At 54.5% G+C, this 274,668-nt stretch overlaps 14 protein-coding genes and 3 pseudogenes across 29 annotated transcripts; 10 read left to right on the forward strand and 7 right to left on the reverse strand.

Moving 5' to 3' along the window:
- The first annotated feature begins 2,455 nt into the window (after positions 1-2,455).
- Positions 2,456-3,275, forward strand: LOC306648274 (small ribosomal subunit protein eS6-like; annotated as a pseudogene). Its single transcript has one exon. The product of its transcript is annotated as a small ribosomal subunit protein eS6-like (transcript).
- A 777-nt stretch (positions 3,276-4,052) lies between these two features.
- Positions 4,053-10,217, reverse strand: OSCAR (osteoclast associated Ig-like receptor). Its single transcript, XM_079118241.1, has 6 exons — positions 10,183-10,217; positions 9,756-9,930; positions 8,930-8,962; positions 5,775-6,065; positions 5,304-5,585; positions 4,053-4,858 (listed from the first exon to the last, which is right to left on the reverse strand). The coding sequence occupies exons 2-6, from the start codon at positions 9,874-9,876 to the stop codon at positions 4,707-4,709; spliced, it is 879 nt and encodes a 292-aa protein (XP_078974367.1). The 5' UTR covers positions 9,877-9,930; positions 10,183-10,217; the 3' UTR covers positions 4,053-4,706.
- A 296-nt stretch (positions 10,218-10,513) lies between these two features.
- Positions 10,514-12,531, forward strand: NDUFA3 (NADH:ubiquinone oxidoreductase subunit A3). The gene is made up of 4 exons (XM_079118275.1): positions 10,514-10,618; positions 10,838-10,912; positions 11,932-12,009; positions 12,388-12,531. The coding sequence occupies exons 1-4, from the start codon at positions 10,609-10,611 to the stop codon at positions 12,477-12,479; spliced, it is 255 nt and encodes an 84-aa protein (XP_078974401.1). The 5' UTR covers positions 10,514-10,608; the 3' UTR covers positions 12,480-12,531.
- A 22-nt stretch (positions 12,532-12,553) lies between these two features.
- Positions 12,554-18,628, reverse strand: TFPT (TCF3 fusion partner). 4 transcript variants are annotated; one of them, XM_079118256.1, is made up of 6 exons: positions 18,306-18,628; positions 16,200-16,458; positions 14,208-14,278; positions 13,370-13,439; positions 13,075-13,293; positions 12,554-12,727 (listed from the first exon to the last, which is right to left on the reverse strand). In XM_079118256.1, the coding sequence occupies exons 1-6, from the start codon at positions 18,326-18,328 to the stop codon at positions 12,608-12,610; spliced, it is 762 nt and encodes a 253-aa protein (XP_078974382.1). In that variant the 5' UTR covers positions 18,329-18,628; the 3' UTR covers positions 12,554-12,607. The 4 variants fall into 4 exon arrangements, with proteins under 4 accessions (XP_078974382.1, XP_078974385.1, XP_078974384.1 ...); XM_079118259.1 differs by having other exon boundaries at positions 18,203-18,315; XM_079118258.1 differs by lacking the exon at positions 18,306-18,628 and adding an exon at positions 18,155-18,272.
- Positions 18,629-18,683: 55 nt separating this feature from the next.
- PRPF31 (pre-mRNA processing factor 31) lies at positions 18,684-31,857 on the forward strand. The gene is made up of 14 exons (XM_079118177.1): positions 18,684-18,816; positions 19,528-19,712; positions 19,827-19,887; positions 22,074-22,157; positions 22,761-22,858; positions 23,486-23,592; positions 23,847-24,016; positions 24,725-24,882; positions 27,201-27,290; positions 28,728-28,855; positions 28,949-29,021; positions 29,718-29,846; positions 29,925-30,023; positions 31,456-31,857. Exons 2-14 carry the CDS (start codon positions 19,536-19,538, stop codon positions 31,579-31,581), a joined length of 1,500 nt encoding a protein of 499 aa, XP_078974303.1. The 5' UTR covers positions 18,684-18,816; positions 19,528-19,535; the 3' UTR covers positions 31,582-31,857.
- A 2,734-nt stretch (positions 31,858-34,591) lies between these two features.
- Positions 34,592-50,215, forward strand: CNOT3 (CCR4-NOT transcription complex subunit 3). 2 transcript variants are annotated; one of them, XM_079118158.1, is made up of 18 exons: positions 34,592-34,869; positions 39,153-39,227; positions 39,337-39,404; positions 39,661-39,735; positions 39,878-39,967; positions 40,216-40,344; positions 40,433-40,528; positions 41,641-41,863; positions 41,956-42,089; positions 42,467-42,523; positions 43,747-44,128; positions 44,222-44,345; positions 45,140-45,338; positions 47,026-47,125; positions 47,223-47,421; positions 47,622-47,754; positions 48,436-48,561; positions 49,846-50,215. In XM_079118158.1, exons 2-18 carry the CDS (start codon positions 39,203-39,205, stop codon positions 49,942-49,944), a joined length of 2,259 nt encoding a protein of 752 aa, XP_078974284.1. In that variant the 5' UTR covers positions 34,592-34,869; positions 39,153-39,202; the 3' UTR covers positions 49,945-50,215. The 2 variants fall into 2 exon arrangements, with proteins under 2 accessions (XP_078974284.1, XP_078974285.1); XM_079118159.1 differs by having other exon boundaries at positions 41,644-41,863.
- LENG1 (leukocyte receptor cluster member 1) lies at positions 50,173-54,268 on the reverse strand. The gene is made up of 4 exons (XM_079118253.1): positions 53,906-54,268; positions 52,218-52,397; positions 51,165-51,430; positions 50,173-50,470 (listed from the first exon to the last, which is right to left on the reverse strand). Exons 1-4 carry the CDS (start codon positions 54,035-54,037, stop codon positions 50,254-50,256), a joined length of 795 nt encoding a protein of 264 aa, XP_078974379.1. The 5' UTR covers positions 54,038-54,268; the 3' UTR covers positions 50,173-50,253.
- A 150-nt stretch (positions 54,269-54,418) lies between these two features.
- On the reverse strand, positions 54,419-63,519 carry TMC4 (transmembrane channel like 4). Of its 4 annotated transcripts, none has more exons than XM_079118168.1 (15): positions 63,307-63,516; positions 62,525-62,738; positions 62,074-62,219; positions 61,751-61,983; positions 61,488-61,609; positions 58,397-58,544; positions 57,725-57,892; positions 57,342-57,505; positions 57,041-57,167; positions 56,572-56,669; positions 56,096-56,279; positions 55,693-55,823; positions 55,445-55,600; positions 54,748-54,826; positions 54,419-54,651 (listed from the first exon to the last, which is right to left on the reverse strand). In XM_079118168.1, exons 1-15 carry the CDS (start codon positions 63,383-63,385, stop codon positions 54,583-54,585), a joined length of 2,118 nt encoding a protein of 705 aa, XP_078974294.1. In that variant the 5' UTR covers positions 63,386-63,516; the 3' UTR covers positions 54,419-54,582. The 4 variants fall into 4 exon arrangements, 3 of the variants coding, with proteins under 3 accessions (XP_078974294.1, XP_078974295.1, XP_078974296.1); XM_079118169.1 differs by having other exon boundaries at positions 62,525-62,758; positions 63,307-63,449; XR_013760336.1 differs by having other exon boundaries at positions 54,607-54,651; positions 55,445-55,617; positions 63,307-63,519.
- Positions 63,520-63,682: 163 nt separating this feature from the next.
- On the reverse strand, positions 63,683-74,359 carry MBOAT7 (membrane bound acylglycerophosphatidylinositol O-acyltransferase MBOAT7). Of its 2 annotated transcripts, none has more exons than XM_079118185.1 (8): positions 74,023-74,359; positions 73,306-73,384; positions 73,082-73,211; positions 72,438-72,564; positions 70,412-70,571; positions 68,923-69,283; positions 67,149-67,325; positions 63,683-64,697 (listed from the first exon to the last, which is right to left on the reverse strand). In XM_079118185.1, the coding sequence occupies exons 2-8, from the start codon at positions 73,379-73,381 to the stop codon at positions 64,310-64,312; spliced, it is 1,419 nt and encodes a 472-aa protein (XP_078974311.1). In that variant the 5' UTR covers positions 73,382-73,384; positions 74,023-74,359; the 3' UTR covers positions 63,683-64,309. The 2 variants fall into 2 exon arrangements, with proteins under 2 accessions (XP_078974311.1, XP_078974312.1); XM_079118186.1 differs by lacking the exon at positions 74,023-74,359 and adding an exon at positions 73,613-73,635.
- Positions 74,360-74,986: 627 nt separating this feature from the next.
- Positions 74,987-80,183, forward strand: TSEN34 (tRNA splicing endonuclease subunit 34). 4 transcript variants are annotated; one of them, XM_079118226.1, is made up of 5 exons: positions 74,987-75,089; positions 75,872-76,118; positions 76,237-76,480; positions 76,630-76,866; positions 79,704-80,183. In XM_079118226.1, the coding sequence occupies exons 1-5, from the start codon at positions 75,025-75,027 to the stop codon at positions 79,889-79,891; spliced, it is 981 nt and encodes a 326-aa protein (XP_078974352.1). In that variant the 5' UTR covers positions 74,987-75,024; the 3' UTR covers positions 79,892-80,183. The 4 variants fall into 4 exon arrangements, with proteins under 4 accessions (XP_078974352.1, XP_078974353.1, XP_078974351.1 ...); XM_079118227.1 differs by having other exon boundaries at positions 74,988-75,200; positions 76,609-76,866; XM_079118225.1 differs by having other exon boundaries at positions 75,067-75,089; positions 76,609-76,866.
- Positions 80,184-86,147: 5,964 nt separating this feature from the next.
- Positions 86,148-90,986, forward strand: RPS9 (ribosomal protein S9). The gene is made up of 5 exons (XM_079118265.1): positions 86,148-86,166; positions 86,353-86,474; positions 86,681-86,803; positions 89,631-89,817; positions 90,747-90,986. Exons 2-5 carry the CDS (start codon positions 86,378-86,380, stop codon positions 90,922-90,924), a joined length of 585 nt encoding a protein of 194 aa, XP_078974391.1. The 5' UTR covers positions 86,148-86,166; positions 86,353-86,377; the 3' UTR covers positions 90,925-90,986.
- A 45-nt stretch (positions 90,987-91,031) lies between these two features.
- On the reverse strand, positions 91,032-141,739 carry LOC306648569 (immunoglobulin superfamily member 1-like). Its single transcript, XM_079118734.1, is given in 28 exon segments — positions 91,032-92,030; positions 92,985-93,038; positions 93,245-93,282; positions 93,363-93,405; positions 93,978-94,091; positions 94,644-94,694; positions 95,156-95,206; positions 95,713-96,012; positions 96,274-96,555; positions 96,764-97,063; positions 97,137-97,415; positions 97,566-97,601; positions 97,816-98,032; positions 105,435-105,629; positions 105,707-105,853; positions 106,637-106,689; positions 106,923-106,960; positions 107,029-107,104; positions 107,401-107,514; positions 108,053-108,103; positions 108,301-108,603; positions 108,879-109,175; positions 109,381-109,435; positions 109,441-109,682; positions 109,819-110,103; positions 110,277-110,312; positions 140,137-140,941; positions 141,285-141,739. Coding segments are annotated over 27 exon segments (3,936 nt in total). The 5' UTR covers positions 140,279-140,941; positions 141,285-141,739; the 3' UTR covers positions 91,032-91,893.
- A 21,532-nt stretch (positions 141,740-163,271) lies between these two features.
- On the forward strand, positions 163,272-192,110 carry LOC306648235 (leukocyte immunoglobulin-like receptor subfamily B member 3; annotated as a pseudogene). The gene is made up of 14 exons (XR_013766953.1): positions 163,272-163,418; positions 163,594-163,622; positions 163,796-164,080; positions 164,217-164,519; positions 179,869-180,165; positions 180,441-180,741; positions 180,937-180,987; positions 181,527-181,640; positions 181,937-182,012; positions 182,081-182,118; positions 182,340-182,392; positions 183,175-183,321; positions 183,399-184,419; positions 191,731-192,110. The product of XR_013766953.1 is annotated as a leukocyte immunoglobulin-like receptor subfamily B member 3 (transcript).
- Positions 168,858-169,709, forward strand: LOC306648284 (phorbol-12-myristate-13-acetate-induced protein 1-like). Of its 2 annotated transcripts, XM_079118272.1 has the most exons (2): positions 168,877-169,007; positions 169,045-169,709. In XM_079118272.1, exon 2 carries the CDS (start codon positions 169,140-169,142, stop codon positions 169,302-169,304), a length of 165 nt encoding a protein of 54 aa, XP_078974398.1. In that variant the 5' UTR covers positions 168,877-169,007; positions 169,045-169,139; the 3' UTR covers positions 169,305-169,709. The 2 variants fall into 2 exon arrangements, with proteins under 2 accessions (XP_078974397.1, XP_078974398.1); XM_079118271.1 differs by having other exon boundaries at positions 168,858-169,709.
- Positions 192,111-209,827: 17,717 nt separating the features above from the next.
- LOC306648240 (leukocyte immunoglobulin-like receptor subfamily A member 6) lies at positions 209,828-215,060 on the forward strand. The gene is made up of 8 exons (XM_079118176.1): positions 209,828-209,996; positions 210,151-210,186; positions 210,359-210,643; positions 210,780-211,082; positions 211,280-211,576; positions 211,852-212,154; positions 212,797-212,847; positions 214,070-215,060. The coding sequence occupies exons 1-8, from the start codon at positions 209,855-209,857 to the stop codon at positions 214,204-214,206; spliced, it is 1,554 nt and encodes a 517-aa protein (XP_078974302.1). The 5' UTR covers positions 209,828-209,854; the 3' UTR covers positions 214,207-215,060.
- A 9,093-nt stretch (positions 215,061-224,153) lies between these two features.
- On the forward strand, positions 224,154-249,560 carry LOC306648289 (leukocyte immunoglobulin-like receptor subfamily A member 6; annotated as a pseudogene). Its single transcript, XR_013766955.1, has 8 exons — positions 224,154-224,252; positions 224,408-224,443; positions 224,617-224,714; positions 247,132-247,318; positions 247,455-247,777; positions 247,983-248,275; positions 248,550-248,852; positions 249,487-249,560. The product of XR_013766955.1 is annotated as a leukocyte immunoglobulin-like receptor subfamily A member 6 (transcript).
- A 10,522-nt stretch (positions 249,561-260,082) lies between these two features.
- Positions 260,083-265,790, reverse strand: LAIR1 (leukocyte associated immunoglobulin like receptor 1; the record flags this gene model as incomplete). Its single annotated transcript, XM_079118735.1, has 6 exons — positions 260,083-260,376; positions 260,855-260,934; positions 261,083-261,120; positions 261,205-261,247; positions 261,342-261,467; positions 265,352-265,790. The coding sequence occupies 6 exons, from the start codon at positions 265,788-265,790 to the stop codon at positions 260,242-260,244; spliced, it is 861 nt and encodes a 286-aa protein (XP_078974861.1). The 3' UTR covers positions 260,083-260,241.
- Between the last annotated feature and the right edge of the window lie 8,878 nt (positions 265,791-274,668).

Here is a 274,668-nt window from a genome sequence, read left to right on the forward strand (position 1 = left end):
CGGGCTGGATGCAGGGTAAAGCCCCGGCCCCCAGTGTGATGGCATTGGGAGGTCGGCCTGGGTGGTGATTTGGCTTGGATGAGGCCAGGAGGGTGGCCCCCCATGATGGGATAGTATCCTTAGAAGAAGGGGAAGACCCACCAGAGGGCTGGGAGCACTTCCTCTGCCATTCAGCAAGAAGGCAGCCATCTGCAAACCAAGAAGGGAGCCCTCACCAGAGCCCAGCCTGTTCCCCAGAACTGTGAGAAATAAATTCCTGCTGTTCAAGTCACCCAGCCTGTGACATGTCACTGCAGCCTGAGTTGACAGAGACGATGCACACAGGTCAGATGGACTCTGGGGCAGGGAGCCGGTGGGGAGCCAGGCGTGCAGGGGAGCCGTAGTTTTCCCAGCCAGCGGGAACCTCTCTGCTCCTCCTTTGGGCATCCCGACAATGGAGCAGCCACCGTTTCCAGCATGGCCAGGCAGTGTGCCACTCAGAGATCTGGGAATGACATTCCTTGCTGCTCTTCTGGACTCATGGTCCAGAACAGGCACAGGGACTGGTGCATGTGCTCTGGACGTCAGCGCTGGTCAAGGACAAGAACGTGCCACAAGGTGGCGATAGTGCACTATGAGTTTATTTGGATGAGCCCTGACATGTCTGCTGAAGGGAAGTCCCTTCTGGTGCTCAAGGGACAGCCAGTGAGGGCCAGAGCCAGGCTTTCACAGCCAGGCTGCATTTCAGTAGCACGAAAGAGGACCTCTGGGACCAGAGCTCCAAAGGGTGGCAGAGACCAGGGGTCTTTCCTGGCCTCAGGGTTCGGCTTGCGGATGTTGAGTGTGGTTTTGTGGGCTATGTGAAGCAGGTGAGCTCTGATGGACGAAAAATCTGCTTACTTGGGCTACATTTGAAACAACTGGAGCCAGGGGAAGTGGTGCGCTCCTGTAATCCCAGCGACTTCAGGAGGCTGAGGCAAGAGGATCGCAAGTTGGAGGCCAGCCTCAGCAATGTGGTGAAACCCTGTCTCCACAAATCAAAAGGGCTGGGGATGTAGCTTAGTGGTAAAATGCCTTGAGTTCAGTCCCCAGTACCAAAATAATAATAACAGTATTAGTAGTAGTAGTAAATTAAAAATGTAAAAATAATAAAACAACTGGACGTATAAAAATTTGAGCTTGGCCCCCACAGGTGTTTGAGCTCACAGAAATAGCATGACTAGAGTCAACCCAGCAAGGGGGGTGAATGGAAGATACCATGCAAGATCGTCCATCTCATCACAAGCATTGTGCACACTCTGATCACTTTCGGGTGACAAGTAATGAAACATCTTCCTCGAGAGCCACAGACTGCTTTGCATCTGTGAACTGTGAGTCGTGACCCTCTCTCTTCCTTACTTAAAAGTGAAAGTGGGCAAGGAGGCTAAAACCAATAAGACTCAGAAATCTCCACCCAACAGGTTGTTGTGTTACAAGGCAGCCCAGAGAAAAGGACTCTGACCACAGACTCTGACTCCTGGGCTGACCGCCTGGGTCAGTCTTGGAGAGCCGCTGGTGAAGACAGGATTGTCTGGCAGGACATGCCTGGCGCAGACAGATGTCCATTTGTGGAAAGTGATGTGCCTTGACCGCTACTCGAGCAACAAGCCGTCAACACTTGGTCTTTACCAAGCCCATGCTGGTCACTGTGTAAACGAATATGAAGAAATCTTGGGTTTATGGGTTCACAGATGCACAGGCAGATGGATGGACATGGGATTAATTAATCTGCAGTTCAGTGGATCAATAAATTGATTAATGAAGGGATGGATGGGTGGAAGAGTGAATGAATGAGACCAAGAAATGGAAGGATAGGTGTAGAAACGACAGCAAGCAAGAGGAGGCAGGTGGTAGCCCATGGCTGAGAGTCCCAAGTGGATGTGAAGGGACAGCAGATGGTGCCAGGTGAGGTCGCACTGGGAGCACCTCCCTGATGTGCCTTTGACTTCCTGCGGTTTCAGGGGGACTTCAGGACATCTCTCCTTTCCACAGTTTTTCATCTACAAAGAGGGAAAACTGGGTCTGATGACTCTGAAGCCGCATCCAAGGCCACTCCCCTCATCTCTCTTGATGTCCCACAACCACATATGTCAGGGAGATGTGCACTGGAGGAACCTTGCCAGGGTCCCACGTAGGTACCAAGGACAAACCCAGAAGGTCCAGCTGACAGCGTTGCAGCAGGTCCGTGCACCCAGGTAGCCAGTCAGACTTCAAAGTTCAGTTCTGCCTAATCTCACATTTGAGCATCCTCATCCTGTCCACTAAGGGTACTCAGGTGTTGAAATAACACAATTTTAAACTTCCCAATCTTTGTGCAAAATGTGGTGTAGGTTAGTCTCCAAAAGAAAAGGACACAGCAACAAATGTGGCTTACACTTCCTCAGATCTTGAGCACGTGGGTTCCAAAAGGCATTCTTAATAAGACAGAGTAAGCTCTTTTTCGTGGCGCCTTGTGGGAGATCAGCTGCTCCAAAATGAAGCTGAATATCTCCTTCCCAGCCACTGGCTGCCAGAAACTCATTGAAGTGGACGATGAACACAAACTTCGTACTTTTTATGAGAAGCGTATGGCCACAGAAGTTGCTGCTGACGCTCTGGGTGAAGAATGAAAGGGTTATGTGGTCCGAATCAGTGGCAGGAACGACAAACAAGGCTTCCCCATGAAGCAGGGTGTCTTGACCCATGGTCGTGTTCGTCTGCTACTGAGTAAGGGGCACTAGCAGACCAAGGCGAACTGGAGAGAGAAAGCACAAATCTGTTCGAGGTTGCATTGTGGATGCCAATCTGAGCGTTCTTAACTTGGTTATTGTAAAAAAAGGAGAGAAGGATATTCCTGGACTTATGGATACTACGGTACCTCGTAGACTGGGGCCCAAAAGAGCTAGTAGAATCCGCAAACTTTTCAATCTATCCAAGGAAGATGATGTCCGCCAATATGTTGTCAGAAAACCCTTAAACAAGGAAGGTAAAAAACCTAGGACCAAAGCACCGAAGATTCAGCGTCTTGTTACTCCACGTGTCCTGCAACACAAACGCCAGCGTGTTGCTCTGAAGAAACAGCGTACTAAGAAAAATAAGGAAGAGGCTGCAGAATATGCCAAACTTTTGGCTAAGAGAATGAAAGAAGCCAAAGAAAAACGCCAGGAACAGATTGCCAAGAGACGCAGGCTGTCCTCTCTGAGAGCTTCTACTTCTAAGTCTGAGTCCAGTCAAAAATAAGAATTTTTAAGAGTAACCAATAAATAAGATCTGGCCTTCAAAAAAAAAAAAAGAGTAAGTCAGTGTGTGTCTGCACAGACGCAAGCGTTGCTTCATGAACATTAGTACACGTGTGTGTGTGTGTGTGTCCGCAGTCACATGCAAATTTTGCTTCTTATCCTGCCTAGAAAAGGGAGCATAGGAGAAGTTGAAGCTGCTGGCCAAAGGTTGGAAGCACGTGTCATCCGGTTTAACTCTGGGGTTGACCTGGCAGGTATGTTCAGTCTCCCCTTCACAGAGGAAAAATCAGGTTTGATAAGCTGCACAAGAGGACAGCTGGAAGAGCTGGGGCTGTCCAAAAGCTGGAAGTCACAGTATTTTCCATGAAATGGGAAGAGGAATAGGAAGCTGGAAAACGTAATGAAAATAGAATCTGTGCTCCACCGCAGAAGTCGAGATAGGAATGCACGGACACTGAGCGGTGGCAACTGCTTGGCGACGGAATTCATGTTCCTGGAGATGAGAACGCATCAACATGGCCAGATAAAGATAGAAGTCAAGTGAATAAATTCAGACAAACTGCAAGTCACCAGGCTTTGAGGGGTGGGGGAGAAAACAAGGACAGCGAACAGGCTGTGAGAAGAACGGTTTGTGTTTGTTTTTTAAACCACCACCGTGAGTGTCAGCCAAGGGTACAGTGGGAAGTGGACAAACGGAGTAGAGATTAGCGGCCAGTCAAAGCTCTACTGCGCAGGTGCCACCCCCACCCCCCCACACACACACACACCCCGTCTGGCAATGGTTCCCACTTTGGGATAATGATGAGTCAAGGAAAACCTCCCACTGCAAAATGAAGCTGTAACTGTTGCAGAAGCTCTGCTTGGTCTCCTCTTGAGTTACTTTTAGTGGTAGGTCTGAAGAGTCTGGAAGGGATTTGCTTGGCGATCAAGGATGCCAGAAGAGGCAGATGAAGAGTTGCTTAAAAAGTGAGATGGAGCATGCACGAAGGAAAACGGCAAGAACTTCAGAGTTCAAACTGCAAGCCTGGTAGAAATCACTGGGGTAGGGTAGCTAATATTTATTGAGCATATACTACAGGCCAGCCAGTTTTTAAACACTTTCACGGGGAGGGGGTGAATTATTCACTTAATCTGATGACAATCCTTTGGTGTGGTATTATCAACGTGCCCATTTTACAATAAAAGAAGCCAAAGCTTGGAGCAGGTGACTTTTCTGAAAGTCCTAGTCAGTGAGGGCTGCACTACGATTGGAACCCAAGACTTTTGGCTGGAAACAATCACTGAGCAACTTCCACTCAACTAGGAGGTCTTGGAGAAGACCCAGAAGGAAGCCACGGTGCAGGACACATTAGTGAAGGAGAGCTAAGCCAGGCTGAGCCTGGAGGGCTGGGGGGCTCCAGGAGGGGCTGACGGACCCCAGGGATCCCAGCGTCTCCACCCCTCTGCAGGAAGTCTTCTCACATCACAGTGTCAGCACCCAGTTCCCCTAGGGCAGGACTCCATCAAGGGTACTCTCCTGCTGCGGCAGTCCAAGGCCACCAGGACACCCAGGGACAGGAGGACCAAGCCCGCCAGCCCCAGGCGGATGAGGTTCCCCTGGGTGTAGTCCAAGGAGCTGGAGTCTGCAGGCCAAGGAGAGGGAGAGAGGTTGACAGATCCCGGACCCCCAAATCTGCACTTTTGGGTCTAACTCCTGGGGTGGAGTTGGGGACCCAAGTCTCAAAGCGGAGCAGGACAAATGGGAGAACAGGGCCTCAGATTCCTGGATCTGAGGGAGAAGGACTGGGCCTGGGCCCCTGGATCTGAGGGAGGGCTGGGGTCTGGACCCCTGTGGAGGAGCCTGGGGTCTATCTCCTGGGTCCTGGGGAGGAGCGCTGGGGGTCAATTCCTTAGGTCCTGGGCGAAGACCCCCGTCCTGGGGAGAAGGGCTGAAGCCAGTTCCCAGGTTCTGGAGGAGAGCTGGAGTGGGTCCCGGGGTCCCAAGGAGGAGGGCTGGGGTCGGTACCCTGGGTCAGGGGAAGGACGGCGGGGCGGGTCCCTGAGGCCCGAGCGAGGAGGGCGCCTCACCGTCGGAGCTGACGACCAGCGACTCGCTGCGCGGCGACAGCACGTAGGGGGCGGAGGGCGTGTGGTAGTAGCAGCTGTAGGTGCCGGGCGCGCGGGCGCCGGGCAGCGGGAAGTCGGCCCAGCGCTGCGCGGAGTGGCGGAACTGCAGCGGCAGGGTCACGCCCACGCGGTACAGCGCGAAGCTCATGCCGGGCAGGCGGCCGGTGCAGCGCAGGCTCACGTTGGCGCCAGGCGCCACCACCGGCCCGGGCAGCGCCACCAGCGATGGCCGCGGCAGCAGATCTGCGGGAGCGATGGGGGCGGAGCGCTGCGCGACCTCTCTCCTCCCCTGTGTCCCCTTCTCCGTTTCTCCCTGCGCGTGTGCTCCTCCAGCGACCCCCCATCCCGGTTCGTCCTTCCGCGTCCCCTGTCCCTCCTCTCCCCTCCCTTTCCCCGCCCCTGCGCCCGTCGCCTCCCTGCCCAGGACCTCACCTGTCACCAGCAGCTCCAGGACATCGCTGGGCTGGGACCAGACGCCCGGTCCCCAGTCTAGCCTGCGGTAGCAGCAGCGGTAACTGCCCCCCTGGGCGGGAGTCGCCTCCTCCAGGAAGAACTCGGCCAGCTCGGTGGACACGTCGCGGAGGAGCAGCGGGGCGGCCTCTCCCGCCCTGAAGAGAGCAAACCTCCAGGCGGGCTGGGGCGCGCGGCACCGCAAGGTCACGTTGACCCCAGGGGCCACGACTGCAGCCGGCTGGGCCTCCAGCCACGGCTTGGGGTAGGAGTCTGGGGAGATTTCATAAAGGAGGCTGTGTGAGTCCTCCGGGCCTCCCAGGAACCGCGGGAGATACAAGGGAGGTTGGGGAAGGAAGGAAGCCACCAGGACCAGTCGCCTCAGCTCTCTACAAAGTAAAGGAGGACCTGGGCCACACTCTAGGCTTGTCAAAGAAAGCTGCATGCCGGGCGTGGTGGCGCACGCACGACTGCGACCCCGGAGGCTCAGGAGGCTGAGGCCGGAGAGGCGCAAGTTCAAAGCTCAAAGCCAGCCTCAGCATCTTAGCGATACCGGGTCTCAAACACACACAAACTTCCACAGTTTTGTTTGTTCGTTGGTACCGGAATTAAATCCAGGGGTGCTTTAGGACTGAGCCACACCCTCAGCCCTATTTATTTATTTAATTCTGAGACACGGTCTTATCTAAAGTTGCCCAGGCTGGTTGGTCTTGAACTTAGAATCCTGCCTCAGCCTTCCAAGTGATGGGATTATAGGCATTTGCCAATGCCACTGCACTGAGTTACAGCTTTTAAACGGTTTCAGAGGGTCATGTCCCAGAAATCAGCATTTTTAGTTTTCAGAATGTTTGTAACAGATGTCAGTCAATGCTGCTCTGGTTTGAATTTGTCCCACGAGTTCATGTGTTGGAAACCTAATACCTAACACAACGGCGCTGAGAGGTAGGACCTTAAGGTTGGATCAGTGCCATTATTGCCAGAGTGGGTGTTTGATGTGAGGATAAGTTAGACACACTGACACACACCCCTCTTGTCTAGGTGATGCTCTTGGTCACACATGATGCAGACAGAAGGTCCTCATCAGGCCCTCTGATGTTGGACTTTGCAGCTGGATTGAAAACTAAATAAACTTCGGTTCTGTATAAATTCCCCACTCTGTGGCATTCAGTTATGGCAACACAGAACAGACTCCGAACAGTTGCCAAAACTTGCTATTTGGAAAAAAGTAACATTGGATCCCTACCTCACACTATTCCCCCAAACAAATTCCAGCTTTTAATTAAAAACCTACATGTGTTTCTTAAAATGTATTCTTAGAAAATATAGAAAAACACAAATATCTTGAAGTAGGAAAGGCTTCTTAAGCTGTATAATGAAATATTCGTGAGACAAAAATAGATTTGATCCCTTCAAAACTTTGGGGTTTTATTTGCCAAAAGATGAACAAATGAAGCTAGAAGGCATGTGACAGTATTGGCAGGAATCGCTTATTCATAAAATCACATAGATTGAGAATACAGAAAGAAATCCTAGAACCAATTCAAATAAAATCTCTACAAGACACAAATAGGCAATGTACAAAGGAGGAAGTCAATTGACTAAAACACAACTAAAGGACAAATGTCACCTAACCCTCCTCGTAATTATTTTAAAAATAAAATAACACTAAGATTATTTTGCCAATCAGATTATCAAAAATTAAAACTGTGGTTAACATTGAGTTTGGGTGAATATTTTGAAACAGGTCCTTGCCACTTGAATGCCCCTTCTCTGAAGGAAATGCCAGTTTCTATGAAGACACAGGGGATGAGCCCAATAATTCCACTGCTTCTCCTGGCACAAAGGAACTCATGCAGGCATGCTTGTTGCAGCACTGATCATAAGGATGAAAAACTGGATATACCTATATGTATATCAAAAGGGAATGACCCCTCGCCCCACAGTCCAGTCATTGTGCAACAGCAAATGCTGGTCAACACTTAGAACAATGATGAAGAGTGGAGATGGTGGCATGGAGATAGCTCCAAGACAGACTGTAAAGTAAAAAGTATGAGATGCAGAATAGGGTGAGTCATGAATTATCAATTTTTCTTTGGCAAAAAAAAAAATCTATAAATACATACATGTGTGTGAATACATGGAAAATTTGGTACGGACTCAGATCATTTAAGGAAGATGGAGAAGGAAAAAGGAGGGTGTTCTATGTTTTTTTTGCTAATGATTGAACTTTTATAACCACGAATAGATATTATTAGCTTTATTATTTAAAAAAAAACTAATTTGAGATGAGTGTGGTGGTGCACACTAGAAATCCTAGCAACTAGAGAGGCTGAGGCAGAGGATCAAGTTCAAGGCCAGCATCTGCAACTTAGTGAGACCCTGCCTCAAAATAAAAAATAAAAGGGCTGGAAATATAGCTCAGTGGTAGAGCACCTCTGGATTCCACCCCCACTGCAAAAAAAGAAAAACCCAACCCAATTTGAAAGAAGCCAACATCTATGATTTCTCAGATGGTTCTTGTTTGAAGTTGGAGTATAGAGGGAGAAAGTTGGAGAGAAAGGAGAGGTCTCACGCCTCACAAAACAGGAAGAACCCCATCTCAGAATGGGAGACCCTCCTTTAGTGGAGAAGTTGAAGGAATAATCCGTACTGCAGGAGATCTGACTTCCCGAGCCCCAGATAGATGCCAAACTCCAAACCAAGGGATTTACCTATGTGGCTGGACTAAAACAACAGCCCATTTTACAAAGAAGGAAATGTCCTCAAAGCCCTGGTTTGTTCAAGGTCATGTAGTAACAGATGGTGAAGCTGGAGTTCTAGGGTATGTCTCACTAGCAACAAAGTTCCAGGTCTTCACTATCCCTGTATAATGGCCACTAAAAGGAGGAAGGAAGGAAGGAAGGAAGGAAGGAAGGAAGGAAGGAAGGGAGGGAGGGAGGGAGGGAGGGAGGGAGGCAGGGAGGGAGGAAGGAAGGAAGGAAGGAAGGAAGGAAGGAAGGAAGGAAGGAGAGAGAAAAGGAACAGGAGAGGGGGAGGGAGGAGGAAATCTGGGGTGAGCTTGGGCACCAAGCTAAAAATCTGAGAAGTTAGAAATGAGATGTCAGCAACAAGAGGAGATGAAAGGGTGTGTTACTCACCAGGCAGAATGAGGTCTGCGTGACCCAGAGGCCCTGAAGAGGGTTGAAGAGGAATTCTTTGTAAAGCCCTTTGTGGGTGCCAGTCCCACCTCACCGGGAGCCCAGAAATGGGATTCCTCGACCCCTCTTTTTTCTGGAGAACAGGAACTCTTCCCTACTTACTCCTCTCTAAGCTGTCAGAAATTCAGGCTTCATTCCACACCTGCTTATGAAGCCAGACAACTGCTCCCAACCCCCTCCTTCCTCCATCCGGAGTCCTTCCTCCACCCCTTCTTTCCCAGGGGTTCAGAGGTCCTGGCTTCCACCTGCTCCCACATCAGAACCAGGAGTCCACAGCCAGGTGTGAGTAGCACAAGCCTGTAATCCCAGCCACTCCGGAGGCTGAGGCAGGAGGATCTCAAGTTCAAAGCCAGCCTCAGCAATTTAGCCAGGCCCTGAGCAACTCAGTGAGACCCTTTCTCTAAATAAAATACAAAATAGGGCTGGGGATGTGGCTCAGTGGTTAAGTGCCCCTGAGTTCAATTCCTGGTACCAAAAAAGAAAGAATAAATAAATCAGAACTCCACACTCCCTGGTCAAAAATCCCTCCTGCCTCAAGATTTAGAGAAACCTGTCCCCACCCTCCTGTTCTGGGACTGTCTTTTCTAGTTTAGGGCTCAGCAGTCTTGGCCCCAATCCTGTCCCTTGATTCTGAACTGAAAGTTGAATTCCAAACGCCTAGCTGGTGCTGCCTGGTCACCATGCAGGGTGTCTGGGTCTCCATCCCTTTTCTCTCTCTGCTCCCAGCCCAGCCAAGGACCCAGACAGAGGGGAGAGGGCGGCTCACAGAGGATCAGCAGCTGGAGGGCCAGTGCCAAGGCCATTGTGGGCTCTCGATAAACCGAAGCCAGGAATGGAGTTGTCCTCCTCCCTCCCAGGAAATGAGGCAACGTCAGAAAGCCACACATGAGCCCTGTATAGGGAAGAAGCCGGCGGGTGGGGCTGTGTCACAGCCCCGTGGTCTGTGGAAAAAGTTGGAAGGAGGAATCAGAACCTGTTGTGTTCGTTATATGCGTATCACCTACTAAGCGCCAGATCCTTGCTGCGTGAAGCTGGGAGCACCGAGGGCTCTGACTTCCTTACTGCTCTCAGGCAATTCCCACTTTCGCTGAAAGACAAACCCAGACCATTTCAGATTAAAAAAAAAAAATTATCTAAGCTACACGGCAGTAACAAAGTGAAGTGTGAGAGCGCACAGAGGGTCCCTAAACCACCTGACACGAAAGCTAGAGCTTCCAGCACCAGCTGATGCCCAGCTGCAAATCCGAAGGATAGCGCAGTTGTTCGCCTTCTCCAGACCTCCCTTTCTCCATCTGTAAAATGAGTTTTCAAAAAATTCCGCCCTATGTGAGTTGCTGCAGGAAGACGTCAATTCTCGGGAGCTACCCCTAGACTGAGAAAAGTGAACCCAGAAGGTGTTCAAAGTCAGCCTTGCACTTAAATCTTCCCGCCGTAGCCCGGAACTTCCGTGCGCACGCGCGGACTAAGAGCGCGCAGGGACCACAACTCCCAGGGTGCTGCGCGCCTCCGCTTCCTGCAGGGCACTGCTCCAGGGCGCACGCGCACCCCAGGTTGCGGAGGCTGGCTCAGGGACCACAACTCCCAGGGTGCTGCGCGCCTTCGCCGCCGCCGGGAGCAAGATGGCAGCTAGTAAGTGTGAGCTCCGTGGGTGTGCGGGGTTCGGGTTGTCCTGGTAGGCCGCGGGCGGTCGTAGGGCTGAGGCGCGGCGGAGCACGCGTGGAGGCTGTAGGGTCCGTCCAGGGCGAGGCCCGCAGGCAGGAGGGGGCTCTTCCCGGGCGAGGGGTGGCGCGAGCGGGCTAGAGGTCACTCGTCAGCCCCTGCAGGGTGACTCTCCGCCCGCCCCTCCAGAGCTCGCCGCCTTCCTCAAGAACGCCTGGGCCAAGGAGCCGGTGCTGGTGGTGTCCTTCACTATTGGAAGCCTCGGTGCGTGAGTGCCCCGGGCGCGAACGTGCATCACCCGCCCCGTTCCATCTCGCGCCCCAGAGCGTCCCCTCGCTGCCCAACCCTGACGTCTCAACCCTCCACGCCTCCCGGTACACAGCCACGCAAGAGGTGCAAAGCCTCTCTGCAGCGTTGTCAACCCTGGTTGCTCCTTGGGAGCCCTTCCCCGAATCCGAATTGAGGTGGTTGGGGTGGGAGTGAGCTGGGGAGTCTTATGCAGGTCTGCCTGAGGGAGAAGCTCGCCCCGCACCTGCGCTGCTCACTTCAGGCTGTCCACTGGGGCAGGGTGACGGGTGTCTCGTTAAAGCCATTTCTGATTCCTTAGGTTTGGGGTGAGGCCTGGAATTCCTCATTTCTGACAAGTTCCCAGGTCTTATCAGTACTGCTGGGCTGCAGATCACAGGGGGTGAAATTCTGTAACACCACGGGTCTCCCGGGCTTTCGAGGGGGTCCAGCACTTTGAGATGGTATGAGACACATTGGATTTAAAATCTTAGTATATTCAAAAATATGTACTCTATCAACATTTTTATGTTGATTTTATATGTAGAAGTCATGTTTGGGGTGTACCAGATTAAACGTTATAAATTATAACTTTACTGTTAATGTGAATGTAAAATTGCACATGGCTCTTACCCCTTGGTCAGACAGCACTGGCCTAGTTCCTTTCACACACCCTGCCCTCCCTGCTGGACACCGGGTTTTGCCCCAGAGGGTCTGTAATGGTTTATACAACCTTTTTACCTCTAGGATGCCCCACCATCTTCAGCCCTCCAGGCCTGACTTATCCCTGACTGATGGGCTCCCATTTCTGTTCCACCAACTCCCTCAAAGTATTCTGCCTATAAATGGGGACCCCAGAGTACCAAAGGGCCCACAGAATGAAGTGTCTTCCTGGAGTTTCTAGCCCTTCCTGCCCCCCCTTTGCCAAGGCTGTTTTTGCCCTTTTCCCCCACCTCCCCAGAGAACACATTAAGCCGGGCCTTCCCCTCTCTCCACAGCGGTAATTCTGCCCCCACTCAGCCCCTACACCAAGTATGCCATCATGATCAACAAGGCCACACCCTACAACTACCCAGGTGAGTGGGAGCCTGTGCTGCAGGGAGGGGTGAAGGTGGGCAGTCCTTTCCCGAGGGTCGGAGATACTGCAGTTTGCACTCTCCCTGTCCAAATCCTTTTTAACTGATATAATTTGCATCCCATTGTTTTTGCACTTTGAGTTTCTATTGTCTTTCCAGATTTCTGTTCCTCTTGGGGTTCCTCCATCTCTGGTGATATCTGTCACTCCCTCCATCTCCTGTTTCTCTGCCTCTCTGCATCACTGATTCTCTGATCCTGGCTTTCCTTTCTCTCCCTGGAGTCCTGTTTCCCTCCTTGAATTCCCCCCAACAGCCCGCTCTTCTCTGTAGGGCCTTAGAGATCTACCGATCTCAGTGGCCCACCCTCGTGTCTCACAGTGCCCCTCCGAGATGATGGGAACCTGCCTGACGTGCCCAGCCACCCCCAGGACCCCGAGGGCCCCAGCTTGGAGTGGCTGAAGAAACTGTGAGCACTCCATCGACAGGAAGGAGCACCCTCGCCTAATAAAATGTGAAAACCAACCCACGTGTGATGAGAAATGGAAGCAGTAGTCGGGGACCAGGGTGAATGGGGCGGGGGCAGTTTATTGGGGTGGGTTCAGTCAAAGGGTGGGCTGGCAAGAGTAGGGTAGGGGAGCAGTTTGTCTGGTCCCCGAGAAACCCAACTCGAATCCAGGGTCTCGTCTGCTTCAAAGCCAAAGTCTTCCTCGGCCTTGATCTGGGAGGTGGGGAAAAGCACAAGTGGGCCTGGGAACCAGAAGAGGCCTGGGGTTCCAGCACGGCTCGCGAGGCCAGCTTCCTCCTGCACCCTCAGGCAGCCCCAGCTCTGGACCCAAACACATTCTCTACCCTCACCCGCCTGTCCTCCTTCCGTCCTCTCTCCCCACCTCTCCAGCCACTTCTTCCTGCAGGTCTTCCCCTTCAAGTCCTTGTCCAGCCCCACCTCCTCAACCCTCCCTGCTTCAGCCTTCCCCAGCTCTGCCTAGCCCTGGGCCCCTCCCAGCACAGCAGCCACGCCCAGGAGCCAGGCCACACTTTGGCACCAGCACCTGAACTCCGTCCTACCTGTGCTGGGGCCAGTTCTGGAGTCAGCGCAGCTCCCACCCGGCATCCATCCCTGGGTGCCCGCCGCCTCTTCCGCCCACTGGGCCCCTCACCAGGGGTTGGACTGCTGGGTTCTGGGGGTCCAGGAGTCCGTGTGGGAGGGGACAGCCCCTCTTTCTCTGGAGGCTCGTTCTCAGCATTGCCTGGAGTGGGGGCATCTGTACCCTGGCTGCCCTCATCCTGGTGGTAAAGAGAGGAGGTCAAGGTGGTGTCCTGGGCTTCAGTTGCCCGACCTGCCTGGGGGCCAGTGCCTCACCTCCAACACGAGGGTGAGCTGGCCGGCCCGGTAGTCATCCCCGTAGGAGTCCAGCACCCTCATGAGAAACCTGTGTGCACAGAGGGGACAGCAGGGAACAGTGCTGATAGTGGGGTGGGCAGGGGGACTGCAGAACCCAGCTCTCATTCTACTTGCAGCCAGAGTTGTCCTTGGTCCAGGTCTAGAGCTCTGCAGCCCGAGCGGCCTGGAAGCTGGGCGCCAGCCAGTGGGACCCCTGATCTGACTGGAATGGACACCGGCAGCAATACTCTCGAGGGTGCTCTGTGAGGCTGGCAGCTGGCAAACGTTGACTAGTGAGCCGAGTCTTAGTAACAGGTGAGCACAGAACACGCCGATGGGGACCTCACCTCTGACCAGGCTGCTTCTCTTGCTCCCGCGTCCAAGGTTTTCTGATGCGCGCCGTACACCCGGGCCCCGGCATTGTTGTACACGGTGATCTTTCATTCCACAAATACATACTCTAGGGCCAACTGCAAGAAGCTCCGAGAGCCCCAGGCTAACCCTCAGAGCAGCCTCGAGACACTGGTATTGCCCTTAGTTGATTGGAAGACACAGCTCAGACGGGATATTGCTTTCTGAGAGTCAAATAGCAAATAGGTGCCAGCGCTCCATCCTCCTGTCCCCTCCACTCAGTCCCTGCTCTCCCAGCCCTTCCCTGGAGCTGGGGGCAGCTGTCCTCTAAAACCCAGCTCCACTCTTTCTCCCTGTCTGCCTCAACCCTGGGCTTCATCTTCAGCCTCTTGTCCTTGAGGCCTGTGAGGGCCAGGTGGGTGGAGACGGCAGAGATGGTGAGGGGTGGAAGCATGGAAGGGCTTACCTGCGCTCCTGCTGGAGTCTGCGAGTTATCCTCTGCACCTGGTGGAGCCTGTTCAAGACCCGCTCATTCACCTGCAGGGAGATGGAGACCAGGTACACTGTATCCACTAGTCTCCCACTCACTCAGCGTGTTTGATGGAGCACCTTCCACGTATGGGGCTCTGGGGGGTGGATGAGGCATCCCAGGGCCTAAGGCCCTACTTTGGCACTCCTTCCCTGGACCCGTTATCTCCTGATCATCTCCCTCAGACCCTCTAAGCAGGCTGGCCTCCTGTGGATGCCTGACTCCCAAGCACGCTCCTGTCCTGAGGGCTTTCAGCAGGCTGGCCCCTTGCTTGGGTCACTCTCCCCTACTCAGCTCAACTGCTCCCAGCTCAGGGAGTTCACCCAGCGGTCCCATCAAGTTGTGCACCCCTCCCCAAGTCCCATGCCAGAACCCTGCCCAGCCATCCCCTTCTCTGGCCTCTTCTTTACAGCACTCTTATCTGTTGACTTTATCTTGCATAATGTCAGCTCCAAAGGACAGCCACTGCCTAGGGCCTGCACACAGCAGCCCTCAGATCAGCCTTGCTGAATGAGCAACTGCCGTGCCAAGTGCTTGTTGTATGCCAGCCAGGCTGACATGCCAGAGACAAGGGGGCTACTTTAGTGAGTGCTGTCAGAAGACTGATGGACTGAGTGATGGGAGGAGACAAACAAGTGACCACCAGCAGGAAAGCTTTCCAGGCCAAGGGGACAGCCCCTGCAATTTCAAGGACCCCAGCCTAGATGTGGAGGGAGGGAGACAAGGCTCAGGCAACAGCCTAGTGGCTGAAGCATGTGTTCCTCGTGCTCAGAAAGACCTGGGTTCAAATCCTGGCTCTGCTGCTACACCTGTTTGCTGGGGTGCGTTACTTAATCTCTGAGGCTTGGGTTTCCGAATGTGTAAAACGGATAGGAACAGACTCTGCTCCTAGGAAGTGGCTTGAAAGCAGCCTCAAGTAGAGTTCCCTTGGATTCTGCCATTCACCAGTCAAGCAGCATTCTGAATACCTCCCCTGTCTCCTGGTCCCCATACTGTCTGCTCCCTGAACCACCCACACCATTGTCATGGGCTCACCTGTGTACCCCCAAGAAGGTGTGCTGGAGGGCCAACCCCCAGCGCCTCAGAATGTCTTCACAGAGGTAATCAAGTTAAAGCGTGGTCACTGGGAGACCCTAACCCAGCTTGACTGCCATCCTTATAAAAAGGGGAAAGGCATAACAGGTGCAGGGAGAAGGCAGAGGTCAGGGTGACGCCTGTACACACTAGAGAACACTGGCCACTGTAAGCTAGGAGGAAGGCCTGCAACACAGTCAACCTCCCAGCCCTCTGGGAACACCTCTGGGACACCTGGAGTTCAGACTCTAGTCCCGTACTGTCACAGACAGTGACTACCTGTTGTTGAGCTGGTACCTGCTTACTGAGCACACTTGATAGGACCATCTTCAGAGTCTTTCAAGGACCTAGATCTGGGTCTCCCTCTGTTAAAACTTCGTAACAGGTCCCCTCACTCTCAAGAAAGATAGAAAATATATATCCCAAGCATCTTGCCCTAGTGTCCCTGGCCCGGTGCTTCACCCTTGATCTCATCAACGAGACAAGCAACCATCCCAGCTGGGGAATCTGAGCCTGTGGAAGGGGATGTGGGGATGTGGGGATTCCAGGCAGGGGAAGTTCAGGGGCAGAGCAGGTTGGCCTCAGGGCCTTCTGTTAAGGGCTTGGGCCGAGGCCGGTGAGGTGCACGAAGGGAGCCATCCGCTGGGCCGGATGTCAGGAAGTCCGGGAAAGGCTCTCCAGGTGCAGCAGCAGTCCCAGGCCCGAAACAGGTGGTAAGTAAATGATCGGCCCATAAAGGAACAGACGGAAGGCCGGGCTAGCTAAGGAGCCAGGAGGGCCTGTGGACAGAGCCGAGATCCCGAGTGGTGATGCCTGAGGGCAGGGCACCCCAAACGGGAAGCCGCACTCACCCACCTGCTCGATCTCCCGGCAGCGGCGCCCCAGTGCCTGGTACTTCCTGCGATTCAGTTCCCGCTGGCGCCGCCGCCGACCCCGGGCGGCCTCCTCTTCTTCATCCCGTTCCCTGAGCCCGGAGCCGCCCAGACCACCAGACACAAACTCCACTTCTGTCTCCAGCTCGCTCTCCAGGATGTGGCCGCCAAACAATGGAGGCAGTGCCAGCTCCGAGCCTGGTGGCGCCGAGAACTCCTCAAAGCCCACGGCGGCCATGGTTCTGTGGGATCAGGGAGAATCAGACCCCAGAATGCCCCTCTCCAGCCCTCTTCCTCCCTCGGACCCGGGGGCCCAAGCCCAGCCTCCTCCCTCGGACCCGGGGCTCCAGGCCCAGCCTCCTCCCTCAGACCCGGGGGACCAGGCCCAGCCTCCTCCCTCAGACCCGGGGGCCCAGGCCCAGCCTCCTCCCTCGGACCCGGGGGCCCAGGCCCAGCCTCCTCCCTCGGACCCGGGGCTCCAGGCCCAGCCTCCTCCCTCGGACCCGGGGGACCAGGCCCAGTCTCCTCCCTCAGACCCGGGCTCTAGGCCCAGCCTCCTCCCTCAGACCCGGGCTCCAGGCCCAGCCTCCTCCCTCAGACCCAGAGGTCCAGGCCCAGCCTCCTCCCTCAGACCCAGGGGTCCAGCCCAGCCTCCTTCCTCAGACCCAGGGACCCAGGCCCAGCCTCCTCCCTCAGACCCGGGCTCCAGGCCCAGCCTCCTCTCTCAGACCCAGGGGTCCAGCCCAGCCTCCTCCCTCAGACCCAGAGGTCCAGGCCCAGCCTCCTCCCTCGGACCCAGAGGTCCAGGCCCAGCCTCCTCCCTCGGACCCGGGGGACCAGGCCCAGCCTCCTCCCTCAGACCCAGAGGTCCAGGCCCAGCCTCCTCCCTCAGACCCGGGGGCCCAGGCCCAGCCTCCTCCCTCGGACCCAGAGGTCCAGGCCCAGCCTCCTCCCTCAGACCCGGGGGCCCAGGCCCAGCCTCCTCCCTCAGACCCGGGGGCCCAGGCCCAGCCTCCTCCCTCAGACCCGGGGACCAGGCCCAGCCTCCTCCCTCGGACCCAGAGGTCCAGGCCCAGCCTCCTCCCTCAGACCCGGGGGCCCAGGCCCAGCCTCCTCCCTCAGACCCGGGGACCAGGCCCAGCCTCCTCCCTCAGACCCGGGGGACCAGGCCCAGTCTCCTCCCTCAGACCCGGGCTCTAGGCCCAGCCTCCTCCCTCAGACCCAGGGGTCCAGCCCAGCCTCCTCCCTCAGACCCAGGGGTCCAGCCCAGCCTCCTCCCTCAGACCCAGAGGTCCAGGCCCAGCCTCCTCCCTCGGACCCGGGGCTCCAGGCCCAGCCTCCTCCCTCGGACCCGGGGGCCCAGGCCCAGCCTCCTCCCTCGGACCCGGGGCTCCAGGCCCAGCCTCCTCCCTCGGACCCGGGGGACCAGGCCCAGCCTCCTCCCTCAGACCCGGGGGACCAGGCCCAGTCTCCTCCCTCAGACCCGGGCTCTAGGCCCAGCCTCCTCCCTCAGACCCGGGCTCCAGGCCCAGCCTCCTCCCTCAGACCCAGAGGTCCAGGCCCAGCCTCCTCCCTCAGACCCAGGGGTCCAGCCCAGCCTCCTTCCTCAGACCCAGGGACCCAGGCCCAGCCTCCTCCCTCAGACCCGGGCTCCAGGCCCAGCCTCCTCTCTCAGACCCAGGGGTCCAGCCCAGCCTCCTTCCTCAGACCCAGGGACCCAGGCCCAGCCTCCTCCCTCAGACCCGGGCTCCAGGCCCAGCCTCCTCCCTCAGACCCAGGTGTCCAGCCCAGCCTCCTTCCTCAGACCCAGGGACCCAGGCCCAGCCTCCTCCCTCAGACCCGGGCTCCAGGCCCAGCCTCCTCCCTCAGACGCGGGGGCCCAGGCCCAGCCTCCTTCCTCAGACCCGGGGTCCGCGCCCTCAAGCTCCAGCCTCACACCCGGAGTTGGACAGCCTTCTCTCCGGTGCAGGACACTCCTATACAGACCAGGAACTACAACCCCCATCGGCCCTCGGGGCAGAACGCGGACGGCCGCAGGTCGCGAGGGCACGCGTCTTCTGGAGCTGTGCGGCGGGGCTCCGCCACTCACCCCTCTCTCTGCTCCAGCTCCATGTCTCCAGATCCGACGTTAACGCTTCAGCCTCAGGCGCCCAGATTGAGCCGTGCGCAAAACTACCTGTCCCATCATGCTTCGCGGCCCGGGTAGCTCGGCCTTGCCCGGGGCCTCCTGGGAGTTGTAGTTTTCTGTATCCGGCTTCGGCTCCCCCACGCCCCGAGTCCCGGCTTAAGGCCTTGCTTTCTCATCTAACTCCGCCACCAGTGGTCCGCGGTGCGCCGTCTTTATCCCTGTCCAGACCCCGCGTCTCCTGTCCGCGGCGACCCCCGCTTGCAGGTCGCGTCCTCTCCCCAGCAACCCCGTCTCGGCTCGGCGACAGGTGCTAATAAAGTTGTTGTTCCTAGAGCTGCCGGAAAGTCGCGGGCGGTGGCCAATCAGAGCGCAGCGTTGCCTCAGTAACGGCGCGGCCTGAGACGTCATCAGTGAGCGCCGACCGCTCTCGCAGAGCTGCTGTCTTAGTCGTGCTCGAGCGAGGAGTGAAGAGGTGAGTGAGAAGGAGAGGAGGGGAAGGCGGAGGCCGGCGCCTGGTGTGCGGGAGGAAGTGTGTGGGAAGGACGGGTCTTCCTGGGCCGGTCGCGCAAAGGTCTGATGACGCTTCTCCCAGGGCATGGCCCCAGGGGAGTAACTGGCGCCCCTGACGGATGCCCGGGAGGCGGGGTTGAGCAGGAACCGCTCATAAATGTGAAGCGCCTGAGGGCAGACACGCAGGGCGTGCGGGCTGTGTACCACAAGGCTGCCCTGGGCTGGAACGGGGTGCATGGGTTAGAGGTGGAGTAGGAGAGCTCAAGGCCGAGGTGTTGGGCTGGTGAAGAGGCAGGCGAAGGGCCGCTTTAGGCAAAGAAGACTGATTGCGCGAAGTTCCAGAGGTGTGGGAAGAAGTTGGTAAGAAGGTGGCGGTGAAAGGGGTGTGCTGCACTTGAGGGCACAAAGCAAAGGAAAGCACCTGTCCTTATGGAGTCTGCATACTAGAGTATTGATAAAGAAGAACCAGGGCGGGGCTGGGGTTGCTGCTCAGTGGTAGAGCACTTGCCTGGCATGTGTGAGGCACTGGGTTTGATCCTCAGCACTACATATAAATAAATGAATAAAATAAAGGTCTATCAACATCTTAAAAAATTAAAAACCAAAAGGACCAGGGCCTGCCGTCTGGTAATAAGGTGGGACTTAATTGGGGTATGGTCTTGCTCTCCCATAGGCATTGGGATGTCTCTGGCAGATGAACTGTTGGCTGATCTTGAGGAGGCAGCAGAAGAGGAGGAAGGGGGAAGCTATGGAGAGGAAGAGGAGGAGCCAGCCATTGAGGATGTACAGGAGGAGACCCAGCTGGATCTTTCTGGGGACTCAGTCAAAAGTATCGCCAAGCTATGGGACAGCAAAATGGTGAGAAGGCATGAGGGTGTGGATGTGCTATAAACAGAAGCTCCCAGGAGCAGGGGTGAGGGCCACAGCACTTCTTAAACAGTCCTGGGTTCTGACTCTACTCTCCTCTGACAGTTTGCTGAGATCATGATGAAGATTGAGGAGTATATCAGCAAGCAGGCCAGAGCTTCAGAAGGTACTTCCTCCCCTTTGTCCCTTGTCTTGCTGGGCCCCCTGGCTCTTTTGGTGTGTGTTGCTCTGAAAATTGAGTGTAGTTCTCTCAGCCTTTTCCAGAGCTATCTTTTCTTTCATCCCACCCCAATCTATTTCTCCCCTAAAAATATATTGCATTATAAAGTTGACACTTAAGTCTTTAATCTGTGTTGAACATTTACTAATTGTGATAGTACTTATCTCTAGTTTCCCTAAACTTGGTGTTTGACATGACCAGTTATAGTTTTTGCCATTCTGTAAACCATATAGCCTATTATTTACTTAATGTTTTCTTTAAATTAATGGATGTTTCTGCTTACATTTAAGAATTAAGGGGTTGTAGCTTAGTGGTAAGAGTGCCTGCCTAGCATGTGTGAGGCACTGGGTTCAATCCTCAGTACCACAAAAAAAAAAAATAATAAATAAATAAATAAATAAATAAAATAGTTGTCTACAACTAAAAAAAATTTTTTTTTTAAGAATTAAGGATTTGGTATTACAAATGAAACACTGGGAATCATTTGATAAATACAAAGTAACCATAAAAATAAACACAGTTGTTAAGGTATCACCTAAGTCCTTTTTTCACTTCCAGCTTTGGGAAACACTGGGTCATCTCTTAAGCACTCAGATGACATCTTAAGAGTGCAGTCTTCTTTCCACTCCCCTACTGGGCAGATGGGCCACTCAAATGAAATTCCTTAGCAGCAGAATCCCTGGGAAGCTGCTGGGTATAGGAGTGAGGTAGTTAGAACAGAGCTTCAGGGAGACTCACTTCCTCCATTATTTAACACTTTCCTGAGCACTCAGTTGAATCAACCCAGGTCTTTGCTTTCAGAATGCTCAGGGTCTAGTGGAGGAGTCAGGCCAGGTTCCAGGCAGTTATTAGTGGGTGGTGACATGCCCTGCACACTTCAGAGCCACAGCGTGGATTGGCTGAACCTGTCTCAGAGGTTAAGAAGGAAGTAATGCCTGAATTGGAGTTTGGAGCATGAGTATATATAGCAAGCAAAGAAAGGGAGGAAGGGGTCCCAGGGGAAGAGAACAGCATGCCCAGAGCCCCAGATGCCACCAGGAAGGAATCAGCTCCTACGGGGTTCCAAGTACCAGGATGAGGAGCTTCTTGACTCCGAGAACCATGGGCAGCTTCAAAGACTGGCAACATCCTGATGTGAGGCCGACCTGAGGGACTGAGTCAGAGCTGCTTGGACCTGGCATCTGGTGGAGGAGGTGGGCACAAAACACCTCAAACCAGGTGATGATCCTTGTGTAACAGAGGTAGCAAGAATTGTGAAGTGCAGGGACGTCTGATTCCCTGGGGTCACCATCTGAGTCTTAAGGGCTTAAAGAGGCGTTTGGGTTAGAGACGTTATGACTGCGGCCACCCTGCCTGCAGTCAGGTCTCAGTCTGCCGTCTGTTGACTCTGACATCAGGCAGCTCCCTCCATCTCCTCCTTTGCAATTCTGATCTTCCTGGGTGATTGTGGGTGAAGTAAATTAGCACCAGTATGCCCGACAGGTCCCTGCCGAGTCCTGTTCGTGGCACTGCTGTGACTGCCACTTGTGGTGACAGTGTCATTGCCAGTACCACTGCGATATCACTAATGCAGAGTGAGGAGCTTCTGGAAGGGACATTGAAGGGGAGGGAAGAGCACGCGAAAGCCAGGGGAGCGAAGCCACCTCAGTGTCAGGCCTGTAGCCTGGCCTTTGTAGCTGGTGTGTGAAGAGATGAAGGCCTGCTGAGAGGCTGGGGTGGAGGATGGAGAGGCCAGACTGCAGAGCGGGAGTCAGCAAGTACTAGCTGAGTGGCCACAGTGTCCTGGGCACCAAAGGTGCTGCCTGTGCTGGTCCTTGTCAGGTTTCCAGGCATATGAGGCCTTGACTATCAGTCTGGGAATCTTGAGTGTGAGCCTAAGGGTGATAAAGAGCCACAGGAGGTTCTGGGGCACAATAGGGTCAGGTCTAGACTGGCCCATGGGACAGACTGGAGGGAGAGATTGGAGGCAGGCCATGAGTTCAGGAGGTATTTGCAAACAAACCCATCGCTAGTGGACGTTCAGCCTCTCCTTCCTGCTTCTTTCTGCCTTCAAACCTAATCTCCCTTCGCTGTGACCTAGGAGGGGGTGGAGTTTAGACACACCCCGTCCAGGCCGCTTCTCGTCTTCACAGTGATGGGACCAGTGGAGGCCGCCCCTGAGTACCGTGTCATTGTGGATGCCAACAACCTGACCGTGGAGATTGAGAATGAGCTGAGTGAGTGCCAGGAAGGGTGGCGAGGACAGCTGGCCTGGTGCTCCTTTCCCCTCACCTCCCTACCCCCATCCTCAGAGAAGGGACAAGCAGGAACCTGGTCCACTTCCTTCACGGGTCATTCCCAGGGGCCTTCCCCTAAGTCCTTGTATTAGCTCAGATTCAGGTTCAGCTGCTGTAATAGAGTGGCTGTCATGCGATATATGCTCTCAGTGAGCAGATCAGGCCTAGCGTCACCCTGGATTCTCTGCAGGACCCAGTCTTCCTGTCTTGTTGATCTGTTACCTACTTCATGCTGCAGGGTGAGGCCCTGCTTCCAGCCATCACCTCCACATTCCCACCAGCAGGGAAGAGGGGGGCCTGATTCTTTTTTCCTGGATATTGTACGTGTTGCTTTGGCTTTCACCTTGTGGACCAGAACTAACTCATGTGGGCACACCTACCATTAAGAGCAGCTGGGAAATATAGCCTTTATGCTTGGTGTCCATGCGCCAAACTGTCATTCAGGGGTTTAGTTACTAAAGGAAGAGGGGGCAGTGGATGTTAGGGACAACCAGTAGAGCCTGCCTCCCCCTCACTGGACATCTGCCCTTCTGTTCACCTTAGACATCATCCATAAGTTCATCCGCGATAAGTACTCAAAGAGATTCCCTGAACTGGAGTCCTTGGTCCCCAACGCACTGGACTACATCCGCACCGTCAAGGTGAGTGGGGAGGAGTAGGACTCTGGAGGAACTGGAACTGGCAGTACAAAAGGGGGCAGGGCCCACTCTCAGGCCTTTGGTCCCAAAAACCTTGCGGTCTGGAGCTGCTAGAGAGGTGTGACTAGAGGCTTCACTGCTCCCATCTGCTCAGCAGGGAGGGACGGAACCTGGAAGGGACATTCTGTGGCCCTTCCACCCCCATGCTGCTCGCTTCCCTTGGTCTCCCAAAGGGATCCCCACTGGCCTGACCCTTGCTGCCCCAACTATGGCCAGAGTGGCATTTGAGTTGAGGTCTGAAGGCTGAAGGAAAAGACCAGAATGGTGGCCAAGGAAATCTGTGCTCGTGGTCAGATGGACCAGTGGGCTTTTTCAGGGCACTTCTCCCTGGGTGACCACTCTGCTCAGGCCCATTTGTGGATCAGCCAAACAGAGCAACTAATGCTAAATGCTCTGAGCAAAGCTAATGCTCTGAATGAAGCTCTGGGGACTGGTAAGAGGTAAGAGAGGCTCCCGTGTGTAGACTGCAACATGCCAGTGTCTCCCAGTGTACTCTAGCAGAAGCTCAACTGGGAGCTGAGCAAGAGCCAGCCCTTCCTGAGTCCCCGGGACCCTGCTCCCTCCCCTCAGGAGCTGGGCAACAGCCTGGACAAGTGCAAGAACAATGAGAACCTGCAGCAGATCCTGACCAATGCCACCATCATGGTTGTCAGTGTCACCGCCTCCACCACCCAGGGGTACGTATGCCAAGTGGGGGGGCTGCGCTGCCCACCTCCCCAGGCCCGGCTCACAGCAAAGGCCAGAAAGGCAGGACAAGGGCCTGCCAGGGTGGTGCTGGCTGAGAACGGTGATTTCCTTGTGCCTAAGCTTCTAGGCTGATGGGACTTGATTGCCCCAAAGCTACGCACAGGTATGCCCACACACAGCTGAGGGGCCTGGGGACATCAGGCAGCTGGGGTACTTAGCAGGGCTGGGGCCATCTGCCTTGCAGGCAGCAGCTGTCAGAGGAGGAGCTGGAGCGGCTGGAGGAGGCCTGCGACATGGCGCTGGAGCTGAACGCTTCCAAGCACCGCATCTATGAGTACGTGGAGTCCCGCATGTCCTTTATCGCACCCAACCTATCCATCATCATTGGAGCGTCCACAGCCGCCAAGATCATGGGTGAGGCCCTGGGCCATGTCCCACAGATGGGTCAGCTGATGGGTTGTATAACCAGGACAAAGGGGGGCTCTTGTCCCTGGAGGCTCCAGTCCCTCAGAATGTGACTATATCTGGACATAAGTTACTGTTTTAAGGATTCATTTGTTTGATGAGACAATTTGCCTGATCCTTAAAAACATCCTGTGGCTGGTGCAAGGGTGCACACCTATAATCCCAGCAAACTGGGAGAAGGATCAAAAGTTCAAGGTCAGCCTCAGCAACTCGGCAAAGCCCTATGCAAGGAGCAAGACATTGTCTCAAAATAGAAAGGGCTAGGGGTGTAGCTCGGCAGCAGGGCCCTTGCCAAGTAGATCCCCATACAGCACAACACTGCTGTGCTACCTGGCGTGCAGCACCCTCCTCCCCATACCTTACAGTCTTGTGGAAACCGAGATGAACTAGACCCATGTGCTGTAGTCAAGGAGCTCCTGGTTTTATGACAACTGTTCCAAAACAGTCGCCATCTTCAGAGTGGGGTAATGCAGCTTCACGTGAACTTTGGGTCAGCTTCTTCTTGGGTTTCCTCTGAGCCTCCTCCAAATCTTTCCCCAGTGAGATGAGAGACATCAGCCCTTCCTGGCAGGGCCACTGTGGGGATCCAGGCAGATCCTCATGTAAAGGCACATAGCACACAGTCCCCAGATGCACGCTCCATGTTTCCCACTGCAGGTGTGGCTGGCGGCTTGACCAACCTCTCCAAGATGCCCGCCTGCAACATCATGCTGCTTGGGGCCCAGCGCAAGACGCTGTCCGGCTTCTCATCTACCTCAGTGCTGCCCCACACCGGCTACATCTACCACAGCGACATTGTACAGTCCCTGCCCCCGGTGAGCCCTCCATGTTGTCACTCCTTAGCCCCAGTTCCTCTTCTGGCACAGCTGACAGTAGCCGTCAGGAGCCTGGAGAATAGGATAGCACAGGCATAGGAACCAGGACGTGGGTTCTGCAGCACCTCTGAGCAATCAGGTGAGCTCAGTGAGGCCTGCTCACTGTGCTTTGGGCTTGTCCTCTGGAAAGCTCAGAGATTGGTGTCTGCCTCATGAGGCTGCAGTGAGGACCCGTGATGTACAGAATACCTACAGAGCAGGCCTGGACAAACAGTGTGAGATTAACTTGTGAGTTAGGGGTACCCAAGACCCCTCAGGTTTGATGGTTCACTAGAAGGACTTGCAGGACTGCCTGAGAGATGCTGTCAAGGTTTATTACAGGGCAGGGTGCAGATTCACATCAGCCAAACAGAGGTGTAGGGCTGGTGCAGGAGAGAGTAGCACATCAGGGCTCTCAGTCCTCATCCCTTGGAGTCAGGACACCGTTGCTCTCCCTGCATCAGCACATGACAGTGGCACAAAGTATGACCAACAGGAAGCTCCTGCAGGCCTCACTGTTGGCCTTCTTGGGGCTCAACTGCATGGACATGACCTAGTTGCCTGTGGGACTGATCTCAGTCTGCAAACCAAAGCTCCCAGCCTAAGTCACAGGGGTGGTCTTTCCTGCGGGGCCAGCTGTGTAGGTACGTTGGACTACCTCATAACTTGCCGGCCAGCCCAAGGGCCCCAGGCCAGCCATGGTCACCTCCCAGGAGCCCAGGTTAGAGATTAAATTCTTTAATACAAATTGCCTTCACTGGCTTTGTTGTTTTATCATTATGGATTGAGTCTGTGGCCTTGTGTTTCATGCACTGTCTTCATGTTTCTTACAACAGGAGCCACCTTCCTTCAGAGGCACAGAGGCATGACTCTTAGGGACATACCGATGAGTCTTTATGTTTTATCACCACATACTTTGCTTCTGTAACTAACCCCCCCATTTGTGATACCATTAAGTTGCCTTCTTAAACAGGTCTGTGCTGTTTATGAGTAGGTTAAGAAAGGATTGGTGGTCACGTGACATAGTGTAGTGACAGTGATGGCCGGAATTGTGGTGTCAGCAGTTGGGGCAGTGATGGCTGGAGTTTCAGAAACACTCAGCGATTTCATGAATCCTCACCACCCTGGGAAGATGACACTTCACTCTACTCTAGTGTTGCCATATGCTCTTGCCACCCATTTTACAGAGGAGGAAACCGAGGCACAGAAATTGGATGGCTTGTCCAAGAGCAGTTAGTAGAGCTCATCTGAATCCAGGCTGTTGGCCCAGAGCGGGGGTCCACCCTCTGTTGCCTGGTCCCGGCCCCTCCTCTTGGGTGAGAGCCATGACTGTCATGAGCACAAGAGACAGAACTGGCTCTGGGATGGGCAGGCCTAGGCCCAGACCTGATCTGTTATCCTGTGCCTTGCGTCCTGTCTAGCTGCCCTTCCACCTGTGGGGTGGGAGAACAGTGCTGGTGGCCAGTGCTGAATGGTGAGTTTTCTCCTATGGTCATCGTGGTGACCTTCCAGGTCAGGCACCACTACTGGAACACCCAAGGAAGCCAGCAGCATGCCCTGAGTTGCATGCTCACGGGGGAGAGGGTGTTGGAGCCCAGTACTCATGGGCCAGGTCCTCTGGCACCACCTACCCTACTCCAAGGTATGAGAGTCATCCAGCCCTGGGCAGCCTGGTGCACAACAGGCCACCCCATTCATGTCACCAAGGGTCCCTCCTCCCCTCCCCTCTCTAGCCGAGATCAGCCCAGGCACAGCTGTGGACAGTGGGGTGGCCATGGCTTCATGGCTGAGAGCTGAGGGCACTACAGCTCAGCTACTTGGATTGGAACCTGGCTCCATCACCAACCAACTGCTTCCCTGACCACGCTACTAGGGGCCTCCCTCCACATCTGGAAAGTAGGGGTGACAGTCACTCCCCTGATGTTTGCATTTTGATGCTATGGGCTCTGGGGCATATGTAGCACAGCCAGCATCTGAACTGCAGTCCTAGTGGTGTCCTCGTCACAGTGGCTCGCTGTCCACAGGCTCCACTGCTTGTCAGGCATGACGTCCTGGGCAAGTGGCTCTGCTCCCAACCTCGTCCTCCACCTTGTTGTGAACTGGGGATAAGAGTGCACCCCAGGAGTGTCTGGAGCCCATGCATCCAGGGTGTGGACTCCCCTTCCTGGTCCTGGAGTGGACAGCCGGCCCTTGAGAAGTTGCTGAGAAGCTGCTGTGGTCATTACCTCTGGCTTGCTGGTTCATGCAGAGCCTCACTGCCCTCCTTTCCTTCGCTCCAGGATCTCCGGCGGAAAGCAGCCCGACTGGTGGCCGCCAAGTGCACACTGGCAGCCCGTGTGGACAGTTTCCACGAGAGCACCGAGGGGAAGGTGAGGGCAGCTGGCCTCTGGGTCCATCCAGGGGGTGAACTACCACCAGAGGCCCACAGCAAACGTATGCCATCCTGACAGCACAGATGGTGTCTAATCCCCGCGGAGGCCACCTCTATTTTAAGTCCCTGGGACTGTTGTAACAAGTCAACACAAGTTTAGGGGCTTGAAACACAAGTTTATTGTCTCATAGTCCTGGAGGTCAGAAGTCCAAAATAGGTCTCAGAGCTGATGTCCAGGCAGCCGGCCAGCTTCCAGAGGTGGCCTCCTTCCCAGGCCAAAGCCAGCCGTGCAGCATCCTGGTCTCTCTGACTCTGTTTTTAGACCCGTGATGACACGGCGCCCACACTGACAATGGGAGACCACCCCACCTTATAGTCATTGCCCAGTCGCTTCCACAGCGGCAGTAATGGGTTCTGGTGATTAGGACCTGGACATCCTTGGGTGTGTTGAGGGGACCTTCTTTTGCAGTATCCTTTCTACAAGCAGGGGCTGTGGGACATCATTCCAGCAGTTATTTAGTGACTTCTGATTTCCTTCATGCATTTAGTCAGGAAAGGAGCTCTGTCTCCACCTTGTGTATCTTTGTTTTCCGAGCAGCCCACCTGGTGGTGTCAAGTGTTCAGCTCTGTGCTTCTGTCTCTCAGCTGGGGATTCAGCAGGGATGGCACAGACACACCATGGCATTTACATCCTGGCTGGGATAGGGGTGACCTGGTGGTAGAGTGTGTGCAGGGTCCCTCAGTGCTAAGTGAGTAAATGCCAGGAACAGTCAAGGGACCAGGCGGGAGGGAATTGAGAATCCCATGTAGCTAGGATGTCAGGGAGGGTGTCTCTGAAGGGGACAGAAGTTAGGGGGTGACCGGCTTGGATACTTGGGGGAAGGGCTTTCCAGGCAGAGGAAATGATCAATGTAGAGGCCCCGAGGCCGGAGCACTGTGAGCCCCAAGAGAGAGGGACCTGGGGACGTGGGTAGATCGCTCACGGCCATAAGCACTCTGGCTGTAGTAGAGGCACCTGAGAGGGGCCAGCTGGTGTTCATTCTGAAGGAAGAGCCTAGAGTGATAACTGCAGTGTGGGGAGAGGCTGTGGAGGTGACCTGCCGTCTACTGGCCTGGGATAAGGGAGCGGGAGGCTAGAGAGGGGAGGAGGCAGGGATTCTGCCTGGCTGTGTTGCAGTTGAAGGGCTCATGTGGAGGCCATTGTCCACAGAGTGCTGAAGTCAGGTGAGGGCTGAGCCCCAAGATAGAGTCCAAGGGTCACAAAGTCCTAGATGGGATTTGAAACCCTGAGAGCCCACGGGATCCTCCAGGACCCAAGGAGGAAGAGACTCCTGGAAAGACTGCTCAAGTGGACAGAGATGGTGGGTGGATGGACAAGGAAGGCTTGGTGGGCAGCCCAGGTGAGCAGCCACCGCCTCTCCCCACCCCTTCCCAGGTGGGCTATGAGCTGAAGGACGAGATCGAGCGCAAGTTTGACAAGTGGCAGGAGCCGCCGCCCGTGAAGCAGGTGAAGCCCTTGCCCGCACCCCTGGACGGACAGCGGAAGAAGCGAGGTGGCCGCAGGTGAACAGCCCCGGGTCCGGTGCTGGTGGAAAAGGAAGAGGCTGGCGTGCTCTTAGCTGACTCCTGTGCCCCTGTCCCCCCAACCTGTCACAGGTACCGCAAGATGAAGGAGCGGCTGGGGCTGACAGAGATCCGGAAGCAGGCCAACCGCATGAGTTTTGGGGAGGTCAGATCCCTGCCTGGCAGCTAAGGAACCCTGGTGTCCTCCCACCAAGGTTCAGGCATCGAGCAGCCCTGTGCCTCCTGCTGCCTTCCCTTCTTCCTCCTGCCCTGCTCACATTGAGGCTGCTCAGCCTCTGCGCTTCTCCTGTCCCAGCCTGTCTCCTTTCCCTGCACCCAGCCAATCTTTGTAACAGCTGGCTGCCCTTGCCTGGCTCCCCAGCTCCCTGCCAGTCTCTTCTACCCAGGCTCCTTAGCTGAGCCCTACACGCCTCTCAGGCTCCTCCCTCCCCCCTTGAGGGCTCAACTGACTTTGTGAGGGGCCCAGCTACTCATGAGCCCCCTGGCTGCACCCCTTCCTATATCTGAGTATCCTCCAGCAGGTCCCTTAAGAACTAGCTCAGGTGCCGCCTTGGCAGTGAACCCCAGCCCACTTCTTGATACCTCTAACATGCTCCTAAGGGAGCGGTGGCTCTCGCTAACTCAGGGAGCAGCACCAGGACCCAGTTTCTCAAGGGTCTCAGCATCACCTGAGCACTGTCACCCAAGAGCCATTCGGCTGGGGCTTGAGAAGGCACTCAGGCTGAATGGGTGCCTTTGAGGCCAGCTGACGGGAGACTGCCTGGGCTCAGTGAGTTGGGGGTGCCGGGGGCTGGCTGAGTGCAGTCTCACTGTCTGACTGCCACATCCTTTCCCTCACTAGATCGAGGAGGATGCCTACCAGGAAGACCTAGGCTTTAGCCTGGGCCACCTGGGTAAGTCAGGTAGTGGCCGTGTGCGGCAGACACAGGTAAACGAGGCCACCAAAGCCAGGATTTCCAAGACACTACAGGTATGTGACATCTGAGTGGGGCCAGGGGCTAAGGGGGCCAGGGGCCAGGTGACCCAGCTCACAGCCTTCTTCCTGCAGCGAACCCTGCAGAAGCAAAGCGTTGTGTATGGTGGGAAGTCCACAATCCGCGACCGCTCCTCTGGGACTGCCTCCAGCGTGGCCTTCACCCCTCTCCAGGTACACCTACCCTCACTGCGGTCAGGTGCTCCAGCCCCTGGTCAGCTCTGCTCCCTGGCCCTCTGAGTGACCCTGGCAAAGCTCCCCTCCTCTGCCTCTAAAATGGGCACGTGGTAGGGCTGTGGTAGAGGTTGTGTTGACAAGGTGCATGAAGGGCTCGGGCATCCCTGGTACATATTAAGTGCCCAGGGTTAGCTGTGACAGGAGGTGGCACATGGCTGTGGCCAGCACAAACCAGCTTTAGAGTTGGGCCTGGAACTGTGTCCAGCTATCACACTTACTGTCCAAGTAGGTTACGTCCCTCAGCCTCCAGGTCCTTGCCTTGGAAATGGCTGGGGCAATTGGAGTACCTCATGGCCCTGCTCAAGAAAGATGGCAGTCAGGTGAACTTGGACATCATGCCTGAGTTCAGGTCCCTGCCCAGCTGTGATGGGCAAGTGTGGAGCTGGATGTCTCTCTCTTCCTTGCTGACTCGCTACAAAGTAGGGTGAACTTATCCGATAGTGTCGGGACGAACTGATGAGTTCACTCTCTTGCTAGCAAGTGTCTTGTCGAGTGGCCACAAAGCTTCCAGCACTGTTCTAGACTCTGGGGATAAAGCAGTGGATTAAAGAGACAAGTCTTTCCCTCATGGAGCTTATGGGGCAGCAGTGGGGTGGACAAATGAGCAAAGCACCCAGTGTGCAAGAGGATGGTAAGTGCCAGGGAGAGACACAGCAGCAAAGAGGCTGGGAAGGTTCTGGGTTAGGGCAGCCAGGGAAGCCTCAGCAGAAGAGAACATTTACTGCATTGGGCTGGGCATGGTAGCGCACGCCTGTAATCTCAGCAACTTGGGAGGCTGAGGCAGGACTGCAAGGTTGAGGCCAACCTCAGCGATTTAGGCCTTAAGCAACTTAGCAAGATCCTGTCTCAAAATAAAAAATAACAATGGCTGGGATGTGACTCAGTGGTTAAGTGCCCCTGGGTTCAGTCCCCATTACCAAAAGAAAAAAATTTCAAAACAACAAAAAAGAACTACTGTGTTGGAAGAATTCAGAACAGTACTACCGTTATCCTTGTGGGTTGGTTTTGGCAGTGTTGTGCTGGGACTTTTGGCCAGCCACTTGCCCTGGGACTCATTTCCTCACCAGAAACCAGGCAGGAAGGACTTTCCTCAAACACTGGTGACTTAGCATCATCTTGGGAACTTGTTGAAAAGCCTGATGCCTAGGGCCCTCTCCCCTCAGCCCCAAATCTGCTGGGTCAGGATCTTCTGAGTTGAAGGAGACCCCAGGAACTGGTAGCAGTTCTGGTGTCCACTGAAGCCTGAGGGCTGTTGGGAAAGGTGGGGAGCTCTGGGGTGGCAAGGCTCCCTTCCTGAGGTGAAGGGGACCGTGGTCGGAGGCCTGGACCTCTCCCCACCCAACTTCTCATTCTCTCACTCCTCACCCAGGGTCTGGAGATTGTGAACCCACAAGCAGCTGAGAAGAAGGTGGCCGAGGCCAACCAGAAGTATTTCTCTAGCATGGCCGAGTTCCTCAAGGTCAAGGGTGAGAAGAGCGGCATCATGTCCACCTGAGAAATGGCCACCCACTGAAGACGCATGAACATCCAGCCCTCTGAAAGGATCCGGCTCAGAGCCAGAAAGTTCTGGGGCAGAAACCCTGTTCTGCCTTGCTGTTGGTTCAGGACCAGGGTGTCCACGGAGTCGATGGAAGAGGCTCTGTCCGCTGCCCCAGGACTGAGAACACCACCTCATCGGGCAGAGCTGGTCTTCATCACACTCGTTTTTTTAACTGAGAAGACAACAGATCCTTTTTTAGGGAAGCGTATAATTAAAAGCACAGTACCAGGATCTGTCTTTGGGGAGTGATCATTTGTTCAGAGCCACCGGGTTTTAGGTAAAGAGTTGGGGCTTCCAAACCGGGTGGTGTCTGAGCCATCCCCACCCTCCCTCATCCTGGGCTCCTGGGAAAAGCCCTGCCCATCTTGGAAGCCCTGGAGACATCAGTCATCTTGATGCCCCAGCTGTGTGGCTAAAAGAGGCGCCTGCATGCAACACGGGCAGACTGGATCGTTCTGGTCCCTTGGGCCAGTGGCTTCACCTTCCCAGGCATCCACACCACCCCATGAGGTACCTGGGAGGACCGGAAAGAATGCACAGCACCCCATCTGGACTCAGAGGCGCCCAATAGCTAGGTTCTGTTATTTTTAACCCCATGTTTGTGGTGGGTAGCGGGTGCTGAGCCCTGACGAGGGTGAGGGAAGCAGACTCCCTGCACTGGTAGGAACTAAGGACTAAAAGCTCCTGCCAGGTGAGCAAATGGAGCACACACACCCTCACTCACTCACACTGGCCACCCAGTCTGGGAACTGGGGCTCAGTTGAAGTGCCTTCACTTAGGCCGAGAGGAGAGGCATCCTGGTGAGCAGCAGTGTGGCAGGGAAAGGACCTTTGTCCACTTCTCTGTTCAGAGTCTCCTTTCCCTCCTTGCCTGCCAGTGGTGAATGGGATGGAGGCATAAAGGTGTGAGTCTCAAAATTCAATGTGCTTCAGAGTTACCCGGAGGGCTTGTTAAAACATGTTTACTGGGCCCAGAGTTTGGTTCAGTTTCACTAGGGTGGGGCTCAAAATGTGCATTTCAAACAAGTTCTCAGGTGATATTTATGCTGCTGATCCAAGGAATACATTTTGGAAATCAGTGCTGTAGAAAAGCCTTTCTGTGACTGGCTCAGGTTAGCTGTACACTGGAATCATTTCTGGAAAAGTTACACCCCCAGAAAGCAATGGTTGGTCTAGTGTGAGCCTGGGTATCTGGATTTTTTAAAGCTCCCCAGGTGATTCTAATGTGCAGCCAAGCCTGAGCATCATCACTGCATTCTTGGGGTTCCAAGTGTGAAGTATGGACCGTCAGCATGACCTGTGAGTTTATTAGGAAAGCAGATCTGAGACCCCTTAAATCAAATCCATATTTTAAGAAATTCCTGGATGATTTGTGAGAAGTCCACAAGACATCTTTGCACCCATGGGCCACACTTTGAAAGAAAAGCTCTACATCGGTAACTCTCAAACTTCCTGGGAAATATGGAAAAATACAGATTCCCAGGTGCCACTCCCTTAGATCTGTGGTCCTAGAAATACGAATTTTTACAAGTATTCCTTCCTCTCTTGCCTCACGTGGAATGCTTCATAGACCATTCCAGGTTTGCTTCTACCTTGGAATTCCTTACTTTTCACCACCTAGAGAAGAGGAGTGTCTCCCTTCTATTGCGTGACCCTGGGCAAAACCTCCCAATTCTTACGGAAGGCGAGGTACACAGTAAGTTTTCAACTACAAGTTATCACCCGCATTCATCCAGCAAAAGCTACTGAGTGCTTCCTGCGTCTTAAGTACTGGGGAGGTAAAATAGAAGTGGGGAACCCAAAAAAGTAAAATGACAGCTGTGCAAAAATAAATCCGAACGAACAGGGCTCACCTGAGTATTCAGTATGGACAATTAGACTTTCCCCCCCAAGAAACAGACAACGCAGCTGGGATGTGTAACGAGTAGATGTTGCTGGAGACAACCAATGGAAGGGAAGGAAGGGCAGCCTCATCTGTACCTTCCGCAGCGTACTCAGAACACTGGCGAAACGGAGGTGCAGAGAAGTGCCCCACTGTTCGCTCACCTAACCAGTCAGAGGCAGGACAAAACCTCCACTCCGCGCTTTCCAACCAGTTCTGCTATACATGATACTAGTGACTTCGAGGCACTGTCTCAAGTAACTGCCTTCTTTAATTCAGCAAATACTGAGATTTAGAGATGTGCCAAAAAGAAGCAGTTGGAGAAAGACTATAAGGCTCAGGATGCAAGAGATGCGGAAGGATGCTCCAGAGAGCCACACCTGCGGGATACACCCTCTGTCACACGTTTTAGGTGTAGGTGCCACCCACTCGCTACGCTATTGGTCAAACTGAGCTGAATGATAAGACCAGGGAAGGAAAAGGGGTGGGCCTTCTTGCCTAGCTCCACCCCCTTGGCTCGGCCGCTGCTTCGATTGGCAGATGACTTCGGTTCACCCCCCACCCCCCCAAGCTTGGAAGGCACCTGTCTGTCTCGGATTAGGTACGCGGCCTTTAACGCCCACTCTCCATGCCTTCCTCCATTTTCCCCACCCACTTCCAGGAACAACCAATAGCTTCAAGGCAGAATGTAACCCGCAACCAATTAAGAACGGCTCCGAACTTGACGGACGACTTCCCGCCCCTGATCAGCTTGGCTCCTCCTCCCGACCAATTGGTTAAGGAGAGAGGGGCGGGTACATCCAATCAGCACGACACAGGCCTCCTGATTGACGCACAGGTCCTCGCGCTGGCGTGTTGTGCCCTGAGGCGGGAGGAGGAGGCGGGGCGAGGAAGAAAACCTGAGCCAATCCTAGCAGGCTGCGCGGGAGGCCAATCGAACGCCGCGCCTTGCAGCGATCACCCAATCCGCAGGAGGGGGCCGGCCGCATCTCTGCCAAGAACCAATAGAGTGCGTCCGACGGTCAAGAGCGGCGTGCGGCAGGAGCAATGACAGGCCTATATTCGGTGCTCGGGGGCGGGTCGGCGCCAGAGACGAGAAGAGAGGAGGGGAGGCCTCCTCCGCCGCCGCCATCTTGGACCGGGCCCGGTCAGCTTCCGCGGAGCCATCGGCAGACGCCGCGGCCTCCCTTGAGCCCCGACCCCCGTCGTCAGAACAACCCCGGGCCCACTTCCCCCACCCCACTTCCGCTTCGCGCCGCTATCGCGATAGCGCCCGGGCCCGGGGCGCGAGAAAAAGGCGGCGGGCGCTCGCCTCCCCCGCCTGTCGCGATACGCTCCTCAGCGGCGGCGCCAGCTCCTGCGGTGAGAGCGTCGGGCTCGACTGGGCCAGACCCCTTCCCCTCCCCCGGCGCCGCCGGCCGCCTTCCGCGCCGCCCGCCCCGGCGGCCCGCCGCCTGTCGCGACACGGCGCCCTGCCCTCGCCGCGCGCCCGCCGGGCCCCGCCGCCGCTCCACGCCCGCCGCTCGACCCTTCCGGCCTCGGCCGCCGCCTCCCGCGTGGCGCCGCGCCGGCCGGGGTGCGAGGTGCCGCCCCCTCAGCCGCGCTCGAGTCCGCCCCCGCCGCGGCGCCCGCGCACCCTCCCGCCGCCAGCCCCCCAAGCGCGGCCGCCCCGCTCCGGGCCCCTCCGCCCGGCCGGCGATCGGCGGCGGACGGGCTCCCCGGCCCGCAGCGGCCGCGCTCCGAGTTGGAGCCTCAGCCAAAGTTTCCGCCTCGCAGCGTGCGGCTGTTCCCCCGGTGTACAGTCCCCGCCGCCCGCCCTGTGCCCGAGCGTGGCGACCCCCGACCCAGGCTGCCCCGGGCGTGCCCGCCCTGTCCCCTGGGGCTGGGCGCCGCCTCTGGCCTCGGGGCGCCAGCTCCCCTGGATGCACACTGCCTGCCTCTCCGGGTGTCAAGTCCACCGCGGTGCGGGTGTCGGGGCCGGTTAGCTCCCCGGGTCTGGGTGAAGCCTCCCGAGCCCACTCTCCGTGCTGTTGGTGAGCTCCTGTCGTGGGCAGGGCACGCGCCTGTTTTCCTGAGTAGTAGCTGCTTCTTGGTGCAGGGGCTGTCATCTCCCCCAGGATTAGCTTCCTGCCCTTTTGGTGAGGGTTTTCCACACCTTCCCTCCTCCTGTCTTCTTACCACAGGGACTGTGGCTTCCCAGCGTCTGAGGCATCTATTTTGGGGTGTTGTTTCCCCAGGAGCCAAGTACCCCACTCCCTTTGGTATTCTAAAGAGCTCTCCCAATGAGGTTGTGATTGTCCCATCATTGAGTGTAGGAAGTTGTAGAATGAGGACTTGCATCCCATCCACCTGTCACCCACAGGGATGGAAAACCTTCCAGACCTAAGGTTCCTGATGGGAGAGGTGGCTTTTCTCTCTAGGGTTGTGCTTTCTTTCCAGGTTAAGGAGTTTTTCTTGGTGTTGCCACTCCCAGGTATAAGGTTCCTGCCTTCTTTAGCGTTGACATTGGCCCCTCTCCAGGTTTTGAGGTGCCCCTGCCCCCATATGTGTCTCCACTGGTGAGACTAACTGCCCCCTTGGGTTCTGGTGCTTTTGGCCAATGCTTCTCATCTCTGAGTTTGTAATCACAAGGACCTTGCAATGGGTCCCACTCTGTCGTGGAAGTATAAGGTGCTGAGACTGTGGAGATACCTCATTGTGATCACCTTCCCTGGGACTAACTCCACCTGGTGTAACTCTAAGGTGGGAGTTTCCAGTACCCACCCTTGTATTGTGCTCTACCCATGACCTGACACGGCACAGCATCCTCCCCGAGTTGACACTTGCCTTGTGACACTGCTCACCAGAGCTCCTTTCCTAGAGTGTACGCGCTCCTAGATCAAAGGCACTTTGCACCATGGTCCAGGATCTCTATATGAGCATGTGATGGGTCCAGGATTAGGGACTAAGCATTGTGCCCTTCATGGAGTCTCGCTGTTGCCTGCACCCTAAGGTGAAGTTTTGGGGGCTCTTGTTACTTGCTTCCCTGATCTGGTGTGTGGCTCATCCCACCCGCCCCCCCAGTGTGTGCTCCTAACTTGGGGATGTGCCTCCCCATGAGCATGGGATCCTCGCGGTTGGGCCTGTCTGGGCCAACAGTCCCAGATTTTTCAGTTCTGTCTCAAGAGTCCCCCTGTCTGAGCACATGTTCACTGTGAAGGCACCACCTACTTCAGGGGCTCTGAAGTAGTTAACTCTTGGGGAGGGTCTTGGTGAAGCTTGGATGGGGATCCTCTGGTGGTATCTTTGCTTCCAGGCTGTAGCACCACCCTCCTTTCTCTCTCTACCTTTGCTGGGGATGGGGCATCTGATGTGCAGCCATCCTCTTGTTATGGGGAGAGGATGTGACCTCCACTGACTCCAGCATCCCTGAGCCTCCGGCACTTCCCCTTCTCTTGTGGAGCTGCCTTTCCCCAACCAGGTATCGTCCATACCAGTAGCAGCTGCTCCCACCTTGATGTCAGAAGCATTGCCCCTGGCACCGTCCTGCTCCTCTGGCACCTTGCTTCTGACTCCTTAAGGACTTCCTCCTCCTTGCTACCACAGCATGGTCCCTCCTGGGGGGTATTAGCTCCTTCCTTGCACTAGGGCCTCAACCCCTTCAATATGGGATTTGGGGAGGGTGCCACTTCCCTCAAGTGTGGAGTGCCTTATTCCGGGGTGTGAACCATGAGGTGACTTCTCCCTCCAGCCTCTGACCCTCTGTTGTACGCTTAGGATGGAAGGAGGGAGTGTAAGCTTTTGTTTTAACACTTCTGTCCCTGATGAAGTAAGAGGCTTTTCTTTGCTGGCTGTCAGAGCTACTCACTCTTGGTCAGTATCCTAGCATGCTGCATGTTGGTGTCTAGGCCCTGGTAGAAGGACCCTGGATCAAAGGTACTTGCCCCACCCCAGTTTGAATTCCCTCATTGGGGTTATCCTCTGGGTCCTGTTGGTTCACTTTCCTGGAGATTCCCCACGCATATATCGTTTGACCCTGAGGTACTGCTTTTCTTTGGATGGGCCCTGTACTGGGGAAAGCTAAGCTCCCTGAGTCTCATGTGCCAGCTCCACCTATCTGCACCCATAAGAATGGGTCCCTATGGGGTCAGTGAAAAAACAAAGCAAGCCAAAAAAACCTCATGGTGAAGGTTTGGCTCTGTCCTAAAGTCCTCTGTCTTTACAGTGCCCCATGCATTAAGTGCTAGCCACATGTGGCAATTAGTAACAAGTTTAAAACTAAAACAAAAGAAGCTGCTTGGGAGGCTGAGGCAGGAGGATTGCTTGAGCCTGGAACTGGAGCAATGTATTGTGAATTATTTTTTAAAAAGAGAAAAAGTAAGTTCCTTAGTTGTACTGGCCACCCTTCAAAAATTCTGAGGCCAACCACAGGCTGTGGAATATTTCCCATATTGTACTTGCTCTTGGGCAGGACTGTTAACTATTTCCTACCTGTTGGTGAGGATTCCTGATATGGCCCCATTAGGTTGAGGCTCTTAGGTCCTCCATGTGAAGCAGTTGCTGCTTTCATAATAGAGCAACTGTGGGGAACCTGTGCCCTTTGCCAACAGAGTAGGAACGTCCCCTGGATCTTGGAAATCCTTGCTTTTCAGTTTAGGCCCCTGGGAAGGGCAACCTCTGTTGGCAGCTCAGAAGTCCCCTTAGCATGACCCTCCCTCCCAGGGGTCCCTTGGTCTCCGTGTTGGGCCCTATAAAGATCCTGGTAACTCTGACTGTGGTCTCCTCTGGGTTGCAGTAACTTTCCTTAGGGCAGAGATGCCCCTCTTTAAGTTCTGGGTGCCTACCCTGGTGGTGTAGGTTCCTCTCAGTCTAAATTACCAGTCTATTTGATATGGAAGTCCTTCATGTGTGCACATTAGCTCCCTCGTGGTTAAAGTACCTCTACACCCTCTTATCTTGGTAAGATTTCTGTTTTTTCCCAACCCTCTCTTGGGTACTGCTTTCTGCCCCCAAATCATTAGCCCTTCTTGGTATCACATTCTTTGGATTAGGAGTATTGTCCCCTTTTGGCTCAAGGATTCTGACCTGGAGTAAATTTCTTGGAGGTCTGAGGCCTTCTAACTCTTCTTAGTTTTAGGCACCTCCTGTCACTCTTCCACTTTACCCCAGCATCCCCTCCCTCCTGTGCAGCTCATACATGTATACATAGTATCAGGTCTTTGTCTCTGAGGTGCCATGCCACTTGTCTCTGGGCTTGCCTGAGGAATGACTTCTCCCAGTCACCCCTGCTCCCAGCCCCTCTTTGTAGGAAGTGTGATTTCTAGGGCCACTGCCTTTATCTTGGAGTAACCCTGTGCTGTATGACTGTCCTGCTCTGCAAAATCCTTTGATGGTTATCTGGGGAAAAGATGCTCTGTACTCTAGGAACCTTCCAATTCCTGAGTCAGAGCACCACAAATGTCTTTCCTCATTTTAACAAACTCCCAGAGTATTGCAGCTGGGCAATTGAGGGAGCATAAGAAGAATTGGATCTGGTCTCTCATCAGATAGTACACGTTTCTTCCCTTTACCATCCCTCCCACCCCATGTTACCCATCCACATCTGTGTCTCTGGGTTGGACTAGCCAGGGAACAGGTGTTAATTCCTTCCTAATCTTTGCCAGCAGCGTCTGTCTCCAAGGGAGTATGAAGAGAGTGCGTCTGTAGGGCAGGGAAGATGGCGGACAAGCGCAAGCTCCAAGGTACGGGACTGACTGCCCACTGCACATGGAGCCAAATGCTTTCTTCTGGGGCTTCCTCCTTGAGTGCTGCATTGGTAGTATACCAACAGCCTGCCTTCCTCCCTGGCAGGTGAGATTGATCGCTGCCTCAAGAAAGTGTCCGAGGGTGTGGAGCAGTTTGAAGATATTTGGCAGAAGGTACAGGGGCCCTAAAAAATTGGGGTTTCCTGGGAGAACACAGGAAGAGCCTTGGGGTCTCTGGATATTGGCCAGGGAGAGGGGCTGCATATCCTGATGCTTAGCACCTATGCGAAGCAGCTTAAAGATGGATGGCAGGGGGTTGGGGTGGGTGTCAGAATCCCCAGCCCAAGGAAGAGAGAGACTGGACCTTTGCCGTGGAGCAGGTTTCGGGACAGCCACTCCCACACTGACTGCTGGATTCTCCATCCCTCAGCTCCACAACGCAGCCAACGCGAACCAGAAAGAAAAGTATGAGGCTGACCTAAAGAAGGAGATTAAGAAGCTACAAGTGAGGGGGCTGGGGCTGGACTCCTGTGTCCTGTGGGAGGAGGGCCTGGGAGAGTGGACTGCTGGGTCCCAAGGAGAAAAGGGAGCTGGGGGTCCTGGTTCCCAAATCCGAGGTTTGATTTTCTTGATTCTCTCATCTGCAGCGGCTGAGGGACCAGATCAAGACATGGGTAGCGTCCAATGAGATCAAGGACAAAAGGCAGCTTATTGACAACCGCAAGCTCATCGAGACGGTAGGAGCCCAGAGCCTTGGTTCCTGAAAGGAGTTGTGGTGGCCAAATTCGTGGGAGCCCAGAGGGCAGAGATGGAGCAGTCACTCCAGAGATGCCAGGAGGAATAAGGCGTTTAACCTGAAGGAAGGGTAGGGGCAGTGGGCTCAGAGACTGAGAGATGGGTCCTGAGGCATAGGTTCAGGTGTTGCTGGCTCTTGGTTCCATTCCCACCTTCAAGACCACCCTCCTGCCAACTGCATTCTCCACAGCAAATGGAACGGTTCAAAGTTGTGGAAAGAGAGACCAAAACCAAAGCTTATAGCAAGGAGGGCCTGGGCCTGGCCCAGAAGGTAGATCCCGCCCAGAAGGAGAAGGAAGAGGTTGGCCAGTGGCTCACGGTGAGTTGGGGCAGAGAAGAGGAGGTGAACTTGGGGCCCTGAACCTAGCATACACAGGAACCCTGGCTAACAGCCTTCTCCCCTGTAGAATACCATCGACACCCTAAACATGCAGGTGGACCAGTTTGAGAGTGAGGTGGAATCGCTGTCGGTGCAGACACGCAAGAAGAAGGGCGACAAGGATGTGAGTGGGGGGAGCTCCAAGGCCCCCGGGTGGTGGATGGAGGTGGGCTAGCAAGTGGAAGACCCGTCTAAGCCCATGGGAACTGGGCTGAATGCCTGGGCAGATCTGGGGTGAGGGATTGGAGAGGCAGAATTGGGGTGGTGCGGGGAGGAGGTAGACAGAATCTTAGGCTCCTAGGTATCTGGGTAGATAGTGGGGCCATCACAGAGGAGCAGTTTGGGGGGAAATGAACTCAGGTTCAGCTGGGGCCAACAGTCCAAGTGTGGAGCCTGGAGGATGGCCCATGTGGGAGACCTCATAGCACCTACAGCCCAGATTCACAGAAGAGGGTGGTGGGTAGACAAGACAGGGCTCAGAGCAGCGAGTGTGCCCTAAAGGAGATGAAGTCAGATGTTGGAGTCCTGGACTCTGCTCTAGGGTTATAGGGTGTGGATTCAGAGGAATGCAAATAACACGATGGGGTTCCCTAAGAAAGTTGGGGGTGGCAGCTGTGACAGTTGGATATGAGACCCTGAGAGGTTTAGGAAGCAAGGACTCAGAGGGAGACAATGGTTCCTTGAAGAAAGAAGAAATTTGAAACTGGGCTAAGGTGTCAAATCCTAGAGGGAACCGGGGCATCGGGAGCAGGCAGGAACTGGGCTTCTGGATCTGGACCTCCTTACGGGTATACAGATAGGCGTGGGCCAGTGACGACAGAGCGCCATGATCACAAACAAGCAGCCCTCAGATGGTGCCGCCATTATTACTGTTAGGGCAAGTCCGGAGAACAGGGTGTTGGTCCCAGGAGGTCAGAGCAGGTGAGAGCTCAGTTGAGAGGCTGCCAGTGGCATAAGGGCGTCTGGGTCTTTCACAGGTTTCCAGGGAATCCCTGGATCCAAAAAGCATCCGGGAGGGAGAGGTGGGGATCCCTGAGATGTCAGAAATCTTGAGCTTGGTTCTGGGGGGCGGCAGGGATAGAGGGTGGGCAGACTCCACACCGCCCCATGCTGGGAGGGGCCGGAGTGGAGCCTCTGGGTCACCATGGGGATTGGGGACTGAGGACAGGTTCTGTGGGGGCAGGAGGGGCCGGGCAGGCGCTCTGCAGCCCCTGAGCCTGGCCCTGGGCTCGCCAGCAGAAGCAGGACCGGATCGAGGGCTTGAAGCGGCACATTGAGAAGCACCGCTACCATGTGCGCATGCTGGAGACCATCCTGCGAATGCTGGACAACGACTCCATCCTCGTGGATGCCATCCGCAAGATCAAGGACGATGTCGAGTACTACGTCGACTCCTCTCAGGACCCCGACTTCGAGGAGAATGAGTTCCTCTATGACGATTTGGATCTCGAGGACATTCGTAAGGCCCCGGGCCGGCCTTCGTGGTGCAGAGGGTGAGGGACCCGAAGGTCTAGCCGCACCAGCTAAGATGCCCCTCTCCTGCCTCCACAGCACAGGCGCTGGTCGCCACCTCCCCCCCCAGCCACAGCCACATGGAGGACGAGATCTTCAACCAGTCCAGCAGCACGCCCACCTCGACCACCTCCAGCTCTCCCATCCCCCCCAGCCCAGCCAACTGCACTACGGTGAGGACCCAGAGCAGCAAGGTGCCCTGTTTCCAAGAGGGTGGGAATTAACAGGAGCCTGCTTTCTCCAAAGTGGCCTGCAGGGAGGGCAGCTGAGGCTTCTTCAGATCCCCAAGGGATATAAAGAGCTGATAGGTGGAACCTGGGATCCCACACAGGCTTAAGCCACGGGTGGGTCCTAGGTGTGTGGGGTGCCTGAGGCCTTAATGACTGCTCCCAAAAGGCAAGGACACTGGAGAACCTGGATTTAGGTGGTTTCTCCAGAAGAATTAAGGTCAGTCGGCTGGGTCCAGGTCCCTAGGAGGTTCAGAGATGGGTATCTCTGCGTTGGGACCCAAGAGGCCATACAGGTGTCTGACTCTGCCTCCCACAACCAGGAGAACTCTGAAGATGATAAGAAGAGAGGACGCTCGACAGATAGTGAAGTCAGCCAGGTGGGTCCAGGCCAGTAATTGATGGACATGTCCCTGTTTATTCAGTGGTTCCCAAAGACATATTCAGGCCTGAGTGCCAGCCACAGTGCTAAGGCTTGGGGACATTGTGGAGAGTCAGAAAGCGTTGCCACCTTGAGGGCAGATAGGCAGGAGACCAATGCCGTAGTTGGTTGCCTGTGCCCTGGGCTCCAGAAGAAGACAGGAGAGGCAACAGCAGTTCACAGAGGCAGTCTCTGAAGAACGCTTGGGAGTGGGTTGAGGCTTGCCTGGGGTTGTGGGACTACAGGGCTGGGGCTTTGCACACCAGCTCTAAAGGGCCAGGCAAGCCTGAGAAGTGAGGGGTTAAAAAGCAAACACGTTTGCTGTACACGTAATGTACGTGGCAGGTACCTGAGGGGACGACGCCTGGCCCTCAGTGAGCCTCGTCAGTTCTGTCACCGCCTCCCTGCGTAGGAGCATACTCAGGAAACAGATGGTGTTAGGCAGGGCAGAATAGGCCTAGAGCCCCCTGTGGGCTCATGAGAGGGTGGTCCAAGGGAGACGCCCTGGGTGGGCATCAAGTGAGGCTGGGGTAGGGACTTCCAGGTAGGGGCCTGGTTCTGCCACCTTCCTGGGCTCCTGCAGCCAAACAGCAGTCCCATTTGGTGCTTGGTGAGCCTGAGCTTCCCTTGTGGTTAAGAGATGTCCACGAGGCGGTTGACACCACAGCCCGTATTGTCTGTCAGAACTTGGCTGTAGCGGGATGCCCTCCTACTGCGCTCTGCAGTGTTATGATTTGTGATCCCTGAGTGGCTTTGGTGGTCCTTTCAGTGACATTGAGAGCATTGCTTGACTGTCAGTTGGTTTCCCTCTACTCTTGGACATGAGGCTGCTCCGACTCATAACGTCCTGAGGGCATTGAGGAGTCTCCCACTAGACCCTTTTGACCAACAGATGGGTATTCTCTGACTGACAGCAAGAGTTGTGCCAGGTCACCATGGGGTACATGTGGAGTGTCCTGGCAGAATTGAGGGCACTGAGTAGACTGGAAATAAATGTTTTGAGCATAAAGGTGACTGAAACAGTTAGGGTGAGGTCCCCCAGGTTCCCTGGAGGATGGGAGCAGTCAAGGGCAGCAAGTTCAGAGAAGAGGTTGGTGGGACACTGATGGAGCCTCTGACCAAGGTGGGTAGGGAACCTGCTGATCCACTGGGTGCTGACACTTTGTTCTCTCTTCCCTGCAGTCTCCAGCCAAAAATGGTTCCAAGCCTGTCCACAGCAACCAGCATCCCCAGTCCCCAGCTGTGCCACCCACCTACCCTGCTGGTCCCCCACCTGCCGCCTCTGCCTTGAGCACCACCCCTGGCAACAATGGGGCCCCTGCCCCAGCAGCACCCCCAAGTGCCCTGGGCCCCAAGGCCAGTCCAGCTCCCAGCCACAACTCGGGCACCCCTGCCCCCTATGCTCAGGCCGTGGCCCCACCAGCCCCCAGTGGGCCCAATGCTGCCCAGCCCCGACCCCCCAGTGCCCAGCCTGGCGGGGGTGGCGGTGGTGGTGGCGGAGGGAGCGGCAGTAATAGTAACAGCAGCACAGGTGGAGGGGCTGGCAAGCAGAACGGTGCCACCAGTAAGTGGAGGCCAGCAGGGTGGGAGGAGGAGAGGAGGGGCCTGGAGGCGGCCGGTAGCAGCCAACAGCCCTTCTCTGCTGTTTGCTCCCCAGGTTACAGCTCAGTCGTGGCAGACAGCCCTGCAGAGGTGGCCCTGAGCAGCAGTGGGGGCAGCAATGCTAGCAGCCAGGCCCTGGGCCCCACCTCAGGTCCCCACAACCCACCTCCTAGCACCTCGTGAGTGTCTTGGTGATGGTGTGCTGTTGCAGTCTCCCTTCTGGAACAGAGGCTCTGGTGGCTCCCTCATTACAGGGCTGCTGGCCTTGGGCAGGGCATCCAGTAGGCTTTGTCTTCCACCTTGGCTGGGTGTCCTGTCTCCTCTTCTCTCCACTGGGAGGTGTGCATTAGCATCTAGCTTTACCCTTTACATTGTCCTAAGATCTGCCTTCCTGTCATTGGGACTTTTCTCCAGAGCCCCACCATACTCCCCTCACCATTTCTATTTCTTGCCCCAAGGCTAACTCCCTACTGGATGGACATTGTTCCACTTTCCCAGGGGAAATGTCCCAAATCCTCCTTCGTTTCTAGACATTCCTCCAAACTTTAGGTCAGAGCACTCCTCTGGGCTCACCTGTTTTTGAAAGAATGCTGAATGAAGGACCTGCCATCCTCCTCCTCCACCCCAGCTCTAGCTGGGCTGCCTCAGGGGCACCTGCCCTGTGTCCACCCTTCTGAGGCTGCTTGTTTTTTGCTGGGAATGTTCACCCCCACACCTCCACCTCAACGACTACTCTAGAGAGCTATCCCCCCATTTTCTCTTAACCCCATGGCCTATTTGAGCACCCTGAGAATCTGTATTCCCACTCCTGCAGCTCTGCTTTACTGAGGAAAAGATTCCAGAAATTGATTCTGCCTTGGTCCCCCAAAACTGCTTCTGCCCTAAGCAGCCCCTCTCAGAGCCCATCTAGCTTCTCTCTGCTCATCGCTCAGGACCTTCCTCCGCCACTTCCCCTTCTCCATCCTCTTCCCAGGAAGGAACCCAATGCGGCAGCCCCAACAGGGGCTGGAGGTGTAGCCCCAGGCTCAGGGAACAACTCAGGGGGACCCAGCCTCCTAGTGCCACTGCCTGTGAACCCCCCCAGCTCCCCAACGCCCAGCTTCAGTGAGGCCAAGGCAGCCGGTGCCCTGCTTAATGGACCTCCGCAATTTAGCACCACCCCAGAAGTCAAGGTGAGCTCTGTGTGTCCCTGGTGACTGAATCTGAATCTGTCTGGTTTTCTCTCCCCTTTTCTCATTTGATTTTTCCCTGGAACTGTTCCACCCCACCTCCTCACCTCCATCTCTGGTGCTCTCAGCCCCTTTTGACTCTTCTCTGGGACTGTTTCCCTGATCTTTTCCTCTCTTGATTATATTTGCTCACTTGATTTCCATGGGTTCGTCTTCACTTCCCCAGGCCCTCAGTCTGTCCTCTCTCCTCCTAAGACGCCTCGTGCTTTCTACTTCACATGCCCATTCCCTAAGTCACCATGCCCTGTGCCTTCTAAGAGACCATTTCAATCAGGAAAACACTTGAGTGGGGTGTGGTGTCACACCTGAGCCCAGCAGCTCAGGAGGCTGAGGCAGGCCAGTCTAAGCGACTCAGCAAGACCCTGTCTCAAAAAAAGACTGGGGATGTAGCCCAGTGGTAGAGCACAACGGGGTTCTATCACCAATATCACCAAAAGCAAAAAAATACTTGTTCAAGTCACTTCTCTCAACCAGGCTGTGTGCCCTCAGGAATTGTTCCAGTGTTGGAGGAAGCTGTGTGTGAACAGGTGGCCACAGAGGAGGCACCTGTGGGCTACAGGGGGGTGCCTTACCTGTCCTGGGAGGCAGGTCCAGGAAGGCTCTGAAAGGGCTGACGCTTAAGCTGTGTGCATAGGGTAGGTGAGAACTGAAGCCAGAGGAATGCTGGGAAAGGGGCTGATCAGCCCAGGCAGTGTTGGGATTCAGCAGACAAAGAGCCTGGCTGCTGTGCTGAAGAGGGTGCTGGCTGGCTACACGTGTCGCAGGGGCCTGGACAGTAGACGTCCTCACTGTTAGGCTTGCCACATAGGATTCTTTGCAAGACCATTCTTTGTGAAGAATGGAATAGTTTCTGACTTGGAAGAGGCATTCAAATTGCATGGGTATTATGGACAGCAAATTCAGTGTGTACTTTTCTGGAGAAAGGAATCAGCAGCTTTGAGAAGGAGTCCATGGTTTTTAAAAGGGGAAAAAAATCACTGGGGTGGGAGATAGGGAGCCTTGCAAGGTTGTAGGTAGAGACTGGACAAAACCAGACTTCACTGGAGAGGTCCTGTGGGCCTGCTGTGGATGGAGCAAAGGGTGATGTGAAAGCCCTGGGCAGCTCTAGGCATGGCTGGGGGATAGAATGGGTCCCTCCAGGGGATTTGGTTGCAAGGTGGGTCGGACTTGCTGACCAAAGGGTTGTGTAAAGTGGGTGGAGGAGCAGCCCTGTCTGCAGGGAGCAGTTATCAGTTCCAGCCCAACCTGCTGGTGTTCCCAGGGAGGACACTGAGTGCCAGAGGGACAGCTATTTGCTCCCAAGGGAATGAGGTAGGCTGCAGACCTCCCACCTCCTTAAAGGTGTCACATGATACCATAGGTAGCCAAGAGACTTCTTTTCCAAAGTATGGGGTTCCTTACAGGAATGTCCTATGACAAACAGTAGCACACCAGGTGTTCTGTAGGTTCTTCCTGTGTCGCACTTTGCAGTGGAGAGTCCACATAGCTTCCAGTTTTCCCCACAGATCTTGAGGAGTAGGTGATTGGCTCTTGATGGTTCTCAACAGAACAGGCAAGAGTCCTGGGGCCTTGTCAGGCTGTTCTTGGCAGTCTGCTCTAGGCCCTCAGTACAGACCTCTTCTCTCCCTAGGCTCCTGAGCCTCTGAGCTCCCTGAAGTCCATGGCAGAGCGGGCAGCCATCAGCTCTGGCATTGAGGACCCTGTGCCAACGCTACACCTAACAGAGCGAGGTAAGAGTCCAGGGATGGTGGAGAAGGGGGCGAGTCAAAGAGAACGGTTGGCCCATCCATCCTCCTCACTGGGGGCTTGACCCTGCCCTCCCCACAGACATCATCCTGAGCAGCACATCAGCACCTCCGGCCTCCACCCAGCCACCCCTGCAACTGTCAGAGGTGAACATACCACTGTCACTAGGCGTGTGTCCGCTGGGGCCAGTGCCCCTCACCAAGGAGCAGCTCTACCAGCAGGCCATGGAGGAGGCTGCCTGGCACCACATGCCCCATCCCTCTGACTCCGAACGCATCCGGTGAGGGGCCACAGAATGGGCTGAGGGCCGGGACTCCAGAGTCTGAGGGAGGAGGCAGCAGCTGGGGGAGCTGGCTCCTGGGTTCTGAGAGACTAGGTAAAAGAGAGCTGGCCCCAGGAAGTGAAGGCCTGGCTTGGGGTTCCCACCAGTTGGAAACTGAGCCAGAAGGCAGCTGGCACTAACCCCCTGCTGCTTCACAGGCAGTACCTTCCCCGGAACCCTTGCCCGACGCCCCCCTACCACCACCAGATGCCACCCCCACACTCGGACACCGTGGAGTTCTACCAGCGCCTGTCGACTGAGACGCTGTTCTTCATCTTCTACTATCTGGAGGTACAGCAGGGCCCCCGGGGCAGCCTCGGGCCCCCCAGCTCCGCCGCCACCGCCGCCGTCCCCCCTCGGGCTGGAGGGGCGAGGTGGGTGCCCCACTGCGGCCACCGGGACCGCACCCCCTCCCTATCCCAGTCCTGGGCCCTGCTCCCCCAAACCAAGCCTGTCCCAGTCTCTATCCAGCCTAGTGGTGTGAGAGCTCCTCAGACCGAGGGAGAGACAGGCCTCCGTGGCAGCCCCAGACCTCTTGGTTTCCCCAGCATGGCCCACAGCCCCTTCCCAGCTCCTCCTCTCAGGCCCCTCAGTCTTGGCCCTCCTGTTCTCAGGCGTCCCTGCAGACTTCTGGGAACCCATGCACCCTCCTGACCCCAGCCCATCATGAATACCCTCCCCTCATCCCCACAGAGAAGTTCTCTAAACTTTCTCTTCTGAGCTGTCATCATACGTTAGTTTCTCTTCCTTCTCAAAGTTTCTCTGAAAGCAATTTCCACCTCCTGTCTCATTTTTCTTCTCCTGACCAACATTGGTATGTTCCATGCCCCCAGCGCTGTCTCCAAGTGGACTGTCCAGCCCAACTGTGGTCTGTAGTGGGGGCCCGGGTCCAGCCCTGATGCCCCACCCCACCCCCTGGTCCTTACCCAGCTTGGGGACCCCCTGATCCCCTCTCCTGCCTTCTTCCCCTAGGGCACTAAAGCACAGTACCTGGCAGCCAAGGCCCTAAAGAAGCAGTCATGGCGATTCCACACCAAGTACATGATGTGGTTCCAGAGGCACGAGGAGCCCAAGACCATCACCGACGAGTTTGAGCAGGTGAGGGCCCCACCCACCCTGGTCACACTGAGAGATGGCTAGCGTCCCCCAGCCCAGGCAGCCCCTGCTGGCCTTTCTCCTTTACTCCCACCCTTGAGCCAGCTCAGACCTGCAGATAACCGAGTCTGCTCTGCTTGGGATGCCATCTTCATCTTTCACTTGTCCAGCTCTAAGTCTGAGCCCAAACATTGGGCCCAAAACAAACTCAAACTGAGCCCAAATGTCCCTTCCCAGAGAAGCCTTCCTGGAGCCAGCAGCCTGTGTCTCTAGGCACCTTGGTTGGGAGTGTGGAATTTCCTAGTTGGCATGTCTCCCTGAACCAGGCCATGGGCTCCACTGTACCCAGCAGAGCAGGGGCTCAGCAGACACTCAGGGGAGGCTGTTAAGATGGCCTTCTCATGTTCCAACAATTAACTGAGTGGAAACATCTTGGAGTCAGCCTCCTGAGTTTGAGCCCAGCTCCAGCTGGCTGCCCTTGTACCAGTCTGTCTTCTTATCTGTAAAAATGGGGTAACAGGACCCACCTCTGCAGTTGTTACAAGGATTAAATGAGCTAATAACCTGTAAGTACTAATGGTGCCTGCTACACAGTGAGCGTCATGGACCTTTTTTTTTCCAAGTTACTTTCATTTGGTGTGTTCCACAGTGGTTTTTCTCCACAAGTATTTCCCAGATGTCAAGCCCCCTCAGTGATCCTTGTCCTCACCGAATCCCGTTCTGCTCCTCTGGTCTCCAGGCTGCTTTCTTTGAAGCATTTCAGACCCTCACTCAGGACCTAGCTCCTCTCCAACCTTGACCACTTGACTGCAGACTTCCTGTCCCCTCCTAGTTTGGTCCTCCACATCAGTACATTCCAGGGCATCCAGTCAATCAGAAATTCCCACACCACCACTGTCAAAATAAAGCATCCCTGCAGAGCGCCTGGATGTAGACTCTGAGCCTGTTGGGTTCTCTAGGCAGGGGCGATGGTACCTGCTGCCTCAAGGTCCTTGTGAAGACTCCACACGGGGCCTTCACAGCTGTGCTGGACACAGGAGAGGCGCTCCACAGCCGCAGCCGATGGGAGGAGGGCGGCCTTGCAGACAGGCCTGGGTGAGGCCTGACTCAGGCACACACACCCTGCACCATGGTGACATCTGCTGTCCAGACACTGCGATGGAGTGAAACTGCACGTGTGGGGCAGCTGGCCTGGCACTCTGTGGCTCCTAGAACTGCCCTGGTTGTCTGACCCAGCTCCCAGCCCACCAGCTCATCCACTCACTGACCACCTTCTCCCCTGGCCAGGGCACCTACATCTACTTTGACTACGAGAAGTGGGGCCAGCGGAAGAAGGAAGGCTTCACCTTTGAGTACCGCTACCTGGAGGACCGGGACCTCCAGTGACACCGGCCCCTCTACCTGACCCTTCCCCCGCATGCTGATCCCCCTGCCCAGGTGAGGGCCCTGCCCTGGAAGACTGGGGAGGCCCCAGGCCATGGGGCACCCCCTCCCCCAGGAAGCAGGGAGAGGGCCGGGAGGTTTTCTCTTCCTCTCAGCCCCACCCTGGGGGCCCGGGGGCGAGGGCTGCCCCCTCCTCCCCTCCCCAGTGAGGGACATTTTTTGGTAAACCTATTTTCATTTTGGAAAATATTTATGAATAAATAGTTTTATATGACGGCTGGCAGCACAGCCTCTCCTGTACCCCCTCAGGAGTCAGTGAGCAAGATGATCCTGCTGGCGGGGGCGCCGGGCTAGCTGGGGGTTGAACTGGGAGTTATACCGCCGACGCCGATCATCTGTCTCTTCCTCCTCTGGCTGACCCTCCTGGGGCACCCGGCCATGGACCCGGGCCAGCAGGGCCTCAGCCCGAGCCCTCTCAGCCTCTTCCCGCCGAAGACGTTCAGCTCGAAGCTGGTCCAGGGATGGGGGCCTAGGGAAGAGGGGCAAGGTCAGAAAGCAAGGCAGCCCCTACCTCTACCACCAGGGCCCCTGCCAGTGTCTGAGGCTGCTGCTTCAGCTCTTAAAGCCACCTGGTGCTAGGACACCATGAGCAGGTCCCTGGCCCACCCTCTTGTGGGCTTCTATTCTCCCCAGTTCTAAGACCGGTTGCCCTCTGTTCCCCCAAACCCTGACCCAGGCCAGGAACACACACAGCAGAATCCTGGGCCTTTGGACCCATTTCCCCTTCTGAGGTAAAACAGATTGCAGTTTGAGCCCTTGCTCTGCACTTAGGGATCGAGCATCTTAGGGACACAAGCCTTATATTCTCTAACCCAGTGATTCTCAAATGTTTTGGTCTCTGAACCCCTTTATACTCTTAAAAGTTGAGGACATCAAAGACCTTTTGTTTAAGTGGGTTATATCTGTTAATATACTGAAGCTGAAGCCAAACAGATTGTGGATACAAGTATTCATAACACCAAGCCATCAAACAAAGGCATGTCATGTCATGAAAGAAGCTCAACACTACAGAACTCCAGAGGGCTTTTTGGAACTTGGGGTCCCTGGACCACGTGTTGAAAACCCCTTCCCACCCCACCTGCCCATGGCTAGGATGCCCAGACTGGGCTGCAGCCAAGTCCTCCATCTGGCCTGGACTGCCCTGTACTGGTCTTTGTTCTTACTGCTTGGGCCGCTGCTTCTCAGATCCTTCCATCTTTTCCTTCCTCTTGTGACCTCGTTCTTCACTGCTGTGCCTTCTCTTCTTCCCCAGATGCTTCTGCATCTCCTGCAAGGGGTCTAGTCGGCTCTTGATCTTCTCATCTCTGCCTGAGCCTGTTGGGGAACCCCTTCGCTTTGGGGGGAGCTGGTACCAAGGGGGTTGAGTCTGGGCCTCTGCTGCACTCTGGCCCAGATACGTCAGGATGCCCAGTGCTTTTTCCTGCCTCTCCTGAGGAAGCCAGAAAAAAGAGATGTGATACAGTCCGCAGTTCCTCGGGGAGCTCTGGATGGGGTAACAGAAACCCAGGGCACTCTACCCAAGCATCAGGTCCTGGGGAGGAGAACCAGGTATTCCACCATTGGAAATCAGGGCCAGTCGTGACTCCACTGCCAGGTGCTAAGCCTAACAGACACTGGCTGAGCTCCTGAGGCAGGCACAGTGGCAAATGCAGTAAGCTGGTAAATGGGAGAATGGGCAGAACTCCGAGTTCAAAGGCGGGCAGCTGTGGGAAGATGGCTGAAAGCACAGTGGTGGAGGTTGGGGAATGACCTCAGAATGATGGAGATGCCAGAGAGCAGGAAAGTGGCAGGGTCTCATTCACACTTAAAACGTTTTAGAAGCTGGGTGTGGTGGCGCACACCTGTAATCCCAGCGACTCAGGAGGCCGAGGCAGGAGAATTGTGAGTCCAAGGCCAGCCTCAGCAATTCAGCAATGCCCTGTCAATAAATAAAATATAGAAAAGGGCTGCGGATGTGGCTGAGATTGAACATCCTGGCGTTCAATCCCTGATATAGAAAAATAGAATATGTAAGCACCAGCCCTCTCATCCACTAACTGGGGCTATGAGTGCCCCACAGCAATAACCAGCATCCTGGGCGCTGTTGCAGTCCTGTCGGAAATGTTCTGTTTGCTCTTTCAGCATACTTCTTACCACTCAGTCACAGCCAGGGCCCAAAGTGTTCCCCCTCCCCCAGTCTCTTCAGGATCCCTATGACACAGGTGAGGCCAGCTTACTTTTTCCTGTCGCTTTTCTTCCTCATACTCTTTATTGCCTCTGGTCACCCCTTTCCCTTCCTCCAGCAAATCCCGGAACAGGTCCACAGGGCCAGACCTTGGGGCTCCCGCCTCTGCTGCATCAAGCTCAGGCAGTGAATTCTGGTGCCTGGCTTTCTTCCTTAGGAACTCTGTGCGGGCCTGGGGGAGAAGAATTATAGGAAGGATATGCAAAACCTGGAGGTCACTCAAGGGACTCAAATGTGCGGAATGCAGAAAGCACAGTAGCCCACCACCCCTGGGGGGGTACAAGAGACCACAGGATAACAGGACCCAGAAAAGGCACTTGTCTCAGCATGGGTGAGAATAGATGCTTTCAAATAGTAAATGGTGAGGTTATCAAGGACAGTTGGAAAAAGATCCCTGGTCTAAACCGAAAGGGATTACAGTCTGGAGTGATGTGATAAAAACGCTATAGATCTGGGGATGGTAGTGCTTCCTATAATCCCAGCTACTGGGAAGGCTGAGGCAGGGAATTCAAGATGGAAGCCACAACTTAGCAAGACCCTATCCCAGAATTTTAAGGAAGGGCTGCAGATGTGGCTCAGTAGTGGAGCATTCGCCCAGCATGTATGAGTCCCTGGTTTTCATCTCTACCACATACACAAAAAATAACTATAGGGCTCGGGTGCAGCTCAGTTGTAGAGTCCCTGTTAGCATGATCGAGGCGCTCTGGTTAGATCCAGTGATGGTGGTGGTGATTTACAATGGCTAGTTAGATTGCTTCTGGGCAAATGCTCTGAATTCCAGGCATGGTGTCAAGTCATTACCCCAAAACGATTAGTAATTTCTACTGATAAATGAGAATTTTTAAAACAGACTGCCACCACCTCCCCAACCACTGTTGAGGATAAGATTAGCTGAGGAATTAAAAGGCGTAAACCAAACAGACTCAGGAGCTATAAAGAAAGCCTCTGAGCTGAGTGCGGTGGCCCATGCCTCTAATCCTAGAGACTCAGGAAGCTGAGGCAGGAGGATCTTAAATTTGAGGCCAGCCTCAGCAACTTGGTAAGACCCAGTCTAAAAAGGGAGGGGAACAGTTGGGGATGTAGCTCAGTGGTACAGCGCCCCTGGGTTCGATCCCCAATACAAAAAAAAAAAAAAAAAAAAAGGAGAAGCTTCGTGTGTGTGTGTGTGCGTGCGTGTGCGTGTTTGCGGAGCAGTGCAAGGGTTAGGGTTCGTCTAGTGAAGTAGAACCTGGCTTGTCCCACTAGTCCCTCTTCCTGTGCCTTCCTCTCTGAAGCTATCTCACTTCGCGCAAGATGACAACGCCCCTCCAAGAACTCAGTGCTTGAGAGATTCGCAAATCAAGGGGTCTACAGAGTGAACACACAAATAGGGTGCGCAGGCAAACTGGTTAAAAGGTAATTTCCTTGAAACACATTCTTCACAGGTTCGTTTATTCAACAACTAATTATTAAACTACTACTCTGAGGCAGGCTCGGGACACTTAAACACATCCCGGGAAGAACCAAGACCGGCCATTTCTAGGAATTTTGCCGAGGTGGGCTTAGGGCTTGCAAAGAACTGTCGACAGAAACGGGACCCACGTCCAATAAAAGCGCAGCACGCCTGCGCAGTTCCCACTTCCGCTTCCTGCCCGGGGCGCCGGCGTGATTGGCCGCAGTGGCTCCTCCCGCCGTACTTACCTCTTGCTGAGCAAGCAGTACCCTCCGCTCACGCTCCTTTTCTTCTTCCCTGGCCTGAGCTTCGTCACGCCGCACGCGGGCGACATTGTCCTTATTCCGAACATGCCAGCTTTTCTTGGGCAAAATGTTCATGGCGCTGTAGCTGTCCGCAGACTGGGAGAACCGCCTCCTAGCACTTCTAATTGGCGGGAGGATGCTCCGCCCTGTTGTCTCTGCCTCGGCCACGGATTGGTTTGTTAATTAGCACCGCCCCCCCTAGTCTGTAGCGCGAGATGACTGGCCGAGACACCCTCCATCACAGCCAATCTCAGACATTGGGCGCGTAGTATCGCCTAGCGACAACTTTCGTTGGGATTCTGTAAGAGGCCCCGCCCCTGACGCTGCCGGATGCGCCCGCCGATTGGCTGGCATGCCGTCAAGCCCTCCGCGCCGACACGCATGCCCATACACCAGATTGGCTAGTCCCGGGGCGAAGCCCTGCCCCGGCTTCAGGACGCAGGTTTGAAAAAGCGCTCAGCAGCTTCAGCCCTGTTTATTAATATGATTAAGGGGTCCAGTCAGACAGTCCGCACTTGGTGGCAGAAGCTCTGGAAATCTCGGACAGGGCTTGGAGGCCATCATCACTTCTGGGGAAAATCTGAGGCCTCACGGTGGGGCGTCATCCCGAGCCAGGCTGGTCAAAGAGCCCCGCTGGCGGAGCTCATCGCCACCGCCCGCTGTGCCAGGAAGACTTTATTCTGCGCTTCCTGGGGTAAAGAGAGGTGGAGGTGAGACATACCTTCTCTCCCCCGTGTCACTTTCCGTGTCCCCGAGGAGCCCCTTCCAGGGCTGGCCTGACTCACCGCCTTTATCTGGCGTTTGAGCTCAGAGATGAGGCGTCCATAAGAATGAGCCAGGGCCACGGTATACGCCATCAGGATGCTAGGGGAGACAGAAATGGAAGCCTCTCCAGAAAAGCTCTTAGGTTATCTTCAACCTGTGTCTCCTTAAAAACCAGCGACTGGCCCGTATGAGCCAGGCTCTGGGTTTAATCCCTAGCAACACACGCGTGCGCACCACGCAATACGACCTATATATTTAGGCAGAGTGCAGTGGTGAACGCCTGTCATTCCAGCTACTCGGGAGGCTGGAATAAAAGGGCTGGGGATCGGGGAATGTGCCTCAGTTGTACAGTGCCCCTGGGTTCAATCCCCAGTGCTGGGGAGGATGGGGGGAAGGACCTCAAGACCCTTTCCTCCTTCAGATTCAGAAATCCAGTCTTCTAGACCCTCCTTTTCCTTAGGAGTAAGCACTCCAGACCCCCAGCCCTCCTCTCAGGCCCAGGAGAGCAAGACCCTATCCCACTCCTCTCAAGACCCAGGAATCCAGTCCCCAGCCCCAACTCCTCCGTAGGACCAAGCAATCCAGGCCCCCAACCCACCTCCCTCAGACTCAGTTCATGCACCAGTCCCTTCTCTCTAGGATATCTCAAGGACACAGGTAATGGGACCCCAGATCACACACATTCAAACTCATATCCTGAAGTCTGTGTCCCCTCACCTGGAGATCAGCAGGAGAGGCACAGCAAAAGCCTGGGTCCCCAGGAAGAAGAGAAAATTCTGGGCCGTCTGAGGGAGACTGTCAATGGATTCAGGGATCTGGGCCCAGATGGATGACTTCCCCCGGAATGGGCCGCACACTTTAGAAGGTGGGATCCTGGAGGCAGAGACAGGCTGGGCTCAAGTAGGACCAAAATCAGAACCCTGAGTGAGGGCAGAGGAAGGGAGGCAGGAGCCTCTCACACTCACTGGAATATGCTGTAAAGCACAGGAACAGCAGAGATGGCCAGACCCAGGAGAAGGACCAGAGGGAAAAAGAAATTCACAGTGGAGGCCCGAAAGGTGCGGGAGGCTGGTGAGCAGGTGGAGAAGAGGGTGACCTGGCAGAGGAAGGTGTGGAAAAGGGGATCTGAGACCCAAGAGTCCCGCACCTCTCCTTTTTTCCGACCCTTTAGTCCAGGGTCCAGGTTGTACCCAGGAACCTAAGCCCTAATGACTGAGACCTAGATGTTGGGATGCTCTGGATCCCTTCTTCTCCTGCCCTCCAGTGCTCTCTTTTCATGACCTAGTAGTCGGAGCACCCGGCATCCTTGTCCAGGTCCTAGGAGTCCAGGCCCCAGTACTGGTGGGCCGAGTCCTTCTCATTCCTCACCTTCTTCAGATAGAAAAGCAGCAGGAACTTGACCGTGTTGAGAAGGGGCAGTAAAGGGCTGAAAAAGCTCCCCACCCAGACCACCGTCTGAGCGTAGATAAGCCCCAGCACCTCGTCGGGCACCTGGAACTCTTGGGTCCCGGCCACACGACCCAGCATACCAGGACAGAAGCCACAGATTATCCTAAGGGGTGGGGCAGAGCGGGGCGGTGAGAGACGTGCCGGCCGCATTCCCCGCCTCCAAGGCCTCAATCACCAATGGGAAAGGAGCGTGGGGCGGGGCTTCTAGGCCACGCAGAGGCGGGGCCTGAACAGGTGCTGGGTCCGAGGGAAGAACCGCCCAACACGAGGCGGGCGGGGTCTGAGGGCCTCAGGACCCGGAGTTGGAAGGGCGGAGATGGGGTGGGGGAACGCGCGGGGCGAAGAGCGACTACTGCTCCGGAGAGGCGGAGCCGCGGTGAGCAGCAGGCTCTCACTTCCGAGGAAACTGGATGAGCAGCGTCAGCGCCAGGCCGCTCAGCAAATCAAAGATCAGGAGTTTGTACATCTCCTGGCCCATACGAGTCTCCCAGCACTGAAAAAGGAAAATAATAATAATAACAAAACAACTTGGCAAGAGGTTCAAGCATCCCTAATGTGTGAAAACGCATTCTACTGCCATGTATGACCAATTAGAACAACAACAACAAAAAAAATAAAAGAGTTTCAAGCATCCGAGGCTTCTTTCAAATAGCCAGCCTGGGAAGTGCTACCCATGCTTTCTGGGGGGTCCTCAGTTTTTTTTTCAAGCAGCTGCCCCTACCCAGCAGCCCAAGCTCCTGCCTCACAACCCAGGCGTCCGGACCCATTCACCCAGCTCCTTTCCCCCAGGGACCCAGGATTTAGGCTCCTCGTCGGCCCGCTTCCTGCCCCAGGAGCGCCACAAACGCTCCCACGGCCTCTCACCGGAAGTTCTTTGTAGTTGTAGCCACAGGTCTTGCAGTCCTCAGCCTGCGCGTCGCCCCCGCAAGTGATCTGATTCCAGAGAGAGAAGAGCAGCACCAGCAGGGATGCAAGGCGCAGAAACACAGTCCTGCAAGGGAACGGCGGAGGAAGATTTTTTCCCCGTTTCACAGATGAAGAAACTGAGGCAGTATGATCGGCATTTGAATCCAGAATCCCTGGACCCCGTCTTGTTTGCAGAACCAACAACCAGACTCGGACCGCTGCCCTCCACCACCCCCAGCCCACCCCAGGAGGCTGGAACCTGAGCAGGATAATAACGATCTGGCGGCTCCGAGTGTAGCCCTCCAGTGGGGCGATCCACTTGAACACAAACGGCAGCACGAAGTTGACCGCCGAGATGAAGATGGACGGAAGATAATTCACTCCAAGCTTTAGCAGTGGCGTCTGCTGCACAAGGGGCATCTCCTGGGGAGGAGGACAAACCAAACAAAGAGCCATGCCTAAGGTCCTCCCCCGGCCTCTTCTCGGCTCAGGACCCCTATGTCCGGGGTCCCAACAACTCCTCCGCCCCTGTGCTCCTAAGCTCTGAGGAATCCTAGGCCTCGGTTTCCTCCCACACCCCGCCATCCTTGGAAATGTAGCTTCCAGGTCCCTGGGACGCTCCTTCCCCAGGCCCCTCGGCACCTGCAGCTCCACGGTGTATCCTGTGGCCCAGTAGACGCCGTAAAAGGCCGCCCCCAGGAGCGCCAGCACCAGCAGGTTGAGCAGCGCCCGCACCAGCCACACCCTGGCTTGTTGGCCCAGCGTCCGCGCCGCAGCCTGGCGTCGGACCGCTGCTTCCTCCAGTTCCACCTAAGCGGAGAGAGTTCCCGTGGGCTCCATCTCTGCAGTTCTGGGGGCCGCTCAGAGCCCCTCCTCAAATTGAACTGATGCAGCCCTGGCCTACCCACCAGGGAACTCTTGTTGTCCCTGTGCCACCCGCTCCCGGACCCTACATCGGCCCACTGAGTTCTCTTGTCAGTGCCCCCTTAAGCTCCACCCCTCGGGGGCCCAGACCTTCTGCCTGTCCCCAGATTCCCGTCCCGAGCTCGGTTCTGCTCTGCCAAACCCCGCCCCCTCTGCCCAAGCCCGCCAGTCCACTTGGAAGCGAGGGGTTTCGAGGCCGGTCCTGGTCTGCTGCGTGCCTTTTCCAACACGGTTCAGACTCAGGCTTCCCTCGCGCGGCTCCTCAGCCCTGCCATACCCCAAGACCCCCTCCTTGGAGGAAAGCCAAGCGCAGGCTAGGCCCAGCGTCTTCTCAGCTCGGTCCCATCCGGTCCTTAAGCAGTCGTAGCCCCTGCCCCACCGCAAGCGCACCTGCAACTCATACAGAATGATGCGCTGGCGCAGCCGCACATGCTTGTCCCCGCGGAGGCCGAAGTCCCAGGCCGAAAACACCTGGTGGCTATAGCTGGTCAGAGCCCCGGATTCGGCCAGCAAGGTCTGCTTCAGCCCCAACACTGAGCTGAAGAGGAGACCAGGAGACTGGTTGTGAGAACAGCCGCGAGTGGGGGTCTCCGGGCAACCCTCTAGTGGGACACATACAGTCCTTGGAACGAAAGGCCAAGAGAGTCAGATAAACGTGGGTTACAGACAACCAAAAGTGACAGGAAGCCTATGAGAGCCAGCTTCAGAGGGCAGAGGAAGGGACCTGGGAAGGAGACAGGCCCAGAGAAGGGGGAGATAAAGACATGCAAGAGACAGAGGGCACGGAGGCCCAGGGAGGAGACAGAGAACCAGAAAGGGACAGAGACAGAACTGGGCAGAGGCCACATTCACCTTCACCTGGCTGGCCCCAGCCCCACCTTTCCCATGCACAATCAGGAAGGCTGTACCTCTGGGAATCCATTTTTTTTTTTTTTTTTTTTTTGGTACCAGGGATTGAACCCAGGGGTACTTAACCACAGTCTCACTTCCAGCCCTTTTTACATTTTGAGACAGAGTACTGCTAAATTGTTGGGGCTGGCTTTAAACATGTGATCCTCCTGCCTCAGCCTGCCAGTTCACTGGGACTACAGGTGTGCACTACCATGCTCAGTTCATTTTCTGTTTGGGAGCCGCTTGGGACTTTCTTTTTTATGCAAACAGTATGGTATTCTGCTGTTGCTATTGAAAACCCATTCGACAGCTTCTCCTTGCTCTTAAGATTTAGGCTTCTTCCTAGCATAACCAGCCAGTGTCCACCACCTCACCTACTTTTTGAAGCTCAAATCTTATCCATCCTCTTCCTCCTCCTCCTCCTCATACTGGCTTTCTATTTCCCAAGACACACCCAAACATCTTTCCCACCACAGGGCCTTTGCACTGCAGTGCCCTTTGCCTGGAATGCTGGAATCTTGGCTATTCGGCTGACTGGCTCCTTTTCTTTCCAGAGCCCAGCCACAGGTTCCACAATCAGAGAAGCCCTTGCTGACAACTACATCTAATAAGGGTCTCCTACCATTCTCTAATATAGGGGTTAGCAAACGACAGCCCCTGTGTCAAACCCCGCCCAACACCTGTTTTTGTAAATGCTGAAATAGTCACACCACTCATCTGCTCCTCACCCATGGCTGCCTTGTAAGCTACCATGGCAAAGATGAGCTGAGACTGAGACTAGTGAGCTCCGAACACGAAGATGCTCACTCCTGACTGACAGAGGTCTGTGGACACCATTCCATTTGGTTTCTATGTGGGGTCGCTCCCCGACTCATCAGCGACGTTTGCTCATTCGACACCTGTCCCACTGCTTATCTCCCCTGCCAGGCTGTGAACCGTGCAGGGGCTGGGGACCCTCTGGTGGCTCCCAGGCCTCGCCTCGGGCCCAGCTCATAGGAGACTCTCCTTTTTTTTTTTCAAGTCCTTGGTTTCCTTCTTGAACACATTCCTTTCCCTTGGGGGTCTCCCTGTCCTGCCTGAATGCCAGAGAGCCCCAAGCCCACACATGCAACTGCGTGCAACACTGCACCTAAAAGGCACTGGTGCTGGGGTGCGGCCCAGCCGGGGGTCACCTGGCAGGCACGAGGCCCTGAGGCCCATCCCCACCACCCCCAAAATATCAAAATAGGAGGCACTCAAAGTCCCTGGATCCGAAAGTGCATCTCAGATGCCCCCAGCCTGCTCCTTCCACAGCGTCTACCTCAGCCTTTGCCCTGCGGGGCGCGGGGTCAACAGGGAGACCTTCCGCACTTTGGTTTTCTACTGCACCCCTCTCCCCATCCAGAACCCTGTGGGCTCTGCCCTCAAAATATATCCAGCGCCTCCATTTACGCAAAGTGAAGACCAGGCCACGGAAGGGTGTGGTCTCAGGGAGCTGCCTGTCTCCTCCCTCCCGGTGCCGGTGCCGGGGACAGAGCCAGAGGCTCTCTACCACCACGCCACATCCCAGCCCTTTTTAGTAGGGCCTCACTAAGTTGCCGAATCTGGCCTTGAACTTTCGATCCTCCTGCCTCAGCCTCCTGAGCTGCTGGGACAGGTGTGAGCCACCAGACAGCTCCTGTTCTTTCTTCACACTTACCAAACCCAACCCCTCTTCTAGTGTGCTTGTCCAAACACATGCGGCATTTTTAAAGATTAGAACTGCATCCAAAGTGGACCCTTGGTCACCACCCTGCTTCTCCTCCAGGTCTGTCCACCATCGCTTGTCCCCTGCATTCTGGCAGTGACCTCCTGACCTCCTCCCTCTGCCCTGCTCCTCCCCTCACTCAGCCTTTCCTTCCCTCTCTTCTCCACAAGCCCATGGAGGGAGGGGCCCCTTCAAACCCCACCTCCGGTCAGATGGCCTTCTGCCCAAGGACCTGCCCTACGGCGCCCGCCCTGCTCTGGCACTTCCATCTTGCCCAGGGACCTGTGTGCCGAGACTCACTTCCCAACGTCATCCTTTCAACGTTGCCTTCTCAACAACACTTCCCTGACCACCAGCCGCCTGGCCCAGGCATCAGCAGCGGGATGTGCCCCGCCCCGGCCCTGCACCCCGTGCCAGTGACGCGCTCCTTGCCTCTTTCCCCAGGGGCACTCTCATCAGCACCACGGGGACGAGACTATTTTGTTCTTGTTTGTTTTTCTCGGTAACAAACCCCAAACATTTCAGACGATGCCGGGCACTAGTAGGTGGCCAATAAGTCTTGTCACATGGATGAACGAACCCACCCCTATTTGTTCCCTATATAGCTCTGCTTCTCACCAGAAAGCAGGCAACACACGCACTTATTTAACATCTTCCCTTCCCCCTTTGGACCCCAGGCTGCCGCAGGGAGGGGAGCCTGCCATCTTCTGTGCATCCCTAGCCTCTACGCACAAGAAGCATCTTAAACACTGACTTCAACTCAGAAAGGAACAGAGAGGAAGACCCAGGAGACTTGAGGAGGGCATCGACCACCACCGCTCATTCCCCTCCTGTCCAGCACGTCAGGAAGTGTGTGGCACTGACCGGTGCAGGATGAGCAGGAGGCAGATGAGGCCCACAGCAAAGACGGAGCACAGGTAGGTCACAGCCAGGTACTTGCGGGGTGGGTAGAACCCATAGAAGAGAGGGGACCATTCCAGGTAACCCTGTGAGGGTGGAGCAGGGGTCAAGCTGAGGCTGGCGGAGCAGGACCAGGAGCCAGGCAGCCAGGCTCCCGCGCAGGGCTGCAGGTGTAAGTTCTGCAACGTCAGTGCCGGGGGCAGGGTCTCAGGGGGCCCAGCACCCACCTCTCCAGAGAGCAGGTTGAAAAGCTGGGTGGGAAAGGAGACCAGCCCCTGGGTGTGGGGGCTATAGGAGCCGCAGGGCAAGGAGGTGTCTGGGCCAGGAGGGCCGGGGGGAGCCCCTTCCAACCAGGTGGGCAGCAGTGTCATGCAGGCCTGGACCACAGAAGCCAGCACGTTGAGCAGCAGCAGGAAGCGCAGCAGGGAGAAGTAGGACTCCGTGCCCCCACCAAACTGACCTGCAGGGGAGCAGAGGGGTCAGGTCCTTCCTGGTCAGCACCAGGCCTGTAGGTCCAGGCCCCATCCTCCTCCCTCAGACCCCAACACACCCCCGATCCTCTTCAGCGTCCAGGCCCAGGGCTGTAGGGTGCGCAAGCCTTCCTTCATCTTTTCCTTGGACCGAGGGAGCAGCCGGGCCCAGTGGGCAGCCCTCAGTCCAGGGCCATAGGCCACTTGTTCCCTGGCCTGGCTCTTTCTGGAAGGGAAAGAGTCAGAAAATCAAGGGCTTGGCAGCACAAACTGGGAACCACCCAAAGGTAGAAAGAACCTCATAAAATGAGGACAGGACGGTGGCATACTGGACTCAGTGTGAGGACTCCACACAAGAGAAAACCAATGGACTCAACCCGCACAGAAGCAGAGACGCACAAAGGAGCGCGACGGCGGGGCTCCTGAGGATGGGTGTGCGCCTGTGGAGCCACAGGGGAGGACAACAGCCGGCTGTCCAGCAGGGCGCCACCTCCCGAGAGGGAGGCGTGCTGGGGAGAGCGAGGCCCGCACCTGTGTGCCCTCCTGGCCTGCATGGGCCACGGCAATTCCCGGGAAGGGCGAGGGTCCGGCAGCTCCATTTGGCTGGGTTCTACAAAGGCCTGGATGCTCCTTTCTCCATCTTCATCCTCCTCTTGCAGGGTCCCCCAAGGTGGCATCCCAGGGCCACGATACCGAAGGGTAGCAGCACTGGGGAGCTCGTTTAGCACAGAGGCCAAGGACTGGCCTGTGCAGGGGAGCAGAAGGCTGGGAAGGCATAGGGCTCCAGCCCAGCCTCCTCCCTCAGACCCGGGGCTCCAGCCAGCCTCCTCCCTCGGACCCGGGGTTCCAGGCCCAGCCTCCTCCCTCGGACCCGGGGCTCCAGCCCAGCCTCCTCCCTCGGACCCGGGGTTCCAGGCCCAGCCTCCTCCCTCGGACCCGGGGCTCCAGCCCAGCCTCCTCCCTCGGACCCGGGGTTCCAGGCCCAGCCTCCTCCCTCGGACCCGGGGTTCCGGGCCAAGGCTCCTCCCTCAGACCCAGGGTCTAGGCCCTAGTCTCTTCTCCCTAAGGACCCAGGCTCCTCCTACCCTTGGGCACAGTTCAGGTTTCAACTTCCTTTTCCTTTATTTAGGAGCTTGGGAACTTGTCCCCTCCTGTACCTGAGACTGCAAGAGCCTGGGTCTCCAAACTCCTCCTCAGACCAAGGGGTGAAAGTCTCCAGTCACTCCCCTCCCCACCCTCAAAACCAGGAACCCAGCCCCCCACCCCACCCGACTCCAAGGCTGGATGGACCTGAACTCCCCAAGCTCTCCCACCTCTCCTGGCTTTCTGGGGGGCTGACTGCTCCCCAGAGGAGCCCCAGGTGTCAGGGTCCCAGGTCCGGTTTCCTTCCATGGCGCTAAGCCTGCAGTGTTTCCTTCTCTACAGGCTCCCTGGGCGGGGACTGCCCCAGGTAAGGGAGGGCCCTGGGGCAGGGCCACACCTGACCACCAGGTGGCCAGGAGGGACTACAGTGCAGTTCCCACAAATTCTCAAGGCCACCGCTCTAAGGTCTGCCGGGAAATGAAGTCCCAGCAGCTTCTGGAGCCCGCCAGCCTGGCCACTGGGAGGCAGGCCCTGGTGTTTCCTGCTGGCACATGGTGGCCCAAGTGTCTCAGGGGTTTACTGCCCACAGATACTCTCACGAACAGATGCCTGTGCCACACTTTATTAGGAAAGATTTACACACTCTGACCTGTCACAGGCCAAGGGATGACAATGGGGTGGCGGTGGGCTGGGCCCTGAGGTGGCAGCTGCAAGAGCAGAGTCGCTGGCAGGCCACCTGCGCCTCAGCCCCCACAGGAAATGGAAGGCCGCGTTCCCATGCACCCTGAAGTACTGCTCTGATGAGACACGCGAGGACCCCAGACCCAGGAAGAGGCTTCCCCGTCCCAGATCCTGACCCTGAAGCCCCTGCCCCCACACCAAGGATCAGGAGGGAATCTGCCCAAGCAGCCACGTGGCCACTCGCCTGGCCCTGGCATCCTGGGGAAGCGAGGCTCTGAACACCGGCAGGCTGGAGCAGTGAGGACAGGAGTTGCTTCTGGACAGGACCCTGGTTTCAAGGGAGTGGCCTGCTGCAGGCACAGGGCCAAGCGCCAGGGGCAGGTGCATCCCCAGCTCTGCTTCAGTGGGAGGCAGGGTGGCTAGCTGGGAAGCACAATCCTCTCCAGGCCGCCAGCCTCCAGGGGCTCTGGCAGGAGACAACAGCCTGGTTCAAGGAATTCCCAGGCAGAAGCCTGGCGGCCGGACGGCACCGCACTGGGGGTGCCTGGCTGCCTATTCTTCCCGAAGCTTCTCTGGGGCAAGGCCAGCAGCCTGGGGTGCTGTCTTTCGCCGGCTGGGGCTGCCCCCACCCAGAGCTAGCCCCAGCCCCAAGCAGGCCAGGGCCACGAAGTGAATGCAGAAGTAGATGGAAGACCAGTACCGAAGCGTGTCACCCATGGACAGGAGCACGAACCCCATGCACATGTAGTCGTAGGCGCGCATCTTCAGGAACCAGTGCACCCAGTCCCAGGCCTGCTGGCCCCCAGGACTGAGCCGCCACCTCAGGGCCGACTCCAGACAACCCTCTGCAGCCAGGCACAGCGGGATGGTCAGGAAGCTCAGGTAGTAGCCAGGATGCAGGCCATGCCAGTAGGCGCTCAGCAGCATGGTCCAGGCGCTCCTGGGGAACCAGGCCGGGAATCAGGACCCTGGCGTCCACACCCTCAGTCCCCACAGGACCCAGGGGTCCAGACCCCAAGCCTCCTCCCTCAGACCTGGGGGTTCTCGTCCTGAGCTCCTGAAGGCAGAGGAGGCTATGGATTCTATCTCCGTCAGGAATCCTGAGGCCCCACCAGCCTCACCCAGACCCCAGCGACCTAAGCATGCTGCTGCCCTTTGACATCCTTCCTCCCTCAGAGCCAAGGAGTCCCATCCCTTGGCCAGGCACTGCTCTCAGCGAGCTGGTCCCTGGCCTGGCTTCAGCACCACCTGGGGACCTGCTGATTCTTGCCCCATTCCACCCCGTTGCAGAAACCCGGGCATAAGGCCCAGAAGACACCGCCAGCGGGGGAGGCCTCAGATGGTCCTGGTGCCCCTGAATGCCTGAGGGCCACAGTCCAGCCCGAGACCCAGCAGTCCCTGGCCTGCTTGGGAGGTCTGTTCCTCTCCAGAGGAGAAGGTCCCGAGCCTTCTTTCCTCTTTTAGAGAACTTGGAAGGCCATGGTCTCTGCCCTTCTCAGTAAACCAGGAGTCCAGCTCCTCCTTCCTCCAGGAAGCCAGGATTTCAGAAGCCTGTCCCTCCTCCCTCAGGACCCAGCAGTCTTCACTCCTGATCTTCTAGGACCGAGAAATGGGAGACTTGCCCCTTTTTGCTTTAGGGACTCGGGGGCTTAACTGGTGACCCATGAGGACTCAGATCTCCAGGTCCCCTCCTCCTTGGCAGACCCGAGGGTGCCCCTGGCTGTGTAAGAGAGACACACAGATGTGCCAAGTGTGCACAGGGGGGAACCCAGGGCCTCACGTATGCTAGGCACGTGCTGCACCACTGAGCCACACCCCAGCCCTGGAAACTGGTGAACTCTCCCTGTGCCACAGAGAGCAGTCATCCATCCCCACGTCACCCTCCAAATCCAGTTCCATCAGTGGTTTGCCACACCTGTGACCCCAGGAGGGTCTCTCCTGCCTGTGGGCTTGTCCCTCTGGCACACCTAGATGTTTAAGGTAAAGACCACCTCGTGACAGAAGAGCAGTCTGCCATAAGGCATGGGGACGTGAGCTCACAGAAGGCTGTGTCCCGTGTGCTGTGGTGTTCAGAGGCGTCCCTGGTCCACCCCCAGACACCAGGCCTGCCTCCGCCCCAGGCTCTACCCCCAGCAACACCTGCAACGCCCCTGCACACACTGCCACAGCCCTGGGCGCTGTGACGCAACCACCCCCACGGAGAACCCCTGAAGGCAGAGGCTGCCCTGTGCTCTGGGCCAGACCCCAGCCCTCAGCCCTGGGCCTTGAAGCATCACCTGCAGCTGACCACACTCAAGTGTCTGCTTCTAACACTGACCCTTCCCTTAAGTGCCAGTCACATGACTGACTGCCTATCCAATGACCCCCTGCTGAACATCTGAGTCACCTCAAGGTCAATGACACCAGACCAAGTCTTGTTACCTGATCCCACCCCCTCCTGAAACTTCTCCCCGTAGCGTGCGCCCCTTCTGGACCCTCAAGCACCCAAACTCACAACCTGGGAATCAGGGTTCCGTTCTCCTCATGCCCGACAGGCGGTATGCCCAAGACTAGACTACCATCTGCTTCTGGGTCACTGTGCCCCACGGAAGATTCCAGCTTCCCCATTAGCCCCACCTGGACAGCCCAAGGGTCTCCAGATCAGCCTCCTTGCATCCCCTCCTGCTCCCTCTCCTGTTGAGGCCAGAGTGGAACTCTCCGTTTACTTTTTTTGCTGGGAATCAAACCAGGGCCTCCTGCGCATGCCAGGCACGGAATGGTCTTTAAATCCCACGTCTGGTCATGCCCAGGCAGGTGCCCTCAAGAAGGCTCTCATCAGAGTGTGCAGCATGGTGCCCGGGCAGGCTGAGTAAGACTTGGGACGGACGTTCCCTAGTACCTCTGAGCCTGCCTCCTCACCTTCAGACGGTAATAAGACCTCTCTGATGACTGCAGAGATACCATGCCTGGCAGTCTCAGGAGGCATGGGGAGAGGCCTGGGGACATAGCTCAGGGGCAGGGTGCTTGCCTGTCATGCAGAGGGCTTGGGGTTCCATCCCAGCACAAGAAACATCGGAACGAAAAACAGCGGCAGCTCTTAGAGCCAGCACCACGTGAGGCCGCAGGTGAGGCCCTTTCACACCGCACCCCACCTGGCGGCTCGGCCTAGGAGGAAGTTAACAGGTGCCCCCCCCCCCCAACAGCTTAGGACGCCGAGGCCAAGTGCCCCCTCGAGTTTCCTCAGTAACCTGCAGAGGCACAATCTGGCCCCCGAGTCTGCAGGGCCCACGCCATTGCTGCTCTACAGTGAGGAGGACCCCAGGCCCTGGAAACAACAGCCCCGTGAGCCTCGGGGCAGGGGCTGCCTGGGAGGCATCCTGCGCTGGCCCTGGTGCTGGGTAGGGCTCCTCACCTCAGGACGTAGGAGCGGGCAGGCGCACTCTTGTAGATATACTGTGCCAGCCACCACTGCACTGTCATGTTCCAGTACCGCATGCCATCCCGCACCCGCACGCAGAAGTCCGTGCTGTAGCAGTCGATGTTGCGGATGGTCTCAAAATCGTACTCCAGGGAAGCCGCCTTCTCCGGACTGGGGGTGGAGGATGAGGGTGGGGATAGACATGCAGCTCAGCCAGGCCCCTCCCGAGGCCTGCTCCTGTCCCAGCCCCAGACGCTAAGGAGGGGATTCTGCACCGGCGACAGCCCTCTGGCCATCAGACTTGCTAGGACCACAGGGGAGGACAGCCCAGAGGGAGCCTTCGAGAGAGCAGGGTGGGTGGACAGGGCAGCATTCACCAATAGCAGGGGTCTCTTGGTAGCCAAGGAGGCCTACCACAGCCACCAAAAGCCTGAGCCTCAAGTCCTTCAGCAATCACTCAGTACATTCAGAAAAGCTTCCAAATACGATCCTTCCTGGTGTGGGGCAGTGTGGTTGCTAGGGAAGAGTCTAAAAGGCAGTTTGGGGTTGCTAGGGAGACATTCTAGGCCCTGTGACTCTCAGATTCCTGTTGCTAGGGAAAAGGCATTCCTTAGCAACAAGGCCCAGGCTGTTTAGAAAAGCTTCCAAAGACGGACTTTCTTCCTGGTCCCTGTGATTGTTCCAGAAGTGACACCTCCAGAAATACAGTGGCTTCCAGGTCATTGGCACCATTTGAACCCTCGATGACAGCAACTGAGCCATGCTTTAGAAGCGGGGCCTGGTAGACCTGGAAAAGCCCTGCTTCCTGCCTGTGCTGGGGGGACCTTCCTTCTCTATCAGCTGCGGTCTGCAGTGGTTACCAGGGCAATGGCAGTAAATGCACACGGTGGCGGGGGCAGAACAGGATGGCCGCTTGTCACTACTGGGGGCTGGTGGCTCATAATTTACAGCAAAGGGCTGCTGCTTAGCCCCAGCCCCAGGAAGGGTGACCATGGATTCCAAGAGCAGAGGGTCAGCCCATTCCCAGTAGCCAGGGTGCCACTTCCCTTGGGGGCAGCACTTCCTTGGCAAGTTTCTGCCTTCATGACTCACCTAGCAATGGTGGTGCTGGGGACAGGGGCAGCATCACTAGCAACAGGGCCAACCCAGAGTTACAGGGCCGGGGCTCAGCTGGCTTGCGGCAGGAGGAAGGCCCGGAGGTTGTTGGGAATGGTATGCCCTCAGGACCGTACAGTCACGGGTGGCAACTAGAACTGCTACATGGTGACATCCCGTGGGGAGGTGACGGCGCCGTGTAACACAGGGCAGTTTGGGTGGCAGGTTCTGGAGCCACAAAGAGCAAGACTTCTGGCACAAAGGGGCTAACAACAGTCCTAGGGAGCCAGCTTCCCTAGCAACAGCAGGTGACCCACCCCTACCAAAGGATGGCATCCTTGAGAGGAGGGACAGTACAGTTCTTGGGGGTGACATGTCCCAGGCAACATAGGGACACATGTGGTTGCTAAGATAGCATCTTCCTTCTCCTAGCAACGGAGGGCAATTCACCATAGTGACGGGTGGCAAGCACTTGCGACAAGGGGCGGTCCACGGGTACCAGGAACACCGGTTCCCTACTGACAGGGAAGGCAGCCGGGATGCCGGGGTGACACACCTACACACAGGTAGTGGCCCTGCCCCTGCTCCCCACTCTCCTCCCTGCTAGGGGCAGGGCCAGCCCTTGGTGGTGGGGCCTGCTGGGTCTTGGGAAGCCTCCCTCCCGCCGCCTGACCTGCTGGGGGGTGGGCATTGGAGGGTGGGGCCGCCCCCGGCCCGGGCTTTGGCAGCCACGGGGTAAGCCCCGAAGCCCGCGGCAATGCAGCCGCACTCCGCGGCAATCCAGGCCACGTAGAAGCGCATGCGGAAGGCGAAGAAGACGGGGATCATGTAGAAGAGGCGGGCCGGCAGCGGGCGGGCGTAGAAGGCGTCCTCTCGCACGGCCTCCAGCGGGAAGACATGGGAAGACAGCAGGAAGAGCAGGCCAAAGAGCGGGGCCGGCCAGGCGCGGCGCAGCAGTGGCCGCAGGCTGGGCACGGCCTCCGGGAAGGGCTGCTCCAGCCAGTCCAGGTAGGTGCGGTAGCGGAAGAACGGGCCTGTGGAGGTGGGGAGGGCAGCGTCAGACGCTCCTGCTGTGTGCAGCTGGGGAGGGGGCAGAGCTCAAGTCTGGAGCAGGGAGACAGGGCCAGAGATGGGGACAGGTAGGAGAGATGGAGGACCAGGGACCCAGAGAAAGAAAGAGGGACAATTAGAGAGGAACAAAGATCCTGGGAAGGAGACAGAAGGGGGCAGGACTCGGAGTTGGGGTGATCTCCTTATCAATGAGTCATAGAAGGTAAAGCAGTGGCCAGAAAAACAGGGGCGGCAGGGGCTCCCCGGGCATGGCAGGCAGTGAGGACGTGGTTTTCTCGGAGCTCTAGGAGACCGCTGTAGGCCCCTCCAACAGACGAGGGCCAGATGAACAGTCCACAAGCTCCCTCTGGCTGCGGAGTGGCTGCGTGTGGAAAGGGGCAGTACAGGGAAACTGGAACAGTGCGGCTCTTCAGATGTGACAGTGGGCAGCCTAGGGAGCAGCAGCGGGACTAACAGAAGGGGCAGGTGTGGAAAACCTTGCATGTTCACAGAAGACCACGTGTTATGATTCCATTTATAAGAAATGTCCAGAACAGGCACATCTACAGAGACAGAGGTCAGTTAGTGGCATGCGGAGATGGATGGATGGAGGGATGACTAAAGGTGTCTTTTTGAGGAGGAAACTGTTCTGCAAATAACCACACCGTGGTGACAGTGCACAACTCTGCGGCTGCACCAAGAGCCAGCGAGTTGTGCACTTCAAGCAGGTGAACCTGCAAACAGCTCACCAAACCCTCAACCAGGAAAACGTTTTTGAGAAAAACTTTCTGAAACTGAAAATGGACCCTACACTCTGAATACGTGTCATCTGGGCGCAGGAACCCAGGTGTGCATATCTGTAAGACCAACTGATCAGGGACTGAGGCAGGAGAAAGGCAAGTTTGATGCCATCCCAGGCAATTTAGCAAAACACGCTCTCAAAAGAAACACGAGGTTTGCACAGGCCTAACTCCTCGACCTGTATTAGCTCATAAGCTAAAGGAGAAAAGTAAGGGATTACTCAGGCTCAGAAGCATCATTAAACTCTGGGTGGAGAGAGCAAGAGAGGGTGACCGAAGTGGACAGGCAACATGTGGAGTAAGCCCACTCACCTGTCATGATTCCCACATAGCAATAGCTGTAGCTGAGCGTCTCCATCAAGGAGGGCACATCGGGCAGAAGCCCCAGGGTGGGCCCCTTGCTGAAGCCTGAGGCCATTTCCTTCCTCTGGGCCAGGTGTAGGTCCTGGACCTCACTGGCCAGACTCACCAGCTGGGGGAAGAGGGTAAGCAGGTGGGTCAGCTCCATTTCCCTTAAGCCACCACTCTCAGCAGCAAGGCAGGCTGGGAGGGTACAGCTGGGCTGCAGCCCCACTCCATGGGCAGCTCTGGGCATGAGTGGTGGGAAACGCCTCCCGCTGGCAGTGTTCCCCGGGGCTCCGTCCTAGGCCTTCCTCTTCCTTCTCTGGGGTCAAGTTCCATCAGACCCACTTCAGATACTGTCCACATGTTAATGACACCCAACTTCAACCCCAGCCTGGACCTCTCCAGGAATCTGCCTATCGCCATTTACATATGGATGTCTCCCAGGCACCTCAAATTCAACACCTCCCAAGTGGATCACGCTATTACCTGATTCCCACACTGGGTCTTCTAGTCTCCACCCTCAAGAAAGCTGACAACATCCACTTACTTGCCCAGGATGGAACACTCCCTTGCTTCTAGACTAAATCCCTGAACTCTTCAGTCTGTTCCCTTTCTGCCTCCACTGCAGGCCTGAGGACATTCTACCTGCCTCTCCAGATCTCCCTAACCAGTCCAGCCAGAGCCCATGTCAAAACTACAGCTACAGGTGTGCTTTCCAGCTTCCTGCTGGATTTAGTGCAGTCAGCCCTGGCAGATGGAGAAAGGCAGCAGAGTGAAGCCAGGGCTTTTCCTTCCCAGGAGGTCACAGCCTGCATGGATAACTTCAGGGGTCGACGGCCCTACACAACCGCCTTTCCTTCCGGGTTCCATGACCTGTTTATCCCCTTTTGGGGATCAGGACTGGTGACAGTGCACTGTGCCTGGCCCAGGGCCTCTATGCTGTTCTTTCCGTCCTACCCACAATCCTGCAAATAAATACCCCTCAAATCATCCTCAAAGTGGCACCTGTAGGACTCTGACCCATCTACCAACAGCCTACCGCTTACACAAGCTGCCACCACTGGTCACCTGAACTTCGACAAGGGGACCCTTTCTCATCCCACCTTGAACTATCCACTTCGGTTCTCTTCTCAGAATCCAGGGTGAATATTTAAATACATAAAACTGGTCACATGCCCTCTCCTGGCAACAAACCAAAGACTCTCCTAGTAGATCTTGGTCTCCTATAGGAAAAAGTTCAAATGGTTCCACGGGTCAAGATGCCCACCACCCTGGCCTTGGTCTGACCCTGGCTGTGCAGTCCCCTGTGCATTCTGGAAAGAAGATGAGGCTGGCACAGTCTGTGGCTCTCAGCCTGCTCCCTTCCACATGCTGTGGTCCCTACACATCCTGACACGCTCTTCCTCTAATTCTTCTCTCAGCTGACTCCTGCCTATCCCTGAGCTCAGGATGAGGACGAATGCTGGAGAGACCCATCTCAATCTGGCAAGACTGTTCTGCTCACTCATGGAAGCCCATCGCACAGTAGGACCTCAGGATTTCACAGGCCTGAGGCAGGGCCTGGCAGTCTGCCTCCATCCACTTGCCCATGTGGTTAAGAGTCAGAATGGCCTTCCCAGTCTTGTGCCCTTGGCCAGGTACCTCCTCCCCAGAGCTGGATTCCCTCCTTTGCAACATGGCTTGCCACAGACACTCAAGGAGAGCATGCTGGCAAAGCACACTGGACAGGCTCGCTCCAAGTGCCAAACTGCTCCTCCTGCTATTGCACTTGGGCCATTTCCTTACTTCAGAACAGTGGAGAAGTGAAGAACTGCTAGAGGACATGTGAAAGGGAACCCTATCCCCACAGAGAGGTGAAGTTCTACTCGCGGGATTTGGGTGAAATAACTCCCCCCACCAATCCCCAACAGGCATGGGTGGGAGGAGGAGGTGAAGCAGGGGAGATTCAATGGCCCATGAGGAAGCTGAAGGGAGAATAAGCTCCAAGTCTGACCTTCAATGTCAACAGCAGCTGAACGGCATTGGTGAAGGGCGTGGGAGTGGGCAGGCCCAGCAGGCTGAGGGCTCGGAAGAACAGGAGATAGGAGAAGGTCCAGGCGAGTGCCAGGGCATGGCAGGAGCTGGAGCAAGGAGAGGTCAGTTGTGGGCAGGGACCTGGGCCTCTGTCTTCCTCTTCCCAGAGTCTAGCCACAAATCCTCCCCCACCTCTCCCTACTGGGACAGAAAAGGGGAGGGCAGGGAGAGGGCTGGAGAATGGGAGGCAGGGATGGAAGAGGCAGCACATGGAACTGCACAGCCACAAAGAACGAAAAGGGGCTGACAGAAGCTGCAGGGTGAAGACCTTCAGGTCTCCAGTTCTTTCTTCATCGTCAGGATCCAGAGCTCAAGATGCAGGGGGGCTATGCACTGACCATGAGTGGTGGCATGGCCAGCTATATCGTGGACATAAAGGACTAGGCCAAACACACAGAGACAAGGTGCAGAACAAGGCAGAAAGGAAAAAGACAGATAAGACAAGCAACAGAGAAAAGAGATAAAGAGGAGGCATCCAGAGCTGGAGGCAGAAGCTGAGAAAGACTCAAAGAGGAAACAAGTTGCTTCCTCCATACCCCCACTCTCCCTCCCCAGGGTTCTCACCAGGGCTGGGCCTGAATGAGGGCCCAGGTCCCAAGGATGGTGATCAGAGAATGCAAAGTGTGGGGACCACAAGTGAATAAGGTGAGTCCCAGGCCCACAGCTGCTGCCCCCCATCTCTTCAGCCCAGGCCCTGCAGAGAAAAAGAACAGCATAAGCCTGGAACCTTCCAGGGGGTCCCCCTCCCAACCCCCCTTACTTTCCACTGGGGAGGGAACCTGACTCACCAGCTTTCTTAAAAAGGAAGCCGATGGGGATGGAGATAAGAAGAACTACCAGATATGTCCACTCTTCGGGTGACATGATCTGGGGGAGGGATAGAGGGCAGGCGCTTGTGGTGAGAACCCAGGCCTTCAGCTCTTCTTAGAGGATCCAGGAAACCAGACCTGTGCCCACTTCTTCTCCTAGGACCCAGGAATCCAGCCCCCACCCCTGTCCTTGGCAGAAATCAAATCCTATTCCCCACTTGCATTTAAGATCCAGACATAAAGACACCCCTCCTCTGACAACTCAGAAACAGCTCCCCTTCCATACCTTTCCTATTTCAGAGCCCGGACATGCAGACCTCCCATCCCCTCTTCCGTGGAGGACCCGGGAACCCTCTAGACCGCCTTCCAGACCCCCAGCTGCTCGCTCTTCGAGAATCCAGGCACCCCAACCTCCCCGCCCTACCCTTCGATAGCACCCGGAGAAGCCCGGGCCTCCAACCCCCACCCCTTCGGAACTCGGACCTCTCTTCCACCCCCCGAGAGCAGACCCTGCGGGTCTTCGGGCCCGGTTCGCAGCCCTAGCCTAGCGCGGCGCAGCCCAGCGCTGGTCCTAGGCGTGCGGGCTGAGCTACAGGCGGTTACGCCACCGCGCCCGGCCGCACTCCAGCGCGGTTCCCGCACCTCACCAAGAGCCAGACCGCAGCGCCCCCGCCCGGTCTCCCCAGTCTAGCCCACCTGAAAGGCCCGCGGGGCTGGAGGAGACCAAGCAGTCCCAGCCCGCGTCCGCCGCCACGCCTCCCAGCACAGCACGCCCCCGCGCCGCCTGCTCCAGCGGGGGCCGGCCGGGCCTCACGGTCGGGGCCCGGGACGCGGCGGCAGTCGGGGCGCTGGATAGGCTGGGTAGAGAGGGAACTGGGAGCACAGGCCAGAAGCAGCCGACAGGACGAATCTGCTAGACCCGAGCGCCGAGCACCAGTACGTGAGCCGGCAGCAGCACAAGCTCGGAGAGAGGAGGGCTGGGAGCTTAGAGCCGGGAGGAGCCAGCACGGCGCCAGGAGGGCGGGGTCAGGAGCTCAAAGTTCCGGAGGAGGCGGGGCCTCCGCTTCGGATTTCTTCGGGTGCAGCAGGGAGCTTGAGCCCACTGTTTGGAGGCGGGTCCACAGGCTTCGGCTTACTTCGGAAATAGTCAAGTACTTAAGTCACTGTTGAACGTAGGCGGGCCACAAGTGCGACCGGATGTGGGCGGGGCTACAAACCCGCTTACTTCGGAAATAGTCGAGGCAAATGCTCTGCTCGCAGGTGGGCGGGGCCACATACTTCCGCATATTTTGGAAATGGTCGAATACTTAAGGTTCGCATGCAGACGGGGTACCAGCCTTAGTTTACTTGGAAATAATAGGTATAAGAAACCTTGGTTTAATTATAGGCGGAGCCAACAGCTTCCCGCAGAATCGAGCCTCGTGTGCGGGGAGAAAGGCGGGGCCATAGAGTGAAAGAGGAGACTTGCTTCACTTAGAAAGGGGCGGGGCGAAAGCGACGTGAAGGGGGCAAGACCTGGAGGACGGGTGCCTAGGGGGCGGAGCCGGAGTAAAGGAGCGCAAGATCTTATCTTGGGAACCAATGCGGCAGAAGGAGGCACGTTGCGGGGGGCGGGACCAAAGTGCTACGCGGGGAGGGGCGGGGCTATAGTCCTGACTGGGGCGGGCCTCAGGCTTCCCGCTCCGCTGACGTGGCGGGATGACAAAAGTGACGCCGGGGGTCGGCATGTTCGGGGCTGAAGGAAACCGTGCGCGGAGCACTACGTAGGGGCTAGCTCCCTTCGACCGAGTTGGTGTTCACGCGCCGACTGGTTCTGTCGGAGGACAGTGGAACACTCTTAAAAGGAAGCAAGACGCTGAGCGCTCTCAAGTGGGGTAGGCCCGCCCAGCGGAGCCAGCGGCGGGCGCGCAGGGGGCGGGGCCTCTGGCTGCAGCGTACGGCCGTAGGGCGGGAACTCCCAGCACGGGGGCGCGCGGGCGGCTGGGGGGTGGAGCCACAGGCTGTGGGATTGACCGGAGCCGAAGAGGCCCGAACGCGGAGCGCCCTGCGTCCCGGCCGGGGCGGGGCTGCGGGGTCGGTCCAGCTGAGAACACTCGGATGCCGAACGCCCTGCGTTGGGGACGGGGAGGGGTTCCATCGCGTGAAAGTCGGATTCGGAGCCGGAAGGCCGCACAGCCGGCCCTGGGGGGCTCGGGCGGGGAGGGGCCGAGGTCCTAGCGTCGGGGCGAAGGCGTGGCCTGCTCGCTCCCCGCCGCCCCGCGGCTCCGAGAGCCGACGCGCGCCCTCGCGGGGGATGCCTGCCGTGCGAGGGGACGTGGCGCCGCGCTTGCCGTTTTCCTTCTGAGGCGCGAGGACGCGATGGCCGTGCGGGTGCCAGCCGCGAGCCGCAGGGCCGGGTGGAGCCCCGGCCGCTGAACGCGGGGCCTGTCCTGGCGGCGCGGCCGGGGGCTGGCGGGTCCCGAGCCGGGGGGCTTCTCCCGGAGCCGGGTTGCGGGTGCGGCGGCGGCCCCGCGCGGCCGGCCGCTGACCGCTGCTCCGCTCGCAGGAGGATGCTGGTGGTGGAGGTGGAGAACGGCCGGTCGCTGGTGTGGGGGGCCGAGGCGGTGCAGGCGCTGCGGGAGCGCCTGGGAGTGGGGGGCCGCACCGTGGGCGCCCTGCCCCGCGGGCCCCGTCAGAACTCGCGCCTGGGCCTCCCGCTGCTGCTCATGCCCGAGGAGGCGCGGCTCCTGGCGGAGATCGGCGCCGTGACCCTGGTCAGCGCCCCGCGCCCCGACCCCAGCCACCACGGCCTGGTGAGTGCTGGGGCGAGCCCAGGTGGGAGGGCCCGGTTGTCCCTTCGGGAAAGACGCGGTGGGGCGGCTGTAGGAGGCCGGAGTCGCGTCTTGGGTGCCAGCTCCGTTTACTTCTCAGGCTCTGGCATCGTTCAAACGCCAGCAGGAGAAGAGCTTCCAGGAGCAAAGTGCATTGGCAACCGAGGCCCGTGAGACCCGGCGTCAGGAGCTCCTGGAGAAGATCACGGAGGGCCAGGCTGCCAAGAAGCAGAAGCTGGAACAGAATCCAGGGTCCTGCGAGAGTCCGGAGGCCAGCGGGAGCCACGTTGCTGAAGGGAATGAGACTGGTGATAGCCAGGCTTCTGGGGACCAGAAGGAAGCAGGTAGGGTAGGGTTCTGAGTCCAGAGACCAGGGAAGGGAGGAGACAGCTTTGGGGAATTTTGGCTGGTTCTCTCTGGGAGGGGGAAGGTTTTGCCTTTGGATTCACCAAACTTCTGTGTACCTCCCCAGTGTCCTCCTCTCCCCAACCAGGGCTTTCTGATGGGGTGGGCCTCCTGCCCAGATCTGCCCTGCTGGTCCAGCTGGCCACTGCCAGGCCTCGACCTGTTAAGGCTAAACCTCTGGACTGGCGTGTCCAGTCCAAAGACTGGCCCCATGCTGGCCGTCCTGCTCACGAGCTGCGCTACAGGATCTACAGAGACTTGTGGGAGCGAGGTTTCTTCCTCAGTGCTGCTGGCAAGTTCGGGGGTGACTTCCTGGTCTATCCTGGTGAGTTTGGGTTGGGAGCTCTGATTGCTTACTTTTCTTCACTATCTCAGCGTGTCTGCATTTTTCCTTTTGGTCTCACCTTGTCCTAGCCTCTGAAACACAGAGAAGGACAGGAAGCCCTTGGGAGTTCCCATGCTTGTGTGGAGAAAGTTTAGTAACTTATTAAGTATTTCCTGTAATCCAGAGGAGTCACTCAGAAATATGCATAAAACACATAAGAATATTCATTGCAAGATTCTTCATGGTATTGAAGAATTGAAAAACAGCCCCCTAATATAATAGTTAAACATAGGTGGTTGTCAGAGGAACATAACATCAGTTATCAGAGATTGATGTAGATCAGTGTACACTTAGGACCAAAAGGGAAAAAAAGAACAGGTTGTAGAAAATGTATAATAAATTGTCTATCATACAAATCACTTAAATAGCTGTGGCGCTGGCTGGGTGCTGTGGCATGTACCTTCCATGTAATTCCAGCTCCTGGGAGGAGGAGGTAGGAGAAGCATTTGAGCTCAGGAACTCGAAGCCAGCCTGGGCAGCATGATAATCCATCTCAAAATAAAGAAGCCACTTTGGGATACAATAACTTAAATCAATTAATTACCTAATTCCACATTTTAGGGTTTTTTTTTTTTTATCATATGTTTTTGGTGTTGGGAATCAAACCCAGGATTTCATGCTTGTTAAGCGAGTGCTCTACCTCTCAGCTGTATTCCCAGCTTCTTGATCCCATTTTTTAAACTGAACCACGGGCTTAACTGTTAGTCAATAGGCGAGTATTTCTAAAACAATAAATAATCAGTACATCAGGTAAGCAGCATATCCTCATCTCTAAGTGATCTGTTTGAGGTTTGAATCCATTCCATGTTTATAAGCTTGTTTCTAAATGTTTTTGAAGTTAAAAGATGCTAAGCCTCCAGGAAAACAGTTTGGGGGTTAACTTCTCAAGCATTTTGATGCTCCTTTCTCAGCTGGTTAAGGTACCATGACAACCAGAAGTGCCTGGCTTCTGTCTAGGTTCCTGTTGAAACCAGCTGCCCACCTGGGCTTGTTTTAGAGATGCAAGGCCAGTCCCCTTGGATGAGGAACGGCCTTCTCCTGTGGATTTGTGGTACCCATCATGTGCTCTTCTGTGCAGTGCCCCCTTCAGGCTCCTCTGCTTCTTTTTCAGAATCCCTTCATCTAGGGGAACTATAGCCTGAGGTCACATTTGTCACTAAAGTTTTTTTGTTAGCAGTTTGTGACACTGGGGATTGAACCCAGGTCTTACACATGCTAGGCTAGTGTTCTGCCACTGAGCTGCATCACCAGCTCCTTTTTAAAAACTATTTGAGATAGGATCTTGCTAAATTGCCCAGGCTGGCCTTGAACTTGTAGCCCTCCTGCCACAACCTCCCAAATAGCTGGATGACAGTATAGCCACCAGCCCCCTCACTCAGATACAGCCATGCTGCTGCTGTTACTCTGGCAGAATTGCACATTTGGAATGTAGTACACTAACCTGAAATTCTTATTCTCTAGCTCTTGGGAAAATTTTGTTACCTCTTATGCCTTTGCATGTGTGTGTGTTAACTGGAGATTGAACCCGGTGTGCTGTACCACTGAGTTATAACCACAGCCCTTTTTATTTTTATTTTATGCTATTTATTTACTGCTTCATCTTACTGTAAAATCCTTCAGCTGGTTGGAGTCACTTCTCAGAAATTGTTGGCATGATTTCTTCTTGAGTTTCTCACAGCTTTGACCGACTGTGTTCCTGGTTCTTAGGCCACACCATGACATATTCAGTTATTGGTTTTTCACTAAGATGATGCTGTACATAGTGTGATAACTTGCTCCTCTCCTTTTCTCCCCTCAGTGTTATCAGTGACCATTTTCCACATTGATTGTCACTGAGCAGGGATGTGGGGTACTGGGGATTGAACCAGGGCTTCTCACTGAGTTATATTCCCAGCCTGTTTTTGTTGTTGTTTTTGTTTTTCATTTTGAGGAACTTGGACTTTTATTTGTGGGATTCAGACTTACTATGACCTCCCTTGCCTTAACCTCCCAATAGCTGGGATTACAGGCTTGAACCCATGCCTGGCTAAAGTTTTTGTTTGTATATTTTTAATTGTAAGATTGTCAATAGTTGCTTTTAATGTTCAAATGTCAAGGCACTGGAAGGCACGAATATATTTTACAGTTAAATATGTGGCACCATATTTGCTTAAATAGAAATCATGTATTTCTTCAATACCTGTTTGAAAAAAAAATTATTCCTTTAGAAACAGAACTACATATTAACTGTTACTCTACTTTTCCTTCACATCATCCCTCATGTTCACCAAGTTTCCACCTAGTGTTTGGATAGCGTTTACCCTCACTTGCTGCATAAAGTGAACCTCGGTCACATTAGAAAGGCAGGACATAATTCATTCCAGATTCTTTTTTTTTTTTTTTTTTTCCTTTGGGCGGTGCTGGGCATTGAACCCAGGGCCTAGTGCTTGCAAGGCAAGCACTCTACCAACTGAGCTATCTCCCTAGCCCCATTCCAAATTCTTCACTGCTCCTCAAAGTTCCATGGCTGCTTCATGTGTCGGTGGTAGGGAGCGGCAGGAGTGAGGTGGTATGAAATTACCCGCGTGGAATGCTCACAGTTCTTTTACTGATCATCTTGGTAAGTGTGTTTCAGTGCCACTATACTTACACGATAAAATGTTTAGAAGTGGAACAGTTGGATCCAAGGGTATATGTTTATGTTTTAGTGAGTGCTGACATGATCCCATGTCTGTGTTCCAGTGTGTTCTCAACCCTCTGCCACTGGGAATTGCTGCATCCCTCTCTCCCTCCTGCAGGTGACCCGCTCCGTTTCCATGCTCACTACATTGCCCAGTGCTGGGCCCCTGATGACCCCATCCCACTCCAGGACCTGGTTTCTGCCGGCCGCCTTGGAACCAGCGTCAGAAAGACCCTACTGCTGTGTTCTCCATACCATAATGGTATGGTGGCCTACACCTCCCTGCAGTGGGCCAGTCTGCAGTGAGCACGAGACCCAGGGGTGTGGCTGAGTAACAGGAACCTCCTGGATGTCCCCGGGCTCATCTCCGCATGGAGGCTCGTGCCCTCCTACCTCTCTCTACAGTTAGTCTCTGACCCCAGGTTTTGAACATTATATCCTTTTTAGGTTCTTCCTGTTTCAAGGCACTTTTTGGCTGTGTCAGTTTGTAGTTATCTATGTCCGAACTGTGAGCTTCTTGAGAGTGGGCCTGTGTTGGTGGGTCTGTTTTCTACAGGGCTTAGACCCCAGCAGGTCTCAGTAAACTTGTTGAATAAGAGTCAAGTTTGTGATGTGCATTCTTACTGGTGTGGGTGCCTTCACCTATGAGTACAGATGGGAGAAAGGAGGGAAATGACTTGCCCTGGGCTGCAGGGCTGGTGTTCATCTGGTTTTTCTGTTTTCTCAGCACTCAGCTTCCTTTTGTAAAGATTTCTACAAACATTCCAGATGCATACAGAAGTTACAAATAAAAATGTAGTGATGTACTGTGAAGAAGGAATGCCAGGCATGGTGGCACTCGCCTGTAATCCCAGCAGCTTGGGAGGCTGAGGCAGCAGGATCACAAGTTCAAAGCCAGCCTCAGCAAAAACGAAGCACTAAGCAACTCAGTACGACCCTGTCTCTAAATAAAATACAAATAGAGCTGGGGATGTGGCTCACTGGTCAAGTGACCCTGAGTTCAATCCCTGGTACCTCCCCCCCCAAAAAAGCCAAAACAAAACAAATGTACACATGGAATATTACAATAGGGGAAAACGAAATGGCTCATATGTCTGATAGGTGGAGTAGTTCTATAAATTACAGTACATGAAGCTGGTATGGTGGTGCATGCCTGTTATCCCAGTGACTTGGGAGGCTAAGGCAGGAGGATTACAAGTTTGAGGCCAGCATCAGCAAGTTAGCAATACCCTGTCCAAAATTTTAAAAGGACTGGGGATGGTAGCTGAATAGCAAAGCACCCTGGGCTCAACTCCCAGTGCAAAAAAATTACATGAGGTGAAATTTCACACAGAATGGAAGCTTAAGGGGAGAGCTGAGCTGGGGCGTGGCCCAAGGAGGGAACAGGGCAGTCTGGAGGCAGGAGGGACAAGACTGGAGTATGGTGAAATATGATGGACCAGGAACAGAGAGAAGGGACAGTAAGTGACAGCAGAAGATAGATGGGAAGTTTTACTCCTGGACTATGGGTCAAGTGACAGACTCTCCTAAGCAGAGAACCATGGGCTGGGGTGTGGCTAGGTGGTACAGCACTATCTTAGCCTATTGGACCTCCAGCACTGCAGAAAGAAGAGAACCCAGAGAAAAGCAAGTTTTAGGGACAGATTAAGAATGTGTTTTGCAATGTGGCTAGTCCAGAAGTATGTAGGCACTGAGGTTCAGGTTGAGAAGACAACTGGTGATGAGCATAAAGATGATGCATATGGTATTCGTGCACACCTCAGTATTGACTGCTGACCTGTGCTACACAGATCTAGGGAAGATGGGGTCCCTGCTCTCGTATGACTTTTGTTTCAGTGCCACTTAATAAACCGTGAATAAAACTGAACAAGGCACCAGTGTGTTGGCACACACCTGTAATCCCAGTGACTTGGGAGACTGAGGCAGGAGGATCACAAGTTCAAAGCCAGCCTCAGTAATTTAGCAGACACTAAGCAACTTGGTGAGAGAGACCCCGTCTCAAAATAAAATATAAAAAGGGCTGGGGATGTGGCTCAGTGGTTAAGTGCCCCTGGGTTCAATCCCTGGTACCATTTAAAAAAAAAAAAAAAAAAAAACCTGAACAGGGCAGCGATAGAATGTAAAGGTGATGATAGTAAGGGTAAGGATGACACTACCCTGTGTGCTCTCTGCTAGACTGGACTGTAAGCACCTGCACAGATCACATCATCTGTTCCTCACAATATGCCTGGAAGACAGCTTCGTTCCCCTTTGTGCAGAGGGAGTGGAGGCAGTCAGGGAGGGAGTGTGAGCAGGCACTGCAGCTAGCAAGTGGTGCTTGGAGAACTGGAAGCCAGGCATCTGGATGGAATAGGATGATGTGCTAGAGAAAGGGGCAAGGGAGACTGCGTTGAGGAGGTGCACCAGTCACCATGCAGAGCGGTGGGCTGCAGAACCATCCCATCCCAGCTGCAACCTGGGCTCAGTGCTGGCTGCAGAGACAAGAGCCACGCCACACAGAAAGAAGGCTTGCACAACTGCAGCACGCTTCTCAGCAAACCAGCCCTTATCTGTCCTAAGCAGCCCAGTCTGTCAGTCAGGCTGGTATGAAGTCAGACTGCTCTCTAGCAGCAGTCCAGGAAGGCCAAGCATCCCCTAGACAATGGGTCCAAAACAGCTTCCCTCATTCTTGTCCCTGCTTCTAACTTAGGACCAACCAGAGAAAGCCCAACTTGCTCTCCTAACCAGACAGCCTGCACATGGCGTCCCCAGGCCAACAGCCTCCAATCCTGGCACACGGGAAGTTTTCTCTTTCCCACCATAATCCTTTGCCACTACTCTTCCTGCCTTTGAGTCTCTGCTAAGATGCCAATCACAGGTGCTGATCCTCCTGTGGTTGGTCTTCATTTATTTCCATATCCTGTAATCTCAGGCAAATTCCCCACCATCTGCTGGTACCTTAGCATCTGCCTTGGTAAAATACAACGGATAGTAGGACTGAAGTGAGTGTCAGTTACAGTGTTGATATGGGGGTCCTTCCTGAAAGTATTCAAGTATGTATTGGGGAGGTAAGTTAAAACGTGTAAAGCTCTTGGGATGGTTCCTGGTACATACATGGTGTTCCAGAATACCATCTTTTTTTTTTTTTTTTTTTTTTGAGTGACAGATATCATCTCATGGGTCAGGTGAGGTAGCTCACACCTGCAATCCTAGTGACTCTGAAAACCAAGGCAATAGCTCATAGGTTTGAGGCCAGCCTGGGCAACATAGCAAAGTCTTCTCTCAAAAAAAAATAAAGGGCTGGGGATCTCAGTGGTAAAGCACCCCTGGGTTCAATCCAGTCCTTAAAAAAAAAAAATCTCATGGGTCATAACAATTACTATTAAAATTCAAAGCCTAGCACATTGAAAGTGCTCATTAAACGTTAGCTCACTGTTCTTTGAGGAGGCGTCCTGGGAGCCTGTGTGCCTTTGACCTGCAACAGCCACACTTCTGTGTGTCCACGACTTCTGCACCATTGTCCAGCCTACAAAAATGAGACTCCATGCCCCCAGAGTAAGCTAATTCTTTTCTCTTTGGTTCCTGGGATTGATCCCAGAGGCATCTGACGGCTGAGCCACACCCCAAGTTGTCCAGGCTGTCCTGAATTGCTGCAGTCCTCCCAGTGTCTCCTGAGTCTCTGGGCATTACAGGTGTAAGCCACCATGCCCAGCCTGGCAAAGGCTACTTCTTCAGATCAAAATAAGACTGGAATGTTGAATGAGAGGGTCAGGAGTTGGGGGCAAAGAAAATCCTAGTTTCAGGGACTCTACTCTGCTCTCCGCCTAAACAGGACAGGCTGGGATGAAAAAGGAATCTGGTTTCCCCTGGAGGCATTATTACTGGGGACCCTGCTGTGACCCCTAACTCTAGCCTATTTTCCATATGCCTAATTTCTAGTGGCCAATGGTTTTGACATTAATGTTTGAATTTGGGAAATTTCCAATCCTAACCCTTTAGCTACAAAGGGAATTCAGGATTTTTACAGACTTTAGATGTTCTCTGGGTTCCTGTGTGCCTTCAATACCTGTTACCACTGGGTCCCCAAGGAGAAGTGGGAATGTGGGGACATGCAGGAGGCTTAGCCAATTGCTGAGATCTGCATCGGAAGGTGGCTCTCTGCATTAGATATCCTCTAATCTCAGCCAAGTAGTTGGCATTACAGGTGTGCCCTGTGACCTAGGTGAACATTATCTTTAATAAATTGTTTTCTTGAAAAAAATTAGCTCACAAGCACAGTTAAAATCATTAGTGTGGCTGGGATTATTCCAGAAAAGGGCTAGGAGGAAATAACCCTAGGGGCTATTTGAGGGAAAGTAGTGACAATAAAGAAATTGAGTGGAAGTCCCTCTGGATAACCAATGGCATCAGGGTGGAGCAGAATGTATAGTAATAGGATTCAGAATATTTTCCCTGTTCTGGAAATCCACCCCCCCGCCAAAAAAAAAAAAAAAACCTTGGGATTTTGATAAATGAGACAAAAAGACTTTTTATCACTGAACCTCAAGTTAAAAAAAAAAAGAAAAAAGTTACCTTCTTAGCAAGGCCTTTGCTGACCAACCTGCCTGAAGGCCACCGCTCAGTCATCATCAGCAGGTCCCCTTCACAGCACCACGGTCTGAAATTACCTGCGTGGTTTTAACTTTTTTTCTGTTCCCTTCTCTCTGACTCTGAACTCTGAGAAAGGGGCTGTTGTATTTGGTGCTGCATGCCATTGTGTAGAACGATTCAACTCAAAAACTATTTGTTGCATACATGAAGGAAGCCCATGTTGAAGGTGGGCACCTTTCCCCAGAGGTAACCAAAGACATTATAAATAGTTCCAGGTGTGACAGAGTTTCTTTTCTCTTGTCTATGAAAAGCAAGGCCAAAAGGGAATAATACTGGTGCAAAGGTGAGCTATGTCCCTGAGCAAGTCATGGAACTGCAGCCAGCCTTCTGCCTATACTCCTCAGAGATGCTTTTAGCCAAGTTAAAAGAGCAGGCAGGCTGGGAGTGGGTGGTGCAGACCTTAATCCCAGTGGCTCTGGAGGCTGAGACACAAGGATTACAAATATGGCAAAGAAAGAAAGAAAAAAGCCTGCCTTCTACTTACTTATTCATTTACTTATTTAGTGGCACTGGGGATCAAGCCCAGGGGTACTCTATCACTGAGCTGCATTCCCAGCCCTTTTATTTTGAAACAATTTTGGTAAGTTTCCCAGGCTGACCTTGAACTTGGGATCCTCCTGCCTCAGCCTCTGGAGTAGCTGGAATTACAGGTGTGCACTTCCAGTAATCAGGTTTTTGGTAATGCTTCTGGGTGAAATTATTCTGAACACAATAATTTCATTACTCATGGAATCACCATCTAGCTTGGAAGAGTCCATGAAGCTTCAATCATCTGGGGTCCTTTTGGCATAGGGAGGAGGCTGAGGGTCACAGATGGTAGGACAACTAGCCCAGCTGTGTTCAGAGGCAAGAGTGGCAGCAGGACTCAAATCCTTGGCCAGTTTGCCTGACTTGTTAAAAACTGAGAAAGAAGTTTAGAGATAGAACACTGAGTTTCTAAAGGAGAAGTATCCCCGTTAAAATATAAAACAAACAACTTTTAAACAACTGTGCTGCTGCACAAAGAATCTTCAGGAACAGAAAAGCTACGCTGAACATTATTACTTGTGACATAAATTTGAACATAAATGACTCTGTGACTTTCCAGTTCCTTATGTTTTCTGGAATATAGCAAGACAGGAACAAGATCTCGACAGAAAGAGAACATTAACCTTGTGAGGCGAGGGGCTAACATCTGACTGCACCATGACCCTTCAGAGAGTGGGTGTAATCTACATACCAGACCAGACCCTGCAACAGGAAAATATTAACTTGCTCAATGTTTCTCAGAGAAGTCCCGCTCGTCTGGATCATACATATTTCGCTTTTTTTTTTTGTACTGGGGACTGAACCCCGGGGCATATAACCATTGAGCCACATCCCCAGCTCTTTTTAGTTTTTTGAGACAGCCTCGCTAAGTTGCTGAGGCTGGCCTTGAACTTGCGATCCTTCTGCCTCACTCTCCCAAGCCGCGGACCGCGCCCAGCTCCACCTACTTTTGAATCCCCGTAAAAACCCGACCTTAAGCCCTGGCGGGAGATCCCCCGCACCCCTTCCAGTGTGAACTTTATGCTTTCCAATAAAACTCTGCCTTCTTGCTTTAATCGGACGCGTCCTTAAAATCTTTTCTGTCACGGAGTAAAGAAGCTGGGAGGTCCAGGTAGAGGTGTTCTGCACCTCTGCAGACCTCCTCGGAGGTGATCCACCGCCCAGCGCGTAGAAGCAGTCTTCACGGCCGCCTGCTCTTCTCTGGACCTCCGCGTTCGAGTCCCCTGACTCACGCAGACCTAGTCCTCCCAACCCAATCAGCCGCTCTAGCACGGCCTCTCATCTCTACTGCTTTTCTATACGCCAACGCTTCTTCTGATTGGTGCAGACGTGTGCCTTGCGTGATGACGTCACGATAGGCGGAGTGTTATAAAGGCGCGACCCGGGGACGTACTCTCCTTTCAGTTTCTGGGGACTGCGCGTAGGTAAGTCTTGCTGTCTAGCGTTATAGTTCGGGCTTGGGGGTGTGTGGTCGGCGGGCCTTCCGAGCTTTAGTGTCCGCACGAAAGCTAGGGACGGGAGTGCAGCATGTTTTGGGGGTGACTGATTAGAGAAGCTTACTGCACAGGCTCCGCGTGGAGTCCTCACCCGAGCGGTCCCTTCCCGCGCAGACGCAGACGGGCAAGCGGAGCCAACATGCCGGTGGCCCGGAGCTGGGTATGTCGCAAGACCTATGTGACCCCGCGGAGACCCTTTGAGAAATCCCGCCTCGACCAGGAACTGAAACTGATCGGTGAGTGGCAGGGTTTCGGCCTCCGAGCTGAGGGAAGGTAGCACGTGGCGAGGCCGCCCGCGTGCTCGGTCTAGTTGGGCCTGTGGGCGTCTCCTCCAGTAGGGATTGGTGGGTTCGGGTGTCACGTGTCCGGGCGCCGCCAGTCCAGGTTTTGTACGAGTTGGCCGTTCTGAGACTGTGAACCCTGCCCTTCCACCCACGTGCAGGTGAATATGGTCTCCGAAACAAACGGGAGGTCTGGAGAGTCAAATTTACTCTGGCCAAAATTCGAAAGGCTGCCCGGGAACTGCTGACGCTGGACGAAAAGGATCCCCGACGTCTGTTCGAAGGTGTGTATGAGCCCCTTCGAAAGGGGTGGGATGCAGGACTGCTGAGATTTAGACTAATCTGGTGACGGGCGACATTGAACAAGTGGAGTCAGTCTTCTATTTCCTGGTTTTTCTTTTTCCTTGGTGCGGGCGTTCAAATCCAGCCCTGCAGTGCTAACCTTGTGTTCCACCACACCCCCAAGAGCTTTGGCCTTGCTTTGGTTCATACCCAGCCTTTTCCTTACTTAGTGGTGGTTTTTTAGTGTGTGTGTGTGTGTGTGTGTGTGTGTGTGTGTGGTGCTGAGGATGGAGCTCAGGGCCTTGAACATCTTAGGCAAGTGCTCTATTAACGAGCTCTAGCCCCGCCCCTTAATTTAGCTATTTAATGGAGATGTGGTTGAGAAGAGTGTCTTGACCCAAGTGTTTGCCCGGTCACACCTTAGGAGTGTGACGTTTTCAACGTATGTCTAGAGCTGGTGATGCCAGTTGTGCTTGCACATCAGACTGTTACATAGCAAAGCAGCCTGCTCTTTATTGTATTCTGTTTGCTGGTGGTGGGAATAGACTGAAATTTCTGAAATGTCTCATAGGGAGGTGGCTTGGAGGCTTGCTTTGATTTCTTTCTTTAGTGAACTGTTTAAGAATATTTAAGTGATATCTAGTGAAGGCCTGAACTGGGGAGGTCTTGTGGATATCTTTAGGAAATCAGTTCTGGTGGTGACTTTGGGAGGAGTTGCAAATGTTGTAGTGACATAGGTTTTGCCATCTTTAGTATTTGGCAGTACTATGGATTACACCCAAGGGTGCTCCATCGCTGATATGTATCCCCAGCCCTTTTTATTTTCAGAGTCTTGCTAAGTTGCTGAGGCTGGCCTTGAACTCTTCAGCCTACTGAGTAGCTGCCACTGTGCTTGGCTCTTAGAAACCATCTTGAGACACTGCTTTTGACCTGAACTTTGATAGTGACATAGGGGAAAGCAGAATGGGATGGAAATCAGGATGCTTGGCTCCTTGGTCAACTGGCTTTAATTTTCATATAGGGTTACTAGTAAGATTTTTCTCCTGTGTGTGATGGAGTTACATAGGAACAGAATTAAGCATTAGGATGATCCTGCATTTTAGAGGTTAAGAAAGTCATGGAGCTTGAGGAGGACAAAATTAGCATGCACTTAATTAACCCAGACTTACAGGTGTTGGAAGTCTTCATTCTTTTTGCTAGATAGACCCCTTTGAGAGGTTCAGGAAAGCTCTGGAATCCCCTATGTGTGCTGATAACCAGATGGCAGTTTCTCCCATGGCTCCATGGGGAGCAGGCCACAACTGGTTCTTGTTTTATAGGGTACTTTGTGGTGCTGGGGATTGAACCCAGGGCTTTGTGTATGTGAGGCAACCACTCTACCAACTGAGCTATATCCCCAGCTCTACAGGGTACTATTTTGAACACAAAACTAAACACGGGGTCCATGATTCAGTGCTTCTTATGTGGGGATGGAGCTGCAGGTTCATGAGGGCTGCCTGGTTTTCCTGGGTAGAAGTGAAAGTTGGAGAGAGTGGTGGCTCCTTAGGTAGCACTTTCTAGTGAATAAAGGTGGTGAGCCAGGTTCTGCAGGCATCCTGACCTCAGCTTCCATGTTGGCCGCTTGATCCAGCCTGCCCTGAGCCAGATAACAGCCTTTCCCTCAAAGACACATGACATAAGTATGAAATGAAATTTTTGTTTAGGATGCTAGGAAAGACATTCTTCCTTTACTGTCCTGGAAATGGAACCTGGACCCCAGGGCCTGGCAAGTGCTCTGCCACTGTTACACCCCCAGTCAATGTGTGGGTGTCTGCAATTTGATTGTCCCCTACCGCCTTGAAGGATAATAGTACCAGGAGTGTTGGAAGTGCCCAATAAATGTGGGTGCTCCCCCCCCCCCCCAGCTAGGATGATAGCCAAAAAATGGAAGCAATCCCTTTTTAAAAGGAGCACAATTTGGGGCTTATACCTTAGTGTCAAAGGCCTGGTTAATTAGTTGCACAGTAGCATGTTGAAGTACCCAGTGGTCAGAGTGAGGCCTGTGGCCCTGAGGAAGAGTAGATTTGAGCCATAGCTTGGGGTAGGCCTTAGGTAAGTGGCAGAGTTTTCTGGGCCTGGGATTGTTGAACAGTGGTGGTCCTGCCACTCAAAGATTATGTGGACACTTTTTTGCCGAGGGTGGGGTGCGTATCAGGGATTGAACTCAGGGGCACTTGACCACTGAGCCACATCCCCAGCCCTCTTGAATTTTATTTAGAGACAACATCTTACTGAGTTGCTGAGTCTGGCTTTGAACTTGAAATTCTCCTGCCTCAGCCTCCCAAGTCACTGGGATTACAGGCGTGTGTCACTGTGCTTGACTTTTTTTTTTTTTTTTTTTTTCTTTTTTCATTTTTCTTTACTCGGAAAAAAAAAATCTCATAGAATGGTAAAATGAATGCTGTGTATTGACTGGCAACTGTCTTTTTTCAGTCCTAAAGGGTAGGTGGTGGAGCCCACCTAGAGCCCATTATGACTAGGCCTGCCTCACAGCTTTCTCGTCCTGTGGAGCAGCCCTTCCCACTGCTTTGTTAGGGCCGCAGTAGCTTCATAGCACCAGTGCTTTTCAGACAAGAACACGGGTACCTGTGGGCACCTGCTCTGCTTTTTAAACAGTGACTGGGTGGTTTTGAGGATTACCTCATGGTGGCTGGTATGTTGACCCCTGTATCAAGTTAGCCCTTGTCTTGACATCCTGCCACCACAACCTGGAGCAAGAGGTGGAGCAGGATTTGAACCCTAGAAGTCTAAGGTCAGAACCCTGAATGGATGCTGCTTGTGTCCCACCAGGCAATGCCCTGCTGCGGCGACTGGTCCGAATCGGGGTGCTGGACGAGGGCAAGATGAAGCTGGATTACATATTGGGCCTGAAGATTGAGGATTTCTTGGAGAGGCGCCTGCAGACCCAGGTCTTTAAGCTGGGCCTGGCCAAGTCCATCCACCATGCACGTGTGCTCATCCGTCAGCGCCACATCAGGTATGGTGACTGCTGGGCCCCTGAATCTCCCTGGCCCCTTTGATGGTTGCCATCACTAAGCCTGCTGTCCCTGTCTCCTGTGCAGCCCTTGGAGCTGACAAAGGTGTGAGGGTACGGATTCACCCCCTGCAAATATCTCATGGGGGGTCTGGGGACAGCCTTGTTCCTTGTAGCCCCAGTCAGCACAAGGGTCACTGCGGCTTGAGCCGTACACCTTGCGAAGGCCTCTGCCAGGCATGCAGGCAGCTGGACAGGTAATAGCTCTCGGTGCCCCCTGGGTGGGCTCAACTCCACTGGGCCCTGTGGAGTCTGTTCCAGACTCTTGAATGTTGTCACTTCATTCTTACACTTTGTCATTTGTAAGTTGGTGAATTCAGAGGGTGGCAGCTGGTGCAGAGACCAGGGCAAGTGGGATCAAGCTCAGTGCTAGATGCAGTTCTTTTTTTTTTTTTTTCAGCCTGGGCTTTAACCCATGGGCCCTTAACCACTGAGCCACATCCCCAGCCCTATTTTGTATTTTACTTAGAGACAGGGTCTCGCTGAGTTGCTGAGGATGGCTTTGAACTCATCCTCCGGCCTCAGCCTCCCAGGCTGCTGGGATTACAGGCATGCATCCCCACGCCCGGCTATAATTCATTTTTGAAAGTTCATTTTGGGCTCATGCCTGCTCTTTTGTCACTTTATGGTTTTGTGGGTTTCTCAACCTCGCTTCCCCCTCTGTAAAGTGGAGGAGAAGCTCACCCAAAGCACTGGTGAGGTGTCCTGATGACCTGAAACTGACCCAGCACAGGGGTCCAAAGGGTCAGGAGTACCCCAGCCCGCTACCAGTCAGTACAGCTGTCCAGGTGCAAGGCACAGGCGGAGACGGGGTGGTGTCTTGGTTGGGGGTCCAGTTCCCCCAGGCCCCTCAACCTGCTTTCTCCTTTCAGGGTCCGCAAGCAGGTGGTAAACATCCCGTCCTTCATTGTCCGCTTGGACTCCCAGAAGCACATTGACTTTTCCCTGCGGTCTCCATATGGGGGTGGCCGCCCAGGCCGTGTGAAGAGGAAGAATGCCAAGAAGGGCCAGGGTGGGGCTGGGGCTGGTGATGATGAGGAGGAGGATTAAGCCCTCCCCTCCTGTGCTGGAGGGTTGTTGTCCAGTCAGATAATAAAACAGAATCAATCCTTTGGAATTGGTGTTTATTTAAGACATCCCCCACCCTCCCTCTGATCATCCTCGCTCAGCTGGGTCTTGGGCCAGGCTTCCTGAAGCTGGTGCACTCAGCTCTTGCCAGGCGGGAAGACACCAGGTCCTGGCTAATCCTGTTGGGCCGGCTTGTGAACATCTCCCAGACGTGGGCCTCGGCCAGCGGAGGGTGAGGTACAGGGTAGCTAACAGCGCGCACTAACAATCACATATACTGCTGGGGGAGACAGTGTCTTGCTGAGTAAAGCTAGGCATGTGTGAATGGGGACAGGAAAGAGTCATTTCCAAAACAGCAAGTGCAGGTCAGGGCCTGTCCCACCCTCAGCCTGGCCTGAGAGCTAAACCCCTTGACAGTCTTCATCTGACTCATGGAAAGCTTGCTACAGAGTGGAAGGGGTTGTCCCAGGTCTGTCATAAGATGTGGGTTTAATGAATAGGAAGTGGCTAGTCTCCAGGCGGGGGCATTGAGGAACTGCCCAGGGTTTCTCCACTCATGGTCAGGAGACAGGCTTCCCTTTTCCTTGCTGAGAAACTTGTCAGGCGGGGGAGGTTGGTCAAAGCCTGCAGCACTTGGCTACTGTAGTCCACTCCTTTGGAGACTTGGGCCCAGCTGTGGTCCCTTGGTCAGTCCACTGTGAATCCTGCACAAAGTTGCCCACCCTGCAGCTGCTCAGGCTAGGTGGTTTTCCACTTGGATGGTCTTGTTGATGGCAACGGATATAGAGGTTAACTGGGTCACTTGGAGGTATCCTAGGGCAGCTATAGCTTCCCGAAGCAGTTTCTATACATCTCAGAGGCTCCTGGTCCATTCAGGTCCTCAGCCTGGCCAGGGTCCATAGCTGAGTCCCTGTGGTGTGGCTCCCATGCTTCCTGGGGTCCTGACCTCTCTCAGTGGACAGCCAGAGCTGCGTACACGCTGGTTTCATCTGGGGTCTGTCCTGACTGCCAGTGAGAGGCCGCAGAGGTCTGGAGGGATGAGCTGCACAGCTGGGCGTAGGTCACGTCCTCAGGGGCTTCCTCAGGGGCTTCGGGCGCAGCAGCCTGGAGTGGGGGCAGTGGGGGGGGAGGGGTGTGCTGAGGGTTGGGCAGGAAAGGACTGTAGTCCTCATCTGCAGCTTCTGCTCTTGGGAGGTGGGTGAGGGTTCATGATTCCACTGGCCCTCTAGTCACTGATGAAGGGAGGAGGGACAGGCAGCTGGCATGCGGGTGGTTGGACACGCCTGGTGCTTGCAGAGGTCAGGACTGGGAGTGGGAAATGGAGTGGAGCTGTCCACTTAGAGGAGCCACAACCCCAGGAGCCCCCCAGGGGCTGGGTTCCCTTGCCAGGACAGATGGCGGAGCCTGGTGTGGGTTGGAGACACCACCACCTCTTGGTTTGGCTGGTATCATACAACTGCAGGACAGTGACGTAGAACAAGCCAGAAGGCCAGGGCCTCAGCAGGCAGTCCGCTCCCTGTGGGTCAAGCAAGGTGGGCGAGGGCAGCAGCCCCAAGGAAAACTGCCCCCTGGGGACAGGTAACTAGGAAACACTTGTACATAATGTCCTAGTGAGAAAATCTAGACAGCAATGTAAGTGCATATGGAAGTATTTTAGAGTGTTCTTTTGGCTTTTTCAGATTTATGAGAACATATGTAGTTGTAGCATATATTTTTAAAATTTTAGTTGGCTTTTTGTGTGGGACACTGGGCCTCTGCAGATCCAGGAAGTGGGGTTCAGGTCCCAGTCCTCTGCCTGGCCTTTTTGTAAGGCAGGCTCTTTGTCACACCTTCAGCCTGGTGAGGTGCCTGGCGAGGTGCTGAGCTCCACAGAGACAAAAGACAATAGCAGTGGTACCAGGGAGGGAGTGCTGTGTCACACAAGTTCTCTGCAGAGGGGAGGCCGCTGGACACTGCCCGGGGACTGGCACTGGGGGAGGAGCCTGCTGGTATAATGTTTGAGCAAGGGGAATGTGGGTGCCCCGGTGAGGGGCACAGGGGACTCACCTGCCTGTCCAGCTGTCTGTCCTCAGACTGTGTGTCCTTCACAGCAGCATCTGGGGGAGGGGGCCACAGAACCAGAAGGGTCATCTTTCCAAGATTCCCTGAGGTCTCTCCACAGAGGCCCAGAGTGACTCTGACTTGACCAAGGCTGTACAGTACCAGTATTAGGCTCTCCCACCCCTCGGCCTAGAACATTCCATCCAACACCCTCTGCCCTGGTACCTGCCAGCCCCAGCCTGACCCCTCCTCGTCCCCTTACACAGGTTCTCCTCCTGGACTTCAGCAACCACGCTGGAGCTGGGGAAGGACAGAGAAGTGTTGGTGGCAGTGAGGGAGCTGCAGTCAGGGGTGGGAGACTGGGTTTGGGAAGATCTTACCTCTCCTGAAGGTCTCTGGCCTTGAGCTGTGTCTCTGCAGCCTCTGCAGGAAGTTGAAAATCAGCCTCTAGCCCACCCTGGAACCTCTCCTATGACTGTATCTCCTAAGACCTGGATCTGGAAATCTAAGAACTGGAAAGATACCCTCCTGTCTCCATGTGGAATTCAAGAGGAGGCAGTTTTAAAATATGTGAGCCAGGCTGTAGTCCCAGCTACTTGGGAGGCTGAGGCAGAAGGATTACAAGTTGAAGACCAGCCTCAGCAACTCAGGTAGACTTTATCTCAAAGTAAAAATAGCAGGAGATATAGTTCAGTGATAGAGCACCCCCATATTCAAACCCTAGTACCACACAAAAAGCTAACTAAAATAATAAAATACGCTACAACTGCTTATGTTCTCATAAATCTGAAAAAGCCAAAAGAACACTCTAAAATACTTCCATGTGCACCTACATTGCTTCTTTCTAGATTTTCTCACTAGGACATTCTGTACAAGTGTTTCCTAGTGACCTGTCCCCAGGGGCAGTTTTCCATGGGGCTGCTGCCCTCGCCCACCTTGCCTGACCCACAGGGAGCCGACGGCCTGCGGAGGCCCAGGTCTCCACTGCCACTCACCCGCCTTCCTGCGTCTGCTCTGATGCCGGAGGAGGAGGAGGAGGAGGAGCAGGAGGGGCAGTAGGAGGAAGGCCACTGAGACCCCGACCAGAACCGGCAGCTGCCTTCCCAGTCCTGGGCACAGTGACATTGTGAGTAGGGGCCATGCTGCCTTCCTGAGCACCCACTGTGTGCCAGGGCTTCCCACCTGTCAATCATGCCTCATGGCACCGCCACCCACCCCCCAGTTACAGATGAGGAAACTGAGGCTGAGAGAGGGCCACCTGCCCAGTCACCCAGCAGGAGCAGCAGAGCTGGGGCCTGAGCTGGGGGAGTCTGACTTCCAGTCTCCTTCCCTCCACCAGAGCTCAGCCTGAGCTGCAGGGAAGGAGCCTGGACAGCCTGATGGCCCTGAGCCCTCCCTGCACAGGTCACTGTCACTGCACAGAGGGGACAGTGCCTGCAGGTTCAGGTCCTGGGCTTCCCTGGGTGCCTCCTGTCCAGCAGGGCACAGCCAAGGTCAGCACTGAGGGGAACTTGAAGGTCAGGCCAGGCCTCTCCTCTGCACTTGGGGACTCTGAGCCCAAGGGGAGGGGCTGGTCCAGGTCAGTGTGTCCAGAGGAGGCTGCTCCACCCCAGCTCAGCCCTGTCCTGGGACCCCACCTCCTGCCAGAGCCCCTCACTTACCCCTCTGGGGTCCTGGGTCCGTGGGGGTGAGGGGCTGCTCCTCAGGGCCTCCTGGGGTGGGTTGGAGGTGAGGGCTGGGCTGCCTGCTCCCCACTTCAGCTGGCTGCCCAGCCCCAGACTGGGCTCCTGTGTCACCTGTGTCTTGACCTCACCCTCTTGCCTCAAGCTTTGAGCCACGGGGCCAGGTGTCCCCACCCCCATTTCTGCCAGATCCTCAGATCCTCATTACCCTGGTTACTAATCTGTCCTTGAGGGTTTGAGGAGGACCCCAGGTCCTCTGGAGACTCAGAACAGCCAGGACAGGGTGGGGTGGGGAGTCCTGGCTCCCGGTGAGCTTGAGTCCTCAGGGATCATCCTTGGGGATGGGACCAAAAGCTAAGGGCTGGAATCGCAGAGGATCCTGGGTAGGAGGACAACCAGAGCGTGAGGGGTGCACCTGACCCTGGGACCTGCCTTGCTCATCCTCCTGCACCTGCCTGGGACCCCACCTCCTGCCAGAGCCCCTCACTTACCACTCTGGGGTCCTGAGTCCGTGGGGGTGAGGGGCTGCTCCTCAGGGCTTCCTGGGGTGGGTGGGAGGTGAGGGATGGGCTGCCTGCTCCCCATTCAGCTGGCTTCATGTCCCCAGGCTGGGCCCCAGTGCCACCTGCGCCTTGACCTACCCTCATGACTCCTAGTCCTGAGCCCCAAGACCTGAGGTCCCCACCCGCCCCTGTGCCACAGACAGAGAGGTCTTGGCCCCCTGGGATGGAGGACTGTGCTACTTCCTGTCCTGCCTTGTCCCGTGGTGAGGGGCCTTTGCACCTGGAGACAGGTGGGACATTGGAGAGGGGTCCCACTGGCCTTTCCTTATGTGGTCTCCCCTGAGCCTTGCCAGCCACCCTTTTCCCACCAAGTCCCTGCAGGGCTTCAGGGCTGAGGCTTGGAGGGGAGGCCCAGGAGGGAGCTGCCCCATCCTCTCCCCTTTTCACTGTCCCTTCCTCTGGGGATCTCCTCTGACCAAGCACTGGGCTCCCCTGGGGACAGACCTGGAACTGGCCGTGAGCACAAGAAAGAACGGGGGCCTCACCTGCCACCACGAGCTCCAGGGGCTCACTGGACTGGGACAGCAGGTAGGGGTAGGCAGTGTTTGAGCCGTAGCACCTGTAGGTGCCCCCGTGGACCAAGGTCACAGCACTCAGCGAGAAGTTGGCTTGAGAAGGCACAGTCCTCTTCTGCCTGGGACGGCGCTGAGGAGGAGCCCCTGACCCCTCCTTGGACAGCAGGAAGGTGTCAAGCCCAACCTCAGAAAGACACTGCAGGGTCACATTCTGCCCCCAGGCCACTGATGGCCCTGGGTAGGCCCTCAGGGAAGGTTTCTGGTACATTCCTGGAAGGAGGAAGGCCTGGTGTGTGGAGCAGCCCCTGCCGTGGGCCCTTGACCTTGACCTGCCCCAGGGACTCTGGGGCCCCTTTCTCTCCACCTCTCTGTTTGGGCTTCTCCAGTTTTTCAGTATCTCAGTCCCTCTCCCCCCCGCCCCTCAGCCTCTACTGCAGGGCCTTTCCCTGGACCCCCATCACTACCAGCCAGAACCCTGGCCCAGCACCCGAGCAGACCACCAGGACGTGGGGACGGGCAGGGGCTCCTCACCTGCTACCAGGATGTCCAGGGGAGCGCTGGGGGCTGACCACGTGGAGGAGAGGCTGTGTCCCCCATAGCATCTGTATCTGCCCCCCTGGGAGTGACCCACGGGGCCCAGGGGGAAGACGGGACTGTGCTGCCCGTCAAGGTGCAGGGGCACTGTGGGCTCTGAGTCCTTGACCAGAGCAAATCTGTCGAAGCCGGACCCTGAGTGACACTGGAGGATCACGCTGTCCCCAGAGAGCAGCAGCGAGCCGGGCTGGGCTGTCAGGGAGGGCGGCCTGTCCACACCTGAGCACACACAGTGGTGTCACAGGGACACTCTGTGTGCCCGCTGGGGCCTGCAGGAGGGCATTCCTGGTGCCCACCCCACACTCCTGCCCTGTGGCTCTGCCCCAGGAGATCTGGGTCACTGCGCAGCCCATCAGGGTGCCCTGGGCTCACGGCTTTGGTCCTCCTGGGGCCCAGGAAAGGGTGGGGCTTGCAGAGGACTCCTCACCTGTGACCTGGAGCTGCAGGGGGTTGCTGGGCTGTGACCACAGGAAGCCATTGTGGCTGGAGGAGCCGTAGCACCTATAGGTGCCCCCGTGGTTGTGGGTCACGGGGTCCAGGGAGAACAGGCTGAGCCACCTCCCCTGAGAGAGGCTCGGTGCCATGGGCTGGGGTGTTGCGGCTCCTCCCTCCTTCAGCAGGTGGGACGTGCCGGACGTGTCCCTTAGGCGGCACAGGAGGGACACCTTCTCTCCCAAGGCCACCACGGGGCTCGGGTGGGCTGAGAGGAAGGGTGCACCGTACATTCCTGAGGGAGGGGACAGCTCGTGAAAGGTGCCAGGGGAGCCCACAGTGGGGAGGGGCCAGCTCCTCCCTCTTACCTGTCACCACCAGCTGCAGGGGGTCACCCTGCCTGGACCAGCTGCCCGAGACGTGATAGGCACAGCGGTACAGCCCCGCGGTGTGCGAGTGTGCGGATCCGAGGGGGAAGCTGGCCTTGTCTCCGGGCCACGGGGCCCAGGTGTCTTCTGCAGGGGCCCCAGCTTTGAACAGATGGTAGGCGTCCGCCCTCAGGGACCCCTGACACCAGATGGTCACTGGGCTCCCCCTGGCAACCATGGGACCAGGGTCAGCCCAGATGAGGGGCTTGGGGAGGGTTCCTGAAAAGGAATGGGACCTGGGGTTCAGGGAGGTCTCCCGCCTGCTGGTCAGCCCAAGGCCCTCAGACTGGCCACCACCGCAGGCCACAGACTGCCCTCTCCTAAGCCCCCAGGAGGCTCGCTGGCTGAACCAGGAGGCCTGAGACTCACCTGCCCCTGTCTTGGCCCCCAGGCCCCGACACAGCCCTGGAAGAGAGCAGGCCCGTGAGATGGTCCCCAGGTGAACCTAGGGGCCTCGGGACCACCCATGGCGCGGCGCCTGCCTCTGCCTCAGCCGCGACCTGCACGCCATCCTCTCCCTGGTCTGGTCCTCTGAGCTTGGGGGTCCGAGCCCCCCAGAGCCTGGCTCCAGGCTCTCAGGGGCAGCCCGGGAGGGGCCGTCCCTCTCCCCAGAGCTCACCCAGGCAGAGGAGGGCGGTGAGAGCGGGGGTCTGGGCGCCGCCTGCCATGGTCCTGGTGGGCAGAGCCGAGTCTGGTGGGTAGTGGCCGACGACCTCTGGGCTCCGTGTTGCAACTGGAGGTTCCTCTTCAGCGACTGCACTGGAGGGGGCCGTCCTGCCCCGGGGCTCTGGGCTGGGCCCAAGGACAGGGCTGAGGAAGCAGAGGCTCTGGACCTTTCAGAGCAGCTCTGAGCCCAGCGACCCTGCGCTCTGCTGCCTGGCCTGTCCCCACCTCACCGCCCGACCAGGGAGGCCTACAGGGCCTCGGGCAGGGGCCCCGCCCAGTCTCACTCCAGTTCTAGATCGTGGCCTGGGCCGCCTCCCTCTGCTGAGCTCCTTGGGTGCAGATTCTCTTCCTCTGCTGGACACCCCAGGCCTGCGAGCGGTCACCACAGGCAGGCAGGCCCGGGAGCCAGAGCCGCCAGCGAGGCAGACGGTCTTCCTGGACACACGAGCCAGGGTGGACGGGGGTCCTGGGCGAGCTGTGTCGATGACATGGACCCAACACGTGTGTGTCTCCACCATGTGGTGGTGACTGGACAGCAGTAGATCCACAGGGAACACCACCGTCAGCAGGGCCAGAATGGACCCTCGTGGTCCCCTGGGGTCGCGGCCCTCGTCAACAGGTCTGTGATTCCATCTTAATTTCTAACATCTGAACCCTCAGGTCACACACCCCTCACACCATATAAATAGGTCACAGAAGGACGAAGACAGGGTCAGAATGCCACAGGGTCACGGGACGCTGAGCCAGAGGCGAGTGCAGACCAGCAGGACGTGGGACCAGGCAGGGGTCCCTCACCTGCTACCAGGATGTCCAGGGGCCCTGGGGGCTGGTGGGCAGAGAAGGTATTTTTTTGGTGCTGAGGATGGAACCCCGCGCGACTTCACACGGAGCCACATCCCCAGCCCTTTCTAAATCTTTATGGGGTGACAGGGTCTCGCTGAGGTGCTAAGTGCCTGGCTAAGCTGCTGAGGCTGGCTTTGAACTCCTGAGCCTCCCGCCTCAGCCTCCCCAGCTGCTGGGATGACAGGGGTGCACCACCGAGCGCGACCCCAGAGAAGCGTTTTAAGGTCCATCCCACAGCGTTGTCCAGCAGAGGATGTGGACTGACAGGGTTGGGTTTCAGGGTGAGCTTGGAGGAGGCCATGCTCGGTCCTCGCAGGCAGAAGAAGCCACATGCTGCTGAAGCCCCACGGGGACAGGAAGTCAGAGCTTCCCCTCTGTGGAGGTTCCTGGGCAAGGGCCCTGCCCGGGGCAGGTGCCTCGTGTTCAGCTGTGGGCCGCCCTCCTTCCACGGGCCCTGAGGAATGGGTCCCATGGAGTCGGTCAGTCCCCATGTCTGGTGTTCTGATGTGACGCGCGTGTCCTCCAGTCCAGGTCCCCTGACTGGGCTCCCTGAGAGGTCGGCAGGCCCGGGTTCCTCACCCACTGGTGCCCCGTGGTGCTGCCGGTGGATGGTGGCTGTTTACGTGCACAGACGTGGCTGGACTCCTGTGCCTTGGCCCCTGTGCTCATGGAAATCCAGGGCTTCACACGTGGAGCCTGAGAGCTGCTGTTCCCTACCGTGAGGGTGAGGAGCAGGGCAGGGCCTGCTGTCCACCAGGAGGCTGAGGGCAGAACCTCTCTGACTGTCCAGGATTCAGGTACAGCTTGGCACGTGGTGGGCCAGCAGGAGGGGCCGTAGGAAGAGGCCGAGGTCACCCAGCTGGAGCTGCTCTGGGACCTGGGCACACGGGGTCCCGGGTGAGGCCCGGGTCCAGGGCACCTTGAAGCAATGGGCTTCAGGAGGAAGGGCCTGGGCAGAGCTCATGAGGGACAGCAGGAACAGGGGCCTCTTCTGGAAGGCTCCACCACACAGGAATGAGGGGCTCCCTGTGGGACGGCAGCGGCGTCCGCGAGGCCGGCCCTGGAGTGCTCTGGTCGGCCCTCTGCCGGGTGGTCTCGGGGTCTGTGGGCTGACGGCCCAACGGGTCTGCCCTGCAGAGGAAGGAGGGGCTCCTCGTCTTCCCGGGTCCAGGCTGTGGACAGCAGCCCTCCGTGTCAGGTGGGCTCAGGGCGCGGCCGTGAGCGGGGTGGATGCGGCGTGTGTCCCTGGGCAGTGGCGTGTGCAGTGCTGGCTCTAGAGCAGGACTGTCCTGTGCAGCAGTCGGGAGCATCTCTGGCCTGAGTGTCCACGGCCGTGGTGCTGCAGAGGTGTGGACGGTGGGCCTGGGAGGGACGAGGCAGGATGGAGGGTGGGACCAGGGATGGGGGAACCGGCTCTGCAGGGTTGAGAGGACCAGGCTGGGCAGGGCCAGGAGGGCTGGCGTGGCGGCATGGACAGGGCATCTGGAGCCTTCTCCAGGCCTGGGCTGTGCGGATGGCCAGGGGTCGTGGGCAGGAGGGCTCTGGCAGCGCTGCCTGGACTTAGCCCTGCCAGGGAGGAAATGCCCAGGGCTGGGGTGCCTCACCTCCGTGCTGGGCTGGCGGGAGCCGCCAGCGGGTGTCCCAGGACCACCCCAGGAGAGGAGCCCAGGAGGTGCTGGGAGACTCAAGGCCCCACGGAGGGATGCCTGGCTTCCCTGGCCTGAGAGGGGCTCCGCTTCTCCATTTCCTCCCGTCTCCTCGCTTGTTTTAAGTCCCCTTCACTCCCGAGTCCCCTCTCCCTCTCAGCCCCCTCCTCCCCTGGGTGGAACCCCGTCTTGGACATGAGCCCCCAGGCCCTGGTTAAGGAGCCACGGAGCACCGATCCAGAGGCTGCCACCGCAGACGCCACGCGGGGTGACAGTCCTGGTCAGCCTCCAGCGGGGCTTCCCCTGACCGGTCTCCTTGTCCCACTTGTTCCCACTGCAGTGACCTCTGCTCTCTGTTGGTCCCGAGGACCTGGGTGACTGGGGCGTGGTCTCCAGTGGCTTTGTGGGGCTGCGAGGACCGTGGAGGGGAGGCACTGGGGTGGTGACGGTGACAGTGTCCCAGAGCCCGGAGCTGACGGGAGCCACACTCCAAAGCCTGCTCCTGCTGCAACCCCAGAAGTGGGAATGGGGTGCACGTTGGGCTTGTGGGAGCAGCCCAAGCCAAGGAGAAGGTGCTGGAAGAGCGGGGACCCAGGGAGCAGGCAGAGGTCGACGCTGAGCATCTGGGGCCTGATGGGCTCCCTCTCTGAGAAGCTGGGGACTGAGCCTGTGCCTGCTGGTGGCTGGGGACCTGACCTCCACACAGGGACCTCAGCCGTGGGCTTTGGAGCCTCAGGTATCACAAGGGTGGCGTCCGCGACTCCAGCAGGGCGGCCTGGGGAGAAAGCAGGCGCTGCAGGAATCTCAGGCTCGTCCAGTGGTGAGTGAAAACCTCACCCGTTCCACAGCAGGAGGAGACGGCAGGTAGAAAGTCAGGGACCTGGAAGTGAGACCCAGGCAGGCCCAGGACGGAGCAGACAGGAAAAGAGCCCCAAGGACAGTGCTGGGAGAGAGAGCACCGACTCACCAGCTCCCCAGTCTATTCTGAGTGTGAGGAGGAGGCAGACGCCAGGCACAGGGTGCACTCGTGTGCTCACAGAGGCTGGGGAGGCCGAGGCAGGAGCATCCCCAGTTCAAAGCCAGCCTCAGCAATGCAGCCAGACCCTCAGCGATCTCAAAGCTCAATGAGACCCTGACTCAAATTACAAAGCACAAAGTGCTGGGGCTGCGGCTCTGTGGTGGAGCCCCTGGGTTCAACCCCAGTCCTGCACATGAGAGGCCAGGGTGGGGAGGGCGAATGGCGGGAGCAGAGGGACCCAAGCTCTGCTGGAAATGAAGGAGACCAAGGGCAGCGGCAGCAGCAAAGGCTCTGGAAAGAGCTGGTCCTGGAGAGCAGGCGGGGACTCCAGGTGACTCATCCTCAAGACCAAGGGCCATGGAGCGAGGGGCACGGGCACCAGACACTGCAGAGCAAGGAAGCTCAGGCCTGGCCCTCCCCAAGAGCGGCCACTAGCTGGCAAACCGTCAGAATCGGCTTTGGCAGGACTCTGATCTGGTGGGCAGTTCAAGGAACCAGGGGGGTCCCGGTGAAGAGGGCACAGCTGCTGCTGGCAGCACCGCACGGTGGGCTCTGGCTGCCCCAGGCCACAGCTCCAGGGGCTGTGGCAGATCTGGGGCCCGAGGTGGCACCATGGTGCTGGCCTGGGAGAGCAGGGGGCCTGCATGTCCACCTGCCTGCCAGCTGCCCTCAGAGTCCCGGCCAGGGTGGCTCTCCTCCTGACCGGGACGGCCCAGGACTGCAGCGGCCTCCCAGGGAGGACTTGACCAAAGGCACTTTTCACGTATCATTTATGTGGTGGGACCTGTTTGAACCCGGGCCTCATGCGTACCGGGCCTGCTCTACCATTGAGCCATCCCAGCCACGTCTTTTAGGTTTGGAGACAGGGTTTGCCTAAGCGGCAGAGACTGGCCTTGAACGTGTGATCTCCTGCCTTCGCCTCCCAGGGAGCAGGGATTACAGGCATGTGCCACTGTGCCAGCTACCAAACGTACTCAGGACACAGCTCTGGGATGCCCTAACTGGAGAAAAGGGACTCTGTGTGGACGAGGAGCAGATCAGGAATCCTAGGGAGGAGCAGATGGGAAGGGGAATGCAGGAAGCAAGGGCTCCAGCAGCCTCCGGGTGTTCCAAGGAATAGAGCGGGACGTGTGTGCACACGCAGGATGCGTGCTCGGAGAGACCCTCACCTTCACACCTGGCTGCCTACGGGATCCACCTGGTACGAGTGCCCTCAACGGCCTGGCCACACACTGAAGCAAGGCCAGACCCCAGCTGACTGTAACTTCATGACGGACATGGATCTACAGGTCCAACGAACCCCAGGCAGGAGAACGCCAATGACATCCACCCGGAGACACGTGACGGCAACTTGTCACAGCCCAGGACAAGGAGAGCTTGGAAGGCAGAGAGGGCGAGGTGACTTGTCATGTGCAAGGGACCCTCTGCCAGGTTCACCGTCTATTTCTCACCAGAAACCACGTGGACAGAAGATCGTTGGATGACGTGTTTGAAGTGCTTAAGGAATAAAGCTGTGAACCAGGAATTGTGTATTTGGCAAAACTATCCTTTTAAAATGAAGAAATAATTAAAATAGTCTCGATAAACAAAGGCTGAAGGAGATTTTCTGCAGTAGTTCTATCCTGTAAGAAATATTACAGTGGGCCTTCGGGTTGAAAGGAGAGACGGTATTGAAAGCCATCTGAAGGAATGAAGGGCTCCAGTGGAGACAACTTGGGAGAAGCAGGCGTGGTGGCTCAGCCAGCGATCCCAGAGGCTCTGGAGGCTGAGGCAGGAGGATTGCAAGTTCAAAGCCAGCCTCCACAATTTAGCGCGGCCCTGAGCCAGTTAGTGAGAAAAATGAGAAGGGCTGGGGATGTGGCTCAGTGGTGGAGCAGCCCTGGATTTAATCCTTGGATCAAAACCAAAAATGAAACCAGACGACTGAATTCACACATGTCAAAGCAGAGTAAGTGGATGGACCGAGAGCAGCCGAGAGATGGACCCCACCCCTGTCCACCAGGGAATCAACCCCAGGAGCGAGAGGCCCTGGTCCACACGCTCTACCCCTCGCTGCAACGGCCACAGCTGGAGAAGTGACACCCAGGAAGGAGAGCAGCAGCGCCTGCCAGCGAGGACGTGGAGAGGGCCTCCGGGGAGGTCAGCAGAACATGAGGTGTGGCCGCGGAGGCCGGGCGGGTGCTGTGGAGTGGACTGAATGCCCGCCCTTCCCAGCACTGTCTCCAGGTTATGCCAGAACAAGGAGAAGAGCTGTCACATACACAGGCTGCGGGGTGTCACGGGGCACCACCCACCAGGAGGACGGCGAGCCCGCTGTGCCCACCGCAGACGGGCGGAGGAACGAGTCGTCATCCATCCAGCACTGGAGCAAAATGATGCTCCTCAGTTGCATCCAGAAGAAGAGCAGGTCCCCATAGTGCCCGGGCTGGAAGGGTGCATGAGGGCAGCCATGGTGTCCCGCAGGGTCAGGCCTGGCTGAGCCGTGGGATGCAGAGGCCAGACTCCCAGTGTCTGGCCTCCCGGGGGGCTGCTTCTGACAGCCTGGAGTAGGTGGCCCCGTGCAGAGGGCTCGCCGTCCGGGGAGCTGCTGATTCCCATGCCGAGGGCTCCCTCACTCCACCCCACCCTGGTCCTCACAGAAGGAGCCCCTCCCGTCAGCCCTGTACTGTGGGACTATAAATGAAGGTGGGTGGGCTGCTCCATCTTGTGGGAGGCCAGGTCTTGGCAGGCCCGATCCCTCACACCCCTTCCATTGAAAAGGTCATTGGCTCCTATGTAGATTTGATCAGATCAGTTTCTTGGTGACTGATCGACCCGGCTCCGTCCTCCCACAGAAATCCTTTCCCTCCTCCACACGGGACGTGCAGATGCTGGCGCACCTCCCAGGGGACAGACCTCGCCGTGCCACCTGAGGGAGGCCGGGCACCCAGGGCCCAGGGCCTGTCTGCACTTACAAGGGTCCAGGAGGCCCATCTCTGGAGGCAAAGCAGAGGAGGCTGAGAGGTGAGGACCAGGACCAGAGTGATGCTCAGCCTGGTCTGGGTTTCCTTTTTGGTGACACTGTCCCTAGTGAAAGAGAAGCTGTGCTGGCACCACACTGAGACAGTACCGAAGGCGACGCTGTCCTCTTTAAAAACTTACCAGTGGTCGTTTTTATGTCACGTGAACTTTACTTTAATATACATACAGTTAAAGCCGTCAGAGGAAACAAACGCCCCTTTACAGGCAGAGGAGCAAAGATCACAAAGGCTGCATCGACTTACACCCGACGGAAACAGTTTAATTCATGTTTTTGGAAGCGAGATTGAGCCCAGGGGTGCTCTGCCGATGAGCCACGTCGCAAGCCCTTCTTAGTTTTTATGTGAGATGGAGGCTTGCGAGTTGCTCAGGCCCTCGCTAACTTTCTGCAAGTGGTTTTGAACTTCGAATCCTTTTGCCTTGGGTTCCCGAGGACCTGGGGTTACAGGCGCAGGCCACTGTGCTCGACTGGAGACAGTCTGAAGTCGTGCAGACAAGAATTCTGTATCGCAGAGAAGTTCTTAAGGATCGAAGGCAAATGAAGGAATTCTTAGAGAAAGAAAAGCTAGGCAGATGTCCTGCCAACAGACACAGAGTAAGAGAAAGGTTCTCCAGAAAAGCGACCCTGACTCCAAAGGGAAGCGTGGACACTCAGGAGGCTGCGGGGCAGGAGGGGTGAGCCCAGGGCCTCCAGGCCAGTCAGGCACCCAGCAGCCCCACCTCAGATGGAAAGGGCTGGGGTCGTGGCCCAGTGGGCAAGCAGCCCTGGGCTCAATCCTAAACACAAAACCAAAACCAAAACCAAAAGCAAACCAAAGCAAAACCCCCGTCCTGATATGATCAGCAAGGTCCGTAGTCTCACTGCCCAGTTTGATGTGTCCCATTAACATCGTCAGTCATGTCAAGACACCTGTCCTCTACTTGGTTCTCGGTCCACTCACTGATTACTGAGAAACCTCTGGCTTTATTTGCAAGACGTAGGGAGGCTGGTTATCCTGATGCTCAGTCAGGCGAGTCTCAGGAGTTCTGGAGTCTGGAGTGTCAGGCGGCCGGCTGGCTGGGGTCACTAGTGCGAGTCCTCTGGGGCAGCCCCCGGGTGAGTGGGGCCAGAGCAGCATACACACTGGGCCCCGCTGGGGGCTGCTCTGCCTGGGAGGAAGCGGGGACAGCCATCCCCCGTCTGAGGGTCACGCTGCACAGCTGGGCGTAGGTCACGTCCTGGGGACCTTCAGGTGCAGCAGCCTGGAGTGGGGAGATGGCGAGAGGGAGGGTGTGTGCTTGGCAAGGTGAAGCCGGGGGCTTGGACAGGAGGGACCCACCTGAGTGTCCATGAGTCTGTCCTCTGCATCCTCTGTGCCCAGGAACTGCCCCGACAGTGGGGGAAGAGGGGAGCTCCCGTCCCTCCTGAGTCCTGAGTGCTTCACGTGGGCGCACGTTGCTCCCTGGGGGTCCCCGTCAGGTGTGCTCTGCAGCAGGGACACAGCGAGACAGAGAGTCCCCTTGGGTCCACTCGGGATCTCCTGAGCCACATTCCACTCGGTGACCAGAGAGACGCTTTAACAATCTCAATCAGATTATGCGTCACCCCTGACAGGTCTCCAGGGACTTCCCGAGGTCTTGGAGGACTGGCAGCCTCTTCCTAACACTCCTGCCCTGCCCACGGGGCTGCAGCCACACTGCCCGTTTTCCTGAAAGTTCTGCCTCAGGACCTTGGCACCTGCTGTGTCCTCTGCTGCAGCTGCTGGCCCAGGTTCGCGTGGCCCTGTGCATCCAGGCTGGTGCTGAAGGCGGCTTATCCGAGCCCTCCCTGTGCCCCTTTCTCTGCTTTCTTTCCCTAAGGGCTCTGCCCCTGAGGCTGCGGGACTTCACATCGTCCCCTGGTGAGCGCAGGGAGTGGGGCTCTGCTCCTGCTGCATCTGCAGCTCCCACTTGGAGCCGGTCAAGAGGGGCTCCCTGAGATTGGCTGGATGGACGAGGGCAGGGGAGCCTCAGGGACGGGCGGCTCATTCACTCCTGGTCCTTCTGAGGCCCAAGGACACAGCAACAGCCAGGGCCAGGAGGGCACCCAGGTGGGCCCAGGAAGCCGCAGGAAAACAGGGAGGGTGGGCCCAGCAGGGGAGGCCAGAGCTCCCAGAGGGAGGGGTCAGCCTGGTCACTCCTGAGGGCCCCGTGGGGGAGGACAGCCAAGTGGCCGGTGGGTTGGGCTGGGAAGGAGGAGTTCCTTGTGCCTGAACAGGGCGGGGTCTCACCCGACTGTGCAGCTCCACCCCGTCCTCGGGCTGCCGGTCCTTCACAGCAGCATCTGCGGGGGCAGAAAGGGGTCGTCTCCTGTACAGAGTTGCTGGGGTCTCTCAGTCCCACAGGCCCTGCCCTGTCCCAGATGGGGACACAGAGCCAGGGAGTGGTGGTGATGTCCCAGGTCCAAGCGTGGGGATCAGTCCATGCAGCCTGAGCCCCAGGCCTCCCGCCCGGCCCTCCCGCCTGGGAGATGGGGAGCCCTGGGGCTCCACCCCACCCCAGCCCTCTTCCCCTCACAGAGGTGTTGTTCCTGGGTGGCGGCGGCTGGGCTGGACCTGGGGAGACAGGGGGTGTCAGGTGGCAGTGAGGAGGGTGGGGGGTCTGGGTCTGGAGCAGGAGTCACCTCTTCTGCAGGCCGCTGTCCTGGGGCTCTGCCTCTGTGGCCCCTGCAGGTCCCTGGAGGCCAGCCTCTGTCTGGGCTGATTGAGAGGAACAGTCTCAGCCCCAGGGGAGCCACGCACCCCACAGACCACCACAGGGGAAGGGGGCACTTGAAGAAGCCCCTCCAAGGTCTCCTGAGATGGGACGGGTCAGCAGCCTGAAATCTGTCTGCATGTGGTGAGCAGGGGTCTGCTGTCCTGCTTTTTCTGTGGAAGTGTTTCCTAGTGACCTGTCCCCAGGGGCAGGTTTCCCTGGGGCTGCTGCCCTTGCCCACCTTGCTTGACCCACGGGGAGCCAATGGCCTGCGGAGGCCCAGGTCTCCACTGCCACTCACCCGCCTTCCTGCGTCTGCTCTGATGCCAGAGGAGGAGGAGGAGGAGGAGCAGGAGGGGCAGTAGGAGGAAGGCCACTGAGACCCCGACCAGAACCGGCAGCTGCCTTCCCAGTCCTGGGCACAGTGACATTGTGAGTAGGGGCCATGCTGCCTTCCTGAGCACCCACTGCGTGCCAGGGCTTCCCACCTGTCAATCGTGCCACCCACCACCAGTTACAGATGAGGAAACTGAGGCTGAGAGAGGGCCACCTGCCCAGTCACCCAGCAGGAGCAGCAGAGCTGGGGCCTGAGCTGGGGGAGTCTGACTTCCAGTCTCCTTCCCTCCACCAGAGCTCAGCCTGAGCTGCAGGGAAGGAGCCTGGACAGCCTGATGGCCCTGAGCCCTCCCTGCACAGGTCACTGTCACTGCACAGAGGGGACAGTGCCTGCAGGTTCAGGTCCTGGGCTTCCCTGGGTGCCTCCTCTCCAGCAGGGCACAGCCAAGGTCAGCACTGAGGGAAACTTGAAGGTCAGGCCAGGCCTCTCCTCTGCACTTGGGGACTCTGAGCCCAAGGGGAGGGGCTGGTCCAGGTCAGCGTGTCCAGAGGAGGCTGCTCCACCCCAGCTCAGCCCTGTCCTGAGACCCCACCTCCTGCCAGAGCCCCTCACTTACCCCTCTGGGGTCCTGGGTCCGTGGGGGTGAGGGGCTGCTCCTCAGGGCCTCCTGGGGTGGGTGGGAGGTGAGTGCTGGCTGCCTGCTCCCCATTCAGCTGGAGGACACTGGTGGCCCCTCCTCTCTGAGGGGTGAATCCCGCTGGCTGACCCTCCCAGGGCCCCTCACTCCCACCCACCCAGAGCTGTCCACGGCAGGGCCCTGAGTGAACCCCTAGCTCACAGAGGATGGGGTCAGGGGTCACTCACCTGAGACCACCAGGGCCAGGGGGGCACTGGGCCATGACAGCAGGTAGGGGGATGAGCCTTGAGACCCATAGCACCTGTAGGTCCCCGTGAGGGCTGAGGTCACAGCTCTCATGGAGAATTCTGCCTGGAACCCTGGAGCTCTGGACTCTGGTCTCAGACGCAGGGGGGCATCAGCTGCCCCCTCCTTGACCAGAAGGAAGGTGTCCCACTGGATCCATGATTGACACAGCAGGGTCACGATCTCTCCTGAGGACACTGTGGGACCCGGCTGCACTGAGAGGGAGGGTGTGGCAGGGAGCTGTCCTAGAGAGAGGAAGGAGGGGTGAGGGGTCCCAGCTTGTTCTGAGCTGAGACCTCACCAGGGCCTCTCTGAGGACCCTGTGCTCTCTGTCTGGCTCAGGGTCTCTGATCTTCCTCTCCCTGTGCCTCCCTGTCTCTGTCTTCTCTGCCCCTCCCTGACCCTCCCTGTCTCTCTCCCTCCTGAGACCCCACACCTCACCCTGCCCATCACCTCCTGGGCCTCCCACTCAGGGCTGTGCAGAGTCTGGGTCACTGACTGCACACACTGGGCTCCTCACCTGTGACCAGGAAGTCCAGGGGGTCACTGGGGGCTGACCACTCAGAGGAGAGCCTGTGTCCACCGTAGCATCTGTACCGACCCCCATGGGAGCCACTCACAGGGCCCAGAAGGAAGGTGGCCTGAGACAGCCCAGCCTGGAGCTGCTGGCCAGGGAGCTGTGGGAGGTCCTGTCCCCCCTCCTTGGACAGAGCAAATCTGTCATAGCCACTGTCTGAGCGACATAGGAGGGTCAGTTTCTCTCCAGGGTCCAGGACTGGGCTGTGCTGGGTCAGGAGGGAGGGCTTCCTGGACAGCCCTGGAGGGAAGAGGAGCCTGGGCTGAGGGAGGACCTGCCAGCCCTGCCTGCCCTCCTGCTGCAGGTCACTCCCTCACACCTGGGTCTCTGGCCATGTGGTCCCAGGTTCCCTCATCCTTTCTCTCACCTGGGGCTCTCTAAGAGAAAGGTCCCCACAACCTGCTTGATGTCCCCAGCTGTGTCAGGGAAGATGTAGTTCCCTCACCTGAGACCAGGAGCTCCAGGGGGTCACTGGGTTCTGACCACACCTGGGGGGTTCTCTGTAACTGCCATAGCATGTGAATGTCCACCTGTGGCTGGGGGTCACGGGGCCCACAGGGAATAGGGCCTGGAACTGCCCACTGGAGTCTTGCTGTGAGTCCAGAGTCCAGGTGAGCTTGTGTCCTCCTTCCTTAGTGAGAACGAACTGGCCAAATCCCTGCCATGAGCCACACTGGAGGGTCACGTTCCCTCCTGAGGTCACCACAGGGCTGGGCAGGGCAGAGAGCCTGGGTTTGCTGTAGGATCCTAGCAGAGAAGGAGGCAGGTGTTAATGGGCTCCCTCCTCCACACCGTCCCCAGCTGGGCTGTGACAGGGACACCTGGGAGCAGACTCCCTTCCTGAGGGCAGAGCCAGGGGCTGGGACCCCAATTGTCCTCTCACCTGTCACCACCAGCTCCAGGGCATCACTGCGCTCTGACCAGCCAGCAGGGCTGTGATAGTAGCATTGATATCGCCCTGCATGGTGCTGGGTCATGGTTGGGATGGGGAACTTGGCCTTGTTCCTGGGCTCCTGTGGGATCTTCGTGTCCCAGGACCCTGATCTTCCAATTTTCTCCAGACGGTACTCCTGGGCCCCCAGGGTCCCCTCACACCAGAGGGTCACTGTCCTTCTCTCTGTGACCACAGAGCCTGGCTCAGCCCACAGGGTGGGCTTGGGGAGGGTCCCTGCAAGGGAATGAGGGGCTGGGTCCCAGCACAGCCCCTCAGATCCCAGCCCTCAGCCCAGCTCCCTCCAGGCTTCCCAGCCTCAGCCCACAGCTGCTGTTCTCCATCCACTGCCCAGGGTGGCTCCTGGTCCCCAGGGAGGAGCAGGACCTGGGCCAGCTGGGGACACTCACCTTGCTGCCCTCGGGTCCCGGGGCCCAGACTCAGCCCTGGAAGAGAGTTCCTGTGAGAGGGGAGCCCTGAGGCCTGAGCAGGCCCTCTCCTCCCCAGAGCCTCCTGGGCCCTGTGTCCCCTGATGGCCAGGGCTGGCTGTGGGCTGGGGTCCTTCCCAGAACAGGGTGTCCCTCCCCTTCTTCACATCTCACCAAGGCAGAGCAAGGCCGTGAGGGTGGGGGTCATGGCGTCTCCTCCCCAGGTCCTGGCTATGCAGATGGAGGAGGTCACAGATTATGGCAGGACAGAGGAACACAGGGTGTGGACACATGGAAGCTGGGTTCTGCCTGTCGTGGGGCGTCACAACGAAAGTTTCACAGGAAGGGGAACTGTCGTCCCCTGATATCCTGTCTTTTCCCCAGCACTGTGTGGGGTGGGGCCTGGGCTCCCTGTAGGCAGCTCAGACAGCAATGGTGCCTGTCCTCACCCCTCCACTGTCTGTGTGATCTGTCCTCATCCCTGCAGGGCCAGGAGGCAGCAGCCAGTGCACCTGGTGCCCTCCTGAGCCAGCACTTTCCAGGTGACGGTGACCTGGGACTGGTCCTCCCTTCGCAGGTCTCCATCTGTCCATCTTGGTGCTGGGTTCTTGGGTCTTAGCTGGGGCCATTGGTCTCCCAGCCCTGGACATGCTTTAGGGAAGACGCAGGTCCCCCTCAGGTGGGCACAGAGCAGCAGGCCCTGAGCACCTGGCTGTGCAGTCAGCTGGAGCTCTGCTGGGGGCACAGAGAGGGGCAGGGCCCAGGGAGCTCCTCGCCTCTCCTCCTGGTGCTGGTGTGGATTTCCTCTGCTAAATGGTCCCCTTCGGGGCTTCCCCTCTCCTTAGCAGCAGAACCCACCCCTCTCCCTGGGATGGAATCTGAGGCCTCCTGCCTCCTGGGAACCCCTGTCTCCTGGGCAGGGTGCCCCTCGGGGGCCAGACTCCAGCTCAGTGCCAGCTCATTTGCACTGTGGTGTCGTCCTGCGTAGGGACAACTGGCCTCCCAGACCCAGCGTCCAGTTTGGAGCCTGTTCTCTTCCTCACGACCTGGAGTGTGGGGTCAGCAGTGTCTGGACACGGACAGGCTCAGCCAGCTTGTCCTCCAGGGCTGGAGGCCAGCCTGGGTTTGGGCCGGGAGAAGTTCGTGGTGCTGGGCTGGTGCACACTCCGTGAGGTCCCATCTGCTCTGAGCTCTCAGAGGTTGTCCCTGCCATGTCTGAAATCCACAGCTCTTCCCGTCAAGAGCAGAAGAGGAGAATGGAGGGTTCCCCGCATGGAGGAGGAGCCACAGGGAAGGATCCTCTGGGGTCTGGGGTTATCAAAGGTCATTGAGGAGAAGGCTCCTGCTCCATGTGAGGGGGAGTGGGCCCAGGGCTCTGGGAGGGGTGGGAGCTGTGCTCTGCTCCAGCCATGTCTGCAGCCAGGCCTGGCCAGCTCAGCTGTGTGTGGGGCCCAGGGCAGCCCAGCCACCTCCCTGTGCACCTCCTCTCTCCCCTCCTGTCCTCGCCCCTCTCCTCTCTCCCTCATTTCTATTCACTCCTGTCTCCTCTCCCCTATTCCCTTCTCTGGTCTCTTCTTCTCCCTACTCCCTTCTACTCCCCTAGGGGTTTTGCATTTTGTAGTAGGTATTGCTGCAGGTAGGTGCACTGAGCCACTGAGCCTCATCCACAGTCGTTTTTAATTATTATTTAGAGTCAGGGTCTCCCTAAGTTCCCCAGGCTGGCCTTGAACTTCCCCCTCCTGCCTCAGCCTCCGAGTGCTGGGATCACAGCCTGGACACAGGCCACACCCAGCTCTGTTTCCTTGTGTATCTGAGTGCTGGTGGGGTGGGGGTGTCCATGATGTCACAGGCGGGTGATGGGTTGACGTTTTTATACTACTAAATGTCCTTCTGTGTCTCGAGACGCCTGTTGACTCACAGTCTATTCTGCTGATGTGAATGTGGGTTCCCCAGCTCTCTCTTGGTTCCTGTTTGTACAGAATATTCTTTCCCATGTTCACTGGTAGCCACTGTGTGTCCCTGGAGCTGAAGTGCATGTCCTGAGCTGGGCCCAGGGGAGGGAGAGGAGGGAGGTCACTGGAGCCTAGGAGTGCAAGGACCTCCGGGCAGAGAGAGAGACTCTCACTCAAGAATAAACGAACAGGTAAATGAAGAAATAAAGGAAACAAACCAAAGCACCAGGTTAAAGTGCATCTTGCAGACAGTGCGCAGTTGCTCCTTGGTTTTCCACATTTTCTACTGGGGCATTGTGGGTGGACATGTGGTGGGATCTGTGTTACACACTCAAACACACCCGACACAGCACTGTGACTGGACCTCTGTCCTCCCGTGGTCTCCTACTGTCCCTCCTCTGTGGCCCAGCAGCTCCTCCCAGTGGAGGCTGAGGCTGCTCTGCTTCCTCCTGGGGCCCTGCCCAGACCCTCCCTCTCTGTTGACTGGGCTCTGTGATCCCCGGGGGAGGCCCGTGACCATTGTGTGCCGGGCCCTGCTGGGGAGGTGAGGTTCCCCTGAAGAAGAAGGGACGTTCCCGGTTCTGGGGTCAGAGGACCTCTTCACCTCCTGAGACAGAGGCCAGGTTCCTCTTCCCTCCATGAGTGAGGACCCTGCTGGGCTTTGTCACTGCCGCCACCTAAAGTCCTGTGGTCTGAGCTCAGTGAAGACTTGCAGCTGGTGCTGAGCAGCGAGGACGCCACCCAGGCCCCCAGCCGGGTCCCAGCTCAGCCATCAGGTGTGTCCCAGGTCCTGGACCCTGTCCCAGCTGCCGTCCTGTCCACAGCCTCCCTGCCCCCTCCTGACCCCAAGCCCCTCCCTCTGCACCATGTCCCCTCGGTCCCCATGCCCTGAGGTCCCTGCAGCCCTGGTCTCAAGGGTCACTTTGGGTGACGTGGACACAGCTCCAGCATGGGGTAGACATGGAGCTGGCCTGGCTGCTGGTCCCCTCCCCTGGGCAGGTCGTCTGGCCCAGGGATGGTTGTGACCAGGGCTGGAAGGAACACTGGGGAAGCTTTGGGATGAGATGGTCCTTGTCCTGTGTGCTCAGTCTGGGGTTACAGTCCAGGGGGCTCAGCCCACCCCAGGGAGGAGCAGGGACGTTCTTCATTCAGAGTCAATCTTCTGTCCCGTTTCTGTTAATTCTGCTGTGACTCAGACACCCTGGGGGCAGATGCACAGTGTCCAGGGGTGCTGCTCTCGGCCAGGCCTGGGTACTAAAGCCTTACCTGAGGCTCTGACAGGTCCCCAGTGCCCTGGGGTACTTACTGGGGGCCCACAGCCCCCAGGATGAGGTCAGACCCCAGACCCAACCCTGTGTCCAGGGAGAGGCACCCACCCATGTCTGCCCATGACCAGGGACCTGCTGGTCAGTTCTGGTGGGTGCAGAGCAGGAGCAGCCTGGGTGCCATCTTGGTGCCCCAGGTCTCCCCACCCACCCTGGGGTCTGCAAAGGTCACCTATGTTCAAGGGTAGAGCAAGGGTCCAGGGAGGTGTCAGAGAGGTACTGTGGGGGGACCAGCTGAGTGGTCACAGGCAGAAGGAGCTCTCAGCTGTTCCTCTGCCTGCTCATAGGAGCTCAGAGACTTCAGGGGTGTGTGTGTGTGTGTGTGTGTGTGTGTGTGTGTGTGTGTGTGCGCGCGCGTGCGCCTGTGCTCCAGGCAGGTACATAGCTGCTGGTTTAAGGCAGGGTCATCCTGTAGAGACCACCATGATATCCACAGATGCGGCAGGTCCTGGAAGGAGGGACATGATGTACCCTGCATCTCTCAGGGATGTGGCCCAGTGCAGGCAGGTGGCTCCTGGCAGGTGGCAAGGCTGTGAAGTGTCATGCTGAAGCCCACCCCTCCTGACCACAGACCCTCATGGTCTCTGCTCCCCTGTCCATGTGATGGGTTGAGTGTCCCCCATTGTGTCCTGTTGGTCCAGCTGTCTGGGTGGATCCAGTCTCGCCTTCCCCCTCTGCTGTTTTCCTGGAATCCTCCAGGAGGCGGAGACCCTGTGTGGACACTCAGTCCTCCCCTCTCTGTCCCCATGCTGTGGGGACCCTGGTCCTGTCAGGGCTCCATCCGAATCTGTGAGGTGACGTCTCAATGGTCCTGTGCCCTGTGGCCTCCTCAGGACCTGTGACCCAGAGTTGTCCATCACCAGCCCGGGAGTCAGCTCCAGGGATGCACTGGGGGTGCACCTGCGCCCCCCCCCCCCATGGACTCTGGCCTTGCTCAGCATAGCTCAGCACCACGTCCTCGGGAGGCTTGGTGTTGGGGTGAGGGGGTCACCAGTGAAGGCGAGCAGAGCTCACGCAGCCTGCCTCAGGGATTCACACACAGGGGCCACCCACACCATGGCCTGACCCCTTTCCCGAGGCCTCAGACGCTGGGGTTTAGCTGAGGAGGGATGGGGAGCACGCAGAAGGGACCAGTAGAGGGGGGCTAGATGAACGGGCAGAGCAGAGACGGCCCGGGTCCAGACGTCCCAGCCCTCACCTGCAGCCAGGTTGGAAAGCTCCAGGCTGGGGGACATGAGGCCCAGTGGCCAGGCCAGGGTCCCAGCCTCTGTCCTCTGGTGGCTGGTTCTCCCAGGGGGGGTGGTGTGGACATCACAGGCACGGAGAGCTCCTCACATCCTCGTGTGGCAGAGGCTGTGCTTCCCCCGTTCACTCCAGGACAAGGTGGCCTTTGCCTGAGACATGGAGCTGAGTCTGATCAAAGGCCGCTGTGTGTGCTCCAGGTCACCTGTCCCCAGGGTCCTCCTGATTACCTGGAGGCCTGGGAGGGGCACAGGGAGCAGGGGAGGTGGGGCAGGGCCGTCCCAGGACAGGTCAGTCAGGAGGGGCTCAGGATGCCGAGGTCAGCCTAGAGGACAGAGGCTGCCCAGCCTTCTCCAGCCCTGTCTGTCTCCTAGGAGCCCCACGTGACATCAGCCCCACCCACAGAACTGGCTCCCCCGCAGGTCGGTGTCCTGGATCTCCGCAGGGTGTAGTGCCCATGGGGACAAGTTCTGCCTAAGAAGTGGGAAAGTGGCTCCTATTTCAGGGTCTCTGAGTTGGGTCCTGCCCACCTGCCAGTGACCTCGTGGCAATTCTGGGAGAAGCCTTGCACAGGTGGCTCATGTCACTGAAAGAAGAGAGCACCCTCCAGAGAACCTGAACCTCAGGACCCCAGCACCCCAGGGAGATGCCCAGAAGGCTCCGCCCATGCCTGAGCCCAAGGAGACCGGGGTCATCATGGACTGTGCACTGTGGACCTGGACACTGCGGGGCCTGAGCATGTTCTCAGCCTGCACCAGGGAGCACTCCCTCAAGGCTGCTGTTGAAGCTCTCTCTAGAACGTTTCACTGTGTTCTTAACTTCAAACTCTGTCTTTGCTTTCTCTTTGTGACCTTAATTTCTTTGCTGGACCTTCTAATTTCTTGTGCATGCTGTTTTCCTGATTTTGAGTAGTTCATTTTAATTCTCTTGTCACTGAGATGTGTTAAGATAATTATTTTGCTTTTCCCCAGGTAGTTTGCACATCTCCATGTCCTCAGGTCTGTTCCTGGTACGTTACTTGGTTCCATGGGTGGTGCCACCTGTCCCTGGTCATTCGTGACCCTTGTGACCTTGCACTGGTGTCTGCACATTGAAGAAGTAGGCACACATCCCAGTCTATATAGACAAGCTTTGTCAAGGAAGGTCATTCACCAGCAATGCCATCTATAGTCTCCAGGTGGGTCTCATGGTGGGGACTTCATGTGGGATTTTTGCTGGACTCCTGGGGTAACTTACCTGTGCCTGGGTCTGTACGTGGTTGGACCTGGCATCTGGGTCATGGTTCCACCGAGGGATCAATGGGTGCACAGGTTGACTGGATCTGTAGGGGAGGCCTGGAGTCTGGGACTCTGGGGTGGCCTGAGGCCTATGTGCACACTGCCCACCTGGATCTGAGGCGGGTCAAGAGCCAGTCTGTAGCACTGGGGTAGGCAGAAGCTTGAGTCCTTGGAGTGGTCCTGGACCCTCACTCTGCAGGCTCAGTCCAGGACCCTCACTCTGCAGGCTCAGTCCTGGACCCTCACTCTGCAGGGTCAGTCCCGGACCCTCACTCTGCAGGGTCAGTCCCGGACCCTCACTCTGCAGGGTCAGTCCCGGACCCTCACTCTACAGGGTCAGTCCTGGACCCTCACTCTGCAGGCTCAGTCCTGGACCCTCACTCTGCAGGGGCAGTCTTGGGGTCTCTCAGCAGAGGCAGTCCTGACCCTGTCCATGAGGGATGGCCCTGGGACAGGGTCCTCCGGGGTTGGCCTGACCCTAGATCCTCTGGACCAGGCCTGGTTCCCAGGTCCACTGCTTCCTAAGGCCACACGTCCTCAGGTGATAGAGACAGAGAGCCCTGAGCAGGAGGCACCATGGATTGTGTCCTTGAATGACCCATCCCTGAGCTGCTGAGTAGAGCAGAATGTCCAGGGAGACCCAGGCAGCTGGAGTTCCCAGCAGAGAGAGCAGGAGAGAGGAGGCCGCTCAGAGGTGACCTGAGACCTCGGAGGGTCCCTCCAGGAGCCTCAGTGCTGTGATCAGCACGTGCACGTCAGGAAATGACCCTCAGCTGAGGGACAACCGTCACCAACAGTGTCTGGTACTACACAGGCCAGAACCAGGGCCTTTCTTCAGCTGGACATAAAAATCTCCCTGGAGGGTGGCACGGGACACTGGTATCGTCACAGGTGCAGAGGGGCCCTGCTTCAGTGGCGAGGACCAGGCACCTCAAGGTCAACGCAGCTCTAGGTTGGCTTACTGTGACTATTACCTACAGGATCAAACTGCTTCCCAGAAGGAACGTATCTGAGTTCTAGAACAATGCTCACGAGTACTCACCGGAATACAAATGCATCCGGCACCAGCCAAGTCAGCAAACACTGTCTGGTGTCCAGTCAAGGTCACCAGACAGGCAGAGGAGCAGACACCAGACACAACCCAAGAAGCCTACCGGGGTGTCCATCTCCCGCTCCTGGGCCCAGCACCGTGACCTGGCATTTGCTGAGGTCCTGGGGTTGCTCAGCTCCGTGTGTGGTACCTACGCCAGGCACGTGGATGTTAGAATTGGGACAGAAAGACATTAAAACAGCTGTTACGGGGCGAGGGAGTAGCTCTGCTAGAGCCATGCCTAGCTCACGTGAGGCCCTGGGGTCAATCCCAGCACCAAACCAACTAAGCCAGTTATCACAACTGTATTCCGTACTTTCAAAATGTTTAGGAAATAAATAGATGATGTTATAAGAAATGTGTGTGTTGGGACTACAGGGAACTTCTAGAGGCATAAACTGTCATAAAGGAAGGAAATAAACCAGTTGTTATGTAAACACTGCAGTACAAGAGAATAGAGTGAACTCGAACTTGAAGGTACAGCAATAGAGACACCAAAACTGAAAGAGAAGAAAACTCAGTTTTCTTTTTAAATGAAAAGGCATTTCTTATTATTTTCGTTCTTGATGATTGCCCCTGACTGGGGAAGTAGGGACCTCAGTGTAATTTTACTTTGCATTTCTGTGATGTCCAAGGAAGGTCAATATTAAACTGTTTTTGACAAGTGTCTGCTTAGTGCCTGGTCTAGCACAGGAATCCTGTCACCTACCAGAGGTGAAGATTCAAAGTGGGTGAGCTGAGACCTCAGCCCTGCAGGGACCAGCCACAGGGACTCTCCACTGTGACATTGACCTCCAGGAGCTCAGCCAGGGGCCTGCAGGACAGGACAGAGCAAAGCCCCCTCGCGGTCCCAGGGGAGGGAGGAAGCCTGGAGCCACCTGCTGGGCGCTGCCATGGCCACAGCTCTGTGTCAGGAGAAGGGAGTGAACACAGCCCTTTGGGCCAGTTCTTCCCTGCCCTGGGGCTTCACACCAGCAGCCAGGAAGGGGACTGCCTGCCCCAGCTTGGTCTTGTGCTCCTAGGAATGTGATGTGGCAGGATCCAGGGTCTCTGCAGACCCTTCAGACAGAGGTGGGTCTCCTCTGACCACATCCACTGTCTGCCTGATCTGTCCTCATCCCTCCAGGGACACAGCAGCAAATACTGCTAGAGGCCCCCCGAGCTGGCCCCTTGCAGGTGAGGGTGACCTGGGCTGGTCCTCCCCTCTCAGGCCTCCCTGGGGCTCCATCTGTCTTTCAGCCTGTGCATGGCACAGGGTTGTGAGCCCCTTGCTAAGGCCAGTCATCTCCCCAGCCCTGCAGATGCTGTGGGAAGATGTCTGCTCCCTGTTCAGGTGAAGGCAGAGCAGCAGACCCTGAGCACCTGGCTGTGCAGCTCACCTGGAGCTTCATGCTGGACATGAGCCCAGAGAGTGAACAGCAGAAAATTGAAGAAAGGCAAGAAAGCCAGGTATGGTGGCACATGCCTGTAATCCAGTGGCTAGGGAGGCTGAGATGGGCGAATTGCAAGTTCAAGGCCAGCCTCAGCAGTTTAAAGAGACCACAAGAAACTCAGTGAGACCCTGTGTCTAACTGAAAATGAAACTGCTGGGGTGTAGTTTAGGGCAGAGGGCGCCTGGGTTCAGAAGAAAATCCTGTTGTGCTCCTCCACTGCCCGGGTACCATGAGCATTTATCACCTTCTCTGACCCTCAGTTCCCTGTTCCTGATGAGGTTGTCACAAACCTTCTCTGCAGAGGGACTTGGGGAGGGGTGCAGAGTCCATGGGAGGGGCTTTGTCTGGTTAGTCAGCAAAACAGCTTAGGACATGCACTGGGGAGGCTGGGACCTGGGAGGATCCAGGCTTTGGGCTCCCGATCAGGTTGCACGATTGCTGTGTCCAGTGAAGGCCCAGTGCTGGGTGCTCTGTCCTTGTCACAGCTCTGCAGGAGAGGGAGCTGCACAGCCCGCCTGCTGGGCTTCACCACAGCCTCGCTGACCTGGACGGGTCAGACCAGCTCCATCCACGGCAGCCCTCAGCTCTCCCCTGTGTGGGACATGAACCTGAGAAGCACTGTGAAGCTCCACGTCCAGAGGAACTGGCTGACAGACAGACAGAGAGCTGACCATGCACTGCTGGACACTCACCTGGCCAACAATTTCGGTTTCCTGAAAACCCCTTGTAGAGGAACTGCCACCCCAGGAGAGATGCAGAGAGCCCTGTCCAGAGCAGGGGACTCCAGGCGCACACCAGCCAGAGCAGGGGACTCCAGGCGCACACCAGCCAGAGCAGGGGACTCCAGGCGCACACCAGCCAGCGCAGGGGACTCCAGGAGCACGCCAGCCAGCACAGGGGACTCCAGGTGCACACCAGCCAGAGCAGGGGACTCCAGGTGCACTCCAGCCAGAGCAGGGGAGTCCAGGTGCACATAACCAGAGCAGGGGACTCCAGGTGCACTCTGTTTACTGCTGGAGGAGCCCGTGTCCAAAAGCATGTCTTCTGCAACAGCAAGATAGGCGGAGCCTGCGTCCTGCAGGATGCGGGAGCTGCCTGTCCAGAGTGAAGTGGGGCAGGGCCAGGGCCACAACAGGTGCGTGGGCTTCCTGGGATGTATGCACATGTCCAGGGTTAGTGACGGCCTGTGCTGCAGACCAGCATTCAACTGTCCGCAGGCATCTTAAGCCTCTGTGCACAAACTGGTGTGAAATGCTGGCCAGGAGCACCTGGTGGACTGAATGGAGGACAACCCCCAGGGATGTCATCACCTCAAGCTGTGTCCCTGACCTCCCCCTACCTCTCCAAAGGTGTGTTTAGGGCTGGCCTCTGTCCAGCACAGGACCATCTGTCAGGAGGTGGATCCCAGGCATCCCACAGCCAAAATACAACTGGAAATCCAGGGCTGCCCTCGGAGCCCACAGGGCAGGGATGAGGCATGGTGAGACCAGGAATCTAAGACAGTACCACTGAAGGTGCCCAGGGCTCTGGCTGATAGAGTGACAGCTCAGAAGAGGAGACGGGCATCCCAGGAAAGAGCCTAAAAGAAGTTCCCCCAGATGCCAGAAGGACTGGCATGAACAGGAGAAGACCACTGCGGGCTGTCCCAGGGTGGAACCATGGAGGGAGGATATTGAGCTGGAGACTGTAGCAGTGGAAATGTCAAGAGTTCAGAGACAAGAACCTCGATGGACTGAGGGACAGGTGTCTCTCGGCACCCCACAGCACCAGGAGGAGGAAGGAGAAGGACACGGGGTCTCAGAGGGTTCAACAATGACTGGGGGTCCCCAGTTCCCATCGGACACCAAACCCCAGACCCAGGAACCTCAGGGGCACCACACAGGACCAGGCAGGGGCACCACCCTGGGCACTGAGCTCAGGCTGCAGGAAGCCAGGTAGTGGTGGAAACCACACCTGCACAGGGAGGGACACAGGCTCTGCCAGGACCACTCAGAACCCAGGGGGCAGCTGGAGGGTGGGAGAGAGAAGGGAGGAGAGAGAGAGCAGCAGCCCCCAGCCCTGCCCTGTCGGGTCCCCTCAAGGTGGAGGCAAAGAGCAGCTGGCTCACACCCCTCTAGGGGACCTGCTGGCAGCTGACCTGCCCTGAGGAGATGCTAAGCCAAGGTCCTGGGGGCAGGACACTGACCTCCAGCAGCCACGTGGACTACCAATGAAGGGCAGGCCTGGTGGGTGCTGAGGAGCCCTGCCAGCTCTGGAGGGGACGCTGAGCCATCTTCTGCACCACCCAGGAGAGGAAGCAGAGGGAAGGTCCTAAGTCATTCCCAGAGGCCTGCAGCATCTGACACCACACCACACAAGGACTTCCCGGGGAAGGAAAGCACCCTGGACATCCCCATGGAGACAGGGAACAACCCTCCACAGAAGAGGCCCTCACTGCACAGCATCCCAGTCCAGCACACCACCTCCTGACTGGGTTCCCAGAGGCCTGGTCCCCTAGTGACGTCACTGCCTGGGGCTTCGTGTGAGGGCACTGGGTGGTGTTTGCAGGACAGTGTTGCCCAGTGGTGCGTTTCTCAGCAGGAGGGCGAGGGCTCAGTGGGACACACTTGCCTCAGCAAATCCACCCAGCAGGTGCAGAAGAGTCACACAGCGTGACCAAGGGGCGTGTGTCCCAGGTGTGCAGAGGCAGTTCATCATCCAAAGCCCATTAGTGTGATCCATCACAGCAACGGGTGACAAGGATGGTCCCCTGCAAGTCACCTCAGAGCTGGAGGAAGAGCTCTTTGCAGGGTCCACATGCACTTGTCAGAGAAAAGCCCTCAGTGAGTCAGGAGAGGAGCAGAGCCTCACCCTGACTTGGAAGAGCCCAGAGAGCCAAGGCCCAGGTCCCAGCTGAGGCGAGAAGCCACCTGCTCCCACTCCATCAGGGCAGCCAGGAGCTCTGAGCCTCAGCCTCGTGCTCCTGCCCCAGGACCCAGGGACAGGAGTGAGGGGAGCTAGGTGTCTGGGTGGGAGGACGGAGGGGAAGAGCTTGTTCACAGTGTCACCAGGGGCAATGCAAGGACCTAGGGGTTCAGTGAAGAAAGGAGACCCTGCAGGACCAGGGGGCCATGCCAGCCAGGGGACTCTAGAAGTGCCAGGTGGATGGTTTCTAAGACCAGCAGTGAGCAGAGGAATCTGCACTTAGAGCCAGAACTCAGGTGACCTGGTGATACCTGGGCAGGTGGAGGTGGCCAGGAGGGACGTGGACGGTAACAGCAAACACTCTGCAGGACTCCCAGGTTTTTAACGTGACTTTTTCAGAGCCATGACGACAGTACCAACACCTGATACACAGTCCTCAGACACCAGCCTGTGGCTCCACCTCCCGGGTTTCAGGGAAGCTGCACAGACATCCCCCGAGAGGGACAGGCTCCTGGAGGGCTGCAGAGAGCGGTGGGCCAGCCCTGTGTGCTCTCAGCACTGTGGGGAAGACTGTGCAGCCAGCACCCAGCCGTCCTGATCCAGCCACCTTTGCTGCCTGGACGGTCTCAGGGTGCAGCCCCATCTGAGCCAGGTGGTCTGCAGACCTCCGGATGGTCCTTCATCTCCCAGTCTCTGCACTCTGGGTGCTGCCTGTTCTCTGCTGTTCACCTCCTGGCTGCATCCTGGGTCCCTGTCTGGTCATACTGAGCCTGAAACAGCACGATCCCGAGGAACACCAGGACCCAGCCAGCCACGCCCATCCGGATGAGGTTCCCACTGTGTAATCCTGGGGAGGTGAGCCTGGGAATGAGGACACACAGGGCAGAGGTCAGGGCAGACCCAAATCACCCCAGGATCCCCCATGTCCACCCAGTGCAGTCACCTCCCCTGGCCAGCAATGGACTCTCAGAGTCCAGCCCCATGGCTGAGACTCCTCCTGACTCCCCTGTCCTGGGGTCTGAGCTGTTCTGTGATGGGCAGAAGGTCTCAGTGTCTCCTGAGAATCAAGGTAGGGGGCTTGTGTGAGGAGGGGGCTGTGTGAAGTCGAGGTTCCCATCCTGCCTGGACCCGCACCTTGGGCTCTTCTCACACAGGACTCTACGGAGCCCCTGATAGCCCTTCCCTGCTGCTCGGGGTCCCCTTGCTCCTCTCCCTGGTGCTTCACCCTCACTGTGCTCTGTGAGTTCAGCACTGTGTCGGAGTCACGTTGGAGCAAGTTCAGCTGAGCTCCAGAGCTCAGGGCTGGTGGGGAACGTGGTCCCTGGTTCAGGGGTTCTCCTGTCCTGTGTGCTCTGCCCAGCCTGGGACTCTGGACCAGTTAGACATGTCCCAGGAGAGAGTTTGCACTGGATCCCCAGTTGAGACCTGGGGACAGTGAAGAGGGCTGAACCTCAGTGTTACAGTCCTAACCATACCAGCCCTGCCTCCCCTCCTGCTGCAGGTCACTCCCTCACACCTGGGTCTCTGGCCATGGTCCCAGGTTCCCTCACCCTTTCTCTCACCTGGGGCTCTCTAAGATAAAGGTCCCCACAACCTGCTGGGTGTCCCCAACTGTGTCAGGGGTTAATGGGCTCCCTCCTCCACACCGTCCCCAGCTGGGCTGTGACAGGGACAAGTGGGAGCAGACCCCCTTCCTGAGGGCAGAGCCAGGGGCTGGGACCCCAAGTGTCCTTTTACCTGTCACCACCAGCTCCACGGTGTCACTGCACTCTGACCAGCCAGCAGGGCTGTGATAGTAGCATTGATATCGCCCTGCATGGTGCTCTGTCATGGTTGGGATGGGGAACTTGGCCTTGTTCCTGGGCTCCTGTGGGATCTGTCTGTCCCAGGACCCTGATCTTCCATCTTTCTCCAGATGGTACTCCTGGGCCTCCAGGGTCCCCTCACACTAGAGGGTCATTGGCCTCCCCTGGGTATTCATGGAGCGTGGCTCAGCCCACAGGGTGGGCTTGGGGAGGGTCCCTGCAAGGGAATGAGAGGGAGTGAGAGGCTGGGTCCCAGCACAGCCCCTCAGATCCCAGCCCTCAGCCCAGCTCCCTCCAGGCTTCCCAGCCTCAGCCCACAGCTGCTGTTCTCCATCCACTGCCCAGGGTGGCTCCTGGTCCCCAGGGAGGAGCAGGACCTGGGCCAGCTGGGGACACTCACCTTGCTGCCCTCGGGTCCCGGGGCCCAGACTCAGCCCTGGAAGAGAGTTCCTGTGAGAGGGGAGCCCTGAGGCCTGAGCAGGCCCTCTCCTCCCCAGAGCCTCCTGGGCCCTGTGTCCCCTGATGGCCAGGGCTGGCTGTGGGCTGGGGTCCCTCTCAGAACAGGGTGTCCCTTCCCTTCTTCTCATCTCACCAAGGCAGAGCAGGGCTGTGAGGGTGGTGGGGTCATAGCGTCTCCTGCCCAGGTCCTGGCTGTGCAGATGGAGGAGGTCACAGATTATGGCAGGACAGAGGGACACAGCGTTTGGCCACTTGGGGGCTGGGTTCTGTCTGTCATTTGGTGTCACACAGCAGCCCACAGGAAGGGGAACTGCCTTCTTCCTGAGATCCTGGCTCTTGTTCCCAGCACTGTGTGGGGTGGGCCTGGGCTCCCTGCAGGCAGCTCAGACAGCAATGGAGCCTGTCCTCACCCCTCCACTATCTGCTGATCTGTCCTCATACCTCCAGGGCCAGGAGGCAGCAGCCAGTGCACCTGGTGCCCTCCTGAGCCAGCCCCCTTCAGGTGAGTGTGACCTGGGCTGGTCCTCCCTTCCTCGTGTCTCCGTGGGGCTCTTTCAGCCCTTCCTAGGCACAGGGGTCTGGGGTCTTGTAGACCAGTCATCTCCAGCCCTGAGATGCTTTGGGGAAGATGTAGTTTCCCTCTTCAGGTTGGGAGCAGCAGAACCTGAGCTCCTGGTGTTTCCTCAGCCTGAGCCGGGGGGTGGGGTGTGGGGCACAGAGAGACCCTGGGGACCGGGGAAGTCTCCCAGCCGGTCCTGGTCTGCAGTGTGGGTTTCTCTCTGCTCCGCAGTTCCCCGTGTGAACTTCCCTTCTTGTTTTATAGCAAAGCATCCAACTTTCCCCTCCCATGCCTTCTACCTCTCTTCCCTTCAGTACAGCAATATGACTTGACATCTCTCACCCCATGTTCCCCTTTCTCTTCCTCCTCCTGTCCCCTGATCCCTTTTTTTACTCTGCTGATCTACTTTCAGTTTCCTTGAGGTTGCCCCCATTCTTTCCCTTCTCACTCTCCAGCTTCCACATTTGAGAACAATCCTATGACTCTTCACCTCTGAGTTTGGCTGATTCCACTTGACACCTTGCCCTCTGGCTCCATCCATTTCCTGCAGACGCCACCGTTTCATTCTCTTTATGGCTGAATACGACTCCACTGTGTGGGCACCACGTGCTCTTGGTCCCGTCGTCTCTGAAGGACACCAGGCTGCTTCCCTAGTCTGGCTGTTGTGAGTTGTGCTGCTGTCAACCTGGGGTGTGGGTGTGTCAGTGAGGAAGGTGACGTTAAATCTTCAGGGAAATACTGAGGAGTGTGTAGCTGGGTCCCATGGTGGTTCCGTGCCTCGTCCTCTGAGGATCCTACATACTGGTTTCCATGGTGGTTGGACTAATTACAGACCCATGAATGTGTGAAAATCCTCCTTTTTCTGCACATCCTCTCCAGCACTTACTACTTTTTGTATTTTTTTAATAAATTAAAATAACACTTGTTTATTTAACCAGAGTTTTGAAGTGTTCATTTCAAAAACTTTACAATAGACAGATACTTAAACCTTAATTCTTTTAAGATGAAGTTTCCTTAAGTAATGGAAACTAACAGACACAAGAAATTATCTTGATAAAATACAAAATCTTCATTCTTTAAGACAGTCTTTGCAAATGTTTTTAAGAGCAAATCAATGACTTAAGAAAACCTTGTTGTCTTAAACATAGAGAGTTAGATGCTGGTATTCCGTCAGTATATTAGATTCTGACCTTAGAAATCTGACCTTAGAAACCCTTCATATAATCTTTCATCGTCAATTTAATCACACATACAAATTTCCTGAGATTTATCTTCCATAAACCTTTTGTGACTTACTTGGACATTCTACCACTTGTTTCCATTCTTAGTTTTGTCCCCTTTCTCTTTTTCATTGAGAAACATTCTCCAAAATACGTCCTCATATTCATAAGGATAATCTCTTTATCCTTCGTGCTCATTCCTTTCTGCCGGTTTTCTTCCTTCCTTAAGGTCATAAACTAAAACAGCCTTTATGACATTTCTGAACTTAGACAAATTACTCCTTTTTATAAGAAGACAAAACATGTTTTTTACATAAAATCCGCAGAGGACTGCAGCGTGCGGCCCTGGCTGGGAACCGTGGCCTGGTGGCCTTGACCATGCTTCATTGTCACACGAGCTTTTCCCCTCCCTAAATGCTCCTCATTTTTCCCAAGGACACAGTCCACCTCCTCAGAGAGTTCTCATCTGACTCCAAAAGGCAATCTATCCCCACTTTGTATTACCTTAACCTGTTTTTTTTGACTTTTGGTAGTATCACTTGATAATATCATTTATCTTCTTATTCTTATTTTTTTATTTTAATTTATTTTATTATAAACAAATGGGATACATGTTGTTTCTGTTTATACCTGGAGTAACAGCATACCATTTGCGTAATCATACATTTACATAGGGTAATGGTGTTTGATTCATTCTGTTATTATTTTCCTTCCCCCCACCCCTCCCACCTCTCTTTTCCCTCTATACGGTCCCTCCTTCCTCCATTCTTGCCCCCCTCCCACCCCCCATTATGTGTCATCATCCGCTTATCAGTGAGATCATTCGTCCTTTGGTTTTCTGAGATTGGCTTATCTCGCTTAGCATGATATTCTCCAATTTCATCCATTTGTCTGCAAATGCCATAATTTTATTATTCTTTAGAGCTGAGTAATATTCCATTGTATATATATACCACAGTTTCTTTATCCATTCATCAATTGAAGGGCATCTAGGTTGGTTCCACAATCTGGCTATTGTGAATTGAGCAGCTATGAACATTGATGTGGCTGTATCTCTGTAGTATGCTGATTTTAAGTCCTTTGGGTATAGGCCAAGAAGTGGGATAGCTGGGTCAAATGGTGGGTCCATTCCAAGTTTTCTAAGGAATCTCCACACTGCTTTCCAGAGTGGCTGCACTAATTTGCAGCCCTACCAGCAATGTGTGAGTGTACCTTTTCCCCACATCCTCGCTAACACCTATTGTTGCTTGTATTCTTGATAATCACCATTCTAATTGGGGTGAGATGGACTCTTAAGGTAGTTTTGATTTGCATTTCTCTTATTACTAGAGATGTTGAACATTTTTTCATATATCTGTTGATTGGCTTGTAGATCTTCTTTTGTGAAGCATTTGTTCATATCCTTAGCCCATTTGTTGATTGGGTTATTTGTATTCTTCGTGTAGAGTTTTTTGAGTTCTTCATATATTCTGGAGATTAGTGCTCTATCTGAAGTATGAGTGGCAAAGATATTCTCCACTCTGTAGGTTCTCTCTTTGCATTGCTGATAGTTTCCTTTGCTGAGAGAAAACTGTTTAGTTTGAATCTATCCCAGTTATTGATTCTTGCTTTTATTTCTTGTGCTATGGGAGTCCTGTTGAGGAAGTCTGCTCCTAAGCCAACAAGTTGAAGATTTGGACATACGTTTTCTTCTATAAGATGCAGGGTCACGACAGACACCACTGAGAAACATAACATAATGAGAAGCTACTTTGAAAATCTGTATTCCAACAAAATAGAAACTACTGAAGACATTGACAAATTTCTAGAGACATATGCTCCCCCCAAACTGAACCAGAAGGGCATACACAATTTAAACAGATCAATACCAAGCAATGAAATAGAAGAAGCCATTAAAAATCTACCATCCAAGAAAAGCCCAGGACCAGACGGATTCTCAGCTGAGTTCTACAAGACCTTCAAGGAAGAACTCATTCCAATACTTCTCAAAGTATTCCAGGAAATAGAAAAGGAGGGTACCCTACCAAACTCATTCTATGAAGCTAATATCACCCTCATACCCAAACCAGGAAAAGACACATCAAGGAAAGAAAATTTTAGACCAATATCCTTGATGAATATAGATGCAAAGATCCTTAACAAAATATTGGCAAACTGTATCCAAAAACATATTAAGAAAATCGTGCATCACGATCAAGTGGGGTTCATCCCTGGAATGCAAGGATGGTTTAACATCTGTAAATCAATAGACATTATCCATCATGTCAATAGACTTAAGGATAAGAATCATACGGTTATTTCAATTGACGCAGAAAAAGCGTTCTACAAAATACAACACCCCTTCATGCTCAAAACACTAGAAAAAATAGGGATAGTAGGAACATACCTGAACATTGTAAAGGCTATTTATGCTAAGCCCATGGCCCACATCATTCTTAATGGAGAAAAACTGAAACCATTCCCTTTAAAAATGGCAACAAGACAGGGATGTCCTCTTTCACCACGTCTATTCAACATTGTCCTCGAAACTCTAGCCAGAGCAATTAGACAGACTATAGAAATTAAAGGGATACGAATAGGAAAAGAGGAACTTAAGCTGTCACTATTTGCTGATGACATGATTCTATATTTAGAGGATCCAAAAAACTCCTCCAGAAAACTTCTAGACCTCATCAATGAATTCAGAAAAATAGCAGGCTATAAAATCAACACTTTAGATTTATTTAGCATAAATCTAAAGCATTTTCATATGCAAGCAATGAAACATCTGAAAGGGAAATGAGGAAAACAACTTCATTTGCAATAGCCTCAAAAAATAAAATAAAATACTTGGGAATCAATCTAACCAAAGAGGTAAAAAATCTCTACAATGAAAACTACAAAACATTGAAGAAAGAAATTGAGGAAGACCTTAGAAGATGGAAAGATCTCCCATGTTCTTGGATAGGCAGAATTAATATTGTCAAAATGGCCATGATACCAAAAGTGCTATACGGATTCAGTGCAATTCCAATTAAAATCCGAATAACGTACCTTACAGAAATAGAGCAAGCAATCATGAAATTCATCTGGAAGAGTAAGAAACCCAGAATAGCTAACGCAATCCTTAGCAGGAAGAATGAAACAGCGGGTATCACAATACCAGATCTTCAACTCTACTACAAAGCAAGAGTAACAAAAACGGCATGGTATTGGTACCAAAATAGAAAGGTAGATCAATGGTACAGAATAGAGGACACGGACACAAACCCAAATAAATACAATTTTCTCATATTTTTTGTATTCTTAATGACTGTCAATCTGCCTGGTGGGAGTTGAAATCTCAGCGTAGTTTTGATTTTTATTTCCCTATTTGTAATGATGTTGAATTCTTTTTGTATATTTGGTGATCATTCTATGTCTTCTTTTTGGGAGAAGTGTTTGGTTCATTTGCCCATTTAGTAATTGATTGGGTTTTCTCGATGCTAAGTTTTTTGAGGTTTTATACCTTTATATTAAACTTCTCTCAGAAGATTAGCTAGCAAAGATTTTTTTGCTATTCCTTGGGTTCTCTCTTCACATTCTAAATTGTTTCCTCTGCTGTGAAGCTTTTTAATCTGATGCCATTCCATTTACTAAGTCTTGACCTTCTTTCCTGAGCCTTAGGAGTTCTATGGAGAAAGCTGTCGCCTGTGCCTGTGTGCTGTAGGGTTGGCCCTATGTCTTCTTCTATGAGTTGCATATTTCTGGTCTAATTTTGAGGTCTTTCATCCATTTTGAGTTAACTTTTGGTCAGTGGAAGAGATAATGGTCTAGTTTCATTCTTTTGCATGAGGATAAACAGTTTTCCCAGCACAATTTGTTAAAATGTCTTATCTTTTCTCCAATGTAGGTTTTGGCACCTTTTTGCACATCAGATGACTGTAAGTATGTGGGTTTGTCTCTGTGTCTTCTATTCTGTTCCAATGGGCTCTGTGTCTGTTTTTATGCCAGTGTCATGCAGTTTTTGTTATTATACCTCCATAGTATAATTTGAAATCATGTATTGTGATGTCCCCAGTATCTTTTCTCTTTGAATTACATTGACTATTCTATATTTTTTTCTTCCAAATGAATTTTAGAACTCTTTTTTCTAGCTCTCTAAAGAACATTATTGGTATTTTGAGGGGGATTGGATTGAATCATTATATTGATTTTTGGTGTTATGGCCATTTCAACACTATCAGTTCTGGTTATCCATGAACATGGGAGGTCTTTCCATTTTCTTGCTTGTTCTCAGTTTCTTTCCTCAATGTTCTATAGTTCTCATTCTAGAGGTCTTTCACCACCATGTTTAGTTTTGTTCCTAGGAATTTTATAATTCTGGGCTTTTTGTGAAGAGGATTGTGTTTTTATCATGAATGGGCACTGAATTTTGTTAAGGGTTTACTTTGAATCTTTTGAGACACTTAAGTGATTTTGATCTTAATTCCATTATGTGGCAAATTACATTTATTAACTTGCATATGTTAAACCATCCTTGCATTCCTGGGACAGCACATTCTTCTTAATCTGTTCTTGAATATGATTTGCTAATATTTTATTAAGAACTTTTGCATCTAAGTTCATGAGAAATATTCATCTGTAGTTTACTTTCCTTGATGTGTCCTTATCTGGTGAGTGTGATATTGGCTACCGAGTAAATTTGGAAGTGCTGCATCCCTTGTGAAATAATTGGAAGGACTTTGAAATTAGTTCTTATTTAAAGGTCTGGTAGAACTCAGCTGAGAATTCATCTGGTTCTGTGGTTTTCTTTGTTAGAAGGCTTTTTGTACTGCTTCTATCTTATTACTATGGGTTCTTTTAGGTTTTCTGTTGGGGTCTTAAGCCCCCTTGCTCTTCTCAACCAGTGACAAGGGAAGGGAGCACTCCCCAACAAGGTCAGACTGGGATAGGTAGGGCCGACTGACCGCCCGCTCCCAGCCTTCCAGGCGGAGGACAATCAGACTCGACAGGGAGACCAGTCACAGCAGGAACTCGTTTATTGAGGAAGTCACACAGCTTTTATGTAGGGTGGAGGCTAGGCGGGAACCAATCAGCTTAAAGGTCAGCAAGGCACAGGCACGGCGAGGGGGCGGGTCACACAGGTGAGAGTCCCATAGGACTATATGGCAAGCACGAGCTGATCACATTTGCAGAACTGTTGTTAACCAGTCCCTGATGGTGGTCTGATTTATCGTCATTAACTTTGAAACTGCCTTTGAGGCCTTGATCTTGCTCACCCGCCAGGGAGTAAGGAGTCAGCCTGAGTTAGTTAACGTGTCATTAGTCCCAACATTTTCTATGACTCAACTTTGGCAGGTCAGATGTATCTTGAAATAGATCCATTTCTTCTAGGTTTTCCAGTTTATTGGAGTAGAAATCTTCAAAACAGTCCCTAATGATCCTCTGAATTTCTGTGGCAATTTCTCTTTTGTTCATCTCTACCATTTTAAATTTAGGTTTCCCCTCTTTTTATTTTGGAGCATTTGACTGAAGTCTCATCAATCTTGTTTGGTTCAGAACAACAGTCTTCATTTCATTGACCCTTTGTATTGTTTTTTTAAAATATATTTTTAGTTGTCAATGGACCTTTATTTTACATGTATGCAGTGCTAATAATTGAACCCCATGCCTCACACATGCTAGGCAAGTGGTCTACCACTGAGCTACAATTCCAGCCCTGTATTGTTTTTTAATTCTCAATTTTATTGATTTCAGCTCTGAACATAATTATTTTCTTCTTTCAGCTCTGATTATAATTATGTTTTCTTTCTACTTGTTTTGAAATTTATTTGGTCTTGTGTTTTAAAGATCTTGATGGATCATTAGGTAGTTTATTTGGGTTTTTTGTTTGTTTGTTTGTTTGTTTGTTTTTTATATAGACACTCGTGCCTTGAACTTTGATCTTAGAACTGCCTTCACAGTGTCCTAGAGGTTCTGGAATGTTGTATCAAAACTCTCCTTTGATTTTAAGAATTTTAAGTTTCTCCCCTGATTTCTTCTACCACCCATTCATTGTTCAAACATGTATTCTGCAGTCTCCATGTTTATATAATTTCTGTAGGGCTTTCTTTTGGTATTGATTTTAATTTCGTTCCATTATGATCAGGTAAAATGCAAGAATTATATACACTTTTTTGTTTTTGTCAAGAGTTGCTTTGTGGCCTAAAATCTCTTTTGGAGAATGTTCCTTGAATAACTGAGTAGAAATTATTTTCAACTCTTGTTGGATAAAAATGTATATAGGTGTCTGTTAAGTCCATTTGATTTATAATATTATTCAGGTTCAAAGAGTCTTTACTGACTTTATGTCCAGATGACTTTTTCAGTGGTAAGAGAGGTGTGCTGAAATCACTCAATATTATTGCACTAGCCTCTTTCTGAGTCTTTAGTTCCACTAGTCTCTCTGTTATGTAATTAGGTATGACAGTGTTTGGTGCATGAATATTTACTACCGTTACATGTTTTTGTTAGATTGTTCCTTTATGAGTATGTCTTTTTGACTTTTCTGATTAATTCTGGTTTGAAGTCTGCTTGGTCACATATGAGAGTAGCGACTCCTGCCTATTGTCAGGTTTCCTTTGCATGGCCTGTCAATTTCCATCCTTCCACTTTCAGCCTGTGACTGTCTCTGCCTATAACATAGGTATGCAAACAACACAGAGTTGGGTCTCCTTTTAAATCCGTTCTGCAAGTTTATGTCATTTAATGGGTAATTGAGACCATTTACATTTAATGTTCTTATAGAGATATGTTTATTAGTTTCTACCATTTTGATTTACTTCTAATGTCTAATTTGGTCTTGTTTCTCATTTGCTTAGCTAGTCTTCAAAACAGATTTGTCCATTAGTGAGCTCTGGGGATTTTTTTTTAATTCATTTTGTGTCAACTATGTCTTTAAGTATTTTCTATGACTGTTGCCGCCCACATCCACAATCCCGTGGGAATTTATCGGAAGCGGACTGGGAATGAACTACTTTTGCTTGCTTGCTTGTTCGCTAGTTTATAGAGGAAGAGAGGCTTGCTTGCTTTTAGAGAGGGTACGCTTTCAGAGACCTGCTGCTTCTTAGAGGTGCGTCCTAGACGTGCGGACTGCTTACTACATCCTTCGTTCTGCGATCTCGTTCTGCCATCTCGTTCTGCGATCTCTCTTCCAGGTAAAAAGAATGTCTTCTATATATATTAAGGCAGCCAAACATCTTAGGATTAAGTAGCACAATTGGAGCACGCACCACGGTACCAATCAAGAAAGAATGAGGAACATCTGTTGACCACAAGCGCAGAAGAGACATTAACCAATCAGGCAAAAGGTCATGAGAGATCACGCCATGTTAACACTAATTATGCGCCACCTCTTGGCCCAACGCCAGTCGCCATCTTAGGGCTAAACATGTCTCTACATATAACGCCATTTTAGTAGTCATGGATAGTTTTAATTTTTGCTTATCTTAGAAGGTTTCATTTCTCATTTAATTCTGAAGGATGGCTTTTCTGATAAAGCAATATATGTTGGCAGTTACTTTCTTTCAGTGCTTGGAACACATCATTCCAAGTCCCTCTGGAATTTAGAATTTGTGATAAGAAATAGGAAGTAATTCTGACAGGTTTGCATCTATCTAAATGGTACCGGACATTTATTTTTTGAGGTTTTTAAAATTCTATCCTTTTCTGTATGTTAGGAACTTTAATTACAACATGTCATAGAGAGGTTCTCTTTTATAAAATCTTGTCTATTTGGTGCTCTGAGTGCATACTGATTCTGGATGTTACTTTCATTCTTCATGGATAACTTCTTCAGGGAAATAATAACAGAAAATTGATCACAACTTAAGAATGAATGTCTCTTTACATCATCTCTACCTATATCTCTTAAATCAGGAGAAGACACCCATATGTACATATTTGTCTCAATCTGCTTTTTTTTCTGTTGCTAGGGATTGAATCCAGAGGCTTGTGAATAGGGGCTAGCACTCTACCTTACAGTTGCATGCTCAGCCCTTTGGTACATCCATTTTATTTTATTTTATTTTATTTTTCTGCTTTAATTTCTTCCTCATTTTTTTTATTCTTTATTTTTACAGACTGTAATTTGATTCATAGTACACAAATGGGGTACAAATTTTTGTTTCTAGGGTTGTACACAATGTCTACATAATGAAATATTATTCATCCATAAAGAAGAATAAAATTATGGCATTTGTGGGTAAATGGATGGAATTGTAGAATATCATGCTATGTGAAACAAACCAAACACAAACAACCAAAGGCTGAATGTTTTCTCGGATAAGTCAATGATGATGATACATAATGTAGGTGGGGCGGTAAGAGAAGAATGGAGGAACTTTGGATTATGTAGAGGGAAATGAGGGGGGTAGAGGGCAGGAGTATGAAAGGTGATGGAATGAGACAGAGATCACTATCCTATGTACATGTAGGGTCACATGCATTTCAAAGGGACATTCCCATGTTCTCCTGGATCATCGGCACTGAGGGCTACATTGTGTGTGTCCCCTATCAGCTTCCCCAGTGTGTCACAGGGTCGTGATCTTTTTTCCCTGAGGATTTCATGGGTATCCAGGTGCCCTGACCCTGGACTAAGTGATGGGAGGCTCCATGTAGATCAAGCAGACATTGGATCCTGCACAGTGGTGCTGTGAGCTCCTTCCTCCCACACTCAGCTCAGGCTGCAGCCTCAGGGAGCAGGAGTTGCTGCCGTCTCCTGGTGGAGTGTGTTCCAGGGAAGGAAGGGGCCTCCAGGTGACTTGCTGGTCTCACAGATAGCATTGCATCCAGACCTCTCTGAATTTGAGAGGTTAAAAGCTCAGTCACAATGATACCGAAATAATGTAGGAGTCTTGGGTCCCTGTAGGTCTCCACCCTTGTACATGATCACTCCCTTGGTCGTCCGCACTTCATGCCTCAGTGCCACTAACACAGCCAGATAAACTCTGCTGGGTGAATCTGTTTTCCAGCTGGTCTGGTAGAGCCTGCTCCATTGTACACAGCTGGTGCTCAGTGCTCAGGAATGGACCCTGGTGGGGGCAGGAGTTTCTCTTGTCCTCATCAGCCTTGGTCTTGGGCAGGACCCAGTGCCTGGGCTGGAGCGTGGGGCTGGCATGTTTGTGAGCCTCCTCCCATGACAGCCACACGTACCTCCCGTGCTTGGTTGGTTTGGGCAGACTTCCTGTCCCTTCTCCACAGGATGCCACCTGGAATGCAAACTGAGTTGGATCCGGAGCAATCTCGGGATCTGTGTCCTGCACCACCTGGGGTAGAGTGTCTTTGTAATCCACTCTTTTCCTGTCACTTTGGCTCTTCTCCTGGACCTGCAGGACGTCTGTGACCCTCCCAGAGGGAACTAAGGCTTTCTCTCCAGGAGAAGGGTCTGGGCCAGAACAGATGCCAGGCCACCATAGTGGTAGCCAATCAGGTAAGCCCCATAAATGTGGGCTCTCTACCTCCTTCCCGCCTTGGTGAGGAAAACCCTTACAGTTCATGTCAAGGGTCTTGAATGCCAGCTGCTCTGGTTCTGAGGTACCAGGTGCTCCTGTCCCTTGAGCTGTCAGTTAACCTTGACTTACAAGGAATAATCACTGAGGTGAGTCTAGGTGAAGTTACAGGTGGATGGTTTCTACAGACCAGCAATGAGCAGAGGAATCTGGACTTAGAGCCAGCACCCGGGTGACCTGGTGATACCTGGGCACGTGGAGGTGGCCAGGAGGGACGTGGACGGTAACAGCAAACACTCAGCAGGACTCCCAGGTTTTTAACGTGACTTTTTCAGAGCCATGTCGACAGTACCAGCACCCGATACACAGTCCTCAGACACCAGCCTGCGGCTCCAACTCCCGGGTTTCAGGGAAGCTGCACAGACAGCCCCCAAGGGGGACAGGCTCCTGGAGGGCTGCAGAGAGCGGTGGGCCAGCCCTGTGTGCTCTCAGCACTGTGGGGAAGACTGTGCAGCCAGCACCCAGCCGTCCTGATCCAGCCACCTTTGCTGCCTGGACGGTCTCAGGGTGCAGCCCCATCTGAGCCAGGTGGTCTGCAGACCTCCGGATGGTCCTTCATCTCCCAGTCTCTGCACTCTGGGTGCTGCCTGTTCTCTGCTGTTCACCTCCTGGCTGCATCTTGGGTCCCTCTCTGGTCATACTGAGCCTGAAACAGCAGGATCCCGAGGAACACCAGGACCCAGCCAGCCACGCCCATCCGGATGAGGTTCCCCACTGTGTAATCCTGGGGAGGCGAGCCTGGGAATGTGGACACAGAGGTGAGAGGTCAGGGCAGACCCAAATCACCCCAGGATCCCCCATGTCCACCCCGGATAGCCACCTCTCCTGTCCAGCACTGGACCCTCAGAGCCCACTCCAGGGCTGAGAATCCTCCTGACTCACCTGTCCTGGGGTCTGAGCTGTTCTGTGATGGGCGGAAGGTCTCAGTGTCTCCTGAGAATCAAGGTAGAGGAGGGGGCCGTGTGAAGCTTGAGGACCCTGTCCTGCCTGGACCCACACCCTGGGCTCTTCTCATACAGGACTCTATGGAGCCCCTGAGAGCCCTTCCCTGCTGCTCGGGGTCCCCGCTGCTCTTCTCCCTGGTGCTTCACCCTCACTGTGCTCTGTGAGTTCAGCACTATGTCTGAGTCACGTTGGAGCCAGTTCAGCTGAGCCCCAGAGCTCAGGGCTGGTGGGGAACGTGGCCCCTGGTTCAGGGGTTCTCCTGCCCCGGGTGCTCTGCCCAGCCTGGAACCCTGGATCAGTTAGCTATGTTTCCTGGAGAGGAGTTTCTATTGGATCCCCAGCTGAGGGCCTGGGACCAGGGGTGAGTGCTGGTCCTTGGGGTGCCTGAAGGTGAGAAGCTGAAAGGGGAACGTCTCTGGCTGCCCCCACACCTCCCAGCCAATTCTCCCAGGCCTCGTCATCAATCAGCTTCATTAGCCATCACCGTGTAGCCAGAAACCCCTGTATCTGCACCATGCACACTAGATGCAGGGCTACGCAAGCTCCAGTGGCCATGTCAGAGGTTCACACGAGCATCTGCTCTGCAGAAGTATAAATCTGTGCCCAATGAACCATAATGAAACGCACGACACAATGCCAGTTGAAGGACATTAAGAATATGTGCATAATATGTATATTCTTACACATTAAGGACAAGACGATGAGATTCTATAATTAGGGATTCACGTTTACATATTTACATAGTAGTAGATATGTGTAACTGCACACATACACATGTGTACATTTGATGAAGAAAAATCGGTGTGCAATTAGGAAATTAAAAAGTGAAATTTCCATCTGATTTTGTTTGACATGAATTTTATCAGTGAATCACAAAAGATTGGAAAATCATTGGGAGAGAACCCTAAGTTAATATGAAATAAAATCAATATACCAAACTAACCGCTTTCCTGTACTTATTATTTAGAAAATAAAGACTGACCTTAAAAATTGCTACAATAGTCAAATAATTCTGAAAATCCTCCACGAATGTATTCCATTTCTACTTCACAATATTTCTAAAGCTCTTTAATAAACCTCTATTTCCAAACATCTTGGAAAAGAGGACTTGGTAGTAAGAAGTGACTCCCCATAATTAATGCATAAATACAATCTAGGCCCAGGGAAATAGGAGTAGAGTTATTTACTTTTAAATTATAAATCCAAATATCTCAAACTACATTTCCAGCTTCAAAAGTTGTAGAAAGGGAGAGCCACCAAACAGAAGTGCAACCCCAAATGCAGAGTAGAGACCAATTCTGCTGCAAGGAGGCGGCGGCTGCAGTGGTCCAGGTGGCCGGCACATGGCCCTCCTTAGTCTCAGGTGCACTGAGGACAGCAGGTGAGCCCTGGAGGGGCCCAGTGGTACCCACAGCTGGGACACTGCATCCGGTGGGGGCTCCAGCCTCACCCACTGTCACCCCCACTGTGTCACAGGGACCCTGCAGGTGCTGGTGAGGAGCCGCATCCTCAGGGGCTCAGAAACGAGAAATAAGAGCTGCTACGGAGACGTCCAGCCACACCTGCCTGGAGGCCCCTCCCCACCATGACCCCTACAGGGGCCCTGTTTCCCAGTCAGGCCTGGAGGCCCCTGCTCACCGGGATGGGGGCTGGGGGTCCTGCAGAGCCAGGCCCAGGGCTGGCCCTGAGCAAATGCTGAGCCACTTTGTGGGATCCACAGAGGGGAGAGTCTGATCAGGAGCAGCTGAGGATCTTTGCTGCTTCCAAAATGCTGTGACTTCGTCTTTCCAAGCTGAGCCCCTGGATGCTGGATAAGGCCCCAGGCATCTGGTTCTTCCACCCTGCAGTGTCTGTCACTGAGAGAAGCAGGGCAGCCCAGAGAGGGCTGCAGAGAAGCTGACCCAGGACCCACCTGCTAAGCTGCCCAGAGGCAGGAGCGAGGGCACTGGTCCTCAGGGCCAGCCAGCTCCCCTCGTGTAGATGGGGAACTCAGGGCCAGAGGGAGAGACTTTCCCAGAAAGCTGGGCTCCCAAGGAGAACTGGGCGGGACAGAAAGAGTCCCTGTAGGTCCCCACCCAGCCAGGGTGCGCTCACAGCCCTAGTGGAGAAATCTGCCTGGGATCTTAAACACAGGGCTGGGGGTCAGCTGCCCCCTCCTTGACCAGAAGGAAGGTGTCCCACTGGATCCGTGATTGACACAGCAGGGTCACGATCTCTCCTGAGGACACTGTGGGACCCGGCTGCACTGAGAGGGAGGGTGTGGCAGGGAGCTGTCCTAGAGAGAGGAAGGAGGGGTGAGGGGCCCCAGCTTGTTCTGAGCTGAGACCTCACCAGGGCCTCTCTGAGGACCCTGTGCTCTCTGTCTGGCTCAGGGTCTCTGATCTTCCTCTCCCTGTGCCTCCCTGTCTCTATCCTTCCCTGACCCTCCCTGTCTCTCTCCCTCCTGAGACCCCACACCTCACCCTGCCCATCACCTCCTGGGGCTCCCACTCAGGTCTGTGCAGAGTCTGGGTCACTGACTGCACACTCTGGGCTCCTCACCTGTGACCAGGATGTCCAGGGGGTCACTGGGGGCTGACCACTCAGAGGAGAGCCTGTGTCCACCGTAGCATCTGTACCGACCCCCATGGGAGCCACTCACAGGGCCCAGAAGGAAGGTGGCCTGAGACAGCCCAGCCTGGAGCTGCTGGCCAGGGAGCTGTGGGAGGTCCTGTCCCCCCTCCTTGGACAGAGCAAATCTGTCATAGCCACTGTCTGAGCGACACAGGAGGGTCAGGTTCTCTCTAGGGGCCAGGACTGGGACCACTGGGTCAGGAGGGATTGCTTCCTGGACAGCCCTGTAGGGAAGAGGATCCTGGGCTGAGGGGAGGACCCTGCCAAACCTGCCTCCCCTCATGCAGGTCACTCCCTCACACCTGGGTCTCTGGCTCAGTGTCTCCGAGTTCCTGTCAGCCAACCTCCCAAGTGCAACAGGGTTCATGGAAAATTGTTTGGGTACTCAAAAAACAATTAAGTGAAGAATAAGGCTTTCTCACCTGAGACCTGGAGCTCCAGGGGGTCACTGGGAACTGACCACACCTGGGGGGTGCTCCTGTAACTGCCATAGCATATGAATGTCCACCTGTGGCTGGGGGTCACGGGGCCCACAGGGAACTGGGCCTGGAACTGCCCACTAGGGTCTTGCTGTGAGTCCAGGGTCCAGGTGAGCTTGTGTCCTCCTTCCTTAGTGAGAACAAACCTTTGATATCCCTGCCGTGAGCCACACTGGAGGGTCACGTTCCCTCCTGAGGTCACCACAGGGCTGGGCAGGGCTGAGAGCGTGGGTTTGCTGTAGAATCCTAGCAGAGAAGGAGGCAGGTGTTAATGGGCTCCCTCCTCCACACCGTCCCCAGCTGGGCTGTGACAGGGACAAGTGGGAGCAGACCCCCTTCCTGAGGGCAGATTCAGGGGCTGGGACGCCAAGTGTCCTTTCACCTGTCACCACCAGCTCCAGGGCATCACTGCGCTCTGACCAGCCAGCAGGGCTGTGATAGTAGCATTGATATCGCCCTGCATGGTGCTCAGACATGGTTGGGATGGGGAACTTGGACTTGTTCCTGGGCTCCTGCGGGATCTGTCTGTCCCAGGGCACTGAGCTTCCATCTTTATCCAGTCGGTACTCCTGGGCCTCCAGGGTCCCCTCACACCAGAGGGTCACTGTCCTCCATCGGGTGACCACAGAGGCTGGTTCAGCCCACAGGGTGGGCTTGGGGAGGGTCCCTGCAAGGGAATGAGAGGCTGGGTCCCAGCACAGCCCCTCAGATCCCAGCCCTCAGCCCAGCTCCCTCCAGGCTCCCCAGCCTCAGCCCACAGCTGCTGTTCTCCATCCACTGTCCAGGGTGGCTCCTGGTCCCCAGGGAGGAGCAGGACCCGGGCCAGCTGGGGACACTCACCTTGCTGCCCTCGGGTCCCGGGGCCCAGACTCAGCCCTGGAAGAGAGTTCCTGTGAGAGGGGAGCCCTGAGGCCTGAGCAGGCCCTCTCCTCCCCAGAGCCTCCTGGGCCCTGTGTCCCCTGATGGCCAGTGCCTGGCTATGGAGGTCCCTCCCAGAACAGGGTTTCCCCTCCCCTTCTTCACATCTCACCAAGGCAGAGCAGGGCCGTGAGGGTGGGGGTCATGGCGTCTCCTCCCCAGGTCCTGGCTGTGCAGATGGAGGAGGTCACAGAGTCTGGCAGGACAGAGGGACAGAGGGTGTGGCCACTTGGAGGTTGCGTTCTGCACGTCATGGGGTGTCACAACAGCAGCCCACAGGAAGGGGAACTGCCCTCTCCAGAGCCTGGCTCCTGTTTTCCCAGGACTGGCTGGGTGGGCCTGGGCTCCCTGCAGGCAGCTCAGACAGCAATGGAGCCTGTCCTCAGCACCTCCGCTCTCTGCCTGGTGTGTCCTCATCTCACTGAGGTCCAGTGTGTTAAGGCAGGTACACCAAGTGCCAGAGTGACCCAGGGCTGGTCCCTGCTCTCAGAGTCTCCCTGGCATCTCCTCCAGCCTGTGCTTGGCACAGGGTTGTGGGCTTCTCACCAGGGCCAGTCATCTCTCCAGCCTGGAGACCCTTCAAAGGTGCAGGTCCCTCTGCTGGTGGGCACAGAGCAGCAGATCCTGAGCACCTGACTGTGCAGCTCACCTGGACCCAATTCCAAGTCTCTCTTTTAAAGCTTCTTCACATGCTGGGTCAAGTTCATTCTCTTCCAAACCTTGTGTAAATTCAAATATCGTTCTTTCCTTCCATCATTGACACTTTCTGCAAGCGTCCCCTGAGTCCTCACCACGCGCACCTTGTGGCCAGGCATGAGGATCCTTCACAACGCTGACGGGTTGCTTGCGGGGACTCGTGGGTCTCGGATTGGTGGAGACGGGACCTACACACAGGCAATGGGCAGTTCTCCTCAACTCTGTGCATCAGAGGAAGGAGGAAAAAGGGGCAAGACTCAGTAACAGGTGGAGTGTACAACCTGATCCTCTGGAGGAGGCCCATTCTGGGAAGGGTACGACAGACTCCAAGCCAGTCTCATTGTGCAGGGCCTCTTGCACCACACAAGCATTTTTAAGACCATCACCAGGGAGGAAATGGACGTCGGAGGTGTCTTGGAGCAAGGGATACTCCAACAGTAATCCAAACCCAAATGATGTGCCCACTGGTATTCTGAGTGGTGGATGTGGATTTCCTGCCTGTCCTACAGACCCCAGGACATGAGCACCTTTATAACTGGGGGGTGACAGAGGGAGATGCTTCACCTTCGGCATGGTGCGGAGCTTGGGCAGTTGTCCTTGGGCTCCACGTGTGCCGGGAGCTGACTCTGAGAGGCACAGCCTGTCAGTGGCTCCAAAAGTCCGTGTCTGCAAGGCAGGTCTGCGGTGAGCTGGCGGTGAGGCTGCCTCATAGGGAGGAGCTGCAATGGCCGGCACAGAGTCCGCTTTGCTGATCGCCCACAGCCCTGAAGCTCAGGCAGAGATTCTGCCGACAGCCAGGAGGAGGTCTGGTGTGATGTGCGGACAGGGCATCTGGAGCCTTCTCCAGGCCCTGGGCTGTGCTGATAGGCCAGGGGATGTGGATAGGAAGGGCTCTGGGCAGCGCTGTCTGGACTTAACCTCTGTGTGAGGAGGAAAAGCTCCAGGGCCTGGTTTCCCTCTGGGCCTGGCCTGATGGGAACAACCAGTGGGCGTCGCAGGACGATGGCCTCAGGGAGAAGGCCTGGGGAAAGAAGGCTTGGGGAAAGATTTGCAAGACTTGTCTAACCTCCTGCCAGCCAGTCATGTGTTTCTGTTGTTCCAAACTTCCTCCTTCTGACTTCCTTATTCCTGTAAAAGGCAGTACCTTCTCAAGCTCCTCCATCAACACCTCTGAGTCATTCCTGCCTTCTCGCGCCCTCTTCTCTGACCCACAGCTCCTCCTCTGATCCTGTGGACTCTGCCTGCATGTTCCAGGCACAAATGCTCCTGGGAGGAAATCCACTGGCTTCTGCTTAAGCATGGGAGTAAACTTGACCACTGGTCAACCTTGGGCAGGTAACAGTCTCCCTCCTGTCTTCCTCAAAGTAGGGCCTGGGGTAATGGCCACTTCTAGGATCAGCAGTTCCTGAGACGAGGAAGGTCTCCCTCTGTGGGGTTTTCCATTGCCAGATGAGGACAGGGGGTTCAGGAGCCTGCGGTGGGAGGGACTCATCCGTGCCCCAGATCTGCCCTCCCAGCTGAGAACATAGCCGAGAAACAACCCTGCTTCCTGGGTCATCATGACTTGGATCTAAAATGCCTCCCCAAAGTTCACGTAGTGAAGACTTTGTCCCCAGTGCAGTGGAGTTTCCTTTGAAAGGTGATTGAATCATGGAGTTCTAACTTCATCAATGGATTAATCCACTCATGGATTCTTATCCCATGGGTTTAAGTGAAGGGTTTTGTTATAAAAGCGAGTGCACTCTTCCTCTCTGTCTCTCTCCCCACCCCTCCTGGCTGCCATTAAGCACTGCTCTGCCACATGCTCTCCGCCATGTTGTTCTGCCCCATCACAGACCCATAACAATGGAGCCAAGTGACCATGGACCAAGATCTCTGAAACTATGAGTCAAAGTGAATCTTTCCTTCTTTAAGATGATTTTTTTCAGGCATTTTGCCATGGCAGCAGAAAGCTGACTAAAGCCCGGATGGAATGGGAGATAACCACAAAGACTCACAGGATGCCAGGATGCGGGGGCGCAACCTGAATTCTATACAGAGCCAAACTATCATTCAAACCTGACGGTGGAAATTCCACCAGTGGGATGATGCCTGAGCACGGTGCTTGTCTAACCTGTGGGAGTCCTACTTCTCTTAAAACCCACTGGGACAGGGGCTGCCTCCTTAAGCTATCAGGAATTTATTGGGTGTCATGTCATTTTTCCTTTTCTTTATCGAACCATAATTTACATAACAAAATTAGCCACTGAGCGTTCTCAAGTGCCCAGTCCAGTGACCCTGAGCACACATGCTGTCTCCCCCTGTATTTAGTTCCCAGACATTTCAGCCCCCAAAGAGGAGCCCGTGCCCTTCAAGCAGCCACCCACGTCCTCTGCTCCCCGGCTCCTGCTTTCTGCCTCTGGGTGACCTACTCGGGATGTGCCCGTGGATGGACCCATGTGCCAGCTGGCATTTGCTGTCTGCCTCTTTCACGGAGCAGAATTCAGAGTCCATCCCTACTGTGGAATGCACCAGGACTTTGTTCTTCCTCCACTGGGTCGTATGGTATTCTATGCAAAATCCCACTTCCCGCCCCGCTTCAGTACCCAGGCCAGTTCTGAGACCCAGAACCCAGTGCTCAAAGTGCAGTCCAGGATCTGTTGGGCCTCTCGGCTTCATCAGATGTGGACGATTTCTGGCATTCTCAAGTGTTTCTTGGCGTTTCCTTCCTTCGGAAATTCCAGTCGCATGCACATCACACATGCTGTGTGGCTTGACCTCGCTCCGCAGGCCAGGAAGGCCTTTTCCTTTCTATTGAAGTGAAATAAAAGTCATTTAAAAAATGTTTTATTTGGGGACCATTGAGGATTCACATGCAATTGTAAGAAATAATTAAAGATCATTTTTAACAAACCACTAGAGAACCCAGATATTTTCCCCCTTGTGGATTTGGTGATGAGCTGCTCCATCCCTCAGAACTGTTCTGTAAACAACATCGCTCTAGCAGTCGGGTGGACTGAATCCATATAGTTTTATCCTTTCTCTTTCCCTTTTCATACTCTTCATAAGATTTTGTAATCATATCAGCTTTAAAAAATTGGAGGACATAGAAATCACACTCCAGGCCATAAAAAGAAATTCTCCTAATTCTTGCATTTTCTGCATTGACAAATTTTGCAAAAACATAAAGAAAACCTTGGACTTGATTTTTAATTGATGCATATTCATCACACAGAACAGCGTCTTCATGGGGGTACATTCTCAATTCACGGGGCACAAGTCTTTCGATTTTCACTCCCAGCACCCTTCCTCGCCCTCGGCCTCTCCCTTGAATGACACATGTCCCCAAGTGTCATCCTGGTGGTTGGGTGGGGTGAGGGGAGCCAGGGTTCCTGAGCCCATTGACACAGAGGGTGGGAGACAGTGAGACCAGAGATGCAGAAACTCGAGAGATGGTGACAGAACAAGCTGGCGGGTCCAGGAGAGAGGAGGGTTTTCAGGGGCTTCTTTGCAGCTGCCGCTCTTTGAAGATCAGCTTCAATGTCACCTCCAAGTGTGACCTTCACGGTGCCATGCTGAGAACAGACATGCCCCTCCTCCCCTACCTGCCTGGTCTGTGTATGCTCACCCTGTACTTACAGTACTCACGCCCACGACTTCATTGACAGGTCATGAATACACTTATGAATATGTACACCCGTGTTACACATACCTGCTCATAGGCTTGCACGTACAGGTGTGTATCACACATAAGTCATCTATGGTTATGCTATTCTTCCATCTGTGTTGGGGCCGCTCTCCTGAGGTCATGGAGAGAGCCCCTGTATAATCCAAACGTGGAGTGCCTGTCCATCCGCTGAAGCCAAGGAGGCTGGGATGCTGAACAAGCTGGACAGCGGCAACTCTTCACGCTGGATAACTCTCGCGGGGCACCATGACCCTGATTAAGGAGGAAAACAGGGCCCCAACTTGCTACCTGCCACGTACTTTAGGTGTACGTTTCCTGGCATTTTCTGTGAACATATCCTGTTTTGTCACTGGGGAAAGTGTTTTCCAAGTCCTGGTGAACAAGTGAGTTGTTTTCAACGTGTTACGCCACAGTTAAGATGCAGCGTTGCGCTGCCCTGTGAAAGGTGTGCTGTGCAAGGTCAAAGCAGTCTGCAGCTTCTCAGGCTCCCCAGCTTCCCCAGTAAACACCTTGTCCAATTTAGGACTCAGTCTTCGTGCACAATTGCGGGATCGAATGCTCAGCAGTGGTTCATTTGGGGCAGGTGGTACCTGAAACAGGAACTGCACCTTCAGATTCTTTACGGTGCACCTTCCATGACTTCAGGAGATGGAGATCGGACCCCAACACATCTGACTTTATTTCTCATCTGACGTGCATGTATCTTATTGGTCCATGTGATGAGAGTCACACTCCAAAGAACCTGAAATGTCTTCTTTATCACCATTAACTTATCACCACCACTTAGAAAATATATACTTAAATAAACACATATGAAGGCTTAGTGTGTAAGTTTTGACAGAAAGTAAATAGCTAGAGTGGGCAACCTGCTGTACACACATCCACCCGCAGACTGGGTGGATGGGGCAGGAGCAGGCCAGGCAGGAGCAGGCAGGCACTGCCCGCACTGCACACTCTGTGCTCCTGAGGCTCAGGAGGCCTGAGGACCACTCCTCTCCGATGCTGGGTCCTCAGCAGGTGAATCAGTGCAAACTCACACCTGGGGGAAAGCTGGTGGTCTCAATCAGACTTCACAGAGTGTGGGAAGGCTAGATCACGTCTGAGTGGGAGAGGTCGCTGTCCTAACCTCCGGGCCCAGAAGGAGGTTTTCCACAGTGACTCAGGAGAGGGAGCTGAATGAAAAACCGCCATGGGGCCAGAGGAAACCCTGAGCAGCAGAGAAGGTCTTCAGGCTCTCTGTGCAGTCCTGTGAGGAGAAGAGGCAGGAGGGCGGGGCCAGGGGCGGGGCCAGGGGCGGGGCCAGGAGGGCGGGGCTGCTCAGCGCCTCACCAATACCCTGTGTCTCGGTTCTCAGAAAAAACTGCCCATCACAGAACAGCTCAGACCCCAGGACCCGTGAGTTGGGAGGATTCTCAGCCCTGGGGCTGGACTCTGAGACTCTAGTGCTGGACAGGGGAGGCGCTGTACTGGGTGGACATGGAGGATCCTGGGGTGATTTGGGTCTGCCCTGACCTCTCACCTCTGTGTCCACATTCCCAGGCTCACCTCCCCAGGATTACACAGTGGAGACCCTCATCCGGATGGACATGGCTGTCTTGGTCCTGGTGGTCCTTGGAATCCTGCTGTTTCAGGCTCAGTATGACCAGAGAGGGACCCAAGATGCAGCCAGGAGGTGAACAGCAGAGAACAGGCAGCACCCAGAGCACAGAGACTGGGAGATGAAGGACCATCCAGAGGTCTGCAGACCACCTGCCTCAGGTGGGGCGAGTCGTCTGCTGAGAAAGTCTTGCAGAGCAACCTGGGTTGGGTTGCAGAGGAAGGTCCTGGGCTTCTTTGCAGCTGCCGCTATTTGAAGATCAGCTTCAATGTCACCTCCAAGTGTGACCTTCACGGTCACACTGTGTACAGAAGGCTTCCTCCATGACATCATCCTATGTGCCCCCAGTGCCCTGGGCGTTGCCCACCGTTTCCCCTTCTCTCCTCACCCTCAGCACCTCTGGAGTGCTCACTCGCTAAGGCTTTTGGATGTGATTCATCCTGCCATTTGGTAATCACTGCACTCCTTAATACGTGGCATGAGCCTTGATTTCTTCAGCTCAAACACAGAATATGATTTATGTAACAGAATAAACGGGCAAAAACCAGACTCCAGCTGAAAGGCCTACGTCCCACATGATGTGCTGAGACACTTCGCTGTACTTCAGATGATACTCTCTAGTTTCTCCAGCAATCACTTGGAACCTGCTCACTGGTACTGGGTGGGAGAGCTTCGGGGCAAGCTCGGGAATGGTGCGCTGACAAAGGTTTGTTTCAGAGTGTTGGTTTGTGGCATGTACCAATTTCTGAGGTGTGGTATCCCCTCCACCAAATTCCAGGTGCCAGTGTGACATTACTAAGGAGGCAGAGGTCACATGCAGGAGTCTATTGCACGTTGTGCCTCAGTGTGTGCGTCTGTGAATTTCTGCTTACTGATAATAACCATCCCAAAGCTTATGCCACCATCTCGATGACATGATGATAGAAAGCCCTGTCATCTCCACAATAAAGGCAGAGACAATGGGCAACATCGTGTTGGACGAGAGTAGAGGGCACAGAGCTGCCTAGAGCCAATGGCAGGGGAGGAAGCAGTTCAATCAATGACGCGAGGAAATTGGATTTTTGCAGAAAAGGAGAAAAAGGCAAGAACTCCTGGATGGATGATCCAGAGGACGGGGTGCAGCTGTGTGCAGGCCCGGGACTGTTGACTAAAAGCTCCAGAGGAGAGGGTGCAGCTGGGTGCAGAGGTGGGACTGCTGGGTGGTGATCCAGAGGAGAGGGTGCACCTGTGTGCAGAGCTGGGACTGCTGGGTGGTGCTACAGAGGACAGGATGCAGCTGTGTGCAGAGGTGGGACTGCTAATTGATGCCCCAGAGCATAGGTGCAGCTGTGGAAAGATAGAGGAGTGCTGGGTGGTGCTCCAGAGGAGGTGAGGCAGTGTGCAGAACAGGGAACTCTGGGTGGTGCTCCACAGAAGACGATGCGGTGGTGGGGAGGGCTGGGAATGCACTTTGGGTGCTGCAGAGGTGGGGTTATGGATGTGTGCAAAGCAGGGAATGCAGGGTGATGCTCCAGTGGAGAGGGAGAATTTGTGTGCAGAGGTGGATCTGCTGGTTGGTGGTCCAGAAGACAGTGAACACCTGTATGCGGAGCTGGGATTCTGGGTGATGCTCCAGAAGAGTGGGTGCAGGTGGGTGCAGAGCCGGGATTCCTGGGTGGTGCTAGAGAGGAGAGGGTGCAGCTGTGTGCGGAGTTGGGATAGCTGTGAGGTGCTCCAGAGTAGTGGGTGTAACTGTGTGCAGAGGTGAGACTAATGGGAAGTGCTACAGACTAGAGGTTGCAGCTGTGTGCAGAGGTGTGACTGCTGGGTGGTGCTCCAAGGGAGAGAGAGGGTGCACCTGTATGGAGAGGTGGGACTGCTTGGTGGTGCTCCAGAGGAGAGGTTGCACCTGTGTGCAGAGCTGGGACCTCAGGGTGGTGCTCCAAGGGAGTGGATGGAGTTGTGTGCAGAAGTGGGACTGCTGGGTGGTGCTCCAGAGTAGAGGGTGTACCTGTATGCAGAGCTGGCATGCTGGGTGGTGCTCCAGAAGACAGGGTTCAGCTATGGACAGATCTGGAACTGCTGGGTGGTGCTCAGGAGGAGAGGATGCATCTATGTGCAGACGTGGGACTGCTTGTTGATTCCCCATACCATAGGGTGCACCTGTGGAGAGATCGAGAATTGCTGGGTGGTGCTCCAGAGGAGAAGGTGCAGCTGTGTGCAGACCAGGGAAACCTGGGTGGAGCTCCGGAGGAGAGGGAGAACCTGTTTGCAAAGGTGGAACTGCTGGTTGGTGGCCCAGAGGAGAGTGAGCACCTGTGTGCGGAGCTGGGATTCTGGGTGATGCTCCAGAAGAATGGGTGCTGGTGGGTGCTGAGATGGGTCTGCTGGGTGGTGCTCCAGAGGAGAAGGTGCAGCTGCGTGCAGATCTGGGACTTCTGGGTGGTGATCCGTGGGACTGGGTGCAGTTGTATAGAGTTGAGACTGCTGCGTGGTGCTCTAGGGGAGAGGGTGCAACTGTGTGCTGAGCTGGGACTGCTGAGTGGTGTTCCAGGGGAGAGGATGCAGCTTTGTGCAGAGGTGGGACTGCTGGGTGGTGATTTAGGGAAGAAGGTGCGACTGTGTGCAGAGTTGGGACTGCAGTGTGGAGCTCCAGAGGAGTGGGTACAGCTTTGTATGGAGGTGGGACTGCTGGGTGGTGCTCCAGAGGAGAGGGGGCACCTAGGTGCAGAGAGGGAACTACTTTGTAGTGCTCCGGGGAGAGCGTCTGCTGTGTATGAGGTGGGACAGTTCGGTGGTGCTCCTCAGGAGAGGGTGCAACTGTGTGCAGACGTGGGAGTGCTGGGTGGTGCTCCAGGAAAGGGTATGCAGCTGGGTGCAGAGATACTACTACTGAGTTGTGCTCCTGAGGTGAAGGTGCAGTGGTATGCAGATCAGGGACTGCTTGGTGGTGCTCCAGGGGAGAGGATGCAGTTGTGTGCAGAGGTGGGACAGGTGGGTGGTGCTCAGGGTTAGAGGGTGCAGCTCTATGCTGAGGTGGGACTGCTGGGTGGTGCTTCAGGGGAGAGAGTGCCATTGTGTGCAGATCAGGGAGAGCTCGGTGGTAACTCAGGTGAGAGGGTGCCATTCTGTGCAGATCTGAGACTGTTGGGTGGTGGTCGAGGGGCGAGGGTGAAGCTCTATGCTGAGGTGGGAGTGCTGGGATTTGTTAGAATTAATTGTAAAAGGAAAAATTATAAATGGATTGTTAGACATGGGAGCAGATACAAGTATCATAGCAGAAAAAGACTGGCCAAAGGATTGGCCCACACAAAAGGCAAATCAAACATTGAGAGGATTAGGTATTGCCACAGAACCAAAAAAGAGCTCCATGTGGTTACAATGGAAAAGCCCAGAAGGTCAAGAAGGACTTTTCCAACCATATGTCTTAGAACAAATCCCAGTGACACTATGGGGTAGAGATATTTTAAATCAAATGGGGATGAAAATAACCACAGAAGGAATATACAGTGAACAAGCACAAAACATAATGAAAAAACAAGGGCACAAGTGGGGAAAGGGCTTAGGAATCAATGAACAAGGCATAACGGAACCAATATCAATTAAACAAAAAGGTGATAGACGGGGATTGGGTTTTTCCTCAGGGCCACTGATGAAATAATTTAAAATAAAATGGAATATAGAAAAACCATCTGGGTCCCTCAGTGGCCCCTAAATACAGAAAAACTTAAAGCGGCCCAGGAATTAGTACAAGAACAATTAGAGGCAGGGCATATAAGGCCCTCCACATCACCTTGGAATACCCCCATATTTGTTGTAAAAAAGAAATCAGGTAAATGGAGATTATTACACGACCTAAGAGCCATCAATGCCGTAATGCAATCCATGGGGCCAATTCAATTGGGCCTACCAGTCTTATCGGCATTACCAAAGGACTGGAAATCAATAATATTAGATATAAAGGATTGTCTTTTCTCTATTCCTCTCCACCCTGACGACATAGAAAAGTTTGCTTTTGCGGTCCCCTCTATTAATCATGGACAGCCTGATGCCAGATATGAATGGAAAGTCCTACCCCAAGGGATGGCCAATAGTCCAACCATATGTCAAATTTACGTAAATAGTGCTTTAATACCAATCAGAAATAAGTACCCAGATATAATTATATACCATTATATGGATGATGTATTAATTTGCCACCCAGAACAAATAATACTAGATAAGTTATTTACTGATCTAATTAGTCATTTAAAGACAAGAGGACTTATTATAGCACCTGAAAAGATACAAAGACAACAAGTTCAAGAATTTTTAGGTGCTAAAATAAACAGCACAAGCATTACACCCCTAAAAACTTCTCTTAGACTCGACCATCTTAATACCTTAAATGATTTTCAAAGGTTATTAGGTGATATTAATTGGATAAGGCCTTACCTTAGATTAACTACTCAAGATTTGGGACCATTATTTAATATCTTAAAGGGAGATGCTCATCCTTCTTCACCCAGAAAACTTACAGAGGAGGCCAGAAAAACCCTAGATGTAGTACAAAAAAGACTGGACGAGGCACAGGTTGATCATATAGATCTGTCGGCATCTCTATCGCTCATAGTACTTCCAAATAAATTAGTCCCTACAGGAGTCCTCTGGCAACAGGACCTTTAATGTGGATATATTTACCCTACTCTCCAGGACAAATTTCTTACTTAAGCAATAATAACAATGATTGGGCAATTCTTAGGTTCACAACTGCTGCCCAATTTGACAATCATTATCCAAAACATCCATATATACAATTTTATCTAAGAAATCCTGTGATTCAAATAAAAATTACAAAAAGGGAACCTATAAGACAAGCAGTGGTAGTGTTTACTGATGGTTCCAATAATGGTACTGGAGCATATTTTCATAAAGACAAGGTACAAACATTTCTTTTTCCAAAGGTTTCTGCACAGCAAATAGAATTATTAACAATAGAACAAACATTAAAAGATTTTCATAAAGTTCCTGTACATATTCTGTCGGATAGCCATTACGCTGTTAATGCAGTTCAACAAAAATTCCACCATATCCAACATACTCTTAGCATTACAAAAACTCATTTGGAGTAGAACAGAGCCATTCTACATAGGACATTTAAGAGCTCACACAGACTTGCCAGGTCCGTTAACACAGGGCAATAATATAGCTGATCTAGCCACAAGGGATCCTCATGTTTTTTCTATAATAGAAGAAGCACAAAACTTCCATAGTAAATTTCATGTAAATTCTAAAACCTTACAAATAAATTCAATATAACCAAAGAACAAGCCCGAACCATTGTGAAAAACTGTAATAATTGTGTAACATACATAAATTCACCTAATAATAGCATTAATCCAAAAGGCCTATTGCCCAACCATCTATGGCAGATGGATGTAACACATATTCCAGAGTTTGGAAATCTCAAATTTGTTCATGTAACTATTGATACCTACTCAGGGATTATATTTGCTTCATTACATAGTGGAGAAAAAATAAAAGACGTAATATCACATTGCTTACAGGCCTTTGCGACTTGGGGAAAGCCTAAACAATATAAGACAGACAATGGGCCTACATATACTTCTGCATCATTTAAAAATTTCTTAAGTACCTTGGATATTTCCCATTCCACTGGAATTCCATACAATCCTATGGGACAAGGAATCATTGAAAGAGCCAATCAAACACTAAAGGCTGTTTTAAATAAACAAAAAGGGGGAATAGGCGACACATACAGGTCTCCTAAAGATAAACTAAACATAGCATTATTTACTTTAAATATTTTAAATTTGGACAAAGATGGAAAAACAGCCGCAGATAGACACGAAAATCCTACAGCGTCTCCAAAGGTCCTTGTACAATGGAAGGATGTACTCAATGGACAATAGAGAGGCCCGGATCCAGTGTTATTCTGGAGTCGAGGCTCCATATGTGTTTTCCCGCAGGGTGAAAAAACACCAGTCTGGATCCCAGAGAGATTAACAAGACCCGCATCTAAGACGTCATCATCCCTTACCATTAACTAATGCCTCTTCTATTCTTCCACCTATTTTTAGTACCAATGCCTCGACAGGATTGCCTGCAATTCCCTTTGATTCACAGACCGTTCTTTTAATGCTACGTCTTTTTCTTTACCAGGATGATGTTCAGTCAGGAATGAAACGTGTCAATCCTTATGATAACTGGCTTCTGCTTTCTAACACAAAAGGATATGCTAATATACAGTCATTTTTCAGCCTTCTGGGAGCGGAACATAAATTGTGCCAGTGGAACTCCTCTAATTGGGACAATTCTTCTTTCCTAACCTTTCCTCCCACTCCAGTTTGTGTGTCACCCCCTTTCATGTTTCTATTAACTAATCATAGTACTACTGTCCTAAATTGTCCTGATGCTAACGTAACTTGTTTCCTTTCACAATGTTGGAATTCCTCCTAGTTTTCCGTTGCAGTAACCGGTCTCCATAACTGATGAAGAGCTGCCTATGATTTTGTCTAGAAACAAAAGAGACTTCGGCATTACAGCAGCAGTGGTTACAGCGGTGGCTGTGTCTGCTGCTGCAGCTGCGGCAGCAGCGACAGCATAAGCTACTACAATACCAATAGCACAAGCTGTCAATAATATAGCTGAAAGAGCCGCCTCAGCTTTACAAACACAAAAGGTTATCAATGCCCACTTAAAGGCTGGCATAACTGATCTTATACTCCTGATAACTTTACCACTCAATTATGATTAGAGACTGAAACATGGGCAGACATCATGGCTCTTGGAATACTTATGGTACTGGGATTTGGACTAATGATCTGATGCCTTATGCACATAAGACACCAACAACAGGGAGAACGTCAGACCATCAAAATGGCACTTATGGCACTTAAAACTGGCACATCTCCCCAGGTGTGGCTAAATATGCTGGGTCGGTAGCCAATGACGGGTAAGCAAACAGAGACATATATCAACCTAAGACAGGTCCTCATCCCAGGATGGGTGAGATACCAACGACGGGTAAGAATACGTTCTGCTGTTATGCAACCTAAGACAGGCACGATCCCGGGGATCCAGAGTCACAGATAGGCTCATGGGGGCCCATACCAACCTAAGACAGGGTTCTGATGCCTGGAGGTCAGAATTCCGATGACGGGTAAGGATGGTGCTCGCCACTTGAGCTATCATGATGACCTGATCCTAAGACATTAATAAAACAGAAAGGGGAAGATGTTGGAGGCCGCTGCCCTGTAGGGCCCGCAGTGGTGGCTGGCCTCGCCCTAAGATGGCGCCGAGAAGCCCAGCTGCAAGTGCTTTCTATTGGCTGACTGATCTCCTCCGCGTCTGTGCTTAGCTCGTGATCAGTACATGTCCTCATTACCCACCATTAAGTCTCCACGAGCCAAACACCTGACCCGTTAAGGTGATTGGCTGTTATATCCCATAAAGCTGCGTACTTTGCGCGGCGGCGAGAGTGAGCAAGGCAAGGAGGGCAGGCAGCAGCTGCAGGACGAGAGAAGAGGAGACGCGGCCACGGCGCGACGAGAGAGGAAGAAGAGAGAAGTGGCAGCTGCACGAGAGAAAAGAAGGAGAGAGAGAGCTGCGCGACAAGAGAAGAAGGAGAGAGAGAGCTGCGCGACAAGAGAAGAAGGAGAGAGAGAGCTGCGCGACAAGAGAAGAAGGAGAGAGAGAGCTGCGCGACAAGGGAAGGAGAGAGAGAGCTGCGCGACAAGAGAAGGAGAGAGAGAGCTGCGCGACAAGAGAAGAAGAAGAAGACGGTGGCGGTGGAGGAGGAGGAAGAACCAGGCACTCGGCTCAGAAGCTGTCCCATAAAAATAAAGACCTTAAAACTTCATTTGAGAGCCGAGTCTTCATTGTACTCGCTGGACGAGACAGATGGTCACCTCTGTGCTTATCTGGGACTGCTGGGTTGTGTTCCAGGGAAGAGGGTACAGCTGGGTGCAGAGGTGGGACATTTGGGTGGTGCTCCAGAGGAGAGGGTACACCTGTGTGCAGATGTGGGACTGCTGGGTAGTGCTCCAGAGGAGAGAGTGCACCTGTGTGCAGAGCTGGGACTTCAGGGTGTTCCAAGGGAGTGGGTGCAGTTGTGTGCAGAGCTGGGACTGCTGGGTGGTGCTGAAGACAGGGTGCAGCTGTGTGCAGAGATGGGACTGCTAATTGATGCCCCAGAGCATAGGGTGCAGCTGTGGACAGATCGAGGAGTGCTGGGTAGTGCTCCAGAGAAGAAGGTGCATCTGTGTGCAGAGCAGGGAACTGTGGGTGCTTCTCTGGAGGAGAGGATGCAGTTGTTTGGAGAGCTGGAAATGCTCTTTGGGTGCTCCAGAGGTGGGGTGCAGACGTGTGCATAGCAGAGAATGCTAGTTGGTGCTTCAGAGGAGAGGGAGAACCTGTGTGCAGAGATGGAACTGCTGGTTGGGGGTCCAGAAGAGAGCGAGCACCTGTATGCAGAGCTCAGATTCTGGGTGATGCTCCAGAAGAGTGGGTGCACGTGGGTGCAGAGCTGGGATTTCTGGGTGGTGCTCCAAGGGGGGGTGTACCTGTGTGCAGAGGTGCGACTGCTGGGTGGTGATCCACAGGACAGAGATGGGACTGCTAGTTGGTGCCCCAGAGTATAGTGTGCATCTGTGGGCAGATCTAGAGTGCTGTGTTGCTCCAGAGGAGAGAGTGCACCTATATGTCGAACTGAAACAGCTGGGTGGTGCTCCAGAGGAGAAGGTGCAGCTATGTGCAGAGCAGGGAATTCTGGGTGGTGCTCCGGAGGAGAGGATGCAGTTATTTGGAGAGCTGGAATGCACTATGTGTGCTCCAGAGGTGGGGGTGCAGCTGTGTGCAGAGGAGAGAATGCTGGGTGGTGCTCAAGAGGAGAGGGAGAACCTGTGTGCAGAAGTGGACCTGCTGGTAGATGCTCCAGATGAGAGCTCGCAGCTGTGCACAGATCTGGGACTTCAGGATGCTTCTCCAGGAGAGTGGGTGCAATTTGTGGAGAGGTGGGACTGCTGGTTGGTGCTCCAGAGGAGAGGGTGCACCTACGTGCAGAGGTGAAACTAATGGGAACTGCTCCAGAGAAGAGGGTGCAATTGTTTGCCTGGGCGGACTGCTGGGTGATGCTCCAAGGGAGAGACGGGGTGCACCTGTGTGGAGAGGTAGGACTGCTGGGTCGTGCTCCAGAGGAGTGGTGAAGTTGTGTGTAGACGTGGGAGTGCTGGATGGTGCTCCAGAGGAGATGGTGCACCTGTGTGCAGAACTGGGACTGCTGGGTGGTGCTGCAGAGGACAGGATGCAGCTGTGTGCAAAGGTGGGACTGCTAATTGATGCCCCAGTGCACAGGGTGCAGCTGTGGACAGATAGAAGAGTGCTGGGTGGTGCTCCAGAGGAGAAGGTGAAGCAGTGTGCAGAGCAGATAATTCTGGGTGTTGCTCTGGAGAAGAGGATGCAGTGGTGGGGAGGGCTGGAAATGCACTTTGGGTGCTCCAGAGGTGGGGATACGGATGTGTGGAAAGCAGGGAATGCAGGATGATACTCTAGTGCAGAGGGAGAACCTGTGTGCAGATGTGGAACTGCTGGTTGGTGGTCCAGAAGAGAGTGAGCACCTGTATGCAGAGTTCGGATTCTGGGTGATGCTCCAGAAGAGTGGGTGCTGGTGGGTGCAGAGCTGGGACTGCTAGTTGATGCCCCAGAGCATAGGGTGCAGCTGTGGACAGACCTAGGAGTGCTGGTTGGTCCTCCAGAGGAAAAGGTGCAGCTGTTTGCAGAGCAGGAAGTCTGGGTGGTGCTCTGGAGGAGAGGATGCAGTTGTTTGGAGAGCTGGGAAGGCTCTTTTGATGCTCCAGAGGGGAGAGTGTGGATGTGTGCATAGCAGAGAATGCTGGGTTGTGCTCCAGAGGAGAGGGTGCAGATGTATGTAGATCAGGGCCTGTTGGGTGGTGATCCAGAGGAGAGCAGCACATGTTTGCGGAGCTGGGACACCTGGGGTTGCTTCAGAGAAGTGGGTGACCATAGCACCTAGCTGGGACAGTTGCGTGGTACCACAGAAACGAGGGTGCAACCGTGTACTGAGCAGGGACGCTGGCTGGTAGTCCGGAGGAGAGGGTACACCTGTGTGCCAACCTGGGACTCCTGAGTCGAAACTCTGAGGAAAGTGTGCACATTTGTGCAGAGCTGGGACACCTGGATGGTGCTCCAGAGGACAGGATACACTTGAGTGCAGATCTAGGAGCGCTGTGTGTTGCTCCAGAAGAGAGAGTACACCTATGTGCCGAACTGGAACAGCTGGGTGGTGCTCCAGAGGAGAAGGTGCAGCTGTGTGCAGAGCACGTAACTCATGGTGGTGCTCCAGAGGGGAGGATGCACCAGGGTGGTGCTCCAGGAAATTAGGTGCAGTGGTGTGCAGAGGTGGGACTGCTGGGTGGTGACCCAAGGAGAGGGTGCACCTGTGTGCAGAGCTTGGACTGCTGGGTGCTGCTGAAGAAGACAGGGTGCAGCTGTGTGCAGATCTGGAACAGCTGGGTGGTCCTCCTGTGAACAGGATGTAGATGTGTGCAGAGGTGGGACTGCTAGGTAGTGCTCCAGAGGAGAGGGTGCAGCTGTATGCAGAGCAGGGATCTCTGGGTAGTGCTCTGGAAGAGAGGATGCTGTTGTTTGGAGAGCTGGGAATGCTCTTGAGGTGCTCCAGAGGTAGAGGTGTGGGTGTGTGCATAGCAGAAAATGCTGGGTAGTGCTCCAGAGGAAAGGGAGAACCTGTGTGCAGAGGCGGGAGTGCTGGGTGGTGCTCCAGAGGAGATGGTGCACCTGTGTGCAGAACTGGGACTGCTGGGAGGTGCTGCAGAGGACAGGATGCAGCTGTGTGCAAAGGTGGGACTGCTAATTGATGCCCCAGTGCACAGGGTGCAGCTGTGGACAGATAGAAGAGTGCTGGGTGGTGCTCCAGAGGAGAAGGTGAAGCAGTGTGCAGAGCAGGTAATTCTGGGAGTTGCTCTGGAGAAGAGGATGCAGTGGTGGGGAGGGCTGGGAATGCACTTTGGGTGCTCCAGAGGTGGGGATACGGATGTGTGGAAAGCAGGGAATGCAGGATGATACTCTAGTGCAGAGGGAGAACCTGTGTGCAGATGTGGAACTGCTGGTTGGTGGTCCAGAAGAGAGTGAGCACCTGTATGTGGAGCTTGGATTCTGGGTGATGCTCCAGGAGAGTGGGTGCTGGTGGGTGCTGAGATGGGTCTGCTGGGTGGTACTCCAGCAGAGAGGGTGCTGCTGTGTGCAGATCTGGGACTTCTGGGTAGTGTTCCAGGGGAGAGGGTACAGCTTTGTGCAGAGTTGGGACTGCTGCGTGGAGCTCCAGTGAAGTGGGTACAGCTTTGTATGGAGGTGGGACTGCTGGGTGCTGCTCCAGAGGATGGGGGCACCTAGGTGCAGAGAGGAACTACTGTGTAGTGCTCAGGGAGAGGGTCACCTGTGTGCAAAGCTGGGACATTTCGGTGGTGCTCCTCAGGAGAGGGTGCAACTGTGTGCAGATGTGGGAGTGCTGGGTGATGCTCCAGGAAAGGGTGTGCAGCTGGGTGCAGAGATACAACTACTGGATTGTGCTCCTGAAGTGAGTGTGCAGTTGTATGCAGATCAGGAAGTGTTTGGTGGTGCTCCAGGGGAGAGGGTGCAGTTGTGTGCAGAGGTGGGACTGCTGGGAGGTGCTCCAGGGAAGAAGGTGAGCTGTGTGCAGAACATGGACTGCTTGGTGGTGCTCCAGGGGAGAGGGTGCCATTGTGTGCAGATCAGGGACAGCTTGGTGGTGATTCAGGTGAGAGGGTGCTGTTTTGTGCAGATCTGGGACTGCTGGGTGGTGGTCCAGGAGCGAGGGTGCAGCTCTGTGCTGAGGTGGGACTGCAGGATGATGGTCCAGAGAATAGGGTGCAGCTATGTGCACAGGTGGGACGGCTGGAGGGTGCTCCAGGGGAGATGGTCACCTGTGTGCTTATCTGGGACTGCTGGGTTGTGTTCCAGATGAGAGGGTACAGCTGGGTGCCGAAGTAGGACATTTGGGTGGTGCTCCAGAGGAGAGTGTGCAGCTATGTGCAGAGGGGTTACTGATGTGTGGTGCTCCAAGGGAGAGAGGGTGCACCTGTGTGGAGAGGTGTGACTGCTGGGTGGTGCTCCTGAGGACAGGGTGGAGTTTTATGCAGATCAGGGAATGCTGGGGTGGTGCTCCAGGTGAGAAGGTGCAGTTATGTGCAAAGGTGGGATTTTCTGGTTGGTTCTGCAGGGGAGAGGGTGCAGCTCTATGCCGAGGTGGGACTGCTTGGTGGTGCTCCAGAGAAGAGGGTGGGGCTGTATGCAGAGGTGGGATTGCTGAGTGGTGCTCCAGAGGAGAGGGTGCCATTGTGTGCAGATCAGGAACTTCTGGGTTGTGCTCCAGGGCCTAGGGTGCAGCTCTATGCTGAGGTGGACTTCTGGGTGGTGCTCCAGAGAACAGAGTGCTGCTGTGTACAGAGGTGGGTTGCTGGATGATGCTCCAGGGGAGAAGGTCACCTGTGTGCTTATCTGGGTCTGCTGGGTTGTGTTCCAGAGGAGAGGGTGCATCTGGGTAAAGAGCTGGGACATCTTGGTGCTCCGGAGAATAGGATGCAGTTATTTGGAGAGTTGGAATGCACTGTGGGTGCTGCAGACGTGGGGGTGCAGCTGTGTGCAGAGGTGGGACTGCTAGGTGGTGCTCCAGAGGAGAGGGTGCACCTGTGTGCAGTGGTGAGTCTAATGGAAAGTGCTCCATAGGACAGGGTGCAGCCGTGTGCAGAGGTGGGACTGATGGGTGGTGCTGCAGAGGAGAGGGTGCACCTGTGTGCAGAGTTGGGACTTCAGAGTGCTCCGAGGAATCAGTGCAATTGTGTGCAGAGGTGGGACTGCTGGTTGGTGCTCCACAGTAGAAGGTGCACCATTGTGCAGAGGTGAGACTAATAGGAAGTGCTCCAGGAAAGAGGGTGCAGCTGTGTGCAGTGTGGAACTGCTGGGTGGTGCTCCAAGGGAAAGAGAGGGTGCACCTGTGTGGAGAGGTGGGACTGCTGGGTGGTTCTCCAGAGGAGAGGGAGCATGTGTGTTCAGTCGTGGGACTGCTTGGTGGTGCTCCAGAGAAGAGGGTGCACCTGTGTGCAGAACTTGGATGATGGGTGGTGCTCCAGAAGACAGGGCACAGCTGTGTGCAGATCTGGAACGGCTGGGTGGTGCTCCAGAGGACAGAATGCAACTGTGCGCAGAGGTAGGTAGGTTAGTTGATGTCCCAGAGCATAGGGTGTAGTGTGTGCAGAAGGAGGAGTGCTGGATGGTGCTCCAGAGGAGAAGATGCAGCTGCGTGTAGAGCGTGGAACTCTGGGTGGTTCTCTGGAGAAGAGGGTGCGGTTTTTTGGAGAGCTGGGAATGCTCTTTGGGTGCTCCAGAGGTGGGGGTGCGGATGTGTGCAGAGCAGGGAATGCTGGGTGGTGCTCCAGAGGAGAGGGTGAACCTGTGTGTAGAGGTGGAATAGCTGGTTGATGCTCCAGACGAGAGCAAGCACCTGTGTGCAGAGCTGGATTTCTGAGTGATGCTCCAGAAGAGTGAGTGCAGGAGGGTGCAGAGCTGGGATTGCTGGGTGGTGCTCCAAGGAGAGGGTGAAGCTGTGTGCAGAGGTGGGACTGCTGGGTGGTGCTCCAGAGTAGAGGGTGCACCTATGTGCAGAGATGAGACTAATGGGAAGTGCTCCAGAGGAGAGGGTGCAGCTGTGTGCAGAGGGCGGACTGCTTGTTGGTGCTCCAAAGGAGAGAGAGGGTTCACCTGTGGAGAGGTGGGATGCTGGGTGATGCTCCAGAAAAGAGGGTGGACCTGCTGCAGATCTGGGACTTCAGGGTGGTGCTCCAGAGGAGAGGGTGCGGGTGTGTTCAGAGGTGGGACAGCCAGTGGTGCTCCAGAGGAGACGGTGTACCTGTGTGCAGAGCTGGGACAGCTGGGTGGTGCTACAGAAACGAAGGTGCAACTGTGTACTGAGCAGGGATGCTGGCTGGTGGTCAGGAGGAGAGGGCACACCCGTGTGCCAAACTGGGACTGCTGAGTGGGTACTCTGAGGAAAGGGTGCACATTTCTGCAGAGTTGGGACACCTGGATGGTGCTCCAGAGGAGGGGATACACCTGTGCGCAGATCTACAACTGGTGGGTGGTGCTCCAGAGGAGAGGGTGCACCAGGGTGTAGAGCAGGTACTGCTGGGTGGTGCTCCAGAAGATAGGGTGCAGCTGTGTGCAGAGCCGGGACAGTTAGGTGGTGCTCCGGAGGAGAGCGTTCACCTGTGTGTGGAGCTGGGGTTCTAGGTGATACTCCAGAAGATTGGTGTAGCTGTGTGCAGAGTAGGAACTCCTCGGTGGTGCTCTGTAGGACAGTATGCAGTTGTGTGCGGAGCTGGGACTGATGTGTCGATGCACTGGAGAAGAGTGTGTAACTGTCTGTAGAGCAGGGAATGCTGGGCGGTGCTCCAGAGGAGAGGGTCACCTGTGTGCTTGGTTGGGACTGCTGGGTGGTGCTCCAGAGGACAGAGTGCATCTGTGCTCCAAGCAGTGTTGCTCACATTGACAATATCTGTGGAATCAAAATCCATCCAACCACAATGGAAGGTTCGTAGTAAGTGTACCCACCAGGGTATTAAGCAGGGGAGAAAACGTAGGAACTAAAACTCCACACCGTGTAGATCTGTTTTCAGAAAACAGTGAGTAAATGTCATGTTATAACAGAAGGCCTGCAGGAATCGTTCTCGATGGAACAGGTGAGCATTCAGCAGTTAGGGGCTTGCTGTCAAGGTAAGCCCTACACGTGAAGGAAAGGAATAGACCCTGTCGTTTATTGTGGCAGGCACGCAGGCGGTGTTGGAGGGTGCTCCAAACAGGGCCCGTGAGAGTGGGGGCCGTGCTGCAGTGTCCTCATGGACTTTGGTGTCTGAGGTGCCCTTGTGGCTGTCGGTGAAGGTGCATTTCTGTTCTACAAGCTCCCTGGATTGTTCACATCCTTTAGAGGATGTGGCTGAAGGAAGGTGGATTGTGCATTCCTCAAAACATCATCTGCAGCTGCCTGGTCAGCTCACCTGAATCCTACACACTGTGAACACCTGCCAGGTGAGACTGTGCCTCTTCAATGCCACAGGAAGTGGGTTGAAAATCACAGGTGAAGTGGCACCAGCCAGCGGCACAGAAGCTTTCTACAGTCACCCCTGCAGAATCATTGACTGACGACACCCAGGGAAGAGAGCAGCATATGGGAGCCCTGCAGCTCAAGGAGCCTGAGGATTGGGGCAAGGAGCAAATCCCACCACATGTCCACCCACAATGCCCCGGTAGAAAATGTGGGAAAACCAAGTAGCAACTGCGCACTGTCTGCAAGATGCACTTTAACCTGGTGCTTTGGTTTGTTTCCTTGACTTGTTCATTTACTTGTTCATTTACTGTTGAGTCAGAGTCTCAACAGAGTCTCTGCCTGGATGTCCTTGAACTCCTGGGCTCCAGTGACCTCCCTCCTCTCCCTCCCACAGAGCCAGGACTGCAGGTCCTGCGCCTGGGCCCAGCTCAGGACATGCAGTTCAGCTCCAGGGACACACAGTGGCTACCAGTGACATGGGAAAGAATATTCTGTGCAAACAGGAACCAAGAGAGAGCTGGGGAACCCACATTCACATCAGCAGAATAGACTGTGAGTCAACACGCGTCTCGAGACACAGAAGGACATTTAGTAGTATAAAAACGTCAACCCATCACCCACCTGCGACATCATGGAGACACCCCCACCGCACCAGCACTCAGATACACAAGGAAACAGAGCTGGGTGTGGCCTGTGTCCAGGCTGTGATCCCAGCACTCAGAGGCTGAGGCAGGAGGGGGAAGTTCAAGGCCAGCCTGGGGAACTTAGGGAGACCCTGACTCTAAATAATAATTAAAAATGACTGTGGATGAGGCTCAGTGGCTCAGTGCACCTACCTGCAGCAATACCTACTACAAAATGCAAAACCCCTAGGGGAGTAGAAGGGAGTAGGGAGAAGAAGAGACCAGAGAAGGGAATAGGGGAGAGGAGACAGGAGTGAATAGAAATGAGGGAGAGAGGGGAGGGGCGAGGACAGGAGGGGAGAGGGGAGGTGCACAGGGAGGTGGCTGGGCTGCCCTGGGCCCCACACACAGCTGAGCTGGCCAGGCCTGGCTGCAGACATGGCTGGAGCAGAGCACAGCTCCCACCCCTCCCAGAGCCCTGGGCCCACTCCCCCTCACATGGAGCAGGAGCCTTCTCCTCAATGACCCTTGATGACCCCAGACCCCAGAGGATCCTTCCCTGTGGCTCCTCCTCCATGCGGGGAACCCTCCACGCTCCTCTTCTGCTCTTGACAGGAAGAGCTGTGGATTTCAGACATGGCAGGGACAACCTCTGAGAGCTCAGAGCAGATGGGCCCTCACGGAGTGTGCACCAGCCCAGCACCACAAACCTCTCCCGGCCCAAACCCAGGCTGGCCTCCAGCCCTGGAGGACAAGCTGGCTGAGCCTGTCCGTGTCCAGACACTGCTGACCCCACACTCCAGGTCGTGAGGTGCAGAGAACGGGCTCCATCTGGACGCTGGATCTGGGAGACCAGATGTCCCTACGCAAGACGACACCACAGTGGAAATGAGCTGGCACTGAGCTGGAGGCTGGCCCCCGAAGGGCACTCTGCCCAGGAGACAGGGGTTCCCAGGAGGCAGGAAGCCTCAGATTCCATCCCAGGGAGAGGGGTGGGTTCTGCTGCTAAGGAGAGGGGAAGCCCCGAAGGGGACCATTTAGCAGAGGAAATCCACACCAGCACCAGGAGGAGAGGCGAGGAGCTCCCTGGGCCCTGCCCCTCTCTGTGCCCCCAGCAGAGCTCCAGCTGACTGCACAGCCAGGTGCTCAGGGTCTGCTGCTCTGTGCCCACCTGAGGGGGGACCTGCGTCTTCCCTAAACCATCTCCAGGGCTGGGAGACCAATGGCCCCAGCTAAGACCCAAGAACCCAGCACCAAGAATGGCCTAAATGAGCCCCTGAGATGGGAGGACCAGCCCAGGTCACCCTCACCTGGAAGTGGCTGGATCAGGAGGGTACCAGTGCACTGGCTGCTGCCTCCTGGCCCTGGAGGGATGAGGACAGATCAGCAGACACTGGAGGGGTGAAGACAGGTTCCATTGCTGTCTGAACTGCCTGCAGGGAGCCCAGGCCCCACCCACACAGTGCTGTGCCAATCTCAGGGGGAGGGCAGTTCCCCTTCCTGTGGAGCTGTTATTGTGACACCCCGTGACAGGCAGAACCCAGCCTCCATGTGGCCACACGCTGTGTCCCTCTGTCCTGCCAGGCTCTGTGACCTCCTCCATCTGCAAAGCCAGGAACTGGGGAGGAGACGCCATGACCCCCACCCTCACGGCCCTGCTCTGCCTTGATGAGATGTGAAGAAGGGGAGGGGAAACCCTGTTCTGGGAGGGACCTCCATAGCCAGGCACTGGCCATCAGGGGACACAGGGCCCAGGAGGCTCTGGGGAGGAGAGGGCCTGCTCAGGCCTCAGGGGTCCCCTCTCACAGGAAGTCTCTTCCAGGGCTGAGTCTGGGCCCCGGGACCCGAAGTCTGGGCCCCGGGACCCGAGGGCAGCAAGGTGAGTGTCCCCAGCTGGCCCAGGTCCTGCTCCTCCCTGGGGACCAGGAGCCACCCTGGGCAGTGGATGGAGAACAGCAGCTGTGGGCTGAGGCTGGGGAGCCTGGAGGGAGCTGGGCTGAGGGCTGGGATCTGAGGGGCTGTGCTGGGACCCAGCCTCTCATTCCCTTGCAGGGACCCTCCCCAAGCCCACCCTGTGGGCTGAGCCAGGCTCTGTGGTCACCTGGGGGAGGCCAGTGACCCTCTGGTGTGAGGGGACCCTGGAGGCCCAGGAGTACCGTCTGGATAAAGATGGAAGCTCAATGTCCTGGGACAGACAGATCCCACAGGAGCCCAGGAACAAGTCCAAGTTCCCCTTCCAAACCATGACCCAGCACCATGCAGGGCAATATCAATGCTACTATCACAGCCCTGCTGGCTGGTCAGAGTGCAGTGACCCCCTGGAGCTGGTGGTGACAGGTGAGAGGACACTTGGGGTCCCAGCCCCTGGCTCTGCCCTCAGGAAGGGGGTCTGCTCCCAGGTGTCCCTGTCACAGCCCAGCTGGGGACGGTGTGGAGGAGGGAGCCCATTAACACCTGCCTCCTTCTCTGCTAGGATTCTACAGCAAACCCAGGCTCTCTGCCCTGCCCAGCCCTGTGGTGACCTCAGGAGGGAACGTGACCCTCCAGTGTGGCTCACGGCAGGGATATGGCAGGTTTGTTCTCACGAAGGAAGGAGGACACAAGCTCACCTGGACCCTGGACTCACAGCAAGACCCCAGTGGGCAGTTCCAGGCCCAGTTCCCTGTGGGCCCTGTGACCCCCACCCACAGGTGGACATTCACATGCTATGGCAGTTACAGGAGAACCCCCCAGGTGTGGTCAGAACCCAGTGACCCCCTGGAGCTCCTGGTCTCAGGTGAGGAAGCTCCACCTTCCCTGACACAGTTGGGGACACCCAGCAGGTTGTGGGGACCTTTATCTTAGAGAGCCCCAGGTGAGAGAAAGGGTGGGGGAACCTGGGACCACATGGCCAGAGACCCAGGTGTGAGGGAGTGACCTGCAGCAGGAGGGCAGGCAGGGCTGGTATGGTTAGGACTGTAACACTGAGGACCAGCCCTCTCCCCTGTCCCCAGGTCTCAACTGGGGATCCAGTGCAAACTCTCTCCTGGGGACATGTCTAACTGGTCCAGAGTCCCAGGCTGGGCAGAGCACACAGGACAGGAGAACCCCTGAACCAAGGGCCACGTTCCCCACCAGCCCTGAGCTCTGGGGCTCAGCTGAACTTGCTCCAACGTGACAGGAGGCGCCCAGGGAAGCCCAGGACTTGAGCCTGCAGGCACTGTCCCCTCTGTGCAGTGACAGTGACCTGTGCAGGGAGGGCTCGGGAACATCAGGGTGTCCACGCTCCTTCCCTGCAGCTCAGGCTGAGCTCTGGTGGAGGGAAGGAGACTGGAAGTCAGACTCCCCCAGCTCAGGCCCCAGCTCTGCTGCTCCTGCTGGGGACCTGGGTGAGCCTCAGTTTTGTCATAACTCTGTGCCTAGAGGGCTGAGCCCTGTGATGGACAGGGCTGCAGGTGACTTCTGCCAAGGCCCAGCATGCTGTGCGTGAAGTGGCCTCTCTTCATTCACAATGTCCAGGGACTGGGAGGGGCCAGGAGGTTCCTGTCCAAGGCTCAGAGCCTTTCTGCAGCTTTTCCTCCTGCTCTTCCTCCTCCTCCTCTGACACAGGGGTTGTGGGTCCGGAGGACCAGCCCTCACCCCTGACCACAGGCCCTCAGCTGGGTATTCAATGGAAACTCCTCTCCAGGGGACGTGGTCATCTAGTCCAGAGACCCAGGCTGGGCAGAGCACACAGGACAGGAGAACCCCTGAACCATGGGCCACATTCCCCACCAGCCCTGAGCTCTGGGGCTCAGCTGAACTTGCTCCAACGTGACTCAGACACAGTGCTGAACTCACAGAGCACAGTGAGGGTGAAGCACCAGGGAGAGGAGCAGAGGGGAGCCCGAGCAGCAGGGAAGGGCTCTCAGGGGCTCCGTAGAGTCCTGTGTGAGAAGAGCCCAGGGCGTGTGTCCAGGCAGGACAGGGTCCTTGACTTCACACAGCCCCCTCCTCTACCTTGATTCTCAGGAGACACTGAGACCTTCCGCTCATCACAGAACAGCTCAGACCCCAGGACAGGGGAGTCAGGAGGATTCTCAGCCCTGGGGCTAGACTCTGAGGGTCCAGTGTGGGGCAGGGGAGGTGGCTATCCTGGGTGGACATGGGGGATCCTGTGGTGATTTGGGTCTGCCCTAACCTCTGCCCTGTGTGTCCACATTCCCAGGCTCACCTCCCCAGGATTACACAGTGGGGAACCTCATCCGGATGGGCGTGGCTGGCTGGGTCCTGGTGGTCCTCGGGATCCTGCTGTTTCAGGCTCAGTATGACCAGAGAGGGACCCAAGATGCAGCCAGGAGGTGAACAGCAGAGAACAGGCAGCACCCAGAGTGCAGAGACTGGGAGATGAAGGACCATCCAGAGGTCTGCAGGCCACCTGGCTCAGCTGGGGCTGCACCCTGACTGTCCAGGCAGCAAAGATGGCTGGGTCAGGACGGCTGGGTGCTGGCTGCACAGTCTTCCCCACAGTGCTGAGAGCACACAGGGCTGGCCCACCGCTCTCTGCAGCCCTCCAGGAGCCTGTCCCCCTGAGCAGCTGTCTGTGCAGCTTCCCTGAAACCCGGGAGGTGGAGCCACAGGCTGGTGTCTGAGGACTGTGTATCAGGGGTGCTGGTACTGTCGACATGGCTCTGAAAAAGTCACGTTAAAAACCCCGGGAGTCCTGCTGAGTGTTTGCTGTTACCGTCCACGTCCCTCCTGGCCACTTCCACCTCCCCAGGTATTGCCCTGTCACCTGAGTGCTGGCTCTAAGTCCAGATTCCTCTGCTCACTGCTGGTCTTAGAAACCATCCGCCTGGCACCTCTAGAGTCCCCTGGCTGGCATGGCCCCCTGGGTCCTGCAGGGTCTCCTTTCTTCACTGAACCCCTAGGTCCTCACGTTGCCCCTGGTGACACTGTGAACAAGCTGTTCCCCTCCGTCCTCCCACCCGGACACCTAGCTCCCCTCACTCCTGTCCCTGGGTCCTGGGGACAGGAGCACGAGGCTGAGGCTCAGGGCTCCTGGCTGCCCTGATGGAGTGGGAGCAGGTGGCTTCTCGCCTCAGCTGGGACCTGGGCCTTGGCTCTCTGGGCTCTTCCGAGTCAGGGTGAGGCTCTGCTCCTCTCCTGACTCACTGAGGGCTTTTCTCTGACAAGTGCATGTGGACCCTGAAAAGGGCTTTTCCTCCAGCTGTGAGGTGACTTGCAGGGGACCATCCTTGTCACCCGTTGCTGTGATGGATCACACTAATGGGCTTTGGATGATGAACTGCCTCTGCACACCTGGGACACACGCCCCTTGGTCACGCTGTGTGACTCTTCTGCACCTGCTGGTTGGATTTGCTGAGGCAAGTGTGTCCCACTGAGCCCTCGCCCTCCTGCTGAGAAACGCACCACTGGGCAACACTGTCCTGCAAACACCACCCAGTGCCCTCACACGAAGCCCAGGCAGTGACGTCACTAGGGGACCAGGCCTCTGGGGACCCAGTCAGGAGGTGGTGTGCTGGACTGGGATGCTGTGCAGTGAGGGCCTCTTCTGTGGAGGGTTGTGCCCTGTCTCCATGGGGATGTCCAGGGTGCTTTCCTTCCCCAGGAAGTCCTTGTGTGGTGTGGTGTCAGATGCTGCAGGCCTCTGGGAATGACTTAGGACGCTTCCTTCTTGCTTCCTCTCCTGGGTGGTGCAGAGGATGGCACAGCGTCCCCTCCAGAGCTGGCAGGGCTCCTCAGCACCCACCAGGCCTGCCCTTCATTGGTAGTCCATTGGCTGCTGGAGGTCAGTGTCCTGCCCCCAGGACCTTGGCTTAGCATCTCCTCAGGGCAGGTCAGCTGCCGGCAGGTCCCCTAGAGGGGTGTGAGCCAGCCGCTCTTTGCCTCCACCTGGCAGGGCAGGGCTGGAGGCTGCTGCTCTCTCTCTCCTCCCTTCTCTCTCCCACCCTCCAGCTGCCCCCTGGGTTCTGAGTGGTCCTGGCAGAGCCTGTGTCCCTCCCTGTGCAGGTGTGCTTTCCACCACTACCTGGCTTCCTGCAGCCTGAGCTCAGTGCCCAGGGTGGTGCCCCTGCCTGGTCCTGTGCGGTGCCCCTGAGGTTCCTGGGTCTGGGGTTTGGTGTCTGAGGGCAGCTGGGGTCCCCCAGTCATTGATGTGCCCACTGAGTCCCCTGTGTCCCTCTCCTTCCTCCTCTGGTGCTCCTGGGAGCAGAGGTGACTCCTGTGTCCCTCACCCATGGAGGTTCTGGTCTCTGCAGTCTTGAAGTTTTCCCTGCTACACTCTCCAGTTCAATGTCGTCCCTCTGTGGTGCCACCCTGCGATATCCTGCAGTGGTCTTCTCCCGAGCATGCCAGCATTTCTGGAGGTCATTGTCACAGTGGAGAGTCCCTGTGACTGGTCCCTGCAGGGCTGAGGTCTCCGCTCGCCCACTTTGTGTCTTCACATCTGGTAGGTGACAGGTTTCCTGAGCTAGACCAGGAACTAAGCAGACACTTGTCAAAAACAGTATGAGGCTGACCTTCCTTGGCCATCACAGAAATGCAAACTAAAATTACACTGGGGTCCCAACTTCCCCAGTGAGGGACAATCGTCAAGAATGAAAATAACAAGAAACTTTTTCATATAAAAGATGCCAGGCAGGAGCGGCGCTGGGAGCTGCTGGAAGAGCAGGCAAGGTGTGGGAAAGGCACGCGGGCTGTGCCTTCCGGCTGGGACACCCAGCTGAGTCTGCAGGGCCCTGTGGGTGCTGTGTCTCACCTTCCACATCCAGGGCCAGGGCGCTACCTGCGACGTGCACAGGGACATCTAGCACAGCCAGTGACAGATTCCAGCCTGGAGAAGATTTTGCCAGCAGTCTTCAGACTGAGGAAGGAGGAAAATGGAAGGGAGGGAGGCAGGAGGGAGGTGGCTGCAGCAGGAGGCGAGACTCGCAGGTGTCCCCGGAAGGGAAGGCAGCCTCATTCTGTAGCACAGGGAGGCCACCTCACAAAGCTACCAAAGGCCATGGGCAGGAAAGAGAAGGCAGAGGCGGATGTCAGGACGCTCTGAATCCGGGGCTGAACTGGATTAAGCCAATGTTAAGAAACACTGGGTGCTTAAAACTTGGGATGAGAGACGCTGAGTGACCTCAGGGGCTCCGCGCGCCCGGCCACTCTGTCCCACCGGCCGCCCCGGCGTGCGGCCCGCGTCCTACGGAAGCCTGAGTACTTGTGTAGGGGGACAGAGTGCCCCAGGTTTGCAGCAGAGATCGCGGCGGCGCCCGGGGAGATGCCTGGAAAGAAGGCGCGCGCGCCACCGAGCCTAACGCAGGCGCCGGCAGAACTGGAAGTTGAGTGTGTCACTCAGCTCAGGAAAACTGAAGATAAACTGAATTCTCTGGGGGCTGGAGCAGAGATCACAGCTGTGCTTGCAGAGATGCCTGGAAAGAAGGGGTGGAAAAGCGAGCAGCCGACCCCAGCGTCAGCGTTGACAAAGGTGGAAGTTGAGTGTGGCACTCAACTCAGGAGATTTGGAGACAAAGTGAATTTCCGTCAGAAACTTCTGAATTTGATTTCCAAACTCTTCAATTCAGTGACCTGACTGCTTCAGAAGCTTTTGCATGAAGGGGTGTCCTTTAAAAAGGAAGTATCCCAGTAGGTCCAATTTTTGTGAAAAAACATTTCACTTCCTTTTGGATGTCTTTGGAATGGGAAGACAAAACAAGTCAAAAGATGAATTTCTGTAGGAAGTTTCCCAGAAATCATTCTTTGGGATGTGAGACCATTGCAGAACCATGTTTTATTTTAAAACGTGAATGGAGGAGCCTTAAAAATAGGGAAGTCATTGTTAATGCATTTCTTTTTTGCTTAGAGATTATTCCAGTATTTTGCAGAAGGTTGCTGCCCAACCTGGGTAACAGGAGTTGACAAATGATCACACTAGGCAAAGGGGAGAAGTAGCTCTGTGTTTTTGCTTTTTCAATTTGGTTTATACATATAATCGTGGTAAGAGAAAAATTTCATCTGATAACACTAGATCTATTTTAAAATTATTTTTTAAAAAAGTGAAGTTCACAGTGAACATTGACTTCATAGGTCACTATGAAATGTGACATAATTTAGCTTTTTTTCATTCAGATTGTATGTTTCTGTTGAGACGACCTTTAACTGTGTTCCTGTAAGCATGAACCGCAAAGTATGTAAAACTAGAAAGTAACTGAAGAAATTGGGTCGCATGGTGCCAGTGAGACTCCAGCAGATTGAATAGTAAGTGATAAAGGGCTTGGTTCATATGACCAAGGATAATAAAAAAGGAATCAAACTTTTTTTTTTTTTTTACCCCCTAGTACTGAAATTGAATCTAGGGGCTCTCTATCCCTGAGCTGTATTCCCAGCCCTGTATTCATTTTATTCTTTTTTTTTTTTCTTTTTTAAAATTTTCTGTTCATTTTATTCTTGAAATGGGTCTTGCTGAGACTGATTTCAAACTTGGCAATCCTCCGGTCTCAGCCTTGCGAGTTTCTGAGATCGACTTTTTAATGGGTATAATTAAAACTTAGTAAAACAAATATTCTTAGAAAGTTTCTAAAAAATTGTAGGATGGCCTTTCTCACAGTAGTCAGTGTGCATCCTACAAGAAGTGATCTTTTAAAAGAAATTAGAACATTTTCATAATTGGGATAGTCTTCAAAAAAAGAAGAGGAACATATCTCATCCAAAATAAAAATATCATATATACATATATGAAGAGATTCATGTGTATATTTATATATAGGTATCTGTATAATTTGCATTAGAGTAATATGTAGGTTCTTTGAAGAGTTCCATCAGTATTTTCTATTGACTGTAGACATGAAACTCAATAATCAATAGCAAAACAAATCTGTTAAAAATGGACAAAGGATTTGAATACACATTTCTCAAAGGAAGACATACAAATGTTCAACAGAAAAAGATTCTGAGAAATGCAAATGAAAAACCACAATGAGCTATTACCTTATACCTGCTGGATTGGTTATTTTCAAACAGGTGGAAGGTAACAAGTGCTGATGACTGGATAAAAGGAACCCTGATCTACCCCTTGTGGTCCTGTAAGTCAGTACAGCCATTTTGGAAGACAGTACGGAGATTCCTTAAGAAACAACAGAACTGCTGTATGATCCAGCAACCCCACTACTGGATATATATCCAAAGAAACTGAAGTCAGTATGCTGAGGGATTATCTGCCCTCCTATGTTGCAGTATTCACAAATAGGCAAGACATGGACACGGCCTGTGTCCAAGGGGTGGCTGGAGGGGAGTAGCGTATGAACACCGAATACTACTGGGCCTTAACAAAGTGGATGGGGTGAGTCTAGAGGACGTGCAGGGAGACCAAGTGCCACTTGATCGCATTTATATGGTTATTTACCAAAGTCAAATTCTGACAGTAGGATAGTGATTACCAGATACCTGAATCTGGTTGGAGAATTCCGGGTGGGTGGGGTGGGGAAAAGTGCAAAGTTGGAGGTGAGTTCTGGTGGTCTGTTGTGTAACAAGATGACTATAGTTAATGTACATTTCAAAATAACTAAAGGAGTTATGTGTTCTTAACCACATGGAAAGGGTAAATATTCTGATTTGATCATTCTGCAATGTACATATTAAAACACATAGTACCCCATGAATATATACAGTTTATCAATTAAATAAAACTAAAAAAATACCAAAAAAAGGGAATAATATGATTGGATTTGTCAGGAATTTTATTTATTTTACCTATTTATAATTATTTTCGTTTGGTTTGAAAACATGGATTGCATTTTTTTGTTTCTTAACTACTTGAGTTCTTAGAGTAAGACTTGCAATGTAGGATGTAGTCACCTTAGATGCAAAATTTCCTCAGCATCTGTTTGTCTTCAGTATAAAGTAGTGTTGATTGCAAAGATTTGGGTTTTTTTTTTTTTTTTGCCTAGAGGCAAATATTTTGCCATATGGGTATTTATGGTCTGTAACTATTTATATGTACATATGAAAACTGATACTGTGGCAACGAACAATTAAAATTTATCACCATTAAAAAAAAAAAAAACTTGGGATGACATGTGGCTCTCGTCCTGTGTGAGGTGTGGCGTGTTATTGGAAAACTGAAGAGGTGGAGGAGGAGGGCACACGTGTGGACCCTCACGCCCCTGTTCACGGTCGGGACAGCTTCGCGCCTTCCACCACGAAGCTAGAACACCCTGGAGTCCCCAGGCAGCGTGCCGCCGAGCAACAGGAGTGGGGACAGACACCACCGTGAGCGGTGCTGCCCGGGTGGCAGTGGGGCGCCCGCGGCCCTCACTCAGCCTGGATCCACCGAGTCCGGCTGGACGTCCGGGCCTCTAGCTGTGCTCGGCCCGTCTCCTCCTCTTCCTCGGTCTCTCTCCAACACCCCCGCCCTGGAGAGTGTCCTGAGACGCCCCTTCCTCCCAGACAGCCCTCCATCATGCAGGACATGGGCCTCCTGACGTGGGTGAGGCTTCCAGCCCACGTTTGGTGACGAGACAGATGCCAGGGACCACGTGGAGCCACCAGCATCCCAGCATGGCCTCCGCCTCTTCTCTCTGCTGGAGCAGTCTCCCGCTGGCCACAGGCCCAATGTCACACCAGGGCTGCCCACAGTGCCTTCGCTGACCCTAGAGGCCTGCGTCTGACCGGTGCATGGGGGCAGTGGAGGAGGATGCTGCCGCCCACGTCCACGTAGAGCCTGGAGGGCAGCGACGTGGGCTGTGGGTGACCTTGGTCCTTCCCATTCGGCCAACCTGGCTCCTGGTCAAGTGAGCCCCGGGCACTTCAGAGCTGTGCCCTGTCCGCTGGTGGGGTTCAGCCTCTGCAAGGCAGAAGGGGGTCTGGGAGGCGTTGGTGCAGGGACCTTCCTGAGGGGCCAGTCCAACTCACCCCCTCAGCTCCACACCTGCACCTCCTGAGAACCCCTCAGCTCTGGAGGAGGGGGTGGCATCCATTTGGTCCCTGGACCAGGGGTTTGAAGGGTTTGCAGTCCCTATCTTCCTCTCTCTCTCTCTCTTTTTTTAATGTCTTTTTTTGGTTGTTGATGGACCTTTATTTTATTGATTGATCTGCGGTGCTGGAATCGAACCCAGTGCCTCACGCTGCTAGGCAAGGGCTCTGCCCCTGAGCCACAGCCCAGCCCCTCTGTCTTCCACCCTGAGTTCCCCTGTGCTAGTCAGGCTTCTCCAGGGAACAGAAACACACCTGTATGTGCAGGTGTGACTGTGAAAAGGGATTTACTAGACTGGCGGACAAAACCAGAAGCAAACAGGCCCACAGTGGCCATCCGCAGCCTGCAGAGCTGGAGGCACCAGTAGCCGCTCAGTCCAAGGAGCTGGAGCCTCAGAACCAGGGGTCAGTGGCCCAGCCCCAGGCCAGGGCCAAAGGGCTGGAAAGGAGTCACTGGTCGGGGTCAGTTTGGAGGAGGGAAGGCGCTGGAGCTGACGTCCCGAGGAGCCCAAGCGGCAGACTCTCCTGGGACTCTCCCCAGGCCCACTCCCTATGGCCGCACATCTGGGTCCCCTCACTGGGGATCCTCTGTGACACACAACCCGCCGCGTGCGCAGTCATTGCTGCCTCTAGAGTTTTCCTGTGGCAAGTGGGGCTGGGGTCCTGGTACTACCACTCTGGCTACTGCCGTTGCTCTGAGGAAGAGACCACCTGGCGTCTGACCAGGGCCTCCTGTCCCCCGAGCACCTGGGGACAGGAGGTTCACTCACTGGCTGGCAGGTGGGTGGAATTTCAGATCTCCACCCTCCTCACAGTCACCCCCCTCCCAGAACTGTTTTTGAGACAGTGATAATGGAAGTGAACCTTGAGAGAGAGAGACACACAGACAGACAGACGGACAAACAGAGCGACAGACAAACAGAGAATGAGAGTCTTGTGATTTCTTGTCGTCTTACACTATTGACAGGCTTGGATTCCAGCCCCTGACAGAATTGAACCCAAGACACAACTAAGCAAAACGGGGGAAAAACCCACGAATCTTTTTTGAGGAGAACAAAATGCAGTTAATGCTATTTTAAAGGAAAAGAGGCTGATAGGTGATTGGGTGGTGCACTCTAGTCTAGCATGTGAGAGGCCGGGTTCCATCCCCAACACAAAGGAAAATAACATTTCAAGCAGAAGGAGACATCGAGAGTCCCCTGAAAAGAAACCTGATAAACGTGAAGCGCAGGGCAGAGGCTGTGCCTCACCCCGCCACTCAGCAGACATGGAGAAAGACGCCTTCCAGGGCTGGGGTGCGGCTCCAGGAGGGAGTGCTGAGCTTGCTCGCAGCCCGGGTTCCATCCCTGGTGCAGCAGGAGCAAATCCCTGCTCCCTGGAGCTGGTTCAGCAGCTCAGGCAGAGCTCACACAGAGGGAGGCTGCGGGGTGAGCACCTGGCATCAAATCTGCCACCACCCACAGGCCGCTAAGCTGCTGGGGAACCTGGGGACCAGCCCTGGTGACAGCCGCACAGGGAGAGGCTTGCGCTTCTGGGAGACACTGATCAAAAGGTGCCCCTATTCAACCTGGGATTCCTCCTCTTTCCATCAGAGCCTTAGGGTTACACATCGTAGTGGGAGCACCCCAACAAACTGGGACACGCATGGAATTCAATTTCAGTTCATGGCCCCTCCCCTTCCCTCCGTCCGCCCTCCCCCCCACTCTCCTTCCTCTGCTAGGCTTCCTCTGCTGGTCTATTAATTTATGTGGTCGGTTCTTTCCACCCAGGCATTAAGCTGAAGTTCCTGGGCTATGTTTATAGGGTCACACAGCATGACCTTTTCAGAATTCACCTGCGTTGCCTCCCTTTCCGTCCCTCCACTGTTCTCCATCTCCGCCTTGACATTACTCATCTTCCTTTATCTTTGTGTCATCCTATCCTTCCCTCCCTCTTTCCTTCATTTTGCCCTAGCTTCAACACATGAGTTTCTGAGTTTGGCTTCCTTCACTTGGCATGGTATTTCCATTTCCATCCAGTTACCAGCAAATGCCCTCACTTCTTTCTTTTTCATGGATGAGTAGAACTCCATTGTGCATGTGTGTGTGGGTGTGGGTGGTTTTGTGTGGGTGTGGGTGTGTGTGTGGGTGTGTTTCTCAATCCATTCACCTATCAATAGGCATCGGGGTTGATTCCACAACTTGACTATCGTGAATTGTGCTGCTGTAAACATTGAGGTGGTTGTATTGTGGTAGTTTGCCAATTTTAGATCTTTTGGAAAAATTGGGAGAGCTGCTGCTTCCCCCCCCCCCCCCCCCAGTCTTTTGAGGAATCTCCAAATGCTTGCCAGAGTGGCTGGCTTAGTCTGCGGTCCACCAACAACGTACAGGTGTCCCTTTATCCCCACAACCTGGCCAGCATTCACTATGGCTTGTGTTCTTGATCATGGGGAGAATGCTCTCTACTAGGGAAACTCAGCCACTCTGAATTGTGCAGGTTACGTTACCTGACCTCCAGTCTGCCCGCAATGGCCAGGACATCTGTCTCTCTGGCCCCAGACAAGCATCAACGCAGGAGGCCTATCAGGTAGCCGCTCCCACCCGCTCCCGAGCCCTAAGCTTCACTGAGCTGCTTGCTCTCTGTGGGTGGAAAGTTCTGGACATTGCAGAATGAGATGGCACAGTGTGGCACGGCGGGCATCCGGCTTCCTTGGCCTCACACACGTGCGACTGTAAGTTGAAATGGATGAACCGTGCAGTCCACACGGCCTTGTCCCTGAGATGAAGGGCTGCGCACGGGGAAACTCCCACAGCTGGCGGCGAAGAGACCCCACCTGGCTCCCTCAATATTGTTCCTCAGCCAGGGAAGCCAAGAAGCTCAGGAGGGACGAGGGCAGCTGGCACCGCCTGTCCCTCAGTCTGGAATGCCACCTGCTGATTAGGGAAGAGAGAGGGAGGAGCGGGCAGAGGTTCTCATTGCTCCTGAGCAAAGGGAAAGGGACCAGTTGAACTCGGGGTCAGCCCTCAAGCAGACAGGCAGGACCCTCACCCCCCACTCTCCTACAGGCTGAGCGGGACCCCAGCCCAGAGAACAAGCCACCGATGCCTGAGTCAGGCACGCCCAGTGCTCCACCTGCTCAAGCCAGATCCTGGAGCCAGATGTGGCCAGCGCCCTGGTGATGGGTGTGCAGCGTGGCGGCCACCCTGGGGCACAGGGGCAGACGCCGAGGGAGGCTGGGGTGGGTGCACACTGCTCCCTGGTGCAGGCTGAGAACGCGTTCAGACTCAGCAGTGTCCAGGTCCACAGGGGCACATCATGGTGACCTCTGGTCTCCTGGGGCTCCACATGGGCTGGGTCCTTGAGGGCGTCTCCCTGGGTCCTGGGGTGTAAGCTCACTGGCGGGTGCCCTCGTCCTTCTGTGCCCTCAGCCAGCGGTGCCAAGCTCCTCCCAGAATCACCACCAGGATCACCAAGACCAGCCCAGCCAGGCACAGGTGGACACAGTTCAGCCCCGTGGAGCTCTGGAGGGTGGAGGCTGGAAGCAGGACAGAGGTGACTGCTCAGGACAGGTTCCTGGCAGGTGGGAAAAACCCAACTCAGGGCCCCTGAAATGGGAGCCACTTTCCCTCTTCTCAGGCCAGAACCTGTCCCCAAGGGTACTACCTCATGCAGAGTTCCAGGAGACCCACCTGCGGGGGAGCCAGTTCTGTGGGTGGGGCTGATGTCACGTGGGGCTCCTAGGAGACAGAGAGGGCTGGTGAAGGCTGGGCAGCCTCTGTCCTCTAGGCTGACCTCGGCATCCTGAGCCCCTCCTGACTGACCTGTCGTGGGACGGCCCTGCCCCACCTCCCCTGCACCCCCTGCCCCTCCCAGGCCTCCAGGTAATCAGGAGGACCCTGGGGACAGGTGACCTGGAGCACACACAGTAGCCTTTGATCAGACTCAGCTCCATGTCTGAGGCAAAGGCCACCCTGTCCTGGAGTGAACGGGGGAAGCACAGCCTCTGCCACACGAGGATGTGAGGAGCTCTCCGTGCCTGTGGTGTCCACACCCCCCCGGGAGAACCAGCCACCAGAGGACAGAAGCTGGAATCCTGGCCTGGCCACTGGGCCTCATGTCCCCCAGCCTGGAGCTTTCCAACCTGGCTGCAGGTGAGGGCTGGGACTTCTGGACCCGGGCCGTCTCTGCTCTGCCCGTTCATCCAGCCCCCCTCTGCTGGTCCCTTCTGCGTGCTCCCCATCCCTCCTCAGCTACACCCCAGCGTCTGAGGCCTCGGGAAAGGGGTCAGGCCATGGTGTGGGTGGCCCCTGTGTGTGCATCCCTGAGGCAGGCTATGTGAGCTCTGCTCGCCTTCACTGGTGACCTCCTCACCCCAACACCAAGCCTCCCGAGGACGTGGTTCTGAGCTATGCTGAGCAAGGCCAGAGTCCATGGGCGGGGGTCGCAGGTGCACCCCCAGTGCATCCCTGGAGCTGACTCCCGGGCTGGTGATGGACAGAGCTCTGGGTCACAGGTCCTGAGGAGGCCACAGGGCACAGGACCATTGAGACGTCACCTCACAGATATGGATGGAGCCCTGACAGGACCAGGGTCCCCACAACATGGGGACAGAGAGGGGAGGACTGAGGGTCACACAGGGTCTCCACCTCCTGGAGGATTCCAGGCAAACAGCAGAGGGGGAAGGCGAGACTGGATCCACCCAGACACTCAACCCCATGACATGGACAGGGAGGCAGAGACCATGAGGGTCTAAGGTCAGGAGGGGTGGGCATTGGCATGACCACTTCACAACCTTGTCACAACCAGGAGGCCTCAAATAGAGGACAGCAGCCTGAGCCCGGGGTGGTGAACTGGGAGGACTGTGGGAACTGAGGTGCAGATGTGACGGGACCCAGCATCTATTCCCTGGCAGTGACCCCCCTGAGCCCACCCACTGGCCACCACAAACCTCTCCCGGCCCAAACCCAGGCTGGCCTCCTGCCCTGGAGGACAAGCTGGCTGAGCCTGTCCGTGTCCAGACACCGCTGACCGCACACTCCAGGTCGTGAGGTGCAGAGAATGGGCTCCAAACTGGACGCTGGGTCTGGGAGGCCAGATGTCCCTACGCAGGACGACACCACAGTGGAAATGAGCTGGCACTGAGCTGGAGGCTGGCCCCCGAGGGGCACCCTGCCCAGGAGACAGGGGTTCCCAGGAGGCAGGAGGCCTCAGATTCCATCCCAGGGAGAGGGGTGGGTTCTGCTGCTAAGGAGAGGGGAAGCCCCGAAGGGGACCATTTAGCAGAGGAAATCCACACCAGCACCAGGAGGAGAGGCGAGGAGCTCCCTGGGCCCTGCCCCTCTCTGTGCCCCCAGCAGAGCTCCAGCTGACTGCACAGCCAGGTGCTCAGGGTCTGCTGCTCTGTGCCCACCTGAGGGGGGAACCTGCATCTTCCCTAAAGCATGTCCAGGGCTGGGAGACCAATGGCCCCAGCTAAGACCCAAGAACCCTGCACCAAGAATGGCCTGAAGGAGCCCCTAAGAAGAGATGACCAGCCCCAGGTCACCCTCACCTGGAAGGGGCTCGCTGAGGAGGGCACCAGGTGCACTGGCTGCTGCCTCCTGGCCCTGCAGGGATGAGGACAGATCAGCAGACAGTGGAGGGGTGAGGACAGGCACCATTGCTGTCTGAGCTGCCTGCAGGGAGCCCAGGCCCATCCCACACACAGTGCTGCGTCCATCTCAGGGGGAGGGCAGTTCCCCTTCCTGTGGGCTGCTAATGTCACACCCACAAAACAGGCAGAACACAGCCTCGAACTGGCCACATCCTGTGACCCTCTGTCCTGCCAGGCTCTGTGACCTCCTCCATCTGCAAAGCCAGGACCTGGGGAGGAGAGGCCATGACCCCCACTCTCACGGCCCTGCTCTGCCTTGGTGAGATGTGAAGAAGGAGAGGGGACACCCTGTTCTGGGAGGGACCCCAGCCCACAGCCAGCCATGACATCAGGGGACACAGGGCCCAGGAGGCTCTGGGGAGGAGAGGGCCTGCTCAGGCCTCAGGGCTCCCCTCTCACAGGAACTCTCTTCCAGGGCTGAGTCTGGGCCCCGGGACCCGAGGGAGGCAAGGTGAGTGTCCCCAGCTGGCCCAGGTCCTGTTCCTCCCTGGGGACCAGGAGCCACCCTGGGCAGTGGATGGAGAACAGCAGCTGTGGGCTGAGGCTGGGGAGCCTGGAGGGAGCTGGGCTGAGGGCTGGGATCTGAGGGGCTGTGCTGGGACCCAGCCTCTCATTCCCTTGCAGGGACCCTCCCCAAGCCCACCCTGTGGGCTGAGCCAGGCTCTGTGGTCCCATGGGGGACGCCAGTGACCCTCTGGTGTGAGGGGACCCTGAAGTCCAAGATGTACTGTCTGAAGAAAGATGGAAGATCCGTGCCCTGGGCCACAAGGGTCCCACAGAAGACCAGGAACAAGTCCAAGTTCTCCATCCAAACCATGACAGAGCACTATGCAGGGCGATATCAATGCTACTATCACAGCCCTGCTGGTTGGATAGAGCACAGTGACCCCCTGGAGATGGTGGTGACAGGTGCGAGGACACTTGGAGACCCAACACCTGGCTCTGCCCTCAGGAAGGGGGTCTGCTCCCAGGTGTACCTGTCACAGCCCAGCTGGGGACGGTGTGGAGGAGGGAGCCCATTAACACCTGCCTCCTTCTCTGCTAGGATTCTACAGCAAACCCAGGCTCTCTGCCCTGCCCAGCCCTGTGGTGACCTCAGGAGGGAACGTGACCCTCCAGTGTGGCTCATGGCGTAGATATGGCAGGTTTGTTCTCACGAAGGAAGAAGGACACAAGCTCACCTGGACCCTGGACTCACAGCAAGACCCCAGTGGGCAGTTCCAGGCCCAGTTCCCTGTGGGCCCCGTGACCCCCAGCCACAGGTGGACATTCACATGCTATGGCATTTACAGGAGAACCCCCCAGGTGTGGTCAGTTCCCAGTGACGCCCTGGAGCTCCTGGTCTCAGGTGAGGAAGCTCCACCTTTCCTGACACAGTTGGGGACACCCAGCAGGTTGTGGGGACCTTTATCTTAGAGAGCCCCAGGTGAGAGAAAGGGTGAGGGAACCTGGGACCACATGGCCAGAGACCCAGGTGTGAGGGAGTGGACCTGCAGCAGGAGGGCAGGCAGGGCTGGCAGGTCCTCCCTCACCCCAGGCCTCCTCTTCCCTCCAGGGCTGTCCAGGAAGCCCTCCCTCCTGACCCAGCACAGCCCAGTCCTGGTCCCTGGAGAGAAACTGACCCTCCTGTGTCGCTCAGACAGTGGCTATGACAGATTTGCTCTGTCCAAGGAGGGGGGACAGGAACTCCCCCAGCTCCCTGGCCAGCAGCTCCAGGCTGGGCTGTCTCAGGCCACCTTCCTTCTGGGCCCTGTGAGTGGCTCCCATGGGGGTCGGTACAGATGCTACGGTGGACACAGGCTCTCCTCTGAGTGGTCAGCCCCCAGTGACCCCCTGGACTTCCTGGTCACAGGTGAGGAGCCCAGTGTGTGCAGTCAGTGACCCAGACTCTGCACAGCCCTGTGTGGGAGGCCCAGGAGGTGATGGGCAGGGTGAGATGTGGGGTCTCAGGAGGGAGAGAGACAGAGAGGGTCAGGGAGGGGCAGAGAAGACAGAGACAGGGAGGCACAGGGAGAGGAGGATCAGAGACCCTGAGCCAGACAGAGAGCACAGGGTCCTCAGAGAGGCCCTGGTGAGGTCTCAACTCAGAACAAGCTGGGGCCCCTCACCCCTCCTTCCTCTCTCTAGGACAGCTCCCTGCCACACCCTCCCTCCTCAGTGCAGCCAGGTCCCACAGTGTCCTCAGGAGAGAACGTGACCCTGCTGTGTCAATCACGGATCCAGTGGGACACCTTCCTTCTGGTCAAGGAGGGGGCAGCTGATGCCCCCCTGCGTCTGAGACCAGAGTCCAGAGCTCCAGGGTCCAGGCAGAATTCTCCATGAGAAGCTGTGACCTCAGCCCTCACGGGACTAAGGTGCTATGGGGCTCAAGGCTCATCCCCCTACCTGCTGTCATGGCCCAGTGCCCCCCTGGCCCTGGTGGTCTCAGGTGAGTGACCCCTGACCCCATCCTCTGTGAGCTAGGGATTCACTCAGGGCCCTGCCCTGGACAGCTCTGGGTGGGTGGGAGTGAGGGGCCCTGGGAGGGTCAGCCAGCGGAATCCACCCTGAGAGAGGAGGGGCCACCAGTGTCCTCCAGCTGAAGTGGGGAGCAGGCAGCCCGCACTCACCTCCCCCACCCCAGGAGGCCCTGAGGAGCAGCCCCTCACCCCCACGGACCCAGGACCCCAGACGGGTAAGTGAGGGGCTCTGGCAGGAGGTGGGGTCCCACACAGGGCTGAGCTGGAGTGGAGCAGCCTCCTCTGGACACACTGACCTGGACCCAGCCCCCTCCCCTTGGGCTCAGTGTCCCCAAGTGCAGAGGAGAGGCCTGGCCTGACCTTCAAGTTCCCCTCAGTGCTGACCTTGGCGTGCCCTGCTGGACAGGAGGCACCCAGGGAAGCCCCGGACCTGAACCTGCAGGCACTGTCCCCTCTGTGCAGTGACAGTGACCTGTGCAGGGAGGGCTCGGGAACATCAGGCTGTCCAGGCTCCTTCCCTGCAGCTCAGGCTGAGCTCTGGTGGAGGGAAGGAGACTGGAAGTCAGACTCCCCCAGCTCAGGCCCCAGCTCTGCTGCTCCTGCTGGGTGACTGGGCAGGTGGCCCTCTCTCAGCCTCAGTTTCCTCATCTGTAACTGGGGGGTGGGTGGCACGATTGACAGGTGGGAAGCCCTGGCACACAGTGGGTGCTCAGGAAGGCAGCATGGCCCCTACTCACAATGTCACTGTGCTCAGGACTGGGAAGGCAGCTGCTGGTTCTGGTCGGGGTCTCAGTGGCCTTCCTCCTGCTGCTCCTCCTGGTCCTCCTCCTCCTCCTCCTCTGGCATCAGAGCAGACGCAGGAAGGCGGGTGAGTGGCAGTGGAGACCTGGGCCTCCGCAGGCCATCGGCTTCCTGTGGGTCAGGCAAGGTGGGCAAGGGCAGCAGCCCCAGGGAAACCTGCCCCTGGGGACAGGTCACTAGGAAACACTTCCACAGAAAAAGCAGGACAGCAGACCCCTGCTCACCACATGCAGACAGATTTCAGGCTGCTGACTTGTCCCATCTCAGGAGACCTTGGAGGGGCATTTTCAAGTGCCCCCTTCCCCCGCGGTGGCCTGTGGGGTGCGTGGCTCCCCTGGGGCTGAGACTGTTCCTCTCAAACAGCCCAGACAGAGTCTGCCCTCCAGGGACCTGCAGGGGCCACAGAAGCAGAGCCCCAGGACAGCGGCCTGCAGAAGAGGTGACTCCTGCTCCAGACCCAGACCCCCCACCGTCCTCACTGCCACCTGACACCCCCTGTCTCCCCAGGTCCAGCCCAGCCGCCGCCACCCAGGAACAACACCTCTGTGAGGGGAAGAGGGCTGGGGTGGGGTGGAGCCCCAGGGCTCCCCATTTCCCAGGGCGGGAGGCCTGGGGCTCAGGCTGCATGGACTGATCCCCACGCTTGGACCTGGGACGTCACCACCACTCCCTGGCTCTGTGTCCCTATCTGGGACAGGGCAGGGCCTGTGGGACTGAGAGACCCCAGCAACTCTGTCCAGGAGACGACCCCCTTCTGCCCCTGCAGATGCTGCTGTGAAGGACCCGCAGCCCGAGGACGGGGTGGAGCTGCACACTCGGGTGAGACCCCGCCCTGTCCAGGCACAAGGAACTCCTCCTTCCCATCCCAACCCACCGGCCACTTGGCTGTCTTCCCCAAGGGGCCCTCAGGGGTGACCAGGCTGACCCCTCCCTCTGGGAGCTCCGGCCTCCCCTGCTGGGCCCACCCTCCCTGTTTTCCTGCGGCTTCCTGGGCCCACCTGGGTGCCCTCCTGACCCTGGCTGTTGCTGTGTCCTGGGGCCTCAGAAGGACCAGGAGTGAATGAGCCGCCCGTCCCTGAGGCTCCCCTGCCCTCGTCCATCCAGCCAATCTCAGGGAGCCCCTCTTGACCGGCTCCAAGTGGGAGCTGCAGATGCAGCAGGAGCAGAGCCCCACTCCCTGCGCTCACCAGGGGACGATGTGAAGTCCCGCAGCCTCAGGGGCAGAGCCCTTAGGGAAAGAAAGCAGAGAAAGGGGCACAGGGAGGGCTCGGATAAGCCGTCTTCAGCACCAGCCTGGATGCACAGGGCCACGCGAACCTGGGCCAGCAGCTGCAGCAGAGGACACAGCAGGTGCCAAGGTCCTGAGGCAGCTCTTTCAGGAAGATGGGCAGTGTGGCTGTAGCCCTGTGGGCAGGGCAGGAGTGTTAGGAAGAGGCTGCCAGTCCTCCAAGACCTCGGGAAATCCCTGGAGACCTGTCAGGGGTGACGCATAATCTGATTGTGATTGATAAGGGGTCTCTCTGGTCACCGAGTGGAATGTGGCTAAGGAGATCCTGAGTGGACCCAAAGAGACTCTCTGTCTCGCTGTGTCCCTGCTGCAGAGCACACCTGAAGGAGACCCCCAGGGAGCAACGTACGCCCAGGTGAAGCACTCAGGACTCAGGAGGGACGGGAGCTCCCCTCTTCCCCCACTGTCGGGGCAGTTCCTGGGCACAGAGGATGCAGAGGACAGACACATGGACTCTCAGGTGGGTCCCTCCTGTCCAGGCCCCTGGCTTCACCTTGCCAAGCACACACCCTCCCTCTCGCCATCTCCCCACTGCAGGCTGCTGCACCTGAAGGTCCCCAGGACGTGACCTACGCCCAGCTGTGCAGTGTGACAGTCCGATGGAGGGCAGCTGTCTATCCTTCCTCCCAGGCAGAGCAGCCCCCTGCGGGGCCCAGTGTGTATGCTGCTCTGGCCCCACTCACCGGGGGGCTGCCCCAGAGGACTCGCACTAGTGACCCCAGCCAGCCGGCCGCCTAACTCTCCAGACTCCAGAACTCCTGAGACTCGCCTGACTGAGCATCAGAGATAACTAACCTCCCTACGTCTTGCAAATAAAGCCAGAGGTTTCTCAGTAATCAGTGAGTGGACTGAGAACCAAGCAGAGGACAGGTGTCTTGACATGACTGACGATGTTAATGGGACACATCAAACTGGGCAGTGAGACTACGGACCTTGGTGATCATATCAGGACAGGGGTTTTGCTTTGGTTTGGTTTTTGGTTTGGGTTTTTGTGTTTTGTACCAGGGATTGAACCCAGGGGTGCTTGCCCACTGAGCCACATCCCCAGCACTTTTTATATTTTATTTATAGATGGGGTCTCACTTGTTTGCTAGACCTGGCTAAGTTGCTGAGGCTGGCCTTGAACTCACAATCCTCCTGCCTCAGCCTCCCCTGTTGCTCTGATAACAGGTGTGTGCCTCCATGCCCAGCTTGGAAAACTTTTTTTTGTTTGTTTTTAATTAATGAACTAAGCTAGTCTATCAAGAGAGTTTAGAAGAAGAAAAACAAATTACTCCAAATGCAAGTAAAGGGAAAATGATAAGGTTAGTGACTATTTGGGAAAAAAAGAAAAAGAAAACCCTGGTGTACATTTCAGTGTGAGAAGAGCAAGATAGCAGACAGCAGGGCACATTCTACACACATTTCAAAGAGAAAACAGCAGAACATTGTGTGTATTAGAAGTCGTACATCGAATCGGCAAAATCCCCTCATATACAATTTGCCAGTGAACATAAAAGTAAGCAGAAAATCTGAACTGTCTCCTGCACATTAAATAGACTGTGCCCATAGTCTAAACGTTTTGTTATGCCCAGTGGCTCAAGACCCCACAAAGACCACCAGAGACCACAATCAATGCAAGCAACAAAGAGTCATTTATTGGCAAGCTCGAGCCTGGTCCTCTGCGCACACGGTAACCCGGTGACGCTAAGAGGCCCTGAGCCTTTGTTCAGCAGGCTTTTATAATGAAAGGCAAACAGTTTTACGGTGTTCTTTTTAATTGGTTAACATTTGAACAGCTAAACTTTAGTCCTCCTCTGGTTGGGTCCTGCCAATCTATTTGATTCTCATTGGGTCCCACCAGAACTGAACGGTCCTAGAGGAAGAAGGGAGGAGGGAAGGGGTGAACTGTGCAGGAGATGAGTCGGAGTTAGGCCCCCCGTCCTTGATAGATAAGGTTTCTTATCTTAGCCGCACATTTCTCAGACAAATATTTCTTAACAACCTCGATAAGCACGGGCCCAGCAGTCCTGTTTGCGCTGTATTGGCTTTAGGGTGCAGTCGCAACTGCCTGCATCCTGGTGATTAAGACAGCTAGCTGCACAGATATCACCCTGTTCTCAACATTCCCCCCTTTCCAAGAACATTTAGAGAGCCAATCTTGGGTCTCTATAGTTACAGCTAGTAGCAACAATACTAGGGGTCTCACTATAGTGGACACCAGAGTAGTTAACCAAGGGGAAAAATTGAACCAGAATTTAAACCAGCTCTGACTAGCTTCCCGTTTTTTCTTTCTGTTTGCTAGTCCTTCTCTGACTTTTGTCATATTATCCTTGATTATCCCACAGTGATCTATATAAAAACAACATTTTTCTCCTAGGGCTGCACATAGACCTCCTTGCTTACAGTCTTTAAAGGCAGGTAAATTTGGTAATCAATGAGCTTTGGAGACCCTTAATATTTTATTCTCCCAGGGGCAGTCTCCAGCTTCCAGAGGCAGATGGGTTTCATGGCCTTCATTTCCTCGATTTGACCCGATCCCCTATTTCTACACTAACTACCTGTTCTTAATTCTGGCTTTATTTCTCCCTCTAATCTTGTGAACTCCATGCTGCTGGGGAAGGGGGTCGATAACAGTTCTGACTTCTTCGAGCTGGAAGTGGGTGGCGTGGGGCAAGCAGCTTGGAGTTCCTTTTTTTTTTTTTTTTTAAATCGGGTCAATTGAGGAGTCCAAGGTAGAAGTCTGGTTGGGGAAGAGCAGGTAGTAAAATCATCTGGGGATGGGTGCTTCTATGAGAGAAGAACAAAAAGACATGAGTACTGAAAGGAGACTAGTACAAAGTAAATGTTGCAGCATCTGAAACATGCCACTGAGTATCATGAAAATGACAGAAGTCAATCTTTCACCAGGAGGTAGAAGAACTGAGAAATTTTTCCCATAACTAGGCCTAGCAAAGGCTGGAGAAGACAAGGCCTTTATTTGGGGACTTTAACATTGTCCAGGTTATCAGGAATGTAAACATGACATTTAACTCTTAATATCATAGATGTCCCCAGAAAATATAGTTAAGCTACCTAATGTCATCTGATTTTTGTAAAATATCCCTTTATTGATATAACCTGTGTTTAGTAGAGATCTCTATACTTCTGTTACTTAGGAATAGATAATCATACTAGCAAACATAGATTAAGTCTACTTGTGTATCTTAGGAAGGTCTTAAACTGACTAAAAACTTCTGACTCTGGCAGTTTCTCTTGATAGTTATCAGGCACATTTGCTGAAGAATCTTTTTTTCATTTGTAGCTTCCAGTCTTTATTACAGTGGGCTAATACAAGTGTACATCTTAAGTTACATTTAACTATTATTTTTTTAAATGCCCAAGAATGGCTGTATTTTGGGTTTTAACTGTTTTGCTGGGTGTCTAAGATCAAGCTGGTCAAATTGACCTGGTTCCTGTCTTGTTAAAGAGTCAGCTGAGTTCCCACAGGGGTCTCTCGTAGAGAACTTAAGAGCAGCTTCTTAGCTCCACCAGTGCCATTGGTTAGGCAGGGTCTTCTCGATGACGTGGCTTTCCTTGAAAGCATAAGGGATGTCTCCCTTTTTCCATGACCCTCCTCTGCAGCAGATGCACTGAGTGATTTTTCATCCTCTAGTCTCAACAATCTCCTTGATCAGGAGGTTGTGTGACCCAGAGTTGCAGCGCTCCTTAGAGAAGTCCCCTTATTCCCTGGGTTCAGGCTGACTTTGAGGGCAAGATACTGGTTTTTTTTTTTTTTTTTTTTTTGGCCTCTGTATTTAATTTCAATTTCTAAGTTTGATCTTAATCATCCAGCAAGCCGGTCTCACCAGTCATTAAGTAAGAGTACTGGGCTTTAACTTTAATGTCCATAACTTTACAGTTATTTACCCTTTTATCTAACTGGAGTCTGTCTTAGTACTGGAAGTTACTGATACCGCCGTTTACCGGTGCCGAGTTCTGCTCCTTCTAATGTTGAAGATTGAACACTAGAGAAGCAGCCAAGGCAAGCAGATTAAGCAGGTTTTATTTAAAGGTAATAATACAGACTTCTCCCGGCAGGGAGAAGGGGGCCATGGCTGATGTTCTAAAGTCCCAAGAAGTGAGCGCACCCTACATCTTTTATAGGTTAAATTCTTTTGTTCTCCAGTTTTACCCCCACTTATCTCTCCTTCCTGCCTAGTGACTAGGCCTGGTTTTGCATTAAGTGAAAAGCCATGGGCAGGGGGAGGGCCAAGGTGATTCAGGCAGGCAAGGGCCCAGGGGGCATTAATTAGCAGCTCCATGCTTGCAGTCCTTGATAAAGGCAGGTAAATTTGGTAATCAATGGGCTCCGGAGATCCTTGACATTCCATTCTTCCAGGGGCAGTTTCCAACTTCCAGAGGCAGATGATTTTATGGCCTCCATTTCCTCGATTTGACCCGATCCCCTATTTCTACACTAACTACCTGTTCCCAATTCTGGCTTCATTACCACTATCTGTTCTATAGGTGATGGCTTATTATCACAAGTTACCTAGGTTGTGTGTTCTGGAAGCAGCTACTTCAGCAAAACAGTAACAAGCAACAGTTTTACAAAATGAAATTAGCAAGAGTAAAAACATATTCAGCTTGTTTAATAGCTATCTTGAATTTGGACTGAGAATCACATTATATCCCCAATAAGATGTACTCCTTAAGTTTAAGATTACCATTACAGACAAGTTTATTCTGGAGAATAGCAGCACTTGATAAATTCCCTGCTTTAAAAACTTGTATACCTGGAAAATATGAACACATTTAATATGCAACTAATGACTATTTCACAATTACCTTGACACTTTTTTTCTTACCAAATTTAGTTTTTAAAGAAAAATGTAGACTCTGTAACATAGTACAATACTCTTAACAGTTGTTTAACCATAATTGTATACATCCCAATTTTTAAGACTAATTGTTCTAAAGAATAAAACTTAATAGACACAAAGTTAAGAGAAAATTAGTGTTTCAAATCCTTGTTATTTTACCATGTCATTTTACCATATAGATTAGACTTTGGTTTATATCAGAACATTAGTATTTTACCTTAGGAAAAACCTTAAATAGCTTTAACTGATTGTCTCACATACTTGTAACCAACTTAGTTTCATGCAAACTTGTTGACATTTGTTCTTTACTTCACACAGACTTTCTTAGCACTTACTTAGACCTTCATGCATTTCATCACATAGACACTTTCTTACCCAGAAACATTTTCTTTTCCCTTTTACTAAATATATTTTCATACCCAGAACCTTTTATTTTCTCTTTCCTTTCTGTCGACACCTTTTTGTTCACATTCTGAAACAACTCTCATGAAATTTCTGAATTTAGATAAATTACTCCATTTTAACAAGATAAAATGCCTTGTTGTTTATAGTACTCTAACTGAAACACAGTGAGAGGGGAGATGGTAACTCTAAATTCAAACCTAAGAGCTCCTTGGAGCTTTGCAGAACTGGAGGGGGAGCAGGGGCAAGTGGTAAGGATGGACCGCTCACCCTCCGGGTTGGGCTTTTACCTGTTAGGACATAACTCTTAATAACCTTGTTTTTAGTAATGACACAAAGCAATTTTAAACACTTTTTAGTTTACCAACCTATGAAAACACCAATAATGTTTAAGTATGATACCCCATGGAATTGAAGGACTTAAGAGTACTTAATGTTATTTAACAATTAGCATTTTAACTTTGCAAATTAATCAGATGTCTTTACAAACACATTTGAGTAGTCCTATACATGTTAAATTTAATTTACTTATTCTGCAAAAACCAAGATATCAGACAAGTGTCCTGAACAGTATTTGCTGTCTCTTCCCTGTTGAAGAAAAGTCCTAGAAACAATTGATATTAGACATTGTTTAACATCAACATTGCATTAGTTTGACTACTTAGAGACTTGCGAATTATTTCTGAAGACATTTCACTTTTATTAGTTTACCCAACTTAAAATTGAACCCTTTTAAATCATGTGAATAAAAGTATTTGGATCCATTTTTAAATTTTAATTTTAGGAGCGCTCAGTTTTGATACAGACAAAACATGACATCAGACACAAAAACAAATAACACAAAATCAAAGGCCTTGTAACTTTATAGGTGAATCTCCATTGCAATGTAACGGATGTTTAAAAATTCTAGTTGAATAAAAAATAGAACTGATCAAAAAAATCATGAGCTCAAAAAAATATAGAATTAGAAAAACAAAAGCCCTGGAAAAATGATACGTGCGTTAATTACTTCGGTAAAGCACCATAGAATTTACTTTTGCTGGAGTTCAGGTAAGACTCTTCTTACCTTTTTTTCCTTGGGTTGAGACTGGTCTCCTACTGAGCTTTTAGGCTTCCTTTATTCACATTTCAATGTAAGCCTTGACTGAGATCTGGAAGGATCTAACAGGTTTTAACAGAAACCTTGTGCCTAGGGCATTTTAGCCTTCTCATCAGGACAGGTTGGAAGTTAAAGAAAATTATGAGACCTTATTTTCCATTACTTTTGAGAATAAAGCTGCTTTGCTAAGTTCCTCACTGAGATATGCCATTGGTTATGGAGCTGCCTATGGCTGCTTATCCAGGATTTATTTTCCCCTTTGTGACAAACAGGTTAAATCTTGCTTCATAGGTAAGCTGAGGACAGGAGCTAGAAGTAAGGCCCCTTCTTGATATTCCTGGGGCAGAATATTGTCCTATAGTGGCTATTTTCTGTAGTATTGACCTGTTGATGACATAATTAAGCTTTATTTTTGATCTTTTAATTTCTATTAGCTAAGAAGTTTAGGAGTTCTGCAATGGCCTTTTGATATTCCTCCTGGGTGGTGGCACATAAAAGATGCACTTTACTTACTGGAGAACAATCACAGATGTTTAAAAATAACTCTAGAGTTGGATAAAAATAGAACTGATCAAAAAATTCATTAACCTTGGTATGTAGGATCAAAATTATGAGCTCAGAAATACAGCATTAAAGAAAAACAAAACAAGAATCCTGGAGAATGAGTTAGTTCTGTGTAGCAGCCCGGGAGTTTAAAACGCACCTCTTTTTTTTTTTTTCCAGGTTACTCCCCCCCTCCCACTGAAACTGCTACAGTTCACATTCCAATGCAGCTTCACCAAGGCCAGGCAGGGGGGAGGGAGGGATTGCCCAGGAACTTTTTAAACCCCTTTTTTCCTGGTTGAGAAATCAGGTTAGGTTTGAATGCAGAAAATCACAAAACGTTATTTCCCACTACTTTTGGGGAATGGAGCTGCTGAGCTCTCCGCTTAGGGGAATTGGAGGAAACAAAATCTCTTAGGAACAAGGAGAAGGACTGTAAAAGTACCCTGCAACGGTATCCCTAGCCTAAGAATAGGGGACCTGAGGGAGGACAAAGGGAGCCCATCCTCCGACAAAGAGGTGCTTAGGACAGACTAGTGACGGGCAACTATGCAAACAAAGGGAACCTGGGCATTTCCATACTAATTGTCCCAGGGTCTTATTCCTACAGTTTGGATTCTATATCTGACCAGCAAGGGAAGGGGAGCATACCAGGAGGGAGTGGATGTGCAGGAGTATTGTGTAGCCCATTTTAACCCCTCCAAAAATGAAGAGACAGAAACCAGCACCTCAACAGATGTGGGGTGCATGGAGAAAGAAGCTTATTTATCTCACTCGAAGTAGATCTTGGTGAAGATTGGCTACTCCTGGAGCAGAGTGCAGCAAACTTACCCTCCTTTAGGTGTTCACACTGAAGTTCTCTCCTCTGGCACAGACCTCATGAGAAGACTCAGGAGGAAAGTCTTAGGAGTCACCTGAGCCTGTTCCCTGTATAATTCCAAAAGGATGAAATGAATTTGACCATTGGTTAGTATTGTCTCCTCTCCGTCAGGAGATTCATAGACCCGCTTTCCTCCAGATTGGAGATGAGAAAATTTAGAATGAGAAACAGTGAGAATAGTAGCGAACTGACACAATGAAGAATTCAATGGAGGCAAGAGTAAAGACCATACGGTACAATACACAGACAGACAGACAGTATAGCGCGCTAGATCAAAGTTGGCTAGTTGGTATTTTGTCGACAAAACAAAGGCCCAGATGCGACAGAGTCGCCCAGATGCAGCACACAGCTGCCCAGATGGGTCGAGGGGACGTCTCCCGAGACCCTGCTGGGGTCCTATAGCACGTCCGCCAGGACTTTGCCAGCCCAGAACCAGAACTTGCAGGCAATCCAGACAGAAATACGGCAATGCCTTACTCACCAGCCAATGATGTCACTTATGACTCTATGATCAGGTGTCTGGGTGGGCTTGGGGTATCCCGGACGAGCCCCCATATGTTATGCCCAGCGGCTCGAGACCCCACAAAGACCACCAGAGACCACAATCAATGCAAGCAACAAAGAGTCATTTATTAGCAAGCTCGAGCCTGGTCCTCTGCGCACACGGTAACCCGGTGACGCTAAGAGGCCCTGAGCCTTTGTTCAGCAGGCTTTTATATGAAAGGCAAACATTTTACGGTGTTCTTTTAATTGGTTAACATTTGAACAGCTAAACTTTAGTCCTCCTCTGGTTGGGTCCTGCCAATCTATTTGATTCTCATTGGGTCCCACCAGAACTGAACGGTCCTAGAGGAAGAAGGGAGGAGGGAAGGGGTGAACTGTGCAGGAGATGAGTTGCAGTTAGGCCCCCCTGTCCTTGATAGATAAGGTTTCTTATCTTAGCCGCACATTTCTCAGACAAATATTTCTTAACAACCTCGATAAGCACGGGGCCCAGCAGTCCTATTTGCGCTGTATTGGCTCTTGAGGGTGCAGTCGCAACTGCCTGCATCCTGGTGATTAAGACAGATAGCTGCACAGATATCACCCTGTTCTCAACAGTTTCCCCAGGGATGGAGTTGGGGAAGCTTTGCTGGTGGTCTCTTCCAAACCCTTAGGCACTTGGGAAACACGCACACAGCCCAGTCTTACACAAACTGCTTCTGAGACTAGAACGCGGAACTGCAACCCAAAACACACTCTCAGAGCAGGAGAAAATCAACAGCGAAACCCAGCAAGGCAACAAGCGATGGGTAAGTCAAGGAAGGTCTTGCACCAACCCAGACCTGAGGCCCTAAAAGAAAGCAGGTCCCAGCCGGGTGCTGATGTACAGCCTGTCATCCCAGCAGCTCGGGAGGCTGAGGCAAGAAGATTGCAAGTCCAGACTTACGGAGACCCTGACGCCAAATCTCATCTCCACATAGATGAGATCTCTTAATTAAGAAAAAAAAAAAAAAAAAAAAAAAAAAGCCCATTGTATATATACATACCACAGTTTCTTTATCCATTCATCTGTTGAAGGGGGTCTAGGTTGGTTCCACAGTCTAGCTATTGTGAATTGAGCTGCTAGGAACATGGATGTGATATGCTAATGTTAAGTCCTTTGGGTTTCAACCTCGAGTGGGATAACTGGGCCAAAAGGTGGGTCCATCCCAAGTTGTCTGAGGGATCTCCACCCTGCTTTCCAGAGCGGCTGACTGATTTGCAGCCCCACCAGCAATGTATGAGTGGGCCTTTCCCCACATCCTCGCCAACACCTACCACAGCAGCCGGAACGGAGCTTACATCCCTGTCCCATGAGCCAGCCACGTGCCACCTGCTCCCACTCCCCAAACTGAGCTCTGAGGTCACCCACTACTCTGGGTGTCTGGCGTGTTCTCTGATTGGGTGACAGGGACGGGAGCCTCGAGCGTCAGGAAAGCAGAGCAGGCGAGGAGCGAGTGAGCCCGCAGCCACCGACACTGAGGGCCCCTCTGACCCAGCAGCCTCCCTGCAGACCTGCTTGTGGGTCCTCTTCCCCAAAGGGCTTGGCCCTGCCCTGTGCCGCAGCAGCGGGGACGCCTTTGGAAGCCTCCCATCTCCTTTCTGGGCCCCCTTGCAGGCTGCCCCAGCAGAGCCCTGGCTACACCTGAGGCAACACAGAGGAGGGTCCCGAGTCGATCATCCGCTCCGGGCTCTGGACACGGAGCAGGGCAAACCGGGGCTGCAGTCCTGCGCAGCCTCCGCCAGGTCACCCCGCTCCTGGGTCTGCGCTGGGAACCTTCAGCTGACCTTCTCTCGTTCCTTATTCATCCATTCACTGGCCCAACGATCATGAGCGATGTACAATGCACATACAATATCAGAAGGAACGCCTGTGGCGTGTGCGTGTTCACGTGTGCTCAGGCACACTTTATGCACACGTTGTGGGCGTATAGAGTGCAGAGTGCATGAGGGCACGCCGCCCTCACCCGTCACACACATCGCATTTCACGTGCACACGTGTGTGTGTAACTGCCTGTGTGTCGGGGTGAAGCGTGACCATCACACTAGGAGAGGAGGCAGAGACCTTGCTGGCTCTGTGGAGGGGACAGTCTGCTCAGGGACCAGGGGACCTGGACAGCGGCGCTGGAGCTGGAGCGGGAGGGGGAGGAGCAGGGGGACGGTCAGGTCAGCCAGACGCCATGATGGGGAGAGAGCAGAAGCCCAGGACCCTCACCCTCCGCCCCAGACGGAGCCTGGCTCCAGGGGCTCAGGGAGGTGCTGGGAGCCGAGTCCAGGCTGAGAGAGCAAAGGCCATCTTGGCACCGTGACCCGGGTGCAGCGAAGGGTGGCTGCCCTCCCCGGCTAGAAGAGCCAGTCAAACAGACCCTGAGCCGACCCTGCAGTCCCGTCCTCCGAGGCTCCGAGGGTCTGGCTGGGCTGACAGGGAGGACAGGAGTCCAGTGAGGCCGCGCCTGCTCTCCGCCCCTCTCACACCTCAGTCCGAGGCCGGCCTTGGGGCCTCTCCTCCTGACCCCCTCCCTCATCCAGCCCCGCACAAGCCTCCCCGCACTAGGCCTCTCTGCCTTTCCCACTGCGTCACCAGGACCCCGACATGCCACCTGAGTCCCAGGTAGCCCTGGAGGGGCTCCTCACCCAGAGCAGGATGTCCAGGGGGTCAGTGGGGCCGACCACTTGGCGGTGTCCACTGCAGCATCTGCACCCACCCCGGTGGGAGCTGCTCACAGGCCCAGGAGAGCCCAGCCTGGGGCTGCTGGCCACAGTGAGGGGGTGGTCATGGTCCCTCTGATTGGACGGTGAATCTGTCCAGCTGACATCTGAGCCACACTGAGGGCCAGCTTCTCTCCAGGGCCACCGCCACCTGGCTGCGCTGAGGAAATGGCTTCCTGGTCTCCACGAGCTGCCCCGCAGGTCCCCACATCTGCACTGGGGCTCACCAGCTCTGGTCTTTCTCTTTCCAGGAGCCCGAGGCTTCTCCCCAGCGTACTCCTACCTGGAGCCATACCTGCGTAGCTCCGTCCACTCCTGTGGACAGCAGGGGCTCTGGGAGCTGTGGTCTGCACCTGGACTGTGCCCTCAAGGCTTGGCCCCCGGGCACTACTGGGAGGCTGGGAGCGTGGGGAGCTGGGCCTGGTGGGAGGTCTCCCACTCACTGGACACGTGCCCTGGACGGGGGCCCTGGGATCCTGCTCCTCCTCTTCCTCCTTCATTCCTGGACAGGAGGCGAGCACGTCCCCCCACCCGCCCATCATGTTGGCTGCCCCTTCACAGACCTAAAGCCATGGGGCCAGTCCACCCAAGACCAGAACCTGCAACACTGTGGGCCAAGACCAGAACCTGTGGGCCTCGAGGGGCTTCTCCACAGACTGACCATCTCAGGCATTTGCTCCAGTTACTGTGCTGACTCACGAGGGCCAGGCTGGGGACTTCCCGCCTGAGGGCAGGAGCCCCAGAAGGGAGCCCACCGGTAGGGACACCCTGAGGGATGCCCGTGCGTCCTCCTGTGACGGGGCTCAGGGGCCAGGGAAGAGGCCTGACGGGACCTGGGGGTCTGCACCCAGGGTCCAGGGGAGCCTGTGTCCTCCTTCCCTCGTCAGAAGCAACTGCCACATCCCAGTGTGACTGCACCTTGCCAGGAGCTGCCGCCGCTCCTACGGCAGCAGGAGGAGGCGGGGGCTCCCTGGGGCCCTGGCACTGGCGCCCAGGGTGGGGACGTGCCCGCTCCACCCCTTCCTGTGGGTGCAGGGGCTGTGACCCCTGTGACCAGGCACCGTGAACTCAAGGAGGACCTTGTGTCCCCTGGGGAGCAGGGGAGCAGACTCCTCCAGCGCCCAGGATGCCCTCTCCACGTGGGTAGTGCCTGTCAGCCTGGGACCTGGCACATGGTGACCAGCCTCCCCGAGCGACCAAGGGCCAGGCCCAGCCCAGGTGAGGGTTGAGGAGAGGCCCTGGAGGAGAAGCAGAGGCTGCCATCCCAAGCTCCTCTGTGCCCTGTCCCCCATCGGCCGCCCTGGTCTCTCCCACCTGCTCCTGTGACCAGCTCCAGCTGCACTGGGGAGTCCACATAGTTCCCAGGGGAGAGAAGGACCTGGGAACCTGGGACACACTCGCCTGCCCACACTCCTAGCCTGGGGCCCAGGCTCAGCCCTGTGAGAGGCCACAATCCTGAACACGTCCCTTCCGTCCCCGAGAGTCCCAGGTCCACGGAGTGCCCAGGGATCAGACCCCAGCGCTCATGCCCAGTGTCCTCCTCAAAACACCGGGGACGAAGGGCAAAGGCGGCCATGGCCATAATGCCTCCTCCCCCTGAGCTGGGCTGCGCAGAGGGATGGAGCCACAGGGCCCGTGGGACAGCAGACACGCAGGCTGCAGGCAGCTGGACGAGCCCCAGGGCTCTCCCTCCAGCAGGGGCTCAGGAAGGGACGGCTCTGTCAGGCTCCATGGGCACCTGCTTCCCGGGCACCACAGAGCCTGCACCTGAGGCCACCCCATACCTATCCCTGCTTGGCATGAATTTCTCTCAACAACGGTGGAGACCCAGGTTCTAATCCCCAGTTAGCCTCTCACATCGAGGTGTCACCCACCAATGACACGTCCATTCACAGGGTCGCCATATATGGGGATTTCCTTCCTTCCCAGCCAGCCCTCCCATAGATGGTCACTGAACCACTGGAATGTTCCAGGCCCTGAGCTTCTCCCAGCAAACCAGAAAGATGTGATCATAGCAGGAGTGGAGCTCAGACGATCCAAAGACGGATGCTCAGTACCTAGTTTCACAATCAATTACCCATTTGGAAAAAAATACACCCAAATATGAAAATGTGCAATGGAGAGAAGTAGCAGCTACGTACCCAGCACTTATCCTCCTTCAGGTTTCCTCAGAAACTGCTCCTGTCACACTGAGAGTAGATTGGAAGCTGGGCGTGGTGGTGCACTACAGGTGTGCAGCCAATCCCAGTGGCTCAGGAAGCTGAGGCAGGAGGATCACAAGTTCAAAGTCAGCCTCAGCAATCTGATGAAGCCATAAGCAAAGTCAGACCCTGTCTCTAAATAAAATACTTAAAAAGGGCTGGGGATATTGCTGAGTGGTTAAGCGCTCCTGCATTCAATTCCCAGTATCAAAAAAATAAAAATAAAAAATAGTGGTTGGACCTGGGTGTGGATAGTGCTCACACTAGAAATGGCTAGAACCCGGCTGAGCCTGGGAGACTTCTTTGTCCCTCTAGGGTTCCACAGCCTCCGAGTTTAGCAATGTGCTCTGCTCTGATCGTGGGGGCCTTTGTACCCTCCCCACCCTACCACATACACACACAATAGGTTGAGCATCTGTAAGAGAACGTGGACTTCCCTTCCAATTATTCCACATGTTTGTTCTTGTATACATTTTAAAAATCAGTCATTCTGAGGGTCGTGGGGTAATCCCAGCTACTTGGGAGGCTGAAGGATCATAAGTTCCAAGCCAGCCTGGCCAATTCAGTGAGACCCTGTTCAAATTTAAAAAAAAAAAAAAAAAAAAAATTGTGAATTCTGGGATGCATCTCAGTGGAAGAGCACTTGCCCAGCATGCATGAGGCCCTGCAAATCTAGAATGCAAAGACAGAGACAGGAAAAGGAAAGAGGAATCAGTCATTCCCAGCATCCTGAGAAAATGAGGAAGGACCTTCTCCTGGTCATTTCGGAACCACAAGGAGAAGGTTGAGTAGATGAATTCATTTCATAGAGCTTTGAGCAGGTCACTCACTTGAGGGGTTTGAAGGACAATGCCTACTTCTTATCCCAAGTAAAAGCTGTGCAAATGCCTGGGGCAGAGCCCGGACGTCACATTTTGAAAGCAAATCTGCCCAAGTGGCTTCCGTGGAGCAGGCAAGGCCTGCGTTCAGGGCCTGGCCTAGGACAGCCGCGTGCAGACTCTTGCCAGCGGGTCTATGTCGGGCTGGGCTCTGCAGGGCCTTGTGGGTGCCGTGCCTCACCTTCAACATCCAGGGCCAGGGCGCTACCTGCAACGTGCACAGGGACATCGAGCACAGCCAGTGACAGATTCCAGCCTGGAGGAGATTTTGCCAGCAATCTTCAGACTGAAAAAAGAGGAAAATGGAAGAGAGGGAGGGAGGTGGAAGGGAGGGGTGGCTGGAGCAGGAGGCGAGACGCACAGGAGTCCCAGAAGGGAAGGCAGCCTCCTTCTGTAGCCCTGGGAGGCCACCTCACAAAGCTCCTGACGTGTGTGAGGCTTCCAGCCCACGTTTGGTGACGAGATGGATGCCAGGGACCACGTGGAGCCACCAGCATCCCAGCATGGCCTCCGCCTCCTCTCTCTGCTGGAGCAGCTCCCGCTAGCCACAGGCCCAATGTCACACCAGGGCTGCCCACAGTGCCTTCGCTGACCCTAGAGGCCTGCGTCTGACCGGTGCATGGAGGCAGTGGAGGAGGATGCTGCCGCCCACGTCCACGTAGAGCCTGGAGGGCAGCGACGTGGGCTGTGGGTGACCTTGGTCCTTCCCATTCGGCCAACCTGGCTCCTGGTCAAGTGAGCCCCGGGCACTTCAGAGCTGTGCCCTGTCCACTGGTGGGGATCAGCGTCTGCAAGGCAGAAGGGGGTCTGGGAGGCGTTGGTGCAGGGACCTTCCTGAGGGCCAGTCCAACTCACCCCCTCAGCTCCACACCTGCACCTCCTGAGAACCCCTCAGCTCTGGAGGAGGGGGTGGCATCCATTTGGTCCCTGGACCAGGGGTTTGAAGGGTTTGCAGTCCCTATCTTCCTCTCTCTAATGTCTTTTTTGGTTGTTGATGGACCTTTATTTTATTGATTGATCTGCGGTGCTGGAATCGAACCCAGTGCCTCACGCTGCTAGGCAAGGGCTCTGCCCCTGAGCCACAGCCCAGCCCCTCTGTCTTCCACCCTGAGTTCCCCTGTGCTAGTCAGGCTTCTCCAGGGAACAGAAACACACCTGTATGTGCAGGTGTGACTGTGAAAAGGGATTTACTAGACTGGCGGACAAAACCAGAAGCAAACAGGCCCACAGTGGCCATCCGCAGCCTGCAGAGCTGGAGGCACCAGTAGCCGCTCAGTCCAAGGAGCTGGAGCCTCAGAACCAGGAGTCAGCGGCCCAGCCCCAGGCCAGGGCCAAAGGGCTGGAAAGGAGTCACTGGTCGGGGTCAGTTTGGAGGAGGGAAGGCGCTGGAGCTGACGTCCCGAGGAGCCCAAGCGGCAGACTCTCCTGGGACTCTCCCCAGGCCCACTCCCCATGGCCGCACATCTGGGTCCCCTCACTGGGGATCCTCTGTGACACACAACCCGCCGCGTGCGCAGTCATTGCTGCCTCTAGAGTTTTCCTGTGGCAAGTGGGGCTGGGGTCCTGGTACTGCCACTCTGGCTACTGCCGTTGCTCTGAGGAAGAGACCACCTGGCGTCTGACCAGGGCCTCCTGTCCCCCGAGCACCTGGGGACAGGAGGTTCACTCACTGGCTGGCAGGTGGGTGGAATTTCAGATCTCCACCCTCCTCACAGTCACCCCCCTCCCAGAACTGTTTTGAGACAGTGATAATGGAAGTGAACCTTGAGAGAGAGACACACGGACAGACAGATGGACAAACAGAGCGACAGACAGACAGAGCGACAGACAAACAGAGAATGAGAGTCTTGTGATTTCTTGTCGTCTTACACTATTGACAGGCTTGGATTCCAGCCCCTAACAGAATTGAACCCAAGACACAACTAAGCAAAACGGGGGAAAAACCCACGAATCTTTTTTGAGGAGAACAAAATGCAGTTAATGCTATTTTAAAGGAAAAGAGGCTGATAGGTGATTGGGTGGTGCACTCTAGCCTAGCGTGTGAGAGGCCGGGTTCCATCCCCAACACAAAGGAAAATAACATTTCAAGCAGAAGGAGACATCGAGAGTCCCCTGAAAAGAACCCTGATAAACGTGAAGCGCAGGGCAGAGGCTGTGCCTCACCCCGCCACTCAGCAGACATGGAGAAAGACGCCTTCCAGGGCTGGGGTGCGGCTCCAGGAGGGAGTGCTGAGCTTGCTCGCAGCCCGGGTTCCATCCCTGGTGCAGCAGGAGCAAATCCCTGCTCCCTGGAGCTGGTTCAGCAGCTCAGGCAGAGCTCACACAGAGGGAGGCTGCGAGGGTGAGCTCCTGGCATCAAATCTGCCACCACCCACAGGCCGCCAAGCTGCTGGGGAACCTGGGGACCAGCCCTGGTGACAGCCGCACAGGGAGAGGCTTGCGCTTCTGGGAGACACTGATCAAAAGGTGCCCCTATTCAACCTGGGATTCCTCCTCTTTCCATCAGAGCCTTAGAGTTACACATCGTAGTGGAAGCACCCCAACAAACTGGGACACGCATGGAATTCAATTTCAGTTCATGGCCCCTCCCCTTCCCTCCGTCCGCCCTCCCCTCTCCAGCGCTCCAGCTGCTCAAGCCAGATCCTGGAGCCAGATGTGGCCAGCGCCCTGGTGATGGGTGTGCAGCGTGGCGGCCACCCTGGGGCACAGGGGCAGACGCCGAGGGAGGCTGGGGTGGGTTCACACTGCTCCCTGGTGCAGGCTGAGAACGCGTTCAGACCCAGCAGTGTCCAGGTCCACAGGGGCACATCATGGTGACCTCTGGTCTCCTGGGGCTCCACATGGGCTGGGTGCTTGAGGGCGTCTCCCTGGGTCCTGGGGTGTAAGCTCGCTGGCAGGTGCCCTCTTCCTTCTGTGCCCTCAGCCAGCTGTGCCAAGCTCCTCCCAGAATCACCACCAGGATCACCAAGACCAGCCCAGCCAGGCCCAGGTGGACACAGTTTAGCCCCGCGTAGCTGGAGAGGGTGGAGGCTGAAAGCAGGACAGAGGTGACCACTCAGGACAGGTCGCTGGCAGGTGGGAAAAACCCAACTCAGGGCCCCTGAAATGGGAGCCACTTTCCCTCTTCTCAGGCCAGAACCTGTCCCCAAGGGTACTACCCCATGCAGAGTTCCAGGAGACCCACCTGTGGTGGAGCCAGTTCTGTGGGTGGGGCTGATGTCACGTGGGCTCCTAGGAGACAGAGACGGCTGGTGAAGGCTGGGCAGCCTCTGTCCTCTAGGCTAACCTTGGCATCCTGAGCCCCTCCTGACTGACCTGTCGTGGGACGGCCCTGCCCCACCTCCCCTGCTCCCTGTGCCCCTCCCAGGCCTCCAGGTAATCAGGAGGACCCTGGGGACAGGTGACCTGGAGCACACACAGCGGCCTTTGATCAGACTCAGCTGCATGTCTGAGGCAAAGGCCACCCTGTCCTGGAGTGAACAGGGGAAGCACAGCCTCTGCCACACGAGGATGTGAGGAGCTCTCCGTGCCTGTGGTGTCCACACCCCCCTGGGAGAACCAGCCACCGGAGGACAGAGGCTGGGACCCTGGCCTGGCCACTGGGCCTCATGTCCCCCAGCCTGGAGCTTTCCAACCTGGCTGCAGATGAGGGGTGGGACATCTGGACCCGGGCCGTCTCTGCTCTGCCCGTTCATCCAGCCCCCCTCTGCTGGTCCCTTCTGCGTGCTCTCCATCCCTCCTCAGCTACACCCCAGCGTCTGAGGCCTCGGGAAAGGGGTCAGGCCATGGTGTGGGTGGCCCCTGTGTGTGCATCCCTGAGGCAGGCTGCGTGAGCTCTGCTCGCCTTCACTGGTGACCTCCTCACCCCAACACCAAGCCTCCCGAGGACGTGGTGCTGAGCTATGTTGAGCAAGGCCAGAGTCCATGGGGCAGGGGTCCCAGGTGCACCCCCAGTGCATCCCTGGAGCTGACCCCCGGGCTGGTGATGGACAGAGCTCTGGGTCACAGGTCCTGAGGAGGCCACAAGGCACAGGACAATTGAGACATCACCTCACATATATAGATGGAGCCCTGACAGGACCAGGGTCCCCACAGCATGGGGACAGGGAGGGGAGGACTGAGGGTCCACACAGGGTCTCCACCTCCTGGAGGATTCCAGGAAAACAGCAGAGGGGGAAAGCGAGACTGGATTCACCCAGACACTCAACCCCATGACATGAACAGGGAGGCAGAGACCATGAGAGTCTGTGGTCAGGAGGGGTGGGCTTCAGCATGACACTTCACAGCCTTGCCACCTGCCAGGAGCCACCTCCCTGCACTGGGCCACATCCCTGAGAGGGTGCAGGGTACATCACGTCCCTCCCTCCAGGACCTGCCGCATCTGTGGACATCATGGTGGTCTCTACAGGATGACCCTGCTTTAAACCAGCACCTATGTACCTGCCTGGAGCACAGGCGCGCACACACACACACACACACACACACACACACACACACACACACACCCCTGAAGTCTCTGAGCTCCTGTGAACAGGCAGAGGAACAGCTGAGAGCTCCTTCTGCCTGTGACCACTCAGCTGGTCCCCCCACAGTACCTCTCTGACACCTCCCTGGGCCCTTGCTCTACCCTTGACCATAGGTGACCTTTGCAGACCCCAGGGTGGGTGGGGACACCTGGGGCACCAGGATGGCACCCAGGCTGCTCCTGCTCTGCACCCACCAGCACTGACCAGCAGGTCCCTAGTCATGGGCAGACATGGGTGGGAGCCTCTCCCTGGACACAGGGTCGGGTCTGGGGTCTGACCTCATCCTGGGGGCTGTGGGCCACCAGTAAGTACCCCAGGACACTGGGGACCTGTCAGAGCCTCAGGTAAGGCTTTAGTACCCAGGCCTGGCCGAGAGCAGCACCCCTGGACACTGTGCATCTGCCCCCAGGGTGTCTGAGTCACAGCAGAATTAACAGAAACGGGACAGAAGATTGACTCTACATGAAGAACGTCCCTGCTCCTCCCTGGGGTGGGCTGAGCCCCCTGGACTGTAACCCCAGACTGAGCACACAGGACAAGGACCATCTCATCCCAAAGCTTCCCCAGTGTTCCTTCCAGCCCTGGTCACAACCATCCCCGGTCCAGGCGACCTGCCCAGGGGAGGGGACCAGCAGCCAGGCCAGCTCCATGTCCACCCCATGCTGGAGCTGTGTCCACGTCACCCAAAGTGACCCTTGAGACCAGGACTGCAGGGACCTCAGGGCATGGGGACCGAGGGGACATGGTGCAGAGGGAGGGGCTTGGGGTCAGGAGGGGGCAGGGAGGCTGTGGACAGGACTCGGCTGCCTGTGACCCCAGCCCCACCACATGGCCTCTCCGTCTCATGGCTTCCTTCCTCAATAGCAGGGTTAGGACAGGCCCCAGGTGACCTCCCAACAGTCCCATTGGACCCATCCTGTCCCCTTTTCCACAACACAGGAGGGGCCTCGGGTCCCTCCAGGGTGGGCTGAGGCCCAGGGACACCAACTGGACAGGTGCCTGCAGGGCTGACTCCTCCCCCAGGGTTCAGCGTCCTGCACTAGAGGGGGACCTGGACCCCATGCCCATCTCCCACCTGCTGCCCCTCAGAGGCCTTTGTCCTTCCCAGACTCACCAAGGCTCAGCAGGGGGGTTGACTGAAGTGACATGGCCCAGTGTCCCCGGCCTGCCCTGTGCTTGTCCTGTGTGGGAGGACAGGCCCTGAAGCAGGAACTGTGCAGAGTGCGGCCCCAAAGCAAGTCACAGGGAGGAAGGGACTCGGCCCCAGGCCTGTTCTTCCTTCCCCCACATGACCAGAGGCAGATGTGGCCTCCAGAAGGTGTTTCATAACTAGACTGAGCACACATCCACACTAAGCCCACAATTGCTGCTGTGTCACAGATGGACAGGTATATAGACACACATGGACACAGGTGGCAGAGACTGGCACATACGTAGGCCATGATACACTGAAGGAGAAATGATTGGTAGAGAGAAAGATAACTGGGTGGAGAATGGATGGGTGGATGGACAGATGATGGAAAGATGGACGGATGGACTGGGTGATGGATGGAGCACGGAGAATGGATGGGTGGACGGATGGCCTGATGGGTGGATGATGGAAAGGTGGACAGATGGACTTGATGGATGGATGGATGGATGGTAAATGGATGGGAGGATGGATGGCCTGTTGTGTTGACGATGGAGAGACGGGCAGAGGGATGGTGGACATGTGGACATGTGAGTTACCCATACATGCCCACACAGGGTGAGACAGGGGCTGGAAACTCGCCATCAGGGATTCTAGTCCTGATAGGCTCGTGGTTCCCGCTAAGACAGTCTCACACAAGCCACTCGCTTCCCCTCATGCAAAGGGAGAGTCATAAATGCTGCTGGTAGCTTGATAAGATCTCATCCGCCAGGGGTGTTTGGTACAGAGTGAGGACATTGGTCCCCAGTTTCCACCTTCTTCCCAGGGCAGGTGACCCCTGGGCCAGCTCTGGGGCCCTGGCTCCTGCCTCCTCCTGCAACCCAACACTTGGGCTGTGACCTGACCCCTAAGGCCTGCTCTGGTGCAGGCCTCATCCATCCATACACCGTTGGAAGCCGTGTACGTGCACTTTTGACCGTCAGGGGCAGTTGTGCAGGTGAAACTTTAACTTAGGAGCGTGGCTGTGAAAAGGTTGAATCTCATTGTTCCTATTCTGGGATCCACTGTCTCCCAAAGTTTCAGTATTTGCTGTGTCTCCATTTAGGGCTGATTTGCCATGGGGGAAGGTCTCAGCTGAGGGCCCATTGTTAGTGGGAAAGGGTGTGTTGGGAGAGGTGCAATGTCTGACCAATTTCCCCTCCCTCCTCCCGAGCCACATTGTCCCTCCTCTTTCTGGGGAGCTGCGTTCTAGGAATATGATTTTGCAAAGCCCTTCATTCCAGACTCTGAAGAAGGTCTGAGAATCGGGCACCAAGTCAGATCTGACTGCTTCAAGCTGAGAAGGGGCGATGGGGGACTGGCCTTTCAGATTTCTGGAACATAGCATGGAGGTCCTATGGGGAGGGGTGTATGGGGAGGAGCTTGAGGAGCCCCTTTTAGTGGTCTCAGTGAGTCGGGAGGCCAGCAGGAGAGTGGGTCCACTGTTTCAGGGGGCAGCTGGGCCAGGCAGGTAAGCTTATTAAGAAATTGTTCCTCAACGATTCCGAGACGTCTTTATTCCTTTGTGGACACGGACGCCATTGGGACCCATTTTCCGCATGGGGAAAATGACTGGAATGATGTATTTTGAGCCCTGAAAGAAAGTAGCTGTCCACAAAGATGGCTTTATTCAGCAAAGCCCGACCTTCAGAAACAAATGAGAAAAGAAGACCTCCTAAGATAGGCAAAAATTAAGAGAATCCACGACTACTAAAATGGCACTGTAGAAACACTTAAAGACATATTTGACACAAAGTGAATAAAAATGATCCCCAGAGCTCACAAATGACAAATCTGTTTTGAAGGCTAGCTAAGCAGAGGAGAAACAAGACCAAATTAGACATTAGAAGTAAATCAAAATGGTGGAAATTAATAAAGATTTCTCTATGATAGCATTAAATGTGAATGCTCTCAATTTTCCATTAATGACATAAACTCGCAGAATGTTTTTTTAAAAAAATTTGTACAGACTACATTTTGATTCATTGTACACAAATGGGGTGCATTATTTCATTTCCATGGTTCTACACGATGTAGATTCGCACCATTCATGTAATCATACGGGTACACAGGGTATGGTGTCTGTCTCATTCCACCATTTTTCATGCTCCCCCTCTGTCTCCTTTCCCTCCACATAATCCCAAGTTCCTCCACTCTTCTCTCACTCCCCACTCCCCTCACCCCCATTATGTACCATTCTCCACTTATCAGGGAACACATTCGGCCATTGGTTTTTTTGGGATTGGCTTATTTCACTTACAATGATATTCTCCAGTTCCATCCATTTATTTACAAATGCCATAATATTATTCTTCTTTATGGCTGAATAATATTCCATTGTGTGTGTGTGTATTTTATATATATATATATATATAGTATGTATATCACAGTTTCTTTATCCATACATCTGTTGAAGGGCATCTAGGTTGGTTCCACATTCTAGCTATTGTGAACTTAACTGCTATAAAGATGGATGTGGGTTTTAAAAAGAAGACCCAACACTGTTTCGTTCATAAGAGACGTACCTTATAGGCAAAGACAGCAACAGGCTGAAATGGAAGGATGGAAATTGATTGACCATGCAAATAAAACCTGAAAATAGGCAAGAGTAGCTACTCTCATATGTAACAAAGCAGAGTTCAGACCAAAGTTAATCAGAAGAGTCAAAGAGTCATGCTGATAAAGGAAAAATCCAACAAAAACATATAATGGTGGTTAAATAAATATGCTCCAAACATTGGCATGCCTAAATACATAAAAGGGACACTAGATGCATTAAATACTTAGAAAGATGCTAGCGTAGTAATATTGTGTGATGTCAGCACACCTCTCTTACCATTAGATACGTCATCAAGACACAAAGTCAGTAAAGTCTCCTTGAACCTGAATACTATTATAAATCAGATGGACTTAACAGACACCTACACACTATTTCATCCAACAAGAGTTGAAAATGCTTTCTTCTCAGTTACTCAAGGAACCTTCTCCAAAAGAGACTGTATTTTAGGCCACAGAGCAACTCTTAGCAAAGACAAAAAGGGTGTATAATCCTTGCATTTTATCTGAACTTAATGGAATGAAATTAAAATCAATGCCAAAAAAAAGCTACAGAAAGTATACCAACATGGAGTTTGAGGTATACACGTTTGAACAATGAATGAGTGATTGAAGAAACCAGGGGAGAAATTTTAAAGTCCTTAGATTCAAAGGAGAATATTGATACAACATTCCAGAACCTCTAGGACACTATGAAGGCAGTTCTGAGATCAAAGTTCATGCTATGAGTGCTACATCAGAAAACCAGAAAGGCCCAAATAAACGACCTAATGATCTATTGAGACCTTTCAAACACAAGATCAAACACATTCCAAAACTAGTGGATTGAAGAAAATAATTACAATCAGAGCTGAAATCAATAAAATTGAGAATTAAAAAATAATACAGTAAAAAATAATAATAATAATACAGTGCTGGGGTTGTAGCTCAGTGAGTAGATCGCTTGCCTAGCATGAGTGAGGCACTGGGTTTGATGCCTAGCTCCTCATATAAATAAAATAAAGGCCCATTAACAACTAAAAAATATTTTTAAAAACAATACAAATATTTAAAAAATATTTTTAAAAACAATACAATCAATGAAATGAAGATTGTTGTTCCCAAACAATCAAGATTGATGAGAATTCAACCAAACCAACTAAAAGAAGAAGGAGGGCTGGGGATATAGCTCAGTTGGTAGAGTGCCTGCCTCGCAAGCACAAGGCCCTGGGTTCGATCCCCAGCACCGCAAAAAAAAAAAAAAAAAAAGGCATGCTTTCAAACATCACTTAATGATACAAGAATGCATTATAAGATTAAAAAATTATGTACAATATGATCCAATTCTACTTTGGGCTGGGGAGATAGCTCAGTCGGTAGAGTGCTTGCCTTGCAAGCACAAGGCCCTGGGTCGGATCCCCAGCACTGCAAAAAAAAAGAAGAAGGAAACCTCAATTTTAAACAAATAGAGATGAAAAAAAGAGAAATTACCACAAAAATTCAGAGCATCATTAGGGACTATTTTGAAGATTTGTACCCCAATAAACAGGAGTTTATTACTACCTAGAAGAATTGGATCTGTTTCAACATACATCTGACAAAGTTGAATCATTGAAAACTCAATAGACCAGTAACTAGTAATAAGATAGAAGCAGTATCAAAAGCCTTCTAACAAAGAAAACCACAGCACCAGATGCATTCTCAGCTGAGTTCCACCACCTTTAAACAAGAACTCATTTCAATGCTCCTCCAATTATGTCACAAGGGTTGCAGCACTTCCAAATTTATTCTGTGGCCAATATCACACTCATATCAAAACCACATAAGGACACATAAAGGAAAGTACACTACACATGGATATTTCTTCTGAACTTAGATGCAAAATTCTTCATAAAACATTAGCAAATAATATTCAAAAAGAGACTAAGAAGAACATGTTGTTCCAAAAATGCAAGGATGGTTTAACATCTGCAAATCAACAAATGTAATTTACCACATAATAGAATTAAGAACAAAATCACTACTAGTCTCAACAGAGCAGAGAAAGCCCTTCACAAAATTCAGTGCCCATCTGTGATAAAAACACAATCCTATTCACAAAAATCTCAAAATTATAAGATATCTAACAAAACTAATCGTGGTGGTGAAAGACCTCTAGAATGAGACTATAGAACATTAAGGAAAGAAACTGAAGAAGAAGCAAGAGGAGGGAAGGATTTCCCATGTTCAAGGAAAGGCAGAACTGGTAGTATTGAAATGACCATACTACCAAGAACCATATACAGATTCTATGCAATTCCCATCAAAATACAAATGATGTTCTTTACAGAGCTAGAAAAAAAACAGTTCTAAAATTCAATAGGAAGAAAAATTTCCAGAATAGCCAATGCAGTTCAAAGAGAAAAAATATTGGCGACATCACAATACCTGATTTCAAATTATACTACAGAGAAAAAAAAGAATCCAAAAAGAAAAACTGCATGGTACTGGCATAAAATAGTCACATAGCCCAGTGGAACAGGATAGAACACACAAAGACAAACCCACATACTTACAGTCATCTGATGCTTGACAAAGGTGCCAGAAACCTATATTGCAGAAAAGATAGACATTTTAATAAATGGTGCTGGGACAACTGGTTATCCACATGCAGAAAAATGAAACTAGGCCCTTATCTCTCACCCTGCCCAAAAGATGGCTCAAAATGGATCAAGGATCTCAGAATGAGACCAGAAAAATGCATCTCAGAAGAAGACACAGGGTCAACACTCCAGCACAGGCACAGGCAACAGCTTCTCCATAGAACTCCTAAGGCTCAGGAAAGAGGGTCAAGGCTTAGTAATGAGATGGCAGCAAATTAAAAAGCTTCTTCATAGCAGAGGAATCAATTTAGAATGTGAAGAGAGAACCCATGGATGGGAAAAACAACTTTGCTAGCTACTCTTCTGACAGAGGATTAATATCCAGAAGATATAAAGCCCTCAAGAAACTTAGCATCAAAAAATCCCCACACAATTAATCAATGAGCAAATGAACCAAACACTTCTCAGAGAAGACGTGAAGTGATCACCAAATACACGAAAACTATTCAACATCTTTAGCAAATAGGGCAATGAAAATCAAACTATAATGAGATTTCAACTCCCGTCAGGCAGGTAGTAGTCATCAAGAATATAAAAATAGAAAGTGCTGGAGAGGATGTAGAGAAAAAGGAGCATTTTCACACGTTCATGAGTCTGTAAGGAGTCCAACCACCATGGAAACCAGTATGGAGGATCCTCAGAGGACAGCATGGAACCACCATGGGACCCAGCTACACACTCCTCAGTATTTCCCTGAAGATTTAACGTCACCTTCCTGCACTGACACACCCACACCCCAGGTTGACAGCAGCACAACTCACAACAGCCAGACTAGGGAAGCAGCCTGGTGTCCTTCAGTGACAACGGGAACAAGAGCATGGGGTGCACACACAGTGGAGTCGTATTCAGCCATAAAGAGAATGAAACGGTGGCGTCTGCAGGAAATGGATGGAGCCAGAGGGCAAGGTGTCAAGTGGAATCAGCCAAACTCAAGGTCAAGGGTCGTACGTGTTCTCTCACCTGTGGAAGCTGCAGAGGGAAAAGGGAAAGAATGGAGGGATCTGATGGAATCGAAAGTAGACCAGCAGAGTCGTGGAAGGGGCCGGGGACACGAGGAGGGACAGAAAGGGGACCACGGGGTGACAGTGGTCCAGTCACAGTGCTGTACTGAAGGGGAGAGAGGAGGAAGGCATGGAGGGGAAGTTGGATGAAAGAACCCGGAAAACAACTGTGGACACAGGAGCTCACACAGGAGAGTTTATTAAGCAGAAGATCCGAGTGTCCCCCCTGAAGGGCGAGAGAGAGACAATGGCGGGGCCCTGCTCCTGCAGTGCAAGTTGGCGGCTGAAAACCATCGACCAATGACTGAGGAGGAAGTTCCTGGGCTGACGATCTGGAAGGTCATGAGTGATGACAATGGCTGCTCACAGCCCCTGACAGTCTAGGTTGTAAAGTGGTGTGGGGCAGATCAGGGGACACAGGCTGCAGCCTGAGAAGCCACTGTGCCTTCACTGTGGCACAACACGGGGAGAGGGGACACGAGGGGTGACAGTGCCCAGTCACACTGCTGCACTGAGGGGAGGGGGAGTTGGATGTGCTGCTCAGAACAAGAAAGGGACGGTCACACAGGGAGCTGCTCAGCTGAGAGACCCACCCTGTCCCTGCCGCTCTCTGTGCCCCCAGCAGAGCTCCAGCTGACTGCACAGCCAGGGGCTCAGGGCCTGCTGCTCTCTGTCCACCTGAGGGGGACCTGTGTCTTCCCTAAACCATCTCCAGGGCTGGGAGACCAATGGCCCCGGATAAAACCCCAGAACCCAGTACCAAGAATGGACCGAAGGAGCCCCTGAGAAGGGAGGACCAGCCCCAGGTCACCCTCACCTGGAAGGGGCTGGCTCAGGAGGGCACCAGGTGCACTGGCTGCTGCCTCCTGGCCCTGGAGGGATGAGGACAGATCAGCGGACAGTGGAGGGGTGAGGACAGGCTCCATTGCTGTCTGAGCTGCCTGCAGGGAGCCCAGGCCCACCCCACACAGTCCTGGGAACCAAGAGACAGGATCTCAGTACGAGGGCAGTTCCCCTTCCTATGGGCTGCTGTGTGACACCCCATGATGGGCAGAACCCAGCCTCCATGTGGCCACACCCTGTGTGTGTCAGTCCTGCCAGAATCTGTGACCACCTCCATCTGCACAGCCAGGACCTGGGCAGGAGACGCCATGACCCCCACCCTCACGGCCCTGCTCTGCCTTGGTGAGATGTGAAGAAGGGGAGGGACACCCTGTTCTGAGAGGGACCCCAGCCCACAGCCAGCCATGACATCAGGGGACACAGTCCCAGGAGGCTCTGGGGAGGAGAGGGCCTGCTCAGGCCTCAGGGCTCCCCTCTCACAGGAACTCTCTTCCAGGGCTGAGTCTGGGCCCCGGGACCCGAGGGCAGCAAGGTGAGTGTCCCCAGCTGGTCTAGGTCCTGCTCCTCCCTGGGGACCAGGAACCACCTGGGCAGTGGATGGAGAACAGCAGCTGTGGGCTGAGGCTGGGAAGCCTGGAGGGAGCTGGGCTGAGGGCTGGGATCTGAGGGGCTGTGCTGGGACCCAGCCTCTCATTCCCTTGCAGGGACCCTCCCCAAGCCCACCCTGTGGGCTGAGCCAGGCTCTGTGGTCCCATGGGGGAGGCCAGTGACCCTCTGGTGTGAGGGGACCCTGGAGGCCCAGGAGTACCGTCTGGATAAAGAGGGAAGCTCAGTGCCCTGGGACAGACAGATCCCACAGGAGCCCAGGAACAAGGCCAAGTTCCCCATCCCAACCATGACAGAGCACCATGCAGGGCTATATCAATGCTACTATCACAGCCCTGCTGGCTGGTCAGAGCGCAGTGATGCCCTGGAGCTGGTGGTGACAGGTGAGAGGACACTTGGGGTCCCAGCCCCTGGCTCTGTCCTCAGGAAGGGGGTCTGCTCCCAGGTGTCCCTGTCACAGCCCAGCTGGGGACGGTGTGGAGGAGGGAGCCCATTAACACCTGCCTCCTTCTCTGCTAGGATCCTACAGCAAACCCAGGCTCTCTGCCCTGCCCAGCCCTGTGGTGACCTCAGGAGGGAATGTGACCCTCCAGTGTGGCTCACGGCAGGGATACGGCAGGTTTGTTCTCACAAAGGAAGGAGGACACAAGCTCACCTGGCCCCTGGACTCACAGCAAGACCCCAGTGGGCAGTTCCAGGCCCAGTTCCCTGTGGGCCCCGTGACCCCCAGCCACAGGTGGACATTCACATGCTATGGCAGTTACAGGAGAACCCCCCAGGTGTGGTCAGAACCCAGTGACCCCCTGGAGCTCCTGGTCTCAGGTGAGGAAGCTCCACCTTTCCTGACACAGTTGGGGACATCCAGCAGGTTGTGGGGACCTTTATCTTAAAGGTGAGAGAAAGGAAGAGGGAACCTGGGACCACATGGCCAGAGACCCAGGTGTGAGGGAGTGACCTGCAGCAGGAGGGGAGGCAGGGCTGGCAGGTCCTCCCTCAGCCCAGGCTCCTCTTCCCTCCAGGGCTGTCCAGGAAGCCCTCCCTCCTGACCCAACACAGCCCAGTCCTGGACCCTGGAGAGAACCTGACCCTCCTGTGTCACTCAGACAGTGGCTATGACAGATTTGCTCTGTCCAAGGAGGGGGGACAGGACCTCCCCCAGCTCCCTGGCCAGCAGCTCCAGGCTGGGCTGTCTCAGGCCACCTTCCTTCTGGGCCCGGTGAGTGGCTCCCATGGGGGTCGGTACAGATGCTACGGTGGACACAGGCTCTCCTCTGAGTGGTCAGCCCCCAGTGACCCCCTGGACATCCTGGTCACAGGTGAGGAGCCCAGAGTGTGCAGTCAATGACCCAGACTCTGCACAGCCCTGTGTGGAAGCCCCAGGAGGTGATGGGCAGGGTGAGGTGTGGGGTCTCAGGAGGGAGAGAGACAGGGAGGGTCAGGGAGGGGCAGAGAAGACAGAGACAGGGAGGCACAGGGAGAGGAAGATCAGAGACCCTGAGCCAGACAGAGAGCACAGGGTCCTCAGAGAGGCCCTGGTGAGGTCTCAGCTCAGAACAAGCTGGGACCCCTCACCCCTCCTTCCTCTCTCTAGGACAGCTCCCTGCCACACCCTCCCTCTCAGTGCATCCGGGTCCCACAGTGTCCTCAGGAGAGAACATGACCCTGCTGTGTCAATCACGGATCCAGTGGGACACCTTCCTTCTGGTCAAGGAGGGGGCAGCTGATGCCCCCCTGCGTCTGAGACCAGAGTCCAGAGCTCCAGGGTTCCAGGCAGAATTCTCCATGAGAGCTGTGACCTCAGCCCTCACAGGGACCTACAGGTGCTATGGGTCTCAAGGCTCATCCCCCTACCTGCTGTCATGGCCCAGTGCCCCCCTGGCCCTGGTGGTCTCAGGTGAGTGACCCCTGACCCCATCCTCTGTGAGCTAGGGATTCACTCAGGGCCCTGCCCAGGACAGCTCTGGGTGGGTGGGAGTGAGGGGCCCTGGGAGGGTCAGCCAGCGGGATCCACCCCTCAGAGAGGAGGGGTCACCGGGTCCTCCAGCATGTGCCCCCAACCCATCACTTGGAGTCAAGAAGGTGGGGTGGGCACAGGGGGTCCTGGGGAGGCCAGGTGGTACAGGAGGATAAGCAAGACAAGTCCCAGGGTCAGCTGCACCCTCATCCTCATGTTGTCCTCTTTCCCAGCATCCTCTGGGATCCCAGCCCTTAGCTTTTGGTCCCATCCCCAAGTCTGATCCCTGAGGACTCAAGCTCACCGGGAGCCAAGACTCCCCACCCCACCCTGTCCTGGCTGATCTGAGTCTCCAGAGGACCTGGGGTCCTCCTCAAACCCTCAAGGACAGATTAGTAACCAGGGTAATGAGGATCTGAGGATCTGGCAGAAATGGGGGTGCTAAAGCCAGGTCGCCTGGCTCCAAGCTTGGAGGCAAGAGGGTAAAGTCAAGGCACAGGTGACACTGGGGACCAGTCTGGGGAGGGGCAGCCAATTGAATTGGGAGCAGGCAGTGTAGCCCTCACCTCACACACACCCCAGGAAGCCCTGAGGAGCAGCCCCTCACCCCCACGGAGCCAGGACCCCAGAGTGGTAAGTGAGGGGCTCTGGCAGGAGGTGGGGTCCCAGGACAGGGCTGAGCTGGGGTGGAGCAGCCTCCTCTGGACACGCTGACCTGGACCAGCCCCTCCCCTTGGGCTCAGAGTCCCCAAGTGCAGAGGAGAGGCCTGGCCTGACCTTCAAGTTCCCCTCAGTGCTGACCTTGGCTGTGCCCTGCTGGACAGGAGGCTCCCAGGGAAGCCCCAGGACCTGAACCTGCAGGCACTGTCCCCTCTGTGCAGTGACAGTGACCTGTGCAGGGAGGGCTCAGGGCCATCAGGGTGTCCAGGCTCCTTCCCTGCAGCTCAGGCTGAGCTCTGGTGGAGGGAAGGAGACTGGAAGTCAGACTCCCCCAGCTCAGGCCCCAGCTCTGCTGCTCCTGCTGGGGACCTGGGTGAGCCTCAGTTTCCTCATAACTCTGTGCCTAGAGGGCTGAGGCCATGTGGTGTGATGGACAGGGCTGCAGGTGACTTATGCCAAGGCCCCACATGCTGTGCGTGAAGTGGCCTCTCTTCATTCACAATGTCCAGGGACTGGGAAGGGCCAGGAGGTTCCTGTCCAAGGCTCAGAGCCTTTCTGCAGCTTTTCCTCCTGCTCTTCCTCCTCCTCCTCTGACACAGGGGTTGTGGGTTAGAGGACCAGCCCTCACCCCTGATCACAGGCCCTCAGCTGGGTATTCAATGGAAACTCCTCTCCAGGGGATGTGGCCACCTAGTCCAGAGACCCAGGCTGGGCAGAGCACCAAGTGCAGGAGAACCCCTGAACCATGGGCCACTTTCCCCACCAGCCCTGAGCTCTGGGGCTCAGCTGAACTTGCTCCAATGTGACTCAGACACTGTGCTGAACTCACAGAGCACAGTGAGGGTGAAGCACCAGGGAGAGAAGCAGAGGGGACCCCAAAGCAGCAGGCAAGGGCTCTCAGGGGCTCCGTAGAGTCCTGTGTGAGAAGAGCCCAGGGTGGGGACCCAGGCAGGACAGGGTCCTTGACTTCACACAGCCCCCTCCTCTACCTTGATTCTCAGGAGACACTAAGACCTTCTGCCCATCACAGAACAGCTCAGACCCCAGGACAGGGGAGTAGGAGAATTCTGAGCCACGGTGTTGGACTCGAAGGGTCCAGTGCTGGCCAGGAGATGTGGCTATCCTGGGTGGACATGGGGGATCCTGGGGTATTTGGGTCTGCCCTGACCTCTGCCCTGTGTGTCCTCATTCCCAGGCTCACCTCCCCAGGATTACACAGTGGGGAACCTCATCCGGATGGGCGTGGCTGGCTGGGTCCTGGTGGTCCTCGGGATCCTGCTGTTTCAGGCTCAGTATGACCAGAGAGGGACCCAAGATGCAGCCAGGAGGTGAACAGCAGAGAACAGGCAGCACCCAGAGTGCAGAGACTGGGAGATGAAGGACCATCCAGAGGTCTGCAGGGCACCTGGCTCAGCTGGGGCTGCACCCTGACTGTCCAGGCAGCAAAGGTGGCTGGGTCAGGACAGCTGGGTGCTGGCTGCACAGTCTTCCCCACAGTGCTGAGAGCACACAGGGCTGGCCCACCGCTCTCTGCAGCCCTCCAGGAGCCTGTCCCCCTGAGCAGCTGTCTGTGCTGCTTCCCTGAAACCCGGGAGGTGGAGCCGCAGGCTGGTGTCTGAGGACTGTGTATCGGGTGCTGGTACTGTCGGCATGGCTCTGAAAAAGTCACGTTAAAAACCCGGGAGTCCTGCTGAGTATTTGCTGTTACCGTTCACGTCCCTCCTGGCCACCTCCACCTGCCCAGGTGTTGCCCCGTCACCTGAGTTCTGGCTCTAAGTGCAGATTCCTCTGCTCACTGCTGGTCTTAGAAACCATCCAGCTGGCACTTCTAGAGTCCCCTGGCTGGCATGGCCCCCTGGGTCCTGCAGGGTCTCCTTTCTTCATTGAATCCCTAGGTCCTCACGCTGCCCCTGGTGACACTGTGAACAAGCTCTTCCCCTCCGTCCTCCCACCCGGACACCTAGCTCCCCTCACTCCTGTCCCTGGGTCCTGGGGACAGGAGCACGAGGCTGAGGCTCAGGGTTCCTGGCTGCCCTGATGGAGTGGGAGCAGGTGGCTTCTCGCCTCAGCTGGGACCTGGGCCTTGGCTCTCTGGGCTCTTCCGAGTCAGGGTGAGGCTCTGCTCCTCTCCTGACTCACTGAGGGCTTTTCTCTGACAAGTGCATGTGGACCCTGCAAAGGACTCTTCCTCCACCTGTGAGGTGACTTGCAGGGGACCATTCTTGTCACCCGTTGCTGTGACAGATCACACTAATGGGCTTTGGATGATGAACTGCCTCTGCACACCTGGGACACACACCCCTTGGTCACGCTGTGTGACTCTTCTGCACCTGCTGGTTGGATTTGCTGAGGCAGGTGTGTCCCACTGAGCCCTTGCCCTCCTGCTGAGAAACGTACCACTGGGCAACACTGTCCTGCAAACACCACCCAGTGCCCTCACACGAAGCCCTGGCAGTGACGTCACTAGGGGACCAGGCCTCTGGGAACCCAGTGAGGAGGTGGTGTGCTGGACTGGGATGCTGTGCAGTGAGGGCCTCTTCTGTGGAGGGTTGTGCCCTGTCTCCATGGGGATGTCCAGGGTGCTTTCCTTCCCCGGGAAGTCCTTGTGTGGTGTGGTGTCAGATGCTGCAGGCCTCTGGGAATGACTTAGGACCTTCCCTCTGCTTCCTCTCCTGGGTGGTGCAGAGGATGGCACAGCATCCCCTCCAGAGCTGGCAGGGCTCCTCAGCACCCACCAGGCCTGCCCTTCATTGGTAGTCCATGTGGCTGCTGGAGGTCAGTGTCCTGCCCCCAGGACCTTGGCTTAGCATCTCCTCAGGGCAGGTCAGCTGCTGGCAGGTCCCCTAGAGTGTGCGTGAGCCAGCGGCTCTTTGCCTCCACCTGGGGGGCGAACTGGCAGGGCAGGGCTGGGGGTTGCTGCTCTCTCTCTCCTCCCTTCTCTCTCCCACCCTCCAGCTGCCCCCTGGGTTCTGAGTGGTCCTGGCAGAGCCTGTGTTTCTCCCTGTGCAGGTGTGCTTTCCACCACTACCTGGCTTCCTGCAGCCTGAGCTCAGTGCCCAGGGTGGTGCTCCTGCCTGGTCCTCAGGTTCGGTGACCCTGAGCTTCCTGGCTCTGGGGTGTTGAGAACAAGGTGACATCTGTGCAGCCATGTTGTATGAACAAGCCTTTTCAGGAACTGGCCCGTAATCCCACACCCCAGGAAAGGGCGTGCAAACACTAAGGAATGAGGAACTGGCTTAACCCCCAGGATACAGGCAGGTGCTACCCTCAGGAGCCAGTACAGGACAAACCGGACGTACTGGGCCCCCGGCGTTTATCAAGGCTGTTAAGAGATGTGTGTCGGGCTGGGGACAAGGCCCTGAGTTCTAATCCCCAGCACCGCAAAAAAAAAAAAAAAAAAAAAAAAAAAAGAGATGTGTGTCTGAGAAATGGGCAGCTGCCCAGAAAACTTATCTATCAGGGCCGGGGGGGTGGGGTGCGTCCCAACCCCTCATCTCCTGCATAGTTCGCCCCCTCCCTCCTCCCTTCTTCCTCCAGCACCGTTCAGTTTTCGCGGGACCCAATGAGATTCAAATAAATTGGTGGGACCCAACCGAAGAGGACAAATGTTTAGCTGTTCCAATGTTAACGAATAATGTACAGGTCCTTGTATGTGAATGATTGGAAATCTCTTAAGTAGAGTGCTTTCTCGTCCCTCGGGGCCGCTGCCCACTCAGCCATGGTAGTGGACTGAGAGGCTGGTTGCGGTCCAGGCTCGAGCTTGCAGTAAAACCTCGTTGTGTGTCTTGCATTATTGTGTGTGCACTTTGACTCTCTGGGGATCAGTCGATATTGAACCCCAATAGGGGTTTGGTGTCTGATGGGTTGGGGACCCACAGTCACTGTTGTGCCCTCTGAGTCCCCTGTGTCCCTCTCCTTCCTCCTCTGGTGCTCCAGGGTGCACAAGTGACTCCTGTGCCCCTCAGTCCATGGAGGTTCTGGTCTCTGCAGTCTTGTCGTTTCCACTGCTACAACCTTGAGCTGAGTCTGCCCTCCGCGGTGCCACCCTGTACTGCCCGCCACGGACTTTTCCCGTCCACGCCAGCCTTTCTGGTCTCTGGGTGGGCTTGCTTGAGGCTCTTTCCTGGGATGCCCATCTCCTCTTGTGAGCTGTCACTCTATCAGCCAGAGCCCTGGGCACCTTCAGTGGTACTGTCTTAGATTCCTGGTCTCACCATGCCTCATCCCTGCCCTGTGGGCTCCGAGGGCAGCCCTGGATTCCCAGTTGTGTTTTGCCTGTGGGATGCCTGGGATCCACCTCCTGACAAGTGGACCTGTGCTGGACAGAGGTCAGCCCTACACACACCCTTGGAGAGGTAGGGGGAGGTGCAGGGACCCAGCTTGAGGCTGGGGGTTGTGTCTTCCATTCAGTCCACCAGGTGCTCCCGGCCAGCATTTCACACCTATTTGTATAAGAGGCTTAAGATGCCAGCAGAGAGTTGCATGCTGTTCTTTAGCACAGGCCGTCACTAACACTGGATATGTGCATAGTTCTGAGGAAGCCAGGGACCCTTTGTGGCTCTGGTCATGCCCGGCCTCTCTCTGCAACTGCAGCCTTGTGCCCTGCAGGACGCAGGATCTTCCTGTGTTGATGTTGTAGAAGACATGCTTGTGGCCCTGTGCTCCTCAAGCCGACTGCAGGGTGCAGCTGGAGTCCCCTGCTCTGGCTGGTGTGCACCTGGAATCCCCTGCTCTGGCTGGTGTGCACCTGAAATCACCTGCTCTGGACAGGGCTCTCTGCATCTTCCCCTAGGGTGGCAGATCCTCTACAAGGGGTTTTCTGGAAACTGAAGGTGATGGCCAGGTGAGTGTCCAGCCGTGCAGGGTCAGCTCTCTGTCTCTCTGTGATCCTGCTTCTCTGGACGTGGAGCTTCACAGTGCTTCTCAGGGTTTATGTCCCACACAGGGGAGAGCCGAGGGTGGCTGTGGATGGAGCTGGTCTGACCTGTCCAGGTCAGTGAGACTATGGTGAAGCCCAGCAGGCGGGCTGTGCAGCTCCCTCTCCTGCAGAGCTGTAACAAAGACAGAGCACCCAGCATTGGGTCTTCAGTGGACACAGCAATTGTACACCTTGACCTGGAGCCCAAAGCCTGGATCCTCCCAGTTCCCAGCCTCCCCCGAGCACGTCCCAAGTTGTTGGGGCTATGCCATGCGGACTACGCCAAGATGGCGCCTGGCAGCCAGCCAGAAGTTGTTTTGGTCACATGGGTGGTGAGGAGGTTGATTAACATAAGCACACCCAGGTGATTTATCATTGGCCGTATTCAATTAAGTCCACACACACAACGTGTGCACAAGTGTGCCCAAGTGCTCCTGATCATGCCTGCTCATTTTGACCTTTGCCATGATGGGGCAGCTAGCTTCTCGCCTAATCTTCGCATAATTGTCGTCAGCCCTACCCGTCACCTCCTGGAGGGGACATAAACCGGCTCTCCTCGAGCGCCGGGGTTTGGAGTTCCAGTTCGAGTTTGAGGTTGGAAGTCCCAAGTTCCAGGTTCGAGGTTGGAGGTTCCAGGTTCGAGATTCCAAGTTCTAGGTTCGAGAGCCAGGGTTCCCAGTTTTCCTCATTCAACAATAAACCGTTCCAAATTCAAGAGCCTCACTACTCATTTGTCCCCCAAGCCAAATCGACGTCAAATGGTGGCCCGTATGGGGAACCCTGCATTCGTACGGGGACCCGTAACATTTTATACAGTTACCAGCACTACAAGGATAAGGTAAGTAAAAGACAGTTTTGCTAGCGTAACGAGAAGGTTCTCTAGTGAGGGAGCATAACGGAAGGTTGTCCCAAGAGACAGCAAAGGTTGTCTTAAATGAATGTGTTTAAAGTGTAAATTGTGTTAGTATTTCTATTGTTTTTATTTGCTTGGTTACTGTTTGTTATTTTAGTAGCAGTTAGAGAAGCTATTCAGATTTTAATCATGGGATCAGGAATTTCTCGGTTCCACGTGGAGGGTCCGCTTAAGGCATTATTAAAAGAAAATGGAACTCCGTTAAAGACTAAAATTCAAGAACGGATAAGACAGGGGGAAGAGATACTAGAATCTGTAAAAGAGGAACGATCGAGTCGAGCTTCTAAAAGAGGAAGTAGATGTTCAGACTCAACAGGGAAGTGACTCTGAAGAACAGGAACTAACCCCTCCCATGCCATGCCCTCTGGCATATAATCCAGATCACCACTCTTTTTCAGGTTGTAGGGGCGCATGTACTTGCTACACAGGGGCGGCCCCCAGAGAGTGGGCTGATGTAGAATCTCGATCAGTGTTCCCAATATTCCCGGTATTAGAAGATCAAAACAATCAGAGATATCATCAAATATTAGATATAAAATTAGTAAAACAGTTAAAAGAGGCAGTTATGTCCTATGGAGTACAAGCTGCATTTACCATTTCTTTATTAGAGAATGTTGCAAGTCAAAATCTTACTCCCACTGATTGGGGTGGGTTAGCAAACCATGTTTATATGGGGGACAATATCTCATGTGGAAGGTGGCTAACCAGGAGTTATCTTCTGATACTGCCGGACGTAATGCAGTTGCGGGCAATCCTCAATGGAATCTAGACATGCTGACAGGCCAAGGACCATATGAAGGGCAAGGTAATCAGACTAATTTCCACCCCGGTGTGTATCAACAAATTAACCCTCAACTTTTAATCTATCATTAATGGATGATATTTCGCTAGCTCATAAGAAAAAGCCTGTCTTAGAGCAATGCTATAATTCCTTACTAAAGTCACTGGAAAGATGGGGCTTACATATTGCCATTAATAAAGTACAAATGACAGACACCAAAAACTTCCTGGGATCTATCATAAATGCAACTATGGTTAAACCCACAAAAATTACCGTTCGGGTGGACAAACTTAGAACTTCAAATGATTTCAAAAACTTTTGGGTGATATTAATTGGATTAGGCCTTTCCTTCATTTACCCACCTCAAGTTTGGGCCCCCTGTTGGATATTCTTAAAGGTGATTCTGATCCCCTTTCTAAGTGGGTGCTTACCCCTAAGGCTTGAACAGCTCTCAAGCTTGTTATAACAGCTATGGAAAAGGCTCATCTTGATCGTATTGACCTAGCTAAGCCTTTATCATTCATTGTCTTGGCCACAAATAAGTTACCCACAGGAGTGTTTTGGCAAAAGGGTCCTATTCTATGGGTTCACATGAATTATGCCCCTAACAAAGTCTTATCCTTGTTTACTGAATCTGTGGCAGAATTAATCCTTAGGGCGTTAAAAGTATCCCTTTCCACCTTTGGGTACATCCCTCGACAATAACTACTCCTTATACTACTGACCAGATACAATATCTTATTAAGAATTCAAATTCATGGGCTATGGTCTTTACTAGTACTTCTGCTGTGTTTGACGATCATTTGCCCTCTGATCCTCTTCTCCAATTTTGGAGTCAACATCCTATAATTTTCCCTAAAGTCACCCGAAAAGAACCTATTATAGGAGCTACCCTTATATTTACTGATGGATCAAAAAATGGTACGGGTGCTATTACTGTAGATAATGTTACAGAAGCATTGCTGTTTAATGCTCTACCTGCACAACAAACAGAACTATTAGCAGCTATAGAAGTATTCAAAACCCACCATGAGCCTTTTAACTTATTCTCTGATAGCAAATATGTTGTTAATGCTGTTCAAATTTTAGAATTAACTGGTCTGCTCTCCCTCACTTCCACCATCGCTAAATATTTACAATGTCTACAAAAACTTATCTGGGACAGAAAAGATCCTTTTTCCATTGGGCGTGTTCGGGCTCATACTGGCCTCCAGGTCCTCTAAGTTTACACAATGATTTAACAGACATGGCCACCAGAGACCCACACATCTTTGATGCACTTGAAAATGCAAAAACTCTTCATTCAAAATTTCACGTAAATGCTTCCACTCTATGTACATGCTATAAAATTACTAAGGCAACAGCTGGGGACATAGTCAAGTCTTGTGCTAAATGTGCTACACTTATTCCTAACCCCTCATTAGGAGTAAATCCAAAAGGGCTTCAGCCCAATCATATTTGGCAAATGGATGTAACTCATTATTCAGAATTTGGAAAACTACAATTCATTCATGTGTCTATTGATCCCTTTTCAGGATTTATTATGGCCTCTGCTCACTCTGGAGAAAAAACCGAAGATGTAATAACACACCGTTTATACTCTTTCTCCATCCTGGGGGTTCCCAAACAAATTAAAACAGATAATGGTCCTGGATATACGTCCCAGGCCTTTAAACAATTTTGTTCCACCTTTGGTATTCAACATGTCACAGGAATTCCCTATAATCCTACTGGAGGAAGCATTGTTGAGCGTGCCCATTTAACACTTAAAAGCATGCTTTATAAACAAAAAGTGGGAATAGGGGCATCATACAGATCCCTAAAGACAAATTATCTGTTGCCTTGTTCATTTTAAATTTTTTAAATCTTAATTCTAAGGGCCGATCGGCTGCTGACCGTCATTCAGATCCTAATAAAAAGCATCTACCTCAAGTGCTCTGGAAGGACATTCTATCAGGACAATGGAAAGGCCCGGATCCGGTATTAATCTGGACCCGAGGGTCTGTTTGTGATTTCCCGCAGGACGTACCATCGCCAATTTGGGTGCCTGAAAGATTAGTCAAGGCTTCCTCAATAGAAAACCAAGAACAACAAGAAGATGTGGAAGTTCCTCCAGCTGCTGTTGTCCATGATCCCTCACCATGTTAATGGAGGAGCTGTGCGTTGCCTATGGGGGATAGTAAAGGTGTGGCCTTGCCTTTTGCCCCTTGCTAACTCCATTGCCAGTCCTTCAAAAAGCCTATTACTTGGCCTCCAGTATGGGGGGCTTGTCAATCTGCCTTTTGGACCTTGGTATTTACCTAATCAGACGTATGTCACATCTTAAAGTACAAAAGATTTTATAGAAAATTTGGAATATAAAGGCAATTTCAACTCCTTATCCATCTGGTCCTTAAGCGGACCTAAGGCATGGACGGATATAAGCCCCTGGCTTTTGTAAAAGGAGGGTCTATAAGTAAAGGGAAGTGCACTGATCAAAAGGTTAATGGAGTTGATACTGAAATATGTAGAGAGTGAAATGATTGTTTTTTCATAAACTCCTGTGTGTCTAGCTCTCCCTTTCCTTTTTGTGACTTTTAATGAGAACTTCTCTAGACAGTTATTTTCACAGATCGCACAACAATGGACGGATGGATTTGACGAGCTAGTAACAAGGCTTCGACGGCAGATCCTCACCATAAAGGCCACTAAGGTGGAAGTCAAACCGGGAAAACTTATCACAGGAGCATTAGAAGGGCTAGCACAATTTGGCACCAAATTTGGGGCGCCCTTAAGTCTCACACTAATAAGCTTGGGTGTGCTTGTGTTGATTCTATTCTACATCTACAAACGCCTCAAAGCCAGTCAACAGGCTCATAATGTGATCATAAAACAGGCCATGGCCACCCTTGGAGCAGGACAATCTCCCAACATATGGCTTAGTATGCTGGATGGGTAGTCAAAGACGGGTAACCACGGGAAAACACTGTACCAACCTAAGAAGGGCCAACCCTGCTTTGGTATCCTTTGATGACGGGTAAGGACAGGATGTTGATTCCTGGGACCTAAGACAGGCACGATCCCTGCCAGCTTCCTTTTCATTTCATATAAGGAAGGGGGAATTGTTGGGGGCTATGCCATGCGGACTCGCCAAGATGGCGCCTGGCAGCCAGCCAGAAGTTGTTTTGGTCACATGGGTGGTGAGGAGGTTGATTAACATAAGCACACCCAGGTGATTTATCATTGGCCGTATTCAATTAAGTCCACACACACAACGTGTGCACAAGTGTGCCCAAGTGCTCCTGATCATGCCTGCTCATTTTGACCTTTGCCATGATGGGGCAGCTAGCTCCTCACCTAATCTTCGCATAATTGGCGCCAGCCCTACCCGTCACCTCCTGGAGGGGACATAAGCCGGCTCTCCTCAAGCACTGAGGTTCGCAGTTCGAGTACGGAGGTTGGAGGTTCCAGGTTCGAGATTCCAGGTTCTAGGTTCGAGAGCCAGGGTTCCCGGGTTTCCTGATTCAACAATAAACCGTTCCGAATTCAAGAGCCTCGCTACTCATTTGTCCCCCCACCCCCCCACGCCAAATCGACGCTGCTGGATGGCGTCACCAAGGAGCTTTGCAGATTATGCATATGGAGACCCTCCCTTGCACCCTCCACCACTGACCCCAATTCCCTCTGCAGTGAGGGTGTGTGAGGACCTCCTCCAGAAGAAGAAACTGAGGGTCAGAGAAGGGTATTAATGCCCATGGATGACTGGACCAAGAGCATGTGGTGCACACACAGTGACTTGTATTCAGCCATAAAGAAGAATGAAACGGTGGCATCTGCAGGAAATGGATGGAACCAGAGGGCAAGGTGTTAAGTGGAATCAGCCAAACTCAGGAGGTCAAGGGTCGTACGTGTTCTCTCACCTGTGGAAGCCGCAGAGGGAAAAGGGAAAGAATGGAGTCGACCTCAAGGAAATTGAAATAAGGTCAGCAGAGTGCAAAGAGGGATCAGGGGCCAGGAGGAGGAACAGAAAGAGGAACACAGAGGAACACGGTGGCAGATGTCAAGTCATATTGCTGTACTGAAGGGAAGAGAGGTAGAAGGCATGGGAGGAGAAAGTTGGATGCTTTGCTATAAAACAAGAAGGGAAGTTCACATGGGGAACTGCGGAGCAGAGAGAAACCCACACTGCAGACCAGGACCGGCTGGGAGACTTCCCTGGTCCCCAGGGTCTCTCTGTGCCCCACACCCCACCCCCCGGCCCAGGCTGAGGAAACACCAGGAGCTCAGGTTCTGCTGCTCCCAACCTGAAGAGGGAAACTACATCTTCCCCAAAGCATCTCAGGGCTGGAGATGACTGGTCTACAAGACCCCAGACCCCTGTGCCTAGGAAGGGCTGAAAGAGCCCCACGGAGACACGAGGAAGGGAGGACCAGCCCAGGTCACACTCACCTGGAAGGGGCTGGCTCAGGAGGGCACCAGGTGCACTGGCTGCTGCCTCCTGGCCCTGGAGGGATGAGGACAGGCTCCATTGCTGTCTGAGCTGCCTGCAGGGAGCCCAGGCCCACCCCACACAGTCCTGGGAACAAGAGCCAGGATCTCAGGGGGAGCTAAGTTCCCCTTCCTGTGGGCTGCTGTGTGACACCCCATGACAGACAGAACCCAGCCTGCATGTGCCCACACCCTGTGTGTGTCTCTCCTCCCGTAACCTGTGACCTCCTCCATCTGCACAGCCAGGACCTGGGGAGGACACGCCATGACCCCCACCCTCACGGCCCTGCTCTGCCTTGGTGAGATGTGGAGAAGGGGAGGGACACCCTGTTCTGGGAGGGACCTCAGCCCACAGCCAGCCCTGGCCATCAGGGGACACAGTCCCAGGAGGCTCTGGGGAGGAGAGGGCCTGCTCAGGCCTCAGGGCTCCCCTCTCACAGGAATTCTCTTCCAGGGCTGAGTCTGGGCCCCGGGACCCGAGGGCAGCAAGGTGAGTGTCCCCAGCTGGCCCAGGTCCTGCTCCTCCCTGGGGACCAGGAGCCACCCTGGGCAGTGGATGGAGAACAGCAGCTGTGGGCTGAGGCTGGGGAGCCTGGAGGGAGCTGGGCTGAGGGCTGGGATCTGAGGGGCTGTGCTGGGACCCAGCCTCTCATTCCCTTGCAGGGACCCTCCCCAAGCCCACCCTGTGGGCTGAGCCAGGCTCTGTGGTCACCCAGGGGAATCCAGTGACTCTCTGGTGTGAGGGGACACAGGAGGCCCAGGAGTACAGTCTGGAGAAAGATGGGCAGGACAGGCCTGGCCCTGACTTTCAAGTTCCCCTCAGTGCTGACCTTGGCTGTCCCCTGCTGGAGAGGAAACATCCAGGGAAGTCCAGGACCTGAACCTGCAGGCGCTGTCCCCTCCATCACGTCCCCCTAGGCTGCCACAGACCAAGAGGTAGCCAGTCCTCTCCTCCCGACAAGGTGTGGAGGGGCGTCTCCTTCATCCCTGAGTCAGGGCCATTCCTGGTCATGTGGTCACATCACAGGGAGATGTCTGGCTCCAGGATGGCCATGTGGATCCTGTCCCCTCCAGGTCCCTGGTCCCAGACTCTACCCTCACCCCTGTCACCACTCTGCCCTCACTCCAGGGGACTGCATCTGAAGCCCCCAGGTGTGACCTATACCCAGATGAAAGTCCTCAAGCTCAGACAGGGGACAGTCACACCTCCTTCCTCCCAGGGACAGGGGCCTCCTGCTGAGCCCAGAGTCTACACGCCCTGTCCTTCCACTAGCCCAGGACACCACTCAGACCCACACTTCCAGGAGGGGGACAAGGGGACCTCAGCAGGCACAAGGCAGCCCAGGGACACTCAGATAGGAGTCACAGCGAGCCAGGGGCCTGACATGCAGGGCCAGGAGCAGCTGAGACCTGCTGAGAGTCGCCTGATTCCCAGTCACCATAACAGGTAGCAGACTGGGCCACGTTGAGCAGTTTAGTCTCTAAGTCACCTACAGGTAAAGGTTAACTGGGGTCCAGCCATAAGGGTTAAGGGGAGAGCTCAGAAAGGGACAAGCACACAGGATGGCGCACAGCAAGAAGAGGCTCTCGAGGGAAAGCCAGTCCAGTGTATAGTCTACTCCAGGCTCATATCAAGTGACCTAGGTTACAGGGTGCAGTAAGCTTTGCACACGTGCAGATCACATAACCTGCTTGCCTCTCAGAGTCCACTAGTACCAAAGGTTATTATAATAAGGTAGTGTCTCCAGGCCTCAAGGACCGAGGGGTCATGGAGCAACTCTAAGCCACTCAAACAGAGCACCTTTTGTCCTGAGGACTTTGCTGGACTTGAGGGACTTGCGCTCGTCTGTACATTGACTGACCTGAAATCCCTACAACTCCCCTGTTTTGTTTTGTGTGGTCTTTTGAGTAGACATGACTTGTCTTCTGTTTAAGGAAGGTGGAGGGAGAAAGCAAGCAGCCATTGGCAAAAACAAGCACAGCACGCTAAGGCCAGAATCAATGAACCTCCTTCAATGAAAAGCTATTAGACCCAGGTAGAATTTGGTAGCCATGAGGTTAACCAACCTAATAAATCTCAACCTCCATCATCTTGTTTTACCTTCTTCACAATGTTTTTAGATGATCCAGTTCCTTTGAATGGGGTTACGATCACTACTTAAATTGAAACAACACATGTTGTTAAAATCTTGGTATCCCATATATGTTGTAACAACAGCAAATAATCAATAGCAGCCCTGTATCAAGAATAACTTGATGATACAAATTTCAGAAGAATTAACAATTTCCGCTAAGTATGGAGGCACCACCAACAAGGATACAATGACAGAAATAACACAATAATAGCCAGCATAGTTATAGAATTTTGGGTAAGTTTGGAAAACAGAGCTGTAACCAAGTTTTGGGTGCATTCTGAACCCATCTGGACTAGCAATTGTAGAGCAGATGTTATTAAACCCTTTATATCCCTGCAAGTCACTAGATGACTAGAAGAAAGAGGTTCTCTTGGGCCTCTTGCTCTTGTTGGAGCTTCCTTCTTTGAATCAGGGTCCATTTCATCCAGGGTCAAATGGAATTTGGGAATCGGATTGTGAAATCTTCAATGCCAACTCATGATGATTGACAGGTCTCACACATCTGGCAGAAATTCAGACAGAACCTGTAGGAGCAAGCACAGCAGCATATCCCCTCCCCCAAGTAATCAAAGTTGTGGGGTCCCACAATATTGGATCTGGTGGAACTTGGTATTTTACATGAATCTTTGGTAGTGGTTCCTTAGGGGTAAAGTGCCTGTCCAAGGCAGAGGACTAGAGAGGTGTATTCTCTTCATAACATACATTAAGAGCACTTGTTGTGAACAAGGCCATATTGAGAGCATTGTTAACATCAGCAAGGCCAGGAACCCTGTTTTGATTTTGTTTTCAAAGGAATGTTTTTAGTGTGCGATGTGCACATTTGACTAAGGCCTGTCCAGTAGGATTGTGAGGAATTCCATGGGTTAGAATCATATTCCATTGATTACTAAACTGAGCAAAGGCACGAGAAGTATAGGCAGGGACATTGCCAGTTTTTAAAGATGAGGTGTACCCATGGTGGCAATGGAAAGGAGCACGTGAGAGATACAGGCTGAGGCCTTCTCTGAACGATGTGCATGGGCCCATATAAGACCTGGGGGTGTATCTACGGTACCATGTCAAGAAGAAAAGGGGTAGAAGGGAGGAAAGTGAGTCACATCCATCTGCCCAAGGGCACGAGAGTGTAAACCTCGAGGGTTCAGTTTTCCAAGTAGGGGAAGGAAAGGGTGTGCAACGGGGGCAATATTAATGATGAAACGGGCCGTTGAGAGGAAATAGAAAGGTCTTCATTAAGGAGCGAGCATTTTGATAAAAAAAAATTGTGTGATTCCACAGCATCTGGAAAGAGAGGATAAAGCGATTTTACAGCAGCATCAGCATGAGCATTTCCTTCAGTGAGTGGTCCGGGAATCTTCGTGTGGCTGCCTGTGTGACAGGAAATGCTGCAGCTGTAGGGCCCTGAAACAGAGATTGGAGAGTGATCAACAGGGATAGCAGATTAGAGTCCAAGTGAGGTGACAGAACTGCAGAGGAAATGTGAGGCCTCGGTTTGCCTAAATTCTGAGAATCTGCAATGATGTTTCGGGCAGTGGGAAACTACTAGCTAATTCTGCTGCTGAGGGGAAGCTTGAGGCAATGTGCAATAATCGGTCCATTTCTTATCAGTGAATATAGATACCACAGCCCGTTGTTTTCCTCCATCGGTATAAACAGTGATCTTGCTGGAACTGGAATGGAGGAGATTATAGAAGCGGCATGAGAGACTAGACGCAACAAGAAGGGCGTTCACCCAGACGTGCATGGGAAGCAATAGGAGCAAAAGAATCAGTGAAGACAGCCTGATAATACGAAGGAAATTGTAAATACTGTAAATGTGAAGTCTCTCCATGAGTAAGACAAAGTACATGAATGTCCGTTCCTGAAAGAGATAAAATACGATTGTGACCAACTGAGATAAATCGAGCATACTTTTCAGCATAAGGAAGAATATTTCTTCCTGAAAAGCGAGGAGAATATAACCACTCTGTTTATACAAGTTGTGGTTACGAATGGCAACAGCTGCAGCAAAGACATAAGGCTTTCCTGTAAATGTAATTAGAGATAAAGGAACATTGAGTGTTGGGAGTCTGTCTATAAGGGTTGTAGATATTTCTCATTAACTCCTGCAGTCAGTGCAGAAGGTAACTGGGAAAAACCTGGTGGGATTATGTTGCTTTTTCTTTTTTTTTTTTCTTTTTTTGCAGTGCTGGACATTGAACCCAGGGCCCTGTGTTGCAAGGCGAGCATCCCCCAAGTGAGCTGTATCCCCAACCCAATGTTGCTCTTCCAACAGCTGCAGAAAAGGTGACAACGTATCAGTAGATAAAGAAATATATGGTAGAGCCCAATTTAAATGTCCTAAAAATTGCTGTAAATGAACTAAGGAAAAATCGGAAGGAAGAGTCAATTTTGGAATATTAGGAATGGAAAAACATTGCCGTATCTCCTGTCCTAAATAGTCAATAGGGAGTTGTTGAATTTTTTCTGTGGCCACATGGAGGCCAGTTTGTAAAAGTGTGTGTTATAATGCAGTTAAAGTACCTTTTGTAAGTACTGGCCCAGTATTCAAAATATCATGCATATAATGATAAAAAGAATATGTGGGAATAATTGTCAGAACGGCTGAAGAGCCTTATTCACAAAATGCTGACATAATGTGGGGCTATTGAACGTAACTGAAGGAAGAATTTTCCACTGATATCTGTCAGCAGGCTCATGATGATTGAAAACAGCAACTGTGAAGGCAGACTCTTCCCGACCATGAGGACAGAGAGGAATAGTACAGAAACAGTCTTTGAGGTCTGTTACAAATAAGGACGAATCTTGAGGGACTACATCAGGGCTAGGCAATCCACGTGGAAGTGGACCCATAGGTTGAAGGCACTCATTGATTTCTGTTAAATCTTGTAACACTCTCATTTCCCTGATTCCCTCTTTATGATAAACAGGGTGTATTCCATGGACTGGCAGAAGGTTCAACACGACCCAATTGTAACTGTTCTGGAGTGAGGGCCTCTGGGGCTGCCACCTTCTCCTCAGACAGTGGCCACCGTTCTACCCAGACAGGAGTGGTGACCTTCCACGTTAATGGTAAGGTGCTCAATTTCACAGAGGCCCCTACAAGAAAGGGGCGACTCCATAGACGTTTGTAACTTGTGCAAGATGTCTCTGCCCCACACAGCACAGGGAAATGCCATAATGTACAGCTGAATGTGAGTGATAACTTGCTGTGTGTGGAAGGGGAGGAGCAACGCAAGCACAGAGAGCTTGTGGACAGCCGTGCACTGGTGCCTCCTGTGCCCCGATCCCAGGTGGCCCTCTGTAAGGGCCAGGCACGAGGCCACTTTGAGAGAGGTGTAACTATAACATCAGCATCAGTGCAGTTAGCCTGTGATTGACTATTCGTTTAAACAAAGGCTTCATTTTGGTCTATTTTCAGTAATAGATAAACAAGCTCCAATAATGGTGGAGCCAACTCCTGCATTCCCTCTTTCCTTTAGGGGCTCTTGGGCAGTAATATAAGGAATCACGGTCAATTGAGCTATGAGGTCCTTTGGGGAGATTTAAGGACATATGAGACCAAACTTGAATGTATATTACACCAGCATAATCAGAACCAATCGCTCCAGGAATTATGAATTTTCCTTCTTTACCACTGTGGGAGTGGGGCAAAATTAAACAAAAGGTACCCTTAGGTAGAGGTCTTTGAACGTGGGTACGATCTTACACTCTTCCCAGGGAGACGCAGTGAGCATCCTCAGTAGTAATCAGATCTGTTCCTGTGCGCCCTCTAGTGGCCTGAGGGGGTTTGTGTCAGAGCTTCTGTGACCTGGGAACATCTGTGAAGCACACTGCACAGGAAAGGGTTCCTCCTCCTTTCGCCCTGGGTCGGGAGGTGACCCGTGATTGGGTTTCCTGACATGCCTGTGTTAGATCTGCTTTGACTAGCCCAGTGAAATCCTTGATGACAGATTGGACATTTCTGATTGAGCCGTTTTGGGGGCCCTTTCTTTAAATCTTAGTCCTTTTGAAGATGACCAGGTTTTTACAATGGTGACAAAGTTCATCTGAGGGCTTTGGAGCAGCAAAAGTAAAGCAGCTCTATGGCTTTCAGTTCCAACATTTTGACATGCCCTTATTAAATCAGACAGCGCAGTACCCACTTTACAGTACATAGATTTCATTACTCCTTACAAACTTGGTTGGCATTTTCATAAGCCAGTTGTTTGGTCAGAATATTGGCAGCCTCCAACCTGTCTACTTGTCTTTCAGTAGCTTTAGTCAATGGTTAAGAAAATCAATGAAAGGCTCCCCCGAGGCTTGTTGAATTACAGCAGGGGACTAGGAAGGACCCCGAGTGTCTGGGATGCTCCTCCATGCTTTACAAACTAAGGTTCTCTTCTGAACAATGGCGCCTGCGGGCAACTTAGCTTGTTGTTGTAATGTCCCTCTTTGCCCCATGCCAAACACGTCATCATACCCAGTATTAACATTTCCTTGAACATTATCATCAGCTTAAACACAGGCTAAATCAGAGTATTCTTGTAAAAAGCACTATATTTTGGGGCAGGAGATGTAGCCATCTTCACCAATGCTTTCCAATCAGTAGGAGCCAAGGCATAAACCCATTCCCAGCCCCTCTATCATATTAAGAGTGAAATTATGATTAATTCCACTTTAAACAGAGCAAAAGGCAATTGTTCACATTCTGACTGATTAGCACCGTTTAATCTAATGGGCAGACAGCCGAGATCTGAGTTTCTCCCTGCCTCTGCCGGCTTGAGACATTCAAATAAATGAGACTGGACTGGAGGAGGAGGAGGAGGAGGAGGAGGAGGAGGAGGAGGAGGAGGAGGAGGAGGAGGGGGAGGGGGAGGAGGAGGAGGAAAAGGAGGAGGGGGAGGATTTGGAATACGAGGAGAGGGCTGAGAAGAAACTTCAGTCTTAGAGACCACCAGGGAAGTTTTTGGCTCTGTCAAAAACTACTACTTTTGAGATAGCGTCTCCACACAAATACGAAGCATGTACCACAGTTACAGGAGCCCTCAGCTCCTCATGCAGTTTTTTACCTATGCCTTCCCAATCTTTGGATCTCTGGATCCAAATCTTCCCAATCTCTGGATACAGTGGACAGCAGGGATCTATTTCAGACCACAAAGCAGCGCGATCAGCCTTACACACACTATGTTTAGCCTTATAAAGCAAATAAGAAAGTTCAGCCTGATGACAATGTTGAGCGTCAGACAAGGAATTCCCCATGGCTTACCAGTGGGGTCTGTGCCAACTAGTAAGTGACATACATCAAGTCTGTTCCAGGCAGCAAGCTATCCCCTTCTCCCGACAACAAGTCCAGAGGGTCCCTGCTCATCTATTCCAGGCTCATATCAAGTGACCTAGGTTACAGGGTGCAGTAAGCTTTGCACACGTGCAGATCACATAACCTGCTTGCCTCTCAGAGTCCACTAGTACCAAAGGTTATTATAATAAGGTCGTGTCTCCAGGCCTCAAGGACAGAGGAGTCGCAGAGCATTTCAAAGCCATTCAAACAGAGCGTCATTTGTCCTGAGGAGCTTGCTTCACTCAAAGGAACTTTGCTCCTCTGTACAAGGACTGACCTGAAATCCCTACGCCAACAGGCAAGAGGAGAGAATCACAAGGCAAGTGACCAATATGGGGGACTGGGGGTAAAACTGCCCCAAACTGACCAAGCTCAGGAACGGACGCATCTATAGATCCAAGGGAGCTTCCAGTGAAATCTCAAACCAGGAACATACCTGGGTGCTTACACTCTGTCCATGGAGTGTAATTAACTCAGCCACACTGAAGTCAGATGCAGGATCCTCTCCCCCTCCAGCTGACCCACCCCTCAGCACTTACCAAACACTAAGTTCGGCATGTCAGAGACACAGGCACACCAGGTGTGCACGACACCCTGGGTGTTAATCCACAGACGAATGGACCAAAATAATTCCGTGTATCTACACAGTGGAGTTTATGTGCCATAAATAAAGATGAAATCATGTCACTTGCTGGACAGTGGACAGCTTGTAAGAGCATCACATTAAGTGATAAAAGCCAGACTCAAAAATTCAAATGCCTGTTCTCATACAAATTAGGAAGCTAGAAGGAAAACGGGGAGAAAAGACCAAGAAAAGAGCTGTTGAAATAAAATAAAGGAGGAGAACCCTCCAGTAACCCCAGAGGTGCGGGAGGTTGAGGAAGGAGGATCACAAGTTCAAAGTCAGCCTCCATGAATTACAGAGGCCAGGCCCTAGCAACTTAGCAAGACCCTGTCTCTAAATAAAAAAATAAAGTGGGATAGAGATGTGGCTCAGTGGTTAAGCAACCTGGTTTCAATCCATGCTACCACATACAAACACACACAGTAAAAAAAAAAGAAAGAAAAGAAAAAAGAATAAGGGAATTCACGGCAGGGGAGGAAGTAGATGGGCAAGGGAAGAGGGAATGTTGTGGTCAGTGAAATCACCCAGTGGTGTCACATGCATGTACTGACAAGCCACAATGAAACTGGCCACTCTGTACAGTTGAGAAGCACCAAATTACAGGAAGAAAAAGAGAAAGACAGAAAAAAAATCAATGATTGAATTTAGCATCATCAAAACAGCAAATCACTCTTTGAGAAAGGCAAAAAGAAGGAGAAAAGAATCATATCAAACAAAAATAATTGGGGAAAATATCTAAACATCATTTATTTATAAACCTGGTCCTTCAATGTCCAGTGAATTGCAGGGAACCTTACAGCATGGGCCACAATCACCACAAACACCAGGGAACAGGGAGAAGCAGCACTTCCAGCTGCCCGGTGCCCAGGGCCAGGTTGCAGCCAGGACCTGCCTGACACGCTGCAGAGGGAGAGGGCAGCCAGGCCCTCTGCCAGCAGGGGCTGCTGGGAGGCAGGGGGAGGCAGGGGACCTTGCAGGAGAGCCCGGGATCAGCACAGGTTCCCATGGACAGGGCAGACCAGCATGGAATCCACCATAGCCTCCTGCCCCAGGGAAAGAGCTTCACGTCCATCATGCCCTCCTGCACCCACTACAGGACAGCAGTTGTCAACACATGGCCAGAAAAGACTCACAGGATGCAGGTCCTTGTGAAGAGCAGGGGCTGTGTTCACTGACCCTCTGGGAGCTGCTCCCAGCTGCTGCAGCAGATCCCCACACACTGGGTGCGTGCAGACACACATGATGCTCTGGTTGGTTTGCTTGTGGTCATTCAGCTCTAGAGGGCAGAGGATGGCTGTTGTCACTGAGTGGAAGTCAGGGTCAGCAGGACTCCCTGTCCATGGGCTGTAGGGAGAATCTGCTCCCTCCCAGGTTCAGCCCTGGGAGATGCAGCCTGCCTTCCTCCTCAGGATTCTCTTCCTAGTTGTGAAATATAGGCCCTTTGGCATGTTGTAACTGACATATGATGAGTCCAGACCTCTGGAGGACACGGTGATGGTCCTGTCACGCACCTTAGCAATGGTGACTGCTTCCATCCATGGACATGGTATACATCTTCATTTATTTAAGTCTTCCTTGATTTCGCCCAGTCATCTTGGGTTTTTTCAGTGTGGTGGTCTTGAATAACTTTTCTTGTATGTGTCAGAAAGATAAAACAGGGTGGTGAGCTCATGAGACACAGACACTCAGCCTGTCTTTTGAAAACACTTGTGATCTTCTCCCCTGTGTTGAGGTATTGATACATTGATACTGATACCACTGACCTGCCCTGACCCATCCACCAGGATGGCCCCTCTGTGTGACACTGTGGAACCAGCCCCCCTGCATTCCCAGGCAGTATGAGCACCCTGCTCCTTCTTTGCTGCATGGGGTCCTCCAGCAGAGGGAATGAACTCTCAGGCATGGTACAGACGGGAAGACCAATGTATGAGGATCATGGTAGATGGGATGGTCTCTAGGACACAGGGTGATCACAGACCCTTGAGGCTGCACTGTCATGGAACCAGGATCCACATTGTCATAGGCAGGATGGGCAGCAACACTTCTATCCAGCTCAGGAGAGTGCAGTGTTCACTGCTCACAAGTTCTGATGGGTTTTTAAGACAAGGAATTTAACAGACCAGCAACTGCATATAAATGGTTTTCTACACGTACATGTAGCACATGACCATTTTGGGGTAAAGTTTGGTTGTTTGTGTGTTCGTCATGAACCACCTGCCACGAGCCACCTTGACTCATGAGATGCCTCATGCCTGAGCGACCTGGGACCAGCACCTCTTACCATGTGGCCTCAGATCCCACTGACCCTGCTGTTATTCTGGAGACAGCGCTGCTTTCCAAATCTCCTCTCCAGGAGAGATCCTAAAGCTATTCTAGGTGTCTTTCCAAAAATGACAGCTCTTACCTCACAGTTGACAAATACAGACCGGGACTCTATCTTCTAAATCTGTCCACCATCACCACTAGCAGGAAACACAGAGGAACCCTGCACCTCAGTGGATGCTGTGGTCTCACTGTGACATGTTCCTGCACCAGCACAGCAGGATGAGCATCAGCCAAACACTCTTGGGACAAGCCAGCTGAATCTGTGATGATGCCACAGGGGTCAAGGTTAGCTGACATCTGAAGGGACAGGAGCACCTGGGGCCTCAGACTGAGAGCAGCTTCATTCACGCCCATGCTCCTGTCCATGAGCTCTGAAGGGTTTCTACACCAAGGGAGGTGAGGAGGTGAGAACCCGCACTTAGGGGGCTTACCTGGTTGCCTGCTGGAGGCTGCTGCCCTGTAGGGCCCGCAGTGGTGGCTGGCCTCGCCCTATGGCGCCAAGAAGCCCAGCTGCAAGTGCTTTCTATTGGCTGACTGATCTCCTCCGCATCTGTGCTTAGCTCGTGATCAGTACATGTCCTCATTACCCACCATTACGTCTCCACGAGCCAAACGCCTGACCCGTTAAGGTGACTGGCTGTTATATCCCATAAAGCTGCGTACTTTGTGCAGCGGAGGCAGGCAAGGAAGGCAGGCAGGCAGCTGCGGGATGAGAGGAGAGGAGAGGCGGCCGCGGCGCGACGAGAGAGGAAGAAGAGAGAAGTGGCAGCTGCATGAGAGAAAAGAAGGAGAGAGAGAGCTGCGCGACAAGAGAAGAAGGAGAGAGAGAGCTGCGTGACAAGGGAAGAAGGAGAGAGAGAGCTGCGCGACAAGGGAAGAAGGAGAGAGAGAGCTGCGCGACAAGGGAAGAAGGAGAGAGAGAGCTGCGCGACAAGGGAAGAAGGAGAGAGAGAGCTGCGTGACAAGGGAAGAAGGAGAGAGAGAGCTGCACGACAAGGGAAGAAGGAGAGAGAGAGCTGCGCGACAAGGGAAGAAGGAGAGAGAGAGCTGCGCGACAAGGGAAGAAGGAGAGAGAGAGCTGCGCGACAAGGGAAGAAGGAGAGAGAGAGCTGCGCGACAAGGGAAGAAGGAGAGAGAGAGCTGCGCGACAAGAGAAGGAGAGAGAGAGCTGCGCGACAAGGGAAGAAGGAGAGAGAGAGCTGCGCGACAAGGGAAGAAGGAGAGAGAGAGCTGCGCGACGAGAAGGAGAGAGAGAGCTGCGCGACAAGGGAAGAAGGAGAGAGAGAGCTGCGCGACAAGGGAAGAAGGAGAGAGAGAGCTGCGCGACAAGGGAAGAAGGAGAGAGAGAGCTGCGCGACAAGAGAAGAAGGAGAGAGAGAGCTGCGCGACAAGAGAAGGAGAGAGAGAGCTGCGCGACAAGGGAAGAAGGAGAGAGAGCTGCGCGACAAGGGAAGAAGGAGAGAGAGAGCTGCGCGACAAGGGAAGAAGGAGAGAGAGAGCTGCGCGACAAGGGAAGAAGGAGAGAGAGAGCTGCGCGACAGGAGAAGAAGGAGAGAGAGAGCTGCGCGACAGGAGAAGGAGAGAGAGAGCTGCGCGACAAGAGAAGGAGAGAGAGAGCTGCGCGACAAGAGAAGAAGGAGAGAGAGAGCTGCGCGACAAGGGAAGAAGGAGAGAGAGAGCTGCGCGACAAGAGAAGAAGGAGAGAGAGAGCTGCGCGACAAGAGAAGGAGAGAGAGAGCTGCGCGACAAGGGAAGAAGGAGAGAGAGAGCTGCGCGACAAGGGAAGAAGGAGAGAGAGAGCTGCGCGACAAGGGAAGAAGGAGAGAGAGAGCTGCGCGACAAGGGAAGAAGGAGAGAGAGAGCTGCGCGACAAGAGAAGGAGAGAGAGAGCTGCGCGACAAGGGAAGAAGGAGAGAGAGAGCTGCGCGACGAGGGAAGAAGGAGAGAGAGAGCTGCGCGACAAGGGAAGAAGGAGAGAGAGAGCTGCGCGACAAGGGAAGAAGGAGAGAGAGAGCTGCGCGACAAGGGAAGAAGGAGAGAGAGAGCTGCGCGACAAGGGAAGAAGGAGAGAGAGAGCTGCGCGACAAGGGAAGAAGGAGAGAGAGAGCTGCGCGACAAGGAAGAAGGAGAGAGAGAGCTGCGCGACAAGGGAAGAAGGAGAGAGAGAGCTGCGCGACAAGGGAAGAAGGAGAGAGAGAGCTGCGCGACAAGGGAAGAAGGAGAGAGAGAGCTGCGCGACAAGGGAAGAAGGAGAGAGAGAGAGCTGCGCGACAAGGGAAGAAGGAGAGAGAGAGCTGCGCGACAAGGGAAGAAGGAGAGAGAGAGCTGCGCGACAAGGGAAGAAGGAGAGAGAGAGCTGCGCGACAAGGGAAGAAGGAGAGAGAGAGCTGCGCGACAAGGGAAGAAGGAGAGAGAGAGCTGCGCGGACAAGGGAGAAGGAGAGAGAGAGCTGCGCGACAAGGGAAGAAGGAGAGAGAGAGCCTGCGCGACAAGGGAAGAAGGAGAGAGAGAGCTGCGCGACAAGGGAAGAAGGAGAGAGAGAGCTGCGCGACAAGGGAAGAAGGAGAGAGAGAGCTGCGCGACAAGGGAAGAAGGAGAGAGAGAGCTGCGCGACAAGGGAAGAAGGAGAGAGAGAGCTGCGCGACAAGGGAAGAAGGAGAGAGAGAGCTGCGCGACAAGGGAAGAAGGAGAGAGAGAGCTGCGCGACAAGGGAAGAAGGAGAGAGAGAGCTGCGCGACAAGGGAAGAAGGAGAGAGAGAGCTGCGCGACAAGGGAAGAAGGAGAGAGAGAGCTGCGCGACAAGGGAAGAAGGAGAGAGAGAGCTGCGCGACAAGGGAAGAAGGAGAGAGAGAGCTGCGCGACAAGGGAAGAAGGAGAGAGAGAGCTGCGCGACAAGGGAAGAAGGAGAGAGAGAGCTGCGCGACAAGGGAAGAAGGAGAGAGAGAGCTGCGCGACAAGGGAAGAAGGAGAGAGAGAGCTGCGCGACAAGGGAAGAAGGAGAGAGAGAGCTGCGCGACAAGGGAAGAAGGAGAGAGAGAGCTGCGCGACAAGGGAAGAAGGAGAGAGAGAGCTGCGCGACAAGGGAAGAAGGAGAGAGAGAGCTGCGCGACAAGGGAAGAAGGAGAGAGAGAGCTGCACGACAAGGGAAGAAGGAGAGAGAGAGCTGCGCGACAAGGGAAGAAGGAGAGAGAGAGCTGCGCGACAAGGGAAGAAGGAGAGAGAGAGCTGCGCGACAAGGGAAGAAGGAGAGAGAGAGCTGCGCGACAAGGAAGAAGGAGAGAGAGAGCTGCGCGACAAGGGAAGAAGGAGAGAGAGAGCTGCGCGACAAGGGAAGAAGGAGAGAGAGAGCTGCGCGACAAGGGAAGAAGGAGAGAGAGAGCTGCGCGACAAGGGAAGAAGGAGAGAGAGAGCTGCGCGACAAGGGAAGAAGGAGAGAGAGAGCTGCGCGACAAGAGGAGAGAGAGAGCTGCGCGACAAGGGAAGAAGGAGAGAGAGAGCTGCGCGACAAGGGAAGAAGGAGAGAGAGAGCTGCGCGACAAGGGAAGAAGGAGAGAGAGAGCTGCGCGACAAGGGAAGAAGGAGAGAGAGAGCTGCGCGACAAGGGAAGAAGGAGAGAGAGAGAGAGCTGCGCGACAAGAGAAGGAGAGAGAGAGCTGCGCGACAAGGGAAGAAGAAGAAGACGGCGGTGGTGGAGGAGGAGGAAGAACCAGGCACTTGGCTCAGAAGCTCTGCCATAAAAATAAAGACCTTAAAACTTCATTTGAGAGCCGAGTCTTCATTACTCGCTGGACGAGACAGTTGCCTGCCACTACGGTGGCCTGGCATCTGTTCTGGTCCAGACCCTTCTCCTGGAGACAAAGTCTTAATCACCTGGGAGAGAGCCACAGACGCCCTGCAGGTCCAGGTGATGAGCCACATTGGCTGGAATTACCATTGGATTACCAAGGCACTCTCCCCGAGGGGGTGCAGGACACAGATCCTGAGTTGACCAGGATCCAACTCAGTTTGCATTCCAGGTGGCATCCTCTGGAGAAGGGACAGGAAGTCTGCCCAAACCAACCAAGCATGGGAGGTACGTGTGGCTGCCATGGGAGGAGGCTCACAAACATGCGAGCCCCACCCTCCAGCCCAGGCAATGGGTCTGCCCAAGACCAAGGCTGATGAGGACAAGAGAAACCCCTGCCCCCACCAGGGGCCATCCCTGAGCAGTGAGCACCAGCTGTGTACAGTGGAGCAGGTGCTGCCAGGCCAGCTGGGCTACAGGATTCACCCAGCAGGGTTCAGCTGGCTGTGTTCAGTGGCCCTGAGGCATATAGGTGGACCCCCAAGGGAGTGGGCATGTGCAATGGTGGAGGATTACAGGGACACATGTCCCTGCATTATTTTGGCACTGCTGTGACTGAGCATCTGACCTCTCAAATTCAGAGAGGTCTGGATGCAATGCCATCTGTGAGACCAGCAAGTCACCTGGAGGCCTCTTCCTTCCTTGGAACACACTCCACCAGGAGACGGCAGCAACTCCTGCTCCCTGAGGCTGCAGCCTGAGCTGAGTGTGGGAGGAAGGAGCTCACAGCACCACTGTGCAGGATCCAATGTCTGCTTGATCTACATGGAGCCTCCCATCACTTAGTCCAGGGTCAGGGCACCTGGATACCCATGAAATCCCCAGGGAAATAAGATCATGACACTTGGTGCACTAGGGAAGGCTGCTAGGGGGATATACACAATGGAGCCCTCAGTGCTTATGATACAGGAGAACATGGGAATGTCCCCTTTCAAATGCATGTGACATGGGCTGAGCATGCAGCTCTGAGGTGGAGTGCTAGCCTCTATTCACAAGGCTCCAGATCCATCCCTGCTCCAGAAAACAAGCAAGTTGGGGCAAATATGGACTGTCTGGGTGCCTTCTCTTGACTTAGGAGATATAGATATAGCTGATGTATGGAGACATTATCCTTAAGGTTTGAACAATTTTCTGTTATTATTTCCCTGAAGAAGGTATCCATGAAGAATGAAGTTAACATCCAGAATCTCTATGCACTCAGACCACTAAATAGACAAGATCTTTTTTAATAAATGAACTGTACATGTCATATTGTGATTAAAATGGCTAACACAGAGAAAAAGGATATAATTTTTAAATCTCAAAAGTGAAATATCACTTTACATTTAGAGGCAAACCTCCAAGATTACTTCCTATTTCATAGCACAAATCTTAAAAATTGAGGACGACTTGGAATGATGTGTTCCGAGCCCTGAAAGGAAATAACTGTCAACAAAAAAGAAACTCTCTTTGACATAGTATAAATAAAATTTGAATCAGACAGGGAAGGCTGGAATTTTAAAAGCCTCAAAAAAAGTGTCTGCTATCATTTGTTTCAACCCTGTCAGAATTACATCCTATTTCTTAGCACAAATTGCAAATGTCCAGCAGGACTTTGAAAGATGTGTTTTGAGCACCAAAAGAAAGTAAATGTCAAAAAACAGTTCTTTATCCAGCAAAGTCATCCTTCAGAATCAAATGGGAAATGAAAGCTCTCTAACACAAGCAAAAACTAAAAGAACACATGACTAATAAAATGACATTATAGAAAATACTCAAAGACATATTTGACACAAAATAAATAGAATAAAATCCCCAGAGCTCACAAGTGAAAAATCTGATTGAAGAGTAGCTAAACAAATGAGGAACAAGATCAAATTAGACAAGAAGTAAATCAAAAAGGTGGCAATTAATAAACACCTCTATAAGAACATTAAGTGTAAATGGTCTCAATGTTTCCATTAAGAGACATAAATGTGCAGAATCCATTTAAATGAAGATCCAGCGCTCTGTTGTTTTCATGGTATGCACATTATAGACACAGACAGCCACAGGCTGAAACTGGAAGGATGGAAATTGATAGACCATGTAAATGGAGCCTGAAAATAAGCAGGAGTAGCTACTGTCATATGTGACAAAGCAGACTTCAAATCAGAATTAATCAGAGGAGTCAAAGAGTCATACTGATCAAGGAACAATCCAAGAAAAATATGTAAGTGCAGTAGGTATTTCTGCTGCGAACATTGACATATGTGGGAAGCCGTCCTTATTTAGCAGAATCAGACTAGGAAGAGCCATGGGAAGCAGAGGCCTGGCTTCTAGGACCTGCTGGAGAGTGTGTGGCACTGCATGAGAGTGGTTTCCTGTCTCCTTCCAGAATTTTCTCCCTAAGGGAATGGCTCCTCTAGCTACACCCAACCTGTCCATCACAGAAGAACCTCCTCCCGGTCCTTGCCCATTTACCTGTATGTAACAAACAGAGGAGAGTTGGAAGAGTTGTTGTTGTAAGAGGCCACATTTGGTAGGGCTGGACCTGTCGCAACCCTCTCACATGAAAAGAGTATTGGCTCTTGTGAGTTCCCTGAGTTGATAAGTTTTTTGGATAATAGATAGAAAAATGACCAACATCCTCATCCTGCAGTTAACTTTTCCTCCTCCACATACCTCAATTACACGAAAGAGAGACTAGTGGAATTATAGACTCAGAGAGATGTTAGTGCAATAAGAATGCGTGATTTAAGCACACCTCTCTTACCATTAGGTAGGTCATCCAGACATAAAGTCAGTAAAGACTCTTTGAACATGAAAAATATTATAAATCCAGTGGCCTTGAGGGACATCTATGTATTATTTCATCCAACAGTATTTGAAAACACTTACTCAAGAAAACTTCTCCAAAAGAGAGTATATTTTAGACCACAAAGCAACTCTTAGCAAAAATAAAAATGCATATAATTCTTTCATTTTATCTGATCATAATGCAATGAAATTGAAATCGATGTGAAAAATTCCTACAGAATTATGTCAACATGAAGATTGAAGAATATGTGTTTGAACAATGAATGGGTGGTCAAAGAAAGCAGGGGAGCAATTTTCAAATTCTTAGATTCAAGGAAGAATATTGAAGCAACATTCCAAAACCTCTAGGACACAATGAAGGCAGATCTAAGATTAAAGCTCATGACATGAGTGCCTACATCAGAAAACTGATCAGAAAGGCCCCAAATTAACTACCCAATGACCCATCAAGATCTTTAAAACACATGAACAAATACATTTCAACACCAGTAGAAAGAAGAAAATAATTATGATCGGAGTTGAAGTCAATACAGTTGAGAAGTAAAAAACAATGAAGAGCTGGGATTGTAGCTCAGTGGTAGGACCCTTGCCTAGCATGTGTGAGGCACTGGGTTTGATGCTCAGCATCAAATATAAGTAAAATAAAGGTCCATTGACAACCAAAAAATATTTTTGAAAAAATACAAAGGATCAATGAAATGAAGACTGTCATTCCAAAACAAACAAGGTTGATGAGACTTCAGCCAAACCCAGCAAAAGAAAAAGAGTGAAGACTTAAATTTTAAAATGTAGAGATGAAAACAAGAGAAATTACCACAGAAATTGAGAGGATCATTAGGGACTGTTTTGAAGATTTCTACTCCAATAAACTGGAAAACCTAGAAGAAATGGATCTATTTCAACATACATCTGACCTATCAAAGTTCAATCACAGAAAACCTAAATAGACCCATAGACAGTAATAAGTAGAAGCAGTACAGAAAACCCTCTAACAAAGAAAATCACAGGACCGGATGGATTCTCAGCTGACTTCTACCAGACCTTTAAACAAGAACTGATTTCAGTGCTCCTCCAATTATGGCAAGAATTAGAAAGGGATGGAGCACTTCTGAATTTATTGTATGGCCAATATCACACACATATCACAACCACACAAGGACACATCAAGGAAAGTGAACTACAGATGAATGTTTCTCATGAACTTAGAGCAAAACTTCTTAATAAAAGATTAGAAAACATTTCAAGAACAGATTAAAAAGAATGTTTTATCCCAGGAATGCAAGGTTGCTTTAACATATGCAAATCAATAAATGTAATTTACCACATAATGGATATAAGAACAAAATCACTTTGTTGTCTCAAAGGATGCAGAGAAAGCCTTTCAAAAAATTCAGTGCCCATTTGTGATAAAAACACAATCCTATTCAAAAACATCTCAAAATCATACAGTACCTAGCAACAAAACTAATCATGGGGGTGAAAGACCTCTACAATGAAAACTATAGAACCTTAAGGAAAGAACCTGAAGGAGAAGCAAGAGGATGGAAAGATATTCCATGTTCAAGGATAAGCAGAATTGATACTGTTAAAATGGTCATACTACCCACAGCAATGTAAACAGTTGATGCAATTCCCATCAAAATACCAATAATGTTTTTTACAGAACTTAAAAGAGGAGTTCTAAAATTCTTTTGGAAAAACAAAAAATCCACAACAGCCAATGAAATCCAAGGAAAAAAATATTGGAGACACCACGATTCCTGATTTCAAATTAAACTACAGAGCAATAGTAATGAAGCTGCATGGGACTGCCATAAAAACAGGCACATAGACCAGGGGACAGAAAAGAAGACACAGAGAAAACCCCACATCCTACAGTCACCTGATGCTTGACAAGGGGCCAAAACCTGCAGTGGAGAAAAAACGGCCTTTGTAACAAATGGTGCTGGGACAACTGGTTATCCACTTGCGAAGAATGAAATTAGAACCTCATCACTCAGCCTGTTCAAAGGTTAAGTCAAAATGGGTCAAAGACCTCAGAATGAGACCAGAAAAATGCAACTCACAGAAGAAGACACAGAGTCAACACTCCAGCACACAAAGGCAAGAGCTCCTCCATAGAACTCCTAAGACTCATGAAAGAGGGTCAAGGCTTGGTAAATGGAATGGCAGCAAATTAAATCCTTCTTCACAGCAAAGGAAGCAATTTAAAATGTGAACAGAGAAGCATGAAATGGGAAAAAAATCTTTGCTACCACTCTTCTGACAGACGATTAATATCCAGAACATATAAAGTCTTCATAAAATTTAGCAGCAAAATTACCATCCAGTTAATCAATGGGCAAAGAAACCAAACACTTCCCAAAAGAAGACACAATGATCACCAAATTTATAAAAAATATTCATTATCCTTTGCAAATAGGAAAATAAAAATCAAAATACTCAGAGATTTCATCTCCCATTAGACAAAATGACACTCATCAACAATACATAAAATAGTAAGTGCTGGACAAGATGTGGAGAAAAAGGAGCCCTGTACACCCTTGTGGGACCTTGGTTAGTACAACCACCATGGAAATCAGTATGGAGGATCCTCAGAGGACGAGGCACGGAACCACCATGGGACCCAGCTACACACTCCTCAGTATTTCCCTGAAGAATTAACGTCACCTTCCTCACTGACACACCCACACCCCAGGTTGACAGCAGCACAACTCACACCAGCCAGACTAGGGAAGCAGCCTGGTGTCCTTCAGTGACGACAGGACCAAGAGCACGTGGTGCCCACACAGTGGAGTCGTATTCAGCCATAAAGAGAATGAAACGGTGGCGTCTGCAGGAAATGGATGGAGCCAGAGGGCAAGGTGTCAAGTGGAATCAGCTAAACTCAAGGTCAAGGGTCGTACGTGTTCTCTCACCTGTGGAAGCTGCAGAGGGAAAAGGGAAAGAATGGGGGGATCTGATGGAATCGAAAGTAGACCAGCAGAATAGAGAAAGGGACCAGGGGCAGAAGGAGGGACAGTAGGTGACCACGGGAGGACAGAGGTCCAGCCATCCTGCTGGACTGTGTGCGTGTTTGAGTGTGTAACACAAATCCCACCACATGTCCACCCACAATGCCCCGGTAGAAAATGTGGGAAAACCAAGTAGCAACTGCGCACTGTCTGCAAGATGCACTTTAACCTGGTGCTTTGGTTTGTTTCCTTGATTTGTTCACTTACTTGTTCATTTATTGTTGACTGAGAGTCTCTCAATCTGCCGGGATGTCCTTGAACTCCTGGGCTCCAGTGTCCTCCCTCCTGTCCCTCCCACGGAGCCAGGACTGCAGGCCCTGCCCCTGGGCCCAGCTCAGGAAACGCAGAGGGTGCTGGTGAAATGGGAAGAATATTCAGAAACCAAGAGAGAGCTGGGGAACCCAATTCACAGCAGCAGAATAGACTGTGAGTCAACACGCGTCTCGAGACACAGAAGGACATTTCGTAGTATAAAAACGTCAACCCATCACCCACCTGCGACATCATGGAGACACCCCCACCCCACCAGCACTCAGATACACAAGGAAACAGAGCTGGGTGTGGCCTGTGTCCAGGCTGTGATCCCAGCACTCGGGAGGCTGAGGCAGGAGGGGGAAGTTCAAGGCCAGCCTGGGCAACTTAGGGAGACCCTGACTCTAAATAATAATTAAAAAGGGCTGTGGATGTGGCTCAGTGGCTAAGTGCCCCGACCTGAGCAAACCCTGGTACAAAATGCAAAATCCCCAGGCAGATGGGAGGGAAGCTGAGAAAGGCGGTGACGGAGGTGCCCGGGTCCCACCTGAGGGCTGCACACACATCCAGGCAGGACCCGTGAGCCCACAGGACCTGAGGCTGGAACCCCAGAGAGCAGCTGGGCCGAGGGAAGAGCCAGCCATCCTCCCCCACAGCCAGGGCCTCCGCAGGGCGCCCCTGGGCAGGCGCAGGACGGGCCCACAGATTGAAGACACTGTGGCCTCATCAGGCACCTTCTCAGACCTCAGTGGAAGGATCTGGAAACCGGGCCTGAGAGGGAGACCAGAGCCCACCAGACTGGGGAGAGAGCAGGCTTCCTTGAACCCCCTTGGGACAAAGAGGACATCAAAGGGGATTAGAGAGCCTTTCAGGACAAACAAAAATGAAACCAGGACACATCAGAACTTTGAGGAAAAGCTGGGGTGGTCAGTGGGAGGTCACTTGCTCAGCATGTTGGAGCCCCGGGTTTCCTCCCCAGCCTGGCATGGGGGACAAGGAAAGGAGGGGAGGAGGGGAGGGGAGATGAGACCAGGGGAGGGGGAAAGGTGAGAGGAGAGTACAGGAGGGGAAGGGGAGGGGAGAGGACAGGAGGGGAGAGGACAGGAGGGGAGAGGGGAGGTGCACAGGGAGGTGGCTGGGCTGCCCTGGGCCCCACACACAGCTGAGCTGGCCAGGTCTGGCTGCAGACATGGCTGGAGCAGAGCACAGCTCCCACCCCTCCCAGAGCCCTGGGCCCACTCCCCCTCACATGGAGCAGGAGCCTTCTCCTCAATGACCCTTGATGACCCCAGACCCCAGAGGATCCTTCCCTGTGGTTCCTCCTCCATGTGGGGAACCCTCCATGCTCCTCTTCTGCTCTTGACAGGAAGAGCTGTGGATTTCAGACATGGCAGGGACAACCTCTGAGAGCTCAGAGCAGATGGGCCCTCACGGAGTGTGCACCAGCCCAGCACCACGAACCTCTCCCGGCCCAAACCCAGGCTGGCCTCCAGCCCTGGAGGACAAGCTGGCTGAGCCTGTCCGTGTCCAGACACTGCTGACCCCACACTCCAGGTCGTGAGGAAGAGAACAGGCTCCAAACTGGACGCTGGGTCTGGAACACCAGATGTCCCTACGCAGGACGACACCACAGTGGAAATGAGCTGGCACTGAGCTGGAGCCTGGCCCCCGAGGGGCACCCTGCCCAGGAGACAGGGGTTCCCAGGAGGCAGGAGGCCTCAGATTCCATCCCAGGGAGAGGGGTGGGTTCTGCTGCTAAGGAGAGGGGAAGCCCCGAAGGGGACCATTTAGCAGAGGAAATCCACACCAGTACCAGGAGGAGAGGCGAGGAGCTCCCTGGGCCCTGCCCCTCTCTGTGCCCCCAGCAGAGCTCCAGCTGACTGCACAGCCAGGTGCTCAGGGCCTGCTGCTCTGTGCCCACCTGAGGGGGACCTGCGTCTTCCCTAAAGCATGTCCAGGGCTGGGAGACCAATGGCCCCAGCTAAGACCCAAGAACCCAGCACCAAGATGGACAGATGGAGACCTGCGAAGGGAGGACCAGTCCCAGGTCACCGTCACCTGGAAAGTGCTGGCTCAGGAGGGCACCAGGTGCACTGGCTGCTGCCTCCTGGCCCTGCAGGGATGAGGACAGATCACACAGACAGTGGAGGGGTGAGGACAGGCACCATTGCTGTCTGAGCTGCCTGCAGGGAGCCCAGGCCCCACCCCACACAGTGCTGGGGAAAAGACAGGATATCAGGGGACGACAGTTCCCCTTCCTGTGAAACTTTCGTTGTGACGCCCCACGACAGGCAGAACCCAGCTTCCATGTGGCCACACCCTTTGTTCCTCTGTCCTGCCATAATCTGTGACCTCCTCCATCTGCACAGCCAGGAACTGGGGAGGAGAAGACATGACCCCCACCCTCACGGCCCTGCTCTGCCTTGGTGAGATGTGAAGAAGGGGAGGGGACACCCTGTTCTGGAGGGACCCCAGCCCACAGCTAGCCCCTGGCATCAGGGGACACAGGGCCCAGGAGGCTCTGGGGAGGAGAGGGCCTGCTCAGGCCTCAGGGCTCCCCTCTCACAGGAAGTCTCTTCCAGGGCTGAGTCTGGGCCCCGGGACCCGAGGGCAGCAAGGTGAGTGTCCCCAGCTGACCCGGGTCCTGCTCCTCCCTGGGGACCAGGAGCCACCCTGGGCAGTGGATGGAGAACAGCAGCTGTGGGCTGAGGCTGGGGAGCCTGGAGGGAGCTGGGCTGAGGGCTGGGATCTGAGGGGCTGTGCTGGGACCCAGCCTCTCATTCCCTTGCAGGGACCCTCCCCAAGCCCACCCTGTGGGCTGAACCAGCCTCTGTGGTCACTTGAGGAGGCCAGTTATGTTATGGTGTGAGTGGACTCTGATGGCCCAGGAGTACCGTCTGGAGAAAGATGGAAGATCAGGGTCCTGGGACAGACAGATCCCACAGGAGCCCAGGAATAAGGCCAAGTTCCCCATCCCAACCATGACAGAGCACTATGCAGGGCGATATCAATGCTACTATCACAGCCCTGCTGGCTGGTCAGAGCGCAGTGACACCTTGGAGCTGGTGGTGACAGGTGAGGGGACACGTGGGGTCCCAGCCCCTGGCTCTGCCCTCAGGAAGGGGGTCTGCTCCCAGTTGTCCCTGTCACAGCCCAGCTGGGGACGGTGTGGAGGAGGGAGCCCATTAACACCTGCCTCCTTCTCTGCTAGGATTCTACAGCAAACCCAGGCTCTCTGCCCTGCCCAGCCCTGTGGTGACCTCAGGAGGGAATGTGACCCTCCAGTGTGGCTCACGGCAGGGATATGGCAGGTTTTTCTCACTAAGGAAGGAGGACACAAGCTCACCTGGACTCTGGACTCATAGCAAGACTCCAGTGGGCAGTTCCAGGCCCTGTTCCCTGTGGGCCCCGTGACCCCCAGCCACAGGTGGACATTCACATTTTACCGCAGTTAAAGGAGATCCCCCCATGTGTACCCCGCAGTTACTGGAATACACGCCCCCCCAGTGATCCCCCTGCAGCTCCTGGTCTCAGGTGAGGAAGCTCCACCTTTTCTGACACAGTTAGGGACATCCAGCAGGTTGTGGGGACCTTTATCTTAGACAGCCCCAGGTGAGAGAAAGGATGAGGGAACCTGGGACCACATGGCCAGAGACCCAGGTGTGAGGGAGTGACCTGCAGCAGGAGGGGAGGCAGGGCTGGCAGGTCCTCCCTCAGCCCAGGATCCTCTTCCCTCCAGGGCTGTCCAGGAAGCCCTCCCTCCTGACCCAGCATGGTCCTGTCCTGGCCCCTGGAGAGAACCTGACCCTCCTATGTCGCTCAGACAGTGGCTATGACAGATTTGCTCTATCCAAGGAGGGGGGACAGGACCTCCCACAGCTCCCTGGCCAGCAGCTCCAGGCTGGGCTGTTTCAGACCACCTTCCTTCAGGGCCCTGTGACTCCCATGGGGGTCGGTACAGATGCTACGGTGGACACAGGCTCTCCTCTGAGTGGTCAGCCCCCAGTGACCCCCTGGACATCCTGATCACAGGTGAGGAGCCCAGAGTGTGCAGTCAATGACCCAGACTCTGCACAGCCCTGTGTGGGAGGCTCAGGAAGTGATGGGCAGGGTGAGGTGTGGGGTCTCAGGAGGGAGAGAGACAGGAGGGTCAGGGAGGGGCAGAGAAGACAGAGACAGGGAGGCACAGGGAGAGGAAGATCAGAGACCCTGAGCCAGACAGAGAGCACAGGGTCCTCAGAGAGGCCCTGGTGAGGTCTCAGCTCAGAACAAGCTGGGGCCCCTCACCCCTCCTTCCTCTCTCTAGGACAGCTCCCTGCCACACCCTCCCTCTCAGTGCAGCCGGGTCCCACAGTGTCCTCAGGAGAGATCGTGACCCTGCTGTGTCAATCATGGATCCAGTGGGACACCTTCCTTCTGGTCAAGGAGGGGGCAGCTGATGCCCCCCTGCGTCTGAGACCAGAGTCCAGAGCTCCAGGGTTCCAGGCAGAATTCTCCATGAGAGCTGTGACCTCAGCCCTCACGGGGACCTACAGGTGCTATGGGTCTCAAGGCTCATCCCCCTACATGCTGTCACAGCCCAGTGACACCCGGGCCCTGGTGGTCTCAGGTGAGTAACCCCTGACCCCATCCTCTGTGAGCTAGGGGTTCACTCAGGGCCCTGCCCAGGACAGCTCTGGGTGGGTGGGAGTGAGGGGCCCTGGGAGGGTCAGCCAGTGGGATCCACCCCTCAGAGAGGAGGGGTCACCGGGTCCTCCAGCATGTGCCCCCACCCCATCACTGGAGTCAAGAAGGTGAGGTGGGCACAGAGGGTCCTGGGGAGGCCAGGCAGGTGCAGGAGGATAAGCAAGACAGGTCCCAGGGTCAGCTGCACCCTCACCCACCTGTTGCCTCCTACCCAGGATCCTCTGGGGCCCGGCCCATACCTTTGGGATGATCCCTAGCGCTGATCACTGAGCCTCACTGCCAGCTGTGGCCCAGGCTCCACCTCCCCTCCCCTCCCCCAGCAGCTGTTCTGTATCTCCCAGAGGATCTCTGCTTCCTCCTCACACTCTCAAGGATAGATTTGCATCCAGGGTACCAGGCTTAGACACAAGAGTGAGTGGGAACCCGAGTTTCTAGGGACTCAGAGCTGGAGTCATGAGGGTGAGGACAAGGCACAGGTGACACTGGGCCCACCGGGGAACGAGCAGCCAGCTGAATGGGGAGCAGGCAGCCCAGCCCTCACCTCCCACCCACCCCAGGAGGCCCTGAGGAGGAGCTCCTCACCCTCATGCACCCAGGACCCCAGACGGGTAAGTGAGGGGCTCTGGCAGGAGGTGGGGTCCCAACACAGGGCTGAGCTGGGGTGGAGCAGCCTCCTCTGGACACGCTGACCTGGACCAGCCCCTCCCCTTGGGCTCAGCGTCCCCAAGTGCAGAGGAGAGGCCTGGCCTGACCTTCAAGTTCCCCTCAGTGCTGACCTTGGCTGTGCCCTGCTGGAGAGGAGGTACCCAGGGAAGCCCCAGGACCTGAACCTGCAGGCACTGTCCCCTCTGTGCAGTGACAGTGACCTGTGCAGGGAGGGCTCGGGAACATCAGGGTGTCCAGGCTCCTTCCCTGCAGCTCAGGCTGAGCTCTGGTGGAGGGAAGGAGACTGGAAGTCAGACTCCCCCAGCTCAGGCCCCAGCTCTGCTGCTCCTGCTGGGGACCTGGGTGAGCCTCAGTTTCCTCATAACTCTGTGCCTAGAGGGCTGAGGCCATGCGGTGTGATGGACAGGGCTGCAGGTGACTTCTGCCAAGGCCCAGCATGCTGTGTGTGAAGTGGCCTCTCTTCATTCACAATGTCCAGGGACTGGGAGGGGCCAGGAGGTTCCTGTCCAAGGCTCAGAGCCTTTCTGCAGCTTTTCCTCCTGCTCTTCCTCCTCCTCCTCTGACACAGGGGTTGTGGGTTAGAGGACCAGCCCTCACCCCTGACCACAGGCCCTCAGCTGGGTATTCAATGGAAACTCCTCTCCAGGGGATGTGGCCACTTAGTCCAGAGACCCAGGCTGGGCAGAGCACCAAGTGCAGGAGAACCCCTGAACCATGGGCCACATTCCCCACCAGCCCTGAGCTCTGGGGCTCAGCTGAACTTGCTCCAATGTGACTCAGACACTGTGCTGAACTCACAGAGCACAGTGAGGGTGAAGCACCAGGGAGAGGAGCAGAGGGGACCCCGAGCAGCAGGGAAGGGCTCTCAGGGGCTCCGTAGAATCCTGTGTGAGAAGAGTCCAGGGCGTGTGTCCAGGCAGGACAGGGTCCTCAAGCTTCACACGGCCCCCTGCTCTCCTGTGGTTCTCAGGGGCCACTAAGACCATCAGCCCATCACAGAACAGCTCAGACCCCAGGACAGGGGAGTAGGAGAATTCTGAGCCACCGTGTTGGACTCGAAGGGTCCAGTGCTGGCCAGGAGATGTGGCTATCCTGGGTGGACATGGGGGATCCTGGGGTGATTTGGGTCTGCCCTGACCTCTGCCCTGTGTGTCCACATTCCCAGGCTCGCCTCCCCAGGATTACACAGTGGGAACCTCATCCGGATGGGCTTGGCTGGCTTGATCCTGGTGGGCCTCGGGATCCTGCTGTTTCAGGCTCAGTATGACCAGAGACGAACTCAAGATGCAGCCAGGAGGTGAACAGCAGAGAACAGGCAGCACCCAGAGTGCAGAGACTGGGAAATGAAGGACCATCCAGAGGTCTGCAGGCCACCTGGCTCAGCTGGGGCTGCACCCTGACTGTCCAGGCAGCAAAGGTGGCTGGATCAGGACGGCTGGGTGCTAGCTGCACAGTCTTTCCCACAGTGCTGAGAGCACACAGAGCTGGCCCACCGCTCTCTGCAGCCCTCCAGGAGCCTGTCCCCTGAGGAGCTGTCTGTGCAGCTTCCCTGAAACACGGGAGGTGGAGCACAGGCTGGTGTCTGAGGACTGTGTATCTGGTGGTGGTACTGTCGTCATGGCTCTGAAAAAGTCACGTTAAAAAACCGGGAGTCCTGCTGAGTGTTTGCTGTTACCGTCCACGTCCCTCCTGGCCACCTCCACCTGCCCAGGTATCACCACGTCACCCGAGTGCTGGCTCTAAGTCCAGATTCATCTGCTCACTGCTGGTCTTAGAAACCATCCACCTGGCACTTCTACGAGTCCCCTGGCTGGCATAGCCCCCTGGTCCTGCAGGGTCTCCTTTCTTCACTGAACCCCTAGGTCCTTGCATTGCCCCTGGTGACACTGTGAACAAGCTCTTCCCTTCCATCCTCCCACCCGGACACCTAGCTCCCCTCACTCCTGTCCCTGGGTCCTGGGGCAGGAGCAGGAGGATGAGGCTCAGGGCTCCTGGCTGCCCTGATGGAGTGGGAGCAGATGGCTTCTCGCCTCAGCTGGGACCTGGGCCTTGGCTCTCTGGGCTCTTCCGAGTCAGGGTGAGGCTCTGCTCCTCTCCTGACTCACTGAGGGCTTTTCTCTGACAAGTGCATGTGGACCCTGCAAAGCGCTCTTCCTCCAGCTCTGAGGTGACTTGCAGGGGACCATCCTTGTCACCCGTTGCTGTGATGGATCACACTAATGGGCTTTGGATGATGAACTGCCTCTGCACACCTGGGACACACGCCCCTTGGTCACACTGTGTGACTCTTCTGCACCTGCTGGTTGGATTTGCTGAGGCAGATGTGTCCCACTGAGCCCTCGCCCTCCTGCTGAGAAACGCACCACTGGGCAACACTGTCCTGCAAACACCACCCAGTGCCCTCACACGAAGCTCAGGCAGTGACGTCACTAGGGGACCAGGCCTCTGGGACCCAGTGAGGAGGTGGTGTGCTGGACTGGGATGCTGTGCAGTGAGGGCCTCTTCTGTGGAGGGTTGTTCCCTGTCTCCATGGGGATGTCCAGGGTGCTTTCCTTCCCCGGGAAGTCCTTGTGTGGTGTGGTGTCAGATGCTGCAGGCCTCTGGGAATGACTTAGGACCTTCCCTCTGCTTCCTCTCCTGGGTGGTGCAGAGGATGGCACAGCGTCCCCTCCAGAGCTGGCAGGGCTCCTCAGCACCCACCAGGCCTGCCCTTCATTGGTAGTCCATTGGCTGCTGGAGGTCAGTGTCCTGCCCCCAGGACCTTGGCTTAGCATTTCCTCAGGGCAGGTCAGCTGCCAGCAGGTCCCCTAGAGGGGTGTGAGCCAGCTGCTCTTTGCCTCCACCTGGCAGGGCAGGGCTGGAGGCTGCTGCTCTCTCTCTCCTCCCTTCTCTCTCCCACCCTCCAGCTGCCCCCTGGGTTCTGAGTGGTCCTGGCAGAGCCTGTGTCCCTCCCTGTGCAGGTGTGGTTTCCACCACTACCTGGCTTCCTGCAGCCTGAGCTCAGTGCCCAGGGTGGTGCCCCTGCCTGGTCCTGTGCGGTGCCCCTGAGGTTCCTGGGTCTGGGGTTTGGTGTCCGATGGGAACTGGGGACCCCCAGTCATTGTTGAACCCTCTGAGACCCCGTGTCCTTCTCCTTCCTCCTCCTGGTGCTGTGGGGTGCAGAGAGACACCTGTCCCTCAGTCCGTCGAGGTTCTTGTCTCTGAACTCTTGACATTTCCACTGCTACAGTCTCCAGCTCAATATCCTCCCTCCATGGTTCCACCCTGGGACAGCCCGCAGTGGTCTTCTCCTGTTCATGCCAGTCCTTCTGGCATCTGGGGGAACTTCTTTTAGGTTCTTTCCTGAGATGCCCGTCTCCTCTTCTGAGCTGTCACTCTATCAGCCAGAGCCCTGGGCACCTTCAGTGGTACTGTCTTAGATTCCTGGTCTCACTATTCCTCATTCCTGCCCTGTGGGCTCCGAGGGCAGCCCTGGATTTCCAGTTGTGTTTTGCCTGTGTGATGCCTGGGATCCACCTCCTGACAGGTTGTCCTGTGCTGGACAGAGGCCAGCCCTAAACATACCTTGGAGAGGTAAGGGGAGGTGCAGGGACCCAGCTTGAAGTGATAGCATCCCTGGGGGTTGTCCTCCATTCAGTCCACCAGGTGCTCCTGGTCAGCATTTCACACCTATTTGTGCACAGAGTCTTAAGATACCTACGGACAGTTGCATGCTGGTCTGCAGCACAGGCCATCACTAACCCTGGACATGTGCATACATCCCAGGAAGCCCACGCACCTGCTGTGGCCCTGGCCCTGCCCCACTTCACTCTGGACAGGCAGCTCCCGCATCCTGCAGGACACAGGCTCCGCCTGCATGTCCTTGCAGAAGACATGCTTTTGGACATGGGCTCCTCCAGCAGTAAACAGAGTGCACCTGGAGTCCCCTGCTCTGGCTGGTGTGCACCTAGAGTCCCCCGCTCTGGCTGGTGTGCACCTGGAGTCCCCTGCTCTGCTGGTGTGTACCTGGAGTCCCCGCTCTGGCTGGTGTGCACCTGGAGTCCCCTGCTCTGGCTGGTGTGCACCTGGAGTCCCCTGCTCTGGCTGGTGTGCACCTGAAATCACCTGCTCTGGACAGGGCTCTCTGAATCTCTCCTGGGGTGCCAGTTCCTCTACAAGGGGTTTTCAGGAAACCGAAATTGTTGGCCAGGTGAGTGTCCAGCAGTGCAGGGTCACCTCTCTGTCTCTCTGTGATCCAGCTTCTCTGGACGTGGGGCTTCACAGTGCTTCTCAGGGTTCATGTCCCACACAGGGGAGAGCTGAGGGCTGCCGTGGATGGAGCTGGTCTGACCCATCCAGGTCAGTGAGACTATGGTGAAGCCCAGCAGGCGGGCTGTGCAGCTCCCTCTCTTGCAGAGCTGTGACAAGGACAGAGCACCCAGCACTGGGCCTTCAGTGGACACAGCAATCGTGCAACCTGACCAGGAGCCCAAAGCCTGGATCCTCCCAGGTCCCAGCCTCCCCAGTGCATGTCCTAAGCTGTTTTGCTGACTAACCAGACAAAGCCCCTCCCATGGACTCTGCACCCCTCCCCAAGTCCCTCTGCAGAGAACGTTTGTGACAACCTGGTCAGGAAGAGGGAACTGAGGGTCAGAGAAGGTGATAAATGCTCATGGTACCCGGGCAGTGGAGGAGCACAACAGGATTTTCTTCTGAACCCAGGCGCCCTCTGCCCTAAACTACACCCCAGCAGTTTCATTTTCAGTTAGACACAGGGTCTCACTGAGTTTCTTGTGGTCTCACTAAACTGCTGAGGCTGGCCTTGAACTTGCAATTCGCCCATCTCAGCCTCCCTAGCCACTGGATTACAGGCATGTGCCACCATACCTGGCTTTCTTGCCTTTCTTCAATTTTCTGCTGTTCACTCTCTGGGCTCATGTCCAGCATGAAGCTCCAGGTGAGCTGCACAGCCAGGTGCTCAGGGTCTGCTGCTCTGCCTTCACCTGAACAGGGAGCAGACATCTTCCCACAGCATCTGCAGGGCTGGGGAGATGACTGGCCTTAGCAAGGGACTCACAACCCTGTGCCATGCACAGGCTGAAAGACAGATGGAGCCCCAGGGAGGCCTGAGAGGGGAGGACCAGCCCAGGTCACCCTCACCTGCAAGGGGCCGGCTCGGGGGGCCTCTAGCAGTATTTGCTGCTGTGTCCCTGGAGGGATGAGGACAGATCAGGCAGACAGTGGATGTGGTCAGAGGAGACCCACCTCTGTCTGAAGGGTCTGCAGAGACCCTGGATCCTGCCACATCACATTCCTAGGAGCACAAGACCAAGCTGGGGCAGGCAGTCCCTTTCCTGGCTGCTGGTGTGAAGCCCCAGGGCAGGGAAGAACTGGCCCAAAGGGCTGTGTTCACTTCCCTCTCCTGACACAGAGCTGTGGCCATGGCAGCGCCCAGCAGGTGGCTCCAGGTTTCCTCCCTCCCCTGGGACCGCGAGGGGGCTTTGCTCTGTCCTGTCCTGCAGGCCCCTGGCTGAGCTCCTGGAGGTCAATGTCACAGTGGAGAGTCCCTATGGCTGGTCCCTGCAGGGCTGAGGTCTCAGCTCACCCACTTTGAATCTTCACCTCTGGTAGGTGACAGGATTCCTGTGCTAGACCAGGCACTAAGCAGACACTTGTCAAAAACAGTTTAATATTGACCTTCCTTGGCCATCACAGAAATGCAAAGTAAAATTACACTGAGGTCCCTACTTCCCCAGTCAGGGGCAATCATCAAGAACGAAAATAATAAGAAATGCCTTTTCATTTAAAAAGAAAACTGAGTTTTCTTCTCTTTCAGTTTTGGTGTCTCTATTGCTGTACCTTCAAGTTCGAGTTCACTCTATTCTCTTGTACTGCAGTGTTTACATAACAACTGGTTTATTTCCTTCCTTTATGACAGTTTATGCCTCTAGAAGTTCCCTGTAGTCCCAACACACACATTTCTTATAACATCATCTATTTATTTCCTAAACATTTTGAAAGTACGGAATACAGTTGTGATAACTGGCTTAGTTGGTTTGGTGCTGGGATTGACCCCAGGGCCTCACGTGAGCTAGGCATGGCTCTAGCAGAGCTACTCCCTCGCCCCGTAACAGCTGTTTTAATGTCTTTCTGTGCCAATTCTAACATCCACGTGCCTGGCGTAGGTACCACACACGGAGCTGAGCAACCCCAGGACCTCAGCAAATGCCAGGTCACGGTGCTGGGCCCAGGAGCGGGAGATGGACACCCCGGTAGGCTTCTTGGGTTGTGTCTGGTGTCTGCTCCTCTGCCTGTCTGGTGACCTTGACTGGACACCAGACAGTGTTTGCTGACTTGGCTGGTGCCGGATGCATTTGTATTCCGGTGAGTACTCGTGAGCATTGTTCTAGAACTCAGATACGTTCCTTCTGGGAAGCAGTTTGATCCTGTAGGTAATAGTCACAGTAAGCCAACCTAGAGCTGCGTTGACCTTGAGGTGCCTGGTCCTCGCCACTGAAGCAGGGCCCCTCTGCACCTGTGACGATACCAGTGTCCCGTGCCGCCCTCCAGGGAGATTTTTATGTCCAGCTGAGGAAAGGCCCTGGTTCTGGCCTGTGTAGTACCAGACACTGTTGGTGACGGTTGTCCCTCAGCTGAGGGTCATTTCCTGACGTGCACGTGCTGATCACAGCACTGAGGCTCCTGGAGGGACCCTCCGAGGTCTCAGGTCACCTCTGAGTGGCCTCCTCTCTCCTGCTCTCTCTGCTGGGAACTCCAGCTGCCTGGGTCTCCCTGGACATTCTGCTCCACTCAGCAGCTCAGGGATGGGTCATTCAAGGACACACTCCATGGCGCCTCCTGCTCAGGGCTCTCTGTCTCCATCACCTGAGGACTTGTGGCCTTAGGAAGCAGTGGACCTGGGAACCAGGCCTGGTCCAGAGGATCTAGGGTCAGGCCAACCCCGGAGGACCCTGTCCCAGGGCCATCCCTCATGGACAGGGTCAGGACTGCCTCTGCTGAGAGACCCCAAGACTGCCCCTGCAGAGTGAGGGTCCAGGACTGAGCCTGCAGAGTGAGGGTCCGGGACTGACCCTGCAGAGCGAGGGTCCGGGACTCACCCTGCAGAGTGAGGGTCCGGGACTGGCCCTGCAGAGTGAGGGTCCTGGACTGACCCTGCAGAGTGAGGGTCCGGGGCTGTCCCTGCAGAGTGAGGGTCCGGGACTCACCCTGCAGAGTGAGGGTCCGGGGCTGTCCCTGCAGAGTGAGGGTCCAGGACTGACCCTGCAGAGTGAGGGTCCAGGACTCACCCTGCAGAGTGAGGGTCCAGGACTGACCCTGCAGAGTGAGGGTCCGGGGCTGTCCCTGCAGAGTGAGGGTCCAGGACTGACCCTGCAGAGTGAGGGTCCTAGACTGAGCCTGCAGAGTGAGGGTCCAGGACCACTCCAAGGACTCAAGCTTCCGCCTACCCCAGTGCTACAGACTGGCTCTTGACCCGCCTCAGATCCAGGTGGGCAGCTGTGCACACCGGCCTCAGGTCACCCCAGAGTCCCAGACTCCAGGCCTCCCCTACAGATCCAGTCAACCTATCCACCCATTGATCCCTAGGTGGGACCATGACCCAGATGCCAGGTCCAACCACGTACAGACCCAGGCACAGGTAAGTTACCCCAGGAGTCCAGCAAAAATCCCACATGAAGTCCCCACCATGAGACCCACCTGGAGACTATAGATGGCATTGCTGGTGAATGGCCTTCCTTGACAAAGCTTGTCTATATAGACTGGGATGTGCACCTACTTCTTCAATGTGCAGACACCAGTGCAAGGTCACAAGGGTCACGAATGACCAGGGACAGGTGGCACCACCCATGGAACCAAGTAATGTACCAGGAACAGACCTGAGAACATGGAGATCTGCAAACTACCTGGGGAAAAGCAAAATAATTATCTTAATGCATCTCAGTGACAAGAGAATTAAAAATGAACTACTCAAAATCAGGAAAACAGCATGCACAAGAAAATTAGAAGGTCCAGCAAAGAAATTAAGGTCACAAAGAGAAAGCAAAGACAGAGTTTGAAGTTAAGAACACAGTGAAACGTTCTACAGAGAGCTTCAACAGCAGCCTTGAGGGAGTGCTCCCTGGTGCAGACTGAGAACATGCTCAGGCCCCGCAGTGTCCAGGTCCACAGTGCACAGTCCATGATGACCCCGGTCTCCTTGGGCTCAGGCATGGGCGGAGCCTTCTGGGCATCTCCCTGGGGTGCTGGGGTCCTGAGGTTCAGGTTCTCTGGAGGGTGCTCTCTTCTTTCAGTGACATGAGCCACCTGTGCAAGGTTTCTCCCAGAATTGCCACGAGGTCACTGGCAGGTGGGCAGGACCCAACTCAGGGACCCTGAAATAGGAGCCACTTTCCCACTTCTTAGGCAGAACTTGTCCCCATGGGCACTACACCATGCAGAGATCCAGAACATCGACCTGCGGGGGAGCCAGTTCTGTGGATGGGGCTGATGTCACATGGGGCTCCTAGGAGACAGACAGGGCTGGAGAAGGCTGGGCAGCCTCTGTCCTCTAGGCTGACCTTGGCATCCTGAGTGGGATGGCTCTACCCAACTTCCGCTGCTCCCCCTGCCCCTCCCAGGTCTCCAGGTAATCAGGAGGACCCTGAGGACAGGTGACCTGGAGCACACACAGTAGCCTTTGATCAGACTCAGCTGCATGTCTGAGGCAAAGGCCACCCTGTCCTGGAGTGAACGGGGGAAGCACAGCCTCTGCCACACGAGGATGTGAGGAGCTCTCCGTGCCTGTGGTGTCCACACCCCCCCGGGAGAACCAGCCACCAGAGGACAGAGGCTGGGACCCTGGCCTGGCCACTGGGCCTCATGTCCCCCAGCCTGGAGCTTTCCAACCTGGCTGCAGGTGAGGGCTGGGACGTCTGGACCCGGGCCGTCTCTGCTCTGCCCGTTCATCCAGCCCCCCTCTGCTGGTCCCTTCTGCGTGCTCTCCATCCCTCCTCAGCTAAACCCCAGCGTCTGAGGCCTCGGGAAAGGGGTCAGGCCATGGTGTAGGGTGGCCCCTGTGTGTGCATCCCAGAGGCAGGCTATGTGAGCTCTGCTCGCCTTCACTGGTGACCCCTCACCCCAACACCAAGCCTCCCGAGGACGTGGTTCTGAGCTATGCTGAGCAAGGCCAGAGTCCATGGGCGGGGGTCGCAGGTGCACCCCCAGTGCATCCCTGGAGCTGACTCCTGGGCTGGTGATGGACACAGTTCTGGGTCACAGGTCCTGAGGAGGCCACAGGGCACAGGACCATTGACACGTCACCTCACAGATATAGATGGAGCCCTGACAGGACCAGGGTCCCCACAGCATGGGGACAGGGAGGGGAGGACTTAGGGTCCACACAGGGTCTCCACCTCCTGGAGGATTCCAGGCAAACAGCAGAAGGGGAAGGCGAGACTGGATCCACCCAGACAGCTGGACCAACGGGACACAGTTGGGGACACTCAACCCATCGCATGGACAGAGGAGCAGAGACCATGACGGTCTGTGGTCAGGAGGGGTGGGCTTCAGCATGACCACTTCACAGCCTTGCCACCTGCCAGGAGCCACCTCCCTGCACTGGGCCACATCCCTGAGAGGGTGCAGGGTACATCACGTCCCTCCCTCCAGGACCTGCCGCATCTGTGGATATCATGGTGGTCTCTACAGGATGACCCTGCTTTAAACCAGCACCTATGTACCTGCCTGGGAGCACAGGCGCGCGCGCACACACACACACACACACACACACACACACACTTTTCTTTTTAAGGGGCTCCCAGAAATCACGGTTTATTTAGCTTGACATTTTTTCCTTACACAGTTCTCGGCTGGGTTTTGTTGGTCCGTCTGTTTTATGTGGTGCTGGCGATTGAACGCAGTGTAGACTGGCAAGCACTCCGCCCCTGAGCCACATCCCCAGCCACACACGCACCCTTAAGCTCGTCCTTTAACAGGTATGCAGGACCCTCTTATTTCGTTCTTTCCTTTAATTGACGGTTGTGTACATATGTTTGATATCCCGTGAAGGGCTTATGATTTTAAGACATTCACACGTACACAAAAAGGTTTCTGTTCCTTTGGGGGTTTTATTTTGTTTTGTGTTTTGTTTGTTTTGGAGACAGGCACACACGTTAATCAAATGAGGCGCTCCCGCCCCCTAGTGGTCGGCAGGATACTTTTCTCTTTTAATCTCAAGCAGGAGAAAACTCCACCCTGTGAGTGGCCACCCAAGATCAGGCTCAGCTCTCAGCCGCCTGAGTGTAGCCCAGTATCAGGGTCAGCAGTGGAATTCAGGGGGGCTTTAGGGGCCACTGAGCATCATCAGTATGTCATCTCAGAAGTACGTGGCCGTGGCTGGGTCTCTGGAAACAGCCAGGGGACTGTGGCTGGTCCTCTGGAAGTAGCGGCAATAGCTTCTCTAACAGCTGGTCAGCTGTGGTGGGGCACCTGGCTAACGACCTCCTGATGCTGCTCAGAGACCTTCTGGCTCCAGCCGCTGTCTCCGCAGAGCTGACCAGCTGGCTTTCCAGACCTGGGTGACTCCAATGGGAAGTCCTCCAATGGTTGCTTCAGGCTTTTGCAAGAGTGACATGGTGTGTCCTCAGGCACAGGAGTCAGGTGGCCTAGAGTCAGTGTCTAGCGAGGGCCGCGTATGTGCTGGACTCTGCGGTCAGTGGAGACACAGCTTGGGCTGCCCCTTCTGTGAGGGCTCGGTGGTCCAGCTGAGCATACGTCACCTCCTGGGGGTCTCCTGCAGCAGGGGTCTGAGGAGGGGGGCCCATGGTGAGGGTGGGGGCTGTGGGGTGGAGGACTGGGCAGCCACCTCCCTGGCCCTTCTCCTGGAGCACATCACGCTATCCCCCTACACGGGGTATCAGACAGCGTAGGTAAGATGACTAGAAGGTGACAGAAGTGATGGCAGGTCACCACTGAAGCCACAGAAGACAGTGTGGCCTCTGCTCACGCCCCTCCTGACTTCCCTCTGGGGAGAGCCAGCTGCTATGGGGTGCGCCACCTTGATGTGGGGTGCGCCACCTTGGACATGAGTCCTCCTTCCCAGTCAGGCCTGCAGATTACTGCAGCCTGCAGACACTTCTGCTGCAGCCTCATGAGAGACTGAGCCAGAACCAGCCAGTCCAGCTGCTCCCAAATTCCTGACCCAGGACGTGGAGACAGTGTTGCTGGGCTGCCAAGCCTGGGGACTTGGTTATGCAGTGGGAGATGACCAACGCAAAGACTTACAGAGTGTCCGGTCTCACTACCCTTCTCAGGAAGTCCACCAGCTGTGGCCGGGTCTGGAGAGAAGACACATGGTCCATTCCCTGGGGTGCACATCAGAAGATAGGTGTGATCAGATCTCACTCTGCGCCCACCTAGAACCTCCCAGAAAGGCCCTACCCCTTCTCCTCCCCCGCTGCCTCCTGACCCTTGAGCCCCCACTTCCCCTCTGCAGGCCTGTCAGCCGCTTACCTGGTGACCTCTCTAGGCTGCCCACAGCCAGGCCCAGCCTGTGCGAAAAGAACAAATCAGTACTAGGGCAGCCAGGCGGCTGAGGACTGGGCGGGGGCTGGGGTCACGCCCAGGGGTCTCACCTTTCCTGCGGTCTCTGCAAGTGGCCCTTGCCACCAGGGGGCCCTGAGGACAGTCGGGGTCTGAGTTTAGGAGGGAGACCTTGCTCCCAGCACCCAACAGCCCACCCAGGCTGCCCCCCCCTGCCCCCGAGTCCTACCCTGTCTCCTCCGACACTGGCGACGGAGACAGAAGAGGAGGAGGAGGAGGAGGCAAAGGAGGAAGGCCAGGAAGACCCCGATGAGAATGTGGAGGTGCTGTGTGGTCAGCTGCAGAGCAGGTGTGTCTGGGGAGGGGGACGGGTCGTCAGAGCGTGCACTTACTGAGCGCCACTGCAGGCGCCCAGTGTCGGTGCGGGTCAGGCCGTGCGTCTGTGGGGACCCTCTCTGCAGCGGTGCTGCCCTGGGAGCCAGCCTCCCAGCTGACCAGGGGCCCAGGGCAGCCGCCCTCTGTGCACAGGGACGCACTCTCTCCGGCAGAGCCTGAATCCCACCACCTCAGAGGCACACCCCAGGCCCGTGTCACCAGCGTTGTCACTGTCCTCGGAAGGCAGCAGTGCAGCTCCTGGGGAGGAGGAGCCTGGAGGAGAGGGTCGGAGGCCAGAGCTGGACAGAGCCGGATGGCCGCTCCTCCCCACCCACCTGCCCCCCGCAGGACCCTGGGCTCCTCCCTCTGGACCAGCGCTGCCAGATGGGCTTCCCCACATCTGCGCTGCCGATGCAGAAGCACCAGCAGCTGCGGACGTTCAGATTTAACCAGAGGGAAGGGAAGGAGAGGCCATCCTCCCTGCACTGGCCTCGCTTCAAGGGCTCAGCGGCCAGTGTGGCCAAGGCCATCCCTTCTGCACCAGCCAGGGGCAGATGCCACCTCCACACCGAAGCCCTGCTGGACAGCGTCTCCCCCCATGCTGTCTGGACCTTCACAGACATGGACACCCAAGAGGAAAAGTGGAACCCGGGCCCGCCCCTCCTGGCCCCTGCCCCAGAGCAGGGCCAGCTCTGCAGTCATCTGTTCCTAAGAGCAGCCCTGACCAGGGGAAACCAAGCACAGAGCTCCCGCCCCTCAGCTCACTGCCCCACCACGTGGGAACCAGATGAGGTCCTGGGGGCTCGACCAGCACAGAGAGGGACCCCTGTCCCCGTTTCCCAGGTGGCGCCCTTCACTCTCTGCTCCCAAGGCTGCGTCTTTAATGTCCTTGAAGAAGGGTACCAAGCCGGGTGCAGTGGCGCACACCTGCAATGCCAGCAGCTCGGGAGGCTGGGGCAGGAGGATCCTAAGTTCAAATCCAGCCTCAGCAACTTGGTGAGACACTAAGCAACTCACCAAGACCCTGTCTCATAATAAAAAGCAAAAAGGACTGGGGATGTGACTCAGTGGTTAAGTGCCCTGAGTTCAATCCCTAGTACAAAAAAAAAGAAAGAAAGAAAGAAAGTCAGATCACTGTTCCTTCAGAGGCCCTACCCTCAACATCTTGACCCCAGGAAGGATCCAAGGTCCCACCCTCTTCTCCACCATCACGGCCTCTGCTTTCTGATCGTAAGATGCACTACAGATTGAAATTATATGTATGCAGTGTGTGCGACAAGCATTTCCACAGTGTGAATTCTCCATAAGGTCTGAATCACACAAACCAGCCACACTGCACTATGCACGTGTCCCCAGGAGGTCACCAGGGAGCCGAAGCCCTTCTGTGGCCTGGGGCAGCCTGCAGCGTCCAGCAAAGTCACATTCTGCATGGGTTTGCAGTCCACAGCCTAGCCGTGCCCTGCACCTGGCCATCAGGTGGGTAAGGGACTGCAGGGTGTCCCAGTGAGGACATGGGCTCAGGACACAGAGCCATGGATAAGAGACAGGCCTCTGAACACGTTCACACTCGATATGTAAGTATATAGTTGAAATTATGCACTTCTGATCTCTACTAATAATTTAATCCATGCAGATAATGTAATCACCCGTAATAGTAACTTATCTTAATATATAAGTGATATTCAATTCTGTAAATTATACATATGTAGTATATAATCATATGGGGTTTATTGGTTTTTGTTAATTACTGTAACAAATTGTTAGCACAATATAACCACGTGGCTCTACCTGTCATGCGTCCGTGTATACTATTATGTCGACTCCAGTGCTGGTGTCTTTACCACGTAGTGTATGTCATATGACCGCGATCTAAGTGACAGATCTGAAGCCATATGACAACCTGCAGGTTCGGGTCTGCGTGTGCACCTGCACTAGGGGACTTCTGTGTTCGCTGACATAAAGTCTCCCCACTGACGCTCACAAGTCAGGCGGCTTCTCTTCACTCTGGGTGGCCGTCAGCCTGCGCCCTGGGTGCCTGGGACCCAAGATGGGGACGGGTGCCAGCTGGTGACAGAGGCGGCCTCTGTCTAGGTGCCCCGGGTGCTGGGCTGGCTTGTGCCCTGAGGATCCACCTGCATCCGCTGAACAGCTCCTGGAAGGTCCTACTTTTAGGGCTCACCCCGCACTCGTTAAACCAAGATGCAGAAGGTTGGGGGAACTGCCCGGGGCCCAGAGCGCAGGGGCAGGCAGTGCCGGCAGGGGACCCTGAACCACGTTGCGCCGCAGGCCCGGGACCCTCTGCCTGGCTCCTCGGCCTCCACCTGCCTGCTGGCACCTCTGGGACCCTGCGCACCTGCCTGGGCTCAGGGCTCAGCTTCACAGACTGTCGCCAGGTCCAGGTGAGAGGGCCTCACCCTGGAAATGGAGGTGCATGGGGAAGGGTCTGCGACTGCTCCTCCGCACCACGGTCCCAGCCACCACCCACAAGGGGGGCTGGACCCTCTGAGGCTTCGGGAGTGGGCGCAGCTTCACCCGCTCAGCCCAGCGCCGGCAGAGCCAGGGAGATGCCGGGACTTCATCCCTGCCACCTTCCTCTGGCCGCGCCTCTCCCCAGGGCACCTTCCTCAGGGGCCACTAAGAACTTACCCTTCTCTCAGGGTCTGGGTTTGGGCGGTGGGTCCTGGGGCTCCATGCTGAGTGGCCAGCAGTGAAGTCCAGCCCCCTGGGGAGCATCTAGCTGGGGCCCCCTGGGCTGGTTCTGCCCCGACCCCTCCAGGCCTGTGCCTTCGGCAGAGAACCAGAGTTTCTGCACATTGGAAGTGGGGAGGCGCTGCAGGGGCCGACTGCCCTGGCCTCCCCGGGTTGTTGTGGCATTCGATGCTGCAGCAGAGCCTGGCGCAGAGTCACCTGCATCAGGGACACCCTGGAGCCTGGGACTGGGTCCCTCACGATGGCCTTCCCAGAGCTCGGCTCCAAGGCCAGGGGTAGGGCTGGGCCCGAGCCTCCACCCTGCTCAGAGCCCTAGCGCCCCTCCAGCAGCCAGTCACCTACAGAGGAACGGGCTCTGTGGGGACCTGCGGGTGCAGGGGCTTTGACAAACGGGTGGGCGAAGGCAGGAGCTTATTGTTTAGAGCCGGTCCCGCCAGCCTGGCCCTCTCCTCCCTGAGCATTAAGCAGAGGACACATCCGGCCATCACTCAGCCCCAGACAGTGTCCTCAGACTCCTGAAGAGCAGAACCCGGGGAGAGAAAGCCACTTCCTCTCCACCCTGCGGACGGTCTCTCCCTCTGCTTCTCCCGCCGGCTTGCCCGGCTTGCCCTGCAGGACCTCACAGTCAGCACTGGCTGCTCCTCTGGCCTGGGAGACGTGGAGGTGGGGTAGCACTGCCCTGGGCCCTGACCAGGACACTCTGGGGCTGAGCACCCACAGTGCACAGGCCATCGGGGCCCACATCTTCCAGGTGCACCACCCTGCCCTGCTCAGGGGCACCCCTGGGCCAGGGGACCTGCCCAGGGGAGGTGACCACACCAGAAGGATGTATTCTTGGGGCCACCACAGGCTCTGGTCCAGTGGAAAGGACAGTGAACTCACCATCTGAGTGAGGAGACACTGGTTCTGGAAGAGGTCTGCCCCCAACCATCTCTGGGGACCCCTCCCCACCTAGCAGCAGGGCCAGTTCCATGTGCACCCCATGCTGGAGCTGTGTCCATGTCACAAAGTGCCCCATGAGACCAGAGCTGCAGGGAACTGAGGACATGGAGACTGAGGGGACATGGTGGAGAGGGAGGGGCTTGGGGTCAGGAGGAGGCAGGGAGGCTGTGGACAGGACGGCAGCTGGGACAGGGTCCAGGACCTGGGACACACCTGATGGCTGAGCTGGGACCCGGCTGGGGGCCTGGGTGGCGTCCTCGCTGCTCAGCACCAGCTGCAAGTCTTCACTGAACTCTGACCACAGGGACTTTAGGTAGCGGCAATGATAAAGCCCAGCAGTGTCCTCACTCATGGAGGGGAAGAGGAACCTGGCCTCTGTCTCAGAAGGTGAAGAGGTCCTCTCATCCCAGTACTGGAAACTTTCCTTCTTCTCCAGGCGGAACCTCACCTCCCCAGCAGGGCCCCGGCACACGACGGTCACGGGCCTCCCTTGGGGAATCACAGAGCCCGGCTCAGCAGAGAGGGAGGGTCTGGGCAGGACCCCTAGGAGGAAGCAGAGCAGCCTCAGCCTCCACTGGGAGGAGCTGCTGGGCCACAGATTTAATTTTAGGTGCACCAGCCAAAGTTCTTGGTCAGTTACAGAGCTGTGCATCCACAGACACTTCACCTGTGTCCCCTCTCTGTGTCCCCTCTCTGTCCCCTCCCTGTGTCCCTTCCACGTGTCCCCTTCCTCTGTCCCTCCTGTGCTCACCCTACCTGCTCCTGCAGCTGCACTCCCTCCTAGTGAGGAGGACTTGAGCTGGGTGCATCCTGGCCTGGCTCAGGTCCCCAAGAGGCCTTGGGCACCCTAACCCTGGCGTGTCTGTGCCCACCTGCCCACCCTGCCCTGGGCCAGGTCCAGGCGCCTCTGCTGAGCCGCTGCCTCGGGGCGTCCCCTGCACCAGCCACTGCTTCTCAGCCTGTTGGCATTTGCTGGCTGTTACCCTGCAGCATGGCTGGCCTCCTGCTCCCACCCCCTCTGCCCACTAGCTTGTCCACCCCCAGGCCAACCCCGTCCCTCTGCTCCCTCATCTCCCTCGGTCCCAGTCCCTTGTCTGTCCGCTCTGTGTGCTGACAGCTCAGGAGCAGGAGAAGTACGGACATGGCCTCGAGGAAGGGAGGACGGGCGGCGTGGGTCCCTGTCCGGGTCCAGCTGTGACCCGGCACGAGTGTCCTTGGGCAGGTCAGGAAGGGAGGGCACGGGGGAGGTGGCACCATGCTCCCTGGGATGTGGGGCAGCTGGCTGAGACTGGGCAGGCGTCGCTCCTGCCCCCGCCCACAGGGCCAGCGGAGGGGAGAAGGCAGGCGCCTGGACACTCACCCTCCTGCATGTGGACCGCCTGGCCCAGGCAGAGCCCTGAAAGGGAAGCCCAGTGAGAAGCGCCCGGGTTCCCCGTGCAGCTGGGTCAGCAGGGCTTGGTGCACCTGGGCCTCAGCCTCCCATGGTTCCCACACCATCCTCCACCTCAGCGTGTCTGACCTTCCTCCTGCTCTGAGGTTCCCACACCTCCCAGGCCTCCCCTTCCAAGAGGCTCTCTGCTCCCCCATCCTTCCCAAAGCTGGACACGTCCCCACACCCAGGTCCCTGCTTCTAGGACCCCGTCCTCCCTGGACACTCTGAGCCTAGGCAGAGGTGAAGGGCAGCCTCGGGGGAGGGTCCCAGAGTGTCCTGGGCGGGCTGGGGTCAGGCCTCTGCAGGGAGGGGACTTGCCCCCCCCCACCCCACCCCCCGGTCACCTCTCAACTTCCAGTCCCCCCGCCAGGACTCACCAAGGGCCAGGAGGGCGGAGGTGCGGGGGGCCATGGCCCAGGCTCCTGCAGCCTCCCTGCCTGGAGCTGGGGCCCTGCAGCAGACACAGGGGACAGGATGTGCTGACTGGGCCCCTGTGGGGTTTACACATGACAGAAAGAGGAAGAGGTTGCTGCCTCCTTTCCTCTCTTCCCACAGAGACAGAGGGAGGCCTCAGCTTCCTGTGACCTTTCTGACCCTGTGCTTGGATGTGCTGAGCGTCCCCTGACATGTGGCCTCACTGTAAATCTAGGGGACAAGGCAGAACATAGGCCCTGCCACAGACTGACTTGACGTCCCACTCAGCTCACAGAGAGCAACCATTGGTCCTGGGCAAGAGGAATTCCCCAAAAGCTGGCATGACCTTGTGCTCAGCGTGGGCAAGGCACCCCTGGTGCCTTGACAAGGCTGGCCTTTGTCCTGACTGGTCAGGACATTCTGCTCCTGGAAGGTGTCCTAGTGCAGGTATAATCTTATTAACAAAACAGGCCACCTGGACTGCCAACAGCCCCTCAGGCACACATCTCTCATGTCACACGGGGCCCCCGGCTGGCGGCCAGGTGCTTCCAGGGTGTGGCCCCAGCTCCTGGCTCCAACGCACCCTGCGGCCCTGCAGGAGGATGACAACCTGTACCCTCTTCTTTACAAACCCACGCGCGGCACACGTCCCTGCTGGCCACGTTTCAGGGCTGCGAGTCAGCCAGGGGGCCCGAGGACGGCGGCGAGGACCTACACAGAGAGACCTGGGTGCTGTGACCACAGCTGCTGGAGTCGTCAGAGCCCCAAAGGAAAGGGAAGCCGTGGCCCTGTGCAGAAAGGGAACTCTTGCGTGGGCGGCAGGAAGGCCACCGGGTGAGCAGGAGCCCAGGAGTGAGGCGCAGCCCCAGGGAAGCAGGGTGCAGGGCTGAGGACAGGGCAGGTGGCTCTGCGGCCAGCAAAGAACCTTACCTGTTCCAAGGAGGGGAGTCGACTCCAGTGGGACAGTGACCGTTGGGCAGGACCGTCGGGAAGGCTGCCTGGAGATTCAGGTCGCTATCTTTAGGAATGTGGGAAGGATCTGCAGCATAATCAGGCGAGATCATATTTTTGTCTAAATATATCTGCTTGAACCCTTCATGGAGACAGGATTGCAGAGGCAGTAAAAACAGCAGGCTGCAGGTGGAGCTCAGTGGTACAGCAGCGCAGGCCTGGCATGCAAGGAAGGCGGAGAGGGAGGAAGGGAGGAGAACAGCAGCTCACGTTTCCTGAGCCTGGGCTGCAGCCCAGCCCTGCTCTGAGCCCCATGGACTCCGTTTGTGGACCCTTCTCCTGGAAGGAGGCCTACGTGAGACTGGCATGCCTTTCGGGCCACTCGGGGCCCAGTACCCCTTTTCCTGTGCTCTGTGAACAGAATGTTCTTCTGCAGTCGGTAAAATAGCTCCTCTGTGGCTTGTGAGCCTGTCACCTCCTGGGTTCACAGAGTTGCTTGTTACTTTCTGTCACTGACCGATGATCTGGCTAGTGACTGCTTCTGCAAGGTTTGACCTTTGAGGTGTATGGCCAGCTTGACTGTGAGCATATAAAAGACAGTGTTACACACAGTGAAGACAGAGTAGCTTCCTTTGTGACAGGTGCTCCATTCCCCCAAATAAAGCTCTTCTCCTGGGATTTCGGATTCCGGTATGCGATCTGAGTTCCTACATCCCTAAAAGTCTGCTGCAGGTTAAGGCCTTGGGTCTTGCAGCCCCGTGCAGTGACCCTTCACCCAGGTCTCACAGTTTTGTGAAGGTGTTTTTAAAGGTGTTATTGTTAGACCTGTTTTACAGATGGGAACACTGAGGCTCGGGGGTTAATGAGTCCGATAGGTACCAAAGCTTGAAGGTACTTGATAGATTCTGTAGCTTGAATCCAGGCAAACGCTCTGTGCTTACCTGTATTGCTCCACCATTATCTTCATTAAAGGGGGAAGAGCAGCTATCGATGGACCGGCTGGGAAGTCCCTGCCTTCCAGGGACAGATGAGGGGCTCGGATGCGGTGATGAGAGACCTGACTGAATGCGTAACTGGGAGGCGGCTCCGAGGAAGCACAGATGGATCTTTGGCTCCGGGGAACATCTCACTCGGTTATTTTAAACTTCACTTCTCACTTAAAAAAGAAAAAAAGGAAAGGAAACAGAAGATGAACCAAAAATAAAGCCCAGCTGTTTGCAGCCCTGGACCACCCCCAAGGCAGAGGGAGGACGGGGATGCAGGAGGAGGAAGAGGAAGGGAGCCGGGCCTGCCTGGTGGGGAAGTCCTGCGCTGCCAGCCTGCTCCAGAGCCAGCGGGGAGGGAGCTGAGCAGAAGCCAGCGCAGAGCTTCAGCGCAGAGCTAGGCGACCAGGCAGAGACTGGAAACCCCAGGACAGGAAAACACAGGTGTGGGAGTTGTCAACTTGGCAAATTGGACTCTGTGGGGGAGGAAAAGAGTGACCGGAAGAGGGGAGAGAAGAACCACCCGGACCAAAGCAGGCCTGGAGGACAGTCCAGAGCAGAGGCCTGCAGGGTCGTGGGGAGGAGGTCTGAGGCGTGTGACAGGCAGGATGAGGAGGCCGGGCGCCAGAAGCAGCCTCCAGTGGGTAGATGTCAGCCGGCAGCTGATCCCAGATCCCACCCTTCACAGCGGACTGCCTCGGGTCTCCACCCACGGTGCTCCTCCTGCCCTGTCCCCCTTTCAGCTCGACAGAATTCTACTCTTCCAGTTTTTCAGGCTGAAAGAAAAATGAGGCCAGGTGCGTTGTCACACGCCTGTGATCCCAGCGACTGGAGAGGCTGAGGCTGGAGGATCACAAGTTCAAGGCCAGCCTCAGCAACGTATGGAGGCCCTAAGCAACTTAGTGAAACCCTGTCTGTAAATAAAAAATAGAAGGATTGGGGATGTGGCTCAGTAGTGAAGCATCCCTGGTACAAATACATATATATATATATATATATATATATGTATGTATGTATGTATACATAAAGTGGCACCAAAATACAGTGGAAACATGGGCCACTGTGTGTCACTCTCTGCTCAGCAAAACCCAGGGCTCCCCAGGGGGTCCCATTGACTCAGTGCTGACGGCATCCCCCCACCCCGCCGACTCTGGTGCAGCCACCTGTCTCCCTAGGTGGTGTGTCCAGAGCCTGCTGGCCCACGTCCCCCTCGGGACCTGTGCCCTCGCGGTTCCCTCTGCCTGGAGTGCACCTGCCAGGCAGAGCGACGGGCTCCCTCCAGGGCGCACACCCTGTAACTCAAAAGCTATGCTGACATTTTCTTTTTTAGTTTTGAAATGTGTTTTCAATCTTCTCGTTTTTTGGTCTCTACTATAATTTTTATAGCCAGATGGTGACAATGGTTTGTATTATACTAACTACAATATTTTGAGATCTCCTTAGTGGATTTTGGTAGGTGGTGGGTTTTTGTAGAGGTCTCATGCGTTCTAGGAAAGAATGTGGCTTTCCTATATGGGTCTGTGTTTGTCAGAGTCCTCACTAAGTCGGGCTCTTCCCTATTGCTTTTAACCTGTTAATTTTGAATAATCACAGCTCACTGAGTTAGTACTGTTACTTTTTTTTTTTAGCGGAGTTCCGGGGTGTTCCTGTCAGATGTTCGTAAATGTTTCCTCATGTCCTATGGTTGTCTCTTCTGCTTTTTCTGTTTCACAGAAGAAGTAGAGGTGCCCCCAGGTCAGTGGCCTTGGCCTAAAGTCACAGAGCTTGCCCGGGTATGGCTGGGGCTCCGGTCTCGGAGTCTGAGCTCCGACTCAGTGACCAGGCCCTGGTTCACACGTCCTGCATGCCACCTGTGTCTGTGTGCAATTGTTCAGGGACACTAACTGAACCTGTGCTGTGTGCCAGGGGCCAGTGCTGGCAGGCACAGCAGGGGAGCAGGAAACACTTCAAGTTACAAATGCTCAGTTACGGAATACTTAAAAGGGAGCTGAGAGGGAGCTGCTCCTTAGCACAGGGTACTGAGAAAACATGAACAGAGAGGTTCATACAGAAACTCGCTGGATGCAGCAGCGGTCATTGGAGGGAAATTTCCAGAGGCTCAGGCACACTTTTTGTATGAAGAAAACATGAAATATGGAAATTAGGGGCTGAGCCTGAAGCTTGTGGAAACAGATGAAAAGCAGAGAGACAGAGAGAGGAGGCAGAGTGGAGTGTCATTCAGAACCAACGCATTTTTAGCAAGTGGAGGGAAGAGAGCGACCCAGCTTCCGCTGAGGGAAGGGGGGTCACAGACTCGGCCGTTCCCCGCCCCGGGGCGGTTCTTCCCTCCACCCAGCCCTCAGCCCGCAGCCGCAGACCTGGGGCTGTTCCCCTCCTCCGTCCCTGCCGCTTGCGGTCTCCAGCGTCCTGACCTCGCGGAGGCCCTTCTCCCCAGCGTGGCCAGAGGGTCACAGCGGAAGTGTCCCCGGTCATTTAGCACAGAGCCCACTCCCCTCCCGGGTTCCCCCTGGTCTGCGCAGCCTCCTTCCTGTCCAGCGGGCCTCACCTGCTGCCTCCAGCGCTCACATCCTCCCCGCCCCGCTCCCCGCTCTCTGCGGGGCCGGGTCCCTTCCAGAATTGCCACTTAGTTGTCCTAAAAAGTGATCCCACAAGCCGGCGCCAAGGCGGCTCCCTTTCCCACTTAGCGGACCTATGGGCATCTGACTTTTCTTTTTCAGATTTCTGTGCTAGCCTAAGGACTCGTTCGATGTATTGTTTTGAGCCTAATGACTTTTACAATAAGTTGCAGTTTTTATAGCTTTTATTTTTTTAAGTAGTGCTGAGGATGGAACCCAGTGCGAGACTAGTGCTCTACCACTGAGCTACAGCCCCTGCCCCGTACTTATTTTTTTTTAAAGTTCACTGAGGTACAGTTGATGCCAAAGGACGGCATGTCTAATGTACACAGGTTGGTGAGTTTGGACATACGCAGTCATCTTTATTAACTTTCTTACTGTATATATTTCAGGTGTACAGTGTACTTATTTAATAATGATCTAATCTTTTCTAAGTTTTTTTTTACCTTTATTTTTTCATTTTGTGTGGTGCTGAGGATGGAACCCGGTGCTGCACAGGTGCTGGGCAGGCGGTCTACCTCTGAGCCCCAGCCCCAGCCCTGCATGGTTTCTAAAGAGAACTTTTGTTGTTGGGGGGGGTATAAATGGTTACAGCTGTGGATCGGATTAACACGTCCTCCCTCTCGCATTACCCATCCCCCGCCCCCACAGGTCAGCATGGTGACTGGCTCATCAAAGCCCCGAATACACACGGCGCCAACTATGTGGGGCTCCAGCTCTTCCAGCTTCTTCCTGCCATTTGCTTGTTACTTTGTGTCTTCGACCTACTTTCCCCTCCTCAACCCTGATTCTAGGAATTCCACTGTTTCTAGGAATTCTACGCTTTTTAACGTCTGCATAGAGGTGAGCGCTGGCGCTGCCTCCTTCGCCTCTCAGGGTGACCCATCTCAGGCACTTTCTTCTGGGTACTCCAGATGAGGCAGGGAGGCTCTAGGAGGAGAGAGGTGAGGTCCAGGGTCTCCCACGAGATCGCCAGAGCTTGACGTGTATCTTGGGCGCCCTCTTGTGGCCACAGTTCAGAAATACCCTTTTTAAGTTGATTTTTTTTTTTTCACTTGACAATTTTTTTCATTCAAAAAGTACTTGTTAGGAAAGCAAAAATAGAATGATTTTATTTAATACTTTAAAACATTACCAGAAATACCACTAAATGGGTTGAGGGCACAATGTTGGCTACTAGGATAACAACTATCAAATCAAGATGATTATATATATATATATATATGATCAAAGTTGGTGTTAGAGCTATTTATAGCAAAGGATGCCAAGGTGAAGAAAATCTTACCGGGTCTTGATAAGTTAGAAGCAAGATCAGTGGAGTCAGGAGCGGGATTGAGGGGAGGAGGAGGGACGGGGAAAGGGAGGACCATGGAGTTGATCTGAACTTGCCTGTGCACACATATGGCTATGCCACAGAGAACCTCGCCTTCCTGTATATCCACAAGGCACTAACATGCTAAAACACTATAAATAAATAGAAGAAAGGTCAGTGGAGTAGAGGAGCGGGAGCAGGGGAGGGGGGGAGGAGGAAGCACTGAGGACTGAATTGGAGTGGATGACGTTCCCTGCTTATATGATCAAGTCAAATGCACCCCAACATTATGTATAAGTAAAATGAACTAATAAAAAAGTACTTGTTGGCTCTCTACTGTGTGCCAAACAGTTTCAAGATTCTTGAGATCTTCCGATATAAAAATCGGGGTGTCCCTCCCCTTGGTGAGCATGTGCTCTTGCAGAGAGGCAGACCGCAACCTCCACCCACGGCCTCGCTGCCCCAGCCTCACTTATCCACCCTCCACCACAGCAGGAAAGTGCATGTGGGCAATTCCAGAAATGAGCGAGTCCCAGGTTCCAATGACGCGCCCTTCCGCAGGGGGTGATGACATCCCAGGCCGTCCTGCTGTGTCCAGTGCAACACCAGAAGATGGCTTGAGGGAGAGAGAGCACGTTCATGAGCTCTTATTACAGCACATTCCTAGGATTGTCCTGTCCTCTTAGCTACCGTTAGGTCTCTGTGCCCAGTTTACCAGTGGAACCTTAGCTTGGAGTGTGCGCATGAGAGAACAGAGCTCACACAGGGCTCGGTACTCCTGTGGCCTCAGGCACCCACTAGGAATCTTGGAGTGTGTCCCCCAGGGCGGAGGACCCCCGTGCACCAGAAGGTAAGAAGTGCTTTAGAAAGATGAGAGCGTGGAGCGGTGGTCCAGGGTCACAGAGGGCGTGAGTTCTGCAGAACAGAGCAGAGTGGCTGGCACAGAGCCAGGGGCAGGGAGAGGGGAGGGCTGGGGACCCCAGAACATGTGGGCCCTGTAGGTCACTGAGGTTACCCTGGATGAGATGGGAAGAGACAGGAGTGGCCCCAGGCGAACCCGGCTTCAGTGATACCATCTCCTGGAATTCCCTTAGAAAGCTGAGCTGTGGACAGGCACGGTGTGGCATCCAAGAGGCTCAGGAGGCTGAGGCAGGAGGATTGCAAGTTTGAGGCCAGCCTCAGCAAGTTAGAAGATTCTGCCTTAAAATAAAAAAAATAAAAAGGGCTGGGGATGTATTGCTCAGTGATAGAGTAGTGTCTCTGGGTTCAATCTCCTGTACCAAAGCAAGGAGAAAGAAAGAAAAAAGAAAGTGGAGATGCTTCTCCTAACAGGAGACCCATTCCCTGAGCCCCAACAACCTCCGCAGTCCTTCTCCTTTCTCCACAGAGGCAGGCATCCCTGCTCCTGCTTTGGACCTGCACCTGAGTGACCCCTGAATGCTGTCCTAGAAGTTCCCAGGCCCCTCACAGTCTATGAGACGGTGACCACACAGCCGCACGTGAAGGCCCCGCTGGCCCCGCTGGCCCTCCTCTGTGCTCCTCCCCTCGTGCCAGGCTGTTCTCATGTCACTGGTGACTCTATATCTTAACTTCCTTCCTCTCCTCGCTTCACCTGTAAGTTCCTCAAGGACAGGTAGGGGCAGAGTTCTACCTACCCCCCTGGTTCCCAGGAGAAGGGCTGAAACCCGGGGCTCACCAGCTCTCCGCTCAATAGATCCAACGAGCCAGCCGGGCGATCGTGGGTGGGCTTCCACGCCAGGCCAGACCATGAGGGCAGGCCTCTGGGAACTGGCTGCAGTTGTGCAGGGTCCCTGGACTCAGCC

This window comes from Sciurus vulgaris (assembly GCF_902686455.1).
Source record: "Sciurus vulgaris genome assembly, chromosome: 17".
Classification (NCBI taxonomy): domain Eukaryota; kingdom Metazoa; phylum Chordata; class Mammalia; order Rodentia; family Sciuridae; genus Sciurus; species Sciurus vulgaris.

Bases quoted from the DNA above. Each gene is read 5' to 3' on its own strand.
- MBOAT7 (XM_079118185.1), bottom strand. From the start codon at position 73,381: ATGTCACCCGAAGAGTGGACATATCTGGTAGTTCTTCTTATCTCCATC. The intron at 73,212-73,305 runs GTGAGTCAGGTT...TTTTCTCTGCAG, and splicing joins CTTCCTTTTTAAGAAAGCTG to GGCCTGGGCTGAAGAGATGG. The intron at 67,326-68,922 runs GTCAGGCGGCGG...CTCCACCCCCAG, and splicing joins CAATGCCCACCCCCCAGCAG to TCCGGAGAAGGCGGCTTCCC.
- RPS9 (XM_079118265.1), top strand. From the start codon at position 86,378: ATGCCGGTGGCCCGGAGCTGGGTATGTCGCAAGACCTATGTGACCCCG. The intron at 86,475-86,680 runs GTGAGTGGCAGG...ACCCACGTGCAG, and splicing joins CCAGGAACTGAAACTGATCG to GTGAATATGGTCTCCGAAAC. The intron at 89,818-90,746 runs GTATGGTGACTG...TTCTCCTTTCAG, and splicing joins ATCCGTCAGCGCCACATCAG to GGTCCGCAAGCAGGTGGTAA.
- NDUFA3 (XM_079118275.1), top strand. The intron at 10,913-11,931 runs GTGCGTGAGTGC...CTCTCTCCACAG, and splicing joins CTTCACTATTGGAAGCCTCG to CGGTAATTCTGCCCCCACTC. The intron at 12,010-12,387 runs GTGAGTGGGAGC...CGTGTCTCACAG, and splicing joins CACACCCTACAACTACCCAG to TGCCCCTCCGAGATGATGGG.
- LOC306648284 (XM_079118271.1), top strand. From the start codon at position 168,993: ATGCCTGGAAAGAAGGCGCGCGCGCCACCGAGCCTAACGCAGGCGCCG.
- LOC306648240 (XM_079118176.1), top strand. From the start codon at position 209,855: ATGATGGGCAGAACCCAGCCTCCATGTGGCCACACCCTGTGTGTGTCA. The intron at 210,644-210,779 runs GTGAGAGGACAC...CTTCTCTGCTAG, and splicing joins CCTGGAGCTGGTGGTGACAG to GATCCTACAGCAAACCCAGG. The intron at 212,848-214,069 runs GTAAGTGAGGGG...CCTCATTCCCAG, and splicing joins GGAGCCAGGACCCCAGAGTG to GCTCACCTCCCCAGGATTAC.
- LENG1 (XM_079118253.1), bottom strand. From the start codon at position 54,037: ATGAACATTTTGCCCAAGAAAAGCTGGCATGTTCGGAATAAGGACAAT. The intron at 52,398-53,905 runs GTAAGTACGGCG...CTTCTCCCCCAG, and splicing joins TACTGCTTGCTCAGCAAGAG to GCCCGCACAGAGTTCCTAAG. The intron at 51,431-52,217 runs GTAAGCTGGCCT...TGGCTTCCTCAG, and splicing joins AAGAAAAGCGACAGGAAAAA to GAGAGGCAGGAAAAAGCACT.
- OSCAR (XM_079118241.1), bottom strand. From the start codon at position 9,876: ATGTGTGGCTTTCTGACGTTGCCTCATTTCCTGGGAGGGAGGAGGACA. The intron at 6,066-8,929 runs GTGAGTAACACA...AAATCTCCCCAG, and splicing joins CGCAGACCTCATTCTGCCTG to ACTCCTACCCCAAGCCGTGG. The intron at 4,859-5,303 runs GTGAGGCGCCCT...CTTGGCCTGCAG, and splicing joins GCTGGTCGTCAGCTCCGACG to ACTCCAGCTCCTTGGACTAC.
- CNOT3 (XM_079118158.1), top strand. From the start codon at position 39,203: ATGGCGGACAAGCGCAAGCTCCAAG. The intron at 39,228-39,336 runs GTACGGGACTGA...CCTCCCTGGCAG, and splicing joins GGACAAGCGCAAGCTCCAAG to GTGAGATTGATCGCTGCCTC. The intron at 47,755-48,435 runs GTACAGCAGGGC...TTCTTCCCCTAG, and splicing joins TCATCTTCTACTATCTGGAG to GGCACTAAAGCACAGTACCT.
- TSEN34 (XM_079118226.1), top strand. From the start codon at position 75,025: ATGACAAAAGTGACGCCGGGGGTCGGCATGTTCGGGGCTGAAGGAAAC. The intron at 76,119-76,236 runs GTGAGTGCTGGG...TTTACTTCTCAG, and splicing joins ACCCCAGCCACCACGGCCTG to GCTCTGGCATCGTTCAAACG. The intron at 76,867-79,703 runs GTGAGTTTGGGT...TCCCTCCTGCAG, and splicing joins TGACTTCCTGGTCTATCCTG to GTGACCCGCTCCGTTTCCAT.
- TFPT (XM_079118256.1), bottom strand. From the start codon at position 18,328: ATGGAGCTGGAGCAGAGAGAGGG. The intron at 16,459-18,305 runs GTGAGTGGCGGA...CTGATCCCACAG, and splicing joins GAGCTGGAGCAGAGAGAGGG to AACCATGGCCGCCGTGGGCT. The intron at 12,728-13,074 runs GTAGGACGGAGT...CCCACCTCCCAG, and splicing joins CAGAACTGGCCCCAGCACAG to ATCAAGGCCGAGGAAGACTT.
- TMC4 (XM_079118168.1), bottom strand. From the start codon at position 63,385: ATGGAAGGAAACCGGACCTGGGACCCTGACACCTGGGGCTCCTCTGGG. The intron at 61,984-62,073 runs GTGTGTTGGGGT...GCTCCCCTGCAG, and splicing joins GACGCTGAAGAGGATCGGGG to GTCAGTTTGGTGGGGGCACG. The intron at 56,280-56,571 runs GTGAGAGCCTGC...CCCACCCCTTAG, and splicing joins CTCATCCAGTTTCCTCGGAA to GATAATCTGTGGCTTCTGTC.
- PRPF31 (XM_079118177.1), top strand. From the start codon at position 19,536: ATGTCTCTGGCAGATGAACTGTTGGCTGATCTTGAGGAGGCAGCAGAA. The intron at 28,856-28,948 runs GTGAACAGCCCC...AACCTGTCACAG, and splicing joins AAGAAGCGAGGTGGCCGCAG to GTACCGCAAGATGAAGGAGC. The intron at 29,022-29,717 runs GTCAGATCCCTG...TTCCCTCACTAG, and splicing joins ACCGCATGAGTTTTGGGGAG to ATCGAGGAGGATGCCTACCA.